The following is a 264,917-nucleotide window of genomic DNA, read 5'->3' on the forward strand; positions in this document are numbered from 1 at the left end:
GACTCAGTTGGTTAAGTGACTGCCTTCGGCTCAGGTCATGATCCCGGAGTTCCGGGATCGAGTCCCACATCAGGCTCCTTGCTCAGCAGGGAGTCTGCTTCTCCCTCTGACCCTACCCCCTCTTGTGCTTTCTCTCTCACTCTCTCTCTCAAATAAATAAAATAAAATCTTAAAAAAAGAAAAAAAAAGCTGGCTGAAGACTGTTCCAGTAAAGGAATAAGAGTTTGATGGATAGGAGGAAAATGCAGGTATTACATTTTGAGTGGTAATATTAAAAAGTCACTTATACAAGCACTCTATCACTTGAGCCTCATAACACCTGTTCGAGATGTTATCTCCATCATTCAATAGGGAAGCTGAGAATCTGAGAGCTTAAGGGACATGGCTGAGGTCACACAGCCGTTAGTAAGTGGCAGAGTCAGAACTTGAATCCAGACCTTCCAATCATGGGCCTAGTGCCCCCTCCAGTGTGTAACGCTCTCACCTTGTGAGTAGCACAGAAGCCCGTGGCCAAAAAGGAGTTACCAGAGGGGATGTAGACTCAGGAGATAAAGAAAGATAGGAAAGGGCGCCCGGGTGGCTCAGTTGGTTAAGCGACTGCCTTCGGCTCAGGTCATGATCCTGGAGTCCTGGGATCAAGTCCCGCATCAGGCTCCCTGCCTTTGCCACTGGTAAGAATTCCCTCCAGTCTTTGGAACCCTCCATGGATCTCCTCATTCGGATGCCAGAAAACAACCCACCTACAGGCATGAAAATACTTCAAGGGTTCACACGATCTCGAGCGGGGCCTCGGAAATTTTGGTGATATTTGCTGTGCAAAACCCCAATCTATCTCCAGAGACAGCTCTTCTATCTGTGCGGTGGCATTCCAGCCGGCAGGGCCTCCTGGGGTATGTGGTGGAGATAAATCTCTATGCCCCGCACCCTCCCCACCCCCGCCAAAGGAAAACAAATCTCCCTCCCTCGTCATGAATTCAAGAATTCCTGGAGTTCACACGTTTGTGATTTTTCCTTTTTGGAAACCCAAATACCCAAGATGGGCTTTAATACCCCTTAAAAAAATGGCCCTCATCACAGGATATACCAGCGAAAGATGTTAAAAGATGTTATCCAGGCTTTGCTTTAAAAACAGCCAGGGCAAAGCACTCTTCGTTCTTTGGAAGCTGACTCTCTCTCACTGTTGAACAGGTCATTTAACTATTAGGGTCGGGGGACAGAAGGTGGGTCCCAGGCCTCCCGAGGAGGCCTAAGGAAACCAACTCTGTCCGTAAACATTTGTCCATATCTATAGGTGCCAATCCTAATTCTCAGGACTTACGCCAGCCTCTAACTGACCTTGGCCTCAGATTTACCTACAAACTGACGCTGAAGCTTGCCGGCCATGGGCTGAGCGTCTCTGAACCTGGCCTGAGCTCATCCTGACTCCCCTTTTCCTGTTGCAGGAACAGGATATTGACATCTTGCTCCACCCAGTGTCCAACCTGTAAATGGCTAATTTTCATATAGACTGGAGCAGGTCACTTCCCTGTCTACAACTCATTAGTAGTGTCCCTTTAATCTCAAAATAAAACCCAAAGGCTTTACCTCAATCCTTAATGTCTGTCCTTTGATGATTCCAAGATCATATAATTTTTTTTCTTTAAAGATTTTATCATTTTTTAAGGATTTTATTTATTTATCTGACAGAGAGAAAGCGCACAAACAGGGGGAGAGGCAGAGGGAGAGGGAGAAGCAGGCTCCCCGCTGAGCAGATGCTTAACCACTGAACCACCCAGGTGCCCCTAAAGATTTTATTTTTAAGTAATCTCTACACCTAACACCGAAAGCCTGACCTGGGCCAGACAAGGCACCCAGAATCAACTGGGGAATCTCTCTTAGAAAATCATATGATCTAAGGGTACCTGGCTGGGTCAGTTGGAAGAGCATGCAACTCGATCTCAGGGTCATGAGTTCAAGTTCCTTGTTAGGTGTAGAAATTACTAGAAAAGGGGCGCCTGGGTGGCTCAGTCATTAAGCGCCTGCCTTCGGCTCAGGTCATGATCCCAGGGTCCTGGGATGGAGTCCTGAATCGGGCTCCCTGCTCCTCGGGAAGCCGGCTTCTCCCTCTCCCACCTCCCCACCCCCCACCGTCCACCCCCCAACCCCCGCTTGTGTTCCCTCTCTCTCTGTGTCTCTCTCTGTCAAATAAATAAATAAAATCTTTAAAAAAAAAAAAAGAAAGAAATTACTAGAAAAAATAAACTTTTTTTGAAAATTTAGAAATAGGCACAGCACTGGATGGTTTTTACCAACTACACATAAACAAAACCTTGCCGGCTCAGTCAGCATTTGTCCATATGTTTCACGCAACTGTAATGAAATATAATTCCCGACCTGTGAAGCAGAATACAATTCATAACAAGATTATAAACTAGTTTAAAATATTTCCCTTCTAATCCTCTGCATCCTCTTTCTTTTTAGGTCTTTACTGCCCAAACTTACGTCTTTGCTGTCCAAATCACTGAAAATCACTGAAGGGGAGAGAAAAAAGAAAGGAAATCAATGCTGGAGGAAGACGTGGGGGTGGGGTGTTGTTTCTAGCTGACCTCTGCAAACAGTACCGGCCAGCATTATAATGACGGTACTGTGTCAAGGTTACACAGTATTTCCAACCATAATGAGGTTATACAGCATTTCCGACAATGGCCCCATATTCAATCAACAGTTCCTTCCTCAGTACCTGCCGTATGCCTAACATTCATTCACTCATTGGTTCAACGAAATTATATGTTCCCAGGATCTGTGTTAGGAGCTGGAATAAAAATATGAGTAAAATGTGATCTTTACCCTCTAAGTAGCTCATTTCTGCAGAGAAAACAAGATCACTGATAGCTACAACTGAAGAATGATGAGTTAAACTCATGTGTGCTAGAAGCAAATCTTCACAGACAGTAGAGTTCAGAATGCGCTGAAGTTGTTAAAAAAAAAAAAAAAAGCGAAAAGCAAACAAAAACCCTTCTTACAGGAGGAAGTGCCTGAAATGAAAGAAAAATAAGTAACAGATAAGCTAAAGAAAGGAGGGGAAGGCACCCCAGGCTGTGGGAACAGCTTTGGCAAAGGCCGGAGACTGAAATAAGCTTGAAATGCTTTGCAAACAGTGAGGAAATGCGAAGGACAAAGTAGGCTCTTCATTAGATCCACAAACCAGTTTAAATCTCTTTCGAAAGGAATGGTGAAATTTTGATAAGATATTGTGTGTGGGTTACGAGTCTTTTAGCTGTGGTAGCTTATAATTAAACCTTTGTTTCGAGGCATTGTTAGATCGCTCCTGAGAAAAGCCAGTTACCCCATGCTGATGTATAACCTCTTTGTTTTATGCAAAATAGCCAGCTTCGGTCTCCAAAAGAGCTTCGTGCCTCTATTCAAGTGGAAATGAATACCTCCCCCTGGTTGGATAATAAAAACCCAGGGCTTCAATGATCACAGGGCCTTTCCTGGACACACACAGTCAGAGCATCATGAAACTTTCTCTCTTTCTCTCTACAGCGTGGAAAAAGGAAGCAAAAGCCCTGTATGCAGGGAGGCCTAAGAATACGCCAAGGGCTCACTGGCCCTGTGCAAGGAGCCAAAGCAGGCAGACGCTACCACTAAACGAAAGGCAGAGAATTATGGGAGGCATGAGAGATACAGTGCTAAGGAGGGGAAGGACAAGGAGACCTTCCAACAAGAGTCAGACTGAAGGGAAAGATAAATCACCAGTAAGTGCTTTTGTCTACAAACTAAAACTCAGAGAGAACAGATAAGGAAAAACTTAAGAATGAATAGAAAAGTCCCAGAAATTTATTTTTCTCTTAAGAAAAAAAAATCAAATCAAGATAAAATCCTGGACACTAAAGATGGGTTAGTTGGCCAAAGTTGTTAATTGTGGTCATCCTAATAAAGAGAATGGAGGGAAATGAGAGGAACCATGAGTAATAGCCAGAGACAGAGGACTGGGAGTTGATATTCTCTATTTCTAAACAGGAGTGCTTCCTAACAGTGGAGTGCGTTATGCTCACCATTAGAATGAGTAACTGAAACAGATTATGAAACCTGGAGCTTTCACAGTAGAAGAGATCTTCTTACCATTAATGACCCATTGCAGTGGGGAGAGTGAAGTGTATGTATGGGATAGACCCCGAGAAGAGTAGAGAAGAGCCTACGGACAAGGAATGCTCGTGCATTGCTAGCAGAAATGCAAGATGACACAACCACTTTGGGAAACAGTTTGATGGTGCCTTTTGAAGCTAAGTATATATTTACCATACAACCCAGCAGTCCCACTTTCAGATATCTACCCAAAGGAAATGAAAACATACGTTTATTCAAAGACTTATATGCAAATGTTCATAGTAGCTTTATTCAAAATAGCCCCAACCTGGAAACAACCCAAATGTCCATCAGCTGGTGAATAGATAAATTGTAAAATATCCCTACTATGGATGCTACTCAGCAACAAAAAGGAATAAACCAATGATATATGCAACAACATGGATTGATGTGGAAATGTTGGTGTTCAGAACAAACAGTCAAGAAAGAATTCTTGAGATGTCTTTAGTGTAAAAAGGTGGTTTTATTAAAGCGCGGGCGCAGGACCCGTGGGCAGACAGAGCTGCACCGGGGTTGTGACGGGTGACTGATTATCAACTTTCAAGTTGGGAGAAGGTTAGAGATAGCATAAGTCTCTAAGGAACTTTGGAAGCAAGGGTCCCTGGGAAGTCCTCAGCTAGTAGAAACTGAAGTCCTGGGTGCCTGGGTGGCTCAGTCCTTAAGCATCTGCCTTCGGCTCAGGTCATGATCCCGGGGTCCTGGTATTGAGCCCCACATCAGGCTCTCTGCTCAGTGGGAAGCCTGCTTCTCCCTCTCCCACTCCCCCTGCTTGTGTTCCCTCTCTAGCTGTCTCTCTCTGTCAAATAAATAAAATCTTAAAAAAAAAAAAAAAGAAACTGAAGTCCTGCCAACTGACCCATCCTTCCTCCAGCACCCCCCTCCTCAGTTTGGCTCTAACAATTTCACTTGCCATTTCTTCCCAGAAGGTCAGACTATCCAAAGGCCATAAGGCAAAGGGTATAGTGGCCCCCAGTATCCCCATCCAATAGAGGAGAGTAAACGTTGAAAAAAAAAAAAAAGGCTTGAGGAGGCTAGCTGTTGTTAGGAAAAGGTCATTTATTATTGTCTAATAAAACCTTAGTCATGAGAGACCTTTCAGATGTATGTCAGTGGGCCATATGCTTGGAGGATAATTGCTAACATATCTTGGGAGGTAGAAATAAAGGAAGTTTCTAAAGGAATTTCTATATGTTTATTATTTATTTATTTTACTAGCAAATCTTGATTTTTATTTCTCTGTTAAGGCAAGATAGAAACATGATACTTTAAAATTATTTTCAATTTCCTATGAACCTATTTTATAGTAAAAAATTATTTGGTACTAAGTGTTCTTTATGCTCAAATTCTAAAAGTAGTCTTTAATCCCAACTGAACTTGGTACCCCAAGATTTAAAAAAAATTTTTGATGATATTTACATAATAAATATAATTTTAATCACTCAGTTCTTCCTCATCACTGAAATACGTGCTTTTCTTTATCCTTGGGCATCTTGAATCATCTGATGTTGAGGGACCCCCTGAACTGGGTTTCCATTTTTTCTGTTCTTCAATTTTGGCTTGCTGGAAAGCTATGGCCTAAGACTGTCAAGAGCAGGATCTTCCCCTTCATCTTCACTTTCTTCCACTTCTTCAATTTCTTCTTCTGGCTCAGAAATTTTCTTTTTTTTTCTTTTTCTCTTTCTTCTTTGGAGGTTCCCGTTCTCCAAGCATATTTTTAGGACAGGCATAACTTAAGTGTCCACTTTCCCCACATTCATAACACTTAGATTTATCAAAGTAGTTTCGTCTTCAGATGAACTCAGCTGCTCTTCCATTTTCGATAGCAATGCTTGCTTTTATCACTCTACCAAATAACTGTTTGTTGTTTATTGCCCTGGTACAGTTTTGTGCAGAGTCTTTATCCAAAAATAAAATAAATGCAACCCCTTTACTCTTCCTGGTATCTTTATCTTTCATTATAGTAACCTTTACAACTTTGCGATACTTGGAAAACATCCGGTATAAGTCATTGTTGGTCAGGGAAAAGGGCAAGTTGGATACATACACTGTGCTTTTACTTAGGGCCAATCTACCACTCATCTCTCTAGGTGGGGCGGACCTGGGAGACTAGAGCACGAGCCCTCGAGCCCTCGACTCAGCTGGGGCTTGACCGGACTCTTCCTCGTCCCCCGCTGGGGCCTTGGCTTCACGGGTCCTGGGAGGGGTCAGGTGCCGGAGACTAGAAGGCAGCGACCAGGAATTTCTATATGTTTAAAGTAGACTCACAAGAAGGGCGCCTGGGTGGCTCAGTCAGTTAAGCGTCCAACTCTTGGTTTCAGCTCAAGTCATGATCTCAGGGTCATTAGATGGAGCCCCACATCAGGCTCCACGCAGAGTCTGATTGAGACTCTCTTTCTCCCTCTCCTTCTCCCTCCCCGTACCCCTCCCCACCCCGCTCTCTCACACTCTCTCTCCAATAAATAAATAAAATCTTTAAAAATAAAATAAAAGGAACAGGGCGCCTGGGTGGCTCAGTTGATTAAGCGACTGCCTTCAGCTCAGGTCATGATCCTGGAGTCCTGGGATCGAGCCTTGCATCGGGCTCCCCGCTCAGTGGGAAGCCTGCTTCTCCCTCTGACCCTCCCCCCCTCTCATGCTCTCTCTGTCTCATTCTTTCTCTCTAAAGTAAATAAATAAAATCTTTAAAAATAATAAGAAGAATGAATAAATAAATAAATAAATAAATAAATAAATAAATAAATAAAAATAAAAGGAACAAAGGGAAGACTACCGGTGTGGTTTAGACAATGGACTGAAAGAGCCAGCTGTGGTCTGCCAGTGTAGCAGAGGTGCCATCCTCGCTGCCCCAGCTGCCAATGCTCCAGCTCCTCAGCGAAACCTCAAAGCCCAAGCACAGGCATGGTTTCCCCCACTCCACCAAGGTTCTAGCAGTGCTCTTTATCCTACAAAAATCAAAGAGTGTTCTCATAGAGTGCATTTGAGACAGGGGTGGGTGTTCCTCCAGCTCAGGGTGCCTGGACAGGTGGCTCTAGGGCTCTGTCCTCAGGTGATGCCATGTTCCCACTCAGGCCAGGCTCCAAGGATCAGATGATGAAGTCTCTGGTCCAGTCCAGCCATGGGGTCCTGAAATCATGAAATTCACAGAAGGACTGTTCTTGATGGGCTTATCTCAGCATCTCCAGGATGGGAAAAATCGCCATCAGAGATCAGGATCAGACCCCAAGTTGTCAGTCCTACTGATTGCCAATCCTGGGAGCAAGTTGCAGTGGGAAATGGAGTTCTACCCTGTTCTTCTCTGCCAAAGTAAAAAAAATAAAATTAAAAAAAAAATCTTTCAAATGATTTGTGATGCAAAGAAAAAACAGAGAGAATAAATTTAAATTTTCACATAAAAGTGGTTTGAGAATTCATATCCTGCTACCCAAGTAGTCTTTGATATACTCTGCTGCTCATACACATACACACATACACACACACACACACACACACACACACACATTATCTGTCCCAAATATTTTCACTTAAACTCATACATTCATCTTCAAAAATAAGAGCAGTTAAATAATGCTTGCTATTTGCAAGGTATTGCTCTGAACACTTTACATAAATTAACAATATTGGGAGTGAAGTATAGTATTATCCCCATTTTACATATGAGAAAACTGAGCCTCAGAACAATTTAACTTGTCTCAATTTACTTAGTGAGTGACAAGGTAGAGTTTAAACCAGATAATGTGGTTCCAAACACCAGGTTCTGCCCCACTGGTCCACTCTTCAATTCCCAGCCTTCCTCTCAATTCTGTGCCCACAACCAATAACCACCCAACATCTCCCAAGAGCAGGCAGGTGAAGGAAGCTCTTTGCCAGGTGCAACCTCACTTGTTCTCGAAGAGAAGACTTAGGGGGTCAAGGCTAGGAGGACCTTAGAGCTCATTTAGCCCATTGGTTTTGAACTTTTTCTGGTTTTCTCCCATGAAATGTGATGAACATTTTGACTCTTTCCCTAGGAAAATGCTTTACAAGTTCACAGACACCTGGAAGCTTATTCATAGTCCCAACTGAAGGCCCTTGATCTATTCCAGTCTCTTCATTTTACAGTGTCTGGTTCAATAGTAAACACTCAATACATTGTTATGGTTGCAGTTGTTGGGGGGAAAAACAAAAAACAGAAGGAAGCCTGAGACTTTAAAAATTTGAAATGGTGGGCGCCTGGGTGGCTCAGATGGTTAAGCGTCTGCCTTTGGCTCAGGTCGTGATCCCAGGGTCCTGGGATCGAGTCCCGTGTCGGGCTCCCTGCTCCTCGGGAGCCTGCTTCTCCCTCTGCCATTCTCTCTCTCTCTCTCTCTCTGTCTGTCTTTCATGAATAAATAAATAAAATCTTTAAAAAAAAAAATTTGAAATGGTGGGCCCAGGGCCATACAGATCATGAATGACTGAGTTGGAAATAACCCAAGATTCTCAGGCCAGTGCTCTTTCTAACCCAATACCTTGAAACACAGTCTTTTAGAATTTCATTTCAGCCTTTTTAAAGTTTTACCTTCATCCCATAAAGACCAAAGTAGTGCCTGCCAGTTGGGCAGAGAGATGTAAACCAAGGGGTCGGTCAGATAGTTGGGAATCTCCCATGTTCCAGCTCTCTCCAGGCCCTTCCTTTTCCTCTACTCCCTGCCTTTCAACAGGCTCCCCCTCCTACCCACCTACCTTCTCACTCACACACCTTTTGCATTCCCCAGAAATAACTAAAAACACAAAAGGAAAGTAGCTACTGATAAAAAGATCCAGATGACACTGATAGCATGAAAGGGGCCTCACCAAGCCCACATGAAGATATACTATGATTCTCTTACCTACACACAGTCACACGACCCATTCTCTTCTCCCCCCGCCTTTGACGCGATTGTCATACTGGGGAAGTATTGGAGTAAAAAACAGTGCAGGGATCTTTTCTTTGAGACTTCCAAGAAATCTAATATACCTTACCCCGTTGTCTCACTCACAAAATGTATTTCCCTCTATCATCTGAACACTCCGAGCTCACTGAGAGTCCCTTCCCTCTGGTTCTCAGACTCGGGCCATCGGCTTTTCCAAGATCAGAGGTCTTCCCAGCCCTTTCTCCTCCTGTCTAAATAATTCAATATTCAGGATCTTGGATTCCTAGATTCTCTTGCCTAATTCTTTGATCATTTTTATGACCTATCTATGGACTATTTCAAAGGTCCTGTTTCAATTACGTAGCCTCAAACTGAACCCAACGCATGAAGAAAGCTCTGACCAGAGCTAAGTAAACAGAATTAATAACGACCAGTCCCATCTACTAGTGGAATCCATGATCATGTAGGAGTTTTTCACAATATAGTATAGGTGACCTGACACCTATTTTATCTGGGGGAGGAAATATGGCCCTCTAGTGATTGCATCCCTGGGAGAGAAGAAACGGAAAGTGCGTGAGATTGACAAGCTGTCCTGGGAGTGTTCAGGCTCTCCCATCCATCGGCATCATCCATAGCCTACTTCAGCCTTGGTTGCTATTTTTAAAAACAAAAATAATGTCTATTTCAACATCTAAAAGTGGTGCACACAAAAATTAGAATACCCTATGTTGTAGAAGTTCAGAAAAATACATGCTCTCCAATAACTAATATGATTCCTTTGGAGCATAGTCTGGGAATGTGAGGAAAAAAGCCTTAAAATATGCAGCACTACTGATCCAGTAATTCTACTTCTAGGCAGTTATCCTAAGAATGTAATGGAAGGTATGTGCACAGACCTAACTACAAAGACATTCATCTCAACCTTGTTTATAAAAGTAAAAAAACTAGAGTCAACTAAATGCTAGCAATAAATGATTGGTTAAATAATTTTTGGCATAAAATAGGCAGACAACGGGATATTATGCGGCCATTAATACTCATGCATGGAAGAACATTTAATGACATGAAAATATGTTTACAATGCCCTAGGTAAAAAAGCAAGCTAAAATATACAGTATGCTCCCATTTTTTTATTGAGAAATAAAAAAATATGTATAGAAAACTCTGAGAGGCTAGTATAAAGATGTTAACAATGATGGCCTTAAGAGTGATTTTTAGGGGCACCTGGGTGGCTCAGTTGGTTAAGCGACTGCCTTCGGCTCAGGTCATGATCCCGGAGTCCCGGGATCGAGTCCCACATCAGGCTCCCTGCTCATCAGGGAGTCTGCTTCTCCCTCTGACCCTCTTCCCTCTCGTGCTCTCTATCTCTCATTCTCTCTCTCTCAAATAAATAAATAAAATCTTTAAAAAAAAAAAAAGAGTGATTTTTATTCTTTTCCTTTGTGTATATATATGTTCTAATTTTCCATAATAAACACATTGCTTTTCTAAACAAATAAACTTATTTTTATTATTCATAGTATATACTTTTCTCACAGGGTTGCTGTGAGGATAAAACAAGATAATGCACCTGAAAAATGCTTTTAGTGTTGTCAAGCACCATGTAAATATTATGATCTCCTCTTCCTAACCCCGGGTGTCCTTCCCCATCATTCACGCATAGCACTGCGTAGAGCATAGCAGACTCTGCACTGAGTGTGGAGCCTGATGCAGGGCTCCATCTCATGACCCTGAGATCGCGACCTGAGTGGACATCAAGAGTCGGTCACTTAATGGACTGGGCCACCCAGGCACCCCAACCTCCTTCTTTAAAAAATGCTGATATAGTCAGCAAACCATGGTGCCTATCTTTTCCATACATAATAGACTATTAAAGACCCAACGATATTACTCCACTGAAGGGCCGTGTTTCCACTCATCCCTCTCAGTCATTACTTGGTTTAGTCATTCTTCATAACTTCTGTCCCTCTCCACTATGATCATCACCCCATCGCATTTATACATCTGCCTAAGCCTGTAACCAACCCTTTTCTTTCATTCATTCCTTCATCTATTCATCAAAAAACAACAGTGATTGATTGATATGCAACAGTCACTGACAGGTTGCTGGGACACAAAGATGAATAAAATACAAAAGAAGTGGGAAGGCGACTAACATAACAAAAAATTTTTTTAAAAGAGGTGGGAGGGAAGACAAGTAAGGTGACTGACAAGAGGAAACAGGTAAGTAAAGGCTCAGAGATGAAAATGAACATAGCATTGCAGAAGACCTGGTTTCATTAGAGAGCAAACATCGAGTGGGAGCACTGCTCCCAAGCAGTCAGGGACCTGCTGGAAGCTACTGCTCACGCAGACCCCCACGGCCATGGCAAAGGCTCACATCCAGGAAGCTCACACAGCCACTTGCCTGCACTGCCAGAAGAGACAGGGGAACAATGCCTTCTGCCTCTCTTCTGCTTTCCAAAACTAGCCAATGTCCCTCATTAGCAGAACAGAAATGACAGCAAGAACCGGGAAAAACCAGGACGCCCGGGTGGTTCAGTGGGTTAAACGTCTGCCTTCGGCTCAGGTCTGATCCTGGAATCCTGGGATCTAGTCCTCCCCTTGCTCCACAGGGAGCCTGCTTCTCCCTCTGCCTGCCGCTCCCCCTGCTTGTGCTCTCTCTCTCCCTCTCTCTCTGACAAATAAATAAATAAAATCTTAAAAAAAAAAAAGAACCTTGAAAAGCCAAGAAGTCTGAGAAATACCATTCCCAGGTTTCCAGGCTCTGGGATACAAAGGAGGGCACCCAGTGGGTGGGAAATGATGGTGATTGCCCAGAACACCGTTTTCCCTGGTCTTTATTACAGTTTTGGGTCTTTCCTTCAGCATACTATGGGATGCCGGATTCTGCATGTATTTCATTCAACCTTGTTATGACGGTGGCTTTGTCTCTCTGACCGGGTTGTAAGTTCTCTGAGACAAAATTCCACTTGTTTTGTTCCTTTCTTAGAATCCTCTCAATGCCCAGTGGACATATTACTCTACACCGAGAAGGTACCCAATAGATATTTCCAAATAAATGCAGTGTTGAGACCAGAATTCCAGCCTTCTGACTCACATTTCAGAGCTCCACCCATCATCACTCAGACTTTCTTCATTAACAGGAGGATTTTTTTTAGTGAGGGTTAAGTATGAGTTTGAAACTGCTCCATTCGGTTTTGCTTGGCAGGGGCACCCCACTGCAGTAAAAAGAACTGAAGAGACCACACTGAATGAGAAGTTCTCAGCAGACACTGGGTCAGAGGAGTGGAACCCTGGTATCTATGAAGAGCTGTTTCAATTCCCGGTGAAGTAATGGTGAAAACATCACTGGGACAGAAGAGAACCCCAGCTGGACCCAACCAGCTATTTTTCCAGAATGGACCAGCTCAGCCTCACCTATTTCAAACTAACAGAGATGCGAAAGAAGGTGCTCCCTATACGTTTTTATTAGTAAATAATAATCGGTTCATGATGTCTATAAGAAAACCAAGACAAGAAGGCTGATTAGATTTGTTATGGAATTTTTTTTTTTTTACTAAGGATGAATCTGAAGTTTAACATGATACTAACAACCACAACTACAAACTGATATCTATTGGATGTCTCTCTTGTGCCAAGGACCACTCTAAATGTTGTATGTAACCCCATACGGTAATTGTACAGATGAGGGAACTGAAGCACGGACAAGGTAACTAGCATGCTGAAGACACGAATCCAGTAAGGAGTGTCATCAGGATACAAACCTAGGCAGTCTGAGACGATCCTCCCTCTCAGCCTCTGGGCAATCATTACCCATGGTTAGAAATTCAAACAAGTATGCCTTACAGACTGTCAGTAATGACTATATCAAACAAACCATTGCACTTAACGTTACTGTAATTCATGAACTTACTAATTGCCATTACCTTTTTAATACATACAAACCAAAGTGTCATATATATAAATGGCTTCATAACATTAGGTAAATATCACATAATTTTCTAAGTTTGATCCCAAACCATCAAACTCATTCTTTCTAGTTTTTTAGGCAAAAGGTAGAGGACAGAAGGTTGGTCTGTCAAGGAGTTCTAGAGGTTTATTAGCAAATGAACAGGGCAATGAAAGTGGTTAGTTGAGATTAGAGCTGATGAAGGATGACACCATGTTCCTTAGCCTTCTGGAGGCCATTTTGTCTGGGGTCAGGGACCTGGTTAGTTTGAAGCTGCCTGAGAGGGGTAGTCTAACCCACAGGGCACCTGGGAAGGCCAAGTTGATTCAAAAACCATTCTAAGATACGCATTCCACTCCAGGATGAAACTTCCATCCATACTCCTACCCAAGGCTTTCTATGGCAAGCTCACGCTCTGGGGCAGGAGCACCTAATGGGAATCATTCTCGCTATAAAACAGACTGAAGTTGAGCTCTGCTATGCCCAAATGGAGGGTGATTATTTATCCTTCCCCACATTTTCTTCCCTTTCTGTTCCTGTTGCTTCTCCCTTCCCCATTCTCATTAAACAATGCTAATCCTGCAAATATTAGTCATTTTAAGTATGAAATAACATGGCAGACTAGGATTTCTTGAGGGGCCTAAATTCCTGAAGAGTGTTAGATTCTCACAAAGGAACCAGATGAATAAAACACTGGCCTTAGAGTCAAGATATCAGGATGGCTCCTCTCCTTCCCTCTTCCCTGCCCTTCTTTGCCCAACCTTCGAAGGTGGCAGTATGGCCACCAAAGAGGCAACCACAGGGAGGCAGCAAACGAAGGGCAATGCTGGCCAAGGATACATGGCATCAGGCCTGGATCGAGATATTGACAGGACCAAGAAGCCCAGCCAAGGAGGCAGTTTCTGCAGTTAGGAAATTGGTTACCTACAGGAAGACTGAAAAGTAGGTAATTATATTGAGGCTGAGAGCCAAGTTCATCAGGGCCTGAGGAGCGATTTACACATACGGAATGGGAGAAGCCTAGAAAAAAACCTGAATATTAGATTGGAATTGGAGATATTGATGTGAGCTCATACTTCCACGTAGAGGAAGATAGATAGATGATAGATATCAAAGAATGCATGGTTACAATAAGCATACTAAGCACCCAGCCTTCTAAATACCATCCTCCACTAAAAGGAATGAGGACTCCTTAGAGAAATGACTGAATCCAGGACTGAGGCATAAGATGAGCTTGGAACATCCCATTGTAGCAGAAAATAAGGAAGGGTTCAGAGTGGTGGGAATATGTCCAGAGAACATGGGACTCAGCTTGAGAGGGTTCTTACTAGCTAATCCTGGGACAATCTGATCATCATAATGATGAGAGTAACAGATCCTAATCTATCGACTAACATAGGAATCCATAAGTCCACTGATAAAATAAGTGAATGATATGAACAAAGGAAAAGCTCTTCCTTACAGCAGAATGTCATCTAATAATGTAAAAGGAATGATAGACTTTTAAAATCACCATGTGGCAACCATCATATTGAGGGCTGATTCAGGCAGGAGTCATCAATGGAGTTAAGATTGTTAAGTACAGTTTGATGAGGAACAGAATATTGGAATAGTCTTGGACCAAACACATTACAAATGTAAAAATAATGACTTCACAATGGAGAAACTTGACAGATATCAATTTAGCCAAATGATCATGGTTAATGTCAAAACAACAGTGGGACTGGTTGATGTCAGATGTCTCCTGATGCAATGCATTGAGAAGAGCACATCATCCTTTGGGGGCTACACCTGCCAAGAATGCATGGCCTAAGTCTGACCACCAGGGAGCATCAGACAAACCCCAATTGAGAATATTTCCAGAATTAAAAGTGTATACTCTTTAACACTGTCAAGGTCATGAAAGAGGGGGAACTAGTCTAGATTGCAGAAGACTGAAGAGACATGACAACTCAGTACAACATGGTAGTGGATTGGATTCTAGGCCAGAAGAAGGAGAGAGAGAATGGGACAGTAGGCAAAATTTTAACAGGACCTGTGAACTGAATAATAAACAGTGTGGTATGAATGTTGATTTTCTGATTTGGGATGGTTAAATTATGATTATATAGGAAAGTGCTCTTGTTTGGGGGAAAATACACTGTAGTATTTAAGGAATGGGTCATCATGTTTGCAATTTGTTCTCCAACTTGTTCTGAGAAGAAGAATCATCATGGGGTACCTGCATGGCACAGTTGGTTAAGCCTCCAACTCTTGGTTTCTGCTCAGGTCATGATCCCAGGGTCATGAGATCAAGCCCCGTGTTAGGCTCTGTGCTCATTGCAGTCTTCTTGGGATGTTCTGTCCCTCAAATAAATAAGTAAACCTTTTTTTAAAAAAAAGAATCATCCAATACATTAGAGGAAGAGAGAAATATGGTAAAATGTTAACAAATAGGGAACCTAGGTAAAGAGAATATGCAAGTTTTGTGTACTGTTCTTACAACTTTTCTCTAAGTTTGAAATTAGTTCAAAATAAGATTTTTTAAAGGTATTTTAAAAATGAGATGCTAGAATGACTCAAATTAAAAAGACTAATAATGCCTAGTGTTGTCAAAGATATGGAATAGCATAAACTCTCATACATTATTGGTGGAGGTATAAACTGATACAACTACTTTGGAAAACCATAAGGAAGTATCTATTAAGCTGACATAAATATACCGTATGACCCAGTAATTCTGCTTCTAGGTATGTACTCCAAAAGAAATGCCCACATAGGTGCCCTACACATATAAGAAAATTTGGGCAGGACTATTTGTACCAGTCAAAAACTAGGGGGAAAAATCTGTATTAGTTATCAATTACTGCAAAAAAAATTACCCCCAAAGTTAGCAGCTGATAACACAAACACTTATATCTCACAGATTCTGTAAGTCAGGAATCCAGTGTGGCTTAGCTTCATGACTCCTGCTCAAGGTCTGTCATGATGTTGCAGTCAACTGTTGGCCAAAGCTCAGTCATCTCAAGGTTTGACTAGGGCTGGAGAATCTGCTTCCAAGCTCACTCTTGTTTGTTAGAAGACCTCTGTCTCTCACCACGTGGACCTCTCCAGAGGACTGCCTCATGATATGGAACTGATTTTCTTCAGGTAAGCAATGGAAGAGAAAGTACCCATGACTGAGGCCACAGGCTTTTTGTAACCTTACCTCAGAAGTGAAATTCCATCACTTTTGCCATATTCTATTCATTAGAAGCTAGTCACTAGGTCTAGCTCACACTCAAGAAGAGCAGACAACACAAGGTCATGAATTACAAAAAGCAAGGATTATTGGGGGCCATCTTAGGGACTGCCTACCTCACAACCTAAACGTCCAACAGTGGTAGAATGGGAAAATAAATTATGGTCTATTTAAATACACTGCAATATTAAAGAACAAGAAAACAAATTACCTACATTTACTTAGAACAACAAGAAATGACTCTCACAAACATAATATTGGAAAAAAATACACACACAAAAAAAGAATCGTATGGTATGATTCTATTTATGTAACATTCAAAAACAGACAAAACTAAACTGTGATAGAAGAAGTTAGATAAACGTTACCTTTGTGGAGAAAGGATGGAGTAATGACTGGGAAAGACACTTCCAGAATACTTGTAATGTGTTAGATCCTGACCTACATCACAATTACGTTAGAGGTTCATTTCATAAAAATGTATCAAGCTTTACACTTTTTGTGTGTGCACTCTTCTGTATGCATTCTACACTTCAATAAAAGATTTTAAATTTAAAATTCACCCTGGAAAATTCAGGATTGGATTTATTTGGTAACTTTTTATTTTATTTATTTATTGGATTTATTTGGTAACTTTTTATTTTCTTTAATTTCAAATTTATAGCAAATTTGCAAGAATCATACAAAGCACCCCTGTATACTCTTGTCCCAGATTCACCAAGGGCTGACATTTGCCCTACTTGCCTTATCATTCTCTCTGTATATGTATCTGTACATGTTTTATCTGGACTGTTTGAAATTAAGTTGCAAATATCATACCTATTTGCCCCTAAATACATCATGTGCATTCTCTATGAACAAGGACATTCTTTTAGATAATCACAGTACGGTTATCAAAATCCGGAAATTTAACATCAAAATACCATTGTCTCAGCTACCGTCCATGGTACAATTTCATCAATTGTTCCAACAATGCCCTTTCCTTTTGTGGGGGGTGGGGTGGGTTGCAGCAAAGCAATAGCAAAGTGATAATACAAAGCTCCCGAGGAGTGAGGGGACCCGAGAGGGTTGCCCCCCTTTTTTTAAGTATAGTCTCCAATTCTAAAATTACATGTTACATTTAGTCATCATGTCTTTTTAGGCTCCTTTGATCTGGAGCAGTTCATCAGTTTTTCATGACCTTGACTGTTTTGAAGACCACAGACCAGTTGTTTATAACGATCCTTCAGTTTGTCTGATATCTCCTCGTGATAAGATTGAGCTTGACACAGTTTTGGCAGGAACACCGCAAAAATGATGTTATGTCCTTGTCAATGCATCACATCCGAGGTACCTGATTCTACTTGGTCCCATTGTTGGTAATAATAACTTTGATTATTTGCTTAAGGCAGCGACTACCAGATTGTACCACTATAAATTTAACTATTTTTCCTGTTATAGTCACTAGCTAACCTTAGGGGAGATAATTTGAGACTATGTAAGTATCATGTTCCTCAGCCAACTTCCCCCACTAATTTTAGCTTCCATTGATGATTCTTGCCTGAAGCAGTTATTAATATGGTCATTGCCAAATGGTGATTTTCTAATTCCACCATTCCTTGTGTATCATATTTATTAGCTGGCATTCTGCTGGAAAGAGATTTTCCCTTCTCTACCTTTTACATATTTATTCGTTCATCTGTGTACATCAGTATGGATTCGCAGATTCTTATTTCAGTTCCTATCACTATTAATTTTGAGGCTCCAATTGTCCTGGATTTGACTAGTAGGAGATCCAAGATGAAATCTTGCCCTGACTTACTTATTACTAGCCAAGTGATTTCATACTCTGAAATCCCCTTATACTAAAGTAAAAATAGACTGTGCATTTGAACCACACAATGTACCCGAGTACAACAAATGTGTAGGGAAAAGGCAGTACAACCTAAGAGGAGAAAGAAGAAAATACAGAGAGTCTATGAACCTTATGTAGAGCAATCTCCTTAGTTTGTATCTTTAGGTTTCAGCTATAAATGGTTAAGTCAGAGTAAATGACAGCAACAGGGATGAGTTTTAAGGCTCTACTAAAATCTGCTGTGTTTGCAATCAGGAATAAATAAGAGTTCAAGTTCACAGAGAAATAACTTCAGGCTTCTTTTTTTCTTTGCCAGGGAGGCTTCTTTTTCCATCAATTCATAACGCTCAGTTCTCTTTCCATTTGGCCTAAGGCTCTATGATAAGTATCAACTAACAGCAATAGCAAGTAGAAGCTCACCTTATAACTTAGCACAATACAAAAAGAAATGGTTTGTGAGATCAGGTTATTTTCTGTTGTTGTTGTTATTCTTATCCAGTCTCAGTACGAGGATGTTTTTCAAGCACGCCCTTCTTATTTATGGAGAGACAATTCTTCTCGCACAGCAATGAACCCTGTCTTCTGCATCTTAAATAACAAACATAAAAGAAGCATTCTGCTTTTCAAAATCTAGATAATGTTAAATAACTCCTACCTTTAACAAGAGAGAAACGCCTGTCAAAGCAGGGCTCTTTTCTTCTACAGAGCACTGTGAATTACACTTGGGGTTGACAGTAAACACCTGCAGAACTCTAAAAATTTGACAAATAAAATCAGCACGTACCATTAGGAAATAAGAAGTAAAAGTCAGAATTGAGAGCTTGACCACAGCCTAAACAGTGGAATTAATATATCCAAGAGATTAGAAACCAAAAGGTTGAAGCTTAGAAAAATAAAGAGAATTGTAAAGGCCAGATCAGCCAGAGTTTAGCTGGCTAGCTAGCACTGTGCAGGGAAGAGACTATCGAGAGTTAGTCTTTTATACAATTTCTTACTTTAACCAGCCCCGGACACAATCAAACATCCAGACCCTCCAAGCTAAGGAAGCTTTTAACATCATTGGACAACATCCTACAAAGCCTGCCTGAGCAGCAATCAGCTTTTGGTGACCCCCACTATTTCTTCATGCCCTCTTCAAGCTGCAATAGATAATGTTAGAAATTAAGCTCAGTATATTTAGTCATCCAAACTGTTGTGAAAAGGTTAGAGCAAAAAGATGAGAAGAAAATCATACGTTGTACCATGAAAGCCAAGAAAGTTTTAGAAAGTAGGGTAATCAACGGTGTCAAATACCATAGAGAAGTCTAAGAGAATACAGGCAGAGAAGAATCCACTGTGCCTGATGATGAGGAAGACGGAATTGCCTTTCAGTGGAATGACAGGGACAGGGGCTGCAGGAACAACAGGAGTCAAGAAGGCAGAACTAAGAGTGACTGAGCATTGGAAAAATGGAGGTCTGTCCTTGACCATTCAACAATAGAAGGATAAGGAAAATAGGCTAAGAGTTGCATCAAGGTCAAGTGAAGGTTTGGGGGGTTGGGGTGTTATTTTGTTTTGTTTTGTTTTTGTTTTCTCTGCACAGGGAAGAAAGATTATGTCTGCAGGCAGAGGAGAGAAAAAGGAAATTAAAGGTGCTTTTAAGCTAGACAAAATGGAGATCGTTAAGGGAGAAAATCTTTGATTCTAGATGTTATAGCCCCCACAAGGGAGAAAGGTGGAAAACAGAGAATTGAGAGCCAAGGATAGTTTAAACCGAAGTTTAGTTCATCTGAGATAAGGAGAGACAAAGAAACAGATACAGGGTTATTTTGGAATGGATTAAAAGGCTCATCTCACATGGTCTTTTCTTCATTTTGTCAGGAAAGTAGGAGGTAAGAGCGCCTTTCAAAGGAGAAGAAGGTACAGGTACTAAGGGACACCCAGAGGGGACGAAGGAGAAAAAAGTCTTGGAACAACTGTGGACCCTAAACTAACACAGAACGGACACCTGATACAAAGTAGGCACTCATTGGATGTTTGAATAAATTGATAAGACATGAAAAAAGTAATTGTCAAGTCACAGGAAAAGCCACAGTTCATTAGAATAATAAAAATTTCACATAATTTTTTTAAAGATTTTATTTATTTTGTCAGAGAGAGAACAGGCAGGGGGAACAGCAGGCAGAGGGAGAAGCAGGCTCTCTGCTGAGTAAGGAGTCCCGATGCGGGACTCGATCCCAGAATCCTGGGATCCTGACCCGAGCCAAAGGCAGATGCTTAACCAACGGAGCCACCCAGACATCCTAATTTCACATAATGTTTGTAACCTTTTGTAGAACCAAAAGGCAAAAGGAAGGATAAGTCACTACCTTCAGTGTGACCTCGAGGCTTTCCCCAATGGTCCTGTAGGAAAAGTAAGAAGAGTTCCAGGGTACCAAGCCTTGTATTTCTAAGTATAGCCCCAGTATTGGGATAGACTTGGAAACACAGGCTGGGCAAGAAGTAAACAGTACCCTCCCCCCCAAAAAATATTTCGGTATGAGCTTCACCTGTTAATGCTTTAGCATTAAATCATCATTGTATCTCCAAGTTCGTGATTTTTTTTAAATTGTGTTGCTTTTTCTTTGTGAGTATACATGAGACCACTGTTAACCGTCTGCTGCTGGCTCCCCAACACCGCTCACCCAGAGAACTCAAGAGGTCTGACAGTTTCCACCCTCACCTCGGTGCTGACAATGACAAAACATTTGCAGCTCCGACCTCCTACAAACTCCAGTGCCACATTTCCATCTGAGTACAAGATACCTCCACTTGGCAGCCCTCCCCCTTCCCTGTCCTGCGAATTCCATATATCCGAAACCAAACCTGACACCTTTCCAAAACTCCAGCTCCACTTCTGGAGTCAGGATCCCGTCAAGAGCCAGAAACCACAGCAGTTATTTGGAGTGGACTAGAAGGAAGTGTTAAGTCTAACGTTGTAAACTTGTAGCCCAAAGGGTAAAAAGAGAACTCTAAGGTAAGAAGCAGCACCTGCACAAGCAGCAGCCACTCCACACTGAGGGAACAGAGGGAAGAAGGCGGGGTTACTAGAAGCTGGAAGCTTAGAGAAGTCCCCCTCAGAACTGAAATTCAGATATCTGAGGAGGGAGCATCCAACAACTGGTGCCCGTGTCTTGGCAGGGGGAGAAGACTGGTTCTGCAAGTGTTGGGAAAATGGAAAGCTGGATTCCACATCCTGCCAGGACTGCTGGGATGAAGAAGCCCTGCTGGGACGCTGTTCCCAGGAAATGCAATTAGAGAGGAAGCCCAAGTGGCTCAAACTAGAAGGAGCCAGTCGTTTCCCCCTCCTCCAGCCTTCCAGTCTCCACCTAGTGCCCTTTGTTGGCAGAGTTGAATAGGGAGTCAGCTGGTGAAGCAGAAACGCAGTTTGGTAGGTTGCCCGCCCCAGCCTAGCAAAGCAGTCGGGTATGGAGCGAAGAGACAATTACTTGAGAAGTGACACAGCTTCTGAGCTATACTAGCTAGGGTCCAGCCAGGAAACAGAAACCACTGGAAGTACGTCAGAGGAATTGTACCACAAGGAATTGGTTGGTACATGGGCAGTAGAAGGGCTATGAAGTCAAACGGGGCCAACAGCCAAGCAATCCAGAAACTGACAACAGGCAGCTGCTATCCTGCCCTAGGCTGGAGGGACAATGAGAGCTGGGGGCGGTATAGAGCCCAGAATCGAAGGGCATCCCGAGGGCACTAGAGTCACAGCAAGGTCTGCACGGAGGGAGCCAGCATTATGGAGAGAAAGGCTGTCTGGCCAAGGAGATACAGTTGCTAGAAATAATTCAGGAAGCAGAGAAAGGAGGAGGAAATGCACTAGATTCTCTGTCCTTTCTTTCTACATTCCTTTTCAGCCAATGACTTCCATTGCAGACCTATCCAGAAGCCAGAGGGCAAAGAAACACAGTGCCATGTGATACAAGACAAAGAGGTTAAGAACAGAGAAGGATCAGGGCATCTGGGTGGCTCAGTCGTTAAGCGTCTGCCTTCGGCTCAGGTCATGACCCCAGGGTCCTGGGATGGAGCCCCGCATCGGGCTCCCTGCTCAGCGGGGAGCCTTCTTCTCCCTCTCCCTCTGCTCCTCCCCCCCCCCCTGCCCCCCCCCCCCCCTCCTCCCCACCCCCCCCCCAGTCATGCTTGCTCGCGCTCTATCTCTAAAAAAAAAAAATAAAATCTTAAAAAAAAAAAAAAAGAACAGAGAAGGATCTGAAAGCAACCAGGCAAATGACCAGCACACTAATATAACCAATTATATCAGTGGCACCACCGTTTTCCTGACTTCTCTGTTCAGTGTCGCCAGTGTTCAAGTCCCACATCCAGTGTTTGACCCAACCTGATCTAAGGTGTTTTTCCCTTGAAATGTCTCTAACACCTGTTTCTTTCCATCACATTGGCCCAGCTTAATTCAGGCCTTCCTCACTGCAGATATGATTACTGCAATAATCTCCTTCTAATTGGTCTTGAACCTCCAGTTTCTTTCCAGTACTGTCTATGTCTATTCCAGGGGTCAGCAAACGTTGGCCAATGGGCCATATCTATTTTTGTACATAAAGTTTTACTGGATCAAAAACTAATGATGTAATGTATGGTGATTAACATAATAAAAAATTATTAAAAAAATAAAATAAAATAAATAAAGTGGGTTTCTTGTAAAAAAAAAAAAAGTTCTACTGGAACATGGCCATGCTCATTTGTTTACTGCTTTCACACAGCAATGACAAAGCTCAGTTCTTGTGAAGGAGATCATATGGCCCACAAAGACTAAAAAATATTTACTCTCCAGCACTTTATACATTAAGTTTGCTGACCCTTGGAATGGAATAGCCTGCTCCATTCTGTTACTAATCTTCCTAAACTACTCTTCCTTGTGTCATTTTCCCACCTTCAAACTATTCTTCATGTCTATACAATAAAACCCAAAGCCCACAGCCTATCAAGATTCAACATGTTCCCAAAATTGGTGCCATATCAAATTAATGTTTAAATCAATGATTTAGTGAGATAGTGAATATAATGTAGCATAACACCCAGCACATAAAAATTAAGTATCATTGTGTTTATTTAATCTACTTTTCCAGTTATCTACCACATCCTCTCTACTCATATTCACCCCATTTTTTCTTTTTTTTTCTAAAGTTTATTTATTTATTTTAGTAATCTCTACACCCAACATGGGGCTCAAACTCACAACCCTGAGATCAAGAGTTGCATGTTCTTCCAACTGAGCCAGCCAGGCATCCCCCATTTTTTGTTTCTGAGCTCACCAATAATATAGTAGTTATTTTTTAAATAATGCTGTAAGCTGAATTGTGTCCCCCCAAAACTTGTATGTTGAAATTCTAACCCCCCCCAGGACCTCAGACTGTAACTACATTTGAAGATAAGGTCTTTAAAGAGGTGATTCAGTTAAAATAAGGTATTTTAGGTGGGCCCTAATTTAATATGGTCAGTGCCCTAACAAGAATTACAGGGTTGGGGGTGCCTGGGTGGCTCAATCTGTTGAGTGTCCAACTCTTGGTTTCAGCTCAGGTCATGATCTTATGGGTCATGGGATGGAGCTCCATGTCCCATGGCTCCGTGCTCAGCCAGGAGTCAGCTTGAAGAGTCTCTCCCTCTGCCCCTCCCCCCACTCAACGTGTGCACGCTCTCCATCTCTCTCTTTCTCTCCCTAAAATAAATAAATCTGGGGCACCTGGGTGGCTCAGTGGGTTAAGTATCTGCCTTCGCCTCAGGTCAGAGCAGGGAGCCTGCTTCTCCCTCTCCCTCTGCCACTCCCCCAGTTTGTGCTCTCTCTCTGTCAAATAAATAAGTAAAATCTTTTAAAATAAAATAAAAGAAATCTTTTAAAAAGGAAAAAAAAAAAGAATGACAGGGTTAAACTCAATTGCAGACCAGTGTTCATGGTGTCCTCCACACACCGGACTCATTGCCTTGTCTATGCTGTAGGCTTGCTCCACCTCCCTCGAAGCACCAACCAAAATCTCATCCACTCCCCTCTTTCTTGAATTTCCCCTGACTGTTGTGGCCATGTTAATTTTGCCCTCACAGTTAGTCTGTATTTTGTTACCAAAAACTTCACTGTAAACTCATTTTTAAAGTACTTTAATCATGTCATGCATCTGTATTTTCTCCATATCTAGACTGTGAATTTCTCTGAGGTGTTTTCTGTATCCTAGAGTGTTTAGTGCTGAAAAATGAACAAAGAAAATTTATGGAAGAACAATATTTATGTATAAATATGTATCTTTTTTAAAGGAAGACTAGGGCACCTGGGTGGCTCAGTCGTTAAGCGGCTGCCTTCGGCTCGGGTCATGGTCCCAGGGTCCTGGGATCCAGCCCCGCATCGGGCTCCCTGCTCCGCGGGAAGCCTGCTTCTCCCTCTCCCTCTCCCCCTGCTTGTGTTCCCTCTCTCGCTGTGTCTCTCTCTGTCAAATAAATAAATAAAATCTTTTAAAAAAATAAATTAGAAAAAAAAGGAAGACTAAATAGGACTACTGATATCATACTCTACCTAACGTGGTTTTTCATTCATTACAGAGTGGTTTTATTGCCTAGAACAGTGCCAGGTATATAACAGGCACTAGACACCTTTGAATGAATGAATGGTCTTTTACATGGTAAATTGCTATAATGGCAGGAATTATTTAGTTATAGCTAGTGCCAATTTTTAAGTTAATGAACTCCTAGAGATGACTCTTTTAAAAGATTTCCCGACTAAGAATAAGCAGCATTCTGCATAGGGAAAGATCATCTATGTATAACTAAAAGTGACAGAAAATTACATATAGGTGTTTGATATGGTATAATAAACAGTGAAGTGCAGACTTGAAGTCTCCCCAAACAGTGTATTTTTGCAAAAGACAATATTGCTTTGCTTTATTGTCCATTCTGCCTGAAATGCCATATCATTATCTTTATTTTCCTTTCTCTGTTTCTATTAACTAAGGCCAAGATTAAAAATGGTTTCCTCCATGAAGCCATCCCTGGTGTTCTCTTACTTAGAAATAATATCGCTCTCTCCTCAGAACTGCCAAAGCACTTTATGTGTATCTCTCAAAGATACCAAGTATCTCAAAGACCCAAAGAATTAATATCCATTCTGGGTGAAAAAGTAAGATAATTATCAGATAAGAGAATTATTTTTTTTTAATTTTTTACATGAGATTTATGGATAAATGAGGCAAATAAAAGTAATGAGGCAAAAAAAAGTAAGATAATAAATAAGAGAATTATTTTTTTTAATTTTTTACATGAGATTTATGGATAAATGAGGCAAATACACTATTTTGACAGAGCAATGACTTCTATAAACCTTTTTCACTTATAAATCAAATGTATTGATGTATAACACAAAAAATGCGCCCATTTAAGTGAATCATTTGCTGAGCTTCTCATAAATGTTATTCATCTATATAACCGCCAACACAATTGAGATGTACAATATTTCTATCATCACAAAATGTTCCCTCTGGCCTCTCTGCTGTCAGTTCTACCCTCACCCTTACACCCACAGCTCCAGGCAATCACTGATCTGCTTTCTGTCACATTAGATTCATTTACAGTTCTAGAACTTCAGATAATGAAATTGAATTATGGATTCTCTTGTGTCTGGCTTCTTTTGGTCAGCGTAGTGTTTCTGAGATTCACCCATGTTGTTGTGGGTATCAGTAATCCATTCCTATTTATTGCTGAGTAGCCTTCCATTGTATTAATATACTGGAATTTATCTAGTCACACACATGAATATTTGTTTCCAGTTTGGTATTGTTACGAATAAAACTGCTGTGACTACTCCTGTACAAGTCTTTTTGTGAACATATATTTTCATTTCTCTTGAAAAAATAGCTAGAAGTGGTATTGCTTGGTCATTTAGTAAGTATACATTTAATTTTATAGGAATTTGCCAAGTGATTATACCATTTTGCATTCCTACCAGCAATTTATGAAAGTTTTACTTGGTTCACATACCCAACACAATACCTGGTATTGTATTAATTTCAGCAATTCTGGTAGGTATGTAGTAGTATATCATAACATTGTGGTTTTATTTTGTATTTCCTTGATGACTAATGATTTTGAGTGTCTCTTCATGTGATTTTGGCTATCTTTTTTTTTTTATTAAGTAGACTCCATGCCCAGCGTGGAACCCAACTCAGGGCTTGAACTCACAACCCTGAGATCAAGACCTGAACTGAGATCAAGAGTTGGACACTCACCCGACTGAGCCACCTAGACACCCTGATTTTTGGCTATTCTTTCTAGTATCTCCTTTTGTGAAGTGTCTGTTCAAAACATTTGCCCATTTTCATTAGGTTGCTTTGTTTTTAATCAGTAAGTTATAAAAAGAGTCGCTCACATATCCTAGATACAAATCTTTTGTTGGATATATATAGTGATTATTTTTCCAGTCTATGCTTGCCTTTTAATTTTTCTAATAATGCCTTTCAAAGGCAAGCATTTTAAATTTTGATGAAGTCCTATTTATCAAATTTTTCTTTTATGACTAATGTTTTTGTGTCCTGTCTAGGAAATCTCTGCCTACTCTAAGATATTCTTTTGTGCTTTCTTCTAGAAAAATTATAGTTTTAACTTTTAAGCCTAGGACTATGAGCCATTTTAAGTTAATTTTTATATATGGTACAAGCTAAAAGTTGATCAAATTTTTTCTATAGGGATATCTAGTTATTCCAACACCATTTGTTGAAAAGAATTTCCTTTTCCCTTTGAATTGCCTTGGCAGTTTTATTTTTCTTATTTTTATTTTTTTAAGATTTTATTTATTTATTTGACAGAGAGAGACACAGCGAGAGAGGGAACACAAGCAGGGGGAGTGGGAGAGGGAGAAGCAGACTTCCCGCCGAGCAGGGAGCCTGATCCCAGGACCCCGGGATCATGACCTTAAGGCAGACCCATAATGACTGAGCCACCCAGGTGCCCCTGCCTTGGCAATTTTATTGAAATATGTTGATCATGTATGTTAGGATTTTTTTCTGGACACTATTCTGTTCCTTTGGTCTAAATATCTATTTTTATGCCAGTACCACACTGTCTTGATTATTGTTGTTTTGTTATTTTTTTATTGTTGTTTTATAGTAAGTCCTGAAATCTGGTACTATAAGTCGTCCAACTTTGTTCTATTTTGAAAAGTGTTTTGTCTATTCTAGGTCTTTTATATATTTCATATAAATATTTCATATAAATTATTTGTCAATTTCTACAAAAATGCTAGGATTTTTATTGAGATTGCTGTAAATCACTTTGAGAAGAATCAACCTCTAAACAATATTGAGCTTAAAATCCACCAACATGGTATATCTCTCCATTTGATTAGACCTTTTTAAAGTTTCTCTCAGTAATGTTTTGTAGCTGTCACTATACAAGTCACACACATATTTTGGATTTGTTTGTTTACACTCATATTTTGTTAAATGTACTTATGTTTCTTGGTTTGGATGTTCTTATAAATGGCATTTTTTATTTTCCAGTTGTTCATTGTTAGTGTATAGAAATGCAATTGATTTTTGCGTATGACCTTGTATCCAGCAACCTTGCCTAATTTACAAGTTAGTTCTGGTAGAATTTATTTTTAAGATTTTATTTATTTATTTGAGAGAGAGTGTGTGTGCCTGGGCAAGGAGGGGCAGAAAAGGAGGGAGAGGAAGAGAATCTCAGTCAGACTCTGAGCTGAGCCCAGAGCATGATTCCGGGGCTTGATCTCATGACCCTGAGATGATGACCTGAGCTGAAACCAAGAATTGGACGCTTAACTGACTGAGCCACCCTAACACCCCTAGAATTTTTTTATATATTCCTCAAAATCTTCTTTTTCCGGCTTTATTGAGATATAACTGACATACAATATTGCATAAGTGTACAATGTAATAATTTAATATACATATATATTGCAAAACAATCATCACAGTAAGGTTAGTTAGCAGTCATCACCTTGCGTAGTTACAATTTGTGTGTGTTGAGAACTTTCTTTCCAGCTTTACTGAGGTATAATTGACATACAGCACTGTATAAGTTTAAGGTGCACAGCATAATGACTTGACTTACATATATTACAAGATAATTACAATAGATTTAGTTAACATCCATCATGTCATGTACAGAAAAAGAGAGAAAATGGTTTTTATCTTGTGATGAGAACTCCTAAGATTTACTCTTTTAACAACTTCCAAATATACCATACCAAATGTGCATATTAGCGATAGTCATCATGTTGTGCATTACATCCCCAGGACTCATTTATACCTGGAAGTTTGTACCTTTGGACCACTTTCATCCTATTCTGCACCTCCCCACCCCACCGCCTCTGGTAACCACAAACCTGATCTCCTTTTCTATGAGTTTTTTTTAATTCCACATAAAAGTGAGATCATACAGTATATGTCTTTCTCTGTGTGACTTATTTCACTGAGCATAATGCTTTCAAGGTCCATCCATGTTGTCACAAATGGCAGGATTTCCCTCTTTTTTTGCAACTGAATAAGTTTCCATTGTCTATTTATACCACACTTTCTTTATCCATTCATCCTTCCACAGATACTTGGATTGTTTCCATGTCTTGGCTATTATACATAATGCTACCGTGAACATGAAGGTACAGATATCTCTTTGATGTATTGTCTTTGTTTCCTTCAGATATATTCCCAGACATGGGATTTCTGGATCATATGGTAGTTCTATTTTTAATTTTTTGAGGAACTTCCATACTGTTTTCCATAGTGGCTATACAAGGCTCTACAACGATGGTTCATTTGGGGCCACCAAAGTAACGGTTTGATTTTTTTTCTCCCAAGTGTCCTGTAGTTGTATATTTGTCATCACCTCTAACTGGGTTAATTTTTTAAAGTAAACTTTAAAATCTTATTTACAGGGACGCCTGGGTGGGTCAGTCGTTAAGCGTCTGCCTTCGGCTCAGGTCATGATCCCGGGGTCCTGGGATCGAGCCCCGCATTGGGCTCCCTGCTCCGCGGGAAGCCTGCTTCTCCCTCTCCCACTCCCCCTGCTTGTGTTCCCTCTCTCGTTGTGTCTCTCTCTGTCAAATAAATAAAATCTTTAAAAAAATAAAAAAATAAAATAAAATAAAATCTTATTTACAATAATATCCAACATATGTGATTGATAGGTGATAACCCCTATTATTACTAAATCTGGATTATATTTTTTGCCTATCTTTACCATGTCTGTCAGGTACACTAGATGTAGGAAAGATGTTAGGATTCAAAGCTGACAGCTAAGAAAAAATTCTTGAGCTGTCTTTGGTGTAAAAAGGTGGTTTTATTAAAGAACAGGGATAGGGCCCTGTGGGCAGAAAGAGCAGCGCTGGGGTCATGAGAAGCGGCCCATTATACACTTTCAAGTTGGGAGGGGGTTAGGGATACTGTATGTCTCTAAGGAATTTTGGAAGCAAGGTTTGCAGGACCTTGAGGGGGGGCTAGCTGTTGTTGGGAAAAGGTCATTTATTACTGTCTAATAAAACCTTAGTCATGAGATCCTTCAGATGTAAATCGGTGGGTCATACGCTTGGGGGATGACTGGCAACGTATATTTTCGGGGTAGAGATAAAAAGAAGTTTCCAGAGGAATTTTTATGTTAAAGTAGACCTACAGGATCCTGGGGGGGTTGAGATAATGTTAAGCTAAGATTGCCTTTTGCCCTTAGCAAAGTATTAACACTGAGGCTGAGTTCCTAGAGGAAGGTCACTCTGCCGGTTTCAAGGACTTGTCAGTGGGCTGTAAGTCATAAGGAAATTCAGTTTTTCTGCTGCCTTTACCTCCCATATCACATTCATTATCATCCCCAAATAGCAGGGACTGAAATAATTTCAGGCTATTGTATCTTTCCAAAAATAGGTTATTCAAAAAGCACTCTGGGGGCGGGGGGTGGGGGGAGCACTCTAATTTGAGAGACTTTGTAGGAGTTCAAATATAACCAATTCCCACCTTTCGGAACAGAAATCTTTTTTTCTTTAGGAGAGAATTTCACCTCATATATCTTTAGGAATGCTTTCAGCTTCAAGAAACAAAACACCAAAGCAACAGAGGCCTGGAGTCTGGAAAATAAAGACCTTTAATTATCTTACACAAGAAAGTCTAGATACAGGTGGTACCAAGTCTGGTGCAGCACCTGAAGGACATCAGCAAGTAGTCAAGGTTTTTCTCTTTCCGTACCACCATCTTCAACACGTTGGTTTTAGATTTATCCCCTCGTGGTCACAAGATGATCCCCACTTAAGGAAAGGAAAGGTGAAAGGTGGGGTCCCCTCTTAAAACTCTTATCTTTTTATCTGGGTGGAAAATATTTCCTACAAGCTGCCTTCCCGCAATTTCTGTCAGACGCCGGACTACCCTCACATTTCAGTTAATCTGTAATTACAATATTATCTAGCAGTAAGAATCGAGTATCACCGGACAGGAAAGAGCCACGCCAAGCACAGCCAAGACTGTCCCGAACTTGTTTTTTAAATCAACAAATGAGAGGAGAATCGCGGATTTACAGAACGGAGGAAAAAAATCCCCAGGTTTTTGCAGTCACTGCGTGAGGGCCCCTCAAGTGGCTCTTCGATCTCCTTTCAATCTCTTGAACACCCTGCGCGATCTTGTTAATAGGGCCCTTAGCGTCTTCTTACCCACTTCAAATATGGCCGCTAAGCCCCAGTCTCCTTTACCACCGGATCGTGGCAACAGCTCTGGCTTCATGCCCATTTCCAAAAGGGCCTCTTCCCGCGAGGCTGAAGTTCTGAGTGCGCAGGCGCGAGCGCAAGTTCTCTTCCCGGCAAAATGGCGATGAGCCTAATGTGCGGACGCCGGGAGCTTCTGCGCCTCTTACGGCCACAGCGTCAGGTAAGGATCCCCCGGGGCTGAGCACCAGGATGCGGCCCTATCCCGGTGGCCCGAGCCAGAAACAGCTCGTGCCAGGAGCAGCCTGAGCAGACGCTGACCTGCTCACCGGGACCTGCCTCTCTTGACCTCGGCTCGCATGAGTACACGGAACGGTTACTTCCCCGACCTTGCGGGCTCAGCGGCCGCGTATTGTTGTCTGTTCGTGGGTCTCGTCGTTACCCATGCCACAGAAACATCAGCCTCGACCTCTGTGCTCCGGGGTGGGTCTACGGTAACCGAGAGCCTGGTCGCACCAATTGCATGCCATCGGGCCAGCCATCTGCGCGCGGAGTAGTAGTGCCTTCATCTGTGGTAACGGGCTGGCAGCTTCGTGGCGAAGGAGCATGATGAGCGACATCTGTTCCTGATAAAAGGGCTCCATCCTTCTTTTACTCTCTCAGTTCCACAGCGCCTCGGGGCCCTCTCATTGGCCGCGGAAACCGATGACCTCGGGGCTCCTCTTCCCAACCGGCCGGTGCTGCGAACGCCCGCACTCTGTCCTCCTCGCGGGCCCTGGTCCCCGGGGTCTCAGTACCTCCGTGATCTTGTTCGCAGAATCCCAGGTAAGAGGCGATTCGTCCCTGGGACATTAGGGGTAGCGTTTGTTGGTTGATTTCTTTTCTTTTTTTTTTAACAACAAGGAGGGGAAATGTGGCACAGGGGAAATGTGGCACAGAGTTCTTGGCCACACTCCATGCAGCTCCCCAGAATAGTAGCATCTCAACTTGGGATAGGTTTTCCAATCCGTGGGAAAATGAGAGTACAGCAGGAGAAATGTATGTTATATACAAGGTATTGTTTGCCATAAAGGTGGCAAGCCGCTGATGGTGTATAAGATGTGATTCCAGGTGTGCATGTGTATTAGAAAAGTTATAACTTGCATATCACTGACTTCGTGGGTATTAATATTTCTGATGGTGAGACCAAGTAAATATTTTGGTCTTAAAAACTGAATTGTTTTAAATAAAAATTACGACAGTTTCAGTATCTGCAAAATCGTGCCAGTGATACTCAAATGACAAGTTTGGAAAACACTGATAGAAGAAATAACTTACTAATAGAAAGGGAAGTCATGAAATCTTACTCTAACTTGTCTTCCTGCCTAGAGGAAAAAAATAAAATGTCCTTTTCAAGCCTTGAATTTTGCGTACACTGTAGACTAATCTGGGAGAACAAAAAGTAGAAAGCCCGTAGAACAACCTGATACTAGTTATCTTGGGCCGGTGATTGCTATATGTCCCCCCTACTGAGTATTACACAAGACTTCCTTTTGCACAGGTTCAGGCCCCTCCTGTCATTCCTGCAACTCCCTCACCCACAGCAGTACCCGAGGTGGCTTCCGGAGAGACCGCAGATGTAATCCAAGCTGCTGCAGGACAGAGCTTCGCTGAACTGGGGCTGGGGTCATACACCCCAGTGGGACTGATTCAGAACTTACTGGAATTTATGCATGTTAACCTAGGCCTACCTTGGTGGGGGGCCATTGCTGCATGTAAGGGAAACACATCCTGGTCAAGCATAGAAATGGGAACTTCGGGGGTAGAACTTTAAAGACAGCAGTTCTGTAAGTGGATGGAGGAAATACAGCTGACCCTTGAACGACCTGGGGGTTAGGGGCACTAACCCCACCCCACATTGAAATTCCACGTATAACTTTTGACTCCTCAAAAACTTACCTACTAATAGCCTACTCTTAGAAACCTTGCTGGTGAACAGTCAATTAGTACATGTTTTGTATGTTACATGTATTCTATATTCTTACAATAAAGTAAGGAAGAAAAAATACATGTACAGTACTTTAAAAAAAAAAAAAAAACCCCATATGAGTGGGCCCATGCAGTTCAAACCCCTTTTGTTCAAGGGTCAACTGTAGTTGCAGAAGTTTAGGGGTCACAAAAGCAGATGATTCAGATGAGGGATAGAGGCTCTTGATCCTTAGATACACTCTATTTATCTTTATTAAAGGGCATTATAAAACCACTGGATCACCTGGGATTCAACAAGTGTAGATATTTAATGTGAGCATGGGGTTAGAGTAAGGAGACCTTGTTAACAGTGATGAAGTTGCCCTGGTTTAGGAGAATAGAAGGTCAGGCCAGGTGCTTAAATCCCCCCCCCCCCCCCGCCAAATTGGAAGGTGCCCACATTGGTCCTCTTGTAGGCTAAAACTATACTTTAAATTCTGTTCTTCCTACCCTTGCTCCAGTGATCATCCTTTTCCCTAGGTCTTCAGCTTCTCTCTTTTTACTGCCCTGTTCTGAAAATACAGACATGTTCAAGTATACCGTGGATTTCTTGAGGAAAAGTCCCTTCTTTTCATCCTTAGTTCTTTCTCCTTTCATAGCTGTCATTTAAAAGACTGTTCTGCATGCAGTGGACTTCTTTCTTTCCACTCTTTGACACTCAGCAGTCTGACCTTTTTAGCAATCTGACTTACTAATACCACCTCATTTTGTCAGTGACATCATTATTAAACCCATTATTCTTTTCATACTTTCTGTGTTAGACACTTTTTTCCAATTTTTTTTAATGTTTTATTTATTTATTTGACAGAAAGACGCAGCAAGAGAGGGAACACAAGCAGGGGGAGTGGGAGAGGGAGAAGCAGGCTTTCCGTGGAGCAGGGAGCCCGATGCGGGGCTCGATCCCAGGACCCTGGGATCATGACCTGAGCTGAAGGCATATGCTTAATGACTGACCCACCCAGGTGCCCCTCCAGTTTATTTTATTGAAGTGTAGTTTATATACAATATTATGTTAGTGATAGTGATTCAACATATATATATGTTGAACATATATGTATATTAAGTGATCACCATGTCACCATATAAAGTTGTTACAATATATTAACTATATTCCCTGTGCTGTACATTGCATCGCTGGGTCATCTTTAGTTGTAACTGGAAGTTTGTACTTTTTTTCGTTGTTGTTGTTTTAAGTTTATTTAAGCAATCCCTGGGGCACCTGGCTGGTGTTCAGCTGATGAAGTATGCAGCTCTTGATCCCAGGGTCATAATCCTGACCCACACATTGGGTGTGTGGGGCTCGAACGCACAACCCCTAGATAAGAGCCGCATGTTCCACAGACTGAGCCAGCCTAGCACCCCTGGAAGCTTATACCTTTCAATTACCTCCGATTTTGCCCATCTTCTCCAGTCTCCTCCCTTCTGGCAACCAGATTGTTCTCTGTATCTGTGAGTCTGTTTTGTTTTCTAGATTCCACATATAAGTGAAATATGTTTGTCTTCCTCTGTCTTATTTCACATAGCCTAATACCCTATAGGTCCATCCATGTCACTGATGGTAAGAGCTCATTCTTTTTTATGGCTGCATAATATTCTGTTGTGTGTTTATACACTACACCTTCTTTATCCATTGATCTGTCAACAGACATTTAGGTTGCCTCCATATCATCACTATTGTAAATGCTGCAGTGAACTTAGGGGTGCATATATATTTTTGTTTAGGGGTTTTGGTGTTTTCTTAAGATTTTTTTTAGAGAAAGAGCAAGTGCGTGCATTAGTCGGGGGAGGGGCAGAGGAAGAAACTCTTTCCAGACTCCCCACTAAGTATGGAGCTGGACACAGGACTGTACTATTTTGCATTCTCACCAGTGGTGCACCAGGGTTCTCTTTTCTCCACATCCTTATCAACACTTGTTATTTCTTGTCTTTTGATTCTAGCCATTCTGACAGGTGTTGAGGCAGTAACTCATTTTGCTTTTGACTTGGATTTCCCTGATGGTTAGTGATACTTAGCACCTTTTCATGTGTCTGTTGGCCATCCATATGTGTTTGGAGAAATGTTTGTTCAGGTCCTCTACCTATTTTTTTAATTGTACCATTTTTTTGACCCCTTATTGATTATACCATTTGCAAATATCTTCTCCCATTCAGTATGTTGCCTTTTTTGTTGTTGATGGTTTCCTCCACTGTGCAAAAGCTTTTTGTTTTGGTACAGTTTCAATAGTTTATTTTGCTTTTGTTTTCTCTTGCCTGGGGAGACATATCCAGGAATACATTGCTAAGGCTGATGTCCAAAAGTTTATTACCTATATTTTCTTCTAGGAGTTTTATGGTTTCAGGTCTCACATTGAAGTCTTTAATCCAGTTTGGTTTATTTTTGTATATGGTGTAAGAGGGTGATGTAGTTTCATTCTTTTGCAGGTGGCTGTCCTTTTTTTTTTTTTTTAAGAACACCATTTGTTAAAGAGACTCTCTTCTCCATTGTATATTATTGCCATCTTTGTCAAAGATTAATTGACTGTAGGGGCACCTGGGTGGCTCAGATGGTTAAGCGTCTGCCTTTGGCTCAGGTCATGATCCCAGGGTCCTAGGATCAAGCCCCACATCGGGCTCCTGCCTCAGCGGGGAGCCTGCTTCTCCCTCTGCCTCTCTCCCTGCTCATGCTCTTCTCTCTCTCTGTATCTCTGTGTCTCAAATGAATAAATAAAATCTTAAAAAAAAAAAAGATTAATTGACTATATAAGTGTGGGTTTATTTCTGGACTCTGTTCCATTGGCTTATGTGTCTATTTTTGTGCCAGTACATTACTATTTTATAGCTTTGTAATATATCTTGACATCTGGGATTGTGATACCTTCAGTTTTGTTGTTCTTAAGATTGTTTTGGCTGTGCAAAGTCTTGTGTGGGTCCATACGCATTTTAGGATTATTTGTTCCAGTTCTATGAAAAGTAGCATTGGTATTTTGATAGAGATTGCATTGAATGTGTAGATTGCTTTGGGTAGAGTGGACATTATAACAGTATTCTTCCAGTCTATTAGCGTGGTGTGTCTTTTATTTGTGTTGTCTTCAATTTCTTTTATGTGTTTTTACAGTTTTCAGAATACAAGTCTTTCACCTGCTTAGTTTGGTTTACCCCTAGATCTTATTCTTTTTGGTGCAATTGTAAATGGAGTTGTTTCTTGTCTTCTACTTCATAATTAGTGTGTAGAAACACAAGAGATATCTGTATATTAATTTTGTATCATGCAGCTTTACTCCATTTATTACTTGTAATTTTTTTAGTGAAGTCCTTAGGGCTTTCTATGTACATTATCATGTCATTTGCAAATAGTGGCAGTTTTACTTCTTTACCAACTTGGATGCCTTTTATTACTTTTTCTTTGCTGTGGTTAGGACGTCCCAGGGCTGTGTGAATGAAAGTGGCAAGAGTGGACATACTTGGCTTCTTACTGATCTTAAAACAAATGTTCTCAGGTTTAATTGGGTATGATGTTAACTGTGGGTTTTTCCTTTCTTCTTTTTCTTTTTTTTTTTTTTTTTTTTTTTTTTTTAAGATTCTACTTATTTGACAGCATGCACGCACAAGCAGCTGAGCAGGGAGCCTGACACCGGGCTTGATCCTAGGACCCTAGGATCACGACCTGAGCGTAAAGCCCATGCTTAACAGACTGAGCTACCCAGGCACCCCTTAACTGTGGGTTTTTCATATATGACCTTTCTTATGGTGAGGTATATTCTATCTAAGCCCAATTTGTTGATTTTATCTTGAATGGATGTGGAATTTTGTCAAGTGCTTTTTCTGCATCTTTTGAGATGATCGTACAATTTTTCTTTCATTTTGTTAATGTAAATGACACTGATTTCGTGAATATTAAACCATCCTTGCATTCCTGGAATAAATCTCACTTGTTCAGGGTGAATCATCCTTTAAATGTATTGTTGAATATGGTTTGGTAATATTTTGTTGAGGTTTTTTGCATCTGTTACGTTCATCACAGATTTTGGCCTGTATAGTTTTCTCTTTTTTTAGTGTCTTTGTCTGGTTTTGCTATCTGGGTAATGCTAGCCTTGTAGAATAAGTGTGGAAGCTTTTCTTCCTCTTCTGTCTTCTGGAATAGTTTGAGAGGATCGGTATTAACTCCTCTATAATGTTTGGTAGAATTCCCCTGTGAAGCTATCTGGTCTTGGGAGTTTTGTTTGATGGGAGTTTGCCCATTCAATTTCATTACTAGTAATTGGTCTGTTCAGATTTTCTATTTCTTCCAGGTTCAGTTTTGGAAGATTGTATGTTTTAGGAACTTACACATTTCTTCTAGGTCCCATTTGTTGGCATATAATTGTTTATAGTAGTGGCTTGCAATCCTTTGTGTTTCTGTGGTGTTGGTTGTTAATTCTTTCAGTTCTGATTTTATTTGGGCCCTCTTCTTGATGAGTCTGGCTAAAGCCTTAGCAATTGTTTTTATCTTTTTTAAAAAACCATCTCTAGTTTTCTTGATCCTCTCCATCGCTTTTTTAGTCTATTTCATTTATTTCTGCTCTAATATTCATTATTTCCCTCCTTCTTCTAACTTTGGGCTTTGTTCTTTTTCTAGTTCATTTAGCTGTAAGGTTAGATTGAGATTTTTCGTGTTTCCTGAGGTAGGCCTATACTCCCATAAGCTGCCCTCTTTGAACTGCTTTTGTAGCATCCCATAGGTTTTGAACTATTTCCATCTTCATTTATCTTAAGTTTTTTTTTTCTTTGATTTCTTCCTTGACCCATTGGATGTTTAGTAGCATGTTGTTTAGCCTCCACATATTTGGTTTTTCCATTTTTCCCTCTTGTAATTGAGTTTTAATTTCATCCCATTGTGGTTGGAAAAGATGCTTGATATGATTTCAGTCTTCAAATTGTTAAGACTTGGTTTGGGGCCTAACATGTGATATTACCTAGAGAATGTTGCATGTGCACTAGAAAAGAATGTGTGTTCTGCCATTTGGGATTTTTTTTTTTAAATTTATTTATTTTTAGTAATCTCTATACCCAGTGTGAGGCTCAAACTCACTACCCCAAGATCAGGAGTCTCCTGCTCTTCTGACTGAGCCAGCTGGGCACCCATGTATTCTGCCTTTTGGGGATGGAATGCTTTGTATATATCTATTAAGTCCATCTGGTCTTGTGTTTTTGTGGGTGTTTTTTTTGTTTGTTTTTTAAGATTTTATTTATTTGAGAGCGAGAACACAAGCAGGGGGAGGGGCAGAGGGAGAAGCAGGCTCGACATGGGGCTCAATCCCAGGACCCTGGGATCATGACCTGAGCCAAAGGCAGATGCTTAACTGACTGAGCCACCCAGGCACCCCAGTCCATTTGGTCTTACGTGTTGTTTAAAGCAACAATTTCCTTACTGATTTTTCTGTCTGGACAATCTATCCATTGATGTTAATGGGGTGTTAAAGTCTCCTACCTTTATTGTATGACTGTCGATTTCTTTTTGTCTGTTAACATTTCCATTATGTATTTAGCTGCCCCTGTGTTGGGTGCATAGATATTTACAGGTGTTATATTCTCTTTCTGGATTGATACTTTTATTCATTTTATAATGCCCTTTTTTGTCTCTTGTTACTGTTTTGTCTGATACAAGTATTGCCACCCCCACTTTCTTTTCATTTCCATGCAATATCTTTTTTTTTTGTTTGTTTAAGATTCTATTTATTTATTCATGAGAGACAGAGCGAGAGAGGCAGAGAAGAAGCAGGGTCCCTGCTGAGCCGGGAGCCCGATGCAGGACTCGATTCCAGGAGTCTGGGATCATGACCTGAGCCAAAAGCAGACGCTTAACCAACTGAGCCACCCCGGTGCCCCTTTGCAGTATCTTTTTCCATCACTTTCAGTCTGTCTCTTTATGTCTCACATGTGAGTCTCTTATAGGCAGCGTATAGATGGGTCTTTTTTTTTTTTTTTTTTTTTTTTAATCAGCCACCCTGTATCTCGATTAGAACATGTCGTTCATTTACACTTAATTACTGATAGATGTATTCTTCTTACCATTTTCTTAAGTAACCTCTATACCCAGTATGGGGCTTGAACTCAGGACCCTCAGATCAAGAAACATGCTCCCCTGACTTGAGCCAGCCAGGTACCCCTACTTCTTACCATTGTATTGATTTCTGGTTGTTTTTGTAGTTCTTCTCTGTCCCTGTCTTCTCTTGTTCTCGTAATTTGGGAACTTTCCTTAGCGTTATGTTTATATTCCTTTCTCTTTATTTTTGTATGTCTATTATAGGTATTTGGTTTATAGTTACCATGAAGTTAATATTTAACACTGTATGTATATAAATCTATTTTAAGTTCAAGTGGAATATAAAAATGCTAGTCCCCCCCCTTCCCACATTTTGGTTTTTTTGCCCCCCGAGGTTTAAAATTTTTATTTAGAAAGCCTGTGAAATAATTGTATAATAATTTGAATGGGTAGGTTATACAAAAAAATTCCCACATTGGTTTTGACATCATATCTTAGAATTTAATATTTTGTGTATCCCTTGACTAATTATTGTAGGTCTAGATGATTTTACTATTGTAACCTTCATACTAGCTGTGCAGGTAATTATCTACTACCTTTATTATATGTTTACCAGTGAGATTTTTTTTTTTTAAATAATTTTCTTATTCCTAATTATGGCCTTTTCTGTTTTGAGAAGTCCCTTTAACATTTCTTATAAGGCTGGTCTGGTGTTGATGAACTCTTTAGCTTTTGCATGTCTGGGAAACTCCTTATCTCTCCTTTGGTCTGAGTGATAACCTTGCCAGGTAGAGTATTCTTGGTTTTAAGTTTTTTCCTTTCAGCATTTTGAATATATTGTGCCACTCTCTTCTGGCCTTTAAAGTTTTTGCTGAAAAATCAGCTGATTGTCTTATGGGGGTTCCTTGTATGTCATGAGTTGTTTTTTTTTTTTCTTGCTGCTTTTAAGATTCTTTAACTGTTGGCATTTTGATTAACTAGTCTTAGTGTGAGTTTCTTTAGGCTCAATTTTTTGGGATTCTCTGTGCTTTCTGGACTTGAAAGTCTGTTTCCTTTGCCAGGTTAGGGAATTTCTCGGCTGACAGGTTTTCTGTCCCTTTCTCTTCTCCTGGGATCCCTATAATGCCAATGTTAGTTACACTTGATGTTGTCCCAAAGGTTCCTTAAACTGTCCTTAGTATTTTCCTTTTTGCTGTTCCAGTTGGGTGATTTCCACTACCTTGTCTTCCAGATCGCTGATTCATTCTTCTGCATCACGTAATCTGCTGTTGAATCTCTCCAGTGGACTTTTTATTTCAGTTACTGTATTTTTCAGCTCTGATTGGTTGTTTTTGTTTTGTTTTTAAATCGTTTCTGTTGAAGTTCTCATTGTGTTCATTCTTTTGAGTTTGGTGAGTATGTTTATGGCCATTACTTTGACCTTTTTACCTGGTAGATTGCTCATCTCTTTTGTTTAGTTCTTTTTCTGAGTAATTATTCTTTCTTTAGAACATACTCTTCTGTTTCTTCGTTTTGCCTAACCCTGTGTTTCTTTGTATTAGTTAGATCAGTTCTGTCTCCTGGTCTTGAAGGGGAGTAGCTTTTTGCAGGTGTCCTGTGAGGTCCAGTAGTGCAGACTTCCTAGTCACCTGAGCCAGGTGCCCTAGGGGTTCTTTTTGTGGGCTGCGTGCACCCTCTTGTGGCTGGGTCACTGTTGGTATAGACTCAGTGGTTTGCAGGGCTGTCCCCTGACACAGCTGTCTGCAAGATTCAGCCACAACTTCTTCAGGTATGCTGGTAAGCAGGACTGCCCCCCATCCTGTCTGAGAGGTCCAGCCACTACTGTTGTTGGGTGAGTAAGTGGGGGGTTGGCCTCGGCACAGCTGGCTACAAAGCCCAGCTGTGACAGCTCCATTCCACTGGTGGGGAGGGCAGGCCTCCTGTGTGGCAGACTGTGAGGTCCAGCTGCTGCAGGTGCTCTCGTATACACAGGGCAAGGGCTGCTTGGTGGTGGTGGCTCTGGTGCAGGCAGAGGCCACCTGCTGGGTGTGGCAGGGGCAGGGAGCCTCTTAAGAAGGGCTCTTGGCCTGTGGGTTGGTTGGGCTGGGCAAGCTGATGCTAGCACAGTAGATGGAGAATGTCAGAAATGGTGCCTGCCAGCTCATCCATCCCCAGAGACTGTTCGGACAGATCCCTGCCCTGCCAGCACATGCCCTAAAATCAGTCCGTGCATCTCCTTCGCCTGTAGCCCAGGCATTTTTCAAACTGCTGCCTCTGTGCTGGAAGTTCAGCAAGTGAGATTGTGCTGCACCTCCCAGGCATAAGCCTTGCTGGTTTTCAAAACCAGAGGTTGTAGGGGCTGGTCTTCCTAGTGTAGGGCTGGGAACCCAGTATGGGGCTTGGACCCCTTGTTTCACAGGGAGAGTCTTTATGGTTATGATATCCCTCCTACTCGTGGGTCCTGACTAGACCTTGTCTCTGCCTCCTACCCAACTCAAAATGACTTTTTCTTTATATCCTTAGGTGTGTAAGATCTGTTTTGCTAAAGTTCTTTACACAGTGATAGTTCTATATGTAGTTGTAGATTTTGGTATATCCTTGAGCGGATGTAAGCCCAGGATCTTTCCTTCTCCTCCATTTTGATCCCCTTGGGCCTATGGTCCTGTATTAGACATTTTAGACCTTGAAATCTCTCCCTTGGCTTTTGTGATCATCTTTCCCGATTTTCTTCTTGTCTTTCTGACCACATCTTTCCATTGCCATTGCCCAGTTCTCAGTCTGCTCCCTCAAGGCTACTATTCTCGGTTTCATCCTTAGCTTCCCTCTCTTCCCACCCCATGTCAGCCATCATAATGCTGATAAAGCCTAAGCCCATATTCCCCCCCTGCACCACCACCCTCTTCTCAGCCCAGACCCTCTTGCTTGTCTACTGATAAACTAAATAAATATTTTTGGAATGATCAGGAAATAGGAAGTATAAGAAATGGGGAGGAGCTAGGGCGCCTGGGTGGCTCAGTTGGTTAAGCGACTGCCTTCGGCTCAGGTCATGATCCTGGAGTCCCGGGATCGAGTCCCACATCGGGCTCCCTGCTCAGCAGGGAGTCTGCTTCTCCCTCTGACCCTCTTCCCTCTCATGCTATCTCTCATTCTCTCTCTCTCAAATAAATAAATAAAATCTTAAAAAAAAAAAAAAAAAAAGAAATGGGGAGGAGCTAAAGCAGTAAGCCACCAGATTACTTCCTACCCTAGGGATTTCTAGGATAGTGGCTTTCAAACTTCATTCCTGAAGTTCCCAGAGTTGTGTACGGTGCCTCTGAGAAAAGCAAAGGCCAGAGCTCGAACAGTTCTGTAGCCAGACTACTCTCTCAGAGCAGCTCGGTTTTCTCTCTTACGTATATTGGGGCTACACTTAAAGAGTGGAGGGTAGGGAGATTCCGTTGATAATAGAAAAGTTCAGATGCCACTGATCTAGAAAAGTATCTTCTCTCACCTTTTGTTCGAGGAAATAAACGGTATCCCTGGCCATTTGCTTACAGAAGTTAATGTTAGACTTTTGTGAGGTCAAAGCAGAGAAATGAGCCTTGAAGGAACCAAGTCACTCCTGCTCTTTGTTTTGGGTTCCTTCAGCAGGCATCACAGTGTTGAAAAGACTAGAATAAAAAAAGGCCCTTTCAGTGAGGCCCTAAAACCCTTCAGCCTTCCAACTGCAGCACTGCTTTGATTTCACTCCAGTCCTAGTTTGTGTTTTCCAGGTACTGTCCTTGCCCGCTGCCTGGTGTTTCCTCTCATCGTGAAGGGCCAGCGAGAAGCAGCCAAGATCCACAACCACTTGCCAGAGATCCAGAAGTTTTCCACTCGAATCAGAGAGGCCAAGTTGGCAGGAGACAATGCTGAGTGTGAGTCAACTGCAGAATGCACATAGGAGAGGACCATGTTTGCACTTTCCTGACATTCTGCTGAGGGTTGCTAGAGGTGGGCGAGTTCTAAAGATCTACCTGCTTCTTGGGCCTAATGTTTCCAGTGACTGGCCAGGGTCAGGTAGAAATCTTATGGGCCAGGTGGTAAGGATGGTCACCTCCATCGATGTAATTATTAGCCCAACCATTAACTTCCCCTCATTCACAGTTTACAAGGCCTCCTCGGAAATGACATTTTACCAGAAAAAGCATGATGTTAAACTCTTTAGACCTCTTATTCTACCTCTGACTCAGGTAAGCAAAAACCTTTTCCTTCTTATTTTATCCTACACCAGTCAGATAAACTCCTGTGTTTCCCACGCCCTAGACTCCCAAAGAGCAGGGGTGGTGGTAAGGTTTTCATTGATGGAGTAATGAAAATGTCCCCTTTGCTAAAAGGCCCTGACACTGTTTATCCTGTGTAATAGGCCCCGATTTTCATCTCCTTCTTCATTGCCTTGAGAGAAATGGCCAACCTTCCTGTGCCCAGCCTGCAGACAGGTGGCCTCCTGTGGTTCCAGGATCTCACACTATCTGACCCCACCTACATATTACCAATGGTGGTCACTGCTACAATGTGGGGTGTCCTTGAGGTAAGCCCAGGTTGGCTAAGTGCCAGGCCTGCAAAGTGGGGAGTAGAGATAAAGTAGAATTGATGGGTTGAAATCTGAGCCAGATTCTCTAGAAATGATGTGCAAGTACTTTTTTTTTTTTTTTTTTTGGCAGCTAGGTGCGGAGACTGGTGTGCAAAGTTCTGATCTTCAGTGGATGAGAAATGTGATCAGAGTGATGCCCCTAGCAGTGTTGCCCATAACTATCCATTTCCCCACGGTAGGTAATGGCTTAGGAACTGGCTCCAGGCCTTTCCATCTAGCCTAGCTATCTGCCATCAAGCTGACAGCAGAGGACAGCTCCTCAGTACTGTCTCTCTCTTCTCCTTCAGGCGGTGTTCATGTACTGGCTCTCCTCCAATACGTTTTCCCTGGTCCAGGTGACTTGCCTCCGGATTCCAGCCGTACGGACTATACTTAAAATCCCCCAGCGTGTTGTGCATGACTCCAATAAATTACTTCCACGGGAAGGTTTTGTAAAAAGCTTCAAAAGAGGTAAGGGTCTGTCCTCAGTGAAACGGGACTGGGGGGAAGTAGTCTAAAAATGGGCCTAGGACCCACCGTCTTCCTCCTCTTTACACAGGATGGAAGAATGCCGAACTGGCACATCAGCTCAAAGAGCGCGAACGACGCATGCAGAATCACTTAGAACTAGCTGCCAGGGGTAAATAACCCTTGCGGTCTAAATTCTGGGATTTATTTCTTCCTTTCCTTCGTTGAGATTTGTTTTCTCTTGCCCTAGGTCCCTTACGACAGACCTTTACCCACAACCCATTGCTACAGCCTGGAAAGAATCAGCCTCCCAGCACCCCTAATGGCAGCAGTGCCAAGCCAAAGCAGCCCTGGCGTGACACGCTGGGCTGAATTCCGTTCCTGCTCAGACTGGTAGGAGCTCGCTCTTCAAAGACTCGGCATCAGAACAGATTTGACACGGAGTCTTTGCCCCAGACCTAGAAACCATGGGGTGTCGAGATCTTCCTTTTAAAAGTGGTTTCCATTACAGACTCTCACATCTAAGTGTAAAAGAGCCAAGTGATCTTGCCAGCCACAGAATCAGTAAACCTCTGAACTACATGCTGCTTCCGGATACTTTATTAAACAGGGAAACGGATGGTGTGCTTCAGAAAACTGAAGACTAGATCAGCTGGGGATTGCTCCTGCCTGTGCTCTTAGGAAGTGCCTCAGCATTGTAACCTGGCATTACAAGCTTACACTCCCACCCCATACATGGGTTTATCTCAGGATGCTATAAAATAATCATTTTGCTAAGCAGCTTAGGTGTGTTCTCCAGTATAGAGAGTGGTTGCATCAGCCACCAGCACCTGACTTGAGAGGGAAGAAATACTCAGATACTTTCAAGCACAAGACCTATCTAAAATGAAGCCACTCGAAGTTTAGAACATCACCTTTTTTTTTTAAAAAGATTTTATTTGAGAGGGAGAGAATGAAGGAGAGAGAGCACTAGAGGGAAGAGGGTCAGAGGGAGAGGCAGACTCCCCGCTGAGCAGGGAGCCCGATGCGGGACTCGATCCCGGGACTCCAGGATCATGACCTAAGCCAAAGGCAGTCGCTTAACCAACTGAGCCCACCCAGGCACCCTAGAACATCACCCTTTTATTATCTAGCACCTGTGACAGTTTCATGTCTCTCTAAAGGAGACAGGAAGTTCGGAGCATTATTGGCCCTTTTAAAGGAAAAGGAGTGCTTGGGCACACCCAGAGGTGAATGAGTATCTTAACACGTGGGAATGTGCTGCTAGTAAAACCAAGCCCACACCTGACATGCTCCCCACCACAGTCTGTTCCAGATTTTTTTAAAAGGGACAATAAAGCAATGGGTAGCAAAACAAATAAATTACTTTTCATCTCTCAAACAGCAAGTTCGAAAATTGAAGGCACCTGTCCGGAAGCCTGGTCTGAGCAGTTTCAACAAAGAGGTGTACTTTCCCTTTTCATCTTCCTTGGCTCCAGCCAGTAAGAGACAAGAGGCCCCTGCTTTCCACATCTCAGGCTTGATTCTAGATGGTATTTAGTTAGACTTGGGATCTCGTTGCTTGGGCATCTCTCCTCCATCTTCCAAATCCATCTCTGCAGCAACTGACATACATAGGACCTGGAGGTACCATGTAGCGGATGCTACGAAGAGAAATGTGAGTCAGGACTGAGAAGAGGTCAGCTGGGCTCAACTCCGGTGGCACCGACCGGGGCTGGCCTGAGGGCAAATTCCATGAAGCCTTACAGTGAACATCGAGAAGGGGCTAGGGCAAAACTGACGGGGGGGGGGGGTACCAGATTGGGGTGGAGATGGCCACATGATAGCCGGTCAGCTCGAAGACCCAAAGGCTTACCCACAATCCTTCGGAGGCAGTGAGGTCTTCTGTGTTCTGGCACTCGGATGACGAGGAAGTAGAAGGGCAGGCCTGAGAGCGCAATGCCAATGCCGATGAGGGAGTTGATGGTGTCGCTGTAAAGTGGCACAGCCACCAGGAAGATGGTGCAGAGGCAGAAGACCACGGGGAAGAAGAGGCTGAGCTGCAGGCACAGAGGAAACGGGGGCTCAGCTCGCGGGGCAGCTGTGCTAGTCCCTCCTGGGAGGGGAGGCCGCTGAGCCTCTCTGCGCCCTTCATCACGCCCTAGCGCCCCCGAGGCCCAGGCAGAGGGAGGAGGGAGGTCACGTACCTTGAGGGGACGAGGCCGATTAGGCTCCTTCCAGCGCAGATAAAGGTGACCCACAATAGAGAGCCCCACAAAGAACCAGTAGCTGAAGCTGTAGTAGTTAATGAGCTGGAAGATGTCCTCCACACACAGGTAGATCAGTGCCATGATACCCTGCAGGCGCAAGCCCACGTCAGCTCCTCTCACGGCCTGTCACTGAAGGGCGCTTCCCCCTTCTCAGGGCCTCGGGGTCTCTCCTCCCCCGCCCCCCTTCTGTTCCCACACGCTTCAGCACCCTAGTGACAATAGCTCCTTCCTTTTCTAGTAAGCCAGGGGCCTCTCGATTGTTTTTTTCAGGTCCATTCTTCAAACCTTTGCCACAGATCAAAACAATTCCTCACAAATCTTTTGCTGAAGAGCCTCTCCATGATGGCTCCAACCTACATTTCCAGGCTTTATCTCCTACTACCCAACTTCACGCTGCTTTACCCCAGGACTTTGATACGGTTTTGAGGGGTTTTTTTAGTGCCTTTTATTTTTTAAGTAATCTTAAGTCCAACATGGGGCTCAAACTCACGAAGCCCCCGAGTCCAAGAGTTGGCATGCTCCACCGACTGAGCCAACCAGGTGCCCCCCCCATACTGTTTCTCTTAACTTAAAGCCCATCTCCACCTTTTGCAACCTATCCTTAAAAATCCACTTCAAGGGGCACCTGGGTGGCTCAGTCGGTTAAGCGTCTGCCTTCAGCTCAGGTCATGATCCCAGGGTCCTGGGATCGAGCCCCGCATCGGGCTCCCTGCTCAGCGGGGAGTCTGCTTCTCCCTCTCCCTCTGCTCCTGCACTCTCTCTCTCTCTCTCTCTCTAATAAATAAATAAAATCTTTAAAAAAAAAAAATCCACTTCAAATGTACTTTGTCTAGAGGCGCCTGGGTGGCTCAGTCAGGTAAGCGTCTGACCCTTGGTTTTGGCTCAGGCTTGGATCTCAGGGTCACAAGTTCAAGCCCGTGTGCGGTTCCGCCCTCCCTACAGAGTCTGCTTAAGAGACCCTCTCTCTCTGCCCCTCACCCCTGTGCACGCACTCTCAAATCTTTTTTTTAAAAACAAAACAAATGCACTTTGTCTAAGAAGTCTTTCTTCCTTTACCTTCTATTCCCATGGAAGATCATTTTTCCCTTAAGCACTATGTCATTTACTATCATGGCAGTTATTTCATTATATTCATTGTACTCTATGCTTTATCCTAGACCAGAAGAGGTTACTTTTTTTTTTAAGAGAAGATAGTTTTTCTATTAAATTCTATAAGGTTTTGGGAAAGCTAGAACAGTTGCTTCTACTGGTTTTGTTTAAGATTTATTTGTTGGGGGGAATGGTAGAGGGACAGCGAGCCTTAAGCAGACTACACGCTAAGCGTGGGGCTCCATCTCACGACCCTGAGACCATGACCTGAGCGGAAATGAAGTCGGACGCTTAACCAGGCGCCCCCACTGCTGTTAACATTTCCCCCACAGTCTGGTGGGCCCCTGACACAGTCAGCCCCGTCCTTGAGGTCACTTACATTGAAGAGCAGAGCAGGTACTGGTGTGAACCGCTCAACATGAATCAGGGAGATGGCATCAGGGAGATGGCCTTCTCTTGAACCCACAAAGAAAAGCCTATTTTGGGTAAGATGAGAGAGGCTGAGAAACTTGGGGGACACTGGGTGGGGCTGGTTCACATGCCACGTAGCCCTCCCACTGCCCTCCCCTCCTCCAAAAAAGTGAATAATACGGAATGGGGTTCAGTTTTGAGATTAGGGAGAACTAGAGGCTGCTGATGGAAACAACAAAGGGGTAAATATGACTTGGGGAACACAGTGACTAAACCTGGGTCCTGTAAGTCCTACCCTTCCCCCCATAAAAGGCACCACTCCCACCTAGAGGCAGCCACAATGGAGGCATTGAGGCCACCAAAGCAGGATAATGCAACCGCCAGCGGAATCGTCCAGTTGAAAATTCCAAAAATCTGGTCTGCAAAAGTCTAAGGGAAAGGACCAAAAAAGAGTCATTAGCAGGATCTAAAAAGGATGCAAGCATGTCCCGAGACGGCCCCGAAACTAGCCAACCCTTCTTCCACAGCTGGAGTGACAACCTTGTTAAACGCAGTATCCGAAGCATACTTTTTAAGATTTAAGTAATCCCTACACCAAACAGGGCTCAAACTAAACCCCCAAGATCAAGAGTCTGCCCACTCGACCAACTGAGCCAGCTAGGTGCCCCTACGCATACTCCTTCCAAGGACTACCCCCTCTCCAGGACTGGAGCTGCAGTATTCCGAGAAGCCCACAAACACACCCTCAGCCTTCTGCTAGTGAAAATCCTTTACCACAGCAACGGCATCACTGGCTAGGATGTCCCTCATGTCTAGCACGGTGTAATAGGCCACATTGGTCAAGATGTAGATGATGGTGACAATGGGCATGGAAATGCCAATGGACAGGGGCAGATTCCTACAGCCAAAAAGAATAATGCACACGTTAGTCCCAGGGTCACATCCCCATCTCCTTTAATCCTCAGACTCCCACACCAATCCAGGGATGGGGCCTCCTGTGCGTTTCCCCAGTGCTTTTGCCTTTGAAGCTGTGTACAACAGTGACTTCATTCTTGAGCTCAGAGCTTAAAGAGCATCAAGGGAAAGGAATATCACATTTAGAGAAAAGGCTAACCAAACAGCAGAACAAGGATTAATAGAGAACAATGTCACCATGTAATAGCACAGGAAATGGCGGGGGGGGCAGGGGGGCTTGTGGGTTTTTGGGGTTTTTTGTTCTTTTTTTTTTTTTACATCCAAGGCCTCTTGGTGTCAGGATTCCTTCTTAAGATTGGCAACATGGGAAATTTGTCTTAAGGTTGAGAAATACAAGAGGAAATTAGGCAAATTGTGAAATCCAGAGAATAAGGCCCTCACTGACAAGAACAATGTGTATATCCAAATAAGCAACCTGGGAACTATGTTCACTCCATCCTCCTACTCAGTGTGAGAACGTGGGGGGCCATCCTAACCAGTGGCTAAGAGAAAAACACAAAGACAAGGTCCTCTAGACCAATAAAGCTCTGACCTTCATAAACCATTCTTCACAGTGACAGGGAAGGGGCATACTCGAGTCATTTAGCTTCTGTCCAGTAGGTGGGAGCACCACCCAGGCTTTGGTCCTGCTTCTAGCATTTGCTCCGGGGATTGCAACACTGGCGGTGTGCCGAGAGTTTATTATTTTGACTTAAAAATTTACAGAAACTCCACTCCCTGGTAATCTTAGTTCCAAGAATCTGAATTTTAGAGCCAGGAAGGGCTCCAGAGATCATATAATTCAACCCCGTCAATTTACAGATAAGGAAGCAGGCAGAGTTGGCAGGGGACTGAAATCAGTGGAAAGACAGGCTCCAGGCCCTTTGACTCCCTGTCCAGTGCTCTTGTCACTCTGCATGACGGCCGAATAATTTAGAATAGCCAGGCTGAAGTAATGCTGCTAAATGCTGACACGATACCACTATGTCAGTACACATTTGAGAAAGCAGGAAGGGCTCAAAAGGAAAATGGGAAAGTTTTGGGGCCTCTATGACCTAAAGTTGTCTGTGTGGGAATAAGGGTGGGTGAATATCAAGGAAAACCCGTGAGAAAGCACATATGAACACATGGTACGACCTGCTGTAATGAATGCAGGAATGAAGGGACAGTTGTGACAAGGCCTGTTATCCGGGACAAGTTATCTCTCTGGCCTTCGGGCCTCCCATCTAGTCAAGTGGCACTGATAAAATCTGTCTCGGTGGTTGTGGTGTGCTCTCAGTGAAGGACAGCTATCCTTCTTGCCATGGAAGACTGATGGTGAGATACCGACCTCTCAGGATTCTTGATCTCTTCGGTGACGTAGTTGAGCGTGTCCCAGCCCGAGTAGGAGAACAGAGCCGAGTACAGTGCCAGGGCAATATCACCCATTGCAAATGATGAACCCTCAAAAGAATTCTCAAAGTGCGTTGAGGCTCCTAGAGTCCAGAGAACATGGAAAGGCAGAAGGATTAGTGGCCTACCCCCAGCTTCAAAGTGATTCAGAAAAGGGAGTGGGAGAACATGATGCTTACAGCAAGCGAGTGGCTTAGAACACCTTCGGCAGCAAGGGTGCTGGTGAGAGAACAGGGAACGGGAGACAGACCTCTACAGTGATAGGCTGGAGTGCAGGGGACAGCACAGGGATCTTGACAGGAAGGACTGTGATGGCTTTCTAGGGTAAGAAAGCACTACGGAGCAGGCCTATAGAACAGAAGTGATGTGGTTCCGTCCTGCCCTGTAAGCTGCCCCATTCCTACCCCCTTTCTAACACCACAAACAGCTGGCACAGGATGGAGGAAGGATAGCGCTCCTTATGCCCAGGGCAACAGACTGGCGGGGCAGGTGTTCCTACCTGGAAACTGGAGAGGAGTGGATACAAGGAGTTCATTTCTGCCCTTGCAGAACTTCCAAGGGCAGAACAATCATAGCCTACAGCACTGGGCTGGACAGTCGGCTAAAGCCGGCTCCCAGGGCATCATGGTCAGCCCTTTTGCCAAGATCAGCCTCCTCTGGGAGCATGCAGAGAAGACAGGCTTTGAGGTCAGTCTGAGTACAAATCCCCACTGACGTACTAGGAGCTAGGGACTTGGGCAAGATACTGAGTTCTGCAGCCTCAGTCTCCTCTACAAAATGAAAATTATGGCACCTAGCAAATAAGAATGCACAAAGGGCATTTAAAGAAGTAGGACTCAAAGAAAATGCTCACGAGTTCGTTGCTCTTCCGCTTACCCTGGCCAAGTCTAACAATGCCCGCGATGATGACAGCAATCAGCGCCAATACTTTAGCATAGGTGAAGATATCTTGTACCAGCGTTCCCCACTTGACGTAGGCACAGTTAACAAAGGTTAAGAGACCTGAAAAAATAATTCTGATTAGTAACCAACCCTACCACCCAAAGAGCCTTAGACCCCCCCCCCAAGCATTATTTCCACTAGCAGTCCTCTTTGGCCAAAGACAGTGTTTGGGCTCTGATCTGCTCTGTATTCAAAACCTCTGCCCAGCAGGTCCTCCCCGTTAGCATTCAAAGGCTCCTGCTAAGCATCTGCGTAGGCAGCACCACACACACCCTTTAGCACTTACCCGCGAGGAGGAAACACAAAGTAACTGGATTTTGCTTACATAGAACAGTGCTCACAGCAGTGGGAGGTAACCAGTAGCCATACAGGATTAGTGATGCTTTCTGGCTATTGGCTCTGAAAAGTCACCATCCTCCCAGCTTTTGCACCCCTCTACCTCCTGATATGGGCTCCAGGACTCGGCGCTCTGTGCTATTGTTAACCTTGGCGAATCCTGTTGTGACTTATCTAGTGCTGGGCCAGCGGGTCAGGACATGTGGCCAAGGATTCGAATGGAGGCCAGACCTCCCGCTACTGCCTGCCAGCTCAGCCGCTTGTCTTTGTACTTGGAAAGATCCTTGGAGCCGAGGTTCCTATAGAGTGGGGATGGCACTTTTCCTGACCAGACAATGCAAAAGGGTGAGCCACAAACACTCCTTAAGTCCTACCCTGGGGGAGAGGCAATCCCTTTACCCAGACGAGCTTTGGGAAAGTTCACGGATCACCCTTAGAGCCAGGGTTCTTAACCTAGGGCTTCCACGAGGCCTGAAATTCCTTGTAAATGATTACATACATATGTCCAAAGTATATGCATTTTTTTTTTAAAAGATCCTATTTATTTATTTGACAGAGAGAGACATCTTCATTAAAGATGAACACAAGCAGGGGGAGTGGCAGAGGGAGAAGCAGGCTTCCCACAGAGCAGGGAGCCCGACGCGGGGCTCGATCCCAGGACCCCGGGATCATGACCTGAGCCGAAGGCAGACGCTTAACGACTGAGCCACCCAGGCGCCCCCCAGTATATGCATTTTTCTAAGAAAAAGGCCCATGGCCTTTGTCAGAATCTCGGAGAAATCCCTTACCCCTAAAAAAGTTTCAATCCAGTACTTCAGAGGAAAGAAAATCAAGAAGGGAAGCCCACAGATGCTGTGAGGTTGACCCCTAGCCCCAGGATGTGGCCAGGAAGAAAGTGAAAAGGATTCTGAGAGCCAGCTGAAGGTTCCAGATCCCGCACCGGTGCCTGAAGCGTGCAGGGAGCCCGCCTCCACTGTGGCAGCCCATCACCTCACTGAGCCTGCCTTCCTGGCTCAGCCACGGGAGCCCCAGGGGGAGGGCTTGCCAGTCCTTGCAAGAGCTCGAAGGGCAAGGTCAGAATCAGCCTGCCTTCCCAGTGGAGAAAGGGAGGTCTGGTGCTGGGCTTGCCAGCTTCAGGCCACCAACACAGGAAGCCTCCTCCTTCCCTGTCCCTAATCCTCCTGTTGTCTTGTGTCCTGGCCTCACCACCCTGGCCCAGAAGCATCTTCATCCTGAGAAGCAGGAAAGACCAACCTCAGGGAGCAGCTGGCTCGTCTTCGGCTTCTCCCTCTCCCTCCCTTACACCCCTTCCTAGTCTACTGGCTGCCCACGTTCTTTTCTGCTCTTCCCTAGACGGGGCATCCTACTCCCATACAAACACTTGCTTTTCTGCCTAATAAACAAGACAATAAACAACCAAACCTGATCACAGGGCTGGGCAAGACTACTCCCGTAATTCCTCCGTGCTAAGTTAATAATTAAAGACACAAGCACACAATCTCCACAAGCACCCCACAAAGTGACCAAAGTGCCTGTATCTCACCCTCCACAAATCTTTCAGGTCCGGTGATCCTCCGCAGTCAATCACCCATCCTTTACTCCCCACTGGACTTCTGTTTCCTGCCATTCAGTAGCCCTCATGTCCCTTCTCTCCATCCTGTAACCCCTACGCCTCACCCTTGGACTCTGCTGCTGCCTTACAAATAGGACCCGGCCCAGGTTTCCGATTAGAAACGCCAGGGACAGGGCCGCCTCGGTGGCTCAGTCGGTTAAGCGTCTGCCTTCGGCTCAGGTCATGATCCCGGGGTCCTCGGATCGAGCCCCGCGTCGGGCTCCTTGCTCGGCGGGGAGCCTGCTTCTCCCTCTCCCTCTGCCTCTCACCCTGCTCATGCTCGCTCACTCGCTCTCTCAAATAAATAAATAAAATCTTTACAAAAAGAAAAACATGAGGGACCAAAAAAAAAAAAAAATGGGGGGGGCCACCTGGCTGGCTCAGTCAGTAGAGCATGCAACTCTCAGGGTCCTGAGTTCAAGGCCCACACTGGGTGTAGAGCTACTTAAAAAAAAAAATAAAAAGAAACACCAGGGACATCTGATGCTGCCCCTTCACAAGGGAACGGGATCACCTCGTTGAGATGGATGGTCCCAACACCAAGCCGGATAGGCTGAAGGGACTCGTTCTGGATCAGAGTCAGTCTGCAGCCATGTGCCACAGGGATCTGCTCTCGGCTTTGTCCAGGCACGCGGGCAGCAAACAGACAACTCATCATCCTTTACTACAACAAATTCTGAAATGAAAATACATGGATCGTTTGCATTTTAATCCCTACTGCTTCACGACTTGAATTCCATATCCATCCATTTGTACCCCTCCCTTGACCCGCCAGTTTTTCTCCCTCTCCCACACCTGAGCCTTATTTCTCAGCCACTGACCCACCATCTTGCCCTGATCTACTCTCTGTACTAAGCACAGGGACTCGGTTTGAATGAAGAAGGGAATCCTCTGGAAAGAAACCAGGAGCAGAGGAACTGCCTGAAGAGAGCTGGCCCTCACCCTCTCCAAAGTCCAGCTTCCTCCGGGGCCTCTTGGCCATGGGAGCAGGAAATGGGTACGGCAGGCAGCACCACTGACTGGGCTCTTTGTCCTCACCCACAGCGGACACAGCTGACCAGAGACCCCAAAGCCCGGCCTAGTGCACTGTTCTTAAGGTGGAGCCCAGCCTCCTGCTTCAGAGGCAGAGAAAGGAGAGGACCACGGACTTAGAGTAATATGGAGGCAACCGCAAGTCCTCAAGGACAGAAATGCCCTACCCTCCTACCACTAGGTGTAACTCCATCTCCACCCAACACCGGGCCAAGTCCACAAGAAGACGGCCTGAAATCACCCTGGACCCTTGACTCAGGTGCAGCTCCATTCCTGCTTTGACCTGCTTTGGAGGAAGGAGAAGCTTTGAAGAAGTCACTCCTACAATCATCTAAATAGATGCTCCCGAGGGGCGCCTGGGTGGCTCAGTCAGTTGGACGTGCCTTAGGCTCAGGTCGTGATCTCAGGGTCCTGGGATCTGGCGCCAGGCTCCCTGCTCAGCTTCCTGCTCCTCCCTCTGCCCCTCCTTCCAGCTCATGCTTGCTCTTGCTTGCTCTCTCTCTCAAGTAAATAAATAAAATCTTAAAAAAAAAGAGAGAGAGAGAGGTGCTCCTGAATGGTCATGAGAGCCAACCTACATGGGCTCTCCTGGAGCAGGCGACTAGTCCTAGCACTAAGGCCCAGCATCAGCTGTAGAACTAAAAGTAAGGAAAGCACACACATAGGTTGATCCAGAACAGAACAAAGCTTGCAGGCCCACTCCGAATCAGATGCCCAGGTTTGGTTTAGAAGCCCACATTAAACAGTCCCTGAAAAAGAACATTAACCCCACAATTCTCCCAACATTGTTAGTTTTTGGTTTTTGTTTTGTTTTTTTTCCAGCACTGTTAGTTTTAAATATGTAGAATGTAACACATAAAACGTAGGCCACTCTTCAGTCTATTTTCTGCTTCAAATTCCCAGGGACTATAAAACCTCAGTACTTTACCTATGAGACAACCCATTCCATTTTTAAAGAGATCAATAGCTCTTCCTTCCATGAAGCCAAAAATTTGTTCCTCACAATCTCTACCCAGTAGTCCTCTCCTCTGGAACCACACAGAATGCGGCTAAATGCGCATCCACATAATGGTCCTTCTTATCATTAAAGATTAACATCCTGTCCCCCTGGAGGCTTCCCCCTTTGGGGCTAAAAACCCAGTTTCTTCAGCCTCCTGTGTGCAAATGTGGCTTCCAGGCCACTCACCATCGAGAGTCTCCCCTCTGCATTCACTTCACTTTGTCAGGAAGTCGCTGAAACATGAGACCCACGGAGAACACTCCAGGCATTTTTGCACACAATGGGGTCTCGGTTTGAATTCATTGTCAACTACAATTCCACCTCAAACTGATGAGCATTTCCCTATCCCCCTTTTGGGGCCTATAAAAGTGATTTTAAAAAAAAAGATTTTCTTTATTTATTTGTTATAAAGAGAGAGTACAAGCAAGGGGAAAGATAGGCAGAGGGAGAAGCAGGCTCCCAGCCTAGAACTCTGTTCTAGGTCCTCCTTTCGCTTTCATATACACAGCCTTCAGTGGATAGACATGAAAATGTTACCTTCCACTCAGTTCTCTATCTTGAACTTCAAAGTCACCGGTGACACACCTCGGGTATCTTCTGACTGGTGACATCATTCATCCCACAGGATGGCAAAAGGATAGTTGTCTGTGGGCTTAACTGGCTCGAGCGAGCTCTTTGTGATATGTTGCTCCAGGAAAACCCCATGTCTCTGCATTAGGCTGCTCTACGTATAGCCAGAGTCACAGCCCCTAGCGAGCAGCCAAGCCTCTTAACTGGTTTGCTCAGGGCTGCTATACCCAGATGTCTCCAGAACACTATTGCTGCCATTTCCTCAGAAGGACCAGATGTAAGCTCTCCGAAAAAGCCTCAGGTATGTTGCCTAAACCCACAAATTTCAAGTCTTTCTTCCCTTTCTCTGCTGTATGTCTGTCTGTGTTGTCTCATGCTGGTTTAGGATACTCTCGACACCTTAAAAATCATTTTTCTTCCTGTCTTCCTTTATGTATTGTTTCTTCCACCCTTCCTAGGTGCAGTTATAGGCCTCAGACAGCAGATGGTCCTCAAATTCTTTTACCTTTCAGGCTACAGAACACTCTGCTCACTCAGACATCAGGGGTGAGAGCACCTGGCAAGAAGACACACCAAGCATAAACCCTATGGGTCACTGGACCAGAGACCTCCTCCTCTGCCTCCTGGAACTCAGCCAGCACGTTGGTCGCCATGACCCTGCACCACTCTGAAGGAGCAAGCAGGCAGTCTGCACCAGCAGGCCCTCCGACTAAAGCCACACTATCTGCTCCCTTCTCAAAGCCGCCTAGTCCTTGTCCATCAGATTCTTCCTGGTTTGCTCCACCTGGTACAGTTCAGGTCCTCAGAAACAGGACCCCAAGCCTGAGTGAGCATCAGAGTCACCTGGGGAATGTTACCGACAGCTTCAGGGCTCCGACCCAGCAGTTCTGATGTGGGAGGCCTGAGACGGGGCTTCCCGGGGGAGTCTGATGATCTGCCTGCTTTGGGTGTGCTCCGTAAAGGTACTCACTAAAAGAAAGCATCACCCACAGAACCACCTTGATCGGAACAAGCCCAAACCCTTCACTTAACGCAGTGCCCCTCTATCCTGGCTGCAACATTGGCATCACTCAACAAGCTTTAACAGAGTCCAGGGCTCGGGCCCTGCCCAGGACAATCAAGTCAGCAACTCTGGGGTGGAACCCAGGCCTCAGCATCTTCTCAAAGCACCCCGCATAATCCTAAAGGACAGTGACAACTGAGAACCTTTCTTCCCAAGGCCCCCATCAGTTCTCCTCAGCAGCAACTTTTCCGCTTCCCCAATTCTCGTTCTCCAAGCCAATTCCCATTCTTCTTCTTTTTTTTTTAGATTGATTTATTTATTTGTCAGAGAGAGAAAGAGAGCATGAACGGGGGAGCTGCAGAGGGAGAGGGAGAAGCAGGCTGACGTGGGACTCGATCCCAGGACCCCGGGATCATGACCCAAGCCGAAGGCAGATGGCTAAACGACTGAGCCACCCAGGCGTCCCCAATTCCCATTCTTCTAATCAGCGGTTCAGATTTATTTGGCTGGGGAAACGAGGTGGGAGAAGGGGCCACTACCATTTTTCTTTTTTTTTTTTTTTAAGATTTTATTTATTTATTTATTTGAGAGAGAGAGAATGAGAGATAGAGAGCACGAGAGGGAAGAGGGTCAGAGGGAGAAGCAGCCTCCCTGCTGAGCAGGGAGCCCGACGCGGGACTCGATCCCGGGACTCCAGGATCATGACCTGAGCCGAAGGCAGTCGCTTAACCAGCTGAGCCACCCAGGCGCCCCACTACCATTTTTCTAAAGCCCGAGGTGATTCTGACGTACAGCCAGGGTGGGGACCCACTGTCCCTCGCTCCTTCCCCAGCCCCCTTTAGGCTATCCCCTCAGTCTCTTCTGAGGCAGAGAGAAAGAGAACCAAAAAAAAAGGAGACCAAGGGTGAAACCCTGAAGAGCCTTGGGAATCAAACCAGCACAGGCCCTACCCTCTCAATACTGGTGAAGGTTGTGCCAAAGTTTACACTGACCCCATAACAAAGAACCCTAAGCTCTGACTCCAGCCTGTTTTGTTGGTGTGAATATGGGACGCGAAATGTAAGCTTCCTCACCTCCAACCTAAAGTGGCTCTTGAGAAAACTCCTCTGGCAAAGTAACTAGCTTCCAAGGAGAAAGTTCAAAGGGCAAAAATCATTTGGGGGCCGAGCACCTGGCTGTTCTACTTCATCAGCCCCAAGTACATGAATCAGTCATCTGGTATCAGAAGCTGCTGCACAGGAACGCATGGCCAAAGCTCTCAGACAAACGAGGAGATCCGGAGTCCTCTACGTCCCACAGGTGGCTCTGGGAGACTCAGGAGGAGCTATGTGCCCTCCCCTGTGCCCAGCTCCCACGGTGGCCCCAGCCCCCAGCCAAAAGCCCCCAAGAGCCCCAAGCATGCAATGCCCTTCTCAGCCAAGTGGAAGCTGGAGGCCTATCTTCTGTTCATTCATTCAGCTGCCGTTTCTCAAAACACCTACTCCATGCAAGTCACTAGGGTCAAGCATCAGGGACGCAAAGATTCTGTGTGATCCCTGAAGACCAGTGCTCTGTTCACAGAGGGGCCTGCATAGGTGCTGCAGGCTGACCTCTACGGCGCGGGCAGACCACCTGCAAGAATACGGGGAGTAAAATGCCCCATCAGTGAAAGGGGAAGCTGGAGCTGGACTTGGGTGGAGCCGGCCTTCTGGACACCTAGCCCTGACTCTGCCAAGAGAAAAGTTCCAGCTCTCGCACCCACAGGAAGAAGGATCTCAGCCCTCCTTCCTGATCTCTGAACTAAAGAACTAAAACAGCTCTTAAGTGATCCAAACAGAGAATGCCGAAAGTATTTAGAAATTAGTAAGACACATGTGACTGTGAATTAATAAGATGCATGTGAGTGAATAGAATTTGCAGCAGGAGATACAATTTTTGGCTGACAATAAAGTGTCAGGTCACTCACATTCTTACACAGATCATCTAACTTAATCGGACAGAGTAGGTCAACTGTCTTTATCTTATAATTGAGAAAACGGGGGCCACTCAGTCCATGGCAGGCTCCAAAGCTTGTATACATTCCAGAACACCGTGTGCCTCCCTATTTGTATGCAAAGATGTGGGATGACCTCCCTCTGGGGTGCTGGGGCTTCTGACCACAGAAAACTGGACCAATCCTCAAAGAACCCTGAGATTCCAGAATAATTGGCTTCAGGAGGGGCCACCTGCATACCTCTCTGGTTAGGAAAAGTAATCTTTTTTTTTTTTTTTTTTTTTTTAAGATCTTATTTGAGTTAGAGAGCACAAGCAGGGAGACCGGCAGGCAGAGAAGGAGGGAGAAGCAGACTCCCTGAGGAGCAGGGAGCCGGATGTGGGGCTCCATCCCAGGACTCTGGGATCAGGACCTGAGCTGAAGGCAGATGCTTAACCGACTGAGCCACCCAGGCACCCCAAAAGTAACCAGGACAGCAAGGTTCCTTCAGAACTCCCAATTCATTCATTCATTCATTCATTCAGCCAGCCAGCCAGCCAGCCAGCCAGCATGTACTGAGCATCGGCTGTGCTCCAGGCCCCATACAGACCCAGTCCTCAGTCTTCCCAGAAAAGTGAACGTAGACAATTGTAAGAACTGGGTGCTATGACGGTCTGTGTGAGGTACCCCATCCAGTCTAGGCCAGTGAAGGGGGTGCAGGTGGGCACCAGGACCACCGTTACCTGGGTTACCTGGACTGAGCACACGGAGGAGGCAGGTGCTAGGGCTGGGGGAGGGGAGGACAAATTCCTGGCAGAGAGGACAGCATGTGATTACCCCGACAATGAAATCAGCAGGGAGTGAAGTCAGCCACGCGTAGAAAAAAACTTACTTAAGCAATCATCAGTAAATGACTTCAAGGTCTAGTAGCAATACTAGCCTAGCTAGGGCTGTAGTTCATCAGCAGTTCTAAAGGAAGACTATACCCGGAAAAGGACAGTGAGCCACCATGACAGGAGCAGAAACTCTATTTGCTCTCTTGAAATGGTCACTGTTTGAATAGAAAAGGAGGAAAGTATGGGAAAAATAGAGATCACGCCTCTATGAGAAGAGACCCCATTCTACAGATGAGGAACCTGAGACTCATAAATTTGGCCTGATGCCATGCTTTTTTTTTTTTTTTAGATTTTATTTATTTATTTGACAGAGAGAGACACAGCAGGAGAGGGAACACAAGCAGGGGAGGCGTGGCAGAGGGAGAAGCAGGCTTCCCGCGGAGCAGGGAGCCCGATGTGGGGCTCGATCCCAGGACCCTGGGATCGTGACCTGAGCCGAAGGCAGACGCTTAACGACTGAGCCACCCAGGCGCCCCGCCATGCTCCTACCCACCATGCACTGCTGCTTCCCAAAGGGACGAGAGGATCCTCTACACTGGTCAAAGGAGAGAAATGCCGACTCAGGGCACCCAAGCATTCCAACCACGGGCAAGACCTTATTGTTAAGGATATTTCATCCAGCTTTTCCAGAAATATACCCCCAAACCAACCTAAGGCAGACTTAAGTTTTTCCCATAAACTCCTCCCTCAACCTTGATCCCTCCCTCTAACTACCACCCTCCTTGTCTTCAGAGTCAGCCTTCTGGAAAGGCTATCTAGATCCTCTCCCCTTCCCTCGACTAACATCCACTCCACCACTCCAGCTGAAGACAGTTTTCCTTGACCTCCTGCTTGCCAATTCCAAATGATATTCCATGCCTTATCTTACTTAGCAGTCCCTCCACAAAGGCTACTTTTGAGGGTAAACCCACCACCTTTGGGTATGCTGCCCCTGCTCTGGGCTCCCACAACCCCACACTAACCACACTGCGACAGAATGGTTTATATATCTGTTTCTACCATCAACTGGGAGCCACATGAGAGCAGACTGAGGAACAACCGTCCTTGGATCCCTAGGGCCTAGCTCAGAGGTAGGCACAGAGCAGACACTCAGATTTCACTGGATGAATAAACAATCCCTCTGAAATCTGACTCTACCCTCACTGCCCTGAAATTTCCCTCTCCAGAGTCACGGTGGCCTCCTGTTGATACATCCAGGCCACTGCCCCTCCTTATCTAGCTTGGCCCCTTAGCAGATTGCATACTGTTGACCACCAACTCCTCCTCAAATTGCTCTCTTCTACTCACTGCATTCCATTTCCCTCTTATTTCTCTAGATGCTTCTTCTCCTTTTTGCAGAGTATTTATCCTTCAATGTTGGCATTCCTGAGAATGCTATCCTAAGCTCTTTCCTCCTCTCTTGCTACAACCTGGCCCAAGATCACCTTATCTGCTGATTCCAATGACCGTCTCTACACTGATGATTCCCAAAAGCATATCACCAGCCCAACTATTGTGATTGCAGATATATATGAACATCCAACCACCTACTGGACATCAGCAGGCGCAAACTCAACCTATCCAAAACCAATCCTATCAATTTCTCTCAACTTACTTCTCCTCCAGTCTAACTCCCTATAAGTAACTGGCAGCACCATCCACCCAGTTGCCTGAGCCAGAAACCTGGCCATCTTACCCTCCTCAACTACTACCCATATCTAATTAGTATCCAAGTCTTAAACCAGTCTCCTCCTCTCTCATCCCATGACTCTAATCCAAACCACCATCACCAGGGATCATGGTAACAGCTTCCTAACTGGTCTCCCTGCTTTCAGTTCTGCAAACTGAAGTCGGAGTAACTTCCTAAAAATCACAAATTCGGGATGCATGGGTGGCTCAGTCAGTTAAGTGTCTGCCTTCTGCTCAGTTCATGATCCCAGGGTCCTGGGACCAAGTCCCACAGCCAGCTCCTTGCTATGCGGGGAGTCTGCTTCTCCCTCTGCTTGCTGCTCCCCCTGCTTGTGCTCTCTCTTTCTCTCACTCTCTCACGAATAAAAGCTTTTTTTTCTTAAAGATTTTATTTATTCTTCAACAGAGAGAGAGAGACAGCGAGAGAGGGAACACAAGCAGGGGGAGTGGGAGGGGGAGAAGCAGGCTTCCCGCTGAGCAGGGAGCCCGATGTGGGGACTCGATCCCAGGACCCCGGGATCATGACCTGAGCTGAAGGCAGACGCTTAACGACTGAGCCACCCAGGCGCCCACGAATAAAATCTTTTTAAAAAATAAATAAAAAATAAAAATCACAAATTCTAAGATCTAAATCACAAATGACACAAGTCACTCTTCTGTTTTACACCTAAATAGGTTTTTCATTGCCTTAGGAGAAAGCCCACCAAACTCCTTAATATGGTTTGGGCAATATTTTCCAAAGTATTTTCCAAAGATGTCTCAACAATATCTCCCAGGTAGAGACATTCACAGAAGACCATTCATTCCTGAGATGAAGAGGCACAGACCCTATCTCTGGACGGTCAGAGTGTTGAAGTCACATTGTAATCTTGCGGCCGGCTGCCCGCCCCGCCCCCAGCGCACGCACACGCACGCACACGCACGCACACGCACGCACACGCACGCACACGCACGCACACACCAAGAGCTCCATAAAAACAACGAGCGGTGCCGGGGAAATGAACGTTCAACAAGTAGTCACGAAGTACTTGCCAATCTGAAGCCCCATCTCTTTCCTGAGCTCCAAATGGGCAAATCCACCTACTAGCCTACAAATAAATTTCAGATGCAACATAATTCCATCTTCCCCACCCCCGTAAATGATGCCACCACCTACCCAAACCAGAAACCTCAGCTTTTCCTTCAAGCAATCTTTATCAAGCTTCTCTCTTTGTCTCTTTGCTGGGGATGCAGTGGATCCTAAGACAGGCTTAGCCCCTGTGGCACAGAATTTACAGGCTGGTGAATGCTTTCCTCATCACCTACCTCTCTCTTACACCGGACATCCCAATGAGTATCATTGGTTATACAGATTATACCTTCTAAATTGCTCCCCTACCTGTCCTTTCCTGGAGACGCCATCGCCTAAGTAAGCCACACTCCCGCCGCCACTGCCCTAGTTCAGGCTTCTGTCATTTCCTGCCTGGATTGCCAGAGAGCTTCCTAATCTGTGTCTCTGCCACCAGCCTTGCAAGATCTTAAGTCCCACGCCAGCTACACTGTTCCCCTGCTTAAAACCCTTCAGTGGCTCCTCAGACACTTTAGGGTAAAATCTAAACTCCCTAGGAACATTTATTTGCCTCGTGCTCTAGCCCCTTGCCTCCCTTTGTCCCCTCACATCCCACAATGGCCCCCCCACACCCCACACCCCACACTTTTTCTCCCCTTTGTGCTTGACATTGTCTGTCCTTTACATCCCTATGCCTAGAATGTCCTTGCCCCTTCTTCATTCATTCATTCCCTCAGTTTTATTGAGTACCTAGCAGATGCCAGGCACTGTTCTAGATGCTGGAGATTCAGCAGTGAGCAACACAAAGTGCTTCCTCTTCTGATGTTTACATTCTAGAGGGAAAGACAAACAATAAACAAGTAAATATTTAATGCCAGGTGGTGACAGGGGCTATAAAGAAAAACAAAACAGGATTGGAAACTGAGAGTGACCCCTTGAGACAGGATAAGTCTCCGGTGAGGTAATATCTATACAAAGACATGAATGGAGTGGGGGTTGGGGGGCAGGCTCTGAGGGTATCTGGCGAAAGAGCCTTCCCAGCAGAAGGCACAATAAAGTACAAAACCCCTGAAGCAGGAACAGACCAGGCAAACTGGAGGAAAAACAAAGAGGGCTGGTGTAGCTGGAACAGAGAAAGTGAGGGTGAAAGAGAAGTCAGAGAGAAGAGAAATGGAGCAGGCCTCGCAGGTCATGCTAAGCGGGCGCTTCAACCACGCCTGGACTCCATTTCATCCTTCCGTGTTGCGTGCAGACATCTCCTGAGTAAGGCGCTCTCCACCCCCTCCCAGCGCTGACCAACCATATGTAGGTTTCATTGGCTACTTTGCCTATCTCCACCACCACACCATTGAGTTCCCTGCTCTACCTCTCAGCTCCGTATTTTGGGGAGCCCATCACGTTCTGTAAATTTTTCTTCCATGGTCAAAACTTTCTTCCTTTGTTCCAATTCCATGCCCCGCAAGCAATTCCCTGATTACTCAATGGGTTTCCTAGGGACTATGGTATTAGGAAGCCTTAATAGTGAGCACTCACCTTCTGTTCATTAGAAATTACACATGTGGGCGCCTGGGTGGCTCAGTTGGTTAAGCGACTGCCTTCGGCTCAGGTCATGATCCTGGAGTCCCGGGATCGAGTCCCACACCAGGCTTCCTGCTCAGTAGGAAGCCTGCTTCTCCCTCTGACCCTCTTCCCTCTCGTGCTTTCTATCTCTCATTCTCTCTCTCTCAAATAAATAAATAAAATCTTTAAAAAAAAAAAAAAGAAATTACACATGTACACTCACCATTGTACAGTCGTAGACTAGCATCATCATTTACACATCAGTTTCTTTTTTAGGTAAGTCAGACTCCGTGGATGGGAAAATGACCAACTCTGGGTCACAAAGACCCAAGGAAGGCACTGCTCAGGGAAGGACCCCATAAGCAGTCCAGCAGAAGCCCCAGATGGCCCTCCGCTCATCACTCGGCTCACCTTCCCTATTTCAGATGGAGGCCCTATCACTGCCCACCTGTCCAAGCTTGAACCCTTAGCATCACCTCTGAGAACTCCCCAACACATCTCCAGCCAAAAGTCCTAGAAATTCCACCGTATAACTATTTCTTTATCAGTCCCCTCATCTCTGGTCCAAAGGCCTTGCCCACAGTGCAGGCCTCACTATCCTTCACGTGGACTCAGGTTTCAGCTCCCTAAACCGGTCTGCCCACTTCAGACTCTCACACTTGCCAAAAACACTCCACGTGGCAGAGTTCTTCTCCCAAGCAAATCTGATTTTGCTTCCCCACTTACAATCAACAGCGTCGCCCCACTTTCCAGATAAAGTCTAACCTGTTTAGGCAACGTATAAACCCGTCCGGAGCTGGCCCTGGGCTACATTTCCAGTGTCTATCTTCTCACCCTCTCCCACCCCGCATTCCAGCCACACCAACCACCTGAATTCCCTGAACATTCCATGCCTTTTTGCACCTCCACACCTTCTATGCTCTCTTCCCCACAGGAAGAAAGTTGTCCTGCTCATTCCCATGGTGCCTCCATCAACCACACTTACTCTCCTGCATGACAACTATTGGCCAACATAGCTGTCTCCCTCCTCGACTAGGAGTTCTTGGATGTCAAGGGCCATACTTTTTTCTTCTTTGCTTGCCAGCACTATGTGTAATATCTAGCACAGAGTATGCCCTAAATGTTCCCTGAATGAAGGAATGTTCTATATTAAATCCCTTCTCTTGCTAAATTTGAAGATTTAGCCTTAGTCCTCATTTTGTGCGTAAACTGTTGGCATATATTTGACAACTCCAGTAGTGACAAGTGCACCAGACCTGTGTTTGAGGGAGGGCTCAGGAGCCACGTGACACTAGGCAAGTGCAGGGATGGCTTACTTCCAGGCTACTGTGTGAGTGAAGTGAGATTCAGTTAAAACCATAAATCATGACTCAAGTGTAACATATTGATGATTGTTATGTTTAAAATTACTCTCTTTCGGGCGCCTGGGTGGCTCAGTCGGTTAAGCATCTGCCTTCGGCTCAGGTCATGATCCCGGGGTCATCGGGCTCCCTGCTCCCCCCCCCCGCCTGCTGCTCCCCACTTGTGCTCTCTCTCCCTCTCTCCCTCTCTGTCAAATAAATAAAATCTTTTAAATAAATAAATAATTAAATTAAATTAAAATAAATAAAAATAAAATTACTCTCTTTCTTAGATGCTTCTAGGCCTACCTCCTGGCTTTCTCCTGAAAGGCTACAGTTAGATAAACGAGATATTACTGCATAGGTGGTATACGGACAGAATGTCCTCCTAGGTCTCTGCATCTGACATGTATTGGGTGCTCATTAGACAATGGTTGAAGGAAGAAACTCATGAATCATAGGTTCCTAATTCTTACTTAAAACCTTGGCTGCCCTTCTGAACCTTCTTCCAGAGCAGGGAACTCAATGGTGTGGTGGTGGAGATAGGCAAAGTAGCCAATGAAACCTATATATGGTTGGTCAGCGCTGGGAGGGGGGGGGAGAGCGCCTTACTCAGGAGATGTCTGCACGCAACACTGAAGGATGAAATGGAGTCCAGGCGTGGTTGAAGCACCCGCTTAGCATGACCTGCGAGGAAGTTATTAAAGACTGAACAAAGTCCTAGAAGCAGCCAAGAGAGAGAGTAATTTTAAACATAATCACCACCAATACATTGCACTTGAGTCATGATTTATGGTTTTCACTGAATCTCACTTCATCCGTGCAGTAGCCTGGAAGTAAAACAGTAACCGCATCTTGCCTAGGTCACACAGGTCTTGAGCCCAGCCTCAAACACAAGTCTGGTGCACTTGTCACTCTATCAGAGTTGCATCAAATATATGCCATAAATCCATGCACACAACTGTGTCTTTTATTACCTGGGGAGCTCTGCAGACTGATCATAAACCGTGGTTACTTCGCATGTATTCTTTTTTTTTTTTTCTTCACATGTATTCTTACCAGGATGTACCGGCGTGTGTATGTGTACTTGGGTGTACAAGAGTTTGAGGCCATCTCTGCTCGCAAGGTAGACACGGCAAATTAAAAAGGGGGTGATGGATGGAGGTAGGCCCGATGCCAGAATCAAGGAAGAGCTATCAGATGACACAGATCAAAACCATAAAGAATGAAACCTGATGAACTAAAGTCAGGCCAGGGGCGCCTGGGTGGCTCAAATGGTTAAGCATCTGCCTTCGGCTCAGGTCATGATCCCAGGGTCCTGGGATGGAGCCCCGCATCGGGCTCCCTGCTCTGTGGGAAGCCTGCTTCTCCCTCTGCTTGCAGCTCCCCCTGCTTGTGCTCTCTCGCTCCCTCTGTCAAATAAATAAAATCTTTAAAAATAAATAAATAAATAAAGTCAGGCCAGCACTCTGAAGCCACTGAGGAAGTAAACACACATCGTCACCCCAGTGGCTTGGGAAGGCCTCACAGTCATACAAGAATTGAGACGTGCAATGGTGACTCTGAGTCACCCAAAGTTATGAAGGCAAGGAGACATATCATTGGTTTTAAAGAGACTATGACAAAGATGATTAGCATAATAGGATCCTAGGGCTTAAAGGGATGCAGCCATCTTGGAAATTATACTTAGATGGAATAATCCTTACACCACACAAGATATGTAACTGTATACCCACATTTGAGGGCACCTCAAGCCTGACAGATCCTAAAATTAGTTTCACCAGTAAATCAACCTACCAGATCATCTGTAAATGACGCAAGAGAAATTACAGATCACATTTAAGACCTCAAGGAGAACCTCCTTCTTGTAACACAAGGCAGTGCCTCCCACCCGTCCCTGATTGTTGCCATGCAGGGCAGACATCCCCATATACAAAGATGAGTCCGAGCCACACACATGGGCACACAAAGCACAGGGGGGTCCCCACACAGACACCCAGGCCTCTGCAACAGTAAAAGCAGGGAGGCTGGGAAGGAAGCTGAGGAGTAAGACGGGCCAGTGGAGAAACCTCGAGAAAAGGGGACATGAGGCTGCCTGGACAAGGTTGATCCAGGGAGCAATTGCACCTGGTACAAAACACCTGCACTTTCACAGCTGCCACTGCTGGGTAATTGCTCCTTAAAATGACAGAAGCTCTGAGCTTCTCCACAGTTGGGGCATGGAAAGGGTCTCCAAGGTTTCAGGCTAGGAGGGCATTTTTCCAAAACAGAGGTACCAGAGGGATGGGGCTATAGCGGATCAGCTTCTCGGTACCTCCAATGTAGCTTTGTTGAATGTACAGATTTAAATGCGCTATTTATGAGACAGAGCAAAAGTCAAGGGAGCCTTCGGCTCAGGTCATGATCCCGGGGTCCTGGGGTCGAGTCCCGCATCGGGCTCCTTGCTCAGCTCAGCAGGGAGCCTGCTTCTCCCTATACCTGTACCCCCCTGCTCATGATCTCCCTCTCCCTCTCTCTCTCGGATAAATAAATAAAATCTTAAAAAAAAAAAAAAAAAAGAAGAATCTAGGCCACAGAAAAACTCATGCGAACGCAATAGGATATTCACCGGAGCATTACCTGTATGAAAGAAAAACTGGAACCGACTTAAGCGGCCACTAACAGAGGACTGATTTGTTACATAATACAGCCTTAAAATTAACATGGAACACCATCAAACTTTTTTTTAAAAAAGTAGATCCCTAAAGAAGTAGATCCCTAAAGAAGTAAAGATCCCTAAAAAAGTAGATCCCTAAGTAGAAAATGTCACTGGTAAATTCTGGGAAAAAAGCAAAAACTGTAGGATTATATATGTATTATGATCCCATTTTTTAAAAACAGAAAAGTCACCCAGGCGCCCTTCTTGAAGGGCGCCTGGGTGACTCAGTCAGTTAAGCATCCGACTCTTGGTCTCAGCTCAGGTCTTGATCTCAGGGTCGTGAGTTCAAGCCCCCACTGGGCTCCACACTGGGCATGGCGCCTGCTAATTAATTAATCAATCAAAAAAACAAAAACACTACACTTCTTGAAGGAAAAAGAAAAAGTTGGGAAGGGCATACAAACTGCTAATGGGGCTCACCGTGGGAAAATGGGGGAAAGGTAAATTGTTCTCTTTGCTGTTTTGCTTGTTTTTGTCTGTTTTTACACTTTGCTACCGTTTGAATTTTCACAGGAAGCATACACGAATGTAAAAACAATAAGAGGGGGCATCTGGTTGGCTCAGTCGGTAGAGCATGCAACTCCTGATCTCAGGATTGTTAAGGTCAAGCCCCACATTGGGGGGCAGAGATTACTTAAAAATAAAATCTTTAAATAATAATAATAAAATAAAAACAACAAGAGTGTGTGTCAGAGGCATTCCCTTCCAGCTCCTTCTGCTGGCTTACTGGACTCACATCCCAGCCTCTGCCCTGGTGCTCCAGCCCACACCTCCTGCCCCGGCCCCACTTACAGATGCAGGCAGCGGCCAGCAGGCGCCCAGCAACATAGGGGGCGAAGCAGCTCGGGAAGATGGGCTGCACCATGTAGTTGGCAAAGGTGATGGCAATGATGGCCTGGCTGGTGGGCTCGATGATGAGGAGTGAGGTCCAGAGTCGGATGAAGGCAAGGAATCCCCCGAAGGCCTCGAGGATGTAGGCATAGCTGGCCCCAGATTTCTTAATGGTGGTGCCCAATTCCGCATAACAAAGGGCCCCAAAAACGGAGAAGAGGCCCCCAACAGCCCAGATGACCAGAGAGAGGCCAAAGGAGGCACTGTACATGAGCACGCCCTTGGGGGAGACAAAGATGCCCGAGCCAATCATGTTCCCCACAATCAGGCACACGCCATTAAGCAGCGAGATCTCCTTCTTCAGCTTTACCTGCTCCGACCCTGGGCTGGCTTCATCGGCGGAGGGGGGAGCATCCCCCTCCTGCTGGGAGGCCACTTCATACTTAATGCCGTCAGCCATGGCGGAGAAGAAGATGGCCGTCACCAGCTTCTTGGCATTGCCTTCTAAGGAAGAAAGATGAAGATATAGATCAGGTGGTTGGCAGTTACATAGGACTCTTGCCCATAGTGGTCAATATGGGCAATGTCCTGCCGCACCCCCTCCCCCCAGCTGAGAGAGCTCTCTCTGGCCTCCCACCTCCCATTAACTTCTTCTCCTGCTGGCTCATTAAAATAACCCCAACTGGAAATTTTTAAGGGAAGGCCCTCACTCGCTAGAGAGAAAGCAGCTGTTTCTCCACATTAGGACGGTGCTGCCCACCAGACTGACAAGAGAGAAAACTAAATCCTGGTTCTACCTGAGTCTGCTGTGATAAAAGGCAAGTTGGCAGTTCCCAGGTATAACCCTCATGATTTGAGTCTGCGTTTTTCAGCCTCACCCCCAAACAGTCTGTCTTCCCTCTAATTTCAGTCTCACCTGTTACCTGCACTGAGCTGCAACGTGAGGAACCAACCTTGCAAGCAGCCTATCTGTGGGTTCTCCTCACAAACCTCTCTGCCCCCCACGAAGGACACGGGCTCTGGCAAACCTAAAGGCTTCGGGAACCTCTTGCTGGAAACCTACAACCCTCCCCCTGCTCAGGGAGCCGCTCTTAACCACCCTTACGTGAAGTCGGCAGCCCTAGCAAAGCCCAAGCAGCCCCACCCCACCCTGGAAGAAAGAAGACGGGTGATTCTCCTTGCTTTTCCTTCCCAGACCTCTTTCCCAGCCCCTAGTATTCCAGGCTTCCTGCTGTCCACTTCCTCACATCAGCATAGCTGCATCACCCAAAAAAGTATGAATGAGAGAAGGGTGATCCAAAGGGGACAGCCCAACCTCGAGGTGATTGGAGGCAGCTGATGACGGCTCCCCACCCAGGAGTTGCAGCTGGAGAGTCGGCACCCAAAGACGCAAAGCCGAGGCTGGGAAGTCACGGAAGCGTCCGCAGGTGCCGGCCCTGCAGAGCAGGGGACTGCTGGGCGCAAGAGAGGGAGGCTGGCCCAGCAAGGGGAGAGGTCTAGAGCCAGAGGCACTGGGGAGAGGAAGTGATTGGCCAGCGCCCCCCCCCCCCCCCGCCCCAGCAGCACAGCGGGTGGGCGAGGTGAGCGGGGCTGGGGGCGGGGGCGAAGTACACTCACTCCCTGGCCCGGGGTTCCAGCAGGTTCCTGCGGTGGCAGTCACAGAGACACAGCCTCTAGGAACTGGGGCCTGACCGCTCCTCCTTTCCAGCCGGCGGTAAAAGGAAAGGCCAGGCAAATGCCTCTGGATTTAAATCAAATCGAGAAGTCAAGATGGGTGGAGGGGGTGAGGGAGGGGGAGAGGAGTGTTAAGCAACTGTCTGGGTCCAAGGTTCACGGGCCCTTCACATCTGCAAAAGGGGCAGCCAGGAGCTCTGGGCTCAGCACTTTCCATGATAAGGCACTCTCTCAGGAATCTCCTTTGTCAGCGCTGCTCCGGGACTGAGGGCCCAGAAGAAAGGACGGTGGCTGGGCGCAATTTCTGCAGCCCCAGGGAGGCTGGCCCTGAGGCAGTTAGCTGAAGACGGGGCGGACGGCTGAGAAGGAATGCACCCTGCCCCCATCCCCCAGGTCCCACCCTAGCACCCCCCCTCCGCCGACAAGAAAGGGAGGTGGCAAGGGTGCCACTAAGGCGTGTTGCTGTGCTGAGATTAGAGGAAGTCTAAGTGCAGTCCCCACGCTTTGTGGCCTCGTGACGGGCGTCCTAAGAGGAAATCTGCACACTTCCCCTCAGAGCAAAGGATGGCTGCCCCCAAATTTGAGCCATGACCCCAAGGCTGAGCCTCAAGCTACTTCCTAGGAAACAAGGTCAAGAAATGAGACTCAAACCCCTGGCTGCATCCCCTCCCTGCTCAGGTGCCCTTTCATCCTCAAAAGAAACCATGAATTCCTATAAACACCTTCCCCACATACAAGTTTAGTCCAATTTCCTAAAAAATATGGAGAAATAAGAATTCATTCGGCTATCCTGGCCAGACAAGCCCAGAACAGAGAAAGTCAAGCATTTTTTGGAAATCACATATTCATCTTCATAGTCTACTTCAATCTGGTTTTCTGGGTCTCTTTTACCAACAGAAATACATCCTATCCATTCTGAAGTTTCTCAGTCCCTTCCCACACTCTTTCTAACCCTCTTTGGTTATTCTACAACCAGAGAACGGAAGATCTAAAAATCCCCAGGCAGGTGGGGGGGCGGTGCTTATCTCTACCCTACGTCTTTGCATTCCAGCCCCTTAAATCTTTTCTTTTTTTAACTGAAAGGAATATCCTGGTGTCAGCCTTCCCAAAGATCATGCTTCTCCCCAGCCATCCTCACAAATATCTGGAAATTCCTCCAGAGGAGACTGTCCTTGTCTTCCGGCTGCCCCCTCCACGCTCCTTTAATGATGGCTGTCTTTTATGGAGCACTTACCCGGTGCCAGACATACTGCTAAGCACCCAAATGCCTGATCTCATCCAAACCTGCCTGCAGCCCCTTAAGGCCGGCACTAAATCACGTGCCAGGGTGCCAAACCAGCGAGGGAGCCAGGAGGCTCTCCAGCAGAGGCCAGGCTCTGAATCGACTCTGCGCTATCTCCCCCCACCTCCCACCCAATCCGACCTGCTCCGACGTGCCCCATCGCCAGGCCTTCCCCTCAGACAGGAAAACACTTCAGATGGCTCCCTCGTGAATTACCTGGGGGAGGGTGTGATTAGATTAAACAGAGAGCCTCTGCCATCCTTCAGCCTGCAGGCTAGGCTAAAGGCTCCAACCAAGCCGGTCCATCTCCTTCCCAGCTGCTCCTCCCCTTTCTCATCCCTTTGCAGGGATGAGAGGCGACCGCAAGTCCTCTTGGCAGCGATGCTATTGCTAGGGTGCCCACTGCTTAGCAAACAAAAACACACGGAAATACATCACCCCGCCTGCCATTTTAAGACCACATTTACTGGCACCAAGGGGTGGGTGGAACATGAAGGAAAGGAATGAAGGGGGGACGAAGGAAGGGGAACCCGTGAGGGAGAGTGGGGAAGAAGTGTGCAGGGTTTAGTCCCCGGCTGGGGAAAAGCGAAGTCCTCCTCCTCAGGGAATCTTCAGACGGAAACCCACGGGGGTGAAATCCACACTCCGGCAGACAGCACACCCTAGCGGCCCCCCCAGGAAGTGCTGTCAGTGGAATCTCCGTAGCCTGCTTCTCAGTCTGCGCATACTGGTCAGGGGAGGCTGCCCTCCAGAGAAAAGATGCCCCCGGGGGGCCTGGGTGGCTCAGATGGTTAAGCGTCTGCCTTCGGCTCAGGTCATGATCCCAGGGTCCTGGGATCGAGTCCCGCATCGGGCTCCCTGCTCCTTGGGAGCCTGTTTCTCCCTCTGCCTCTCTCTCTCTCTCTCTCTCTGTCTCTCATGAATAAATAAATAAAATCTTAAAAAAAATAAATAAATAAAAAGATGCCCCCTCCTTCCTCAACCACCGCTTAGCACCAGCGGCTGTGGGCAGGAAGGCGCCGTCTCCAGCAGCTCACGTTCCTCCCGGAGACTCTGGCTCTCAGGCAATGCTTCCACCATTCAGGCAGCCTGGTACCAGCAGGCTCCCCAAGGGCTCCACCACCCCAGGCTTTACAGGAGAGCCTTGCAGAGTCTGGAACCCCAAGAGATAGCAGCATTCCTGATACACAGCACCCTGTCTTCTTCCTGCCTGAGGAACATTCAACTCTGAGGACCTAGTGCAGGTACCAGGACAACACACTCATCTTGCAGCCTATGGATGAAGTTTCAGTTTCAGGGGTCCAGAGAACCCAGGCACAGGGCCCCGAGTGTGCCATCCCCAGCACAACAGCCAGTGAAGCCCCTGGCCCCAAGCCCACCCATGAATGGCAACACCAAAGCATACTTCCTCCAGGAACCAGCCCACAGTTCAGGGTCTTGGCTGCTCGGTCAGGCTCAAGAGCTAAATGTGAGAAGATACTTTCTCTCCCAGAGACCCCATGTCCTGCCTTCCTAGTTCCAATTGGTCTGTGCTGCCTCCCCTAACAACAGAAACAGAAAACACATACACTGTGGTTCAGCTGGATGCCCCCATCACCCCAAGCTGGAAGCTCAGCTCCTCCCTCCCCAGTTCTCCATTTGTTTTTCTATATTCCACTGTGGCTCCGATAGTCCCTTTAAAAAAAAAAAAAAGTGAAACAAGAAATTGTTTACTCCTGTGGCCAGGGCTCCCATTAGCATAGGGCTGAAGTTTCTGGGCAGAGGGCTCTGCCTGGGGAGGGCTGGGGCCGGGACCGAGAGACAATAGGCTCTTGGGTCTCCAGCGAGCCAGTTTTCAGGACGCTCGCTCCATCCTCCTCCTGCACTTCGCCTCTCACCTATAGTCCCTTCTCTCCCACCTCTTACCTGTCCCGTGACCTTTGGGCAGGTGCGAGGAGGAGGGGCTACCAGCACCGCTGGGGGGCAGGGGAGGGGAAGGTGCTAGGAAGGGAAGCCGGCTAAGGCTCGAGCTGCAGCAGCTGTTGACTCCGAGGAGCAGAAAAGGCAGAGGGTGACGGGGACCGAAACGGAAAACAGGAAAACACATGTGTGACTCTGGCCGGCAGCGGGGAGGGGCCAGGGGATGGGCTGGAGCTGGGACTGCCTGGTCAGACCCAGAGGACCTCGTCGCCTGCCCGCCTCTAGGCACCTTCTCTACCCAAGCTCAGCTCCTCCTGTTCACCGCCTCAGCCTCTGATCTTCCTTGTTGCCCTACGTTTACTGAGCACTTAAGCTCTCCCAGCAACTGGCAGTGCCCTCCTGTTCGCCTGTTCCCCTCATTCCGTCTCCTACTCATCTCCCACTCACATACTCTCCTTCGTCCTGCGGAGGGCGTAGGCTCCATCCTTAGGGCTCTGGAACTCAGCCCCTATGTCAGGCCACACATGCCAAGGAAGACCACTTGTGCGGGTACAGCCAGATGCCCCAGCACAAGCCCACTCACAGCTCAGGTCCCCAGCTGGTTCAGGGGATGTACCCGCCACCAGGTAGGAGCCAGCTCTGGCACCCTGGGCAAGCTAATGAGTTGGCACCCCTTCAAACCAGGATCCTTTAAATATCTGTTGAATGCCGACTTAGAAGAGGCGGAGGAATACCGATTTTCTTGGAATCAAAACGGGAAGCCTCATTCTTCCTATTCAAAATGAGAGTTTATTCTATGACTTCATTACATGTAACTTTCTGAAGTCGTTTCTCGGTGGGCATGTTGAAGTATTTAAATTGCGGACAAGAGCATCAATCTCTCTGGGGGCGGGGGATGGCACCGCACAGTGCATGGGGCATTCGCAGATTTCCAGCTGTAACTCCTGCCTCCCTACAACGACCCACTGGTCAATCTCAGGGCTGCACCCTGCAACTTATACCTGTACCTGAGTGTTGCAAAATTATCCTAGAGACAGACAGCCCAGGTAAGCAGTCGTCAAGGGTTCTGTCTGCGGATGGGAGCCAACTTACCGTTCACCAAGAGACCCAGACAGAAATCGAAGTTCATTGGCACCAAACATCTGAATTACTCCAAGGATCACGTAGTGCCTTTTTACATCCAGGCCACTGCCCGGCTGGCCTGCCCCTTCATTCCCTTCTGGGGTCAGGCCCACGTGGTACATGAGGGAAGTCCTAGGAAGACAGCCCTAACACGGCCCCCTTGGCATTGGCGCCTGCACTGTCACTCCACTCAAGCCACCCTGGCCGCCTCCTTGCTCTTGCCACACAACAGACACGCTCCGGGCTCAGAGCTTTCGCAATTGCTGTTGCCTGGGCCTGCAACATGTTTCCGGGCGGCGGCACTGTTCATCCCTTCACTCACTCCATCGGGGTCTGTGCTTAGAAACCACACTACTAGAGGCCTTCCCTGAGGAGTCTCTGAAGGAGCAAGGTCTTGCCTCTTCATCCATTCACCGTTCTGGACTTCTCTGCAAGGACACCACCACCCAGAGTGCATTTGCTTGTTGGTTGTCACCTCCCTCACTAAAATGCAAGCACCACCAGAGCGCTCACTTTTCACCCTGTGTCCCCAGGGCAGAGCACACCTAGACAGGCAAGAATAAATGAATAAACAATGTTGTTCCTCCTAGACTGATTTCCTGGGTTCTGTGAACGTCCTTGAACTTGCCCTTCTGGGCCACCTATGTGGCCGCTGGTCTGGCTCCTAAACTAAGCAAGGAGTTATGTGGAAATATTTATTCTTTTTGACAGTAATGGGTTGAAGGGAGAGGGCGGGTGTAATTTTCAGTTTGACTGCGAGGCCTAGAATGGTTTGAAATGAGTAATGGGAACACAAAAAAACCCTCATCCCACGCGCTCTCCGGGACCGCTGCTGTCCCACGCCCCGGCTCAGGTGACCGGCCTGAGCAAGGTGCGGCGAGAGCAAGGTGCCACGACCGCCCGGCGGCGAAAGGGCGGACGAGGCAAAGGCAGGCGAGGGCTCAGGTTCACGAGCATGCAGGCGAGTTCAAGAGTAGAACCGCAAACCCTTAAGCGGGACCTCTGACCGGACGCCCTCCCGCAGCTCTTCTCTTTGCGGTGGCCCTGGCCCCACCCCCTCCGCCCCCGCTCAGCGGCAGCCCGACCTCACCTTTGACCCTTTCTCCCACGCTCCCCTCCTCCCCGCCCCGCCAGCCCCCACCGTTCCCTTTATTACCCTCTTTCCCTTGACCTCCGGTTGTTCCGAGTCTGCAGCCCGGAGACCTCGCCTTCCCAAATCCCGACCCAGCCACCGCCCGCCCTCAATGCCCCTCTTAAGAGCTCGGTCGCCCCCGATATCCAGGTCTGGCTGCGGAGGCCAAACCGGGGTCTGCCTTGGGGGACCAGGAGCCCACCCCACCCGGCGTCCGGTCCCTTCCTTCCTTGCACCTGGCGGAGCAGCCCCCGCCCCTCCCCCGGCTCCAGGAAGCCCTGGGGGTGGGGGGGGGCTGTAGACAAAGGGCGCCAGGGTCCGAGAACCCAGGGGTCCCGCAACCCGCTCCCCTGCCCTCTCCTCACTCAGGCACAGCTGCGCTGCCTGAAAGTGACAGCGGATACCCTTAGACGCGCCCTCCTCCCCAGGAACGCTCAGCTTCCTCTTCCCCTCCTCCCAATCCTGCTCGCGCTGGCGGCCCGACGGGGGTCCGCGCGAGAGCCCCAAACCCTGGCAACCCCGCCTCCAGCCCCGAGACGCCCGGCTGAAACTCGGGAGGGACTCTGGACTGCAAAGCCCCGTGGGGGAGGGGGAGGGCGGTGGCGCCTGCCGGGAGCCAGGGGAGGGGTCTCTCGGAAGGGCGTCTCAACTCCCCGCCCCCTCGGGGAGCTGTTGCATCAGCTCCGAGATCCCCAGTTAACGAAAAGTAGTCTCCACCAGGCCGGGAAGGTGACGGGCAGTAGAGCCGCCGCCAGGAGGCAGCACTTAACCAAAAATATCCTGTCTTAGGGTGCCAGAGAGGTTGGAGTCCCCAAAGCATCCTTCATCTGAAGAGTCTGTCAGCGTGGACCCAACAAAAGAGGGAGTTGCTGGGCTCTGGAAACACTTTTTTCACCATGTTTTTAAGGCTTAAAGATGACTTGTGGGGCTCCTGGGTGGCTCAGTAGGTTAAGAGTCCGCCTTCGGCGGGGGTCATGATGCCAGGGTCCTGGGATCGAGCCCCGCATCGGGCTCCCTGCTCTGCGGGAAAACCTGCTTCTCCCTCTCCGACTCCCCCTGCTTGTGTTCCCTCCCTTGCTGTCTCTCTCTGTCAAATAAATAAATAAAATCTTTTTTTTTTAAGATGACTTGTAAATACTATGATTTTTTTACACCTTTTGGGCAAACTTTGGCATTTTTTAAAGCCAGCATTGTCACTCTGCAGAGATTCACAAGAGCCACCCACCTACAAGACCAGCCTCATTTGGAAAGGCACACAGCTGAGAGACTTCCCAGCTGCCAGGCAAGAAAAAAAGAGTGTAGCCCGAGGTCATAATTTACCCATCTTGAAGCTGGGTGATTTAACACAAAATTTAGCCCGAACTGATTTAGCAGCCATGAGAAAAGAAAGGGAATACGTTACGATAAATTATGTGATAAGGAAATAATATGCAAAGCAATGTGTTGTGTGAGGGCTAGCCTTTAGCTCCCACACTTCTTGCATGGGGTGTCAGTGATTTAATTGTTGAGCTGTCCTAAGAAGGAAGATATTGAAGGAATGTAAAATAAGATACTTCCCAAATAGTTTGCTCTTCTTCAACCTTCAGTTTGGTCAGAAGCATGCAAAAAGGAGAACAAGTTACAAAATAAGGTGGAATTGGTCACCCTGAGTCAGTTTCACTGACATTTTCTCCAGTGTCGTTGGAGATTATTCATCTCAACAGTTTAAAAAGCACCTAATTTCCCAGGAGCACCTGGCTGGCTTAGTCGGTGACTCTTGCTCTCGGGGTCCTAAGTTTGAGTCCCACTCTGGGCATAGAGATTATGTAATTTAAATTTTTTTTTAATTTTTTAATAAAAATAAAAAATAAAATGCTCCTAATTTCTCAGAGCAGTGCACTTGTACAAAATTTACTGTGTACAGACCATACAGAAGGATATTTGAATAAACATGTTGGACAAAACATGAGTGGACAACAAAATATTAAAACCAAATGCAGGCTGTGATGCCCTTGAGTGGCAAAGGAGTTTAAGAGAGGAAAGACATGAAGCTCAGACTCCTGATGCTTCTCGTTGCTCTTAACGCCAGCCTTTGCCAGATGAAGTCAAGAGTCTGAAAGACCTCTAGTTTGGGATGATGAAGCCGCTTTCCTGTGGCTTGAGTCTAGTGAAGTCATTAAGGAGTGCTGTCCACTTGCCAGACCCCCTCCCCTGCGACAGTGTTCCATGAGGTCACCGAGAATGCTGCTGATGTCAGCTGTCAGCACTAATGTTCCTTCTCTCTCGTTCTCAAAGTCCTAACCCATATTTCCTGCTATTTACAACCCATGGACTATCCACATCACACCAACCACGTCAAAGGCTGAACTTGTCTTCCTTCCAAAGACCTTTCCCCTCCCAGATTTCTCAGTTTTCCCAATTAACTTCCCATCCTGCCCCCAAAGTTCTCCAGCTCTGGCTCCTTGACTCCTACAGCTATTAAAGTATTGAATGTGTTCATTTCTGCCTATGGAATTTATATTATTCACATTATTTGTTCACCTTAATGTGTGTGCCCTCTTTTATAATTTTGCAAACCCATGGTGTCCCCCTAGTGTGTGAGCTACTGGAAGATAGGAGTATTGCTGCTTCAATTCCTTATATAGTGTTGGTGGTACTACCAGCTTGTCATCTTTCCTGTCAATCTTGAATGTTGACACTAAGGTTATTTTTCCAGCCCTTGCCTTCTAGTATTTGACTTGCCAACTGTAAACTATGTAATGGGATTCCAAGTGCTGTCTACCTCAGCTGTCTTTCTCAGAATCAGCCAAAGGTATATGAAGCCAGGCCTGGGAAAGCGGCATTCAATCATTATTGCAACTGTAAAACAATAAATCCACAGCCACGTTTTGATTCAATTTCCTGATCTCTGAAAACTACAAGCCATCTGTACAATGATTGTTTCCTGGACTGTCTTATCTACTTTACAGTTTATTATGAAAATCATGTGAAATCACTTATATAGAAGTGTTTCCATAAGTGAAAATGAAGTGTATGAATGTAAGATGGCGATAGTTCTTTATTGTCTTCTTGCCCTTGCTTAGTTTTGGGGATCCATCTGTTGGCTTATAGCCAAGGTTCTTTTGTTCCCATCCTTTCTTCTGGTTCAGCCCTAGCCTATACCACTCTTACTGTTATTGAAACAGCTGCTTTTACTTCTTAAACCAGGATCCACCCTTCCCCTCTTTCAAAGCATAGCTCAGAGCCACCTCCTGTGGAAAAACTTCCCAGTCATGCAGAAGGAAATGATAAACTTCCAGATAGGCCATTGCACCACTCCCTCAGTTTCTCCCAGCCCCCAGAGTAATGGGCACTTTTGTAGGAGCTTCACCATGTATAAAGCATTTGCACTTACATTATCATTCTTTAATGTTTTCAGAAATGTGATATATTAAGGGTTTTTTTCAATGAAGAAATTAAGAATAAATGAATTCCCCAAGACAAATAATGATTAAAAAGGGGGGAAGGAGTCACAGATCTGGGTTTACTATGTACTTATACAGTGTAGTCCCATCTTATCCACAGAGGATACTCTCCAAGAACCCCAGTGGATGTCTGAAACCGTGGATACTACCAAACCCTATGTATGTTTTTTTCCTATACAGACGTACCTATGATAAAGTTTAATTTATAAGTTAGGCATAGCAAGAGATTAACAACAATAAGAAAAAGTTATAACAATATACTGTAATAAAAGTTATGTGAATGCGGTCTCTCTCAAAATATCTTACTGTACTGGAGCCCCTGGGTGGTGCCGTCGGTTAAGCATGGTTTCGGCTCTGCTTCTAATCTCAGGGCTGTAAGACCGACTCCTCTCTCAGCACGGAGTCTGCTTGGGACTCTTTCTCCTTCTCCCTCTGCTCCTCTACAATCTCAGCGGTACTATTACAGTAATGTGTGTGATTACTGTCTTCTCTCTCTAGACCCGGGGCTCTTATCAGAATAGTGATGATGTCTGTCTTGCTCTCCATAGAATCCCCTGCTCCTAATACATTGCTTGTCACATATAAGCTCTTCAATTTTGTTGAATAAACAAGGACTGAAACCCAAATTTTCTTATTCATTCTAGATTTGACTGGGAAATCTTAGGCTGGGAAAAACGTTACACTGATGCAGAAGAAGGCAGAATGAAGTAAATACTCAGCTCTAAGATAATGGCATAAATTCCAAAGGACTAGACACCGCTGCGCAGAGGTGGCCGGAGGAGTTCAAAATGGTTCAGTCTAGGACACGACTTCCACTGAAGACGTAGCCATTACTGGCGATTCATACGCAGACCAACCGCTCTCCCCCCAAAAACCCGGACCACACTTCCTGTCCCCTCTTCCGTACAGTGCCCCAAGATGGCGGGGCCCATGATTGAATCCCAGATTCAAGATGGCGGCTTCCGACTTCCCCTGCAGCGTCGCGCGTGGCCACCGAGGCCACGCCCACTTCCGGCACCGCGGCCTCAGTATGGCAGCTTTAGGTACGCTGCTTTTGAGTAAGTAGGCGTGGAGTCGGTGGGCTCGGGAGTCCGCGGGCCCAAGTCTAGGACCCCTGAGTCGACTGCATGGCCTCTGCTCCAATTCTGCCATTTTCCCTGCAGGTGTCCGGAGGCTGCACAGCAGCGTGGCGGCTCGGGCGGGCAGCCAGTGGCGACTCCAGTGAGTGCCGGTCTAGTGCGGGTCTGGGGGGTATTGGGGGGGTACTGGGAAGCCAGAAGCGGGGCCGAATCCTCACCGTACTGTTTTTCTCCACCCAGGCAGGGCCTGGCTGCCAACCCCTCCGGCTACGGGCCCCTTACGGAGCTCCCGGACTGGTCTTACGCGGGTGAGCGCTGACCTGACAGTTAATTCCGTTTCGCCCAGAGGGAACGCCCCTGGACGGAGGGCGGCGGGAGAAGGGGGTCAAGGTGGGGATGTGTCTGAGTGGACAACGTATTGACCTTTATATTTGGAGTTGGGGGAAGAAGCCCAGTTGTTTATTTTGTAAATTAAACTAGGCCTATGGAAAGTAAAGCTAGACAGGATCTTGTGGGGATGAGCAGAAGATAATTCTAATTTGGGACGCCCCGGGGGAGGGAGTGACAAGATTTTTACGTTTCTCGTGGTGGGACGGTTTTTTAAAAAAGTTAGAAAGACCCACCGTTCAGTGTGGTGAGTACATTGTTGAAAATTTGGTACCAAATGGAGGGAGAACTCTTTGAAAGACTGCCTAAGTGAACATCTCAGAGAGAGGGGTTAGAAGGGTGAGGATTGAGGATGGAGGGCTCCTTTCAGAAAAGTTTCTTCTCTTTACTTAGGGGGGGATAAAAAAAAAGAAGAAGAAGAAGAAAAAGGAAAGAAAGAAAAAATAGGTATTACCCCTAGAAGGGAGGGATCTTAGAAAAGTTGAAGCCACTCCCCACTCCCAATATGGGACTCCAGTTTACAGGTGGGAAAATTGAGGCCTCAGAGTTCCTGTGATCACACAGCTAAGTAATAGCAAAGCAAGGACTAGAACTGGGTAGGGGCAAGGCCCCCTTCAACAGGACAGAAACCTGGATACTAATACCCTGTTGGATTCTATAGGAGTATGATCCTGAGAAGGATGGTAAAGATTTTTTCCACTTGTTAGTTACTGCAGGAAACCCAGCATCTCCTAAAAGTAGTATGGAATATTGGAAAGACTCTGGAATTGATTCTTAATTCAGGCTTCTCTACTTGCTGACATTGTGGTCTTGGACATGTTACTTAATTGTATCTCTCAGTTTCCACAAAACTTTTGGGCGAAGTTTTCACTGTTTCTTATTTTGTAGAAAGTAAGTGTCCTTTTTCTTCATCTTCATTATAAATTTCAGGTCAGATACTGCATTTTTCACCAAGTCAGCAGGTATTTCTGGAATTTGTAGGATGTGCTTATGTGCTTACACTGTACTACAGTGAAACCTAGGGACATAGTCTGTGAAAGTCTAGCTGAGAAAACAGCATGGACATTTTAAAAATTAAATAATAGGGGCGCCTGGGTGGCTCAGCCGGTTAAGCATCTGCCTTTGGCTCAAGTCATGATCTTGGGGTCCTGGGATTGAGCCCCACATCGGGCTCCCTGCTCAGCAGGAAGTCTTCTTCTCCCTCTGCCCCTCCCCCCACTCATGCTGTCCCCCGCGGGTATGCTGTCTCTCTCTGAAATAAATAAAATCTTAAAAAATAATAATATGTCATTGCTCTACCCCTTTCCAAAAGAATTTGAGATGGCCAAATAAAGCAAAAAACCAGTAGTACAATAAATGTCCCAAGGCAAATAGATGAATATTAAGTCATTGGTAGGCACTTTTTTTTTTTAAGATTTTATTTGAGAGCGAGCGAGCCAGAGTGACCACAAGCAGGGGGAGGGGCAGAGGGAGAGGGAAAAGCAGACTTCCTGCTGAGCAGGGAGTCTGATGCAGTGAGCTCCATCTAGGGACTCCAGGATTGTGAGCCGAAGGCAGATGCTTACTGAGCCACCCAGGTGCCCCAGTAGGCACTTCTTTCAGGAGAGGGGTAACAGAGTTGAAGAGGTCAGAGTAGGGTTTCTGGGCAGATAGAGCTTAAGGGGGGGGGGCCTAAGGACAAGAACTGGGCTGAAAGGAAAGGAAAAGAGAGTATTTCATTGAGGAGTGAGATGGAATTTAGCAGACTCATGATGAGTAGAACAGTGATCAGATTGCCTGAGTGGAGGGTTTCTAAAGATAAAACAGGAGAGGGGCGCCTGGGTGGCTCAGTCAGTTAAGCATTAGACTTTTGATTTGGTTTAGGTCATGATCTCACGGTCGAGATCTTGAGATTAAGTCCCAGACTGAGCCCAAGTCAGGCTCTGCACTCCGTGGGGAGTCTGCTTGAGATTTTCTCCCTCTCCCTCCGCCCCTCCCCCTGCACGCGCTCTCTTTCAAATAAATAAAAACTTTGTGGAGGGGGGGAGATAAAACGAGATTCAGCACTGCAAAGGACCATTCCAGGATAACGAGGGGTAAGTGAAATAGAGTAGGAGTATGCCTCAGAGCTTATTCTTGGCATACCTTACCCTTGACACTAAGGGATGGGTTTTTGGAGAATGAGGCCACCACAGCTGTGAAATGGGAGAGACGAACTAGAGACCGGTTCTTCCCTCATTCCTATTCCAGTGCCTTCACAGGGTGCTGCCAGCCATCTCTAATACCTGTCTTTTTCTTCACTTCCATGTACAGATGGCCGCCCCGCACCTCCAATGAAAGGCCAGCTTCGAAGAAAAGCCCAAAGGGAGAAGTTTGCAGTAAGTGGCTACAGCCCCAATCAGGGCAACCTGTGTGTACTTGGAGGGAAAAAAATTACACTTTAATTTGGCTTGAGCTGTGCTGACACCTAAGCTCACACGTACCCTCTACCCCAGCGTTTTAACAGCTAGAGGTTTTTATGGTAGTGCGAGAAGGGAGGAAGAGAGTGGGGCACTCCCAGGGCCGGAACCAGTAGTAGCCATTCTGCCCCGCATTTTGCCTCCTCCTGCTTCCCATCCCAGGACCCGGTCCCCTAACCCAGTCAGCAGTGTCATTTTCCAGCTGAAACCTCTGACTTTGATCTGTGAGTGAAAGGATATATGGTGCAGAGCTCAAGCCCCAGATGTTATCCACCCTGTTTTCCTGTCTGTTTCAGAGACGAGTTGTACTGCTGTCACAGGAAATGGATGCTGGATTACAGGCATGGCAGCTTAGGCAGCAGGAGAAGTTGCAGGAAGAAGAAAGGAAGCAGAAAAATGCTCTTAAACCCAAAGGGGCTCTCCTGCAGAACCCACGACCACGTCAGTAAAAAGCAGTTCCTGTCTCCCTTTCCCAGCCTCTCTCTGGCTTTCTTCTCGATCACCTCCATGCCTCATCCCAGCCAGGAGAGAGAACCTTCACGTTCCCCATCTGTCTTCAGAGCACAGGAGCTTGGACACTGAGAAGAACCGCCCACAAGATCACTGCCTGGAGGAGCTGGCCTAGTTGCCCTCATCCCTGGCCCCATTCCAGTTCAGTGGACTCTTGCTCTGGGATACTCACCCCCTTTGCAGGCCATAGGACTGGCCCACCTGTGAACAGTAGCTGCCCTGCGAGCATGGAAAAGGGGTAGCAGCTCTCCTGGTTTTAGCCAGCCACTCAAGCCTTTAACAGCCTGTACACAGCTCAAGCTGCATGCAGTTACTCATTTAATAAATGTTTTGATGAAAAAGGCTTTCCGGCTGAGGTCCATTTCTTGGCAAGCAACTGGTGTCAGTTTTCCTCAACTTCCGATACATGGCCCAAGAGGATACCCCCACTGGGAAGGCTGACATGGGAAGAACCAGACTTGGGTGTTGCATGTCTGCCGAAGAGTTGGATCCTGAGGTTTCTGTGGTTCTGGCTGAATTCCAGAGCCTGGTCAGAGAGAGGCCTGTACCTCTCGACCCCAATTTGTGTAGGGGAGCCCTGGAGGTGCTCAGCCCCCAATCGGTCACTGTGGCATAGATACCCAATATCCATCGTATATCTCCCGCAAACCCATAAGCTGCCCAGGGCCCAGGGGAACCTTTCCCATTTTTTTTTTAAAGATTTTATTTATTTATTTGAGAGAGAGAATGAGATAGAGCATGAGAGGGTCAGAGGGAGAAGCAGACTCCCTGCTGAGCAGGGGGTCCAATGCTGGCCTCGATCCCGGGACTCCAGGATCATGACCTGAGCCGAAGGCAGTTGCTTAACCAACTGAGCCACCCAGGCGCCCCAACCTTTCCCATTATTGATCATGGATTCTGGGAGAAAAGGGCCTCTGTTCCCATTACAATACAGAGCACTGGGCTTTCCTTCCATTTTCCTGCCACAAACTTGTAATAGTTCCTGGATCTCTAGTATTGCTGGAGCTTCCTACCTGATGCAAATTCTGTCCAGCCTCCTTTATTCCTTGCCTTGCTTTCTTTCCCTCCCTTCTTGCCCCCACTACCTCCTTCCTCTCTCGCTGACCAATGCAATTCTGGGATCTTAGATTTCGCTGATGGTCGAGTTTTCTGTCTCCCACACTTTTCCTGCTTCTGTTGGGCTGCTTTTCCAGATCTCGCTCCCAGCCTCTTATCTGTCTCTCTTCCCCACTGTCAGCTTCAGCTCTCCCTCCCCCTTCCCTGGTTCTCCTCCTTCCCTGCGTATCTCCACCTTTTGTTCTCTTGTTTAGTCAGTCCCTGAAGATTTTACTCCTCAAGGAATTGCCTTTTTCCACTGTGGAGGGGAAACTAAACCCCAAAGTCTGAACTCCCACTCTCTCTTGTCTAACAGTTTCCCTGAACTTGATTTGCCTTTTCCCACATTCCATGGCCCTACACCTCCTTCCTCCCCAGCCAGTTTAAGAAGCAGCCAGATTGCAAATGGTAATTAAGGGAGTGCATTTGTCTTTTCCACAAGGCTGGGACCAGCGTGGATGTGGAGTTGATTGGTGGGTGGGTGGGTTTTGTTACTGTTGCAGGTTTTGAGCAGGAGAGGGATGGCGGTGGTTGTCCAGAACAAGGGGCATAGTTTCAATTTAGTTGAGCCACAGGTCCCAGCAGACAATCTCCAACCCAGGTGTGGTGGACATGGAAGACCCCTACCAGCAGCATCCCAGACTCTGAACTTGTCTGGCCCAGCCACTGAGCCTCCCAGTACTTCCCGCTCTGAGGGGAAACAAACGCTGAATACCAGAGGAATCAAGCCACCTAAAATATGCTTAGGGGGAGAAAGTCTCCCACATCCCATCCCCTGGGTCCTCCCCCACACACCCACCCCCCCCAACCCCCCGCCCTTACCTTTGGCCTCAACCCCTGCGGATGGCGGCCCCCCCCCCGAAAGGCAACTTAGGGGTTTTTTTTTACCCGGCTCTTGGCTGTAATTGGATTCAGGCTGAAACAACCACGTCCGCACGGGAAAGGAGGGCATTGGGGCGGGGGCGGAGAGGCTGTGGGAGAAGGGAGGGACCAGAAGAGGGAGAGAGGGCTCGCGATGCAGTTCGCAGACTAAGCAGAAGAAAGATCAAAAAACGGGAAAGGGGACGAGCAAACAGGCGCTTTCAAGAACAATCCCCTCATCTCCAAGCGGACAGCGCTCGAGGAATCCAAATTCAGTGCCCACCGAAGACAAAGGCGCCCCAAGGGAGTGGCGGCGCGACCCCAGGGCTTGGGCCCCCGCCGCGGAGCCCGCACGGCTGGCTGCCGGGACGGTCGCGGACCATGTCTCCTGCCCCACGGCCCACCGGCGGTCTGCTGCTCCCCCTGCTTACGCTCGCCACCGCGTTCGCCTCCCTCAGCTCGGCCCAAAGCAGCTTCAGCCCCGAAGTAAGTGAGCTCCCCGGCCCCGCCGGCAGTCGCGCCCGCCGGGGAGGCAAGCCGGGGGTCTCCAAGGGGACAGCCCCCTCTTTGGAGAGCAGGGCGCTCGGGGTCTCGGCCGCTCCGGCCCGCAGCAATCCCCTCCCTTTCCTTTTCCTCCTCAGCTCCAAACTTCCAAGTCGATCCAACTTCTGCCTCCCCCAGCCAGCCCCCCTCCCACCCGCCGCCGACTTGCTTTCCCAGTCCTTTCCTGGGAAGAGCTTTACAGCTGGGGCCCACCCGCACCCTCCCCGGTCCCCCCCCCGGGCTCTGAGCTCAGCTCCAGAACCAGGAGGGAGCCTGCTAAATAGTTGGACTCCGCTCAGCCCCGGCGCTGCCCTGGTTTCTTGTCCTGTGCGCGAGTCCGTTGTTTCTTCGACTTTCCAGCCCGCCCGCGCCCGCCGGCCGGAGAAGGCTCCGGTGGACGGCGCCGCGGCTCCGGGGCCCCCCACGCTGCGCGCCTCCCGGGCGGTCCCGGCCCTCCGCGGATGCGGCCGCCGCCAGGTGGGGTCGGGGCTGGACTTCCGAGCCGCTCCGGCCCCCACCCCACCCCAACTCCACGCCGACCCCTCTGTGTCGCGGCCCGGAGCCCCGGCGTCGAAGGTCGCGGAGCTGGCGCCCTAGCCGCCTTTCCGGACACACAAAGCTCTCCTTGTGAGCCGGCGGTTCGGCCCGGAGGCCGCCTCCTCCCTCTGCCCCCGTCACACACACACACACACACCCCCCCCCAGCGGCGCCTTTAGGCTCTTCTAGTTGCTTTTCTTAATAGCTTTTCTGTGTTAATTGCAGGAAGACTGAGGGCATCGCACTGGGGAGTGGGGAGAGGGCCGGGCCCAGGGCACCCGCACATGTCTCGACTGCCTCGGTCGCCCCCCCAACCCATTCCCCGACGCTGGCCCACTGGCCCGGGAGGAAGCCGCGTGGGAGTTGTCTGGGGAGGTTTTTCCTCTCTTTCTCACTCTCTCTCTCTTATTTTGGGGTGAAGGTGGGAGACGAATTTGATCAGCTTCTTATTTTGGGCCATCCCAACCCACTCAGCCCGGCAGGGCCTGGGTGCGGTCGGGAGGGGCCGGGAAGGGCCCCAGAAGGGGGAAGGGATCTGGACTTGGCTTCCTCCCTCATGGTCCTGGCCCTGGACCCACCCCCGGAGGAAACATCTCCAGAAAGAACACACTCTCTCTGTCCCGAAGGGATCTGAGGCTAAGAAGCAAAGCGTGGCCCTAGGAGTGGGGGTGCCCAGGGAGAGTGCAGATCTGCCCTGGGGCTAAGCCTGACACGGTCCAGCAGGAGGGGGCATCCTCTCCGCCCCCTGGAGCCTGGAGTCTTCATCCGAGGCCTGCAAGGAGAGCTCCTAACAAAAGAAGCCTGGGCATCTGGGGGCTGCCCACTGCCAACTTTGCCTGCCCTGCCTTCCCTCCCCTGCCCCACTAGGCCCCCTAGGGGAGGGGCAGCAGCCCTGGCTCTGTTTTAAGTGGGTCATAGGCAGTCCCAGTGCCAGAACCACCCTTTGCTTCTGGGCCACGGAGGGGTGGGAGGCAGAGGGAGGGAGGAACAGGCCCAGAGGCTCCCATCCAAGGCCTGCTAGAGTTTGCCAACGTTTCCCCCAACCCACCCACCTTCTCCAGGACTCCTAGGCCAGAGGTGGGAGGGGTTCTCTGGACTTCCCTAGGGGAATACCTCCAGACCACTCAGTTTTCAAGACAAAGCCAGCCAACCGAGTTTTTTGACCTAACATAGTTGCTCCCTCTCCAGGCCAAACTAGAGGGTGAGCTGGGGTAGCCAGGCCTCAGGCAGCCCCGGCTCCCTCCCACCCAGCCTCCAGAGTCCTGCACCAGCTCCAGGACGGCCCTCTCCTCCCGAGGCCTCTCTGGCACTTGGCCCTTCCCCCCACCCAGCCGCAGACACAAGAGTCCTCTCTTCTGTGGTTCCTACCTCACCTCCTAGTCTTCTCTGTGGTTCTTGCTTTGCTCAGAGCCTAGGCCTGGGAGGAGAGGGATGGGGGCACTTCCTTTCCAGGCCTCAAGGCTCTCTTGACTGCAGGGAAGTCCCTTTCTTGCCTAAGTCTCCATTTTTCTCTTTTGTATATGGGGTGGACGTTGTGGTGTGAATATTTAGACGGGCCTACTTTCTTGAAAGACTCATCAGGGAGAGGGATTTATCCCAGAGCTCCTGGATGTGGATTCTCCTCACCTCTCTGCCACCCTCCAGTCTGTCATTCTGCCCTCAGAGAATTCCCCTCAGTTCCGTTCCCCGAGGGTTGAGGGGGCCTGACTTAAGTCCTCCTGACTTCCAGCTCCAGGAGTAGGCCACTCCCATCCTTCTCCAAAGCTGAAGCAGCTGCTCCCCCACCAGGGGTCATAAGCCTGGGGGGGTGTGCCCCACAGGTGAGGCTAAGGGCAAAGGGAGTTTCCCGCGTACTTGGGCACAGGCCACAGCAGGCCTCCCATGGGCACTAGCTGTGGCATCAGCCAACACAGGTCAGGGCAAGTCTGCAGCTCCAGGGGAGAGCAACCAGGTACTGCAGCACCCTGCTCTGCTCCCCCGTGGTCTACCAGAGGTTAAACTTGGCTCCCTCCTCTACCCCTGAGGAGGGGCTCTCAGAGGCGGGTGGTGCTAAGGTTGTTCTGGCCAGGCCTGTTGGCTGGGGAAAGGCTGGGTTGTTTATATCTCGGGCCCTAACTCCCATCAGCCTTGGGGGATCACTTCCCAGAACCCTGTTGCAATTCTTGCCCTCGCGGGCACATGTCCCCAGTCAGCTGCTCCTGAATCACCCCCAGCCCCAATGCAGGAGCACTGCTCCACCACCAGGGCCTGGGCCTAGAGGTGAAGGGCCTCGGGAAGATCCATCCTGACGACCTGGGATAGGGGTTGTGGCACCCAACGGTGTCCTCTACGCTCCGAGCTTCCATCCTAGGCAACCTGCAGGCCCCCTCTGAACTCCTTAGGAAGGCAAAGCTGGAGCAGGGACCAAAGTAGTATCTCCACTGGAGAATCTGAGTATTTTCATATTCCATATATAACTTGGCTCATTTTACTTTTCAGGCTTTAGGAAAATACTCCATTGTTCTTGCAATAAAGGCTGTATTCTGTGTGCCTTTCAATCAAACACCGAAAACCCAACTTTATGTTAAGGCAATATGCCAGCCTTTATATTATGAACAATTCACAACATACCTCAAGTACAATACTGTCCCCGAGTCTCTACCACCACCCCCATCTCCCACTCCCTCTACTAAGAACCTCAAATGGGCCTTTAGGTCCCAAGCCCTAGGTCAGATGCTTGGATGGGGAGAGAGGCAGGATCCTAGCTCTGTGGCTGGATCACGGCCCCACCACCTCCAAAGGTCCCAGTTTCCGGTCTCAGCAGCCAGCCTCAGCCCTAGCTCCTGTTCTGCTCTCTCCTTCCTAAAAAGATATCAGCTGTGAGGGTCCTGGAGGCATGGCATCCCTGTCCCAAGAGGGTCTCATACCAGGACCAAAAGAGAGCCCCCTCAGCCTCCCTGCCTCCACCCATCATGGGAACAACCCACTCGCAGGTAGGACATACTATATTTACAGGAACACTGACACAGAGGAGGAAAGTGCTGGAAGGAATCTCAGCTCTGAGAAGACATCCTAGGACTCCGTTAAGCCATTTGGGCTCCCATTCTCAAGAGTTACAGCCAAAGTCCAGAGCCGTGGCTCCCCACCCCTGTTTGAGCCCACAGCCCCGAGAGGACAAGTCATACTGGGGCCTGGGCCAGAGTTCAGGTCCAACCTGGGAACTCCTCCAGCCCCACTGCCAGAGCCAGGCTGGGAGCTCGTTGCCCTTTCCTCCTAAGCCAAGGGTGCATGCCAGATACCAGGGGGAGGCCGAGGCTCCCCTTGGGCCAAGTGGAGATGCTTGAAGCCACATTCCTCTCCCTACAGGCCTGGCTGCAGCAGTATGGCTACCTGCCCCCCGGGGATCTGCGCACGCACACACAGCGCTCCCCCCAGTCCTTCTCAGCTGCCATTGCTGCCATGCAGAAGTTCTATGGTCTGCGCGTGACGGGCAAGGCTGATGCAGACACCATGAAGTAAGTGCTAGACCCTGGCAGGAATCCTGCGTGGCACCCAGCGACAACACTGAGCACAGGGACATGGCTACCTACACGCCTGACTCCTGCCCCCTCCCCCAACCCCACATGCTAGTCAGTCGCTGGTCCCCACCCTCTCCTTTTCACCCTGACCCCATAACCTTGGCCCTTCCGAGGCCAGGCACTTCCCCTCTCCTCTGAAGACCTTTCTCTTTAATATGCTACCCTGACCACAATCCTCACTCCCTAGGGCCATGAGGCGTCCCCGCTGTGGTGTTCCCGATAAGTTTGGGGCTGAGATCAAGGCCAATGTTCGAAGGAAGCGCTATGCCATCCAGGGCCTCAAATGGCAGCATAATGAGATCACTTTCTGGTGAGTCCAGCAGGCAAGTTGCCTTTCTCACATCAGGGTCGCCCTCCCTATCAGTTGTGCTAACAGACTCTGAGGCCTCCTGTTCTACTCACCTCTATCCCTGTGAAGCATCCTTGGGAGTGGGGAGGAACGTGGCTGTAATCTTGGAGGAAGGTGCAGCCTGTGGGGGGTGCACCCCAGGGCCAGAAAGCCGAAGCCTGGGGGGTCCCTGAACCCTCAGTTCTTGGGGCAGAGGCATCCCGCACGAGGCAGCAGGAAGAGCCGGGCAGCAAAGGTGGCTGGGCGGTTCAGTCAGACCTGGGAAAGTACAGAGAAGGAGAATTGTATTGGTTGTGATCCTAATGCCCTCCCATCCTCTCCCCATGTGGCTGGACCTCAGCATCCAGAATTACACCCCCAAGGTGGGCGAGTATGCCACATTCGAGGCCATTCGCAAGGCATTCCGTGTGTGGGAGAGCGCCACACCACTTCGTTTCCGAGAGGTGCCCTATGCCTATATCCGCGAGGGCCATGAGAAGCAGGCAGACATCATGATCTTCTTCGCTGAGGGTTTCCATGGTGACAGCACGCCTTTTGATGGCGAGGGTGGCTTCCTGGCCCATGCCTACTTCCCGGGCCCCAACATCGGAGGGGACACCCACTTTGACTCTGCTGAGCCCTGGACTGTCAGGAATGAGGATCTGAATGGTGAGCGAAGTAGCCCTGGGACTCATTTATTTTGGGGAGTGTCAGTGACCATTTGTAGTGGGGGCGGTTCTCCTGCCTCCTCCCCAAACCTCAAACCCCCAAGTCTCTGGGCTACAAAGATCTCCTAGTCTGACTTCCAGTGAAAGCAGGATTCTAATTTTGCTCCACTTATATCTGGTCCCTTTGTCACCCAATAATTGACTTCCCAGTCAAAGACTTCCCACTTCTCCGGGCAAATGTCACCTCTAGCTCCTGGGAAAACCTGGGGACCAGATGGGACCTCAACTTCCCTTAATACACGCATTCCTGGGATTGGTATCTGGCCCCAGAGCACCCTCTCACTTCCATCCAGAATAGATTGCTGACTGGCTTTGTGGCTTTTTGGGTGAAAAACATGACAGGCAGGCTCGGGTGTGAAAACGAAGCCTCTGGTGGGAAAGCAGGGAGTCTGAGGGAAGGGACCCAGGCTTCCCACATCATCCTACCCATCACTCCAGGGAATGACATCTTTCTGGTGGCTGTGCACGAGCTGGGCCATGCCCTGGGCCTTGAGCATTCCAATGATCCCTCGGCCATCATGGCGCCCTTTTACCAGTGGATGGACACAGAGAACTTCGTGCTGCCCGATGACGACCGCCGGGGCATCCAGCAACTTTACGGTGAGTAATCTATGCCCACATCTGCTCCTTCTCCCCTCCTGGTCTCTCTGACCTACGCATCCCTTCCCTTCCCCCACGCCCTACGGTCTGCCCCCAACCCCACCTGACCCTGCCTCCACTCACCACCCACTCCCACTTTTTTCTTTTCTTTTTTTTTTTACATTATTTCTTCTACATGTTTTATTCTTCTCGCACTTTTGAGTCCACCTTTCCTGTCCTTTCCCACCTGATTGCTTCAGCCTCCCCGCAAAGGGCCATCCACACCTTTCCAAGGGGATTGTCTGCCCATATGCCTGTTCTGTCCTCCCCCTCTGCCACAAAGTCTGAAGTGCCTCTCATGTTCTCTACACCAGGGAGTCAGTCAGGGTCCCCCACCAAGATGCCCCCTCAACCCAGGACGACCTCCAGGCCCTCTGTCCCCGATAAGCCCAAAAACCCCACCTATGGGCCCAACATCTGTGACGGGAACTTTGACACCGTGGCCGTGCTCCGAGGGGAGATGTTTGTCTTCAAGGTGAGAGGAAGAAGGGGGCCGCTGTGGGGGACGGTAGGGCTCTAAGCCCAGCAGGCTGGGTGGAAACAGCAACAGGAGGACTAAGAACTAGAACCGAGACAGTGGGAAGCTTTGGGGACTGAGCCAGAGGACTAGCTATAAAACAGAACGCACTGTCCCCACCTCGATGCCTTCTAGGAGCGCTGGTTCTGGAGGGTGAGGAATAACCAAGTGATGGATGGATACCCCATGCCCATCGGCCAGTTCTGGCGGGGCCTGCCTGCATCTGTCAACACTGCCTACGAGAGGAAAGATGGCAAGTTTGTCTTCTTCAAAGGTAAGCAGGCATTCTGCCCGTGTTCTCTGGCTGATGGGGAGAGTCTCCTGGGAGGAGTGGGTTCCACTCAACTCCTCCGAAGACCCAAGAGCCCGAGGGGAGCCCTGATCCCGCCCTCCTTTCTCCTCTGCAGGAGACAAGCACTGGGTGTTCGACGAAGCTTCCCTGGAACCTGGCTACCCCAAGCACATCAAGGAGCTGGGCAGAGGACTGCCTACTGACAAAATCGATGCCGCTCTCTTCTGGATGCCCAACGGAAAGACCTACTTCTTCCGGGGAAACAAGTGAGACCTCAGCCCCTCGGCCCTGGGCCTCCCGCCTCAGACGCCGCCACTAGATTCCCTCGATTCTGAAGAAAGACCCACCTACCCTGGGGATGGTTCCCTGGACAAGTTAGTTGCTGGCTGAGCCTCTGCTGTTGCCTAGCAACAGACAGCCTCCATTAGGTGCCGAGTGAGTGGGAAGTGACCGGGTCACAACTGCAGACCCGGTCATTTGGCGCCTCCTGCCCCCAGCACCGTGCCTCCACCCCAGCTGCCAGGCACTGTCATTAAAGGCTACTGGCGGCTTCTTGCAGCCTGGGACCTCCCATCCACCCCCACCTTCCGCCACTTCCAGCTGCAGGCCCTCATTACTCAAAACCCCGGTCCCGCGCCCTGTCCGTAGCCACCCTTTGCTCACTGGTGAATTTAGTCCTGGGCCCCGCTACCCTCCGAGGACAGGCCCAGTGCCCGACCGCTTCCCCTCCCCTCCTCTCCCCCAGGTACTACCGTTTCAACGAGGAGCTCAGGGCAGTGGACAGCGAGTACCCCAAAAACATCAAGGTCTGGGAAGGAATCCCCGAGTCTCCCAGAGGGTCCTTCATGGGCAGCGATGAAGGTGAGGGGCGAGGGAGGTGTCCGTGAGGGGAGGGTGGGGACAGCGGGCTAAGGGAGAAGGGGCGGCAAGCCGGACAGGACAGTACGGTGGGGAAAGCAGTGTTGACGAGGACGCCGGAACCCTTGCCTTGTGCCAGGCTCTGAGCAAAGTGCTCTCCACACATCGGATCCCCAAGCCCCACCGCCCTCCCAGCCTGGTACTAGAACTAGCCCCGTTTACAGCTGAGGCCACTGATGTTCCCAGAGGCTGAGGGAGGAACTCAGCTGGCTCGCACGACTCACAGATCTTCCTCCTGCTCTTTCCCTCTCTGTGGCTCTGCCCCGCCACCTTCTTGCTGCCCCCTGCAGTCTTCACGTACTTCTACAAGGGCAACAAATACTGGAAGTTCAACAACCAGAAGCTGAAGGTAGAGCCAGGCTACCCCAAGTCAGCCCTGCGGGACTGGATGGGCTGCCCTGCAGCGGGCGGCCGGCCGGACGAGGGGACGGAGGAGGAGACGGAGGTGATCATCATCGAGGTGGACGAAGAGGGCAGCGGGGCGGTGAGCGCGGCCGCTGTGGTCCTGCCCGTGCTGCTGCTGCTCCTGGTGCTGGCAGTGGGGCTCGCCGTCGTCTTCTTCAGACGCCACGGGACCCCGAAACGACTGCTGTATTGCCAGCGCTCCCTGCTGGACAAGGTCTGACCCCCACGGCCGCCCGCCCGCGCCTACCACGAGGACTTGGCCTCTGACGGCCAGCGGCAGCAGGTGGTGGTGGGTGGGCTGCTCCCACCTGTCCCAGGCCCCCCCTCCCCACCCCGCCCCCCACCTCCCTGCTTCTCTGTCCCGCCACCGCCTCTCTCAACCTCAACCCTGGCATTGCTTCTTCCCTCCATGGGTCCCCTGGGGGCTGATCAGGGGCCGCCCCTCCCAGCCCCTGTCCGCCCAGGGGCCTCTGTAGCTTGGTATGTGTCCAGCCCCATCTGAATGTCTTGGCTCTGCACTTGAAGGCAGGACCCTCAGACCTCGCTGGCAAAGGTCAGATGGGGTCATCTGCTCCTTCTCCTTTCCCTGATGTAACTTTAACCTCTGAACTCTGACCTCAGGAGGCTCTGGGCACTCCAGCCCCGAAAGCCCCCAGGTGCACCCCATTGGCAACCTCCTACCACTCTTTCTGGCTTAAAGGAATCTAATCTTGTTGAGGGGGGAGACCGACCCTGAAAGAGTAGGAGCGGGTGGGGGGGGGAGTGGGGAGGGCCACACAGCCACCCTAAGACCTTGGGAGGAAAGCTCAGAGTCAGTCCCCTCCACAAAGATCTGCCTCTGCCCCACCTGGCCCCGAGAACTTCCCCAGGAGCCTGAGCCATTAAGGGGCTGTAGAAACCCTTGACGGTCCTACCCCCACAAATGTCAGCCTTGGCTGGGGATGTCAGGGTTAGAGGAGCTGAAACCAGGGGCTGCAGCTACCGGGGTGGGGGGCGGGCCAAGGAGAGAGACTGTCTGGAGCCCTGGGGGTGAGCCTGAAGACCACAGAAAAAGAATCTTGCTCAAATGCAGGCAGCTGGGAGAGGGACCAAGGGGCAGAGCAGTTGGGGGGATAAGACAGGACCAAAAGGCTAACGGGGGAGGTGCAGTGGGAGAGGAGGGCCGCGGGCCGGGCAGGCCAAGCCAGCAGGGCCACCGCAAGGTGGGCTGTGGTACCCAGGGGAGGGCATGTTTTATCGGAGCTCTGCGGAAGGGCCGGAGAAAGGCACACCTACTCCACGTTGGTGCCCTTCCTCCAACCAGCGTACACGTATGGGAAATGTGGGAAGCCCAGAGAAAGGAGCAGAGATGACACACATCCAGGGACTGATGACTTGGGACCTTCATGAGGGTGGCCACCTAGTTAGGGAGGCGAGCAGAGGCGGCAGCGCTCAGCAGCATCAGCTGGCTTCAGTGAGGGGGCAGGTGCCTGGGTGGGGCTCGTCAGGTTAGCCCCTCACTTCCTGATGCCCCCGCCCCTCGGCCCATCCTTCCGGTGTCCTGCCTCCTCTCCCCCACCCAGCCCACCCATTCGAAGTCTCCTCTGGCCACCACAGGTGGTCACGGTACCGGGGACTTGGGAGAAGTGAGACCCTGTGGGGGCAGAGAGAGGGGAGGGATGTCAGGGGTGGGGGGGTGGGGGGTGGTGGGAGTGTGTGGGGTGAACGGTGCTGGCAGTTCGGCTAAATTTGTCTTGTTTGGGTTTTTTTTTTGTTTTGTTTAATGTATATTTTTATTATAATTATTATATATGAATTCCCTTCAAATCGTTCCTTTTTGTTAACAAGGGGCATGGGAAGGGTGGGGGTGGGGGGGGCAGAGGCATCCGACCCCAGGAACCTGCAGGGCGGGGCTGGGTCAGTGCCCTCTAAGGACATTTTTGACCTTGTTCAACCTTTCCACAAAGAATAAATGGTGTTTCACATTCTTTGTGTGGCTGCCTTCTCTCTGAGAGGTGAATGGAAAGCATGCCTGTAACCGGTGTTTTCTGTGACGTGGGGTTTTGGTATTTTTCATAAAGAATATGTTTATTCTTGGTGGACAATGGGGATTCAGGGCCACAGCTGGGAAGGAGGGCATACCTACTCCACGGAGGCAGGGAAGTGGTCCACAGAGCCCAGCCACTCTCTCCCAACCCAGCTAAGGGGTTACCTCCGAGGCCCAGAGCTGCAAAGGCAAGAGGAAGTGGTCAAGCTGAGGCCACTCGGAAAATCTTCCTAGATTGCATTACCCTGTCCCGTGATCTGGCCACAGACCCTCCGTTTCCTCAGACCTCTCTTTCTGCTACTGGGGACTCCCAGGATCATCTTCGACCTCAGGCAGGCCCTTTACCCCAAAGCCCTCCTCATCTAAGCCTCTTCTAGGCCCGGGGGGCTCCAGGCGCAGGGGCAGGAGGAACACCCAGGAAGGACAGACAGTTGCCCGTGGCCAATTAAGAGCAGCCTATCTCTGGCAAAACAGGAATCTCACCCCAATTGCCCAGGAGAGGCAAGATGGTCAGGTTGGAAGGGAAGAATAACAAGGCTTTGTTTCTTCGAAACTTCTGCCCCAGACAGGGTTCCCAGGCTGTCGGCCCACCCTTCCTCCGAAACCAGCCTGGAGGGAGGAATAGCTCAGTTGCTGAGTCAGCTCAGCTGAAGGGGAGCAGCCCTCTTCCCTTCCTGCCTGAGCCCAGCCCTCCCTGGGCACCAGCCCAGGCCCCCTCCTCGGCCTTCCTCCAAGAGTGCTGGCCCCACCTAGGCCAGTGGTCCTATCCAACTGCTCTTCAAGGCTGGTTGGTGTGATTGCTTTGGCAGAAGGGGTACCCCACCTCTCTGCCAGCCAGGAACCCTGACCCTATGCCTGGCCTCCTCCACCTCTCTGCCAACAGCTGTTTGGCACAGCCTGTGTATCTCAGTGGATTTGGACACCACCTCCCTGCCACCCTCACCGGAGGGGATGGTGACCCAGGGAAGCTGGTCTGGGAAAGTTAGGGGTTGTCTGGGGGGGGGCATGGAGGAGGCGGGGGGCTATGCATGTCGCAAGGAGCTCAAAGATGAGCTCATGGCCCCTTTGTGTTTTTGTGGCCCACATCTGGAGGCAATTACAGATGTTATCCAGTGGGAGTTGTGCAAAACACAGCTGGAGCCAGTCGCGGAGCCTGGGGGGGGGCTAGCCAGAGGGAAGAGGAGGGGGAGCCTAGGGCTGCCACGGCTGGAGTGCGGTTTCCCCATCACGAGGAAATTGTTTGGCCCTGATTCTGGAATCACAAGATGCTCTCTGAAGCCAAGGGGGAGAGATGGGAATGGAGGACCAGAGACAAAGGGGGAAAGAGGTGGAAGAGGCTTCACGAGCAGGGAGAATTGTGGGGTGGAGGCCGGCAAGGTCCCCTGCTTCTGACTGTGCCCTGGGCCTGAGGGATCCAGCCCAGGGAGGCCGCCGGAGACCCTGGGAGGTGCCTTGCTGATCGCACAGGGTCAGGCAGGGTGAGGGGAGAACAGAGGTCCCTGCGGCTTCCCGAGAGACCTGAAAAGGCCGCTTTTACTGGCCCTACCCCGCTTTGTCCGTTGGGCCTGACCCAGTTTCTAAGGTTCCAAGTTCCTGTATTCGAAAGCAGCACATGTGAGCTAGAGCAGCCAGGAGGGAGCCAAGGGGAATCTGCGAGGAGCTTTGGGCAGAACCCAGGAAAGCGGCCTCAAAGGGGACTGCAGCAGGGGCAAGCGCCGAGGAGAGGCACTGCTTGGCCTACGATGGCATCCCACACATTTGATGGGGGGAGCCACAGACTCCGCTCCCCAGGGCTCCTGCCACCAGCAGGGCCCACACCTCCCAGGCTGCCAGCCAGGTGCTGGGTCAGCTACACGAGAAGGGAATATCGAAGAATGAGCCGGGCCCTCCAGAGAAGAGAGGACTGAGCAGAGTGACCCCTCACACACAACCTGGCCAGCCCTGCTGGTCCTTCACTGTCCCTCCCCTGAGGCCCCTTCTCCACATGCTGCCAGACTTCCCCGTCCTCTTTCCCCTCCGTACTCCCACTTCCCTTTCCAGCCAAAGGGAGGTGGTAAAAAACCCAACACTTGCTGAGGTCCTCGTGACACCTAATGACACAGGCACGACCATTGCCCCTGTGTTACAGGTTTGGAAACTGAGGCCCAGATAAGACTTCCTTAAGGTCGTAGCTCGTTATTCCATGATGAAAACCCAGGTCTGTCTGATTTTTTTTTCCCCCCTGTGTAGGTAGATTCTGCCCGTGTCTCTGGGTGTCTCTTCCAGTGTGGCCCCTGCGTGGCTGGGTGTGTGTGGTAGTGTGTGTTCTGGGGATCTGACGGCCCATGAGTGCTTGCTTCTTGTTCCATGCGGCAGCATCGGCATGGGGAGTAGGAATGCAGCAGGAGAAGGGCTCTTCCTCAGGAACCCGCTTTGCCTGCAGTCACCTCCCTTCTGGGGGACAGAAACAGGTACTCTGAGGGAAGGCAGGAAGCAGCAGGAAGGACTCAGAAGCCAAAAGGACTGAGTGGCACAAATGGCAACAGCTAGGGGAGGGATGGGGGTGGTGAATGGCTGTGATGAGGGCCTAGGAAGACGAGGGCCTTCTCGTTCCCTGAGGCCCCAAGGGAACCCCAGTCAAGGCTAATCCATTGTCCTACAGTCCCTGTACCCCCTTCTTACCCACCCCCCAAATCTGAATTCACTTCCTTTAGGAGACCAATGCCTGCACACCTAACCTGGGGGTTTCGGCCTTTGTCCCTCAGACAGTCTTGGGAGACTGGGGAGACCCAAAGGCAGCCTTCAAGGGGGCTGGGCACTTGGGGCCTGGAAAGGAGGCAGGCCTGACTGGCCAGAAGCCACCTTTCAAATGAGCTCACACACATACTTTCCACCCTGGCCCAGGGCCGAAGGCTGAGCGCCTTCCAGGCCAGCCTTCCCCAGCCTGGCCCAGCCCCCTCTGTCCTCCTCTGTCCCTCACCAGTCCTGGAACCAGGGCCATTACAGCAGGATTGGGCACTCCAGGGCAGGGCTGTTGCCACACCCCAAGGGAGCAGCTTCCACTCCCTCCATGCTGAGGCAGCGCTCCTCCACTCCCCCAGGGTACCTTATTTCTCCAATGGGCTCTTTGTGGCTTAGAGGAGGAGGAGACCAGTTTCCGGCCCCCACAGACCCACATCTGGGTGGGGAGGGGCAATAGATGGCTCAGAAGAGGTGTCCACACTGCAGTGAATTGGCGGAAGGACTTCCTGAAGTAGCTCATTGACTCAGGGACAAGACCAGGTCTGGGAGCTGCCTCACCATGGGTCACATCCTGCTCACACACTTCACTTCCCAATAGGAGTACTTCCCTGATTTGGGGCAGGATGGGGTCTGGGTGGGGCAAGGCCAGGATGACCACAAGGGAGGGGAAAAGACTGGTGCCTCCAAAGACCTAGCAGATTCACACACACGTGACAAGCTCCAGCTCATTTTGATACAGCCTGTGGTCAAAGACGTCACCCTTTGCTCAGCTTCCAGAGACATGGAGCACCAGGCCAGAGAGCAAAATCAATTCCCAAAAATGCTCTCCTTGGCCACTCAGTGTCTGGCTCTGTGCTAGGAGTGTGGTTGCCCTGACCGTATATTCTGGATCCAATAATATTATCTCCCTGAGGTTCTGTGCGTTAGTGTATTCAGACATGGCAGACAATTCCTCCCACTTTGGATTCCAAAAATATGGCCACAGCAAGCAGATCACACAGCCTGCCACAGCCCTCCAAGGCACTGATGGGATAGTTCTGTCAAGGAATGACTATGATTCATAATAATACTGACCCCACCACAGCCACGGGACAAACATGTTCCGTCCTCGCTTCCTTACAAAGGAGTAAGATGGTGCTAGGCACGCAAGAGCCCCTTAATAAAAGTTTGTTGACTTAAAGGAACGCCTGGGTGGCTCAGTCAGTTGGGCGTCTGCCTTCAGCTCAGGTCATGATCCTCGAGTCCTGGGATCGAGTCCCGCATCGGGCTCCCTGGAGCCTGCTTCTCCCTCTGCCTCTGCCTCTCTCTCTGTGTCTCTCGTGAATAGATAAATAAAATCTTAAAAAAAAAAAAAAAGTGTGTTGACTTAAAGGGACACCTGGGTGGCTCAGTCATTTAAGCGTCTGCCTTTGGCTCAGGTCATGATCCCAGGGTCCTGGGATTGAGTCCTGCATCGGGCTCCCTGCTCAGTGGGGAGCCTGCTTCTCCCTCTGCCTGCTGCTCCCCCTGCTTGTGCTCTCTCTCTGACAAACAAATAAATAAGATCTTTAAAAAAGGGGAAAAAAATGTTTGTTGACTTAAAATGCCAGTGAATATTGTGAATTACACAAGCAAACAGCCATAGCTGGGAATGTAGAAGTACTGTACACATATGTATGTATATAAGTATTACGTATACGAAACGTAAAAAATCATTGAGCTGTAGGTTTTAGTACATTTCATGAACTTGACTGTATATTTCACCTCAATCTTTAAAAAGTTAAAAAAAGAAAGAAAAATATATCAAGGTAATGGGTTCATAATTCCTAAGCATTTGTCCCTGTGGCCTCCTCATGTGTCCCCCACAGCCTGCCCTTAATCTGGGAGTGATCGGTATCGGGTTGTGTTAACCCAGCTCTTCTGGAAATACCAATCCTTCAGACTGTACCCTCAGGCCAGCCTGCTCTGGACCCTGGCCTGGGGGGCCCACACGAAGTTCTCTCCTCCTGACACCTGTCTAAGCTCCATGCCAGGTGTCCCCAAAGTCTCCCCTCTACCTTACCAGCCAGTGTCCCAGAGCCCCCCACCCCTTGCCTGCACAAAACTGCATCTAAATTCTGGGTGGAGGAAAGCAGGACAACGGGCCCAGAAGAACACCCACCCCATTCCCCGGCTGGCCACACCCCCTCTTGCCGCAGAGACCAGCCGGGCAGGGTTTGCGGGGCGATAGCGCCCCCTTGTGCTGGGTGTTGGCGCGGCGAACCAAGCCTGAGAGAGGCAGGGGCCAAGCCAGGCCCCCGACAAGGGCCACGGATACCGGATAGCGCCAGACTGTTCCTTGCCCCTTTCCACTTTCCATGTTTCCACCCAGGACACCTGTACTTAAAGGGGTGGGACTGTGGGCGCAACAGGATGACAAGCCTTAGCCTTCCAGCTGCAGAGAAGAAAAAGTCAGAGTTTCCCTCAGCTGTCCCTGTGCGGGGGTTGGTGGGCAGCCCTCGAATAACAACGGGAAGGAAGAAGGAGTGGAGTTGAGGGGGGTGTGGGAGGAAGTAAGGGGCCACTTCGGGGCCCTCTCAGAGCTCCTCCGAGTCGCCACGCTGCCCCCCTGTGGACGCCTCAGACACTGATCGCTCCACGATGCCCTTCCCCTGGGCCCGACCTCGGAATGCTTTGACAGAACTCCTTCGTGCCAAGGCAAGCCGACCTCCCTGCCTCCTTTATCCGAGAGTGGGCATGTCTGTGTCACTTCCCTGAGGCCTTTGGAGGTCGTGCCCCCTCTTGGGGCGCCTCTAACCTGCACCCATCCTAACCTCATCCCCACCCTTTCCTCATCCTCACCCCAGGAGGATCCTTTAATCCCAGTCTCACATTTATAGGGCTCTTCAATTTTGTACTTAAAACAAAAACAAAAAGCCTGTAGGCATTTTGTAACTATCACTATATTATTGCTGTGTTTATGCTAAGAGTTTTCATTTGTTAAATAGAAACATTTATTTATTTTTTAAGATTTTATTTATTTGACAGGGAGAGAGGGAGACACAGCGAGAGAGGCAACACAAGCAGGGGGAGTGGGAGAGGGGGAAGCAGGCTTCCCGCGGAGCAGGGAGCCTGATGCGGGGCTCGATCCCAGGACCCTGGGATCATGGCCTGAGCCGAAGGCAGACGCCTAACGACTGAGCCACCCAGGCGCCCCAAATAGAAACATTTAAAATACACCAAGTATTGGGGCACCTGGCTGGCTCAGTCAAGTAGAATATGTGACTCTTGATTTCAGGGTTGTTAAATTCAAGCCTCGTGTTGGGTTTAGAGATTACTTAAAAAATAAAATCTAAATAAATAAATGAATGAATTTTAAAAATTAATAAAATATACTAAATATCTTCAAAACCATCTATCTTAGTATTTAACTTTGTAATATACCAGACACCCCCAAAATGGACATGATTTGAGGTTGCTCCAAACCTCCAAGGTGTGTCTCCAACCCAGCATCTCATTTTTTCCAAAGCATAAGGAAACTTGCTCCTATAACCATATGGCAGGGTCTTTAATCCCCACTCCCTTCAAACACAGAAGTTTCCACATCTTGAAAAGCTCTCTCCTGGATATTGCTGCAGCCTTGAATGATTTCCCTCATATCCCTGTTTTCTGTCAAGCTAAGGTTTTTCAACAGCTGTCTGCATTCCTTCACTAGTCATTTTTTTAAAGTTTTTTAAAGTTATTTATTCATTTAAGTAATCTCTACACCCAATATGGGGTTCAAACTCACAACCCCCAGATCAAGAGTGGCATGCTCTTCTGACCGAGCCAGCCAGGCACCCCAACCAGTCATTTCTTTTTCTTTTTTTTTTTTTTCCAACCAGTCATTTCTTTTTAAACTAAACTCCACATCTGTGGAGGCAACCCAGACATTTACTGAAACTTCTCCTTTATTTTTTTTTTAAGATTTTTAATTTATTTATTTGACAGAAAGAGTGAGCGAACACAAGCAGGGGGAGCGGGAGACGGAGAAGCAGGCTCCCCACCAAGCAGGGAGCCCGATGCGGGCTCGATCCCCGAACCCCGGGACCATGACCCGAGCAGAAGGCAGACGCCCAACCAACTGAGCCACCCAGGTGCCCCTGAAACTTCTCCTTTAAAAAAAGAGGGGAGCACCTGAGTGGCTCAGTAGGTTATGTTTGCCTTCTGCTCAGGTCACGATCTCAGGGTCCTGGGATCGAGCCCCGTCTTTATCTTCTTCTTGGGGCTCCCCACTCAGCGGGGAGTCTGCTTCTCCCTCTCCCTCTGCCCCTCTCCACTGCTCACGTTCTCTCTCTCTTTCTCAAATAATCTTTTTTAAACAATTGAAGTTTAATTAACATACAGTGTTATATTAGTTTTAGGTGTACAATAAAAATATGGAACGCCTCATGAATTTGTGTCATCTTTGCACAGGGCCCTGCTAATCTTCTCTGTACTGTTCCCATTTTAGTATATGTGCTGCCGAATTGAACACTGAAACTTCTGAAAGGGCCCTCATGACTGCTTTCCTCCCACCCGAGGTCTTCTCTTTCACTGTGTTGGCCTCATGTTAGCATTGAACACAACAAAGCTGCTTTGCCCTTGTTTTCTGGAAAGTTATGCCATCGTGAAATTCACAGAGTTGCCAAGGAATCCTGAAGGTCCAGGACCTCTGTCCTCTGCATCAACCCTACCTGTACCCTCAGCTTCTGTGCCTCAAGCAGGGAATAGACTGACTTTCTTTGCTCTGTTAATTCCAGGCTCTGCCCTTCAGACTGCACAGAACAAAGTCTTGTTCCATGCTATAGCTCTTCAAATATTTGGATCTACTTTTTATATATTCAATCCCTCACTCAAATTAGGCTTTTTTTTAGGTGAAAAGACTTTCTAGTTCCATAAACTGCTTATCATATGACATGGCTTAGAGACCCCTCACCAGTCCTAACACCCTCCTCTAGATTGATTCATTACATCAATCTTTTTTTTTTTTTAAGATTTTATTTTAAGGTAATCTCTACACCCAATGTGGGGCTCAAACTCACAACCCGGAGAGTTTTGTGCTCCACCGACTCAGCCAGCCAGGCGCCCCCATTGTATCAATCTTTTAAAACATAGCTTCCAGCACAGAGAGAGGCAGGATCACGTAATGGTTAGGAACAAGGGCTCTGGAGTTACACAAGCCAGGTGGAAATCCAGGCTTTACAACTTACTAGTTTGGCAGCCAGCAATTTACATCACCTTACAGAGCTTGCATTTCCTCATCTTTAAAATGGGGCTAATAATTGAAAGAGTAGTTGGGCGAATTAAAAGATATAATCTGTGTGATGCCTAGGACTGGCATTCATTCGGCAAACATTTATCGAGTACCTACTTTGTGTCAGACACTGTTTTTGGCACTGGGGATATACCAGTGAACAAACAGATCCCTGTCCCAAGGTTCTTACATTCTTTTTCTTAAGATTTTATTTATTTATTTACCAGAGAGAGAAAGAATGCACAAGCAGGGGGAGAAGCAGGCAGAGGGAGAAGCAGGTTCCCCGCTGAGCAGGGAGCCCGATGCAGGACTGGATCCCAGGACCCCAGGATCATGACCTGAGCTGAAGACAGCTTAATGACTGAGCCACCCAGGCTCCCCAGAAACTTACATTCTTGTGGGAGGAGCAGGCAATAAACATGATAAATGAGTAAAATATATATAGAATATTAGATAGTGATAAGAACTTTCCAAGTTTTTAGTTCTGCATCCTTTTTGATGAACAATTCCCCCTTTAAATAATTTTTCTCTTCTTGCATTTTACTGTAAGTATTCAAGGGAAACCAGGCTGCTTCCTCAACACTTTGCTTCGAAATTTCTTCAGCCATCTGGGGCGCCTGGCTGGCTCAGTCAGTACAGCATGTGACTCTTGATCTTGGGGTGGTGAGTTTGCACCCCACATTGGGTACAGAGATTACTTTAAAAAGAATTAAAAAATTTAGGCGCGCCTGGGTGGCTCAGTCATTAAGCGTCTGCCTTCGGCTCAGGTCATGATCCCAGGGTCCTGGGATCGAGCCCCGCATCGGGCTCCCTGCTCCGCGGGAAGCCTGCTTCTCCCACCCCCACTCCCCCTGCTTGTGTTCCTGCTCTCGCTGCCTCTCTCTCTGTCAAATAAATAAATAAAATCTTAAAAAAAAAAAGAATAAAGAAATTTAAAAAAAGAAATTTCTTCAGCCAAATACCCAATTTCATCACTCACGAGTTCTACCTTCCAGCAAATACTAGGACACAAACACAATTCGGCCAAGCTCTTTGCCAATTTATATCAAGGATCTCCTTTGCTACAGTTTCCAGTTAACATGTCCCTCATCTCCATCTGGGACCCAGAGTGACTTTGACCATCTATATTTCTATCCACACCCTGTGCACTACCACTCAGGTAATCTAAGGAGACTGAGGTCTATATAGCTCTCTCCTTCTGAGCCTTCACAAGAATCGCCCCTAATGGTCCTTTCATGGCAATGGTGGCTTTCTCTAAGCATGCATCTCTGGTCTCTGACCATTCCCCAGTTCGAAAGCCACTTCCACATTTTTAGGCATTTGTTACAGCAGCACCCCAACTTCTCGGTAGCAAGCCTCTGTCTTAGGCCATTTGGGCTGCTATAACAAAATACCACCAACTGGGTAGATTTATTGCTCACAGTTCTGGAGACTGAGAAGCACAAGATCAAAGCACCAGGGTGGTCACCTGCTAGTGAGGGCTCTCTTCCTGGTTCACCGCCACACCTCCCCACTGTGTCCTCTCATAGTGGTCAGGGAGGGATCTCTCTAGGGCCTCTTTTATAAAAGACACTGGTCCCATTGCGGGCTCCATCTCATGGACTTAACATGTCCTGAAGGCCCACCTTCTAATACTATCACCTTCTGGGGTTAGGAAATCAACATATGAATCTGGGGGCTGGGGGACACAAACATTCAGACCATAGCACTGTGGCTCCTGCACGTGCTAGAAGTTTCATCTTAAGCAAGTTATCTGACCTACCTATGACTCAGTTTCCTCAATTATAAAAGGAGGGCAAAAATAACACCTACTTCCTAGGGGTGAGGTGTGGTGAGGATTAACTGAGATAATACACGTGAAGTGTTTAGAACAGCGCCTGCCATAGGCAAGCAGTCTACCAAAGTTAGACACTATCATTCTGAAAGCCAAACATCTGCCCATTTTCCACTACTTCGACTATTTCTCAAAATTCCTCAAAGATTTCCAAGAACATCTCCACAGGCTCATTCCTAAATGTACCTGATGGTCTAGGATGTGATTTATATGGGCCCGGACACTTAAACTCACTAGATTAATTAAAACTTAAACTAATTTTAAGCAACTAGGTCCTCTTTAGTTTTTTCCTATCGTTTTGGGGCTTGAATTCACTCTTAAATATGAACCCCCACTGTCTAGTTTAGTGCCTTGCACTTGGAAGGCACTCTAAGAAATACTTATAGAATAAAACTCTTTTCTACCTTAGTGCTATTTCTTCCTGATGATGATGATTGCTCCCAACAGCCTAGATCTTGACTTTATTTTTTGGCATATTTTCATTTACTGGGCATCCCAGACCATGGGCTCCCTTCCTCCTTTCCCTGCATCCCACAACTCTTTCCAATTCACTACCACCTTTTCCGCTTACTTTCTAAATTCCTCATTCCCCCGCATACCCACTCCTGTGGGTACTCCTCATGGCTCTCTGGCTTCTTTCATTTGTGTACCTGATTTCTCTTTCCAAGTAGACAGTAAGCTCCTTGAAGTTCAAATGAAGTCTTAAGAATTCCAGGCATCCAAGGCACCTGGGTGGCTCAGATGGTTAAGTGGCTGCCTTTGGCTCAGGTCATGATCTCCAGGTCCTGGGGTCCTGGGATCCAGCCCCACATCTCATCATCTCGTGATTGTCCTCTGGCTCCCCACTCAGTGGGGAGTTTGCTTCTGCTTCCGGCTCTCCCCCTGCTCATGTTCTCTGTCTCAAATGAATAAATAAAATCTTTAAAAAAAAAAAAAAAAAGAATTCCAGGCATCCACCAAGCATAGAGAACACATAGCCAGCACTCAACTAACACCTCCATGATCACTTTTAGAACTTACATATCTTTAATTTTTCCAACCCCTTAGCTCTGCTTTCCTTTGCTCGACATCCTTTTCCCACACTCAGGATCCTACTTCACTCCTCATTAATCCCTAGAGCTGCACAGAGAAGGAGTACAGAGAGGGAGCACAGCAGAGGGCACAGAGAGACCAAGGGACCAAAATCCCTTGGCACGGGACCAAGATCCAAGTGGAAGAAGGGCCTTTTTATGACCAACTCTATGGCTTCAGGCCCTGCTGTGGTTCCAGTTTTGAAAATATCAAAACGAATGCCAACAACAAATGTCATGGATAAAAAAGTGTTTTGTACCATTTGTAGAGAGGAGAGAGTAGTGAGGATCCAAATGTACACTCTGTCCAGGGCCAGATCGCCTAGGTTCAAACCCTTGTTTCAGCATTTACTAGATTCATGATCTTGGGCAAAATCCTTAGCCTCTCTGTGCCTGAGTTTCCTTATCTGTAAAATGGAAGTAACAATAGCTTCTACCTCACAAAGAGTGTGAGGAGGATTAAAAGAGCAAATTCTTGAAAAGTGCTTAGATCTGTGCCCAAAATGTGAAAAAAGCTCAAGAAGTATTTGCTATTGTTACTATTTACTAATATTACCTATCAGTATCACAGGAATAAGAAGTAATAGCGCACATAAATAAGAAAGATCTTCTGTGACTAATCATAATAATTGTCGCAAGGTACAGAGCACTTCCTAGATGCTCAACTTGCATTACCTCCCTAAATGTTGATGACAACTGTCGCACTATTAACCCCATTTTACAATCGAGAAGCACAGAGAGGTTAAGTGTTTTTCTCAAGACCACAGAGTCGGCATGTGGCGAAGGTACATTTATTGGTAATTCTTACTGCGTCTCAGCAGGAAAGAAAGCCTGTGGGTGCAAAGGTAAACAGTCCAGGCCCCAACCTACAGGAAGTTTCTGCTTCCAGAGAAGGGGCGGGGCGGGGGCGGGAAAGAGGAGTAAACAAATAGTTATAGCACCGTGTGGTAATTGCTATAATAGAGGCTCACGACAAAAAGCGCTGCCGGATCTCAGACACTGGAACAAGAAAAGTACTGACAGCTTAAGGGTCCAAAGGAAAGACATGACAGTGACGGAATAAGCAGTGGTCCTCTGACCAACGTGTCCTGTAACAAACGTGCCACCCCGAAAGGACCGAACAAAAGCAGAGTGCAAAGCGGAGGCTGAGCGCCTAGCCGAGGGCGGGTCTGACGAGTCGCGGCAGGGCCGGAAAGGGGTTAAGGCGAGCGGGTGGGCGGGGCGCGCGCGTTGATTGGCAGGGGTGGGGCCAGGCTCGTCACCCGCCCCGTCCCTCCGCCCCGGCTCCTCCAACCCCTGGGCTGGCAGGGGTACCGCCCGGGCGAGGGCCGGGGAGCTGGGCCGAGCCTCCCGTCCCCCTCCCCCGCGCCCCTGCCGCGTCCCGCCGGCTGGACGCGCTGGAGAAGTTGTGCGGCGCCCGGGCCGGCCCTACGGGCTGACCGTCGGCAAAGTTTGGCCCGAAGAGGAAGTGGCTTCAAGCCCCGGCAGGTGGCGGCCGGGCCTGGACAGGAGCCCTCGCGGCCTGCGGGCCGGCTTTAGGCGAGGGCGCGCTCCAGCGCCGGGCCTCGAACCGAGTCCCGGGACTTCGGGAGCCGGCCCCGGGAGAGAGCGCGGCGGCGGCCGGGGAAAACAACTCCGAAGTTGGAGAGAGGCACCGCCCCTGCTCCCAGACGGCCTCCCCCTCCTCGCCCCCAGCCCTGGCATCCAGAGCGCCGGTGGGGGAGACCGGGCCATGCAGCCCCCTCGGGGAGGCGGCAGTGGGGGGCCTGGACGCCCGGAGCGGCGCCGCCTCCCCACTGGATAGACGACAGAAGCTCCGGGATTCTTCCTGCACCTCCGGACGGCTCAGGATGCTGCCCACCACCCTCCTCTTCCTCCTCCTGGGTAAGAAACCGAAACGAGACTACTCACCCGGCACCCCGCCCCTAGGGCTGTCACAGAGCCCGGGCGCTCACTGCCTTCCTGCTCTGCCGCCCCTCACTTCCCCTGCCTGCCGGCGTCTCCCAGCCCCTGCCGCCGCATCCGACGCTGCCGGCCCCAACCCCGGGGAAGCTGCCCGCCGCTCCCCTCAGCCCTCATCTTCCCTCGGGCTTCCCTAGATCGCCATGCCCACTCCCCCAGGCCGTACTGCCGTACCTTCCTTCGAGGTCGCACAGCGCAGCGTCCCCCAGCTCTACTGCCCCTTCCCTTAAACTACCCGGAAGTCCCAGATGGCTCCCTTTCCTCCTTGAGTTGCTCAGGTGAAGAAAACTAGGGGCGATTCACTCCCCTGCGCCTTCTCGCTCTTCCTCTAGGAGGCGCTCTGGCACATCCAGACCGGATCATTTTCCCAAATCCTGGTGAGTAGAGGATGCCCTTGGGGCGCCAAGGGCTTGGTAGTGAGAGAGGACCCATGAGGATTCTCTCTTCCCTGAATTCCTCTGGCATCTACCATAGTTTTAGAGTGGAGATCACACGGGGGGCGGGGGGGACAGACCCCGTGTGAACTCTCACTTGGTAGTTATGTACTATTTTGGTTTTTTCCAAATATCCATACTTGACCTCCCTAGCCAGATGTAGTCTCCCTGATTGTAGAGACAGTATTTCTTGCTCCTCCTGGCCCAGTGGCTGGCACAAAGCAGACCTCAGATTGTCTGTGGTGTTGATATTTAAGGTGAAGCTATAATGAATGTGGGAAAGAAGAGGGTCCACTGAAGACTGATTCTAGAGTGTGGGTGTGGGTGTGTGGACGGAGAGGGGGGGTTTCTCTGCTCGCTCTTAAAGAGCTCAGGCCCTTAGAGGCCTCAGGCCTGGGGGCAGGGGGTATGACAGTAATGGGCTCTCAACCAGTGTCCTTACCTTCCTCTCTCTCCAGCCTGTGAGGACCCTCCGGCAGTGCTCTTGGAAGTGCAGGGCACCTTACAGAGGCCCTTGGGCCGGGACAGCCGCAGCGCCCCTGCCAACTGCACCTGGCTTATCCTGGGGAGCAGGGAGCAGACTGTAACAGTGAGGTGAGAAGCAGGGCAAGACCCTATTACCCTCCCTCTCCCTCCCTCCTTCACCATGGGAAAGCCTTCAGGAACTACTTCTCCATGGAGTTTCCATCCCTGTCAACGGGAGGAAGAGTAGAATTTGATTTGGCCGAGTCTCCCCTAAAAGCCTGGCTTGTTCTGGCCCAGACACAGTGAATTGGAGCCGAGCTGGGGCCGACATCTAGTTTGGATTCTGGTCCCCTCTGAAGGACAGCAGGCACTCTAGAAGCAGTCCTTGGGTTCCAATGTGGCTCCTCTGAGGAGTCCTTCAATCCATTGCACATCCTCGCCTGGGTTTCAGAAGCTATTCCTAGTTAGCGTAGAACCTTCCTCAGCCTCCCCAGATCTTTTAAGTGGTATAAGTCTCCCCAGTCTCCTCTGACCTTGGGCCAGAGGGTTGGGGCCCATGTTAAGTACCTGGCTATTTGCCTCACAGAGTTCACTCCCGTGAATTTACCCAGAAAGGGCAAAGAGGATAGTGTGGGAAGAGGCAGAGGGATCAGAATGCCATGCTGCCGCAGGCCTCTGTCAGGACTACTGCCACTGACTGTGAAGGAATCCAGCTGAGTTCATTTGGCTGTTGGATTTGGACTGTGGATGAGCAGGGGCTTGTGCTTCTTGGGGTAGAAGGGACCTGACACCATTGGGAGAGGAAGAAGCCAGCGGTGGTCAAGAATATCTCATGTCCATGGGGTGCTTGGCCGGCTCGGTGGGTGGAGCATGGGACTCTTGATGTCTGGGTTGTGAGTTTGAGCCCCACACTGGGTGTGGAGGTTACTTAAAGATAAAATCTTAAAAAAAACTCACGTCCTGCTCTCCTCCACCCCTGTAGGTTCCAAAAACTGCACCTGGCCTGTGGCTCAGAGCGCTTAGTCCTGCGCTCCCCTCTCCAGCCACGGCTCTCCCTGTGCGAGGCACCAGCCAGCCCCCTGCAGCTGCCTGGGGGCAACGTCACCATCACCTACAGCTATGCCGGGGCCGGAGCACCCATGGGCCAGGGCTTCCTGCTCTCCTACAGCCAAGGTATGCTGGACAGGGAGGTGTCTGGGACTAGTAGAACAGGTAGTAGAAGCCCCAGGGAGGAGGGGAGGATGCCACCAGCTCCCGTGTCTCATAGCCCTTCTCCACTGTGCCTCCTGCAGACTGGCTGATGTGCCTGCCCGAAGAGTTCCAGTGCCTGAACCACCGCTGCGTGCCCTTGGCCCAGCGCTGCGACAGCGTGGACGCCTGTGGCGATGGCTCTGATGAGGCAGGTTGCAGCTCGGACCCCTTCCCTGACTTGACCCCGGCCCCTGTCCCCACCACCCCCTGCAATCACACCTTGGAAGACTTTTACGGGGTCTTCTCTTCCCCGGGCTACGCACACCCGGCCTCGGTCTCCCACCCTCAGTCCTGCCTCTGGCTGCTGGACCCCCATGACGGCCGGCGCCTGGCGGTGCGCTTCACGGCCCTGGACCTGGGCTACGGAGACGCGGTACACGTGTATGATGGCCCCGGGCTTCCCAGGCCCTCCCGGCTGCTGCGCAGCCTCACCCACTTCAGCAACGGCAAGGCTGTCACCGTGGAGACACTGTCGGGCCAGGCCACCGTGGCCTACCACACAGTCGCCTGGAGCAGTGGCCGGGGCTTCAACGCCACGTACCACGTGCGGGGCTACTGCCTGCCCTGGGATCGACCCTGCAGCTTGGGCACCGGCCTGGGGGCCAGTGAGGGCCTGGGGGAGCGCTGCTACAGCGAGGCGCAGCGCTGCGACGGCTCGTGGGACTGTGCCGACGGCACGGACGAGGAGAACTGCCCCAGCTGCCCGCCCGGACACTTCCCCTGCGGGGCGGCCGGAACGCCCGGGGCCTCCGCCTGCTACCTGCCTGCCGACCGCTGCAACTACCAGACTTTCTGCGCCGACGGAGCGGACGAGAGACGCTGCCGGCACTGCCAGCCCGGCAACTTCCGCTGCCGGGACGAGAAGTGTGTGTATGAGACGTGGGTGTGCGACGGGCAGCCAGACTGCGCCGACGGCAGCGATGAGTGGGACTGCTCCTACGCCCTGCCCCGCAAGGTCATTACGGCTGCGGTCATCGGCAGCCTGGTGTGCGGCCTGCTGCTGGTCATTGCGCTGGGCTGCACCTGCAAGCTCTATGCCATTCGCACCCAGGAGTACAGGTCAGTGAGTGCGGCCAGCCATCGGGCCGGGCAGACCGAGGGCGAGACCGTGACAGTGCCCGCACCGGGGACGGGTTCTGGTGCCCTGCTTATGGGTTGGCTTCCAGACTCATCCAGCGGGGGGGCACAGGGTGCTCCTCTGAGGAGAGGACGGGGCTAGATGCTGAAAGCAATCTCAAGGAAGGAGGGGACCTCAGGTGACTTTTGGGAAAGCCAGGGCATCGCTCAGTCGTCCTGGCCTGGGTGTAGAGGGAAGAGATGCGTCCGGGCTAGGACAGGCTGCTCTGGCTGGCACCACCTGTGGCTAAGCAGCCCTCATTCCTTCCAGCATCTTCGCCCCCCTGTCCCGGATGGAGGCTGAGATTGTGCAGCAGCAGGCACCACCTTCCTATGGGCAGCTCATTGCCCAGGGCGCCATCCCGCCTGTAGAGGACTTCCCTACAGAGAACCCTAACGATGTAAGTGACCTCCCAGCCCTTGTCCCTCCTGCTTCCAAGCCTCCCGGGGCCCTGCCACCGTACCATCCTTCTTTAGCTTCCTGGCCCTCCCCACGACTCTGACTCCGGGCTCTGCCTCCTCTCCTTGCAGAACTCAGTGCTCGGCAACCTGCGCTCGCTGCTCCAGATTTTGCGCCAGGACATTACTCCAGGGGCTGCCTCAGGTGCCCGCCGCCGCCAGCGGGGCCGCTCTGTGCGCCGGCTCGTGCGCCGTCTCCGCCGCTGGGGCCTGCTTCCTCGAGCCCACCCCCCAGCCCGGACCCCTGAGACCAGATCCCAGGTCACCCCCTCTGCCGCTCCCCTTGAGGCTCTAGATGGCAACACAGGTCCGGCCCGTGAGGGGGGAGCGGTGGGTGGGCAGGACGGGGGACAGGCACCCCCGCTGCCTGTCAAGGCTCCCCTTCCATCCACCAGTGCGTCTCCGGCCCCCGCTACTGTCTCCGAGGCCCCGGGGCCACTGCCCTCCGTGCCCCTAGAGCCCTCACTGTTGTCTGGAGTGGTGCAGGCCCTGCGAGGCCGCCTCCTGCCTAGCCTTCGGCCCCCAGGACCAACTCGGACCCCACCTGAACCCCATACCACAGCCCTGTCTCCAGAGGACGAAGATGATGTGCTTCTGTTGCCACTGGCTGAGCCAGGGGTCTGGGTGGTGGAAGCGGAGGATGAGCCACTGCTTGCCTGAGGTGACCTGGTGCCCTCGGGGGCTCCGGTCACAGTGACGACAACCCTTTAGAGGGCAGCTCAGCTTCCCGTCCCCCACTTCCCTCCCTGGCCCTCCGTCTGAGGGGCCTTGGTGAGCCTCCTGTTGACCCTGTGTAGCTGCTGTAAAATTAGGTTCCCTCAGGCGGGGAAAGGGCTCACACAGAGCTCCCTCCGCACATGCCCAGAGACCACAGTCTCTCTACCGCCACCGTCTCCCCACACCACCACCACTCATGTGGCTGTTTTTAAAAAGTAAGTTTCTTAAAGGGTCAGGGGCCTGGACACTCCATCCTTACCAAACCCCTCCCCAAAAATGGCCTTTAAGCACCAGAATGTCAATTGGCTGGAGACCTCCAGCCCCCAGGGGAAGGATTTGGGCAGAGCCTGAGGTTTTGCCAACTGTGATCCTTCCTACGGGGCGTGGCTCATAAAAAGAGCACAAAAAATGCTTTTGTCCCATAGCTAGGTCATTGCCCAGCAAGTCAAGGTTGAAAATAAAAGAACAAGAAATTTCAGATTTTTGTAAATGAGCTATGACCGGAGCCCTGTCTCTACCCGTCTCAGCTGATATTCGCCTCATGGTGCTCCTCCCTACCAAGGCCTCTGGTCTGGCCTCCCACTCCTGCCTTCTTCCTACTAACCACACACCCTTGGTTTTTATACCGCTCAGACGGTAAGAAAGTTCCAAGAACCCTAAGGACCAGTTCTCTCCACCAGCCCCACCCACCTGCCCCGCTGGGGCTCAGCTCTACAGTGACACCAGCGGTAAGCACCAAGCCTCTTCACTCACCGCCAGGCCAGAAGTCTGGTGAGCCAGCTGGGCCCTGTAGCTGGGAAGGTTCCCATTTATGGAGTACTCCCAGAGCACAGATCACAGAAGCAGAATGTCCCTAGTGGAACATAGGAGCCATAACTCCTGGCCTCCACCTTCCACCCCCACCAAGCACTTAGAGTCTGGCTTAGGCAAGACAGATGAACTCTCAGCCAGGATGCCTCAGAGCAGACAAAGATAAATTGAGAGAAAAATCAGGAACATTCGGGGTTGAAGATGCTGGCATCACTTTGACCAAATCCAAAGGGTCTTCCTAGAAGAGGGCTCAAACTAGACTTTAAAGAATGTTGTCAGTAGTTGGAATAGAGTTGTGGATTCTAGGAAGGGTGAGCATCCACAGGATAAGCAAACTAAGCTGCTGTGAGGGCTAGGGCTGGAGGCTGGACCCCAGACCTGAGAAATGGGGCAGGAGTGTAAGCAGTGGCCGGAGTTGAAGAGCTGGAGAAGGTGGTGGAGGAGGGAACAATCTGTGAGAAATGTTGGAGCCCAGCCTCTGATGAGTGAAGTGACAGGAGCTGTCCCAGAGTTTGAAATGAAAACTGGGACAAAGGATACAGTCGGAGTCTATGGGGGTGTGCATGGTGCCCTACGAGCGGAAGTGAGGCATTCCCCAACAGAAGCAGACCCCCGTCAGGCGGACCCTCACCCTTCCCGGCAGGCCTGCCCTCTTCCCACTCCCTGGTGGAGGGGCCCTGTTGATCACAGCCTGTTAGCATCCTCACACCTAGCACCAACTGCATGTTTCCTCCTCCCAGGGAGCAAGAGACTAGGGAAGTGGCAGAGGGTAAATGTGGTACAGTCGTGGGATCATGGGATCTTGACTTGGGAAAGAGCCAGATTCCTTTCACTCCAGACCCTCTCCGGAGATTGGGAAAGGGCCGTCAGAAATCCCCAACCTTGTGTTCTCTAACCCCTTCGGGCCTTCCCAAGTGCTAACAGTCCCTGAGTTCCCCCAGTGTCAGGCCCAGGGAAGCAGGGAGTGCTGATTTCCCTCCCACACCTCCCCATCAGTGGTCTATGCCTCTCCCTTGCTCCTCTCTTCTTCATAGCCACCCCCCAAAAAAACCTTCAGCCAATAGCTTCATCCCTTGTCCTGCTCCAGACCTTTTACTTTCTGGTGGTATTTGTAACTTGAATGTGGACAAAGATGGAAGGTAAAAGAATGCTCCTCAGGGTGGAATGCTTCAAAAGCCAGAGGGGGACGACCTGAGGGTAGAGTTCACCGGAAAGGGCTGTGTGTCTGGATCCCTGAGCCTCAAAGAAGTTTCTCTAGATGCTGGGTGTATGCTCTAGAAGGTGCAAGGGGTAACACTACTTGTGTCAAGCACGGTGAAGCCCCAGGTTGGTGGAGAGAGGGGATCAGCCTTGTGCAGGCAACATGGCGAAACTAAGAGGGTCCCACCCAGGAGAGGTGGAGCCTTGGGGAGCAGTCACCCAAGTTTACTTGAACCGTGGCCTAAGGAAAAAGAAACGGGACCACCTCACATCCTATCAGGACAGAGACACCGTCATCCAAAGTGCCCAGTATCAGGGTGTAGGACTCTTGCCAAGGCTCTGGCTGTGGAGGAGGGAGGTGTTCTCAGCATGAGATGGAGATCAGCCCGGGAATCTGAGATAACAGGACAGACCAGAATTCAGTCCTTGAGAATCGATCTGAAGCAAACTCCAGGCCCTGCTGGGAGGGGAGAGGGACCTCCAGCCACACTGCCTGAGGTTGTGGGAGCACAAGAGAGTTGGGTAACCTGCCCAGTGCCAGATCCTTTTTCAGGCATAGTGAACCCTCATAACAAGGCTGTGCAATGAGCATCATCAACCCAATTCACAGGTTCAGGAGCAGTCCCAGAGGAATGATGAGACTAGCCCAGCCTCAATGGAGACGCAGAGTTAAACCTGGGTTGGTTCAGTTCCAAATCTCACCTTTGCCCCACCATTCCACAGGACCTCCCATTCCTGAGGAAGCTGGGACAGGGGCCAGTGCACAACCTCGTACTAGTGGGACAAGAGAGACAGTGGTTCAGGGTGTAACCCAGCCTGCTCCTAGGACCCAAGGCTGGCTGAGTCCTGCTGGGGTGGGCTGTGCCCTGACTCACTCACTCTCATCTAGTATCCCAGAAATGAATCCAGCCACCTAAGTGAGTTTTCCAGGTACGTGAAGCTCACCCCTTTACAATTAAAAACTTTTAAAACTCATTGTGGAAGGAAATCATTCTAAACATTTTCCTCTTCAGCACATCTGCAATAGAATATACATTTTTCTGGAGAGCTGAGGATCACTCACAGAAACCAGCGGCCTCTCTATAGCAATCTTTAGAGGCTGTAATGGTGTCAGGGAAGCTGTTTGCCTGTCTGCCCAGTGCCCTCCGACCACTTTTTAAATGTTTCTGACTGCTTTCAAAGTTTTTTGTAGCGTTATTTCCCTTGCTACCAGGCTTTCAGGGGTCCCTTGCTACTCCAAATGTTGAGTATGGGAACACACAGGGACATACTGAAATTGTGAATAAGGAAGGCCAAGTGGGCTGTGACTGAGGACTGGAGAGTCTATCCACTGAGTAAAGTGCGTAAGTATGGTGGTTGCTCAGGAGTCCTTTCTGTTTCCCCTAGACCCCAAACGTGGCCCTGCAGTTCACCTCCAGCTAAGTGGTCAGTGCACATCAGTCCAAGATTACTCTTCGTCTCTTCCATTGGAGGAGTCCACTGAAGATTACCATACAGACCGTTCCCAATAATAGGAGACAGTTGGAATATTTAAGACAAAGAAGGCAGCATCGCAGATGAAAAACAGTCTTGGGTATTGGAAAAATCAGGGTGGGAATCCTGGTGTCCCCATTTTCCAACTGCACGATCGATCTGGGGACAGGCCAGCCACCTACCACTCTGAGCCTTTGGGTCAGGAGGATGACAGGAGAGAAAGGAAGGTGCTTAGCGCAGCACCTGGCAACAAACGCAGGGTGAGAACGAGCCAGGAAACTGAAAGGTCTGTTTGGGTGCTTGCAGCGTCAGGAAGAAAAGAGAAGAGCTGGAGCCTGAAGAGAAAGGGACCCGGGCAGAAAAGGAGCAGTAAAGCCATCCTGGCTTCCCACAAAGGGGTAGACATCCTTGTGTAGCCCTGGAGAGCTGGTGGTGCCCCAGCGAGCAGGAGAGCGGGGATAGGGAACTTCTAGAGGGCTTAGCTCAATCTCCCCTAGCACTAGATTGGTGGGCCTGGCAGGGCGCGAGAGAAGGGGAGGCAGTCCCCACATGGTTTGCACCCGCCTGAACCTAGTGACAAAATGAAGCTGCCCGAACCAGGCAGCCTTCGCTCCTTCTTCAGAGCCCCCATCTGCCTAGGGGCCAAGTTGGGAAATGGCTACCGTGATGGGTCTTTTAGCCCAGAAGGGGTGGTATGGAGAAGGAGAGGGTGATGGGGAAGCTTGGTGCCAGTGTGACCCTGAATCTCTTGGTTTCTGCCTCTAGACCCTCCATGTAGCCACTGAGCACCCACTCTGAGCTGGATGGACACTGGGCTCAGAGGCGGGGAGTCCACAGACAAATGACGCACAGTCCCCGCTCCTGGAGAAAGACCTCCCAGTGCCTGGGTCCTTGCCTCCTGCCATCCTCAGCTCCCTTACCTGCTGAGCCCTCACCCCGTTTCTCTGAACCCCTGTCTCTTTTGCCCCTCTGACTTCGTTCTGGTCGGGTCTTAACCAGACTCCGCAGTGTGTGTGCTCCCAGTGGGAAGCGACACAAAGGAAGGGGGAGGCAGAAAGGAGGGAATCCCGCTGACATCACTGCTCATTAGCATGTGTGACCTCATCAGGGGGCGGGACAATTTCCCCAGGTGTGGGGGGGGGGGGCATGGGGGTGGTATTTAAGGGAAAAGCTGACAGTGCTGCTGAGTGAGGGAGTGGGTACTGCAAGCCGCGGGGCTGCACACGCGCACACACACACACACGCACGCACACCGATGCACACGGACCTCGACACCGACATGGACACGGACACAGAAACCACAGCACTCTGCCCCTCCGGCAGCCACCGGGCCTCCCCCCCAGGGACGCCCACACCAGGTGAGGGCTGAGCTGGGCAGGTTCCAGCTGAAACCATGGGGGTGGGAGCTGAAGCTCTGGTGGGGAGGTCAGAACTGAGGGTTGACGGAGCTTGAACCCAAACAGCAAAGGGGAAGAGCAACTCAGGAAGTGGGGAAGCCTCACGCTCACACCAGGACTGAGGCTGGGCTGGGCTGGGAGCCGCGGGGGTGCTGCCCAAACGCCCCCTCCCCCCATCACTCCCAGGGCTTCGCTGGGAAAACTGGTGCTCAGCCCCTAGGTCAGCCTCATTCCCAAGAGGCTGGGATGGGCAGGAGGGATGGGGGAAAGGGAAGGGGCAGCCCACCAGCCTGGGAATCACGGGCTGGGGGCTGCCCTGGGGACCTGTTGGAAGGGTTTCGCTGGCTCTTGAGGCCCTGGCTGCCAGCCAAGTATTGATCCTAGGCTATTTCCAGCCTCTCGCCATCCCGCTTTGTTGTGTCTGTCGTTCTTCCTCCAGTTACCCCGACCCATGCATTGTCACTCTCGCTCCCGCTCCCGCTCCCGCTCTCCGCTCTCCGCTCTCTCCCCCACTCCCTCCCTCCCTCTACCTCACAGAAGATTCTCTGGGACTCCAGGGACTGCCAGAGATGCAGAAAGATTCTCACACACAACCATGCCCTGGGGGATGATCACCTACCTACTGGGCCATGAGAAGAGGCAGCTCTTCTCACACACGGCGGTGGGGGGCCCAACGCACACATCATAAGGAGCAAAGGCCCTTCCCGGGGAAGAGGCTCCCCACGAAGTTTTTGACTCTACCACTACCCACCCCCCAGAACCTGGGCAGCAGCGGCAGCTTCTCATCCCCTTCACACCTCCCCATTTGGGGGGACTACCAGTTCGAGAAGCAGTAGAAGACAGGGCCTCTTGGTGGAAGGAGGGGCAGCCCCCCCCCCCAGGCCAGAGGCCTAGTCTGGGGGTGTGCCTGTGTGTCAGTGTGAGGCCTGAGTGGGTGTGCAAGCCTGTGCACACGTGCCTCCCCTGCATGGGGCATGTTTTGAACAGGCTGTGGCTGGAACCACATTAGGTAAGCCTTCAGTCGGCTCCTTTGAGACCTACCAGTTCAGGCTTCTGGGGGAGTTCAGTGTCAGAGGTCAGACCAAATATTCTCAGCTCCTTCTGGGTCATGGTCATCCACTGGGGCTCTGAGGCCAGAGCAGGCAGGATTGAGCCCTCTGCAGATGGCTAGGCATACCCCCACTCATAGCTTCCTTCTCTTTGCCCCCCCAGAAACAGATGCCTCACTGCTGAAGCAGCCAGAGAAGCTGTTGGCAGGGTTGGACCGGGGTGGGCCACCCCCTGCCCCAGGGGCCCCCAGACGAAGAGGCAGTATGCCTGTCCCCTACAAGCACCAGCTGCGGCGCGCCCAGGCCATAGATGAACTTGACTGGCCACCTCAAGCCTCATCCTCTGGTTCCTCGGACTCCTTGGGCTCAGGGGAGGCAGGCCCCACCCAAAAGGATGGCATCTTCAAAGTCATGCTGGTAGGGGAGAGCGGCGTGGGCAAGAGCACCCTAGCAGGCACTTTCGGTGGTCTCCAGGGAGACAGTGCTCATGAGCCGGAGAACCCAGGTATTTGGGGGAGCCCTGTAAGGGTCAAGGGCACCTGTGGAGCCCTAGTCAGGGATGGAAGAGCTCAAAGCATGAGTGGCCCCTGGAGGCCAGAACCTAAGAGAAACTGCTCCAGTGCTTTCTGTGGCAACCTCCCTGGAGGGGGTGTCCCTGGTTACCAGGTCTCACAAGTGTTGGGGAGCCTCCTAATGGGCTCTATTCCCTGTCCTTATTTCCCAACAGAGGACACCTATGAAAGACGCATCATGGTGGATAAGGAGGAAGTGACTCTAGTTGTTTATGACATCTGGGAACAGGTAAGAACCTAGGAGAGCTGGGGAGGGGCAGAGTCTGGCTGAAGGCTGGTGGCACTGTAGGCCCTGGTTCCAGTATGTACTAGAACCTGACCTTTCACACGTATCCTCTCCGAGAGCAAAGGCCCACATCAATGTGCATGCCATGGCACTGAGTGTCGCTTTCTTTCCAGGATCTTCTGACCCAGAGGGAAGTTAGGATCTGAATTTGACAAACCCTGCAGCTGTGAGCCAGGCTGAATACCCTGAAATCAATCCCATCCATACATTTTCCAGTCTGGAAGAGTCTGATCTGACAGGACAAGAGCTCAGGGCCTGGAATATCAGGGAAGGGGAAGAAGTGAGGATCTGTGAATATCTGAACATAAATCGTTACTACATAGAAATGAGAGGCCAGATTACATACAATCGAAGAGCATTCACTTTTACAATGAGCACTTAAGGATAAGAAAGTAGGATGGGCTACCCCAATCTAGGAACCTGTGTCCCCAATTCTCCCATGTGGGACTCACATTATAAACCACCTGCTCCTCCACAAGCACACTCCAGGGTATGGAGATTCTGCCATTAACTAGCTCTGCAGTCCTAGGCAGGTGGCTTCTCCCTCACATCCAGATGCCTCATCCTTGAGATGCAGGTGCTGGGCGGGTGCTCCCACGCCTCCAGCCCTGACATTCCATCACTCTCTGCCCATATGCAGGGGGACGCAGGGGGGTGGCTGCGGGACCACTGCCTTCAGATCGGGGATGCCTTTCTCATCGTCTTCTCAGTCACCGACCGACGAAGCTTCTCCAAAGTTCCAGAGACCCTACTTAGGCTGCGGGCTGGGAGGCCCCACCACGACCTCCCTGTCATCCTCGTTGGAAACAAGAGCGACCTGGCCCGCTCCCGGGAGGTCTCACTGGAGGGTGCGTATCCTGTACCTCATCATACCTGCAATCTCAGGGGACCCTCTCCCTTCCAGGTCGCCTCCTCTCCACAGGGCCCTTTTACCCTCCCGGTGCACAAACAACTGCCTTTAGCCTTTAGCAGGCTAAGGGCAGACTCTCAATGCCCATGCTTAGGGCCCGAGAACCCCTTCTCTTCATGCCTCACCTCTTCTCCAAGGCCCCCTTCTCTCCTCCCCTTGGCAGTACCACCGCCCTCTACGTGATCCCTGCCTTGTTCTCCGTTGAGATTCACCGGCCGCGACCCCTTTCTGCTGCACCCGGGGCACCACCCCACCCCCCGCCCCGGGCCCAGTGCCGCCCGCGGGCGCCTCAACCCGGTCCCTTCCCGCAGAGGGCCGCCACCTGGCAGGGACCCTGAGCTGCAAGCACATCGAGACGTCGGCCGCGCTGCACCACAACACGCAGGAGCTCTTCGAGGGCGCGGTGCGCCAGATCCGGCTGCGGCAGGGCCGGAGCCGCGCCGGGGGCCCGCGGCCCGAGTGGGGCTGCCCCGACGGCCCCCCGCCGCCCGCGCGCCGCGAGAGCCTCACCAAGAAGGCCAAGCGCTTCCTGGCCAACCTGGTGCCGCGCAACGCCAAGTTCTTCAAGCAGCGCTCCAGGTCGTGTCACGACCTCTCCGTGCTCTGAGCCGCGGTCGCCATGGTCACCGCGGTCGCCATGGTCACCGCGCCCTCCGCTCGCCCCTTCGCCCCGCCCCGCCCCCGTCCGCTCTGCGCAGACCGTCTAGGAAACCAAAAACGCCCAGGGCGCGCAGCCGCCGGCGCGCGTCGCCCCCAGCCCCGCCACCGCGCGTGCCCTGGCTACCTCCCGGCCCCTGAGCGCCTAGAAGGCGAGGACGCAGACCTGCGGGCGGGCGCGCTGCGGCCGGAGGACCAGGCGGCTTCTGGAGGGCAGGACGGGCTATAGTTCCGCGAACCATTTTGACTTTTATTAAGTCACGCTTGACCACCTCTCCTGTAAAGAGATCCTAAAAGCGAGAACTGGAAAAGTGCTTTTAGACCCCTTTCCAGTTCACCTTTGTACTCTGCGCCGATACGCCTCACCTTTAAGAAATCCTTAAAGGTAAAGACACGGAGACGCTTCTTTGAGACTTTTCCTAAAACGTGCTGGCTCTTAGTTGCTGCACTTGTCCACTTTGCCTTTAAGAAGTTCTTAAAGGCAAGGGCCTGGAAGTGCTGTTTTTCAGAATTGATTCTGTGATTCACCACCACACCGCGGCACTTCCCTTTTAAGGTTATTAAAGGTAAGGTTTGGACAGACTTTTGCCTTCAGATGCCATTGTGAAGAGCTGAGCAGGTGGTACCGCCCCTTTTGGCCAGGGCCCAGGAGGCCCCAGCAAGGGAGCCACCCTTCCCTTTTCAATAAAGAACTTTTCTACATTTGCTCATTTTGACTCTGTTCTCAAAAGCCCCACAGAAGGGATAGTTGTAGATGGAAACAGTTACAGACAAAGCTTAGGCCCAGAGGAGCAAGGAACCTAAATCTCCACGGCGGCTCCAGAACTGACTTAGTCCTGGTGTAGTCCGTGATAAGGAGCCACAGGCCCTTAGAGATAACAGGGTCCAACTCATCCCTTTGCAGATGAGCAAACAACCCTGGAGAGGGGCAAAGAATGGCTAGAAGTTTTAGTAACTTACTGACACAACGGGACCAAATCCACAGACTCTAAACCTCAACACCTTACCTCACCTTATGCTGCAGAGTAAGCTGGAGGCTACATTTAGCACCCAGAGCTACCCCCAGCTGGTTTCAGGTGGGGCTGGTTTCAGGTGGGGCCCGTATTTACCAGGAAGGCCCATCAGCTAGGGCATGGTGAAGATGGCCCGCACCTCCCTTGGCAGGCCCCCACCACCCCAACTGTCACCTGCAAAGCCCGTGTGAGAACTGAAGCTGTCAGTGCCTCCCCCTGGGGACACCCACGCCTACTGCTGCCTGAGCCACGAATCTGAACAAAGAGAGCAGAGGCAGCAGCTCCCCTCACCCCAGACTACAGCACAGCTACTTGAGCACCTGAGGGCCAGGCCTCCACTCCACCCCACCCAGGTTCCCAGAACTTGATGGAAAGAGGGATGAGATGTCTCCTGATCCCTGCAGCTGGGAAGGAGCCAAGGGCAACCAGCTCCACATGGGTGGTTATGAGACAATAATATGAATAGTGACATTATCCTTAGGACTTTATTCGCTTTCTGTTAGTTCTCTAATGACTACATAAGGTGTTACTGAGCTTTTTATTGTAGAAGAAACAGTTTAACTTGCTTGAGGTCAGGAAGCGAGAGAGCAGGGATCCCACTCATACCTGCTTGATACTTAATGATTTTATCCAGGTTTGTATCCAAGGTTCCCCTTCTAATAAGGAGAAGAGGAAGAAGGTTGCTAGCAGGAATGTAGGGGACACGATGGGCAGGGCCATGGGCAGTGGCTGTGGTGAATGGGTCAGAGATTATGTGGCTATGAGGGAATAGCCAGGGCTAAACTCTGGGGACCATGAACAGAGGCACTTCCTAATGTAACATGCAGAAAAGCACACTCGGCCCATTGAAGGACAGATGGTTCTACCATTGGGTTGAAATCTCAGGGACATTAAGAGGAGGGGTAGATGAGCATGGAGAAGAAGGTTTGGAACCCTACTTTTAAGTACCTTAAATGGCAAGCAAAGGAGTTTGTGCCCAAGCCTGCAAACAGTGAGTCACCAAAGGTCCTTGAGTATGAAAGTGACACAATCAGGACGGTCCTTGGGAAGAGGAGGCTGGAAGAGGTGTGCATGGATTGGAGCAGCAGAGGCAAGGCCTGAGGAGCTAAGTTGAGGGGGCGACTAACAGTAATACATACGGAGGGTAATGAAGGGCCATCCCAAGGGAGACAGCGGTGGCAGGGAGAGGCACCAGGGGTGTGAGTCAGAATTGGTGGAACTTGGCAACTGAGTGGCTGGGTGCAGGCAGGAGTCGCAGGTGGTAGGAGGATGGTGAGGAACTGGGTGTTCGTTAGGGGGCCGAGGAGGAAGTGGGTAACTGGCTCCATTTTGGAGACCCTTGAATTTGAGATGGTAGAAGAACATCCATATGGAGTTTCAGCAGCTCCCTGAACAGCTGGGTCTGAAATTCAGAACAAGTTAGGGTGAGAGACACAGCTATGAGACTAATCCCCGTAAAGATGGTAATAGAGGAGCCAGAGGAAAGGATGAGCTGCGTCACACAGCACCCCGTGCTCGGTCTGATGCACTGCCGTCGCGGTCTTGAACATCTTTGAACAAGGAGTCCTGCATCTTTAATTTTAAAATATTTTATGTATTTATTTGACAGAGAGAGAGAGCACAAGCAGGAAGAGCAGCAGAGGAAGAGGGAGAAGCAGGCTCTCCACTGAACAGGGAGCCCGATGCGGGGCTCGATCCCAGGACCCTGGGGTCGTGACCTGAGCTGAAGGCAGATGCTTAACCAACTGAGCCACCCAAGCTCCCCAAGCCCTGCATTTTTATTTTGCACCAGGACCCACAAATTATGCTAAAGGAGGCACTAAGGGAGAGGATACAATACAGGCTGGGATCCTTAGCTTCACACCACACACGGGCCCTACAGGTCTGTGATGTTTGTGAAGTGGGACAATTTGATGTTTGTGCCATCGTGCATGTGAGAATAGGGTTCACAGATTTTACCAGATTGCCAAAGGGGTCTGTGACCCAACAAATTACAACCCAGGATGGTACTGACTGCTGTTGGGATGGGGAAACTGGGTGGGTGGAGGACCGGTGTGGGAGGTTTATTTTTCACTGGATGCCCTTTTTCTTGTCTGAATGTTTAACTATGGTATATATTACCTGTTCAAAAAGGAAATAACTTAAAACAAAGTCTTGAAGTTGCAGAGAAAGAAGAGAGACCAGAGAGAGGGTCCTGGGGATAAGCAGATGAGGCAGGTGGAGATGCAGCTGCCACGGAGGCAGCGGAAGAACCAGAATCAAACATGCGGTTGTTCTGCCAAGGGAGGAGGGCTCTGGTTTTTTAAGTGAACCCTACGCCCACAGTGGGCCTCCAACTCTCCACCCTGAGATCAAGACTAGTGTGCTGTACTGACTGAGCCGGCCAGGCGCCCCAGGAAGAGGGCTTGGTCAAATGTAGCCCAAGGGAAAGATGAGGAAAAAGGCCCAGTGCCTTTCTTGTGTCTGAAGCTTCCAATATGCATACTGAAGATGGTGGTGGCAGGGCCTCCCCTGTGAGGGGTGCCACACACACCACAAGCCTCCCTCCTCCTCACTCAGCCAGCCCCATCAGCCCAACCCATCTGTGCGTTCCCTCCAGACGCCTACAGGGACGAGAGCTCAGAACAGACGGAAGCTGAAGCCACGCTCCCCCCAGACTTGGAAGGTGGGGTCTTCCCTGAGAGCCAGGCCATTCTTCTCCCTCTCTCTGATGGAGGCCGAGTCGCACGGGCTGCTGATCCGCTGGTGGGAGAGATCAGCAAAGGGCCCTGGGGCCTGAGCTGCTTCTGCCAGGTAAGGTCTTCTCCGCCCTCATGGTCCCCTTAACCACTGTGATTTTGTCTGCGCCCCTTTACGAGCCAGCCGCTGCCACCCCCCGCAGTCCCTAGCCCACAAGGCATCCTCACGGGCCAACAGCAGGAAGTGTGTGTGCTCTGTTCTGAGGGGCCGGAGGTGAGGCCAGTCCTGTGTCTTGGAAGGCATCGCTCTGCTCTAGCCTCTGCTCAGAGTTGGGCCTTTATGCCCTGCTGCATCTAACCCTCTCTAGAGAGACTGGGGCAGGGTCTCTCCTCTTCGAAAAGCCTGCCAGTCACGGAAGGGGATTTCACAAGTCTTCTGGGTTAAACCCTCACCCCCAGAAAGCCCACCCATGCATACTTCATCTTAGTAATCTAACAGTTCTATCCACATCAGTCTAAGTCCATTTTTCCTGGACATCCATCAGCAAATACTTGTTGTTCCCCGCAAGTACTGCCAAATGCCAGTCACTGCGCTGGGCCCTATGGGAAAAACAAATACAGGTGAGACACTACTCCTGCCCTCCAGGAGCTTACAATTGAGCTGGAGAGAAGGGACAAGGGGGTCAACAGCAGCAAACTGGACCACATTTTGAGTACCTGAGGGCTATGTCACATGCTCTAAGAATTCTGAATGGAAGAAACAGAATTTGGAAACAGATTTTAGGAACTGGGTCTTGAAGGATATATGCAGGCTGTACCTAGATGGGGGAAAGAAAAAAACTCCCTGTGGAGAAACTACGTGAGCAAATGCACAGGAGACACGAGATATGGTGGGCAGCCCGCCGCGTGATATAAAGACCCTCCCTGTAAGAAGGCAGCAAAACTTAAGGGGATGGTACAGCTGAGTTGTCAAGGGGCCCCAAAACCAGGTAAGAGCATCCTGCTTCTTAGTCCTTTATCATCTTGGTGGCTCTCTGATGGATATGCTCAAGGCGCCTCGTCATCTATTTGAGTTTTGTTTTGTTGGTAATCTTTACCCCTAACGTGGGGCTCAAACTCACAACCCTGAGATTAAGAGTTACACCCTCCACCAACTGAGCCAGCCAAGTGCCCCTCATCTATTTGACTCTTGATGGCCATGCTCCATGGCTTGGTGGCCTGGTACCCAAGGTGCAAATACAAACTCAGTGGGAGCCTTGCAAGCATTTTAGTTAGTACTCAGTCCCACTATTTTCTGGATGGAGAATGTCACTCTCAATCTCTCTGCCTTTCTGGACCTCAGCTCTCCCAATTATAAAGTAAAGGTAACAATACCTACCTTGTAGGATGGTCATGAGGACTAAATGCAAATGCAAGTATCTTTGTAATTTGTCAAATATTACAGAAATGAGCCATGGAAGTAATGTTCCTTTTACAATCTGTGTCCTGATCCCTTATTCAGGTACCCAGACAGCTTGCTGACTACTCAAAAGCACAGCAGCGCCCTGGAGATACAAACCTAAGGGGCACCTGGCTGGCTCAGTTGGTGGAGCACGTGACTCTCAGGGTTATGAGTTTGAGCCTCACAATGGGTATAGAGATTACTTTAAAAAATAAATAAAAAGAAGGGCGCCTGGGTGGTTCAGTCGGTTAAGTGTCTGCCCTCGGCTTAGGTCATGATCTCAGGGTCCTGGGATGGAGCCCCCCATTTGGCTCCCTGCTCAGTGGGGAGTCTTGCTTCTCCCTCTCCCTCTGCCCCTCCCCCTGCTCATGCTCTCTAAAATAAATATAATTTTAATAAATAATAAAAAGAAAAAAAGAAACATTTTTAAGTTGCCGTCTACAAGGTCCAACTTGCCTCCAAAGGACTCACAGGTAACCCTCATAGGTAGCCCCCATGAGATTTTTTTTTTTTTTTGAAGATTTTAAAAATTTGACAGCCAGCCAGCCAGGAGGGAACACAAGCAGGGGAAGCGGGAGAGGGAGAAGGCTTCCCGCAGAGCAGGGAGCCCGATGCAGGGCTCGATCCCAGGACCCTGGGATCCTGACCTGAGCCGAAGGCAGACGCTTAACGACTGAGCCATCCAGGCACCCCTAGATCTGCTGTTTTGAGGAGTATTGGGGGAGAGGAAGGAAGATTGGCAACTGAAGCCTAAGTGATCGTATTATACTGCACAGTTTTCCCATCTTTTTGTTCCAGTTCTAATTTGTCTTTAGGCAGAGGACCTGTGCTGACTTAAAATATTTCTCTGAAAGGAAGTCGTCAGAGCTCTGGAGACCAGTGATGACAGGTGCTACAGGACACCTGTGGCAGGTGAGGAGGGGCACTAAGCAAAGGGTGGCAGCAGAGAACACTGCAGGGTTTCCCTGGCCAAAGCAAAAGGCAGGAGGCATGCTGAAGGTAACCTGACAGGGTGGCTAGGGAGAGAATCACCTTGACCTTTTTTTTTTTTTTAAGATTTTACTTACTTCCTCAACAGAGAGAGAGAGCACGAGGGTGGGGGGGGGGGGCGCCAGAGAGGGAGAAGCAGGCTCAGGGAGCCTGACACAGGCTCAGTCATGACCTAAGCCAAAGGCAGGCGCTTAACCCACTGAGCCACCCAGGTGCCCCCTCTGATTTATAGTTTCAGGCCCAAAAAGGGATTGAGCCAGTGGGACTTGTTTTTCTGACATCTAGGCTGCTGGTGTGACCCAAGACCGTGTAAGCCAGGGACTTCAGTCCAGGAACAGTGAAGATTGACGTTCACCATGACCTCACCCTCACTTTTCTCCCCACCTATGCGGAGCATTCTCTGAGGTCAGGTAGGAAGTACAGTGTGTTGGCATTCGGAGGGACGGGAATAATGACGGCCAGTAGTAATGACAAGCTCTCAGGTTCCAAGCCCTCTCCATGGACTGTTTCATTTCAGCTTCACACCGTCCCTGAGACAGGTGCTACTGTTAGCTTTTCCTTTCCACACATGAGGGGTCCAAGTCACAGAGGGATGAACCACCCATTACTCAGCTGGTTTGTGACAGCAGAGCCATCTGCAGCATGTGGCGTTGCTCCGGAGCGGGGCCGTTCTGTTGGGAGGGTGAAGGCCCCCTGGCTTGGATGGGCCCAGGAGTTCAGAAAAGGCTTATTTTCAGCACTACCCGTTCTAAACAAGTAGGCTTTATGATGCTTGAAAGCTGATGGAAGCTCCCTTCCTTCCTGGAACATTGGCTAGAGTTTGACAAGTCTCTGATTTCCAAGGTCACTGCTTCCCCTCCCTGCAAACCAGCACAGACTGGCTCCTTTCCAGTCTTCGGGCCCCTCATCCATCTACCATTGCCCTCAAAAATAACTGCTTAATGGCCCTCCAGTAACTGCAGCCAACTCCTTAAGGGCTCTTGAGAGGAGATCATGTGGGAAAGCTAACAGAACTCATCCAACTTTTAAAAAGTGAGCTTTGATCAGCTCTTTCCTTGCCTCCACCTTCCCAGATGATTTAAATTGGTCTGCTTCACCTCTCACAGAGCTCTCTCCACCAAGAGCACACGCAGAGCAAATCCATCCTGGATATAAAGTGCAAAAGTTGGGAGGGAAGAGAAGGGATGTTTGAAGCCAGAAGGTTCAGACCCAGTTCTGAGACCAGAATTCCTTTCCCGATCCAGCTCATGACTAGCGACTTCACCTGGTTGCCATAGAAACATTAGTCTCTGTTGGATGGCAAGCAGCATTTTTGACGGAAAGCATCAGAGGCTACCATGGTAACACCAAAGAGAGTAAAAGCTGCCTTCTCTCCTGGAGGGGTGAGGAAGGAATGGAGGATGCCAGGGAAAGCAGGCTAGAAGGGACAGGCGTCAGAGAGCTTAGCTCTGACTTGAACAGAGAGGGAATTAATTCGACAGACACCTAATACGTGCAAAGCAAAGCAATAATGAAGACGACATGTCTATGGCTGGCCTCATCGGGCTATAATCATCTGGTAATAGAGTTTATACAGAAATGTAAATAAAGGTAGAATGAGACTTGTAACAGGACAAAGAATCCTGAAAAGGGAAATCAACCAGCAAAGCTTCAGAGTCTTAAAGGGGAGGATTCCGACTAGCAGAAGAGGGGCAGAGAGAACAAGATGAGCAAACACGGAAGTGGAGGGCACCTGGGTGGCTCAGTTGGTTAAGCGACTGCCTTCGGCTCAGGTCATGATCCTGGAGTCCGGGGATCGAGTCCCACATCGGGCTCCCTGCTCAGTGGGGAGTCTGCTTCTCCCTCTGACCCTCCCCCCCCTCATGCTCTATCTCATTCTCTCTCTCAAATAAAATCTTAAAAAAAAAAAAAAAATGGAAGTGGAAAAGTTCAGGACATACTGAAACCTCTGGGTACAGAGGTAGAAAACGCAACTCCCAGGCCTTGGCTCCCAGGAGGGGCAGGCTGAGATTAGGATCTAGGAATCTGAAGCTAGACTGCCTGGATTGGAATCCCAAACTTGCTGTGTAATCATAAGGCAGGTTACTTACCCTCTCTGGGTATCCGTTTCCTTGTTCGCAAAGTAAAAATGGTGAAAGTCTACCTCAGAGGGTCGTTGTGAGGATTAAGAATTCAGTACACATCAAGTGACTAGAACAATGCCTAACCCGCAACAGCCCTGCACCAGTGTCGACAATTACCATCATACCACCTCCCACTTTTCAGAGCCAGCACAGCCTCTCCTCACCGTCCAACTATTACTTTCTCATTCTCACAACACTGCTTCTGTAACAGAGAAAGGAGAGGCTGTGGTTCACCATCTCCCTTCAAGTTGAAAACTCCTTTTCCTTCCTCATAAGCACCAGGACTAAAGGTTCAAAGGGCAAGCCCCTGCTTCCTCTGGTCACTCACATCTGGGGGCTGTTGGAGCGTAAGAAGGAAGTAGGCAAAAATTCAATTTCAAGCACACGTAAGTTTAAAGAACAAGGAGGAAATACCACTGCCTTAGAGAAGACAGAAGCCTAAGTCAGATGAACGTCTCCTGTTTAGAACTGAGGACAGCTGGGCAACTCTGTGCTAGAAGAGGATCTGGGCCAGCCTCTCTACCCACACCTGAGCCGCTATGCCCAGGCAAAAGAGGCTCAGGAAGGTTTCCTTCACCTTAGGAGGCTGTTTGCTGCCCCCTCCTCTCTACTCCAACCACCCCCAATGCAGGGATGAGTAACTAGAAGGCACTGAGTCACATGTGTTGATTCTGGCTGTCACCCACTAGATGCTGTCACCTTATATGGGTTAGACTAGAGTAGTTGCCTTACATGTTTCCTCACTTCTAGCACTGTCTCTCCCCCAGTAAGAGGCTGTATGAGGAACTAAGAAGGGTTGGGGGGGTGGAGAACTGAGGTGGAAGGAAGCAAAGTGAAGGCAGGCCAAGGTAGGCAGGCATGGGAACGAAAGGAAGCCAAGCAGAGACAGGCACCCATCTGATGAGGGCAGGGAGGCAGGCAGAGCCTGTGGGTATTTATAGTTTGGAGGAGTTCAAGACTGCCCTGAGGAAGTCTGGTCCCGAGCGCCTCAGGATAACTAACAAAAATGGTCCACACTGTTTTTCAGGATGCATTAGCAGCCAAATCAATAACTATAGGGGGACTGGGCCCTAGCCAGCTACTACCTAAAAACAATGCATCCTCCTTTCCTTCCCCCAGGCCCAGAGAGCAAACCAGGACAGGGAAAGGGTGGCGGTGGCAGCAAAGGCAACAGGAGCAAGGAGGCTGCAGCAGGCGGCGCTGAGGGGAGATCAAGAGCTAGTTCTGGGTCCCAGTGGCCTTTTCTGCCACAAGCAAGTGCCAAGTACCTAATACTTCAGTGTGACAAGCAACCCCAGAAGCTAGTATCACCGAAAAACCAGCGCTCTGCTTAGAAGTCTGAGAGCTGACAAATTAAAACCTAACAGCAATTATCCATATTTTTAGCATGACAATAAAGTCTTAACATTCTGTTGCCATAGAGACCGGTAGAGAATGGAGGAGACCCACAGAGCTCTGCCCCTGAACTTCAGACATTCTTCTCTAGGCTGGTCCCTACCTAGTGAGCCAGGTTACGAGGCAGGCCCCTTGTCATAAGCCTTACAAAGCAGGTAGAGGAAGATGTGCGCATCCCCTTCCTCAGGACAATTCCTGGAATACTCAGCATTCTGGGAATTCACTGGTCCCAAGCCTGTGTCATCCCAATCAGAGTCACATATGAAAAGGAAGAGTTGAGGGGACTGGCTGAGGAATAGCGGACTTCAGGCCTGGAGAGCCCTGATGTATGAGGCCAAAACCTCTCTGGATACTGGACTGGGAGTTCCGTTACAAAAGGGCCAAAGGCGGGTACAGAGACTAATGGTAAGACTGGTGAACTTAGGAGGCTTCTCTGGCACTTAAACTCTTCAAGATCACAAAACACCTCTAGCCGAAGGTGCAAAATGTGCTACCGTCACACTGCCATCTGGTGGAAAGACAAGATCTGTCCTTAGGCGCAGAGACAGCCTGTTAGTGTGTCCAGTGACAAGGTAGGTTTGGAAATATTTAAGATGGCGGGGGGGGGGGGAATAGTTAAGATGAAGACATATGGAAGAGACCCACGGGACTGAGAGTATAATGCAGACAGATGGGGAACTCCATCCAGGTGTGTGTCTTCTGTCCATTTTAATTTCTAAGGAAGGTTAGATAAAACAAAATTAAAATAAAGGGAAAAAACATAAAGGCATTACAAATGTTTTATATCCCTAGAACCATTCACGGTTTTGGCTCATGAGAAGTTATTAACATCAGACACACCAACGGACAGAGACCACACACACATGGGCAGCAGCCACCACAACAGTGGAGCTTGCCTTTTATACAAAGTCTGTATGTATATATGCACGTGTGTGTGTACGTATGCATGTGTGTGCACATACATATACACACATACATATACATATATATTTTATGTACACAGACACAAGGGTATAAAATCCAGTGAAAAGGGCTCACATGTGCCCAGGCAGGGGACAGGAGCAGCTTTAACAGCTGGGGTTGAGCCCACGGTAGAGGCACATGGGAAATGGTAGAGAGTAGCAGCCTCCTCTCTGTCCTTCCACCCTGCACCACAGGAAGGACCTGGGAGGAAGGACAACTGTACAAAGGAAGATGGAAGATACTGGAAAGGTATCCCACCTTTCACTGAACTCCTGAAAGGCCCAGCCCTAAGCCATCCAAAATGCCTGGCAGGACACTGGCAGGACAGATCACTCCCACACCTCCCAGCAAGATGCGGTTCTGGCCCCAGGCTGAGGCTTAAGGCAGGCTTCACAATGCGCATGTCCATGCCATCTTCCAGGCCTGTGCAGCAGCAAGCCAACACCTTCAAGGTTCACTGCCCCCAACCCCAAACTCCAAAGTCCTCTTGGACCAGAGATCTTAAGGGTTTTCCTCAACAGACTGTAGGGAAAAGGTACAGGAAGCGGAGAGAGGTTAGTTCCTTCAGTTACTGCTCTATGGCCTTCCCAACGGGGGAAGAATCGAGGAATCACCAAGAGGTGGTTGGAAAGAGCAATGAAGGTCATCCCAGAAGACAACATACGCGGAGAAACGGGTGTTCAACAGGTGCAGATTCTGTCCTCTTCAACTAGTGGCTTTGCTCAGCAGAGTCCGTTCCCAATGGGGCCCTGGGCAGGAGCCCTTCTCGAGTCCAAGGGTGGCCCCCAATTCCCGCAGAGCCCACGTCCACGCGCTCAGGATGGCTTGGGTCCACAAAATGGAGAAGGGGCCATGGAGAGGTCGATGTGGAGACAGGAGCGGCAGGACCCAGAGACGCAGGGAGGCAGCGTACCATACCACTGACTTACCTATGGCAAGGAGAAGAGATCCAGGGGAAGCTAAAGGAAAGAAAATAACCAAAGACTAAACGGAGCCAGACCCTGAGACTCACATGGTCTGAGGGGTAAAGAGGCTAGAAAGCTGGAAGCACTGGGAGGCGATTGCCTGGGAGGCGAGGTTCAGGGCTGGACTCAGAGCTGCAGAGAGAGAGGCACGACGAGTTAGTGAGCACAGAGCATTCCCTCTTTCCAGGCCCCAACCCCTCTTCCCTTTCCCAAGTCCAAGTCTACCAGTCAGAGCCGCAGGGTTCAGGGCCCCCAAGGGAACCGTCCCGTTCAGCTGCAAGGCAGCAGCAGCCTGGGCAGCGGCGGCAGCAGCAGCAGCTGTGGTAGGCAACTGGATTCCGGAGCCTAAAAGGGAAAGAGAAGTTGGTGTTAAGTCCCAACTCCTGATCTAAGATTCCACCCCACGTTCTTCACTCTGCAGAGAAACTCTCTCCACCTTCTGCCAATTTGGCCACGAGCTGCAAACGTCCACCTGCAGATCCCAGATCCAGCTCCTGGTCCCCATCCGGAAAAGTGATGTCTGTGCCACCATCCAGTCGCTCGGTCACATGGCCAACTCGCATAGGTCGACCAGCAAGCTCGAAGCCATTCAGCTGTTCCAGGGCCCGCCGGGCACACTCGGAGTCTGAGAACTACAAGAAACCCAGGCCGTGTACCAGTCACTTCCTGGCCACGGACACGCTCACAACGCCCTGCCACCACCGCCTAGTCCTGCTACCCCAGGAAACTGCATGCTCACTGTGGCACAAACTGTTCTGTCCCAAGGACTGTGACCCCCATCCCCCCAAAACGATGTGAAAAGGACCTTTTTCAACTGACTCAATGGCAATCACTTCCAACTTCCAGCTCCACTGAGAACCTAATAATGCAAAAATCTGTTATCTATAGGGTGGCCTACCCTTACATGCTGCTTCACAAATAAGCATATCAATGGAAGAAAGACAGCCTGAGAGTCAAGGTTCCTGGGCTTTTCTAATTTCAGCCCTTCGGACTAGTTTCAATTCTCAATCAAGAAGTAGGAATCTGGAACTCCAGAGCCCAGCCGTAGGAGGGAGTGCACCCTGGCATGGAGAGCAAGACTGCACCCCACCCCTACGCCTCCACCAGCGCTGCTGGTCAGAGAGCTCTACCGCCCAGCAGCACCGGAGCAGCCTGGTACAGAGAAGATTCCAGTGTGCTGTTGAAGTGTCAACAAGGGTATTGACCGAAAAGGTGGCAGCACAAGGGCAAAAAAGCCTCACAAAAGGTTTTCTGCGTCTGAGTCACCAAGGAGTTAGAAGAAGTACTTGCCACCATGAACACCAGGTCTGGCTTTGTTTCCTCTGGTAGCACCTGCCCTAGGGCCTGGCACGTGGTACTGACAATTCCTAGGCAGGTGGTGTAGGTGGTGGCCTGCCTTTACTGGATGCTTCTGAGATGAGCAATACCCCTGGTAGAACACAACCTATCTCCCCTCTGCCCTGCAGGCAACTGCGGGGGGTGTATGCTGCCTGGACTGAACCTAGAAAATATCAGCTTCTATGAGACTCTGTGGCCGGCAGCCAGTCCTCAGCCTAGAGTCACACAGGGCTAGAAGAACCAGTTATGGGAACTGGAAGCAATTTTGTTGGGAGTGTCAAGGAAAAGGGAAGACGTGGCCTCGCTATTCTCCCTATAGCGGTCTCTGAACATAAAGATACTTCTCAATGGAGAAACTGCTTCAGATGGGGTAGTGCCAGAAAAAATAAATAAATCCCTATTCCTGCTCCAACCGTGAAAACATACCATGCCTATAAAAGCCCACACCTAACCTCCCTCATGCCCCCAACCTTTTAGCTGCAGCCTGAAATCATTTCTATTACCCAAAGAGCAAGTTGCGGCACCAGGGAAGCTGGGTGAACTCCTGGACACACCCATACCAGGGCCACTGACAGTGTGCAGGAGCAAAGCCAAGATCTCAAGCAATGCACTCATCTCAAGGGGCAGAAGGCTAGTCCAGGCTTCAGGCACCAGGGCTTATGGGTCATTTAGACAGTTCCTAAAGGAGGAGGATGAAGCTAAGCTGCAAAATCAGACAAGTGGACAAACCCACACTGAAATTCAAAAGTTAAAGACCAGAGACTCACCGTAATGAAACCATAACCTTTAGAACGGCCTGTATCTGAGTCCTTCATCAGGACAATATTATCAATCTGTATAAGAGGGAGAAATTATTAGCAATCTTTGGGCTAACCCGCACCTTTGATCTTTCCTGCCTGACAGTTCTAACTACCTCTAACTTTGTACCTCTAACTATCTCTAACAGTTCTAACTCTCCAAATCTTCTCTTTAAAAAGAGACAAAGGCCACCTCTTTCCAAAACACCTCTCCTGGCTCATCTTACTGAACCTGGACCCCATTATTTGAGTTCACGGTGCCTAACTTATCTGCATACTGAGCACTCTGAATATGAAGATGGAGCCCAACTTTGCCGGCACGGACCCATCCGCTCGTTCTGACGGACGCAGTGGGTTAATCACGGTCAGGCAGAACAAAGAGATAGGCTCACCCTCCCCACTTTCTCCAATTCCCTTCAGAGCTTTCCATCACTTTCTACTCACTTTGCCGAAGGGCTCAAAGATGCCCCGGAGCATGTCCTCCGTGATATTGAAGTGCAGGGAGCCCACATAGAGGCGCATTGGCCCGCTGTTGCCCTTCTGCAGGTTGTTGGCCATGGCTGCCAGTCGGTTTTTCTCAGCCTAGGCGAGGAGGAACCGATAGATTGCATCCCACACCCCCTCCCTCCAAGGCCATCTGCTCATGTCAGCTTTGCAACTTGCTCACCTGTGAAGCCTGGACAATGATGGGCACTCCAAGCAGCCGTTGCCCAGTCAGCCCAATGGCCAGTGGCACAGACTGGATTTCACAGAATTCCACGTAGGCGATGCCCTTAGAACGCCGGGAGTTCCGATCGGAGATGATTCGGACATCACGAACCTAGCCAGGGTAAGAAGGAAATCCTGAGTTAGGCATAAAGGAGAATGGACAGAAGATAGCTATACATGGGAGAAAGCTAAGGCGGGGGGGGGGGGGGGGAGGTTACCTTGCCGACAGCAGAGAAAAAGTCCTCCAAGTCCCGAGGCCGAATGCGGGCTGCTAACTGCATACAGAAAACCGTGCGGGCATCACGTTCCTCGGGACTCAGATTATCAATGGGCTCCCTGAAGAGCGAGTGCAATCTGGTGAGACGCCCACTCCCGATACACGGTTATTGTGCTCCAGCTCCCCCTCCAGTACCACACATTCCTGTATTCTGGCTCAAACGGCTTTCTAGTCATACCTCACGATCCCTGGAAGAGTGTTCACTATCAACTCACCTGACCGGGCTCTTTTCTCTGAAATGAGGACTCTTACTGTGTGCGTACCTGCGCCTATGGAACAGAGAACGACAAACGGAAAATCGCGTCATGTGATTTCACCCGCGTTGGTCCAATGCTTGGTCTTCCGGCACGAGAAAACCTGATCCCAGCACCTCATCTCACGTGGGAATTGTCAACACCACCCCTCCAGTACCAGAGTCTCCTGCCCGCCGCATCGGGTTTTGAGCACCCACAGGCAGGAACCACAGCGCGGGGTGTTTACCCAGACCCCAACACAAAGGCCATCATCATATGAGCAAGAGGCGATACCCAGCGGCAAGCGGCGGGCTCCTGTAGCGCACGCGGTCCTCACGCCGCCGGTCCCGACTGCGTGTCTCACTGCTGTGCCGCCGGTCCCGGCTCCGGCTGCGGTGGCGACGCTGCCGGTCTCGACTTCGGCTCCGACTGCTTCTCCGCCTGTGCCGGTCCCGCTCCCGACTGCGGCTACAGTGCGAGGCACTACTGAGTTTGCTAAAGGGCAAACCAACCTCTTCCAGACTCCAAGGGATAGCTCTCCCATTTAGAGTAATTCCCGAAAGCCCCCAGAACTACTGACCTGCGCTTTCTATCCCTGCTTTTACTATGGCTCCGACTCCTCTTCTTCCTGTGAAGGAGGGGATAAATTCTTATTATCAAGAAGGTCTTCTCTCCCCCAAGGAAAAAGAACGACGGAAAGGCCAGGGTGGAACAGCAGTAAAAGACCAAAGAGCCCGGGGCGCCTCGGTGGCTCAGTCTTAAGCATCTGCCTTCAGCTCAGGTCATGATCCCGGGGTCCTGGAATCCAGCCCCACATCGGGCTCCCTGCTCGGCAGGAAGCCTGCTTCTCCCTTTGCCACTTGCCCTGCTTGTGTTCCCTCTCTCGCTGTGTCTCTCTGTCAAAGAAATAAATAACATCTTAAAAAAAAAAAAAAAAGACCAAAGAGCCCAAGATGACCTGGCAGGAGTTCACAGCAATACCAACTTGCACACAGCCCTGAATGCTGTCAGGCTTCTGAAGTGGCCATTTCCTCCCGAAGCCCAGCAAAAGCTGCTGTTTCCAAATCAGGGGTCCCCTGGCTATTTTATTCAATTGAAACAGAATGATGCTAGAACAGAGCCACAAGTCTATGCTGGAATGTGAAGACTAGAAGATCATTAAACCAAGTCACCATGATTCCCAGGACCCAGTAGAGCCATCACTAAAAATGAGCAGTCTTACAAGCAACCACCTCCCTGCTCTGGCTGTTTCTCCGATGGACACAGTTGCTTCCCTTGCCCAAGTTGCCAACCCACTTCCTCATGCCACACTTACTTGCTTGCCTCCCCACCGGCGCTGCTCCCACTGGTGCTGGTACTGCTCATGCTGGTGTTGCTAGGGCCATCTTTTTTAACCTCTTTCCTTTGCTGTTCATCCTGGGGGGGTTGCCAGGAAAAATGTCACCAGGTATAAGGTGGTAGACACATACACATTCCATTGGGCAACAAAAGAACAAAAGTGGACAGAGAAGAAAGCTTGTGAAATCAAAGTTCACAATTATCTAGCCAGTTTCTGAGCACCTGGATCTCCTAACAAAGGGAGTAAGAAGGAAGGAAGGAAACCACCCAAAAAAAGAGCTCAGAGTGACAGATTTTGATGTCAAAACTTGAGCTACCCAACATTTGTTCCACTGACATCCATTTCCCAGGAGAGTGAGAAATTATTTAGGTCTGAGATACACTGACTTTCTACTGGGTCATTGAGAGCTCTGAGCAAAGCACTTATTCCCAGCACATTCTACCCCCCCCCACTTCCTCCCGCTCCTTGCCCCAGCTTTGGGACCATCTCTGTGAGCATGCCTCTGAGTATGGAAGCTGGAGAGTGGGGCTTACTAAAAAACTATGACTTTCACAAATAGCCACGATACATAATAAACAAGCAGGGAAAAAGAATTTACAAAGTATTGGCACGCCTGGGTGGCTCAGTTGGTTAAGCAACTGCCTTCGGCTCAGGTTGTGATCCTGGGGTCCCAGGATCGAGTCCTGCATTGGGCTCCCTGCTCAGCAGGGAGTCTGCTTCTCCCTCTGACCCTCCCACCTCTAATGCTCTCTCTCTCTCTCATTCTCTCTCTCTCACATAAATAAAGTCTTAAAAAAAAAAAAGAATTTACAAAGTATTGAAACTGATGATCTATAACTGCTTCTTCTTACTAACCCAATTCCAGCAGTGAGATGGGGAATATTACCTCCTCTTTTTTATAGGGAGCCTCCAGCATGGCCTCAATCACTATATCAAAGTCATCGGACGCCATCGTAGCAGACCTGAAGAGAGGACGTGGATATGTAAGAACCTCATATTTTTCCTCCCCTTCTGGCACCCCACATTCCCTTCCTTCTCCAAGACATAGACTTGAGAATATACAGTTTTGTTTCTTGAATTCCACAGGGATCTTCCTGGCTGTTGCTTACTCTAGGTTTATTTTTGCACAATTTAATTCTGAACTAGTTTTGCTCTGTGGCTTCAAAAAGGTAAAGTGTCTAGAAGGAAAATATCTAGATAGAAACAAAATACAATACAGACCCTGTGTTGTGAAGAAAAAGTGTTGGCATTCAAAATTACTATTCACTTGACAATGGACACTAGGCCTCCATTCTACAGTTCAAAATTCTGTATAAATAACTGGTTTAAACTTAAATCATAGAAATGAGCACATATTTCCAATAAAAAGGTAAGGATGTAAGACTAAAAATCAGGAACAAGACAAAACAACACCAGAACGCAGATCTGCCCTAAGCTCTTCCCCACATCCCCCACACAAACATCAATAATTAGGGGACTCATCGCTAAGCATTTCCCATATAACACCAACTAGAATTCAGATAACTCAGAAAGATAACGATTAAGGCAGGATTAACCAATTCTACCTGGAAGCCTGTCCAGGTAGGAAGGGTAAGACCTCCTGCCTCCCCAAGCGTTCACACCTAGCAATCATCTTTCTCAAGTCTGTCCACCTCAGGCCCATCAAATAAAAAAATAGTAATAATAATAAAAGAAACCCAGAAGATATCGGGGCACCTGGGTGGCTCAGTCAGTTATGTCTGCCTTTAGCTCAGGTCATGATCCCAGGGTCCTGGGATAGAGCCCCTGCTCGGCTCCCTGCTCAGCAGGAAGCCTGCTTCTCCCTCTCCCTCTGCCTGCCGCTCACCCTGCTTGTGCACGCACTTGAGCTCTGTCAAATACATAAATAAAATCTTTTTTTTAAAGATTATTTATTTATTTATGTATTTGACAGAGAGCACAAGTAGGCAGAGAGGCAGGCAGAGGGAGAGGGAGAAGCAGTCTCTCCACTGAGCAGGGAGCCCGACGTGGGGCTTGATCCCAGGACTCTGGGATCGTGACCTGAGCCGAAGGCAGCCGCTTAACCGACTGAGCCACCCAGGCAGCCCCCATAAATAAAATCTTAAAAAGAAGAAAGAAAAACAAGACATCAAACAAAGTCAATAGAATAAATTATTCAAAAAATATTGGTCTGGAATTACCAATATACACAACACACATGAATCTTAAAATAATTATGCTGAGTGAAGGAAGTAAGACAAAAATATACTGTGTGCTTCCATTTATAGGAAAAAATGCCAGGAAATGTAAACCAAACTGTACTGGCAGAAAGCAGATCAGTGGTTGCCTAGGGATAGGAGGAGGTGGAGAAGGGCTAGGAAGAAAGGATTACAAAAGGGCAGAAGAAACTTTTGGCGGTAATGGTTTCATGGGTATTTAAACATCAAAACCCATCAAACTGTACACCTTAATGTGGACAGCTTTATTTTATGTCAATTATACCTCAATAAAGCTGACCAAAAAACAAAAAAAAACCTCCAACTAATCTGAAGAATTTCTGTGCAATACCTTTGTCCTCTTTAAAGCAGCTAATGCATCATCCACTGATGCTGTCCTACAGCCTATTTTGGTGATTTAAGAATAAAACAGGAGGCCAGTTCCGTTCCTTGCTGCTGTGGACTCTAGGCCGCCGGGGTCGGTGAAGGATCTCAAGAGGGCTGCGCGAAAACTTGCTCTAAAAACCATTGACTGGGTAGCTTTTGGGGAGATCATACCCCGAAACCAGAAGGCCATTGCTAACTCCCTGAAATCCTGGAATGAGACACTTACCTCCAGACTGGCTACTCTCCCTGAGAAACCACCTGCTATCGACTGGGCTTACTACAAGGCCAATGTGGCAAAGGCTGGTTTGGTAGATGACTTTGAGAAGAAGTTTAATGCCCTGAAAGTTCCTGTGCCAGAGGATAAATATACTGTTCAGGTGGATGCTGAAGAAAAAGAAGATGTGAAAAGTTGTGCCGAGTTTTTGTCTCTCTCAAAGGCCAGGATTGAGGAATATGAAAAAGAGCTGGAGAAGATGAGGAACATAATTCCATTTGATCAGATGACCATTGAGGACCTGAATGAAGTCTTCCCAGAAACCAGATTAGACAAGAAGAAGTATCCCTATTGGCCTCACAAGCCAATTGAGAATTTATAAACTTGAGTTGGGGAGAAAGCTCTGGCCCTCGTGTTGTAAATGCTGGACATTAAAAATAATGATACGGTGAAGAAAAAAAAAAAAAAAAAAGAATAAAACAGGAGGGCGCTTGGGAGGCTCAGTTGGTTAAGCGACTGCCTTCGGCTCAGGTCATGATCCCGGAGTCCCAGGATCGAGTCCCGCATTGGGCTCCCTGCTCAGCGGGAGTCTGCTTCTCCCTCTGACCCTCCCCCCTCTCATGCTCTCTCTCCCTCTCATTCTCTCTTAAATAAATAAATAAATAAAATCTTAAAAAAAAAAGAATAAATCAGGAGTACAAAAAGTAGTAACAAAAAGTAATATAAAAATATTACTTATTTTATACTTTAGAGCCCATAGCCTATTTTGGTGATTTAAGAAAAAAACAGGAGTACAAAAGTAATCACTAATATAAAATAAGTAATATAAAAATATGACTAATCACTCCTACAGTACCTAATATTGCTAGGTACTGCACTAAACCTGTTACAGAGACAAGATTCTTGGAAAGAGCAAAACAAAAATTACCTGGAGCCAAATTTAAGACTTAAAATGGAAACCAAATCAAAATCAAATAAGTGTGTCTAAGAACCAGTGAACTTGGGGCGCCTGGCTGGCTCAGTCGGTAGACCTTACGACTCCTGATCTCAGGGTTGTGCATTCCAACCCCATGTTGAGTGTACAAATTACTTAAAAATAAAATCTTAAAATAAAAACAGTGAACTCAATCATTCATCATAATAACACCATACATTTATTTAACAATCAAAGGTAACATATGCTACAAGCAGCTATCAGGTCCAATGCACGATGAAAAAACTGAGGTTTTGTGAACTGCCCAGAATCACAAAGCTTAAATGGAGGTGCTGACTCTTGATTAAGGTCTCCTGACCCAAAGTCTAACGTCTTACCAATTCTATCAGGTTACCTCTCCTGTACTTTATAATTCAGCCTTAAATTTTTTTTTAAAGATTTTATTTATTTGAGAGAAAGAATGAGAGAGAGAGAGAGAGAGCGCGCGCACATGAGGGAGAGAGGGTCAGAGGGAGAAGCAGACTCCCTGCCGAGCAGGGAGCCCGATGCGGGACTCGAATCCGGGACTCCAGGATCATGACCTGAGCCAAAGGCAGTCGCTTAACCAACTGAGCCACCCAGGCGCCCTCAGCCTTAAATTTTTAAAAAGAAGAGTACACAGCATACCGAGATGTCCAGTTTTTGGTTTTTTTAAGATTTTGTTTTTAAATATTCTCTACCTCCAACGTGGTACTTGAATTTACAACCCCTCAGATCAAGAGTCTCAAATTCTACTGACTGAGCCAGCTAGGGGACCCAAGATGTCTACTTTTATTTTTTATTTTATTTAAAAAAAATTATTTTTTTAAATTTATTTGACAGAGTGAGAGCACAAGCTGGGAGACAGAGGGAGAGGGAGAAGCAGGCTCCCCGCTTGCAAGGCTCCATCCCAGGACCCCGGGATCATGACCTGAGCCAAAGGCAGCCGCTTAACCTACGGAGCCACTGAGGCACCGCCCCCCGCAAGATGTCTACTTTAAATACACACTCATCTAAGGAATTACTACTATCCTAAAAGGTTTATCAAAAGCATTAGTCCCATTAGTCACACCTTATTATGTGGCTTCTAGATATGAAGCAGCATATACTTCAAAATATCAGGACCAAACTTATTGTAATACTATTTGATTGTGGAAAATGGTTTTTAAAAATAAAAGGTTTCAATCTACAATTTCTGTTCTTTCCAGTCATTTTACCTGCCAAGTCTATGCAAGTTTTTCTTTTTTTTCTCTAAAAGTATTTATTTATTTAAGTAATCTCTACATCCAACATGGTGCTAGAATTCACAACCCCGAGGTCAAGAGTCCTATGCTCTCCAACTGAGCCAGCCAGGTGCCAAGTCTATACAAGTTTTCTAAATGTCATACAACTCTCTTTATTTTTTAAAATCTACTTTTTCCTCCCCAAATGAAATGCTTCTGATTTAAATCATTACTCTTTGTTGACTGCTAGTACAGGATAGGATTAACTTAACACATGCACAAAAACTTTCACTCAAGGTAACATATGAGCCACCACGTATGGAGTAAAGTTTTCACTCAGGTACTCAGAAATGAATGAATCTATTTAAGCACGGACATACAGAACACGAGCACATTTTGAAACTTGCAATCTCACTCGATTTGGTGTATCTTTTCAGATGTCCTAGAAGCAGTAAAGTCCCAAACACTATGCATTTTCAAGTTGGCAGTTTTCAAACTCTTCCCATGTTCTATATTAAGGGTCAAAGTCCATCAATCCCATGCACTAAAAAACTATAGAGCCTTCTTCCATCCCTGCTCCAAAAACTGCATTAGGGGTGGGCCCACAATCACACAAGGGTCTGGACTTTGTCATAGCATAGTCAAGACCCCAACAAGCACTTAGGCCTCACTGCTAAAGGGACAAAGGAGAGTGAAGAACCACTGTCAGCTCAGTTCAGGCAAAAGTCACCACATGCTGAGTCTCAGGGGGTGATGGGTCCAGTCACAGAGCTGGGCACAAACACCTCCAAATTGAAGGCAGCTTATTAAGAATAGGAACAATGAGAAAGGTAAAGTACATTCCTGCTGTTTAACAAGCCAAGGCTACACTTTAAAAAATGGTCCTATGAGTAACCGATTCGCACCGTCCCTGCGAGGGCCAGTCCCAATGCTACAACCCTTATGTGGCCTCACTATACTCCTGTACCGCCACGGAACGTGTGGTCAAAAGGAGGAACCAGGGAAAAGCCCAGAGGCCAACACAATGAACAGGAGTCTTCCAGAGCCTGAAGATTGAGAAGTCTGTCTCAGTGTCTCAGTTTAGTCTAACCTCAGTGTCTTAGTGTCTAACCTCTCTCGGAGTGGTGGCACTAAGAGCTGAAAATCCATCCTGCGAGCCCTCTCAGACCGCGGTGGGTCGATGCTTCCCCTCTTCCCCGCCCCAGTACGGGCGACCCTAAACGTCAGGGCTGCGGGGACCTGTTAAGAGATCGGTCACTGGGATCCTTGAGACAGCATCTTCATCTTTAAGAGATACGGCCACGAGGATGCCGAGCCCTAAAGTCATGCCAGCGGGCTACACTGAGGGAGCGAACACTTCCAAACCAAAGTAAACAAAAATATTTTCTTAAGTTTGCCTAATTCTGCTCTTGACGCCATTTTCTGCCTGTGACGTCAGGGGGCGGCGCCGTGCGGCAACGTCACGCATAGGTGACGTCGCGGGGGGACCGGGTTTCGGGGTTTCTCACCAGTTCCGGGTCCCCGCGGGCGGGGTCCCGGTTTCCGCCGTTCTTTTGGGTGTATTGGGGACGCGAAGCACGGATATTTTCCAGAGTCTCAGCAGTAAAAGCAGCACCGCAGCCGCAGCTGCTCGTCTTCCCGCAAAATGGCGGCAGCTCCGCGGTCTTCCAGAACTTTCCCCAATCTGCGCAGGCGCCGAAACATTCAGGCTGTGGAACTAATCACTGGTGTCGCGGCAACAGTCCAAAGTACAGATTTTCATTGGCCAAAACCCTAAGCATGGGTGGAGCCAAACTCAAATGTTTCTTAGCAACCATCAAGTTCCCATCGATTGGCTAACCTCTCCGAGAGTGGAAGCCTCCTAAGGCGGCCGCCCATCGCCCTCTCATTGGTTAGGTGACATGCGAAAGGCGGAGAACGCGGGCAAAGAATCAGCGAGGACTCTCCTGCCCACTCCCGGCTCCAGGTGACGAGGCCAGCGCCGCGGGCGAAGACAAGGAGGTACAGTTGGCTTCCTTGCTACTCTCTACCTTTCCTAGGAGGGTCACGTGTCCTGCTCAGCCGCGACAGCCTCGGGGAGAGCAACTGCATGTGTTCCACGTCAAGAAGGTTGCGGGCCGGACATCCCCATTCTGAGCGGGTGGTCTACACAACCCTCCCAACTATCTCCTCCTGCCCTCAGTGCTTGGACCCCGGGAAACACAAGTCTTGCCACATGTTTGTCTTCTTTCACAGTCTGTCTTATGGTCATTGCCTGGTCCCACAGGCACACACCTCCCATTGCAAAAATAAAGTTGGAGGTTTCTCAGGTGACTCCTTGGGTGCAGCCATACTCAGCCCTCTCACCAGAAAGAGCAGGAACCGATGTCCACTCTCACGTTCCAAGGGCTTCCAGAATCCCCATACTTTAATTGGCCAATATATTAGCTGCCAGAAACATAGCTGGTTAGAACATCTAGAGAGCCACAGAGTCTGAGGATCTGTGTTTCAGTCTTGATTTGAATACTAACATAACTTAGTGTCAGTTTCAAATTCCTCCTCTGTAAAATGGAGAATTGGGACTCCTGGCTTCGAAATCTAACCATGTGACTTTATTCAAACAAAACAGGTGGCTTCTTGCTGGAGATGCCTGCATGGCTTCCAGTTTCCCTCCCAAGAGGTAGCTGTCAGGAAAGTGAAAGGGAAGCTGGCTTTACTCACTACTCCCATCTTTCTCCACTGGGGCAATCTTTCCTCCCCAGAGAAAAAACTAATCACAGGTCTTAATGGACAAGACCTTTTTGCAGCTGGTCAGGAAAACCTAGACCCAGAAGTCCAAGAGTGACCATTAAGCTTCCTAAATAGGAAACAAAGTGAGGACCCTTTGGGTCTTGGATAAAGGCACAGATTGAATATGCCTAGGTTTAAGTAAGGTATGAGAAAGCAGAGGCGCGGGGCAGCAGGGCTGGAGCAGGAAAAGGCTGTAACTTCACTTTATTTGTATTTCCTCCCACACAAAACCATCATAACAGGAACAGAGATGGGCAGGGAAGGGGCTGAAAATGTGTTCAATCCACATGTTCTCGGGGCTATTCCAGGGAGCGCTTGAGGCTGAGTGCCTGTTGGAGTAGCTTCAGATCCAGCACTAATTCCTCCCACCCTGGCCTGAAGTCTTCACAGATAGGTGGCTTGAGCCCTGCAATTAATTCTCAACCTTTGCCCACCTTGATGTAAGGCAGGAAAGCAGACTAAAATGCTCCACTCTGATGGGCAAGGGGAATCACAGCCCACAGATGTACTGCACTTTCTGTGCCACAGGAGCAGAACTTGAAGCTGCTTCCAAGGCTCTGAACACTTGCAGGCAGGGCTAGAGGCCGATGGTGTATGAGCGGCCTGTGGGGTTGTGAATAGCAGAACAGACTGGTGCTGTCACAGCCCACTCATACCACACCTTCTTGGAATTGCTGCATCGCCAGAAACGCACACAGATGGTCTGGCCTTCACGTACCGTAATGGGCTGCTGCAAGAAGAAAGACAGGGAGGTTCAGGGTAGAGCTAATGAACTGTATGTGGCAATGTACTACTGAGCTAAGCGTGGACAGAAAAGGATAAGACATGACGTTCCAACCCTCATGAAGTTTATTTGAAGTCTTTTTTTTTATTTTTTTGTTTTTATTTTTTAAAGATTTATTTATTTGACAGAGACACAGCAAGAGCGGGAACACAACCAGGAGGAGTGGGAGAGGGAGAAGCAGGCTCCCCACCGAGCAGGGAGCCCGATGCAGGGCTTGATCCCAGGACCCTGGAATCATGACCTGAGCCGAAGACAGACGCTTAACGACTGAGCCACCCAGGCGCCCCTATTTGAAGTCTTTTAAAATGAATAATCAGAACGGAACCATCAGACATTGAACAGATAACTGAAAGTGTGAGGAGTCCGTGAACATGCAGAGAACATGCACTACAAGAGCACCTATGAGAGGGAGTGCACACCTAGTCCCGGTGGTCAGGGAAAATTATCGGACAAGAGGAATGTTTTAGGGGACCTGGAAGATAAGTTAACTGGGTGAAGAGATGAACAAAGAACTTTCCAGGCAAAGGAGAAAGGTGGGAAAGCCTGAAGCAGGAAAGAAGACAGGGTATCAGAATCATGATGAGCACTGAGTAATGTACAGATTTGCTGAATCATTATGTTGTACACCTGAAACTAATATAACACTGTTAATTATATTTCAATTTAAAAAAAAAAGGTCCACAGGGCTGACGGCAATGTAATCAAGGGGACAGTAGCTGAAAAGACAAATTAAAACTAGATCACACCAAGTCTTACAATGTTAAATCTTTATCCTGAGGGCAGTAGGAGGTCATTGAAGGGTTCTTTGTTTTGTTTTGTTTTTTAAGATGCATTTATTTGAAAGAGAAAGAGAGTGCGTGTGCAAAAGTGGGAGGGGCAGGGAGACAGAGAGAGAATCCCAGGCAGACTCCATGCTTAGTGCGGAGCCCACAGGATCCTGAAATCACAACCTGAGCCGAAAGCAAGAGTCAGACACTTAAAATTGACTGCGCCACCCAGGCAGCCCAAAGTCGTTGAAGGGTTTTAAGCAGGACAGAAATATGATCGGATTTGGGTTTTAAAAAGATGACTCTAGCTAGAGACTGGACAGAAGAGTAGACAGGAGCTGGGGGAAGCCAAGCAGAAGGGCACTGAAGACATCTCAACACCTACAATGGGGATCCAAGAGCATGTGGGAGCAGTAGAACATGGGTCACAGTCAAGCATCATCCTGACAGTAGGGAAGGGGCAGAACACCAATAGCAAAAGTTACTCCTTAACCCACTGAGTGTTAAAGGTGATTCCTACCTTAATGGGGAAGAGGATGGGAAACCATGAGAACATCCCAGGAGAGTGAGTTTCTGGACGGATACCTGCGTGGAAAAAATAATGAAAAATCGAGGTCTCTGTGACTCTACTTTTTGCCTGGGTTGAGAGGAGTGTCTTCTGTGAACAGAGAAATAAGTAACCAAAGACCCACATTCACTGATTCCTGGGCTCCCTGCGACTCTAAGTGAAACATTACATAAGCTGCCCAGATAACATACTCAAACCCTGCCATCCACTGCCCCAGACACTCACTCAGGGTGATGTCCTGATAAAGCACAGTCTCAAAGTAGCCTGCAAAGCCATGTAGCACTGTGTTCACCTCCACGGGAAACTCCAAGGTACAGTAGCGGTTGTTGTCAATCAGAGGATCTGTTAGGGAAGAGATGTGTGGATGACAAGGGACCAGAAGCTCTAGACAACTTGGGAAAGCAAGAGCAAGAACTAAGAAGGGAAGCCTAGAGAGAGCAGACCCAGGATAGCAAGAGAAGTACCCAGAAGGTAAGTTCTCACCCATCCAATCAGAGGACAGCCACACAGGAACCCACCTCTATTGGGATGGCTGAAGGTGAAACAGGGCTGGGGCGCAGAGAGCTGGTGGAAGTTGTGTAGCCGCACCACGTAAGGCATCTCAAACTGGGCCTGTCCCGAGAGACCAAGCAAGAGCTGGAGCAGATAGACAAGACATATCCACTCTCCCAGGGAAGGAAGCCTGAGCCTCCAGGACACAGAAAAGGATAAAAACATTTTCAATTCAACCACTTTCCCACATTCCCATCTCCTTCACCTCTTCATCTTCTCCAGTGGAAGAAAACAGTTGATGCTAACATAGAAAAAAAAAAAAAGAGGACTAAAGAGAATAGAGCTCTCCAGAAGAGAGTGGCTTTTTACCTCAGGGTCTCGGTCCTTTTCCCGACAGGCTCGGACCTCATTGTACAGCTTGGAGGAGGAGATGGGAGCCAGAAAGGAGGTGTACTCGCCAGGGATGCTCACACCGTCATCTGCAGACCGGGGCGGGGGGGGGGGGGAGCGGGTCATAAAAGTTCCCAAGGGATGAAATGGTGTGTCTGACTAACTGAAGGTTCAAACCTCCCACATCAAAACAGACCAGGCAGGGGCACCTGGCTGGCTCAGTTGGTGGAGCGTGCAACTCTTGATCTCAGGGTTGTGAGTTCAAGCCCCGTGTTGGGCGTGGGGCCTACTTAAAATAAAAATTAAAACAAAACAAAACAAAACAAAAAAATCCCCAAAAACAGACCCAGGCTGCTCCATGTTGCCACATTCCCAGGCCAACCTACTCCCAACTCCTGTCATGGGAGATTCTACTTCTAGGTTAATTTACAAGATTGAAACTGGAAAGAACCAGGGGCGCCTGGGTGGCTCAGATGGTTAAGCGTCTGCCTTCGGCTCAGGTCATGATCCCAGGGTCCTGGGATCAAGCCCCACATCGGGCTCCTGGCTCAGCGGGGAGCCTGCTTCTCCCTCTCCCTCTGCCTCTCTCCCTCCTCATGCTCTATCTCTGTGTCTCAAATGAATAAAATCTTTAAAAAAAACAAAACTGGAAAGAACCTAAGATATTCTAATCTAGTGGTCTTCTGTGGGGTCATAAAAGCCCTTTGAGATCTGGATGAAAGCTAAGCCCGAGGTACGTATCATGTCGGTGCAGGGAATCCACAGACCTCAGACTGAGAAACTCTGCTCTAGTCCACTCCTGTCATTTTACAGATGGGAATGCTGAGGTTCAGAAAGATTACTTCATTTGCTAAGGGCACTGACCCAAATCCAACCCCCCTTCCCCTAAACCTTGCAACCTTCTCCGCTGCTACTGCCCTATCCCCCACCCCCCACCCCCACCCCGGCATCCTGCCTCAGCCTTCCTAGCTGATAATCCATTCCCCTTACTCAGTACATCCCAGCCTGGAGGCACCTTTTAGGAAGTGTTGGGCTCCATCCAGGCACTCAGGTGACAGTTCGTTGTCAGCGAATGAGCCCAGAAGCTCACTGACGATGATGTCTGCTTTCTCTGGAGCCACCCATTCCCGCATGTCCGATGAGACTACTGTCACCTGGCTTCCCCATTCTTCAAACTGCCAGTTCTCTAGCCTAAGACAAAGATAATGCAAGTGAGGACACTGATAAGAAAAACTGGCACTGGAGACAAACTTTCCAGCAAGGAGGTTGCTACTCACGTCACCACGGCATTTGGGTTCTTCTCCACAGCGTACAGCTTTATCCGCCGGTCAGCCTGCTTGGCTGCCCGCAGGGAAGCGTTTACCAGGGGACCCCGGCCTGCTCCCAGAACCATTAGCACCCTGAGAAAGAAAGGGGAAATGTCAGCTGACTCGGCAGATAAAGAAGTAACAATGCAAATCTCTGGGATTATGGGGAAGAGCACTCACTGCACATTGGTATCCTTCTCTTCATCTGGCACTCGATCTAACAGACATTTATAGATGGCCTGGAGAAGGAGGGAGAGAAGAACTCGTGGCTACAATCCCATCTTCACCCAGGTCATCCCAGCCCTGTACTTGACCCGGACCCACCCTATACCTGCTGATACTGAGAGTATTTGATGGGGTCCTTTTCAAACACTTCATATGTCTGAGATTCCAGATTGTCCATCAGTGGCTGATGAATGAGAGGAAAAAGGCAGTTAGGCAGCCAGTTTCTGGCAGGGTCAATGTACCAGAATACCAAAAACTTTCCCACTGCCTCCTGAGCTTTGGTAGGATTTTAGAGCAGCTACTGCCAGAGACATTTCCCCCCCAGCTCCCTCCTCTCAGCGTACTCCAGACCCACCTGGAGTGGGGACTGCAGATAGTCTTCATAGCCCTTGGCAAAGAGTTCGTAGGCATTGGGTGGAGGGCGGTTCTGACTCAAGTATTCCAGGTACTGGAGATAAGAGCAGAACTCCTTCTCTGAGTGGTGATTGGTGCCTGTGATGATGAACTGTACTTCCAACTGTGAGAGAGGTCAGACCATCAGATGCAGTCCTCGAACCAAGATTCTGGGATACTGTCATGGTTTATGGCCAAAGAACCCTAACATAAAACAAAACCTGAACCAGCAGTCTTCTAGTTCAACAAATCCCTCCAGGTATCAAAAGAACAACACGAGGCTTCAATAAATTCAGAAAGCCCTCCTATGTCCCTCCTATGTCATATAAGCATCATCCTGGCTCAAACAGCCCCATGGATCTGCGCTGTAACATCTTAAATGAAACCTTCTGTAAAGTTCTCATGAGATCTGGTTCCTTTTGAAATGTTTCTGGGACTCTTACTACCATTTGCCTCTTTGTTCTCAAGACCTCCAACTTTGCTGAAATTCCTCTCCAGAAACCAGAGAGGAAAAGAAAGCCCCGTGGGAAAAAAAGCATCACACACATATGAGTAAGGCAAGAGGATTAGCTGGAGTACCTTTGAAACTCTTCTACCACTCACCTTGAGAAGCCGAAAGATCAGCCTCTGGTGCATCTTAGAAAGAACCGGAAATCCCTTCTTATTGGTCAGGAAAATGCTGGTGGGGAGAATGGCTGCTTTGATGGGCTCCCCAAGCCAACGATCAATGACATGATTAGATGGGAGGTCAGCCCCAATTTCAAGAGCTACGAAAAGATAAAGACCAGTTACCTACTACTAGGCAAGACGGCTTTCCTTTGTGTTTTGTGCAAGATCTGTTTACTCCCTAAGAGCAAGGCCCACTGAGGCATAGAGAGTAGCAAAACTGCCCAGCAGCCCAGTATACATGAAACTCCTGATTCTTTTTCTTTTTTTTTTTTTAATTGTATCCAGCTTCACTAAAGATACTTTTCATAAACAATCATGGTATTTCAGGCAGGACGTGGGCAGACAATCCTCAACAGTATACAACTACTTTCAAACTCCCTTCCTCAGTAGACTACCAAAATCAGAGAGCTTACTATAAAACCCAATGAAGTCTTCATGTGATGCTCTGAACAGGGAAAGTTTAGAATGAGTGTTGACGGTTCACATTTAGCATGTTAACAACTTTTCACAAGCCGACCCTGACTTTCAGGAAATCAAATGAAAATAGCAAAATTTTCAATCTTAAGATCCACAAGCTAAAAAAGGAACTCTTTTGAGGGATGCCATCTCCATGGTGACACTGCAAAGTCCATATTGCCTGACAAAGTAGGAACCATGTTTTGGGGTCAGGTTCCAACAGGTCCCTGGGTTTAAGGGAGTCAAGTCTATGTTGAAGGCAGAGAGGGAGAAGAAAATGTAAAAAATGAATTTTAGTTTTTCCACACCACAAGGCATCTGTGCCAAGGTGGCTAATGTGTGTCAACATCAAGGAATCCCTCCTCCTGGGAACCAAGAGGAAGTTTCTCAAAACTAGAAGGGAAAAGTGTCCCCCCTCCACTCTCCCCGCCAGTATTAATCTAGCTTCGGAGATATTCTATTAGTGACATGTGCCCTTCCCCTAAAACAATTAATGAAGTGTTCTGTGTGCTAACAACATAGCTTTAAAAAAAAGCAAAACAAAATTCTGCATTTTTATAAAAATTGATAAAAAGTAATATTTTAAACTGTAAAGTCACCAGAAGTACAGTTATCAAAAATGCACACACTTCACTTGGCATCTCTGTAACTCCTGATTCTTATTCACAGGAGGTCAGAGAAAGGAAACCTATCCCAGGACCCTTGTGGACTTACCCACCGCAATCCTCTTGCTATAGTCACACAAGGTCCGGAAGTTGTGCCACCTGTCCAGGGTCAAATACAGCAAAATACAGTTAATATATACGGCCCACCAATCACCATAGCTGGAGGAGACCACCCTACAGGATCTACCCTGTACTTCCCCTCTCCCTACCCTTTGCCCTGGGACAGCAGCAAAAGGAGACATACCACATCCATGTCTTCTCCTCTCCACTATACTCCTCTGTGTGTGTACTTGGTGCATTCTCAATGATATCATCTCTAAGGTCCTCTGGAGCCACCAAGGGTACCCGCATCCAGAACTGCACATGAACAAGTACCCTATTTAGAAGTCTATTTTGAACTCACTGGGTTCAAAACCTTCCTTCAATCATCTTGATCCAGATCTCAAGTTAATCCTTTTATATGTTTTTTCCCAACTTGTGATTATATATACACGTACTCATATCTTGGATATATCCTTGTGTAAATATCTCTCCTGTTCTTTATTGCGACTGTAAGTTTCTAGAAATAATTGTACATTCTGTATGTTTTCTACCCCTCTGCTTACTACTTTTAGATGTTGGTAGGCAGTACTGACATTTCAGTTCTGCCAAATGCACCCTTTACTGAATGGCTAGGAACAAGAAGATACCTAGCACAGCCTGACTACCATAATAAGCAGGAGGAAATGAGGCCCTCAGCCATACCATGGATGAGTGGTGGCCAGTGTGGATGTGGTTGGTCAAAACCCTGGCCAAGTTTGTGTTATCTTCCTGATTTAGGGGCAGCAGGAAAGCTGGAAGACCCAAATATGCCCCAAAATTCAGCTCCTGTAACATGGCCTGGAATGGAGATCAAGAGGAAAAGGTTAAGAGCTAGCAACCCAAATAGCTTTAGTTGCATTATATTAGATTTACTAAGTTATGGGAGGAAAAAACTGCTCTCTGCACCCAGCCGGGTTACGGACCTGATCTCTAGAAAGATCCAGTGGAGAGGTCAAACAGTCTTACCGCCTCGGAGTTCCTGCGGATCTTCTCCACTTTTGAGTCTGGACGAATCCATGGAGAAAGCTTTCCCACAATTAGCGTATTCCAGTCTGCACTCCCCCCATCCAAGAAAGACAAAGACTAAATGAGGTTCAGCACTTTACTTGCTCAATTTCTAGTTCTTAACAGGGAACAGAGTAGAGATGAGAGACAAAGACTTTTTCTAACACAGATGTGGGATAGCCTGATGCAAAACAGGCTAAGGCTTTTTTAGCAGGTAAGCAAGAAGAAAACAAGAAGAGTTATCTATGTCCCAGGACTAACCAATATATCCAAGTCAGGAAAGGAGGAGAATGAGGGCACTGTTAGAGCAGAAGTTGTTACTGCCTCTAATAATTAAGGGGCATATGGGATGGTCCCTACCCCTTCCTGACAGCAGTAGGTCTGATCGTGTCTGGGGGCCAGGCCGATTCTTAGCAGGTTCCTGAGTGAACTCCCTCTTGAAACGCGGGTGGAAGACAGGCATGCAGAGGAAATCAAACCTACAACCGCGACAGACCCAGAATCGTCATGTAAAGAGAGCAGCAGTGCCCAAAGATCCAAGCAACTGGATTAGGCTATCTCAATTCTGCACAACCCTTTCAGCGGCCATCACTCACCCGACTGGACTGCTGAGTTCAGCCCACCTTGGGACCTATCACTTCCGCTGCACTGTGCCTGTTTCTCCCCAAAACACAGGCATGGAAAGGGAGAAGAGATAAAAACCCACGCCAAGTGGATTTTCTACTCTGCTGTCACCGGTTTTCCAAGACTGTTACATCCAGATTTGCCCCAGTACCGCCCATGCCTTCCCCTTCAAGGTTTATCTCTTCTCTCCCTAACCCTCTAACACTGCCCCCCCACTCTCAGACTATAATCCCGCTCTCCGGGGCCCTAGAGGTCTGTAGTCCCTTTTGAGTTTACCTGACAACTCCCGTGACTTTGGGGCTCAGCGACCATACGCCCCAGCAAGTTTTTGTTTGTCTGGGGGGGGGGTTGTTTTGGTCTTTTTGCTTTTTTTCACGCTCCAGGGCCTAAGGCTTCTCCATCCTCCCCCAAGGAGTAATCGTTTCTCCCGCCCTAATCTTACCCACTCCGACCCCCTCACCCCTGCCTCTCCGGGATGACTAGACTGTCCCTCTTCGTCCCCGAGTTCGGAGCCCGCATTCCGCTTGCGGAGGTCTGGGCCCTCACCCCTGCTTGGCCACAGCCCCCAAAGTGTCAGCTATTTCGGGGACGCAGTTCAGGTCCCTCCCGCTGGACACGCGGCTCCCACCGGCACCTCCGACCGCCATCGCCGCCATCTTTTCCCTCGCGCTGTCCACGCCGGGATTCCTTGATACTAGCAGCCAATCACAAAACCAGAAAAAAGCCCCCGGAAGGCGGGATGAGTCGCCCTAACAACCAGAGCGTCTTCCACGGCTTCACAGCAGGAGACTGAGGGGTGGGGAGTGGCTCTTCCCGCCAATCCGCGGGCTGCATAGTGACGTACGATGTGGTTCCGGAAGATCCACCAATCTCAGGGGCTGGTTCTCGACGAACTTCAATCTCCCATAATGCTTCGTGCACTCATGGACCTCCGTTAAGGGACTACACGTCCCATGAAACCCCGCAGTATAAGCCTGAAGTATCATCACTGAGGTAAGTGTAATTGTCTCAGGGCCAGTGGCGCAATGGATAACGCGTCTGACTACGGATCAGAAGATTCCAGGTTCGACTCCTGGCTGGCTCGGTGGGACTGAGGCTTCTTTATTGCATCTCATGGTTATACGGTCGTAAGCAGCATCTTTTAAATCTCCCTTCCTTTCCTTATACTTTCGGAAGTTCCCTTGTTAATCTTTCCACGCCTTCGTATTTCAGGTCTTAATTTGATTGAGTTCTGCAGCCATCTTATGGCAGCTTTTTCTGTTAACTAACTCCGAGCTCTTAAAATGGACTTTGATGGGCCTTAGTATATTTACAAGTAGATTGTGTCAACTCAGCCACTAATTCCTCATGATGCTGTATCTCAAACACAAAAGGTAAATACACACACACACACACACACACACACACACACATTCGTTCATAGTGAGGCATTACAGCGGAGAGGAGTGATGAACTGCCCGGCGGAGACCTGGGAAAATACATTCTTGCTAGAGGGACGGAACGGAAGAAGAATGAAGCAAGGAAAGACACAGGGAAGAGAAAGGGAATGCCTGAAGGCAGAGAGCCCAGAGGTGTTGAGGGCCTGGCAGCGGGGATGGAAAGGAGAACACAGTACAAAAGGCCCAAAGAAGGAGGTGTTGACAGAACTTAGGGACTGCCTGGCAGGGAGCCGTAAGAAAGAGGAATCTGGGTTCTGGCCTCTCTCTGAGTGAAACAAGAAGGAAGTGGGTTTAGGGAAAAGAGAGTTCGGGTTTGGAAATGCTGAATTAATTGGACGCCTAGGGGGCGCTGTGTAATAGAGAGTTGGATGAACAGTGAGGTGAACCACACAAGATTTGGAAATGGCCAGAAGAGAGGTAGTGACAGAAGCCACGAGACTGAATGAGATTATCCTGGCCCGTCGGGGACAAAGTCTTTGGAAACATGGTAAGTGTGTGGATAGGATAAGCTCTAAAGAGCCCTGGGTGCAATGTAAGTGCTCCGGAAGAATGAAAATCCAAAAGCCAAACAACTTAAAGAAATGCCTATGAAGCCTAAAGGGGTTGGAAGTGCTTTTGTCCCATCTTAGACTTCATTTGATTCTTGCAGATATTACTACTACAGCAACTACCAACAACAACTACTACTTGGCTTTTTTTTTTTTTTAAGATTTTATTTTATTCATTTGTCAGAGAGAGAGTACAAGCAGGGGGAGCGTCAGTCGGGGAGAAGCAGGCTCTGCACTGAGCGAAGAGCCCAATAAGGACTCCATCCAGGACCTCAGGATCATGACCGGAGCCGAAGGCAGACACTCAACCGACTGAGACACCTAGGCATCCCTAGGCTTTATTTCTTAAAACGGTTTTAGATTTACAGAAAAGTTCCACAGATGGTACAGCAAGTTCCCATATAGCTGCCCACAGGTTTCTTAACATGTATGGTTAATGTAATGTTATTACAATTCATGAACCAATGCTGATACATTATTATTAACTAAAGTCCATAGTTTATTCAGATTTCCTTAGTGTTTACCTAATATCCTCTTTCTGTTCCTATCCACAATACCATATTACATATAGTTGTCATGTCTCCTAGGCTCCTCTGGACTGTGTCAGGTTTCTCAGGTGTTCCTCGTTTTTCGTGGCCTTGATAGTTTTGAGAAGTACTGGTCAGGCATACTATAGGATGCGCCGCTACTGGAATTTGTCTGATTGTTTTCTCATGATTAGACTGGGATTATGCGTTTGGGAAGGAAGATCACAAAGTGTCATTTTCATACTATCATATCAATAGTACATACTATCAACATAATTTATGACTGTTGATGTTGACCTTTATCACCTGGCAAAAGTAGTGTTTATCAGGTTCCTCCATTGTAAAATTATACTCTTCCCACCCCCTTCCATCCGGTGCTCATTGGAAGAAAGTCACGATGTGCATCCCACACTTAAGGAGTAGGGAGTTATGCTTAACCTCCTTTAGGGTGGAGTGTCAACAATATTTACTTGGAATTCTTCCCTGCAGGTCTTATGAGTAGATGGATGTCCACAGGAAGTGGGTGAGTGCTCCACCGACATTTTAAGAGGTAAAGAATTTTGAGGAGGCTGGCTTGTTCTCTGCCCCAGCTGTGCCCAACCAAACTCTCCATTCGGAGAAGACTTACTAGATGTTGTTTCTTCAGAAGCTAATTACCTGGGCTGTGGACCATCTGTGCTCCTGGCATCTTCCTCCTGATGTCAAGCTGGTGGCTGCTCTTTTGGTTGTTAACTAACCCATCCATGGGTAAGAGGGAGAGAGGAATATCTGTAAAAAGTAATGTCAGTTTTGCCATCGGTTAAAGTAATTTTCAAAAGAACTTGTGCAAAAAGAGCCTGGAATTTCTGGATGACCTTAAAATAACTTCACATGGCTGAATTTCATTTGTCTGTGATGCCTTTGTTTTGTCATTCAGAATGGCCTCAGCTCTATGGCAAGCATGATGTTGAACAGTTCCCAGTAATTCTGTACCACCATGCTCCCCGCCTTTCCGACAGCACTTTCCTGTGGCTTCTAAAAACAGCAGGTACTGTGGGGCTGCCTATATGAGCCAGAGAGAAGCAGAAGCGAAGGAGTGAAAAAGAAATAGAGCACCTTGTAAAGGACTTGGCCCTAAGGATAAAGTCAGAATTGGGGAAGTCTGTCTTCTGTTTGGCCTCCCTCTACTCTGACCTCCATGCTGAACTCTTGTGCTCAGAAGCATGTTAAGTTGCTGTTGGAACGCCTACTGGATGCAAGCCTTGGCTGAGATGAAAAGGTAGGGAGAAGGTAGGACAGAGGGTCAAATACCCTGGGTGAGAAATAATGGTACTTTCTCCAACAGGAACCGGTGACCAACAGGCAGAACCTTGGAAACTTTTCTGGAAAGGAAAGAGTATCCTTTCGCAGATAATTCTCCCCTTGCCCCTCAACGCCCCCCCCCTCACATTCCTCACCTCCAGGCCCCGTTCTTTTACCTGATCCTGTTTTTGTGACCTTGTTTAAACAACTCCAGCCCATTGTAAACACTCCCTTCATCTCTGGTGCTCCACTCCTCCCTCAGCACTTGCCTCCCTCCCCAGCGCCCCTTCACTCACCTCTGTGCCTGCCCAGCCAGCTAGACCCTTCCACACCAAAATAAAGGCCGTTTGACCCTCCTACTGTTCCAGATTGCTTCTGTGCAATCAAGGCTGTCCTGCAGCTACCAAAGTGGCAGAGTTACTGAGGCAAAATAATCTGTGCCGATTTGCATTATCTTCCTTGTCAGCTCTATTATACAGTGTTTATCTGTCAAAATGAATAGAAAGTAGAAATTGTTCAGGGAACACAGAAAAAGATGGAAAACTACCCGATTTGTTTATGAAGCCAGAATATACCGAATATCAAAACCTGTCAGCAGAAGCCCCCCCAAAAAAACCCTCTTAGACCAATCTCACTTATGAATATAAATGTAAAAATCCTAAAACATTTAAGATTAACATATAAAAGACAGCAGTATGTTAATATAATAATTACATACAAACCAAGTAGGGTTTAATCTTGGGACTTAAGACAAGATTAGGTATTAGGAAATTTATTTATATAAAAGGTCAAAAATAAACCAAACAAGAAAAACATCTGATTGGGCGCCTGGGTGGCTCAGTTGGTTGAGCGACTGCCTTCGGCTCGGGTTGTGATCCTGGAGTCCCGGGGATCGAGTCCCACATCGGGCTCCCTGCTCAGCAGGGAGTCTGCTTCTCCCTCTGACCCTCCCCCGTCTCATGTGCTCTCTCTCTCAAATAAATAAATAAAATCTTTAAAAAAAAAAAAAAGGAATTGAGCCTAACTCTCCACTGAGGCTTCCTTTCCCCTATTAGAAAAAAAAAAAAGAAAGAAAAAAATCTGATCATTTTAATAGTCACCAAAGAGAATGTGGCAAGTCAATTCCATTTGCTATAAACACTCCAAATAGTCTTAATATTCTTCATATATAAACACATGTATATATATGAAGTCAACAATTTATGTAAAAACAAGAATGTCTAGTCTCATCACTGTGTTATTTAGTATTAGTCTGAAAAATCAAATACAATAGGCTGGAAATTTTAAAAGGGGGTTATAACTTTTGGAAAGAGAGAGACAAATTTATCACTGTTTGTAGATGATATGATTGCATACATAGAGAATCCATGAGAATCAATGTTAAAATGATGAGAATTAATAATAGAATTCAGAAAAGTACTTGATACATGACAAATACAATACAAATCTGTAGCCTTTTAAATGCTAAGAATAACCAGTCAGAAGGCATAATTAATAAAAATATCCCAATAACATGATAGTTAAGATCATGGACGGTGGAGCCAGATGGTTAAAGCTCTGTTCATCAACTTACTAACTACATGAACATAATCTCTCCGGCCTCAGTTTCCTCGTCCATAAAATGAGAATGTAAATAATAGTTCTTATCTCATAACGCTGTTAGGAGGATTAGTTAAGTTTAAATTAGTTAAAAATAGTAAAACATTGAGAACCTGCCCTGCACACAATAAGCCTTCAATACTGTGATTAGTTTTTTCTCATTCACAATGGTAACAATAACGCAGCTATAAAGTGCTTAGCTGGCACCTTCCTGCAAAATGTGAGGAACCTGGGACGCCTGGGTGGTTCAGTCCTTATGCGTCTGCCTTCGGCTCGGGAAATGATCCCAGGGTCCTGGAATTGAGCCCCGCATCGGGCTCCCTGCTCGGCTGGAAGGCTGCTTCTCCCTCTCCCACTTCCCCTGCCTGTGTTCCTTCTCTCACTGTGTCTTTCTCTGTCAAATAAATAAAAATCTTTAAAAAAAAAAAAAGTGAGGAGGCGCCTGGGTGGCTCAGTTGGTTAAGCAACTGCCTTCGGCTCAGGTCATGATCCTGGAGTCCCAGCATCGAGTCCCGCATCGGGCTCCCTGCTCAGCAGGGAGTCTGCTTCTCCCTCTGACCCTCTCCCCTCTCATGCTCTCTCTCTATCTCATTCTCTCTCTCAAATAAATAAATAAAATCTTTAAAAAAATTTAAAAAAAAATTTAAAAAGTGAGGAACCTATATAAAGAAAATTACAGTTTTGCTGAGAGATACAATGAAAAAAATGGAGAGACAAGCCGTGTTCTTTAAAAAAAAAGGAATGTTATAAAGATGTCAATTCTTACCAAATTAATTTCTTGCTTTTACAACATTCAATCACAACTCTAATGGAATCTCTTGTTACTTGATAAAATGATTCTACTGTTCATCTGCAATAAAAATCAGACAAGAAAAGCAAAGAAAATTCAAAAAAAGAGGAGAAAGGAGGAGGAACTGACTCTATAGTTTAAGCCCCTTACCTTAAACCTTTTATGAAATAAGCAGTATATAAATAAAGGGCGACAACGTTCAGTTGGTGTAAGAATAGAGAGAATAAAAGAGCTAAACCAGTAGCCCAGAAACAGACCAGTTATATGTGTATGCATGTTTGTGATTAAATATATGATTTAATTTGTAATAATAAAATCATCTAACACCTACTGAGCCCTTATTTTGTGACAGGTTTATGAAAAGCACTCTACATTCCCAAGAACCCTGTGAGGTAGGAGGTATTATTCTCTTGGTCTTAGAAAGATAAAGCGATTTGCCCCCCTAAAAAGGGGTTTAGATGGGGTGCAAACTTAGGTCAACTGACTCCAGAGCCTTTGATCTTAACGTTAAGGCATATCATCTATAATTTTCCTTCTAGAAAGCTATCCTAGACAATCTTCACAAACTAGGACAAAGATTAATTAAGAGAAATGCTTAGTGTAGCAATTTTTTTTATGATTACAAAGAATGTAAAACAACAAGTTGGATATCCTATAGGGGTATGGTTAAATAAATCATCCATGCAGTGAAATCTTAAGCAGCCATTAAAATCAATGTAGCCAGAGAAAATTTAATAACATGGAGGCGCACTCAATGATATGCTCTTCTGTGACAAAGATTACAAACTGTAATGACTTTGATATGTGGGGAAAAAATGGTATTTTCCAAATTTTCTGTAATAAACATGTTTATATTATAGGGAAGACATTTTAAAAAATGAATATAAAACCTGTGCCCTCCCCCTGGGCTTTCTGCTTGTTTGCATCCTTCTTTCTGTTGAAGACCCCATCCCTCTCTCCAGGCCCCTCACACTGTCCTGTCTTCAGCAGTCACTCTCACTTCAGAGCACCAATGTAATAGCCCTCCTACACAGACTAATATTTGTTCAGTCCTATCTCATGCCAGGCACTTTAAATATATTATCTCACTTAATCCTCAGGACATAATCTTCTGGGGGAGGAATTATTGATACACCCATTCTGTAGATGAGAAAACTGAGGTTAAGTATCTTGAACAAAGATATACTTCAGTTAAATGGAGGAGCCAGAATGAGAATTCAGTTCTTCTGATTCCCAACTCACTGCTTTTCCTTTTACCTTTCCCAAAATGTGGTCCAAAGACCCTGGGTCTCCCTGAGACCCTTTTCAGGAGGTGCTTGAGGATCTCCTACATGTCTGTGTGGGGCCAGGTTTTCTTTATTCAACCAAAGCCACGTATCACGCCACCCAGGCGCCTGAAAATACACTTTTTTAATTAAAATGTTTTATTGGAGCACCTGGGTGGCTCAGTTGGTTAAGCGTCTGCCTTTAGCTCAGGTCATGATCCCAGGGTCCTGGGATTGAGCGTATCAGGCTCCCTGATTGGGGGGAGGGGGGAGTCTGTTTCTCCTTCTCCCTCTACATCTCCCCGCTGCTCATGCGCGCTCTCTCTCTCTTGCTCTCAAATAAAATTTTTTTCCAGGCTCCCCGCCCTGCGGGAAGCCTGCTTCTCCCTCTCCCACTCCCCCTGCCTGTGTTCCCTCTCTTGCTGTCTCTCTGTCAAATAAATAAAATCTAAAAGAAAAAAAAATCTTTTTTTAAAGATTTTATTTATTTATTTGATGCTTAACAACTGAGCCACCCAGGCACCCCTCAAGTAAATAAAATCCTTAAAAAATGTATTATTTATGTTAACATACAATGGGCTTATTTTTTAATGAATTAATAAACAAATTCTTTAAAATTTTCTCAGTTTTAATTTTTTTGATTGGGAAAATATTCAGTTTATTCAGTTTATTGTGAATGGAATATCAGATACATCATTTCAACATGTAAATATCCAATCACATTTCAAAGTCCAATTTAGATTACCTGGATTTTTTCTTTGCTTTTCTCTAACAATGACAACTTCTCTATTTTATTAGTTTCTTTAGTCTTTAAAATAGTTTTTTAGGGGCGCCTGGGTGGCTCAATTGGTTAAGCGACTGCCTTCGGCTCAGGTCATGATCCCGGAATTCCGGGATCGAGTCCCAGGATCAAGCCCCGCGTCAGGCTCCCCGCTCCGCGGGAAGCCTGCTTCTCCCTCTCCCACTCCCCCTGCTGTGTTCCCTCTCTCTCTCTGTCAAATAAATAAAATCTTTAAAAATAAAAAATAAAATAAAAGCTTCTTTTTTAAAGATTTTTATTTATTTGACAGAGAGAGACACAGCAAGAGAGGTAACACAAGCAGGGGGAGAGGGAAAAGCAGGCTTTCCACGGAGCAGGGATCCCGATGTGGGGCTCGATCTCAGGACCCTGGGATCATGACCTGAGCCCAAGGCAGACGTTTAACGACTGAGCCACCCAGGCACCCCTAAAATAAAAGTTTTTTAGACGAACCATGAGAGACTATGGACTCTGAGAAACAAACAGGGTTCTAGAGGGGAGGTGGTGGGGGGATGGGTTAGCCTGGTGATGGGTATTAAGGAGGGCACATATTGAATGGAGCACTGGGTGTTACACACAAACAATGAATCACGGAACACTACATCAAAAACTAATGATGTAATGTATGGTGATTAACATAATAAAATAAACTAAAATAAATAAGTTTTTTAAGTGACGTCCAAGTAAACTTCAGGTGATTATCTTTGACTTTTTCTGAATAAAAAGTTTCTGTTCTAAAAACATAGGCTTGAAATTCATATACTTGATATTACCACATGGCATTTTATCTGTAGTAGGAAGGAAATCAAGTTTCAATGAATACTAGAAAACTGTTCAACCCTTACTCATTATTTACTACCTCTTCCCCTCTGACATGATACAGAAAGTTCTTTTGGTTCTATGTCTGCCACCAGGGACTAAGTACTGCTTTCGCAAACTTGAGATCTAATCAAGATCATATTCAAGAAGATTTTATTTATCTATTTGAAAGAGAGAGAGAGATAGAGGAGCAGGAGTGGGGCAGAGGGAGGGGCAGAAGCAGACTCACCGCCAATGTGGGGCTCCATTCCAGGTCCCTGAGATCATAACCTGAGCCGAAGGCAGATGCCCAACTGACTGAGCCACCCAGGTGCCCCAAGATCATACTTAAAGATCAAAGCAGTTGTGACTTAATGGAACTTGGATACGACATGACTCCACCTTGGCAAAGGGTTACATTCAAGAAACTCCATGCTCGGGCGCCTGGGTGGCTCAGTTGGTTAAGCGACTGCCTTCAGCTCAGGTCATGATCCTGGAGTCCCGGGATCGAGTCCCACATCGGGCTTCCTGCTCGGCAGGGAGTCTGCTTCTCCCTCTGACCCTCTTCCCTCTCGTGCTTTCTATCTCTCATTCTCTCTCTCTGAAATAAATAAATAAAATCTTTAAAAAAAAAAAAAAAAAAGAAACTCCATGCTCAATAAAACCAAACAGCTTTTAGGTGCCTGGGTGGCTCAGTCGGTTAAATGTCTGCCTTCAGCTCAGGTTGTGATCCCAGGGTCCTGGGATCAAATCCCACATCGGGCTCCCTGCCCCGTGGGGAGCCTGCTTCTCCCTCTGCCTCTCTCTCATTCTTTCTCTCATGAATAAATAAAACCTTAAAAAAAAAAACAAATATTTTTTTTCTGATCGTCTTCAGAAAAACACAGTTGATATTCTCTCCATTTTGATTTTTAATATGAAAAATATCTATAGATAAAACTTACATAAACAAAAGTTCTTGGTGTCCTTTAAAATCGTTGAGAGTAGGGCTCCTGGGTGGCTCAGATGGTTAAGCGTCTGCCTTCGGCTCAGGTCATGATCCCAGGGTCCTGGGATCGAGTCCCGCATTGGGCTCCCTGCTCCTTGGGAGCCTGCTTCTCCCTCTGCTTCTCTCTCTCCCCCCCACCCCGCTGTCTCTCATGAATAAAATAAAAAAAATCTTTAAAAATAAAATAAAATCGTTGAGAGTAGAGGAGTCCTGACATGAGAACACTTGGTTTACAAGCAGCTGCCCTCCAAGAGCTTCTGATGCTTCTGTAAACACACCTCCCTGAGCTCCCAAGGGCAGTGACCCTCTCGAGGGTAAAAATGGTCCAGTGCACACTTCCTCACTATTTTAAAAAGCGATCAGGTGGTGTTGGCTGGGTTCCCTATCCATCGGCCTCCATCCCCATCAGAGCTCTGATAGTCCTGGAAGAACCACCAGGCGAAATGGGTGGTGTCTGCTTTCTGTTCTCCATCGCCGTGTGGCCTTCATAAAGGCAGAGGCATGAAGGTGGGGAAGGAGTGGAGAAGAAATAATAAGTGCCAGCGTGACCTCCTATTTTTCCTTAGGCCAGAAGAGGCCTGGGGCGGGAGTTAGCAAACTCTGGCAGTTGGCATGCTGCCTTTTTTTTTGCAAATAAAGTTTTATTGGAATACAATCATACCCATTCAAAATAGATAAATAAACAAACATACCTCCCAATATTGTGATGAAAATTCAAGCTCCTCGCATGGCAAGCCCATTAAAGAAGTTGTGACAAAGCTGTGGGGATTTAAATGGTAGACCTTTTCTACCTGGAATGACACTGGGGAAGCAGAACTTGAGGTGGGCCTCAGAGATGATAGGATTTTATGAGCCAAGATTTCTGCCAGGTAGATAGAACTGTAACAAGCACAGGGAAGCATGAAAGGGTGAGTCAGCCCATGGGGGTGGTGGAGGGTGAGTAGTGAGTGTAAATGGGGGGAAAGGTTGGAAAGTGGAGCTTCACCCTGAGGACTTGAATCCACAGCTAAGCTATGTGGACTGTCTTTGGAGAAATGACAAAAAAAAAAAGAAATGACAAAACAAAGTGAAAATTACAAAATACTTATGAAAAGCAAATTAGAATCATTATAAAAATTGGCCCAACAGAGGCGTATGAGAGGAGAGACAGGACAATTGGCAAGGCCCAAAATGAAGACCTGTGTAGGATGGGGCAGCAGCAGGGGAAAGGTGCCCAACGACCTCACGGGGTGGCAGGAGGACACTGGCAAGGTCTTCAGGGTCTGGCCCAGCTTTGTAGATCCAGAGCCTCTATTTGCCAGTAGTCCTCTGTGTCTCCAACTCCCTGCAAACTCACTAGAGACCAGTATTTATACTGTATTGCCAATGTACTTGGGAGGATAATGTTTTCTAGTGACAGGGATATTCATCTGATGTGTGGGGCATCCTCTTCCCAGAGTCAGGGATAACCAAATCAGTAAACATGATGTTGCTTGGAAGATACATACTTGGACCTAAGGTATCACAGGGTCTCAGGACAGCAGGTTCTGGAACCAGACTGTATGGGTTCATGCCAGTCCTCTTCAAGTTACAAGTTTTGTGAAATTTTACCAGTTACCCCATCTCTCCACACCTTACTGAGTTTCCCGATTTATAAAGTGGGGATGGTAATAGTACTCACCTCGGAAGTTTGCTGTGATAATTGAATGACTTACTACATACAAAGTGCTTAGAAATCATATCTGGCACCTAATAAGGTTTCAAAGCTCTTGTTTTATGAAGAGAGCTTGCAATCAGGCCTTGTTCCTGCCCCCAATGTAGCCCCTCTCTCCAGTAACCTAACTTATATCCCCAGTTCAGTGTCTCTTTCAAACAGGTTTAGGGCTGGAAGAAAACCAGAATACTTGTGTGATGGTGAGTTAATGTGTGTCCACTTGGCTAGCCTATAGTACCCAGTTATTTATTTATTTTTTTTAAATAAAGATTTTATTTATTTATTTATTTATTTGACAGAGAGAGACAATGAGAGAGGGAACACAAGCAGGGGGAGTGGGAGAGGGAGAGAGAAGCAGTCCTCCTGCTGAGCAGGACCCTGGGATCATGACCTGAGCTGAAGGCAGACACCTGACAACTGAGCCACCCAGGTGGGGCCCCGATTTTATTTATTTATTTGAGGGGGGAGGGGAGGAGGGAGAGGGACAAGTAGACTCCCCACTGGGCAGGGAGGCTGACATGGGGCTCCATGTCAGGACCCCAAGATCATGACCTGAGCCAAAGTCAGACACATAAACAACTGAACCACCCAGGTGCCCCAGTACCCAGTTATTTAAACAAACACTAATCTAGGTGCTGCAGTGAAGATGTTCTGTAGATGTGGTTAACATCTACAAACAGCTGACTTTAAGTAGAGTACTCTTGATGATGAAAAGGGGATCTCAACCAATCAGTTTAAGGCCTTTTTTTCTTTTTAATTTTTTTTAAGTAAACTCTACCCCTAACATAGGGTCCCCAACAAGACCCTGAGGTCAAGAGTTGCATGCTCAGGGCACCTGGGTGGCTCAGTCGGTTAAGCATCTGCCTTCGGCTCAGGTCATGATCCCAGGGTCCTGGGGATAGAGCCCCGCATCGGGCTCCCTGCTCCGCGGGAAGCCTGCTTCTCCCTCTCCCACTCCCCCTGCTTGTGTTCCCTCTCTTTCTGTGTCTCTCTCTGTCAAATAAATAAATAAAATCTTAAAAAAAAAAAAGAGTTGCATGCTCTACCAACTGATCCAGCCAGGTGCCCCAGTTTAAGGCCTTTAGAGCAAAAACCGAGGTTTCTCACTGAAGAAGAAATTCTGTCTCAAAACAGCAAGCATCATTTCTCCCTGAGTTGCCTGCCTACAGCCCACCCTTCAAATTTCAGAATTACCAGCCCCACAATCACATTAGCCAATTCCTTAAAATAAATCTCATTTTATATAATAAATAGAAAATATAATTATTAATATAAAATAATATAATTAATATAATATAATATAATATAATATAATATAATATAATATAATATAATACAATATAATATAAATCATAGGTTCTGTTTCTCTGGAGAACCCTGACCTTGCTCTTTGGATAATCCTTTCCTAAATTCAGGCTGATTGTTTACTTTTGATTATATGTTCTTTCTTCAGCCAGGCTTGGTACATTTAGGTCTCTCTAAATTTCAGTTGTATTTTTCTAGACCAGGAAAACCACTTAGGCTAGACCTCAGCCACTTGAATACAAACCACTTTTCACAGTAAATTATTTCTACAGATTGCTAATCTTGTCCATTATCAGTTGACTCCTATATCTTCACTGTCTCAAGGTATAAGGAGACCTACCAGTTCCTTTAACAAAACCTAGCCCAGGTCCTTCAAGATGGGTAATGTAGAGAGACTGTTCAGGGGTTGAGGGGCCCCACAGAGAGGCTGGACCTCAGCGAATCCCCTCTCTTTGGGGGAGCATCCGGCTGGCCTCTAGAGGGCGCTGGATTTCCTTTGTGCTGGCTGAGGAAGAATGCAGGGTCGCTGCCCCAGAGACCTGGAGAGTCACCCTTCATTGAGAACCTTGAGGGGACAGGTTTTGTTTGTCCAAGAGCCCCAGAGTTTCCTTATGGAGAATAGTCAGTCCTATCCCAAGTTCTGGGGGTGATTTATTTTGTTTCTCATTATAGAGGAAGAATCAGCAAGACGGGGTTCTTGGTCAGGTGGGGTAAAAGACAAGTGAAGAGAGAGATGCTTGTGAAAGAAAGGAGAGGCAGTAAATGTAAATGTAAATCTTTTCGGAAAAGTGTGAGGGGGAGTGAGGGCAACTGAAGTCCAAGACGCTAACCTTCGGCTCGCACTGTCACCCAGCCCCTCCCCTGGCCCTGCAATCCCCTTCCACAATAGCCAACAGCTGATGCGAAGGGCACCTCCTGCGAACCTGCCAACCCCAGGCACTGTGAGGAAGGAAAGGACCAAGACAAACCGCTGTGGTGCCCCCTTTGGGCAGCACTGGACACCTCTTGTCCCTTCTCCCACCTCCATGGCACAGTTTTGCCATACTTTTTCTACCAAACTATATTTTTGTGAGAGAGAGAGAGAGAGAGCAAGCGAGCAGGGAAGGGGGGGTGGGGGGGCAGAGATAGAAGCAGATTCCCTGCTGGGCAGGGAGCCCAATGCGGGACTCAATCCCAGGACCCTGGGATCATGACCTGAGCTGAAGGCAGACGCTTAACGACTGAGCCACCCAGGCGCCCTCATGAAATTACTAGAATTAATATACCGACTTTCTGTAATACCAAAAAAGCAGACACTTGAGCAAGGTACAGGTACAATGGTATTCAATTAAGCGTTTTGTAATAGGGCAAAATGGAAACAATCTAAGTGTCTCTCGTGAAGGGAATGGTTATATTATGATGTAGCCGTACTCCAACAATATGAGCTAATATTGCTGTACATATGTTTGCAAATGTTTAGAAAAAGTTCTGGCATAATATTCACCAAATCATTCTAGTTACTCTAGTGTAGTGGATTGGGGCAATGGGCTGTGTGTGTGTGTGTGTGTGTGTGTCTCAGGGGGTGTGGTAAATCTTTTACTTTTTACTATTATATATTTGTGTGGGTTCCTTTTGTTGTTGTTTTGAAGCCAATAAATATATTTTTATATATAGTTGGGCAGTACTGTTACAAGCAAATGTTCGGTTTTATTTGGGTTTTGGGAAACACAAGGAACAGCTAGCAGTCCAGCTCCATGTCATTTAGGGAGACAGGGCCAGGAACCATTCCCTTGGAAGCCATTTTGCTTTCTCAGGTAGCTGGAAATCTAAACATTTCTCAGACCCCAGCTCTCCAGGGACTTGATTGAAGCCATGGGATATTCTTCTCAAATTTCAGTTATTTAAGATGAATTCATGGCTTACTTCCTACTTTCTTCCTACTTACTCATTTCTAACCCTGTGTCTTCACCCACCACCCCTTCCCTTGTCTTTTGTCACTTTTTCCAAAACGCCCTCCCAAACTTACCTCTAAAGCCTGAACCAAAGCTCTCTTCCCTACGAAGACTCTACCTTATAATTCCTGATACACTTCTCTTTTTCTTTTTTTTTTTTTTTAAGATTTTATTTATTTATTTGACAGAGAGAAACACAGCAAGAGAGGGAACACAAGCAGGGGGAGTAGGAGAGGGAGAAGCAGGCTTCCCGCGGAGCAGGGAGCCCGATGCGGGGCTCGATCCCAGGACCCCGGAATCATGACCTGAGCCAAAGGCAGACACTTAATGACTGAGCCACCCAGGCGCCCCACTTCTCTTGGTTTTCAACCATATTCATTTGCACTTCCTATTACTTTATATCTCTAGACTGTTTTTATGTGTCTACTATTAAATTATAGACCTTGAAGACAGGGTCCATTTCTTTATTATTATCCTTATTATTTCAAATATCAAAACCTAGTATGGTTTAAGATGAGTACCTAATTAAATGAGGAAATGCTGAATGCCATAATAAATATCAGGAAAAACTATTTTGAGATTTTTGATGTTCATCTCTAGATGCTACTAACTACAAAGGGAAAATGTATTCTATATATGAGATTGGCAGTTACCACCTTAACCAAGCAAACTCAGCATAATTAATTGTGAGACATTCTAACCTGATATGGCTCCAGGGTGCTATAATGTGAAGTACATAATATCATTAAGCATTCTTTGCAAAAAAAAATTTTTTTTTAAGATTTTATTTGACAGAGAGACACAGCTAGAGAAGGAACACAAGCAGGGGGAGTGGGAGAGGGAGAAGCGGAGCAGGGAGCCCAATGTGGGGCTCGATCCCAGGACCCTGGGATCATGACGCGAGCTGAAGGCAGACGATTAACGACTGAGCCACCCAGGCGCCCCTGCAAAAATGTTTAACCTGAGTCTAATAAAGCCTGTAGACCTACTTCCAGTTTAGAGGAAATGTAGGCTTATAGCACTGTCCGATAGAACTTTGTTTTTTTTTTAATAGCTTATTTATTTTTTAAGATTTTATCTATTTGACAGAGAGAGACACAGCGAGAGAGGGGACACAAGCAGGGGGAGTGGGAGAGGGAGAAGCAGGCCTCCCGCTGAGCAGGGAGGCCGATGCGGGACTCGCTGCCGGGACCCTGGGATCATGACCTGAGCCGAAGGCAGACGCTTAACGACTGAGCCGCCCAGGTGCCCCAATAGCTTATTTTTAACTTCTATTTATTAAGTAATCTCTACCCCCAACATGGAGCTTGAACTCATGACCCCAAGATCAAGAGTCACATGCTCTACCAACTAAGCAGGGGGAGGGGGTGGGTGCAGGGGGAAGGGGTTAGTTTTTTTTTTTTTTAAAGATTTTATTTATTTGACAGAGAGAGAGAGAGAGACAGCAAGAGAGGAAACACTAGCAGGGGGAGCAGGAGAGGGAGAAGCAGACTCCCCACTGAGCAGGGAGCCGGATGCGGGGCTTGATCCCAGAACCCTGGGGTCGTGACCTGAGCTGAAGGCAGACACTTAACAACTGAGACACCTAGGCGCCCCAGAACTTTCTATAATGATGTAAGTGTTCTATATTTGCACCACCCAATACAGTAACCACCAACCTACTGAATTTTAATTTTCATTTAAATTAACTTAAATTTGAATTTAAAGAGCTATATGTGGCTAGTGGCTACTATATTGGACAGAAGAGCAAGTTAACCACCATGGGAAAAAATTGGACTACCGGACTTTCTACAAAGTAACAAAGTAACCAGACTGGATTTTTTTAAAAACTAATTTCAATAAAAAAAAAAAAAAAAAGGTAGTGGGGCACCTGGGTGGCTCAGTCAGTTGAGCCTCCAACTCTTGATTTTAGCTCAGGTCATGATCTCAGGGTCATGGGATCAAGCCCTGCATCAGGCTCCCCGCTGGGCATGGAACCTGCTTGGGATTCTCTCTCCCTCTGCTCCTCCCCCTTCCAAAAAAAAAAAAAAAAAGGTAGGAGAAATGTTCTTTTTTTTTTTCTTTTATTTATTTATTTGAGAGAGAGAGAATGAGAGGGGGAAGGGTCAGAGGGAGAAGCAGACTCCAGGATCATGACCTGAGCCAAAAGCAGTTGCTTAACCAACTGAGCCACCCAGGCGCCCAGAAATGTTCTATTTTAAAAGAGATTAAATGGGTGCCTGGGTGGCTCAGTTGTTAAGCGTCTGCCTTCAGCTCAGGTCATGATCCCTTGGGTCCTGGGATCAAGCCCCGCATTGGGCTCCCTGCTCAGTGGGAAGCCTGCTTCTCCCTCTCCCACTCCCCCTGCCTGTGCTCCCTCTCTTTTCTCTCTGTAAAATAGTTAAAAAATCTTTAAAAAAAAGAGAGATTAAAGAAACCTAACATCCAGGGGCACCCGGCTGGCTCAGTTGGTAGAGCATGTGATTCTCAATCTTGGGGTCGTGAGTTCAAGTCCCACATTTGGCATGGCGCCTATTAAAAAAAAAAAAAAAAAAAAGCAGGAGGTGCCTGGGTGGCTCAGTTGGGCTTAAGCGTCTGCCTTTAGCTCAAGTGGTGATCTCAGGGTCCTGGGATCAAGCCCCGCATTGGGCTCCCTGCTCAGCCGGGAGCCTGCTCTCCTTCTCCCCCTGCTTGTGCTCTTTCTTCTCACTGTTAAATAAATATAAATAAATCTTAAAAAAAAAAAAAACACACAGGGTGCCTGGGTGGCTCAGTTGGTTAAGCGACTGCCTTCGGCTCAGGTCATGATCCTGGAGTCCCGGGATCGAGTCCTGCATCGGGCTCCCTGCTCAGCAGGGAGTCTGCTTCTCCCTCTGACCCTCTTCCCTCTCGTGCTCTCTATCTCTCATTCTCTCTCTCTCAAATAAAAAAATAAAATCTTAAAAAAAAAAAAAACACAGAAAAAACAAACCTAACATCCAAATGTAATACCCAGACCTTCAATGGACCCTAGACGAAGAAAACAAATTAGGGAAATTTTAATATGACCTATATAATAGATATCATGAAATTATTAATTTTTAGGGATAATAATTTTATTACTTATACAGAGGAATGCCTTTATTAAGAGTTGCCTGCTTAAGTATTTAGGGAATGATGTATCACATCTGTAACTTACTATACAATGGCTCTGGAAGAAAAAAGTCTGTACAACTATAGATTTATCAGTCTATATAGAGAGAGTGGTAGGAGGGAGAGGAGAGAGAGAAAAGCAAAATGTTAATAATTGTTGAATCTGGGTTGTTAAGACTATACTGGTGTTTATTGTACTATTCTTTTAATTTTTCTGTAGGTTTGAAACTCTACCCCAAAAATGGAGAAAAGAAAAAGTATAGAACTAAGCAATATTGACTATTTCTGACTTTTTCCATTAATCTGTTTGTGATTTGTGAATTTTGTGTGGGCCAACATTTCCTTTAGATAAATGACAGTAAGCACCATTTATAGAAAAAAATCTAAATTATGTTAAAGACCTTAGTTTTTCCTATAAACCAATCCAAGACCATCATTATTTATTGTAGCAGAACACCTCAAAATAGTCTCCCTTGAAAGTAGTTTGAGAAGGTGAGTAGGCTCTTATAAGTAAGGGTGGAGATCTTCTGCTTCTGTTCTCAGTCCCCGACTTTGATGCCATCAGGGCCCTGCCTTGTTCTAAGCTAAGTGGGCTGTGAAACTTGGTTCCTTGGGGCGATCTCTTCCCACTCCCTGCTTTCAGAAAAAAAAAGTAACCCTCAAACCACACGGGGCAATTTCTTCCCACTCTCTGCTTTCAGAGAAAAAAGTAACCCTCAAACCACACAGGGCAATTTCTTCCCACTCTCTGCTTTCAGAGAAAAAAGTAACCCTCAAACCACACCACGGGAACTGGGAACACAAGTGGCTTGTGTCTCTCCCTGGATGTCCTGCTGGACATCCAGCAGGGCTGGATGTCCTGCTGCTTTATCCTAACTGCCCCACGAACAGCCGGGGTGACAGAAATCGTCCCCTACCCACCGTGGCCTCCAGCCCTCCTCTGGATATTACAGTTCTTCAAGAGCAAGGCCAGATTTAATCCATGTCTGCTCTCCAAGAATGAAGCCTCTAAGACTCCAGGTGGGCAAGCCGGCACTCCCACCTCCCACTCCTAGCATAAGCATTACACATCTGTTCATCTGGATCCACTCAGTTCCCCTCCTTACCCATCTAGTCTTTGATGTTTTTTTCATCCGTGCCCAAAGGAAGCATCATCACTTTATTCAGGAGATAATCAACTATAATACAGGGCTAACACTGACAAATAGCTGCACAGAGAATTATATAAATCTGCTCCATTTCCCAGAAGAGACTCAGTCACTGTAAACAAGGAAGAAAAACCAGGACGGTGCCTAACCCATTGCAGTGTTTCAAGCAAGCGTCCCCACACTCCCGGAGTGAAAGTGGGCCTCAGGTGGAGGTGATCCTTTCAGCAGGAGGAGGGGGAGGCAGCACCCGTGCGGAAGTCCGCCGCCGGAACCCCACCAGGCAGCGCTCAGCGACAGGCCTTGTTAAACTCCCGGAGGGCCCAGCGCTTGTTCTCAGCTGCCTGCTTGAGTTGAGTGTACTCTTTTACCAGCCTGTCAAACTCCTCCCCAAGGACCTCATAGGTGCTCAGGACCTGTCGGGACTTCTCCATGTCCTGTTCTTGTAGGCGAATGGCCCCCTCCAAACGGTCCCTATATGCCCAGGGAACAGAAGATACAACGTAAGGATCTGGCTCCTCAGAAAGGAGACAAGAATGTGAACACATTAAAATGAGTGGGTGTGGAGAGTGTGGGACCAGCCCTGAGTAGTTGGGCCAGGCCCTTCGGAGTTCTCACCTAATGAGACGATGAACTTCCACCTTCTCGGCAGTGTAAGTGTCAGACAAGATTTTCAGCTCCTCCATCCTGACAGAGGGGAAAAAAGAAATGCTGAGGGTCCCTGACGGCAGCAGAGTTAGGAACAGGACATAGTACCTGCCCATGGTCAAGATGTGGGCTAAGCAGAGACAGGATAAGCAAGGTCACTCTGAATTCCTGAGTAACATATCTCACAAGAAAGCACCTATTTTGGAAGGCTTTGAAATAAGACTCAAGGGGAACCCGGGTGGCTCAGTGGGTTGAGCATCCAACTCTTGATTTTGCCTGAGGGTCGTGAGACCGAGCCCCATGTTGCACTCAATGTGGGGTCTGCCTGTCCCTCTCCCTCTGCTCCTCCCCCCCACTCGCATGTCTCTAAAATAAATAAATAAAATTTAAAAATGAAATAAAATAAGACTCAAGAATGTTGAAAGGGGCGTCTGGGTGGCACAGTCAGTTGAGCGTCTGACTCTTGGTTTTGGCTCAGGTTGTGATCTCAGGGTTGTGGGATCGAGCCCCGTGTCAGGCTCCACACTCAGCACAGAGTATGCTTGGGACTCTCTCTCTGCCCCTCCCCACAGTGCACGCTTGCGCTCTCAAAATAAATAAATCTTACAAAAAAAGAAAAGAAAAGAATGTTGAACGCTTCTGGGTAATCCAATGGCTAATACTGCTGTGTGCCATTAACTGAAGACCCATAAGATGCTAGGCATGGCGGACAGGAAAGAGAGATGAGGGGGAGGGTGTGTGAGACCGAGTTCCTGAGACCCACAGGGGTCAAACAGCTCACCTCAGCTTAAGGATCATGGCACTGCACTTGATCTCCAGGTACTGGGCATTGATGCGGTCCAGCTCAGACTGAGTCTTAAGCCGGTGCTCCTGAAGAAGCCTCTGCAGCAAGGCAAGGCAGCGCAGAAGTACCTGAGCCCCCGGGAGGCAGGAAGAGGGCAAAATCAACAGTAGAAAAGGTAGATCAAAACTCCCTGGCTTCCCCAAAAGTGCCCCTGGTGCCAGGATAAAAGACACAGGAGGCTATCCCACTGCCCTGACAAACCTGGGAGTAGGTGGCACTCTTCTTCTCGAGCAGCACCGTCTGCTCCTTCTGCTGGCTCTTGGCATCCTGGCATTGCTGCTTCTCACCCACCAGGACCTCCGCCAGTTTCCACACCTTTGCTGCCTTCAAGGTTTCACTGTCGGAATCTGGGCAAAGAGACAGAGGACTAGGGGCGCCTGGGTGGCTCAGTCGGTTAAGCGTCTGCCTTTGGGTAGGTCATGATCCCAGGGTTCTGGGATCGAGCCTCGCATCGGGCTCCCTGCTCAGTGGGGAGCCTGCTTCTTCCACTCCCCCTACTTATGTATGCTCCCTCTCTCACTCTGTCTCTCTCTCTAATAAATAAATAAAATCTTAAAAAAAAAATAATAAAATAAAACAAAAGAGAGAGGACTAGACAGGAAAACCCTAATTGCTACTGCCCTTCTAAGGCCATTTTTCAGTGTGCTATCCCACATCTAGCCCTACAAATTCTTCAGGTTTGCTTCTGGTGTCCTATTAAAATGGCCCAGTTCTCGGGGTGCCTGGGTGGCTCAGTTGTTAAGCATCTGCCTTTGCTCAGGTCATGATCCCAGGGTCCTGGGATCGAGCCCCGCATCGGGCTCCCTGCTCAGTGGGAAGCCTGCTTCTCCCTCCCTCACTCCCCCTGCTTGTGTTCCTGCTGTTGCTATCTATCTCTCTGTCAAATAAATAAAATCTTTAAAAAAAAAACAAAAAAAAATAATAAAATGGCCCAGGTCTCATAAAGTTCTCTTTGCTCTTACCTTTATTATTATTTTTTTATTTAAATAATCTCTACACCCAACATGGGGCTCGAACTCATGACCCTGAGATCAAGAGTCAAATGCTCTTCAGACTGAGCCAGCTTCGTGCCCCTCGCTCTTACCTTTAAGTCCAGATTTGGCCCTTAATTCTTAAGTCATAGAAATGAAGATAAAGGGAATACGTATTAGCCTGAACTTTCTTCCCTATTCCATTCTGATTCTCTGGAGACGAATGAACTCATCCTTCCCTGCAGTGAGAGGACACTTGGTACCTTGCTGAGAAAAGGGAGTTCTTGGGAGTCTGGGTGGCTCAGTTGGTTAAGCGACTGCTTTCGGCCCAGGTCATGATCCTGGAGTCCCGGGATCGAGTCCCACATCAGGCTCCCTGCTCGGCGGGGAGTCTGCTTCTCCCTCTGACCCTCTTCCCTCTCGTGCTCTCTATCTCTCATTCTCTTTCTCTCAAATAAATAAATAAAATCTTTAAAAAAAAAAAAAAAGAGAAAAGGGAGTTCTCACACAATTCCTTGCTTGTATTCTACCAGCAAGGAAGCAAACAAATAAGCATCTCCAATGCTTCCTAGCTTCCGTCCCAAATCTAAAATTCAGTGCATTCTTCTCAGAAGAGCAGACCAGGAACCCTGCAAGTTAGCTGGGAACATAGCAGAGTGCCAGCACTTGCCTGAATTGGGGTCATGGTAGCAGAGCAGGGTGAAACATTTCTTCTTGAGCTGCTCCTCCACATCCAGTGGGAGCCGAGCTCTCATCCACACAAAATCCTATAGCCGCAGAAGCAAAAAGAGAGATGCAAATAGACTATTAGAACTACGATCCAGCCAATGAGTACAGGATAATAACACTCTCACCGATAACCAGCGAAAATGCATCAAGAGATAACAGTGAGATTCATTTTTATTAGCCTATCAAATTTGCAAAGAATAAAATGATGGTCAAGACCCTATGTTGATGAAAAGGTGGGGAACTGGCAATATGTACCAATATGTTTAATGTGTATATCCTCTGACGAGTGATCCCACTTTGAGAACTCATAGTTGGGGAGATAATCATACAAAGGCAAACACACTTATGAACTAGCATGTTCCTATCAGTGAGGTTTCTAACAGCAAAAATGTAGAAACAACCATATCCATCATTAAGGTTAAGCAAACTATGCTACATCCATACAATGGAATCCATTTTTTTTTTAGTATTTTTTTTTTTAAAGATTTTATTTATTTATTTGAGAGAGAGAGAATGAGAGATAGAGAGCACGAGAGGGAAGAGGGTCAGAGGGAGAAGCAGACTCCCTGCTGAGCAGGGAGCCCGATGTGGGACTCGATCCCGGGACTCCAGGATCATGACCTGAGCCGAAGGCAGTCGCCTAACCAACTGAGCCACCCAGGCGTCCCGGAATCCATTTTTTTTAATGTAATCTCTACTCTGCAACGTGGGGCTCAAACTCATCACCCTGAGATCAAGAGTTGCAAGCTCTACTGACTGAGCCAGCCAGGCGCCCCCATACAATGGAATCCTATCAGTGATTTAAACTGATGATACAGGGGCACCTGGGTGGCTCAGTTGGTTTCGGGTCAGGTCATGATCTCAGGGTTGTGAGATTGAGCCCCGAGTCAGCTCCATGCTCAGTAGGGAGTCTGCTTGGGATTCTCTCTCGACCTCTGCCCCTCCTCTCACTTGCACTCTCTCTCTAATAAATAAATAAATCCTTTAAAAAATAAAATAAAACAGGAGTGCCTGGGTGGCTTAGTTGTTAAGCATCTTCCTTCGGCTCAGGTCATGATCCCAGGGTTCTGGGATCGAGCCCTGCATCGGCCTCCCTGCTGGGCGGGAAGCCTGTTTCTCCCTCTCCCACTCCCCCTGCTTGTGTTCCTGCTCTCGCTGTGTCTCCCTGTCAAATAAATTTTTATAAATAAATAAAATTAAACAAAATAAACTGATGATATAAGAACACTGAGCACAGACTATGTGCCTGGCACTGTGCTAAGAGTGCTTTAGGAGCTATCATCTTATTCATATTTATTTATTGACTTGAAAAAAGTCCCAAATATATTAAGTGAAAACAGATTACATTCACTATACAAGCATGGAGGCTATAATACTATTTACGTCGAGCTGTATATAATATACTGTACTTATTCCTAGATGTAGTATTTCAGCTTTTACTTTCTTCTGTGTAACATTTTTCTTATTTGAGTTTGGCCCCCGTGAACGTGTATCATTTTTACAAAAACAAAAGTGTAACAAAAAAAAATGTTTAAATATATGGGAGAGATTAAGCCATTTCACTTCTTTGGTCCCAATATCTGCCCACCCCCAACCTCTGAGGAGGGCATGAGCTCCAGAAGGTCCGCCTTCTCCAGCCCCAGCAGTGGAGGCATTTCCCTCTCCTGGCTGGGACCTAACAGTCGTGTCAGTTCAGTCACGAGCAGCCGCTGTTCAAGGGTCTCATGAAACTGAGAGAGAATAAAAAACAAAAAGAGGTTACTATACAACTTCTCCCCCTCCACCTCCTCCATCCTCATAAACCAGTTTCTCACATATTTTCAAAGTCCTCAAACATCTTATACCCTTCAGCTGCCAGTGCCTTCTCCTGTCAATCTTTCTTTTCAAAACCTGACAACACACCCACCTCTTCCGCCATAATTACAGTCTATTTCTTCTTCTTCCTTTAACAGATTTTATTTTTAAGTAATAGCTACACCCAATGTGGGGCTTGAACTCACAACCCTGAGATTAAGAGTCACACGCCCCACCCACCGAGCCAGCCATGGGCCCCAGTCCATTTCTTCTTTGATAACCATTACCTGAAGTTCCTATTTCCCCCAGAGCATACATACAATCAGGTGAAGCCATAGTTGGCCTGGTCATTCCTGCAGCTGGTAACTACCCCCTACTGCATCTCTCCTGCTTCACCTTTTTGTCCTCAGAAGTTAAATTTGTGTCTTGTGTCTTCACATAGTAGTCCACAAGCAGCTCTTGAATGACTCTCTGTAAAATCTCAGACCTCAGCCATGTTGTCTTATGCAGTCGAACTTCCTTCCATGCCTACAAAACCAAAAAAATCCCAGGTAGGAACCTCTTTCTCTCTTGGAAGTTTTCCTTCCTCCTATCATCCCTCCTCCCAGGGCTCTTACCTGAGCCTGCTCCTTTGCCAGGGTGAGGCTTAAGCCGCTCTCATCCATGTGCTGTGAGAGACCCAGCAGCAGTTTGCTGAAGTACGGGTTCTGTAACAGGTCCTCTTCACTCAGGTTACAAGGAGGAAGCTGTTTGCTGCACACTTAATGGGATGTCCCCCATAGGGGCAAAAAAAAAAAAAAAAAAAGACAAAGAAGCTATCATATTTAATTGAGAATCACTCTTAGCTTAATACTCACTTCCAAAAAACCCCTAGGGTTTTAGTAGGGAAGTTTTCTAAATCTAATGAAATGTTCAAAAAACCTCACAAAGGGGCGCGTGGGTGGCACAGTTGTTAAGCGTCTGCCTTCGGCTCAGGTCATGATCCCAGGGTCCTGGGATCGAGCCCCGCATTGGGCTCCCTGCTCAGCCGGAAGCCTGCTTCTCCCTCTCCCACTACCCCTGCTTGTGTTCCTGCTCTCGCTGTGTCTCTCTCTGTCAAATACATAAATAGAATCGTTAAAAAAAAAAACAAAACCCACAAATAAACTCAAGGCAATACTCAGAAGTAACATGCATTTCTATATATATACAAAGATATTAACCAAGAATTAGGGAATGAGTCTCTAATGAAACTAAGAGCTTAGAAAATGGAAGTACAGTTGGAAAGTATCAGACAAATAGAATCAGGAATAAGGGACCTTTTAGTAGGGGTCACCACAGTACTCCAAATGCTTCATTCACATAGAATAACTAGAATTCTTGAGGAAGGGAAAAAAAACAAAGGTAAAGTTCCAACTTTGGAGGTGATCTAGTTGCATAAGCAAGATTGCAAGAAGGTATACTCTTAGGAGTAACTGAAAAACTGAATTAAATTCTTATTATAAACAGAGCTGGGTAACCCATGTGAATTCAGAGCAGCACAAGAATGAGAAAAAGTGCAAGAAACTGGGATCCTCTGGTTATAGCCTCAGCTCAAGGGCCTCTCTTTCCATCTCTTTTCTCACATGCTTTCTGCTGGGGTCTTCTGTTTTACTCCTACTTACCAAACAATCAAACTTTCATTCTTTGGACCATGAGAAAGCACTTTTGGAAAATAAGAACTCTTTTTTCTCCCCCTCAGGCACTGAAGGATCAACATGGCAATGTTCAAAATATAGAAGATTCAAGTTCTTAAAGGATTCAAGATATAGAAAGGGTTTGAGATAGGGAAAGAATTCAAGATACAGAAGGATTCAAGATATAGAAAGGGCTTGAGATAGGGGAAGAATTCAAGATACGTAAGGATCTGAGATTTTGGAGTACAAGATATGAGAAAATTCAAGATCCAGGTAGGAAGGAAGCCTTCACAGAGTTTGCTGGCCGTCCTTCTCTTCAGGTTATGCCTACTGATACAGCATGGAAGCGACTGGAGTTTTTAGTCTACTGCACAGGCGGGTCCTTAATGGGAGCCGGTGTAATTTGTTTTCTAATAAGAGCGTCGAAGAATCTTCATGTATCCTAGTTTCCCCAGGAACTTCGGCTTTTATGTGAGAAACCATAGTGGTGAACTTTATAAATCCTTTTTATTATAGAAAGCAAGAACCTGGCTCAGACCTCTCTGGGTAAGTCATCAAACCTCCTTCAAATGGCAGCTCTTACCTTGTTGGAGTATTTCCATCCCCTCTCCAGGTGAGCAGAAATCTCCGGATGCCATCTGATTTTCTTGAAATTCTTATGTGTGGAACCGAGTGAAAGAACAAGAAGTAAATAAATTGGGTGGCTGCTCCAAGAAAACTACCTTGGGTTCAAATTTCTGTTGTCTATAAGCTGGGGAGGAACCACAGGGATGCCTTTTACAGGGAGAGACTATATCACACACCCTGGGTCTCAAGCTCCTGTACAAGTTTTATGGGCAGACTTATAAGTGGCAAAACAATTTGCATTCTAAGCACATAAATGTTTCCACTTGTTCCAAGCTGTCAAAAATGGGAGCCTCCTTTGGAAAGAAAATTTTCCAGTTCACTAAACAGAAGGATGCTCCCCTCCCCCTCAACATTATGTCTAAGTTAAAATAGGGTTGCAGTTTTCCGGTTATGAGTGAATTGGGGAAAAGGGTGTGTGTGTGTGGCGGGGGGGGGGGGGGGAGTCAGTGTCTGTTTTTTTCCCCCCCAGTCAAATAACTCAGCTATCAAATTCCACAATAGTTTCTTGAGCTTCTTTAACTTGTCCTTTCATCTAAAATCTGTTGGTAGTTTTTGATCATTAACTCTCGAATCATCCTTCAGGAGTGACAAATCATTCCACACTTGAAAAACAACAACTAGTTTTCACATAACAGCATTAGTAAGGAGCACCTGGAGGAAAGACCATGACAAGAAGACTGACAGGGAGGTCAGTGCCAAAAGAGCAACGCAAAGGTGTAGTTAATGCAGCTGAGGCTGGGATGGCAGCTGTCGGGTGTTTTGCCAGAACATGGAGTACACTGAAAAGTATGACATCAACACAAAGGGGCAGTAAACATGGGCACAGTTTGCGGACTCTGAAGACTAAATTTTTCCCTTGACGTTATTTTCCTTTTTTTTTTTCCACCCACACCTCTCTGTAAGGTATCAACTCCAAAGGGCAGCTGAGTCTCCCAAAGCAGAAGACATTGAAGGTTATTATGATTTAACACTTTAAGTTCACAGAACATTTGGCTTACTCCCTCGTTTTATGAGTAGCATCAAAGCAACTACTCATTTATTTTGTAACATGGTCCAGGGGGGAACACAGATGAGGAGTCGGAATGCTAAAACTTAATTCGCAGCTCTGCAGTTCCTTTTGTGTGAATTTAAGGGAAATTTTTTTGTGTGTGTGCCAAACGTTTTTCCACCTGCAAAACGGAGATAATGAATCCTGCCTTGGCTGAGACACCAAGAATTAATAACACAATCGACTTGTCAACAAAAGCCACTAGTTAGTTAAGCCCAGTGTTTTAACAATTCTGTTTATCGTTGATCTAAGTTCTACAGGCAAATTTCGCACACGGAAATGAGGACCAACACAGATTTCCAAAAGTCAGCTGTTCTTCCCTCCCTAGGGGAACTGCCCACTTGGGTTTTCTTGGGGTGCCTTTCTTTCACCCTTTTAAAATGTTACCGGGCGTGAACGAAGGCGGCAATCAGGCTCGATTCTCCACCCTCTGCACTCAGACGTGTTAAAACGCTGCTACAGGGGACCCAAGCATTTAAATGTTCTGACTCAGGCGTCTTTTAAATTCTTAAGAGCTGTCTTTACACGCTGCACTGAACGTTAAATTGATTTTACAGGTATTTTCACAAGATGTGACCCTTACAGGGCCCGAGATGAATCAAAATGCCGAGCGGGCTCTCCGGCGCCTACTTCCCTTCTGTCTGGGCAGCCAAGGATTCCCAAGGGCGAGGGCGGCCGCGGCGGCCGGACTAACCCTCCCCGCAGCGCGGCCCGCCCACCCTCCGAGGCAAACCTGCACACCAGAGGGCAGCTGAAGCTCCCGAGGCCGTGCGGAGCGGGCTGGGACGGGCTGGCCGGCAGCGTCTATACCGCGACCCCGCCCGTGCCCGGGCTCCGGAACCTCTCACTCGGGCCGGGCGCTGGGGCTGGGGGAAGAGAGGCCCGGGAGGACCGCGCGGGAACGTCGGGGGCGGGGGGAGGGGGCGTAGGCCCAAAGTGCACGCGAGGCCTTGTGAGAGGGGAAGAGGGGCGGGGCCACGCTCGAGGCGGGAACGGCAGGCCCCGCCCCCCGCCGAGCGCGAGCCCTCGGTCCTCAACCGCCGGCGAACCCAGCCTTTAGAGCCGGGAAGGCCTCTTGGCCCGTTTTCCTGAGTACCTCCCCCTTGTTGAGGGCAAATGTTGAGAAAATGGTTTTGATTGCTAATATTTATTGAGGGCCTACAATGAGTCAGGAACTGTCAAGCAAGGGTTTACTTGCCGTTCCTCATTTAGATCTCGTGTAAATTCGTACAGCGTCCTGTGAGGAAGTCACTATCATATCCATTTTACAGAGGGGAAAATTAAGGCGCAAAGAAATTAAGTACTTGTTTGAGGTCGCAGCTCACAGCGTTTAAACCTGACCCAGTGGCCCTCTGAACCTTCCCAGAACTGCCGCCCACACTGAGCCTGTCAGTCTCCTCATTCTGGCGCAGCCCCCGGGGTCATCTTCTCTCATTTCCTGCCCCAGGCTCCTCTAACCTCTCCATTATCTCTCATCCTTCATTCAGCTGGCTTGCTCGCTCACGCTTGCTCTCTCACTTGTGCTCTTTCTTCCTCCCTCCCTCTCTGCCACCTTTTTATTTTTTCTTTAAAGATTTTATTTATTTATTTGAGAGAGAGAATGAGATAGAGGGAGAGTATGAGGGGGGAGAGGGTCAGAGGGAGAAGCAGACTCCCCACTGAGCAGGGAGCCCGATGCGGGACTCGATCCCGGGACTCCAGGATCATGACCTGAGCCGAAGGCAGTCGCTCAACCAACTGAGCCACCCAGGCGCCCTCCCTGCCTCATTTTTAAACTATAGGGGCATTTATTGTTTGCTTAACAAGTCTGGAGCTGGAGGTCCCAAAGCTTTTTAGTAGCTCTGTGGTCAAGGTTCTTTGCAGTTCTCTTTGCATTTCCCTCATGAGCGTAAGAAATCCAAGGAGTACGTCCAACTCAACAGCATCCCAAGCAGGAAGGAAGGGGAAGAGCCTTTAGTTAGGGAAGAAAACCTTTCCCAGAGTACCCAGCGGACTTTCCCATATGTCTCATGGGCCAGACTGGGTCACCTGCCATCTCTAGACCAATGAGCTAGATGTCTTCCATTTGCCCCGCAGATGCACATTCTGCTTTTTGACACCCTATTTAGACCAGTAAGTACTTCAGGTTTCCATAGTCTCTGACTGCTTTCAGCCAATGAGGGATCCCAGCAGGAGTTGCATGGGAGGAGGGGGACAATTACCTCTGACACCACTCCCACCCTCTTTTCAGAGGGGACTGGAATGTAGTCATTTAAGTGAATTATCTCAAAAATAATATTTGATACTAAGTAAATTACACCAAGTTTCTTCAATCTCTTGCATCAGAGAAGCTGATAGTCTGGGGTGGTGGGGAAGGAATGTCGGTTAGGCATGCAGAGCGGTAGAGAGTTTCATCTTTTCCTTTAGTACCAACTAGAGAGTTCTACTAGCAATACATAGAGGAATAGTGTGATGCAGTGCAGAAATTTTATATCCCTGGTCATCTTGTCAGCTGCCACCTTTCGTGCTTAATATTAAAGTGCTGTCATTTTCTACGGCTTTTAAAAATCATTTATGCTTCCTCAGCTCTGTAGTGCAGCATCATTAAATATCAGGCATAATGGTGCTAAAAAAATGATACTTGGAACAAAATAGCAAACATGCTTTGGTGACTCAGAGCTGATCAGAAATCGACTGAAATTTCATGTCTCATATTTGTCAAGTTTTATAAGAGGGTACTATAAGCTTTGTCTAAGCAGCTCTAAAGGACTTGGGGAATGGGAGAAAGGTGCAGAGGCCTGTCTTCAGGTAGGGTAGAGGGGAGGGGAGGGGGAGAGCCATGGGAAGCCTTGAATTGAATCAAACCTTCATATGCAATTATCTGTTCCATCTCTCTCTCTCTCTCTCTCTCTCTCTCTCTCTCTCTCTCTCTCGGTGACCTTGGGCTTCAGGTTCCTTATTTGTCAGAAGGAGGAAATAACATATTTCTAGCTCCTCCAATCTCGGAGTGTTGAGGTAATGATCAAATGAGATAATGGCTGAGAAAGTGCTTTGGAAAGACTATCAAAGTGAGGTATTTTAAAATTGACACTTACTGAGCACGTATTAAGTGCCTTAGGAGACACAAAGATAAATATGACCCAGTCCCTACCCTGAGGAAGTTCATAATCCAGTTGAGAAGATTAAGACATGCACACGTGAAAAGCAAATAGTACAAGGCAGTAAAAATGTGTCAAAAGAGCAGTTTAGATCATAAATACTTGAGAGGGCACCTGGGTGGCTCAGTTGGTTAAGCGACTGCCTTCGGCTCAGGTCATGCTCCTGGAGTCCCGGGATCGAGTCCCACATCGGGCTCCCTGCTCAGCAGGGAGTCTGCTTCTCCCTCTGACCCTCCCCCCTCTCATGTGCGCTCTCTCTCTCTCTTTCATTCTCGCTCTCTCAAATAAATAAATAAAATCTTTAAAAAAAAAAAATAAATACTTGAGAAACTTGGGCGCCTGGGTGGCTCAGTTGGTTAAGCAGCTGCCTTTGGCTCAGGTCATGACCCCAGGGTCCCGGGATCCAGTCCCAGGCTCTTAGCTCGGTAGGGAGCCTGCTTCTCCCTCTGCCTGCAGCTCCCCCTGCTTGTGCACTCTCTCTCTCTCTCTGACAAATAAATAGAATCTTCTAAATACATACATACATACATACATACATACATACATACTTGAGAAACTTAAGGTACAGAACCCTTTCTGAAGGAATGGATAGGAAAGACTATGAAATCAATTTTATCTTAACTGGGCCTAAAAGGAGAGAAAATTTGGATCATTTAGAAATGGAGGAAACATCCCAGCAAGCAGAGGCAGGGACAGGGAGTCCAAGCCGCCTCCTGGGTTCAAGAGGAGATGGGACTGGCTGAAGGGAAGGGGACTGTATAGGCCAGTTCTATCTAAGACTAGAACATTGAGCCTATAGACCATCTTGGCAATAAAAACTGCAGAAAAGTACTGAAAAAAAAGATCTTACAATCACACACCATCTGGTGTCCTTGAGCAAGTAAGATTTGCAAGAGAAGCCCTAGAATTCATTCTCTTTCTCTCTCCCTCTCCCTCCTTCTCTCCTTCCCCCCCTCCCAGATTAAAAAACAAAAACAAAAAACATGCACACGGGGGTACACGGCTAGTTCAAGTGGGAAGAGCCTGGGGCTCTTGATCTCAGGGTTGTGAGTTCGAGCCTCACGTTGGGTGTAGAGATTAGTAAAAAAATAAAAATAAAAATGAACAACAAAACACACACACAAAAACATTTTTATTAGGTATTTTGATACACAATCTTTAATATGTACGATTCATTAAGTTTTACCCTTAACTATACACACTATCACCACAATCAAAATAGTGAACATAGGCATTATCCCCTAAATGTTTACTTGTGCCCCTTTGTAATTCTCTCGGGCCCCTCCCAACCACTGATTTGCTGTCACTATAGATTAGTTTGCACTCTCTAGAATTTCATATAAATGGAATCAAATAAAGATGTACTCTTTTTTGTCTGGCTTCTTTCACTCAGCATAATTTTGCAATTCATACATGTTGTTGCTAGTATCAATAATCCATTTTTTTACCTCATGTCTTTTTTATTGCTGAGAAGTAGTACAGAATCCTCTTTAAAACTTTCATTTGTTTGGGTTTGTAGTTAAGGGGGTGTTTCCTTCATAACCCTAAGTTACCTATCTCGGTGCTTGGCATATGGAGGCACTTATTTGTTGCATGAGTGAATTTTGGCCACTCCCACAATGCTAATTCTTTATATAGTTTTGTTTGTTCAGTGGAATGCTTGACCTTTATGGGCCTGTCTCTTCATCAGTGTTCATCTCACATTCTGCTATGCCATATGCAAAATACAGTCACTCACGTCTTCAATGTTCTGTAATGATAAAGCCAAGAACATGCTCAGAAGTAGTCCTGAGCTAGATTCCTGCAGGGAGTTGGGGGGAGGGAGGGTGTAGAAAGATAAATTAGGCGTAACTCCTGCCCACAATCTAGCTCTACTTTCTTGAAGACATTGCTCTTGATCAAGTACTCAAAAAACACTAACGTGTATGTTTTTAACTTGATGATAAATGTAAATGGGAGCCTGAGAAAAAGTTTACTTAACCTTTCAGACTTGGACATTCCTTTGCTGCATTGTTTAGAATTACAGAGAAGAATGGAGATTTGCTGAGAGCACCTGGAAGGACTCTGCCTCCCACACTCTAGCTGGGGAAACAAAATGGTGCCACAAAGAAATTTCAGGTGAGTATTTAGCACATATTCTATTTATCAAACTAATGGAAAGTTTCAAGTAGAATATGGTCTCACATGGAAAATTTAGGCTTAAATAACCAGTTTCAAAGCCGGGATGTTAAAATAGCAGGTGGACTGTGGAACCACACTTAACCAAGCAATTGTTTAGAAAATTTAAAAAAGAAAAGAAAAAGAGCCATACCACTTTGAAAGTATCCAAAGACAAGTAGCAAGAATATATTTGTATTATGGACCCAGAAACTAGTTTCAGGAATGAAATTTACAGGCAGTCCAGAGGTTTTAGAATTATTTTCAAGGGTGTTCACTGGAAAATGAAGGTATTCAGAGACACAACTATTGATGATTAAGCTAGGAAATTCCATGCCCATTGTAAGTACAATGATTTAAGGAGGAAACAAGTGGATAAAGAAAATATGTAATCAACCTATGACATCAAATGAAAATTTTAGAACAAATGTTCATAATGTGCCATTTTTCAAATTGCTTAACCATTCCAAGGGGATTTCAAACCCAGCCGCCTTGTCGCTTCAAGGGTTGCCTGTCTCTTCATGGGAACTTTTGTTATACAAACTGAAATGAGCCTGGTTTTACTTTGAGACACCACTGTGAACTAGTATATAAATAAGGCCTGGTAGGACATTTTGGATCTCAAAGAGAAGTTGAGAAATTTGGCTCAAAAAATGGGACAGATTGAAACAATTTTTACCAAAGGAATATGAGACAGTAAAGGAAATTGATTCAGAAGAAGACTAGTATCGTTTTGAAAAGCTAGACATGAGGCACAACGTGTGCAGTTCTTGTTATAAGGATTGAGTGTGTTGTTGTAATGAGAAAACATGTGCCAGGCTGATAAAAGTATTTCCCTGGATTTTAAACTGATGATGACACTATCTTATACTGAGTTGCATATGAAAGAGATTTTCTCCTTTAAAAACTGTATCAGAACCAGTGGGAGAAACAGACCAACCAAAGGGCATTTGGAGTTTCATGCTTGGGAAGAACATACATTGTAAATTTTGAAATGCCTCCTAAGATTAAGGTGTTATGGCAAAAAAAATTAATTAATTAATTAATTTAAAAAAAGTGAGACCTTGAGGAAGTTAGCAATTTAGTATACTTTCTAAATTCCATTTACCAAAGAGAAATTTTGCTAAACTAATTTACAGTATGCAACCATGGTTGCTAAGTAGATTAAGTATTACATCTGGGTTTCCCATGACTGGGTAGCCTTATAAAAAACCCAGGCATAGGGTTGCCTGGGTGGCTCAGTCGATTAAGCATCTGACTCTTGATTTCAACTCAGGTCATGATCTCAGGGTCATGAGATCGAGCCCTGAGTGGGGCTCCACACTCAGCAGGGAGTCGGCTTGAGATTCTCCCTCTCCCTCTGCCCCTCCCATTAGTCGCACGCTCTCTCTCTCTCTCTCTCTCTCTCTCTCAAATAAATAAATAAATCTTAAAACAACAACAAAACCCAGCCATAGGTAATTCTGGAATGGATGCTTTTCTTGGGCAGCATTTCAAAACTAATTTATTGATACCTTCAAATGATTATTAATGGGAGGCTCTGTGGATGGGGAGCCCATCAGGATCATCCAAATCATCAAAAGTCTACAGAAGCCAGGCAGGTAAGCGGTGTGTGAAGCACACAGGGTGGTAGGGAGTATGACAGATGAAAGGAGACCATACACCCTATAAAGGAGCAGCCATCACTTGGTTCCCACTAGTTGCTGTCTTGTGAGCCTGGAAGGGAGTTTGTGTGACAGATCTTCTGATTATTCAAAAAACCTTAGAAATCCCACTCTTTATATACAATATCCAGATTTTTATGTGAAATCTCCTGAACTGTAAATGTTGGCAACCAGTTATTTTATTTGCAACAGCTTATTATTACAACAGAGGCAGGACACGTGCATTGTATAAAAATAGAAAATGTAGGCCAACAACAAGAAAACATACTCTCCCACTCAGACATCACCACTGTTAACACCTTAATGCATATCCTTTCAGTTCTTTTTTTTCCATACATATATAGACACTTTGGAAACAAAACACGAGTCCCCTGTACTGGTTTCGTAACTGGCATTTTGTTAATGATTTTTGACCTTTCCATCTCAGTAAATTTTCACCTCATCTAATTCCCTGTCCATATAAAAAATTTTCCAGTTGACTCCAAATATCCTTTTTTCCTTTTTAAGTTTTTATTTGTTTATTTGACAGAGAGAACACAAGCAGGGGGAGCAGAAGGCAGAGGAAGAGGGAGAAGCAGACTCCCCACTGAGCAGGGAGCCTGATCCGGGGCTCGATCCCAGGATCCTGGGATCATCACCTGAGCCGAAGGCAGACGCTTAACCGACTGAGCCACCCAGGCACCCCTCCAAATATCTTTTATAGCAATTTGCTTAAACCAATAGGGAATCCAGGACCACACATTGTATCGTTATTAGATAGCTTAAGTCTCTCTAATCTAGCAGTTTTGAATTTTTTAAGATCATACTGACTTGGAAACAAACTGAGGATTGCTGGGGGTGGGTGGGTGGGGGTATGGGGTAACTCGGTGATGGGCATTAAGGAGGGCACTTGATGTAATGAGCACTGGGTGTTATATGCAACTGATGAATTACTGAACTCTACCCCTGAAACTAATGGTGTACTATATGTTGCCTAATTGAATTTAAGTTAAAAAAAAAAAAAAAGAAAAAAAAATCTTACTGACTTGCTGAAGAGTTAGCCAGGTATCCTGCAGAATGCCTCCCTTCCTAAGTTTGTCTAGTTGCTTCCTTTTAGTGTCCTTTACTTTCTCTGTTCTGGGCATGGCGTGTAAACTGTAAGCTCTATCCAACACCTCTGGGGGAGGGGGGGAGGAGCTAGACTATACACTAGGCTGGGGTCTGTGTTTGCCTCACACCAGAACTGGTCCACTGGTTGGTGACACCAAGACCCATTCCAGGAAATGGGTGATGCCAAGACCATGCGCCGAGAGGCTACTTGACAATGTCCAGTTGTCCACCAACTGCTTCACTTGTCGTTTTAACTCCAATGAATAATCTTTGCCAGGATCAATCAGGTATTCAAGTTCACAAAATGCTGTTCTTCCAATTCTGTCATTCTTTCTACATTTGTTAGCTGGCCTTTCCCCCCCTCCTCAATGAGGGTTCAAATTAATATTATGAAAAATAACTCCCAGTGGGCCAAAGAATGCATCTGGGGGCAGGATTTGTCTATGGGCCACCACCTTCTGATCCACAGTGTAAGTCCAACAAAGTCTCCCCCCTGTCATCTGTCCCCTGCAGCATTAGGTCTTTTGTTTGACACTCAATTACTTTGCACTTGGTGACATGTTGCTTGTAATCTTCTCAGACATTTGATGTGTGTATTTGTCTCCCTGGCTAGACGGTGACCTCCTCAAGGGCAGGGACTCTCCTGCAGCATCTTTCCTTTGCTTCTCCTAATGTGCTTTTATCATCTCCTGGATTCCCTGGCTTTCCCACTAAAACTTTCCCTAGTTATTTATCATAATGAAGGGCTGATCTAATTTACAGTTTACTTGTGCTGTGGGAGTTCCTGTGATGAGGATGAGGGCTGGAGTGGGAGGCAAGAGGGGAAAGAAGCTCTCTATTAGTCTTCAAAAGCGGGAAAGTCATTTTCCAGCTGCATGACCTTGGGTAAGTGCCCTTATCACTGTTTCTGTTTCTTCATTTGGTAAAATGAGGTCACTGGGTTCTCTCTAAAGTCACACCCCGCTCGGCTCTAAGCATACGAGTTAACCTGCACCTTTTGGATGTTCCTCCTAAGCTGTGTCTCCCTGCTTGGATAGCTCCCTGGCTCCCTTCACATGGGGCAGTGCTGTCCTTTCCAAGCCTAGGTGGACAGAATCTGCCTTGGACGACTCTCCAAACACCAGTTAGACTGCTCTAATCCATCCGTCCCAGTGACAGTTTGCTCGTTTCCAAGGTCAAACCTCAGTCCTTCACAGCCAGGGCCAAGTGTGGATATCCCGAGGGCTCTACACCAGTAACTGGCATGGCGGAGACCGTCTTAGGTCTTCCTTGGCTGTGAGGGAGAAGAGGACAGAGGTTGTCCTTGCTGTGGAGCCCCCTCACATTAGGGCTCTGAATGACCCCAGGCCCACTCTGGGGTCTGGATCCTTCTAAACAACAAAATGCTTTTGCTCACTGGTTTTTCCAATCCTTTTGTCTCAGTTCTATCAGTCTCCTTTCTCTCGTTTTCCCTTCTTTATAGGTACAATCTCAAGGACCTCCTCCAGCTGGCTTTATGTGCCTGAAGATAGCTTTCTCTTTCTTGGCTGAGGACAGTCTCCAGCCTGATTACAAATGGACTCTTACCATCTCCCTGGCCTAGAGAGTTCCAGGTGGTGAAGGGGGAAATGGGTCTCTAAGGAGTGAGGCAGAGAGAGAACCACCACCAGCCTTATTCTTCACAAACCACATTCAGGCCTGTGGTGAATGGGGCTGACCAGAGCAAACGGCCAAAGTCGGCCCCTGTACTGTGACTCTCATCTAGAGACACAAAATGGATCTGTAATTCTTCCATTTCCCCCTTTCCCCATCTCAGGCCTAGTGGCTGCTGATGAAAATCAGGTGGTTCGTTGGCCAAACAAGGTCTACTTATTGCTGTATCCTTTGCAGCGCCCCAGGAATCTATCAGCTGTAGATATGAAACAGGACGACTAAGGATGAGCAGTCCCAGCGAACAGGAAGAAGGCAAACTCTTGCAATGCAGGGCACACTTGGGAGCCCACCAGTGATGATGTGGGGTGGCAGGGGCTGCTCTTCTGCCACGGCCTGCCTTCCCTGGGCCTGTCCTCATCAGATGTTAGCACTTGTTTTTCCTCGGGAAGGAGGGAGAGAGTAGCCCCAGTGTCAAGAACAGTCTTGGGAAGCCCCAGGGCTGGCACAGATGAGCATAGACCCAGAAAGGAATCAGCCAGTCAGCAACAGATGGGAGGCTGAAATCAGAGTGAGAAACGCAGGGTCAGAGCGGACACGACCCCCAAGAGTCAAAGAAAGGATGGATGTAAAGTTATACGTGCTTGCCTGGATTTCCCCGGCCTGCAGCGGCCTGGTGAGAAAACTGCCCAGTCAGAGTCTTTGTATTCACTTATTTAATAATAATAATTCAGAAGAAGCAATCCCAGCTGTAGACCAAGTTATCTAGTTTCAGAACATTTATCACTCCAAAAAGTGCATCCCCTCCGGCAGTCAGTGGTATGAATGTGAGCTCTTCCTCTCAATCATACCCTCATGCACAGGCCTCTTCTCTGCAACCCCAGCTTGGCTGACACGGCCACCTTAGAATAACCCCTAAATGTGGAATTTCTGTTCTCAGGAGTCACCATTTCCAGTATGAAACTCTTAGTGACAAAGAATGAAGACTAAGGATCAAAGATTATCAGATTAATTTGCCTAAAACCAACTCACCTAGAGACAATTAGTCTCAAATATTTATCAAATCTGCAGCATTTCAAAAGGATTTAGCAGAGTTACCCTTTCACTTTTTATTGCTCTTGTCTATGTAACCTTTAACTGTTAGCCAACTGAATATGCCACATGCTTGTTCATTTGTTTAGAATATATTGGCATTTTTAACAGCAGGGATGTAGAAATTAGGCCAAAGCATCAAAGTCATATGAGCTCCATTACGTTTTCCAAGGCATCTAATTTGTAAAGGGATATTAGATTAAGAAACACAAAAAATGATACACAAAATGTCTGTACCAATTAATTATATTTATTGCTAGGAACTTTAAACTTTTTCAAAAAATGTTGGAAAAGTAGATAACATAGGGAAAGATGTCCGTAAAAGTAGGAAACAATCTCATTTACAAAGTGCTGCAAATTTGATAAATTTATGTTGACAATAACTCAGAAGTACTGTTGAATGAATAGATTTAAATCCTTAAAACACCCAAAAATAATAGAACACCTAAGTGAACACCTAAACGGTTCCCCAGATGGAAGTGAGCTTTTGGCAAACTGGTCATTAAGTGATGTAAACTTTGGCAGCTCTCTCTGCCCATGGGTCCTGTCCCCGCGCTTTCAATAAAAACATCCTTTCTGCACTGAAAAAAATACAAAAAACAAAAAACAAAAAAACCCACCAAAAAACCCAGTGAAGTAAAGTTAAGTGTATAAGTGTTCCATGAATTTAAAATTGGCTTTAGAGGGACCAATTTTAGCCAAACGGACTAGAGCCAGGTCAAAGCGTGTCGCCCCTCTGGCTCCCCAGAACCTCAGGGCTTGGGAGTTGCAGTGGCTAGAAGCCTGGATCCCTCTGCAGGGTGGCAGGTCTGGAGTGGTGGGCTCCTGTGAGGGGACGGGGATGACAGTGTCCTGAGAAGAAGGGAGTGAGAGAGCGGGTGTGTATCTGTGAGTGTGCCTCTGTGTGTATATAGTTGGCTGGAGGGCTCCGTGTGCCTGCACCTGGGTGCGTGGCCTAGCTTGAGGCCTCCTGCATGGCTCGCCTGGCACCTCCACCCCCAAAGACCCACTCGTTACGTCCCCGAGCTGAGGAGAAGAGGAACCCAGGACAGGCACCCACCCGGCCTTCCCAGGCCCACGTGAGTCCCTGAGAGACATGCCAACACCGGCAGCAGGTCCACCCGAGCTGCCCCTGCTTCCCAGCACAGGGGTGAGCGGCTCTCCTGGTCCTTAGAGAGAAGATGACCAAGAAACAACTCATGGATAAGGTCCAGTTTCCACCTCTTCATCCAGATACAGAGATAAGATACTTGGTAAGAACCTGCTGACCCCGTATCTGACCCACATGAGGGGTGCAAATGAGTGAGGAGTGTTCATAATGTCCTCTCTTCCTATAATCCAAAGCCGGAACATTGCTTGACTTATGCATAAACGGATACTGGAGATACAGACTAGAACCAGACCTTTAGAAAGTCCTGGAACCTGCCTGTGCATACCCGAGTATATGCTACAGCACAGGTTGTGCACATGGGAAGAAAGCCAGTCACCCCACCATGGCAATCGGAAGGGTCCTTCTCCACAGTCCATTTGGAATGTCGTATCTTTGGGTCTCTGGCCCATGGGGCCCTCCCCAGAGGACTCTTCTGCCTGACCTGGGAGTGCGTTCCTGGCCTCGGCTGGCCTCAGAGGGGCCCTCTGGCCAGAGGAGTTTGTCAGGGGTGGCGAAGGCAGCAGCGGTGACCGCAGTTCAGATATAGTTGGCAGGGGGCTGTCGGGCACTGAGCCGCTGCATGTGACAGCCGTGGCAGAGCAAGTGCCCATCCAGAGGGAAGCAGCAGCAGCCTTCCTCGTCACTCAGCTGCATCCGGCAGTCCTAGGGAAGAAGGACACCTAGTTCACCTCAGCCTGGGCACCTCGGACATGTTGGGAGTCTGCCCTGCTCCACACCAGCCTCCTAAGGACTGGAAGAAAGGGGGGGGCGGTTGGAAGCAATGGACTCCCAGAGGAGAGGCCCGGAAAAAATACCTCAGCAGGACAGCAGGTGTCGCTGCTACAGCGGAAATAATGAGCCGGCCTCCCATCTGCAGGGGTTACCAGGAGTCCCCAGTTTAGTCTTGCCTCCAGGGAAGCCAGATGCAGAAAGCACTAAACCCTCAGGACCAGAGAGCCTGGCTGGAGGACGGGAGGACGGGAGAGATACTGGGGACGGGTCGGAGCACCTTCCTGGCTTCCATGCCTCAGACCTCTCCTACAGACTCGGGCAGTCCAGGGACATGCCTCTTCCCCCAGCCCCGTTCCCCTGCTCCAGATTCTCCTCCAGGAGCCCTGGCTCCTAGCACTCACCTCACAGTGGTAGCACTCAAAGTGATAATCTCGGTCCATGGATATCACCCTCACAATGTCCTCACAGCCCTGAAATGATGCAGACCCCCATGGGATGAGCGTAGCATGACAACCCCGATTCTGCCCTCCCCGCTACGGGCCCCTTCCCACCCCAATGCGAAGATCATACGGAGGGCCTCCAGAGAGAGCTCTCTGCAATCATCTGTAGCCTTGAGATGGCCTTTGCAAATCCTCCTAGAGCTTTCCCCTCCCCTTCCTTGGTGCTGCCTCCAGGAGGGCATGTCCTCTCACAGTCTTCCCTCTGTCCAGCAGCTCTGGCCTTACCTACCTCTCCGAGCTGTGCAGAGGCAAAGGGGCAGGCAGCCTAAGTAAAGTAAGCTAGGCTGGGGACGAGGAGATCCAGTAGGGTCTGGCTCCTCACTGGCTTTTGGATTCTCTCCCTAGGCAAACGTGTAGCACACACAGCATAAATCACTGCCGACATCTTCCTTCCAGCCCTGAGGATTCTTCCTACCTTTTTCTAGCCCCTACATCTGGGATCTGGTGACCCTGACCTCAAAGAAAGGAAGTCTCCTCCTCTGGACTGGGAGAGACGGGATGAAGCCTGGGCCCAGTGAGGCTGTCAGACATGTCCAGGCCCGGATGTTAGGGTCAGGGTGGTGACCCTGAGAGCAGAGTCACACGGGAATCTTCAGAGTACATTCCTCAGCACCACTGCCTCCCGCGGGAAGCCGGGCCGTATGTCCCCATCCCCTTCCCAGGGGCAGCGGCACTGGCTGCCCTGCAGGAGAACCCAGACATACTGACCTCTGAGGGGAGGATGGGCTGGCCACAGGCCGCACACTTAGGAGCATAATTTCTGAAAAAGAGAGGGCACAGAGAGAGGAGTTGAGGTTGGGGAACCCCCGAGGCCAGTTCCACACCATACCCCATGGGGGTAACTCACTTGTGGTAGTCAGTGACACAGTACACCTGGTTGGAGAAGTCCACTGTGAAGGGGATGCCATCTAGACACTTGTTGCAAACGATGCATCGGAAGCAGCCTGGGTGATAGGACTTCCCCATGGCCTGCAGGATCTGGCTCACGGGGTGGTAGGAGAATCAATCAGTCTCCCTCTAGTCTCGGTTCTCCAGCTCCCCATGGTGCTCCCCGCTGTCCCCCAACCTCATCCAACTCCCTGCCCTCCTCCCAGAACAATGCTATGTAATCTAAGGGGCCTAGGCCTCTTAAAACAGAGGCAGGGGGGCGCCTGGGTGGCTCAGTCGTTAAGCGTCTGCCTTCGGCTCAGGTCATGGTCCCAGGGTCCTGGGATCGAGCCCCGCGTCGGGCTCCCTGCTCGGCGGGAAGCCTGCTTCTCCCGCTCCCACTCCCCCTGCTTGTGTTCCCTCTCTCACTGTGTCTCTCTCTGTCAAATAAATAAATAAAATCTTAAAAACAAAAACAAAAACAAACAAACACACAAACAAAACCCAGGCAGAAACCTTGAAAACGGTCTTAGAGAGCATCCAGGCCAGTGGTTCTCACCCCGGGCTGTATATTAGGGTCGCCGGGGGAGCTTGTAAAACCCATCAATGCCTGGGCCTCACCCCAGAAGTTTTCGTCACAGTCTCTGATGACGACCCAGGCACTGGTCATATTCTTTACTTCTTGCCAGGTGATCTGCTAGGGTTGAGGACCACTGATCTAATCCTAGTCCTCCTTCGTATGGAAAAGAAAAAAAAACCAACAACAACCCTGAGTCCTAACTGAGCCCATCCAGCAGCAGGAAGGGGATTAAGACCCAGGACCCTGCGCCCCTAGCTTGGCTGTGCGTGCAGAATGAGGCAGGGGGGCCAGATCACAGAGGCTTGGGATGGCAGGATTAGGGGTCCAGACTTGACCCCACCGGCAGAAGGAAGCCACCGTGAACAGCTGCTCTGGGGGAGAATGAGAGGAAAGTGACTCATGCAGTGAGGGATCCTCCCCCCACCTTTTCTTAGAACCCACGTAGCCCCTGGTTCTACCCGTCAGCCCCCCAGCCTCAGTGAGTCTCAGCTGACGACACCTTGCTTACCTTCTCCAAAATCAAGTGACCACAGACACAGCATTTCTCAGCTGCCTCCTGAAACCCTGAAAACTAGGGAGAAAGAAAAGACCAAGGGAGGATATTACAAGTAGAGAACGACCTGATGGGTGGAACCCCAGTGAGCCGCCAAGAAGCGGGGGTCCCAGCGTGGGAGCCATTCCAGGCCCGGGGGACCCCTCACTCACCAGATAATCTTCCTCACAGTACACGGAGCCATTGACGCTGTAGAAAGCCTTGCAGCGCAAAGTTCGCCCTAGAAGCAGCAGACAAGGGACTGGAGCCATCCCAGGGTCCGCGTACAGGGCGTCCCCGCCCCAGGGTCACTGCTCTCCAATGTCGCATGACGTATTTAAACCTGGACTTTAGTGCCCGTGCTCCTCACTGCTGTGTGTCCTCCCTCTCTACACAAAAATCCCATCCGGCGCAGTTCCAATTTACTTTGGTCTCATTCCTGCCAACTTCCCCTCTCCTCTGCTCGCTGCTCCTCCAGTTCCTGCCTCAACAGTTTCCTAGGATCCTGCCCTCCCTCAATGAGTGCCTTCCTATCCAGCGCGTGTGGAGCCACCAGGGAGAGCAAAGCCAACCCCAGGCTGGGGGGCAAGGTGAAGGAGCTCTGAACAAGGTGCCGTCCAATGCCCAGGGAGGGGGTCGCACTGTTGCAGGCCTTGCCCTCTGGGACCTTCCAACAGAAGGGCCTCTGCCTATGCACAGCCATCCTGCTCTCCTAGCCCTGTCTGTCTTCTTCCAGAGACAGGCCCAGTAGAGGTCAGGAAATATGGGCATTACTGTTGGGGACAAAGTGCTTTGCTTGGGAGCAAAGTCATTGCCCTTTCCCCCTGCACTAGACCGCTCCCCCAAGCTTAGAGGAACCCAGAGAATCCAGGATCTTCTGTGAGCAGACAAGGCATGTGACCAACACTTAGGAACTGCTCCAGGGTGTCTAAATTGTCAGGGAGAGGGGAGGGGTGAGACCCAGGGCGGAGAATGGGCAAGTGTGCCACCTCCTCTGCCCTCTTCTGATCAAAATCTCTTCTACCTCTGCCCAATGGTTTGGAAAAGCTGACTTAGAAACTCGTGAGACACAGCGCGAGTACAGAGAGGGAAAGAGGCACACCCAGAAGAGGCCCTATACACAGGAGAGACAGATGGAGGAACCTAAGAGAACCAGGCAGAGGTGGGGGGTGACGGGGGGCGGGGGTGGCGGTGGTGGGAGAGAAAAGCCGAGTGCTGGAGTCAGACAGGCAGAGATAGGAGATTAAAGGTTTAGCAGAGGAATCAAGAGTGGGCAAGCAGTGGGGAGGGGTAATGAGGGAGGTGAGGGAAGGGCTGGGGAGTTGAGGCCGCTGGGAGCACCCCCCCCCCAGGCGGGCCTCCTGAGCTAACAGTGGCAGGCATTCCTGGAGCGTGATGTCATCAGCTTGGCATGGCCCTGTGGCCTGCACTCCAGCGAGGTGGCTGAACTCTGACCAGCCAAGAGAAAACCCCCTCTCTCCGCCCCCCAGGGCTCCCCACTCCCCCAGCCCACCCCCACCCTTCCCACATTCCAGTCTTTCACTGTCGCCCCAGGCAACTCAGACTGCCCAGGACCAAACCCCACCAAGGAGAGGCCGAGGCCGAGGAGGCCGGGCTCGAGTCCAGGCTGGGCAAGCAAGGAGGCAGAAGAAAGAGAGAGGAACAGAGGGGAGGAAAAGAGGCTGAGTGGAGGAAGGGAGGGCTGACCCCAGAAAGCAGACCCAACATAGGGGCTGGAGAGCCAGGTACAGCAAAGAGGAGGGCAGGTGGGGCAGCAGTGGGCATCCAGACACATGGGGGGGGGGCACCGAAGAGGCACAAGCTCTGCTTTCCCCAGGCCCTTGAGAGTGTGTATGCGTGTGGGGCGTGCCTGAGGCCTCAGCCCCCCCGCTGCACAAGGCCTAGGGGTCCACTCACCACAGGAGCAGCAGACAAAGCACTGGGTGTGGTAGAGACTGTCCAGGGCCTGGCAGGCGTTGCTCTGCCCATAGATGCCTTTGTTGCACTTAATACAGGTGCCTGAGGGGAGAGAAGAGGTTGTCAGCATCACACCTAACACCCCCAGCTCAAAACCAGGGATTCGGGATCTTTCCTGACTGCTCTTTCCTGACTGCTCCAGAGGACCACCAGTCCCAGCCTTCCTTTGATGGGCTCCCTCCTGGGAAGAGAGGAGAGCGAGAAATGGAATGCAGCAAGGTCTTGGCTGAGCAGACCCAACCTTGTTTACTGATTAATCAACAGATATTTTCTGAGCATCTATTTTGTGCCTGGCAAAAATATGGTGCCCGATACCGTGGAAAATTGGAAGAGCGCCAAAGATATGGTCGTTGACCTTCAAATGTGCAGATTCTGTCAGGGAGAAAAGACTAACAGGCAAGGGTATGACCCCCGTTGTACTGTGTGGGACAAAGAGTCAGAGATGCCAGTCCATAATGGCCCAGCAGTGGCCTCCTAGAGGCCTAGAAAGCCTCTCTGGGACCTCAGTTTCCCCATCCATAAAACGAGCTGCTATATGGCTACAGAATGACTTCTTACTGCTCCACACCTCTATCTAGGCTTCCAAGGATAGAAAGAAGGATATGGCTCAGCAGAGGGCCCTGTGCAGAGGGGACCATGTGAGCATGACTCCTGTGGGGAGGTGGCTGCTAAGAATGTAGGGTGTGTTCCAGGCACTGGAGGTTGCACAGGAAGGTGGGGGAAGGGTGACAGAACCCCTAATGTCTCCCTGAAATCTATCATGGGAAGGATAGAGCTGAACTGCTCTTCTCTGACAGCCCCCCTCCTAAAATACATACACCTGGCTCTGGCACCCACCTTTCCTGGGTGTGTTCTTCTCTCCCTCCACTCCCCAATTCCAGGCTCATGAGTGAGGGCTAGGGCCTGTCTTTGGGGAGCAGATCCCAACGGGCCTGCCTCACCCCGCCCCACCTCTCCCCCTCGGCACACTGCCATACTCCTTGCCTGTTGGGGCCCATCCCAGTCTTTGCCCAGGGGCTTGGGAGCCCGTGCAGCAGCTGCAGCGACTGATGGGCCCAGGCCTGTCCTGCTCCCACCCTCTGGCAGCTGGCAAGGCTGGAGCCAAGGAAGAGGGCCCCTAACTAGGGGCCAGAGTAGGAGGGTAACAGTCAGGCTAGGAATTCTGTCAGAGGAGGCAACCTGACTCTCAGGGAAAAGAAGCCTCTACCTCTGGGGTCAAAAGGCCCATAAGGGTGAGCCAAGATCGCCATGCCAGGGGGGCCCATCAGAAGCATTTCTCTGCGAAGCCTTGGACATTATGGTAAGACAGGTGCAAACTGCTCAGACATGTCCACCTAGCCTCCTCTAACCCAGCATATCTGCACCTAGGTTCTTCCTGCCATTTTATTGCACTCTGTCCAAGCTCCTTTCTTCCTTTTCACTCTGATGGCTCAGCCAAAGAGACTTCTTTGCCCTCAACTGCCACTTCTCATGGGCTCCAAACGGAAACTGCTGAAAAGACCTGGTCCCTTAGTCTCCCTTGACCAAAGCGTCATCTACTCTAGGTTTTCCTCCCTTAGGATGGGAGGATTGGGGTTGAACCGGGCAGGGAAGGCCCGGTCAGCCTGCAGCCCTGCTACCTCTCAACTTCCGCCTCAACCTGCCCTCCCTGGCTAGGTTCCTCTCCCTCTCCCCATTTGTAGCCATAGAGGTCTAGAGCATGGGGTCCAGGGCAGGAACATGGATGGTGAGAAAGGTGAGGAGAGGCCCAAGGCCTTCCACTTCTTTTCTTCCCACCGTATTAGCATTTCTTTATATAACGAAGTGGTGGCTGTGGGTCTTAGCTAAAAAGATCCTCAAGATCCCAATATCCCCCGGTAGCTGAGACATACAATCAATCGATACTCCTTAAAGGTAATCGCGTGCGGGAGAGAGAGAGCGACCAGGTTTCCTTAACAGCGGCAGAAGATAACGTGCTATTTCTAGCCCGCATTCTGAGCAGGTTGTGGCCCAAACTGAAGGCCAGGTTATTCCTGTCAGTTACACAGGGTCATTAACCTACTAGGGATGCTGGTGTCCAGGTGGTCACGGCTTCTGCCCTGACTTCCGGAGGATGGGGAAAGTAGAAGCGCACACCACCAGGTCTCCGCTTAAATGCCCACGCACGCAGCAAGCCAGCAGGACTGGGACGAGCGGGCGGCAGGGTCCCTGCTTTCCTTCCCAGAGCGCTTCACCCTCCCTCCCAGGCTCCATTTCCCCGACCGCGGCCACGGCTCCGCGCGTGTTAGCAAACAGCACCCCCCCACACACACATACCCCGCCCCACCGCACCCCACCCTCCGCCCCGCGCCGCGCGGCCGGCCCCGCCCGCGGGCACCTGGAGCGCCCGGGCAGGAGCCGGCACGCACGCGGCCCGCCCGCCCCGCCCCCCACCCGCGCATTCCCCGAATTCCTGCGGGCGGAGCTTGGGCCCGGGTGGGGGCGCGGCGCGCAGAAGCCTGCAGGGGCACCGCCGCCAAGGGGGGAGCAGGATGGGGGGATGCTCTCACTCCCCACTTGGTCCCCTCCCGAGGAGGCCTCCTACCACGAAAAACGGAGGCTCTAAAGCTTCAACTGGGACTCACAAGATAATCAGGGGGGTCGAGAGTAGCAGGAATAAGGAACCCCTGGTCCATTTGAGACCTGGTGGGAAGGGGAAATCCCTCTTGTCTCTTTTCTAGCTCCGCGTCTCCGCCTCCGACTTCCCGGCGCCGGCAATTTGGGCCGTCGGGGCAGTGGGGAACGAAAGCGGTGACGGGTCCCGTCCCGTCCCTAACCACTTCTCTCACTCACCGAAGTAGTCCTCCCTGGCCTCCGGCTCCCGCATCCGGGCCCGGGCGGCCTCTGGAACGAACGGACCCGGCGGCTCCTCGAGACCCGACGGCTCAATCCCCGAGGGTTCCCCGCGGGCGCCGGCTTCTCGCCCCCCCGTGCCCACCGTCAGGCGCAGCAACGCTGTTAGCTCATCCTGGTATCGGGCGCCCGCGGCGCAGTCCCCGTAGCCGGTCACTGAGTGTCGTCCGGGTTGCGCCCCGCGTCTCTCCAAGGGCCCTGCCGCTCCCACTCCGGCCCCGGCTAGAGCTCCGGGGCTGCCCAGGGCCGGGGGATATGAGTGGCGGCTTTCCTGGCAGCCGAACCCCGCGGGCCGGTGAGCGCACAGTCGGTCCAGGGCAGCGTGGAGCTCCGGGTAGGCGGACGGCACCCCTCCAGGGGAATAGCCCGCTGGAGCTCCAGCCAGGGGAGGGCCAAACAGGCAGGGCCCGGCGGGCAGGGGGCTGCCGTGGCGCTGGTCGTAGCCCATGCTGATGCCGCTGGTACGATTGCTGCAGGGTCGGCTACCTCCGGCTCCGCCTGCCCCCGCCCCGTCCAGCAGCAGGCTGCCGCGGGGGCTGGACGGCTTGCTGGCGTCGCTGGCTGAGCTACTGGCGAAACTGGAGCGGGGGCTTAGAGCTGGGGCCGTAGTCTCCAGCCGAAAGTCGGGGGGCAATGACTGAGGTAGAGGCAAGGCCCGGGTGGGAGGCGGCCCCCCGGGAAAGGAGCCTTCGTAGCGCTGCGCCTCAAAGGAGCCGCGCGGGTTCCGCTCAGCGTCCAGGGGGCCCTGCTCCCGGGCTGGCTCCAACGGCTCATCCCCAGGTCCCCCAGTAGCTCCACGGGGCCCTGATTTCCTAGGAACCCCCAACCCACTCAGGCGCCCCTTGCCCGACCCGGGGGTCCCATCAGACCCAGACCGGCTAGATTCACCCTTTCTGCGGCCGAACTTGGCGCTGCCGGAGTCCGAGAGCCTTAACTTCTCCAGCAGGCGACTGGCTTTCTCCCCTAACCGCTCCATGCCCTCGGGCCTGGGGCCTCCAGCCCCCTCCCCGCCCGGCACCCTGCAGCGTCTCGGCGGCCGCTTCTCTTTCCCAGCGGCCGGACTCCGGTTCCCCGGGGGCACGGGGTAGGCACAGAGGTTTAGCCGGCGGCCCGGATGCCCGGCGCCGGGAATCCCGCAGCATCCCCCAGCGAGAGGGGCTGCTTCCCCCCGCGCATCAGGGGCTAAGCGAAGCTAGAAGGGCCTACGGCCTCGGCTGTCCCGTCCGCAGGTCTGTCTGTTCACGCGTCCACTCGCCCGGCCGCCCCACTCTCCCCGGCCCCCGCCCCCCTCGCTCTCACACTCAGCACAGACCGAACTTCTCTCCTAAACTTTTGTCTGCCTGGCCGGATCTACTTTCCGGGAGGGGCGGAGCGCTGTGTGCGAGAGGAACGCGGGTGTCTGCGCAGGGATCTCTCGTACGCGGGCGGGGGAGGGTGCTGCTGATGCTAACTGTCCTGGACGTGGAGACCCGCCGACTGGAGGCGAGAGGCGGCCGAGGGGCAGTTTGGGCAGCTGCTACTACATCTCTCAGGAATTGGGACCGGGAAAAGTGAGGGAGGGGGGAGAGGAACTCTTTGTTTGCAGTTGGAATGCGCGGAGGGGCACGGTGGAATGTCGCGGTCCTGGACGGGGTGACGCGAGGCATGTTCTGCGCAAACATCGTGACTTTGTTCCTACTGTGGGGACTGTGGGAGAGATGAAGAGAGACTGGCACAGAAGTAGTGAGGCAGGGAAAGATCCATAAAGAGGGGGACAGGGAGAAAGAAAGGTAGATACATAAAGAGGTTCAGAGACGCTAATGTGAAGAGCCCAGAAGGGCGAGGAAGGTCGCGTAGAGAGGTGGTGGAAGACAGGTAGCGAAAGAAAGGGGGAGCCGGAGCAAAGGGAGGGGATCGTGGGTGGTGCGCAGACCGAAGGATGAGCAGACTAAGAAAAAGGCAAATTTGTGCAAGTCCAGACAGAATGAGAGCCCAACATATAAACTGCAATAAAAGGACACCACTTTCTGAACCCAAAGCTCTGCGCCGGTAGGGAGGGAAGGAGCTTTGGTGTCTATGCAAAAGAAACGAGGAGGAGGGTTGGGACTCATCTCTAAGGTCCGGGTAGGACAGAAAGAGGACTAGAAGACACCCCCTGGTGTTGGGAAAAGAGATTTTTAGCAACTATTTCAGGCGACTATAGGGATAGGAGGCCTGGTTGTTAAGACTAGCAAACGCCTCCCCCGTTGGTGGGCCCACAGGAGATTGTAATAAAGAATAAGTATTAAGAGGAAGAAAAGAAATGTCATTTAGACGGGCTAGCAAGTGAAAATGATCAGGGTGGAAAAGGGAAAGGGGAGGCTTCTGGTGTTGGCCATACTGTAAACATCAAGAATAAGGAAAGGAAGAAACGGTGGCTGAAGCTGAACATGCCTAATTAAATACCAGCGCAACTGATTTTGCCCTTAGCACATCAGGGACAAGGGGTAGAGGAGGTAAAATGGGGAAGGAAAATGATTCCTTTGTATTTAGATAGTAAATGAGTATGAAAATTTTATGCAAACAAATCATGCATATTATTTTCATTTCAACATTTTGAACACCTTTCATAATCTTAATGTAGCCTTAGGGAATGGGGAAGCAAAGGAGGTTAATATCTTTGGGGAAGTTAATTTGGCACAAACTATTTGGCTTCTTTGTCCTACCTGCATTGTCTTCCTGACCTCATCTCTCTGGGTAATCAGCCTCTCTGTTTCCCTGTCAGGCCTACAGCTTTTCTCTGATCCAGAGGAGAGTTCACTATCAGACTAGAAGTAGGGAGCACTGAAAGCATTAGTAACAGAGGGGAGCTATCAGGTTGTATCCAGAACCTGCTGTGAGCGACATCTTCAGAATTAACCATAAGGCTCTCCCTCCTTTCCTGTCTCCAGATGGGAAAGAACCTGGATTCTTCCTTCCAACTACTTACAACCAAAATATCCACAGAGCCTCTTATATTTGTAAGCTTTCCCACGCTGGAGTGAGGATGGGAGAGTGAACCTTATGAGAAGTTGAGAAACCTTTAAAGGAGGTCCATGCGGGAATTGCTGGTAGCAGCAATGGGCACAGCTGAGACCAACGACCTGGATTTTCAGGGGATAACAAGAACCAGAGGCAAGTGAAGGGGCAGAGGGATGCAATGAAGGCGTGCTCCAGGAGTGCTCATGACCTGGGGTAACGGTTCCATAGTCTCATCTGGAGCCAGGAGCTCCACAGGCGCTGTTCGCCCTGTTCTCCCTCCTCAAGATTTGAGTTACGAACTATGTACACAGATGGCTCCCAAATCCTTATCTCTAGCCCAGACACTTTTTCTTTTTTAAAGTAAGCTCTAGGGGCGCCTGGTGGCTCAGTCGTTGAGCGTCTGCCTTCGGCTCAGGGCATGATCCCAGGGTCCTGGGATCGAGCCCCGCATTGGGCTCCCTGCTCGGCAGAAGCCTGCTTCTCTCTTGAGACCCCACTCCCCCTGCTTGTGTTCCCTCTCTGGCTGTCTCTCTCTCTCTCTCTGTCAAATAAATAAATAAATAAAATCTTAAAATAAATAAATAAATAAAGCTCTATGCCCAACATGGGGCTTGAACTCATGACTCTGAGATCAAGAGTCACATGCTCCACTGACTGAGCCAGCCAGGCGCCCCCTAGCCCAGACTTTCTTGGACTTAAAAACTCAGCTGACTACTAGCATCTCCATTTGGTTGTTTCAAAGGCATACAACTCTCAGTTGACTTCACCTTCCCTGCCTCCCGAAACTGGCTCCTCCAGTGTCCCCTGAGTAAATGGCGCCATTAGCTCCTTTGCTGCTTAAACCAGAAACCTGAACACCAACCTTCTGTCATCCTCCCTCCGCCTCAAGTCCAACCAAGTCCCGTCAGCAAGGCCTGTCAATCACCAAGTCCTATCAGTCTGGCTTCTTAAATCACTTTCAAATCGGTCCTCCTGTCACCATCATTTTCTGTCCAGCTGTCTCTTTTCTCCTGGGCCACTGCAGAAGTCCCCCCCGCCCCCCCCGCCCCCCCCGGCCTGGCTTTCTCCCTGCCATCTATCTCATACCGAGGGCAAGCGATTCTTCTCAAACACAAAACTGATGACCTCATTTCCCTGCTCACCGCCTTTCAGTGATTTCTCACTGCCTTCGAACTAAAGTCTCTATTCTTTAAGATACTTGACGAGGTCTCGGTGTCTCTCCAGCTTCTCTCCGCACCTTCCCTTCCTCAAACTGTTCTGCAGGAGGATGGCAACTCCTCTGTGCTCTCTCTTGCCTCTGGACTTTCGTCCTTGCTATTCCCTTGTTTGGAGCACTCCTGGCCTCCTCTCCCCTTCTGGGTAACGCCCCCCCACCTTTCAGGTACCAGTTTAAGCACCACTCTCTGAGAAGCCTTTCCAGACCACCAGAGTAGGTCAGCCACCCCTGCGGTCTGCTGCCGCAGCGCCTTACAACCCCCCATCATCACCCCATGGCAGTTCAGTTCACTGTCTACTTAACTGCCTGGCTTCCTGATTAGATAATAAAACCTCTAATCAGCACCTAACCTGATCAACAGTGTACCCACAGCACCTAACACAGTACCTGACACCTAGGAAGTAATTAGTATTTGCTGTATGACTGAACAGAAAGCCGTTTTTAATTCACAATCCATTCATCAGGCACAAAGTTTGTATGCAAGTGTGTGTGGGTGCATGTGCATGAGTGTGTACACCTGCACGCGCGCGCGCGCACACACACACACACACACACACACACACACACCCCTTCCTCCAAATACAGCTTGGCTGACAGGACTAAGAAACAGCTACAAAGCCCCATATACTGCTGGGTCACACAGTGGGACAGCAGCTGCCAGTGAGACATGGGAACTCTTTAAGCTTTAATTTCTTCATGTGTAAGATGGGAATAATAAAATCTGCCTTACATAATTCAATAAACAATAGCTATTATATCCGTATTCCAATTCCAAATAAGAATGGAGCGGTGCTCTGCTCAGAAGACGCAAGCCCATGACCGAAACTGCCCACCAGGGGGCAGTCGGATCCTGGACTGGTCCTGTGGGGCGGCCACTGCAGAGCCAGACCAGCAGCCAGGGCGAAGCAGAAGGTGCAACCAGGGCTGCTTCCCCAGGGCTTTGCGTGAAACCAGAAACAAAACCAATTCCGAGACTGGGGCATATGTCAAGAAGGCCTCATGTTTCTTAGACCCATCCTCCTCCTTTTCTCAGCCCAGGCGCCCCGAGGCACTATTTATGCTTAGAAATAAGCATTTTCTGGCTTGCCGTTCACGGGGAGCCGGGGAAGTCCCCCTTCTAGGTAAGTCTTTTTACCCCACCACAGCTGCCAGCTTCCACTTCCGTTGGGGACTGTGGTAAGAAGAGAGACAGATTTGCTTTCTCAGACTGCAGAGGACATCTTGTTAATCTGGGAAGCCCCATGGCCACCCATCCCTGGGACATGGGGAGTGGCAGATGCCAGAGTTCTTCTTGGTTATAGATTTCATTCATCCTTTTCCACCTTGATTTCAATGAATGAGTTCAAGTCAGGACAGCAGGTTTTGTGGGGTTGGTCAAAGGATGGGGAGACAGGTCCATTCTCATCACCTCCCTCGTCTTCCTCTTCTTGGAAATTAGGATTATAAAGTTCTGGTGGAAGGAGCTGGGCCTCAGCAGAAGGTAATCGGTCTGAGGGAGGCCCATACACACGGTTGGCTTTAGTGCCATGCTTAGAGTTAGCATCCAGGTGGTAGCAGAGCTCCGTGAGGCGCTGGGCCCGGAACCGGGGAGGCCGGGCCACCCAGACACCTGGCTCATTAAGACTGTCCTCTTCATCTGACATCAGCTCTTCTGTCACATCCTTCCACAGGCGTTGGTCCTCAGGTCCAAAATGCCTCATGATGCTGGATCGGTTGGCAAAAAGCTAAGGTAGGGACCCAGGGCAGAGACAGGAAGAGAAACAAACTATGCATTAGATTTGGGGAGAAGGTTCTCGTAGGAAGAAGGCTGTGTAAAATTTGTGTCTGAGACAACCTTGCCCCCAAGTCATCTTAGAACCGGCTCCCCCTCCTCCTCCTCTATCTGCCAACATTCCTGGCTCTCAGCCCTGTTCTCAGATGCCACGTCCACTGGCCCTTCCCACTGGAGCTTAGTAGGGTTTAGTGTTTAGCATCTTGAAAGGAAGGCCTAGAAACCTACCCGGTATCTGCGACTTCGAAGCTTCTTCTCCTCTTTTTCCTTCAGGCCTTTAAAGGGGTTCAGGGAGTTGCGGTACTCACGCCTCTTAGTGAGAAAGTAGGCTACACAGGCTCCTGAGGAGGGAAAAGGGAGGGGGCAGAGAGCAGGTGCTCAGCCCTTTTTTTCTGCCCTAACAGTACTGGCTGGGAGGTGAGCATCACTCTAGATGGTAGGCTTTCTCACAGACCCATCAGCATCTATTTACTCCTCTTTGGTTTGGCTCTCTCTGCTCACCTCCCTGTCCAGACTGACTCCCCCCATGTCTCCCACTGGCACACAACAAGTCCGAGCTTCTGTAGCTCCCTCCCCGGACCCGGGCTCCATTAAACCCACTCCCATTTTACTCTGCTGGTAGTGGATTACCAGCGCTTTTTCAGCAGGAGCTTTCTTAATGCTTCAGGGTTAGCTATGGGCAAATAATAGAAGAGTAAGGAAAGTAGAAAACCCAGGATGTAATATTTAGGGACAAAAGGGCAGGCCTGGATTCTGACTTCCTTTTCCTAACACCCTAGATTCAGGCCCTGCGGAAACATCATGCCTGCTGGAGTTAGCCCTTTCCTTCTCCCATTTTCATTTCAAGCGGGATAGGGTAATTAAAAAAAAAAAAAGGCAAATTAGAAACAATCCTGGGGCGCCTGGGTGGCTCAGTTGGTTGAGCGATTTCTGCTCAGGTCATGATCTCAGGGTCTTGAGATTGAGTCCCGAGTCAGCTCTACGCTCAGCAGGGAGTTTGCTTGAGATTTTCTCTCTCCCTCTACCCCTGCCCTCACTTACACTTTCTCTCTTTCTCTAAAATAAATACATAAATCTTAAAAAAAAAAAAAAAGAAGGGGTGCTTGGGTGGCTCAGTCGGTTGACCTTCTGACTTGATTTCAGCTTGGGTCATGCTCTTGGGGTCCTGGGATCAAGCCGTGTTGGGCTCCGTGCTCAGCGCGGAGTCTGTTTGGGATTCTCTCCCTCCCCCCACCCCAACCCCTGCTCAACCTCTCTCTCAGAAAGAAAGAAAGTAAGAAAGAAAGAAAGAAAGAAAAAGAAAGAAAGAAAGAAAGAAAGAAAGAAAGAAAGAAAGAAAGAAAAGAAAGAAAAGAAAAGAAAAAAAGAAAAACAATCCTGCGAAGATGTGAGAATAGCCAGAAAAACATTTTAAGTCCACTATTTTCAAAACCACCTAAATCATCTCCATTATGCCTCTTCTCTGACCAAGAACAGTGAGCGGAAAAAGAATGGGATGGGAGTTAATTCCGTTTTTCTCACCTTTCAGCTCCTTATCAGTGTAATTGTGGGGACTGGTCACCAGCTCCTGCTTGAGCTTTTCCAGAAGGAACTTCACTACTGAAATATTCCAAGAGGACTTGATGCTGCCGCAAAGAAGATCGTGAACAAGGCAGTCAGCATTTTAAAAGCCATACAGAGATTCCTGGCACGAATCAACTTTGTGGCAAACTCCCCCGTGGCCAAGGACAGGAGGCAAGGGACAATGGTGAGGGCAAAGCCTTAGCCTCATTGCTGTATTGGAGAAGCCCTGTGCTTCCCTCTCATTGGCAGAGTACCTTGTGATTGTTTTCCCTCAAGAGGATCATACCTTTCAGACCCATTGAATCTCTTGTCATTGGTGATGTGGTTATGCACATTGTGGACCAATTTCTAGGGGAAAAAAACAAAAACAGATTCAAGCCGGGAGTGGATATGATGACACCCTCCTCTGTTCCCTAAGCACTGTCCCTATGGGGTTCTCTGCCTGAATCCTTCCCATAGTCTGGGCACCATTTCTGTTCATGCCCCTTCTGAGCCAGAGAGCTTATCCAAGTCAGTTTTTCGAATGCCCTCCCTTTTGTGGTCCTTTTCATTTAATTTGTATGGAGACTCCAGGATCATCCCTGGTCTTACTTCTTTTTCTGGGGAATATGATCACTAGGGCAGAAGGTCTCAGACATTTTCACAAACATACTCCTTCCTAATAGCCAGGAGAGAGCAAATATACACCAGGACTACTGCAAGTGGACATTTCTTGAGGGCCCCTACTCTTTACAATATATCTGTATTTCTTTTAATCTAAAAATGTCTTCTTGTAATGAGCACTGGCTGTTATATGCAACTGATGAGTCACTGAATGCTACCTCTGAAACTAACACTACACTATATGTTAATTAATTGAATTTAAATAAAATAAAATAAAACAAATGTCTTATTAATCTCCTAGTAAAATTGATGACCCAGGAAAATGCCCTAAGTATATTCCTTTGCACATTACCACAAATCTCAAGGGTACACGCAGCATGGTCTGAAAAACACAAATCTAAAATAACAGAAATGTGAAACGCAAAGGACCTTGGAGACGCGATCACCCAACCTCCTTTTCACATCATTCAACAGGCTTTCAGGTTTGCTCACATACCTTTAAGAATGGGTTCTCACTACTCTTTCTCGAGTCAGCTTTTTTACTGTTGCTTGTTAAAAAGTGTTGCCTTAGACTCCAAAATCTGCCCAGTTTTGCCCCTAACAGCACCGAAAATCTTTCAAGACTCTCATGTACTCTCTAAGTCTTCTATCCAGTCTAAATATCCCCAAGTCCTTCAACCATTCCTTATGACACAATTTCCAGACAGATGCCTCTTGAAACCATCAGGTTCCCTGGCTTGCCAGTGTCCCTTGGACAACCTGGCAGTGGGAACCGAATCTAATGCATCAGTGGAGACCTGGCCAAAGGGAGCATTACTTCGCCAAGTGGCACTCTACACTTCCAGGAATGAAAGAAACCCAAGATGGTATTACCTTTCTTAGCAACCCCACCCCTATTCCTAAGGTCACAGTTTTCATTCCTAGTGAGCTTATAGTCAACTCAAGTCCATTTTTCATGTGGATTACTATCTCTGCCATTCTGCAACTGTTTTGTTTTTTTAAACTTTGATGCAGAATTCTACATTTCTTCCGATTAAATTTAGTTCCGGTGTTTCTGATGGTGTTTTCATCCCAAGCTCCCTCAGTGGGTGGAAATTCTGTCCCAAACCGATGGACTCATATCCTGATCTCAGGACTTCAGCTTCAATTGAGAAATCCCCAATTTACCCTTCTGCCTCTATGACTGACTGACCATATCAGTTTAGGAAAGTACTGTCACCTTTTTATGGTTAGGGTCTCCACTCTATAAAAAGGACTGTTAATGAAATTAGCTTCATATTTGATATCGTTATTTTACCTCTTAAAAGTCCCAATTTAAGGAATCACAAGGGATGGGTGAATGCTTCAGAAAGAATTTGAAAGTGTTGCCAAAAAAAAAAAAAAGAAGAAGAAGAAAAAGAAAGGAAGGAAGGAAGGAAGGAAGGAAGGAAGGAAGGAAGGAAGGAAGAAAGAAAAAAAAGGAGTTGCACCGCTTCCAATTCAAGTGGCTTGGAAGAAATCAGCTGATAAAAATCAAACCAGGCTTGAAGTGGAAAGGGAAAATACTCTAAGACAATAGTAAGTGTTAAGACTGTAAAGGCTGCTGGCTCACCCACCTCCTCGGTGAGCTAAAAATAAATACATTTCCCCAAGGGGTGGCTGGGATCAGCCGCATTCCAAGAAATCAGTGGTTCCCCTTTCCGGATTCCCAGCAGCAATCCACAGCGGCCTGAGCAGATTGGAGGGATGCCTCTCTGATTCCTTCCCAGAGCTAAAGGCTGGAAGACTGAAGGCCTGCAGCTAACCGTCTCCCTCGAAACCACAGTCTGGCACAAGAACATCTGAAACCTTCCTCTGTGATGGGCAGCAAAATTCCCTGACCGGTCCTCCAGAGCCCTTTCAAGCAACTGCAACAGAGAGCAGGAGGGGTGAGCCCACTGTCCTCCTGTAAGGTCCTCAGTTCCACCAGGCTCTCCAAAGGGCAGGCAGCAGCCAGGCCTCAACCCCAGACCTCTCGCTGGAGGCCGTAGGCAGAACAGGGAGTGGTCAAAAGTCCCGTTTTTATGGAAATCGTAATTATCACACATTTATTCATCATTTAAACGTTACGAAGTTTTGGGAAATCCCTTGCAGTGCATTTCTAAGTATATGCCTCCATTTCTGTCATTGGCAGTGAGAGTGGCCCTCTTGGGCCAGAAGTTTCTGACAGAAAAACTAAATCCATTCCATTTTGATAAGTGAACATAACCAAAATTTAAAATGAAGGTTAGAAACCAGTTGATTCTGATTATGAATGGTGTCTTCCTTTCCCAGGGAAGGAAAGAACCCCTCAATGTAAAAACAAATCAAGTGAAAGGGAGGGTAAGAGTCAGGAGCCCTTAGAAAAGGGGAAAAAGAAGCAAGAAGTAATGAAAGAAGAATCTCCAGTGAAGATGAAGGAGGTACGCACGGTACCCGGCAGGCTTCAACCTTTACTAAGACCGTGACAAGAGGAAAAGGGCTAGACTCTGACGAGATTTCGGGTGGGTGTGAATGGTGAGCTCTCTTCCTATCCAGAACTCTCCAGTGACTCTATCAGCCATGAGCCAGAGAAGGGAAATGCCTTACAGTCCATATGAAGAGGATCTAGCCAAAGAACACCCCGATGGTTATCAGAAAGATGTTTGGGGACACAGAGGTGATCCAAAGGACTATGGTCACCCTAGAGCAGGGTTTCTCAACCCTGGCACAATGGACGTTTTAGGTCGAATCATTGTGGGCAGCTGCCCGGTGCACTGGAGGATGTTTAGGGATGCTCCTGAGGCTCCAAGCCACTCCAAGTTTCAGGCAGAACTGGTTCAGCCCAGTACCTTCCCTGCCAAGAGCTCTTAGAATCCCTAGGCTCGCCAAACCTTTATAACTGAGCTGAGTGTCTAGGGGCCCTCTGCGCCTCTGGAGATTGGGACTACCTCAGCACACCTTGGCCATTCTGCCAAGGGGCCCCTTGCTGCTTACCCTGAACACTGGTCATCTGCAGGCTACCTCAGTGCTACCCTTCAGTGGTCAGTCTGATCAATCCCTTAAAGATCTTCCCATCAGGACTATTAGCTCACGGGGAGGAGATATGATATAATTCTCTTCTCTTTAAACAGAAGATTTCAATCTATTTGGAAAAGCCTTTAAAAAGTTCCCCAATTAGCAGGGGGTCTGCCTATCCCTAGGGCTATGGACCAATCTCTCTCCTTCTTGCCCCTCCCATTCCAGTAGGATTCAGGATACCATTCATTCAATATGGGACGTTTTTAAAATCAACCCACACTTCATTCTTCACTTCTCTCTCCAGACTGAAGAAAAATGTATAGAATTGAGCTCACTCACGGAGAGTACCAGATCCCGCTTGCGCCTGGAGTTCTTCTGCCCACTCCCTCTGGTCCTGCATGGGGAAGCGGTAAACCCTAGAGAGTGTCTCAGCTCCCCTGTTCCCCCGGGGCCTGACTCTTCCAAGGCACCATCCAGCACAGCAGCAGCACTGAGCATGTCCTCAGGGCGGGGTGGTGGCAGCTTGCTTCCATTTTCTGGCCCTGTCTCTGAGGTTGCCCGCTGGATAGCCAGTTGTGTGGCTGGTGAGAGCTGCTTGGCATAAGCAGGGACCAGCACCCGCTGTACTGCACCCTCAGAGGCCACATAATCATCCACCAGCTAAGAACATAAAAAAGAATAGCCTATTAGCCATCCAGGCTTAGGGGAACCTGGTCAACCATCATTCTTTGGCCAAGGATAGTGAACAGAGAGTAGAAAGCAGGGGGAATCCAGCACAGTCTTAATGGTCAATAGCTTGTTTCTCTGGGACTCCTATGGGAGTGTTGGCAAATATTTCTTGGATATACAGGGCCTCTCGGGTTGAATTGTTACCCATAGGACTGATTACAAGGACAAGGCTTGTTTTGACGCTCTATTTGTGAGGAATCATCTGTGATTTGCTCTTGGGTATAAGAACAGTAGCCAGGCAAATATTTTGTCTAAAAGGGATTGGGGGAGGAAGTGATGGTAAGAAAGGAACACCAAGCAAGAGAAGGAACAAGAAAATAAAATGGTAACAACAAACAGGAGAAAAATGGGAGCAAAGAAGGGAGATATAAAGTCAGAAATTTCTAGAGAGGCTGGCACCAACTGCCCCACCCCCCACCCCATTCCCTTCGCAGGACCTGTCTGTGCCCTCACCTTGATCCTGCCCTGGCCGCATCCGACTGTCACTGTCCTGACATCCACTTGCTGCCTGTGCCCTCACTCAAGGACATACAGGGCAGGGAAAGGAAGGAGGGAGGAAGGAGACAGAGAGGGAAGAAAGGAGGGGGGATTTCTGCAGCCAAGAAAACAAAACAGGGAAAGTGGGGGGAAAAAAAAACACAGAAAGAAGCGGGGGAGGAGGCTGAGATTTATAGACCTGTGAGCTGCTTTCTATGCTGTGAAATCTAATTCCATCCTGTCGGCTTGGAAGGCTTCCCTGCCTGACAGAACCAAAGCTCAGGGCATCACCTGGCCTGGTACCTGGTACCCCCCGCCTCCTCCCACCTCCCCGCAGCCCCAAACCCCCCCCCCCCCAACCCCCAGAGTCCTGGCTGGGCAGAGTGGGGCAAGCAGCAGTGGCCACCACCTAGCCTTCAGGGAGCAGTGACCAGCTGCAGCGTGACACTGGAGGGGGACAGGGGGCTTCTACATTCATTTCTCAGATCTAGCAGATGGGCTGGGAGTTTCCTCCCTCCCATCTCTCCTATGTGTTCTGCTCCTTTTCTCTTTCCTGGGTGTCTGGGCCTTGTTGTGCCTGTGAAGGGAGGAGGGAAGTGGGGGAGGGGGAGCATGGGGGAGGAGAGCTGACAGACCTCCCACTGTCTCTCAAGTGGTGACACATCTGTTACTTTCCCATCTCTATGATCTCCCTAGTTGCTCCATCTCCTTTTTGTACTTCCATGTGCCACGCTCTGCAGTTTTTACTCCACTCAGCCAGGGTTTTCCTGCTCAGATGGCCCTGAGCAGTAAAGAAACTGAAATAGCACAGTGTACTTCTGTGTCTTTTCCTGCTCACAAAATAGGCGCGCTTGCTTCCCTCCTTCTCCCTACGTGTCTCTCTTCCCAGGAACTCCCAGCCGTCAGTCCACTTCTTGTCCTCACGTTTTTCCCTTCCCTCTACCTCCTTCCCACCTTCCCTCACGTTCTCTTGCGCGCGTGAAGTCTCTTTCCATTTAGAGTCGCCTTTCCTCTATGCTCTCAAACTTTTCCTCCTTCCTCAACCCTCATCTCCACCTGCCTCCTTCCCTCCCTACACACCTGTCTTTCCGTTCCCTTTGGCCTCCAGCTCTCTCCTTCCTTCCGTCTCCTCCCCCCCCCCCCCCCCCCCCCCCCCCCCTCCCTCTGTCCCTCTCCGGCTCTCCCTCTCTCTCCACCTCTGCCTCTCTGCCCCCCACATTCCCAGTCTCTCTGTACTGAATTCCTCTTGGCAAGCGGAGGGCCCGTGATAAAATATGAATGAGCCGTCTGTGCACGGCAGGCCAGCCCCCGGAGCAGCGGAGCCACCTGTGGACGGGAAGGTGGCACGCAGAGCTCCTGGGGCGGGGGAGGAGGGGGGACCACGGCCGGCACCCCGCACACCAGACCCGAGCTCCTGCCACCGAGGCTGCGGTTCAGGGGAAAGCGGGCGAGGGCTGCCTATCCCTGCCGGCAAAGGACGCCTGGTGCGGTCCTGTTTCCGCACAAGGAACACCAAAAAGCAAGGCTGAAGGCTGGAAAGGAACCAGAGGGAGGGAGAAGGAAAGGGGACAGGCCCAGAAAAGCCCTCGCAGCCACCCCACAGCACTCGCGTCCTGCTCTGCGGCCATACTCACGGGATTGAGCAGCGGGGCCGCCTCGCCGGCCGCCAGGGCACACCCCGGGAGCCGCGCGTCCCTCTGCGCCGCCGGGAAGCCCAAGGGCCCGGGCCCCACGGCCGAGGCGGCTCCCACCTGCCACAGCTCCTCAATCACCACCTGCATGCCGCTGCCCACGCTGTCACACTCCTCTTCCCCCGCGGCTGCCGCCTTGCAGGCCTCCCCGGGGCTCTCCTTGAGAGGCCCCGGCTCCTCGGGCAGGGAGCCGTGCGCCTGGCCGTCCCCGTCTTCATCCGGGGCCGAGGCTTTCCCTTGCCTCAGCTCACCCACCTCCTCTTGGAGACGTTTGAGCAATTCGTTGTTGGCCCGGGCAAGCCCCAGAGCGGCCTCGGCCAGGCCCACGGCCTTCTCCACCCGCTGGTAGATAATGTGCAGGAGCTGCTCTGAACTCTGAACGGCCAGGCCATGTCCGGTCACCGTGATGGGGGTGCTGGTAGGAGGGTTCCCGCCCTGGGAGCCCGTGCTGCTCGCACTGGTCTCGCTCTTGCAGGCGCAGCAGCAGCATCTGGTCTCGCTGCCACCCGGCGGGGAGAAGAGGATGGTGGCGCTGAAGGACATGGCTGATGGCCACAGGAACAACTGGGCTCACACTGCCGGACCGTTCGGAAAGGTGTCCCCAGTCGGCCCGACTCCAGGCGGGTAGGAAGCACTGGCCTCTTTGGATTCACTTCCCTGTGTCATGGAGGGCAACCAGAGGAGCCTGGGCACCAGGCGGTGGGCTGTGTGAAGGAGTAGGCAAGCCGTGCAGGAGCACACCGTCCATGGCTGCCTGGCCTGGGCCTGCAGAGGAGAGATGCCCTCTTCTATCTGCCGATCTCGTGCTCTCCCAGGGTGCTGGGTGTCCCACTCACCCCTGACCCAGAGGGTGGTGCCTACACAGGCCTTCCTGCTGAAGACAGTGTCAGGGGGTAGAAGGCATTCTTCCTGCACCCAAGCATGGAACCCCCCGCCACTCCAACCTGAGGAACAGAGCGGGGGGACTCAAAAGGACCCACAAGCATCTGGAAAGATGAGAAGATTAAGGAAGAAATGCAGATCTGTCTTTGCCTCCTCACTATCTTTGCGGTAATAACAGTCATTGCCTTTCGTCTCCTTGACATCATTCCTTAAGGAGTTCAGAACACTTCCCGCAGGTTATCTCAACCGCACAGAAGCTCTAGGAAACACATATTACCCCAGGTCCACAGAAGAGACATGCAAGACGAGTTATAGATCTTTTTCAAGGTCAGAGGGAGATGGCGGAATCCAGTTATTGCTACTTTCAATCTAGTGTTTATTTTTTTAACTGATAACCACTTTTTGTTGACATAAAGAATCACGATTCTACCCTCCCTATAATTTTCTTACAGATGCATTCAGAGTAAGACTCCTAAGTAAGGAATATGCCAACAGCACTCAACATGTCGCCAACCTCACACTATTACATCACTGACGCTTTGGGGGTGGGGCAGGGAAAGGAAGGGGAAAGCTGGATCAGAGAATCAAGCTGCGGTGACCCTGGCCGCACAGCCCCCTGGCTCTCACAGTTGTGCATCTGGGCGTCCAGCCTCTGAAGAGGAATCCAGCTGTTCTGAATCCTACAGCTGGTAGCCCCGAGAGAAATCACCTCTGAGGCCCCTCATCTCCACTTCTCAAACTCCTTGAGGGAGGGGCAAAGCTCAAAAGGCATGTTTAAATAGCTCAGTGCTGCCACTTTGCCCACATGACTAGCCCCATTAAAGAGGAAATCAGAATACTGATGATAAACCAAACTGCCTCACTTTTGAATCACTGTAGGTAAGCAACTAAACTACTCTAGAAGGAAAAGAAAAAAGGTAAGGGAGGGTTGGATTGTAAGACTGAGAACAGTCCAAGGAGCTTCATGTTGTTTTGCTAAATACTTGATTATAGAAAAAAGAATCCTCTGCCTGAAGCCCCCTAAGTGACAGAAACTTAAGTATGTTTAGAGTTTCCACAAGAGATACATTTCCATCTTACCCTGTAAATTATATCATAACATCACAATTAAAAAAGGTGGGTAAGAGAATTTTCTATATTGAGATTTGGGGGCTTTTTTTGAATCATTAATCTCATTTCAGAAACAGGTAATATCAATGCCTCTGTGGTACTAAAACGTAAATCTGACAATGCATTTTAATTACATTTGGTTATAACAAAACAAAACAAAACAACAAAAAAACGTTTTCTGTGCCAGGTATTCACTTATAAGAACTTCACTCAAATCCATTTGCAGCTTCTCTGTCATTAGAATCACTGGAAGGCACAGCTTAACCTAAAACTAAAGGTTAGAGGAAAGTACTAAGCAAGTCCTGTGTCAGTTTATGGATGAATCATTTATATATCCTTTCCCTTCCTAAATAAGGGCCTTCACTGTCCTTGCAGGGTTTTTAGCCAACGTCATGCAAGGAGTTTAATCTGAACCGTGGCTATTGTGAGAAAAAGACAGTTATGTAGTAGAAGATAAGATACAAATGGTTGCCAGTTGGGTTCAGTATTTGTAAAATTAGAAACTAAGATGCATCAGGTTGGCACACTGGGAGGGTACCCCTTCTGGTACCAAAATGACAATGGCGGGCGCCTGGGTGGCTCAGTTGGTTAAGCGACTGCCTTCGGCTCAGGTCATGATCCTGGAGTCCCGGGATCGAGTCCCACATCGGGCTCCCTGCTCAGCGGGGAGTCTGCTTCTCCCTCTGACCCTCTTCCCTCTCGTGCTCTCTCTCATTCTCTCTCTCTCAAATAAATAAAATCTTAAAAAAAAAAAAAATGACAATGGCTACGTTCTTGCCCCCAACACTTACTCTTTCTTGCAAGAGGCCTTAACCCCTGCCAGTGCTGTGCCTGCCTCGAGCCCTTCCTTCCCCCTTGAATGGTCATTCCCAGGTCATCATTCCAAAATAGCACTGAACTGGAAATTTAAAAATATATATGTGTAGCATGGAGCACTGGGTGTTATGCACAAACAATGAATCATGGAACACTACATCAAAAACTAATGATGTAATATACGGTGATTAACATAACAATAAAAAATTTAAAAAAAATGTGTGTGTGTGTGTGTGTTTCTCATCCTGCTGCACTACTTAACAGCTGTGTGAACTTGGAAAAATGACTCCCTTTTCTGAGCCCCAGTGCTCTTCTCTCTGCCTACTTGGAGTATTTTTGTGATGATTATACATACATAATGTATGTAAGGCACCTACAGAGTGCTGGCACATGGTCAGTGCTCCACAAATAGCAGCTGGATATTATGATTATTCCTGAAATATTTTGTATTCCCAGCCTGGACCCCCATCCTGATTTCCCAATCTTGAAAAAAATGCAATGGCTTAAAATGGAACTTGGTGGACTTCCCCCTTAAATTTAATACAAATTTCTTTTTTTTTTTAAAGATTTTATTTATTTGAGAGAGACAGAATGAGAGATAGCACGAGAGGGAAGAGGGTCAGAGGGAGAAGCAGACTCCCTGCTGAGCAGGGAGCCCAATGTGGGGCTCGATCCCTGGACTCCAGGATCATGACCTGAGCCGAAGGCAGTCACTTAACCAACTGAGCCACCCAGGCGCCCCCAAATTTCTAAGAAACAATAAATTCAAGTCTACAAAGAGGCATGTATACATATAAAAGCTTCTCTGATATACATTAGTAAAGTTATTGAGAAAACAGAGTATTTGCAGGGGCGCCTGGGTGGCTCAGTCGCTAAGTGTCTGCCTTCTTTGGCTCAGGTCATGATCCCAGGGTCATGGGATCGAGCCCTGCATCAGGCTCCCTGCTCTGTGGGAAGCCTGCTTCTCCCTCTCCCACTCCCCCTGCTTGTGTTCCCTCTCTCGCTGTGTCTCTCTCTGTCATATAAATTAAATCTTTAAAACAAAACAAAAGAACCAGAGTATTTGCAATTTATTACTCTCATGAACTGGCTTTAGACTGGGGATAATATACAACTCTGCTAGCTTTTAATGATAAATATATTTTCATATTTGTGTTGACATAAAAAAATCATGATTCGGGGCGCCTGAATGGCTCAGTCAGTTAAGAGTCTGACTCTTGAATTTGGTTCAGGTCATGATCTCAGGGTTCGAGATTGAGCCCTACATCGGGCTCTGTGCTGGGTGTGGAGCCTGCTTAAGATGATCTCTCTACCTCTCCCTTTGCCCCTCCCCCACCCTAAATCATGATTCTACCATCTCTATAATTTTGTTCCTCGATTTCTTTCTGCTTTTCTACTTTGTGTATTAACCTAACTATGTCTGGGTGCCTGGGTAGCTCAGTCTGTTAAGCATCTGCCTTCGGTTCAGGTCATGATTTCAGGGTCCTAGGATCAAACCCCGAGTGGGGCTCCCTGCTCAGCAAGGAATCTGTTTCTCCCTCTTCTCTGCCCCCTCCCCGGCTCGTGCTCTCTCTCACACACACTCTCTCTCTCAAATAAATAAATAAAATCTTTTTAAAAAACCCTATGTCCGGGCGCCTGGGTGGCTCAGTTGGTGAAGCGACTGCCTTCGGCTCAGGTCATGATCCTGGAGTCCCGGGATCGAGTCCCACATCGGGCTCCCTGCTCAGCAGGAGCCCTGCTTCTCCCTGTGACCCTCTTCCCTCTCGTGCTCTCTATCTCTCATTCTCTCTCTCTCAAATAAATAAATAAATAAAATCTTTAAAAAAAAATAAAAAACCCTATGTCCATTTTATTTATTTTTAATTATTATTTTTTTGAGGGGGGGAGGGGCAGAGAGAGAGAGAGAAAATCTTAAGCAGCCTCCATGCCCAGCACAGAGCCTGACTCGGGGCTCAATCTCACAACCCTGAGATCATGACCTGAGCTGAAATCAACAGTCAGACGCTTAACTGACTGAGCCACTCAGGTGCCTCTAACTATGTCCATTTTAGAATGTCACATTCAGAGCAACAATTAGTTGTTTTTTTCTTTAATTGACCTGTCTATATAAATCTGGTACAGTGCAGTGTAGCACAATGGGTATTCAAATAACTCTTATTTGGTTTCTGTGGACATTCCTGCTGACTTAATTGTACTGGCTGCTATATCCACTTAAGCTCTAAGACACTGAAATGAAAGGACAAGGAAAGAAAGGAGAGTCAGCAGGTAATAAAGGAATCTTTTACATTATAATATTTACTAACCAGATAACTTAAATGCTGGATAAGTTGGATTAAAAATAAAACAAAGCACAAATTTCATTAGCTACATACACCCCCACTAGAGAAAAAAAAAAAACAAGTTGAAAAAAAAGTTTCTAAAAATTATCTGTATGCAAGGCCATGGAAGGATGAGTCACCAAAATGGATTGCCACCACTAAGTACTCAAATGAAGGGAAGACAAAGTCCCTACATGCAAGGAGCTTACAGCATACGTGAGAATGGAATGTTTAAGGAACAAAGCAAAATACAAGTGCCTAAAAATATGGTGCAGACAAAAATTCTTGAGGAGATAGTTTAAAATAATGGAAAGATCAACAGAACGAAATCATATGAGAAAGGGGTCTTACAGAAGAAAAACCTCCAACTGAGCTTTGAGCAACGTACAGAAGGAATTGGTAGGGTAGAAAGAAGACGTGAGAGATGAAAGGAAAAACAAACATTACAGGAATTTACAAGGTGCATGTGCGAGGTCAGAGCAAAGGTATGGAAAGCTGACATAGGACTTTGAAAACCATGTTAAGGAAACTTCTAGTGTAGGGGTCAGCAAATCTTTTCCTTTACATGAAGGACCAGACAGTAAGTAATTTTGGCTTTGCAAGTCATGTGGTTGCTGTCACAACTATTCAACTCTGCCATTGTAGCACAAAGCAGCCACGGACAATACATAAACATGACAATACATAATGAGCACAACTGTGTTCCAATAAAACTTTATTTATGGACACAGAAATGTCATCAGATATTATATTTAACACTTACATTAAGAAATATAAAAGCCAGTCTTAGGTCACGGGCCATACAAAAACAGATGGCAGGCCAGCCAGCCTATGGGCTGCAATTTGCTGACCCTTGTCTTAGATACCTAAAGTATCTATTATAGTAAAGTGGAAGAGTTAAGAGATTATTAGCAGACTCTTCAATCCTGAAGTGAATTGAGAATGAGGGTTGTGGATATGAAGTTTCAACATTCTGAAGGAAGACCTGATAATATTTCTTTACTTAATAAATATGGGGACAGAAATATTGGCTACGATTTATCAACCTGAGGGTCAGCAGGTGGTTCCATCGACAGAATGACAGAAATGAGAAAGTTGAGGTGGCTCAGTTGGTTGGGCGCCCGACTCTTGGTTTCGGCTCAGGTCATGATCTCATGGGTTGTGGGATTGCCCCCACATCGGGTTCTGTGCTCAGTGGGGAACTCGCCTGAGATTCTCTCCCTCTCCCCCTCCTGCCCACCCCCTGCTGACATATGCACATGTGCACACACACTCTCTCTCAAATAAATAAGCCTTAAAAAAAAAAAAAAAAGGAAATGAGGACATTGAGAGGAGGCACCACCATGTTAGGGAAGATGTGTATGTATGTATGTATTTTTTTTAAAGATTTTATTTATTTATTTATTTGACAGAGAGAGACACAGCGAGAGAGGGAACACAAGCAGGGGGAGTGGGAGAGGGAGAAGCAGGCCTCCCGCAGAGCAGGGAGCCTGATGCAGGGCTTGATCCCAGGACCCCAGGACCACGACCTGAGCCAAAGGCAGACGCTTAACGACTAAGCCACCCAGGCGCCCCTATTTATTATTTCTTAGGGAGCTCTATGCCCAACTTGGGGCTTGAACTCACCACCCCGAGATCAAGAGTCACATGCTCTACCAACTGAGCCAGCAGGCACCCCCGATGTATATTTACTTAACAAGTTAAATTTCCAAACTGATAGCAACATCTTTTTTTTTTTTTTTAAGATTTATTTATGGGCGCCTGGGTGGCTCAGTTGGTTGGGCGACTACCTTCGGCTCGGGTCATGATCCTGGAGTCCCCGAATCGAGTCCCGCAACGGGCTCCCTGCTCAGCGGGGAGTCTGCTTCTCCCTCTGACCCTCTTCCCTCTCGTGCTATCTCTCATTCTCACTCTCTCAAATAAATAAATTTAAAAATCTTTATTATTTTATATATATATAAATATATATATATTTTTATATATATAATCTATACTATTTATTTATTTGAGAGAGCGAGAATGAGAGTACATGAGAGGGAGGAGGGTCAGAGGGAGAAGCAGACTCCCCGCTGAGCAGGGAGCCCGATGCAGGACTCGATCCCGGGACTCCAAGATCATGACCTGAGCCGAAGGCAGTCGCTTAACCAACTGAGCCACCCAGGTACCCGATAGCAAAATCTTTAAATGGATGTCCTGATAGCAACTGACTAGGACCGAAAGAAAAAAAAAAAAAAACCCCAGAGGAAGGTCAGAGCTGCAATGCAGATTTAGAATCTTTAGCAGGAGGGTTGTAGTTGAACCTGAGAGAGTGAATGCACTCTCCAAGGAGTAAGGATAAAGTGTGAAATGCAAAGGCCAAGGACAGCGCTTAAAGCCAATCTGTGCAAGAGGCTTCATTAAAAGAGAAGAATGGTCAGTGAGGTGGGAGAAAAAGAGTGTTATGAAAGCCAAAGTAGAAAGAATTTCAAGAACGTGGATCTAATCAACTGTGACAGGTGCAGCAGAATGGCTAAAAAAGATGAAAATTAAGGAGATACATTTTATTTGTCTGTGATGGTCATTGGTCATGACCAGAGAGGTAATTTTTCAGTGAAAGTAATACTATGCAGTAGATGAAAAAGGAATTGATGGAGAGAAAATGCAAACAAGACATGAAGTCAAGTCTTCTAGAGTTTAGTTATGAAAGGAAGGAAATAACAAGGAAGTCAGAAGAGGCTCTAGAGCTTTACTACACTTACAAAAGCAGAAGGAAAAAGGTCAGTGATTTCTGTGACATTAGCCACAGCAACATTTTTCTAGATATATCTCCTGAGGCAAGGGAAACAAAAGCAAAAATAAACTATTAGGGAGCGCCTAAGTGGCTCAGTCAGTTAAGCGTCCGACTCTTACTTTGGCTCAGGTCATGATCTCAGGGTCATGAGATTGAACCCTTCTTCAGGCTTTGCACTGGGCATAGAGCCTGCTTAAAATTCTCTTTTCCTTTGCCACTCCCTGCTCTCCCTCTCTAAAAAACAAACAAACAACAACAAAACTATCGGGACTACATCAAAACAAAAAAGTTCTGTACAGCATAGGAAAGAGTCAACAAAACTAAGACAACCTACTGAATGAGAGAAGATATTTGCAAATAACATATCCAATAAAGGTATCCAAAATATAAAGAACTTATACAACTCAACACACACACACACAAAAATCCAATTTAAATACGGGCAGAAGACATGAAGAGACATTTCTCCAAAGAAGATGGCCATACGGATGACCAACAGACACATGAAAAGATGTTCAACATCACTCATCATCAGGGAAATGCAAATCAAAACCACAATGAGCTATCACCTCACACCTCTCAGAATGGCTAAAATCAAAAACACAAGAAACAACAAGTATTGGTGAGGATGTGGAGAAAAAGAAACCCTGTGCACTGTTGTTCAGAATGCAAATTGGTGCAGCTACTCTGGAAAACCGTATGGAGGTTCCTCAAAAAATTAAAAATAGAACTACCAAGGGTACCTGGCTGGCTCACTCAGTAGAGCATGTGACTTGATCTCAGTGTCATGAGTTCAAGCCCTAGGCTGGGTGTGCAGCCTACTTAAAAAAAAAAAAAAAGAACAAGACTTGAAAGAAAGAAAGAAGGCTGTGAGAAAGTAAAGGATGAAGATATTACAAAAGAATTTAAATTTTCTTCTAGGAAGGATCCTCCCAATGTGAGAAGGAAGGAATGGTAACTTTTCCCTGAAACTGCAGAGAAGAAAAACTGAATACAGGGCAAAGATTCATTGAGGTGGAGATAGGAAGACAAAGAGATATACTATTGAGACTCTCTTTTTACTTAGAGGCAGATTTTCCTCAGTATGAATAAACCAGATTGATAACAGAACTTTATTATAAACAGTGCTGCATTATCTGTTGTTACAACCTATTAAATCCTTTTCTAACGCTCCCAAACTAACATAATTAATTATTCTTGCTTTTTTCCAGCACTGGCTTACGGTTCTAGAGCCCATTTAACCCTGCCAACATTATTAGGGTGCATAAACTTTATTCTGATATCTTTATTTTACTTCTCAAAATGTATAACTTTAATTCAATAACCCATGAAGCAATCCATGGAATGTTTGGCAAAGCAATGGTTAACTGAAGTAAATTATCTGGGCAGTATATAAACCATCATTATTAAACATTTTAATACGGTCAACTTTTGCAATTTCAGATTGCTAATTTATTTTCAAGCCAAGAATTCATATTTTCATTCCAGAAAGGAAAAAAAAAAAGGGAATAAACTAAGGTTGACCGCCACAGAATAATATACAGGCCATTTGCAAAATGCTATCAACTTTTAGAATTGACTGTTAAGAAAAAGATCCCTAATCTTTTGATGAGTTGCCAACACAAAGTGACAGGAGCTGTCAAACTTAACTTTGCATAAAATATATATTTGGGGTTCATTCAGTGTTGGTCTAATTTTAACACATGTGAAAGGGGCCCGGAAAATGTACTTTTCAGTAATTTTGGTATTTTCTTCATAAATATTTAGATAAAGGGGTGCCTGGATGGCTCAGTCATTAAGTCTCTGCCTTCGGCTCAGGTCATGATCCCAGGGTCCTCGGATCGAGCCCCACATCGGGCTCCCTGCTCAGCCGGAAGCCTGCTTCTCCCTCTCCCACTGCTTGTATTCCCTCTCTCGCTGTGTCTCTCTCTGTCAAATAAATAAATAAAATCTTTAAAAAAAATAATAAATATTTAGATAAAAAAGAAAGAAAAGTCATCTTCTTCAGACAGTTCAGGGTGAGACTGTCCATAATCTTAACTACGCCTTTCCTCCCAAATCACATGTATTTGTGTTAGAACTAAATATATCATCCTCTTGGCAGCTCCCTTGCTTTCAACCCATTCTGAGTTTAGAATTTTCTGCATGACTGAGTTCACCTCCAAACTATGAAAAATAAAAATTTCCTTACTATTTAATAGATGTGTATGATATGGTATCACTCTGATGATATATGTCTTTGTAATGGGCCCTTGACTCATTCAGGGTCACGCTAGCAATGGACTTCCTTAAATGTGATTACTGAAAGCACAGCAATTCATACCATAATTTTCATTTTAAGAAATAGAGAGAGGAAAATGGCCACTTAAAGCTCGAGCCGTGCTGGTCAGCCCTGCTCCTCCACTTGGAGGTGCAATATGGCTCACCTGTTTCTATCAAGAAAGAGCCCTTTATCACACCAGAGCAAGTAAGCAAATACCAGAAAATATTATTTTCCTACATTTTGAAAGATCGACCCATCTACGGCTCTGCAGAGAGAATCTAAGACCTCATTTTCAGGGGTTAAAAAGAGAGAGAGATGTAGACCTAAGGGGAGAATGAGATCCCCCAAAAAAGATCTCCACTAATCCGAAGATTCCAAGTATACTTGTATAGTGGTTTAAGAGTTTTTAGCCCAGTGTAGCCGTCTTTTTAATTTACATTTGTTAAAATGCAACTTGCTAAGATTGGTTTAAGATTTTCATAGAAATGTACCTGACATAAAGGACAAGTCCTGCATTTCTGGATCAACTGAAAAAAATGAAAAGCTAGCTCCTAAAGCTACATCATGTGCCCTGAGCCCTCGGTAAATGTTAATTGATTAAATACTAGTCAGAGATAACAAGGTGGGCAGCAGAGACAGCAGAACCATTTCCGACACCGGGAGAACAGAGCTTGAGCACTGCCCTCGGGTCAGGCCGCACGGGTCAGGGCGATTCGCCCCTGAGCCCCACTGCAGAGAGTGCCCTGGGGGTTCCGGGGGAAAGGGGCGTAGCGGCAAACAGCCCCGTGGCCCGAGGCGCGGTCGGGAATCTCGCCGGGTCACCGTGGGTAGACTCCGTGGCCACAAAAGCTCTGCGGACTTGGGCTGAGAGCCGCCGGGAACTTCCCGCTGCGGTCCGGCTCTGGCAGCCCTACAGGTGCTCCGTCCCGGGTGTTCCACCGCGTGTGCCCGGCGCCGCCGCTCCAGCTGACTCAGCTGCGCCTACACGCGCGCGCAGCCTTGCGAGGGAAACAGCGGCGCCGGCCCGTGTACCCAGCCAGCGCGCGCACGCGGGGAGGCACCGCCCCGCCTGTCCTCTGGCTCCCGGTGATTGGCGATTGGACGACGGGGGAGCAGGGCAAGGGACATTATTGGCTGCAATCCACAATCACTCAACGAGCCAGGGAGGGGAGGGGCCACTTCAGGGAGGGACACGACTGCGAGGCTTTTTCAAGGCCGTCAGGCGCCATCTTTAGCTTATTTTGTTTTGTTTGCTCGGGTTTGTTCTTTGTTGCTTACAAAGCTGCGTGTACACGATTATAAATTCAGTGCCACAAATAGGTCTCATACATTTGGTGGTGGAAGGCTTATAATTTCTGTCGGCCTTGGTTACAGGTCTTTCAGATACCACTAGCAAAATGGCAGTTCCCCTTAGTTCAAAGTTTACATCTCTAGGAGCCCCGCGATTCCCAAAGTCAACCGAGTTTAGCTGTGCTTTGGTAGGAAGACAAAGCCAACGATATGTTCGTGGGACTCAAAGCAAGAACACTGGACATGAGCCTAGGTTCCTAGGAAAAATCAAATAGCTTAGCAAGTCAGAGGCATGGGTTGTGTACCTCTCTGGGACGAGCTCTCTCTCCCGAGAAGCTGAAGAGGGATGACCTGCAGTGATGTGGAAAAGAATTAGAACAAAACTCCATTAAAAATTCCCAGCGCTGCCGCCATCACAAAGTCATCGGAATCTGACTAGATTTCAAAGATATGCATGCAGGTCTAAACTTGTGGAATGATCCACATTTGAGACAGTATTTATTAAGTACTGATCTGACTTGCACTGTCAGGAAATAAAAATACACCCAGTTCAGGTAAGAAGCCCAGAGAGCCCACAGAGGGCCACTTTCATTATAATGAATTTCAAGACCTGGACAAATAATTTTAAAGCTGTTGTTGAAGCGTCCTAAATACTACTTGAAACTGAGTAGGGCGCTGGCTGAGGAATGGAAATGTAGTACCATCATCCTACAGAGGCTTTGTTGTAATTAAATTTGAAGTCTACAGTAGATCCTTTTTTATATCTTGGTTGCTACTTCACTGGTGACATTCCAGTTTCTCCCTCATCACCCCATACACTTCCTATGCTTTCACTCCAATCTGTGAAAACAGATAAGAATGTATTTTCCATATGACTCCTAATAGGAGACAGTGGTTCAGTAACAGAATGAAGTGAGACTATGGCTCACATAACAGGAGGCTTTGCTCTGAGCCTGATTTGTCCTCTGATTCTTTTACCCTTGTCTCTTGACTCTTAGACCTGGGGAGAAGGCTACTCAATCCAAAAATGCAACACGATAACCACAATGCATTTCTTAACCCCCTCCTATGTATTATTTGCCTTTGCCTCCTCTTCGCCCCTCCCCCATCACAACCACCATGAACGGTTTTTGAGAATTGGACTTGACTGGATTATTTTCCTGACACTTTGCCAGCTGTGGAGCTTTTCGAACAAATCCCAACCTATAAACGACCATTTTGTCAAAAAGCCAAAAGAGAACTTGCCTTCTGAACACACCAACCAAACCACACATGAAGGCCAAAATATACACAGCTGTACATTTAAGAACGTGAGACAATAAAAAGCAAAACCACTTAAGGCAAAACAGTCACTAAAGAAGGCTTTGAACCACAGATTCAATAAATTGCCTACTCTCATTTGCCACATGGACTATATACTCCCTGGCAATTATTTAATTATTCACTAATCTGATACTTTTTTTTAAAAGAGTAGAAAAATACAGTAAATGCACATAAAATGAAAAGTGCCTAAGTATGCTAAGCATAGGATTTCTTCTAAGCTCTAATTTGCACACGAAATCCTGTTTGGATCACATTTGGGAACAGAACAGAAAAAAAAAATCACATCCTAATAAGGGCTACTTTGCACACATAAAATCAAAGGTAATCTCTTTTGAAAACAAAATCTGATATGGCACATATACACATACTGTACATATACACAAAGCACAAAACCCCAAGATAAATCTTTATGAAATCATTTGCTTCAAAACACACACACAGACACACACACACAATGTCTTCATGAAAATGTAAGACACATTTGTAAGAAGGGCTTTGCCCCCCTCCCCAGGGAGATGAGTGTCTCAATTATAATATCCAAACATTTTTAACCTATTGGCCTTGGACAATTGCCACATTAAAGCCACTTGGTTTTGGTTCTGGGGGAGGGTGTGTAAAACGCACGCAAACAGCTTTGTGAGGGAGTCTCAATTCTCCGCTTCTTTCGACGTTGCCCTTGACGTTGCTCGTGGCAGAAATTTACATTATCCCTTCACCCCGCCTTAAAAAAAAAAAAAAAAAACTATACTCCCCAAGCGGCTAAATTTTTTAAATACCTCGACCATAAAAATTTACCAGTTCTTAAAATGTGATAACAAAAAGAAAAAAAAATCTCAATAAATTTGGCTGGAAATAGTTGTACACGGCCATCCGGCTTCTCAACTTCTTGGTATATTTAAAACCTTGACCAGGAAAAAAGAAAGAGGAAGAGAGACAGAAAAAGAAATGGGGGAAAGCGCAAATTTCCCTTAGCAACAGTTTCCTCACCCCAGCACTGCCACAGATCTCTATTTTTAAAAATTTTGAAAACACACACAAGATTAAGGAGGGAAAAAAAATGGAAAAAGGATACCCGAAGGTCGTATGGCTCTTTGTATTCGTGTGTGTGCAAAAAGGAGGACTCGCGGCGCCCGAGCCGGCAAGCCCCGCCCCTCCCCGGACGCCTTCCCGGATTGGCCGCCGGCGGCCGCGGGGCGCCCCTCCCGCAAGCACACGCGCCGCGCCCGAGGCCGGGTCCCCAGGGGGCCCCTGAGGGCCGCCCGACCCCCGACCCCCTCCCAGCTGGACCGTGGCGGTCGGCTCGCATCTCTCCCCTTCCCCACCTCTCTCGCTTTCCTTTCACTTTCTCACCCTCCTCACCCTTTCCCGTCGTCCTTTCTCAGTCAAACGAGGCCCTCGGCATCGATTACCAGTAACAGTTGAGTGAGCGAGCTCCTTCTGACAATTTGCTAAACTTGGTTAGCTAGCTAGTCAGTAAAATTCCAGACTGGAATTAGGCATCAAGGACTTGGTGCGTCGGCCTGAGCTCATGATTTCCAGGTAGAACGTATCTGGGTCGTGTCTGTTGCTTGACACTCCCACCTTTACATGAACGCACATTTCAGGCAAGGTGGAGGACAAAATAGACTTTCGGCGTTGCTTTTGCTCAGCCTGAGCCTCCAGTTTTTCTCTACCTGGCTTTAAAATAACATTCCCAGGAACCTAAAATGGCTCCCCTTTCCCTCCTGTGTGAGGACCTGATGGCCTGTACTTGAATGTTAAACCACCCATAATCTGGTCCCACACCCTGGTTTGTTCTTGGTTCCCACTGCCCTCACCTTTTAAGCCCCGAATTATTCCTTTGCTCAAGTGCTCCTGTCTGCTTGGAATAATGCCTGTTTCGTCTTCTCTGACTAGTCAGTTTTTACCCATTCTTCAGCTTTATCAGTCAGCACAGACCATTTCCTTCTTTCCTATCAGCATGAACTTCAGGCTTTCTCGGGTTAGCGGGTTAGCGGCACTTAACTCTAACTTGATTGTTTCACATACTTTAGTGATTTCACACTAGTAAGCTGTTTGAGATCAGAGATCATATCTTAAACTTCTTTTTCCATTCAGGAACTGGTTGTTGTTGTTTAATTCTTACTTCAGCAGCTGGCATTATTGTAGACATTTGGTAAGCGCTGGGAAAAAATCATTTATAATTAAATGAGTGAATTTTTTTCTAGCTAAGACACAAATTTTGAAACTCAGATCCCACAACAAGAATGTGCCTTCTATAGTAACGGTTCATGAGCACTTACTGTGCAAGAGTTGTTCTGAACACTTCACAAATATTAATTTATTTAATCTCCTCAGTAGTGGGGAGGTACTATGTTTTTCCCCATTTTATAATGTATTTTTCTCTCTCTCTTTATTTTAAGTAGGCTCCACCCCCAACATGGGGCTTGAACTCATGACCCTGAGTTTATTTTATTTTATTTTTTTTAAAGATTTTATTTATTTGACAGAAAGAGAGAGAGATAGCAAGGGCAGGAACACAAGCAGGGGGAGTGGGAGAGGGAGAAGCAGGCTTCCCACTGAGCAGGGAGCCCGATGTGGGGCTGGATCCCAGGACCCCAGGATCATGACCTGAGCCGAAGGCAGATGCTTAACAACTGAGCCACCCAGGTGCCCCATAACCCTGATTTAAAAGTTGCATGCTTTACACACTGAGCCAGCCAGGCACACCTATCCCCATTTTATATTTGAGACTCAAGTGCAGAGAGGTATATAGATCTTTCTCAACTTACAATGGAGTTACTTCCTGATGAACCTATCTTAAGTTGAAAATATTAAGTTGGAAGTGATTTTACTACACCTCACCTCCTGAACCTCATACCGTAAAAGTGCCTGGAACGCTTACATTAGCCTACAGTTGGAGAATATCATCTAACACAAGCTTATTTTATAATAAGGAGTTTACTATCTCATGTAATTTATTGAATACTATACCAAAAGTAGAAAACACAACAGTTGTTAAGTGTATTGGTTGTTTATCCTTGTGATAGCTTGGCTGCCTGGGAGCTGCGGCTCACTGCCTCTGCCCAGCATCATGAGAGAGTATCCTATGGCATATCACTAGCCCGAGACAAGAGCCAAATTCAGAATTCCAAGTATGGGTTCTACTAAATGTGTATCACCTTTACACCATTGTAAAGTCAAAAAATCCTAAGTCAGGGACCATCTGTAATAAGTGACTAAGGTTATACAGGTAGTAAGAGGTAGACCTTGGATTCGAACCCAGAAAATCCAGTTCCATAGCCCAAGTTCTTAATCATTATGCCTCACTGGCTCCACAGCATAGCTTTTTTTGTTTTTTAAAGATTTTGGTTTTGGGGCGCCTGGGTGGCTCAGTCGTTAGGCGTCTGCCTTCAGCTCAGGTCATAATTCCAGGGTGCTGGGATCGAGGCCCTCATCTGACTCCCTGCTCCGCGGGAAGCCTGCTTCTCCCTCTCCCACTCCCCACCCCTGGCTTGCGTTCCCTCTCTCGCTGTCTCTCTCTCTCTCTCTCTCTGTCAAAATAAATAAAATCTTTTTTTTTATTTTTACGTTTTTTTTTAAAGATTTTATTTATTTATTTGAGAGAGAGAGAATGAGAAATAGAGAGCACGAGAGGGAAGAGGGTCAGAGGGAGAAGCAGACTCCCTGCTGAGCAGGGAGCCCGATGTGGGACTCGATCCCGGGACTCCAGGATCATGACCTGAGCCGAAGGCAGTCGCTTAACCAACTGAGCCACCCAGGCGCCCCAAAATAAATAAAATCTTAAAAAAAAAAAAAAGATTTTGGTTTTTTTTTTGAGTAATCTCTACACCCAACATGGGGATCAAAGTCACATGCTCCTCTGACTGAGCCAATATTATTTAGTTATTTATTTATTTAAAGATTTTATTTATTTGAGAGAGAGAATGAGTGGGAAAGAGAAGGGGAGAGAATCTGAAGCAGACTCCACACTGAGCACAGAGCCCAATGTGGGGCTCAATCCCATGACAGTGAGATTATGACCTGAGCTGAAACCAAGAGTCAGATGCTTAACCCACTGTGCAACCCAGGCGCTCCAGCAGTGTTTATATTCTTAAGGGTTATAGATTTTCTGTTTCTTTTCCCATATTTTCCATTAAAAAAATTTTTTTAAATAATACAAGCCAGCCAGGAAATCATAGGGAAAAAATTATATATATATATATTTAAGAACTCACAACCCTGAGATCAAGACCTGAGCTGAGATCAAGAGTCAGACGCCATGAGGCGCCATAGTTCAGTCAGTTAAGCGTCTGACTTCGGCTCAGGTCATGGTCTCAGGGTTTTGGGATCAAGCTCCATGTTGGGCTCTATGCTCAGGGGAGAGTCGGCTTCTCACCATCTCCCTCTGCCCCTCCCCCCGCTCGTGTTCTCTCTCTCTCAAATAAATAAAATCTTAAAAAAAAGAATAAGAGTAGGACCCTTAACTGGGCGCCCCTACTATAACATCTTATATCCACGAACGTACAGGTGGTCATTTTCAAAATGTTAGGATGAAGGAAAAATAGAATTGTTAACGACAATTACTATAATCAACATTTATTGAGGGTTTATTTGGTGCCAGGCACTCTTTCATTTAATCAGTTCTATGAGATAAGTACTATTATACTGTCTCTTTTACTGATGAGAAAACAGACTCAGAGAGGGCAGGTGACTTACCTCAGGATCACTGAGCTCACTAAATTGTGGAGTCAGAACTTGAATCCAGGCCTCCTGACTTCAGAACCTGTGCCCTTGAGCAATCATTAGTCTCTGCCTAAATTGAAATCTACTCTGCCTTTCTGCGTTAATTCTCTTTTCGTCTCTTGTTTTGAGTCCATGAAAGATTAGCTGTCTTCCCTCTGAGGATCAATAGAATGTTCATACCCACCCCCCTGCCCCCACCAATGTCTCCTGGGATATATTTTATTTTATTTTTTTTATTTTAGAAAGAGATAGAGTGTGAGGGCGGGAGGGAGAGGCAGAGGGAGAGGGAGAGAGAGAATCCTAAGCAGGCCCCATGCCCAGCGGAACCCAACCCAGGGCTCGATCTCTCGACCCTGAGATCATGACCTGAGCCAAAATCAAGAGTTGGCCGCTTAACCAACTGAGCCACCCAGACACCCCTCCTGGGACACGTTTTAAATTATGAGTCCATTTCTACAAAGGCCAGAATTAAGTTGGAAAAGCCATTTCATTTTAAGTTTCTGTTTTTCCCCCTATGGTCATAGAGGAATCTTTGGTAGAAAGTTGGGGTAAAGCATTTTTGTGCTATTAGGTAATGAGAATAGAAAGAAAAATGCACCTTTTCACCTAAAAAAATTATAATTTTGAACTCCAAAACATTGGAGATTTCAAATGTTAAGCTTTACAGATGACTTGTCGATTGAGGAAAAGCTGCTCATTTGGCTTTGAATCAAGCAGATCTCTCTATTTTAAGCTATTTCTATTTAGTGAGACCCCATGGGAGCCTCCCCATACAGTGAAATCTAACTTCCCCCAGAGTGAGGCCGGGAAGCTGCTTCCGACAGTCATTCATTAACACACCCGTGAGCATTTTAGAACCGTAGTGGAAGGAAATCCCAGAGTCAGTTGGGAGTATGTCCTCAGAGGCACTGGAGAGGGAAGTGTCTGAGAGAGTTGAGGTTTGAAGAGATGAGAGAGGTTACAGAAAGGTCGAAGACAATGCAAAGGGAAAGAGAAGGAAGATAGGCAGGTAGCAGAGAACAGCACTCAAGGAACAGCAAGTAAAGGAGTTCATACTGTAGCAGGAGTGAAGGCAGATTAGATGTTATTTCATTTTTTTTTAAAAGATTTTATTTATTTATTTGAGAGAGTGAGTTGAGGGAGGGAGAGAGCAAGAGCAAGGGGAGGAGCAGAGGGAGAGGGAGAAGCAGGCTCCATCGCCCGAGCAGCAAGCAGGGAGCCCAACTTGGGCTGGATCCCAGGACTCTGGAATCATGACCTGAGCTGAAGGCAGCTGCTCAAGCCACTGAGCCACTCAGGCGCCCCAGGGCAGATTAGATTTTAAAGGAAAAAATTTCTGAATCAGAGTGATTATTAAATGCAAAGGAAATTGTATAAACAGCTGAGAAGTCTTTCTTAAAGGCCAGCAAAAAGCAGTAAGTATAGAAAAAGTTACAATGTAAAAAAAATTAAATATAGATAGATGTGAAAATGTAGGAGAATAAGAAAGAAGAGGAGGAGGAGGAGAAAGATAAATGCCAGCTAATGTATGTAGAGGAATGACAGAAATTGAAACACCAGCGTTTGGCAACCACCAATGCAAAGATCGTTTCAGGAAGGATAATCAATGGTTGCTAAATCCACTGGGTGCAAGATTGTAGGAGAACAGGATATTCAAATGATCTCAAATGATCACTCTACTAATTATTAGTTTAGTAATTAATTACAAAGGGCAAACATGCCTTTACAGTAGAGAAATCTGGCAGACAAACTTCACATCACCAGTAATGTAACAAACTGACATATGCCTCCTGGTGTGGTACAGTGGGAAATACACAATACCACCTAGGTAATATTCTTGCTAAGAATGTTTAACCTGAATCTAATCAGGAGGAAACAATCAGACAATCTGGGCTGCACATGACAGATGATGGCCTGGACTCTTCAAAATATAAATGTCATAAAAGACACACACACAAATATGGGAGCCTGTTCTAAACTAAACTAAAAAGATACGACAATTAAATGTGATGTGTGAGGGGCGCCTGGGTGGCGCAGTTGGTTGGGTGGCTGCCTTCGGCTTGGGTCGTGATCCTGGGGTCCTGGGATCGAGCCCCGCGTCCGGCTCCCTGCTCAGCAGAGAGCCTGCTTCTCCCTCTCCCTCTGCCTGCCACTCTGCCTGCTTGTGCTCTCTCTCTGTCTCTCTGTCGAATAAATAAATAAAATCTTAAAAAAAAAATGTGATGTGTGAGCCTTGATTGACTTCTGGATCAGGAAAAGAGAAAACTATTATGGGCACTATGTGGACAAATGAGGAATCTGAATATGAACAAGATACCAAGATAATATGATTGTATCAATGTTAAATCTCTTGGTGTGGTATTGTGATTTCACAGGAGAATATCTTAGTTCTTGGGAGACACACTTAGGGGTAAAATGTCATGATCTCTTAACTTTCAAATGATTCGGTAAAATACATATTAACAAATAAATATATACATATAGAGATAACCACATGTGGCAAAATGATATCAATTAGTGAACCTATATGAAGGGTATATGGGTATTTGTTGTACTATTCTTTCAACTTCTCTGGTCTTGAAATATTTCAAAATTTGAAAAATAATAAAAATAGTTCATGTTTTTGCTTTAGATATTTAGATTCAGCCCTTACTTGAGCCAAGGAAATAGTGCCGTGGTCTCTGGCATTCCCTGATTTATTTTAGACTTTGTTATATAATGCTTCAGAAAATTCAAAAGAGCATGTTAATGAATACCACCTAGAAAGTCAAAGAATGTTTTTAAACAGGTGGAAGAAGAACAAGTGGCAACAATTCTAGGTTGTGAGAAAAGCCCAAACCCAAAGAAAAGTGGCTTTTGTTTTTACGATGCTGGGGTTGGTGATACACGAACCTCCCTTTCACCATCGATTAGTTCTCCCCTTGTGAAGAGCAACTCACTCACGCACCTGACATCCAGGGACCAGACTTGAGTATCAGCGAAGCCTCTGCCCATTGATCTAACAGAAAACAGAACAAAACAACACGTGCTAAGAGAGATACCCTGCAGAGCTACCCTGGGGAGCTCAATTCTTCAGGGCCTGACCATATTTTGTGTGAGACTAATGCTAGCATTTGAAGGGAAAGACAGCAGGACTGCAGAATCTGGGCAAGGTGGGAATGGGCAAGATTGCTCCTTAAACCTGCTTTTTATGGGGCTCCTGGCTGGTTCAGTCAGTAGAGCCTGCAACTCTTGATCTAGGGGTTGTGAGTTCAAGCCCCATGTTGGGTGTAGAGATTACTTAAAAATAAAATAAAAACTGCTTTTTATGACACCTAGTTGTCTTCATTTTTATAAGCAGGGGTGGCATAACATTTTTAAAAACTTCTCAATTTCGTCTTAATTTAAAAAATTAGGGGCGCCTGGGTGGCTCAGTCGGTTAAGCATCTGACTCTTGGTTTTGGCTGAGGTCATGATGAGATGGAGCCCCCGTCTCGGGCTCTGAGTCGGTTCCGTGCTCAGTGAGGAGTCTCCTTGAGATTCTCTCTCTCCCTCTCCTGCCCCTCCCCCTCCGCTCTCTCTCTCTCAAGTGAATAAAATCATTTTTTTAAATTTTATTCATTTATTTGACAGAGAAAGACACAGCAAGAGAGGGAACACAAGCAGGGGGAGTGGGAGAGGGAGAAGCAGGCTTCCCACAGAGCAAGGAGCCCGACGTGGGGCTTGATCCCAGGACCCTGGGATCATGACCTGAGCCGAAGGCAGACGCTTAACGACTGAGCCACCCAGGCGCCCCTAAACATATATAAATTTTTAAAAATGATTTTATTTAGGGGTGCGTGAGTGGCTCAGTCGTTAAGCGTCTGCCTTCTGCTCAGGTCATGATCCCAGAGTTCTGGGATGGAGCCCCACATTGGGTTCCCTGTGCAGCTGGAAGCCTGCTTCTCCCCCTCCACTCCCCCTGCTTGTGTTCCCTTTCTCACTGTGTCTCTGTCAAATAAATAAAATCTTTAAAAAAAAATTAATATATGTTTCAAAGTATGCTTAAGAGCAGCAAAAAAAAAAAAAAAAAAGAGCAGGGACACCTGGGTGGCTCAGTCAGTTAAGCATCTGGGCATCTGCCTTCGGCTCAAGTCATGATCTCAGGGTCCTGGGATCAAGTCCCATATCAGGAGCCTGCTTCTCCCTCTCCCTGCCTCTCGTCCTGCTTGTGCTCTCTCTCTCTTTGACAAATACATAAATAAAATCTTTAAAAACAAACAAAAAGGCAGCAAAGAGCATCTTGAAATTCAACAATTCCCGGGAGTCACAGTTCCAAGAAGGGTAGAAAGAATCACTGGTGTATTCACACATAGTGAAGTCCATTCATTCATTTACTCATTAAATACATGTATTATATTATCTCTACTGAGTAGCCTGCACTGTGCTAGACATATAGGAACAAACAAATGTATAGCATAGTAAGTGTTTGACTAAAAAGGAAGATAGATCACAAAATAACCAGAGACCCTAACAGAGACGCTCTCCAATGGGCCACGTGCCATCGACTGTTTAAATGAGTTGGGGAACACTGCTACCCCTACCCACGGACCACATTCAGGCTCTATTGACTCCAGGCTGAGCCACCTTTCTGCACATTTTGCTTCTTTGGGGGCTGCTATGGGACTGTGCTTCATCTGTTGTTTTGGTTTAAAATGTTCCACTGCTTTCTTTCTAGAGATTAGGCTGGGGGAGCAGCCTCAGGACTCAGGAGACACAGGGTGATTATGAGCCCTCCCACAGAACCCTGGTACTCACTGGAGTGAGTACACCAGACACCACCACCCATCACCGCACATCACCACTGGAGATGAGCTACCATGCAAGAGCCTAGGTATTGGGCACCTGGGTGGCTCAGTTGGTTAAGCGACTGCCTTCGGCTCAGGTCATGATCCTGGAGTCCCGGGATCGAGTCCCACATCGGGCTCCCTGCTCGGCAGGGAGTCTGCTTCTCCCTCTGACCCTCTTCCCTCTCGTGCCCACTATCTCTCATTCTCTCTCTCTTAAATAAATAAAATCTTTAAAAAAAAAAAAAAAAGAGCCTAGGTATTGTGTGAAACTGTATGCATGGGGAAGCTTCGAACATATGACTGTCCTTGGGACAACGGTGGCATTGAGGCTAAGCTGGGAAAAGAGCTGCAGTAGTTGCAAAAATATCCCCTTGACTTTGGTCCCTTCTGGTTTGCACACATTCCTCCTTGGAACTGCTTATTTCCTTCCCACTGGGAGCACCCGCTATTCCTGTCTTTCTGGGATTTTGTGGCCTTCCTCTCTCCACTTGAACAGCCTTGGCCCTGACCTGTGGGCATTACAGAAAGAAATGGGATGAGTTATGCATGTGTGATGGGCGTGGCCGGGGATACGGAGCCGAGAGGGGAGAGAGGGTCTCTTCACGAACCTAAAAGTAAAAAGGTAAAAGGTACTGAATCTGTGACCCAGCTCCCCTTGTGAGACAGAGTTCTATTTTCCTGTCCTTGGCCTGGCTGAGGGCTCAAACCTTCTTCCCAACCTCGCACAAGCAGGGGACACATGGAGAGATTCTTGTGGAACGTAAGTGACTATGACAGTACAGGGGCAACACACAGAGGGGCGCGTGTTCGTTATGTATGGCTGGAGAAATTATCTGTCTCCAGGGGGACATGTTTCATTGTGCATTAGCTTCTAGCCGCTCCCTTCCTCCCCGTTCCTCTGCCCACTCTCTTGATCACTGTCCTTTGGGGTCTCCTTTCCCCCCCGCCCCTCCTTCCCTTCCCACAGCGCCACTCTGCCCATCACTGTCTCCTGCCATCCTTCCTACCATGTCCCCGGCTCCCTCTCTACTTTGCTCACTCTCACTCTTGCTGCCCAGGACTTGCTTTCCTGCTTCTCTCATTTGTCTCTGGTTCTCTCTAGCTCCCATTCTCTCATTCCGTCTGTGTTTCCCTCTGCAGTACCAGCGCTTTGGGTACCCCGCAGCTAGTGATAACCTTTTCTCGTTACATTAAAGTCCACCGCAGCACTTGGTTTATTGATTGATTGGTTTTTATTTAAATTCTGGGGGAGGCAAGTAAAGAGAATTTTTTACAAAGTGAGAGAGCAGGGAGAAAACATGGAATCGAGCAGAGGGAGAACAGAGAGAAGGGGCAGGCAGCCTGAACAGATGGGGTGGGGGCCGGAGAGGAGGCATCAGAAGAGGTGGAACCCATGGTGTCTTATTTCCCTTCAAATAAACTAGGGTGGATAGTCATGGTTGACGACAGCGGAGTCTGGATTACAAAGGGTTAAGTACCAAGTTAGGCTTGGCACCTCACTCAGAGGCAAAAGCTTCAGGGAGAAATGAGTTGGGTTAAATAAACTCAAGAAGCTGACGTGGGTAGAATTTCTTCTGCCTGACCCACTAACAACTGCGAACAGGACATTTTAGAAATGGTTTTTATTGAAATGCTTCAGTGGGGCATAGGCCCTGGAAGCAAGAACTTGGCTCAGAGGCCAGGCCTGGGGAATGCTGCAGGAAAGTGGACGGTTGGTGGACTGGAGGGAGGGGTTGGGGAAGGAGGGCCGGCCGGGGTCAGGCAGCTGCTAGTCAGAGCAGTTCTGATGCTGTGTGTGCTCTCTCCCCTTGCCTCCTGTAATTAAAGCTTTCCTGATATGATTCTGGCTTCCTGAAGGGAAACGAGGATTTTGAAAACAAACAAGAAACAAAAAACAGCAGAGTCGCTTGGTTGCAATATATGCATATTTTAATCATAAAGCACTTAATCATGTCCTGAGGTCACTGCTGCTGGTCAGTTTCAAAGTACCTCATCCCCTGCTATAGCCCTGGCAGGAGGGGCTCTTCTAGAGAAACACAAATAACCATATAAAAAACCCTAACTGTACTCACCAGATTAGATATGCTCCTGTAACTCCTTCACTGACCCAATCCTCCTCCTCACCGCCTGACAAGGGAACCGCTCCCCCTTGTTTCTCTCCACATTTTTTTTTTTTTTACCTTACTCCCTTTTCATCCCACATTTGCTCCTCTCCCCTAACAGACCACATGGAATCCATGGACCAGCATAAATCAGTTGTTTTATTTTCCCTCAAAGGATGTAACCTTCCACTCCCCAAATGGCTTTGACAGTTTTCTCATTTGCGAGCTGAGGAGGGTATCAAGAGACATTGACCTTCCGGTTTTGCCTAAAGAGGGAACACTCAGTAACTATTATGCTCAGGTCCCTGATTTCCTTTCATTGTGCCTTTCCTCCCCCTCCCCCCATGTCCTTGCCTACCTTTTCCCTTTCCCTCCTGAACATTCTACCCACCCATCCCCACAGCCCTCTCTTGCCTGGTGTAGAGACGCTATAAGGCTCGTCTGCCTTCTACCCCACAGCATTCCCTGCTAGCAAGAGAAAGCCCAAGGCCTCGAGGAGTGTCTGCTCTCTCTTTAATCAGATTAGTCCCATTACCTACCCTGAGGAGTCAGATTTTGGTGTCACCGAGCTATCTGTAGAAGGAGAAGAAATTGTCAGACATCACTTGAAGAGCCCTGTCCCGTGGACGCCTGGGAACTGCCGAGAGAAATTAATCTTCCAGCTATTTAAGGCAATTTCTTTTCCATCATCCTTTGTCAAGAGGACTGCACTGGGAAATGAATCTGATGGGAGTCCCTGAACTGGTCCACTCCACTCGACAGAATCTCTCCAGTGCTGTGTGGCATCCATCATCCCTACGCAGCGGAGACATACAACATCCCTGCAAAGCCAGCTCCCCACCAGCACTCAGCAGCAAGAAGCCACAACTGCCCACAACTGGGCCTAGACACTTGCAGTTTTCCTCTACCTCTGCTCTACCTTCTCTCCAGAAAACCTACCACACATCGATCTCTTCCATTCTTTCTTTTATCCAAGATCCAGGAAGGAAGAGAAACGGGCATATGTAGAACAGAACATGGGACTGACGGTTGTGCATTTTCTTGCCTGAATGTTCGTAAGGCCTCAGCCAGTGCAGAACAGGTACTTAGTTAAACAGCTAGACCTCTGCCAAAGCCAGGTGTGAGCCGGAAACCGGGCAAGGGGAGAACTGCTTCGAGACCATCTCTTCTCTCCAGACTTAATTTTCTTTCATGGGCTAAGGAGTCCTAGGCTCATTCACGTAAAAGAATTCCAATCTTCAACTCTCTTCCACCCTCAAGGTTATTTCCCAGGACAGTAATTTTCAAACTGTGTTCCTTTGGGTTCCAAGGAGTACCAGGGAGTGTGTATATATAAAGGTCCGTGGAGGCAGGGAGGTGGTGCTGTGGGCCGTGGCTCCATGGAGGAGGAGGCTCAGTGGTGGAGGCTCTGGAGCCCCCAACTCTATTTCTTTTTTTTTTTTTTAAAGATTTTATTTATTTATTTAAGAGAGAGAATGAGATAGAGAGAGCATGAGAGGGGGGAGGGTCAGAGGGAGAAGCAGACTCCCTGCTGAGCAGGGAGCCCGCTGCAGATCCCAGGACTCCAGGATCATGACCTGAGCCAAAGGCAGTTGCTTAACTGAGCCACCCAGGCGCCCCCCCAACTCTATTTCAACCTGATTTGATTTCTCTCAGGTGTTAGAATTTCTCTCAAGAGTTCTTTTTTTTTTCAAGGTTCTGATTTTTTTTTAACGTAAGCTTTATGCTCAACGTGGGATTCAAACTGATGATCCCCAGATCAAGAGTCGCATGCTTCACCCACTGAGCCAGCCAGGTGCCCCTAAAGTTCTAATTTGTAACAAAGGTCTGCCAACCAGCGTCCTGAGAGGACCACTGTACCTGAGAACACAGCTAACCACTGGCTGGTGGCTCCTGCCCGCCTCTCATGGAGAGGAGGCCCAGGTCCCGGCTAGCCCTGGCCCTGGCAGCTCCCTGATTCCAGGGGCTCCTGAGGCACTTTCCAGCAAAATGAATCTCCTCAGGCACCAGAGTCATTTGTTTTCCAAACTCCCTGCTCCAATCTCACTAATTCCCAATTTCCCTGCATTTGACAAATGCAATTAACAAGCCTCGATCAGTTCCTGGCCGACAGCCCTCATCAATCAATACACGACTGAAGGAGGCTGAGGGGGAAGGGAAGGTATCCACAGCCCAGGGGAGAGGAGGCCTTACCCCCTCAATTTCTCAAACCCCTCAGCCTCAAACTAGGATGCTGGGCTGTCACCCTCACCAGCCACTTCGTCCCTTCTCGCTCACTAAAAACAAAGCAGTACTGTTTATAGCCTCCTCTCCCATTTTTTTATTTTTTTAAGATTTTATTTATTTATTTGACAGAGAGAGACACAGGGAGAGCAGGAACACAAGCAGGGGGAGTGGGAGAGGGAGAAGCAGGTTCCCCGCCGAGCAGGGAGCCCGATGCGGGGCTCGATCCCAGGACCCTGGGATCATGCCCTGAGCCGAAGGCAGACGCTCAACGACTGAGCCACCCAGGCGCCCCTCCCGTTTTTTTAAAGGTTTCTCCCATCAACCTCTTCTACCTGCCCTATGCTTAGGTCTTCTCTGTAACAGAAGGCCTTGCCGTCTGCTGCCACCGTAGCTTGGGAACCCCCTTAGTGCTGGGTGCGATAAATCAACCATCACTCTGCTCTCAGCAGGGCCTCTTCCCCACCCACACGTGCCGGTGACAATTCTGTGCTGCTTCCTGTCCAGGAGGCTGTGAGCCCACCATCAACCGCTCTGTTCCCCACACATGCACACACCGGAGAGCCAAAAGGCCAGGGATCGCCGAGCTGGGGTCACTACCTCCTTCACGCCCACCTCTTTGTCCTCTTTCCCAGGGTCCAAACCTTCCCTTCCCAATTGGTTTAAGGTTCAAGATTCACCCTCTTCACCTTTCCGCTCTGCGTGCAGCACTGGCCTCCCCTCCCCCACAGCAGGGGGGAGAGCTCCTCCCTCTGCAGCTCCTCCTCATTCGGCCCTGTGCATCTTTCCACCTCATCAACTTTTCATCTCTTTGCAAACAGAATCGGGAAGTCTCTCCCTCCTCCCTGCCTCTCTCTCCTTCTCCTTTGTTATTAGCTTCTTGAGTGGGGATGCTAATGTATTCACTAGACAATGTCTTCACATCACTGTTTCCTGTAATTACAGTCAGTGCCCTCCCACTGTCCTGGCTTATTTGGCTGTAAAGTGCTCGGAGAAGGAACAGTGTGGACAAAAGACACAACACAGGCTGAGGTCGAGTAGTGTAATGTTAACATCCAAGAAAGTAAAATCACCGCTGTGGCAGGTCATTAACAACTAGTAACATATAGAGGTCAACGGCACCAGAGCTTAAAAAAATTATCAATACAATTGAGGACCCTTCCACTAGAGGATAGGGAGCTAGATCCACATTACCAGCAACAGTCCCCCCATGAAATGCAAGCAGCCACATCCACCCTCTTTCAAGGGGTAGAGCCACTATATTTGTCATGTAGATCAGCTACATTGTCACTGGAGACTCGGATCCAGCCATCCTCCCGGACATGGTAGAGGTTGACTGCACCTCCTGAGTAGGCATCTCTATAGGTGGCTTGGTAGATGGCTCGACGGGCCAGATCATAGGCCTGTTCCACCTCTAGGTCATAGGAGTAACCCCGATCCATGACCCCATAAGCATACACAGAGCCAGAACCTACAGAGAAGGTGGCCCCCGAGATCCGGTTTCCTTCACTGTCCACATAGTAGAGGCCAGGGCCTCTCTTATCCCAGCCACAGATCATGGTGCCCATGGACAGCCCCATGCCTTTATACTGATACACCATGTTGGCAAGCAGCTTGGAGGCAGCTGCTACCGAGATGCGTTCCTTGTTTCGAAGCTCATAGATGCGACATTGCCGAGCCAACAGCCGCTCCCAGAAGCTGCAGTCCGCTGCACCCCCAGCCATGGTGCCCAGCAGGTAGGGATTGATCTCTATCACCTTCTTTACTGTCTGGGAGGCTATATAGGCACCAGCTGTGGCCCGAGAGTCCGCTGCAACAATGACTCCATGTTGAAACTGTTAAGATCAGAGGAAAACACAAAGCAGGCCACATCAGACCACAGAAACATCTCCTTGACATTTCTTTTTGCATCAGTGGAAAACCAGAACATCTCTTTCTCTGTCCTTTACACTTCACAAAATGCTTTCACATACTGATATCAACTAAACTTGACACTGATCCCTCGACATGGGTGTGACCAGTATTAACTTCAATTTTTCACTTTATAGATCAGGAAACGGGTTCACTGAGATCGAATGACCTGCCCAAGATCGTAAAGCTAGTTATTGCAAAGCTGGATCAGGAATCCCAGTTGTCTGGCTCCTACTACAGTGTTCCCTCCCACCATCCTTCCCCTCAAAAGACATAGCTTTTCAGTTACCCTCGCCTAATGGGGACCCGGTTTCTATAACCTTTAGTTAATGGTTAAACATCCTTTCCTCTGCCAATATTCATTGCTTTGAGGCCTCCCCTTTCCTGGACCGGAGCCACCTGGGGGTTGCCTAGGAATCAACCCAAGCAGCCTCGAGTTTCTTCTCCCCCTTAACCTCAGCCCCACGGTCCTACGGCTAGACCGAGAAGAGAGGCCTCTCGGGGCAATGAGACAGCGAAACCACCGGGGTCGGGCGGACAGGCCCGAGGCTCCCACTAGGCTCCGTGGTCGCGGCCTCCGCGGGCTCCGGTCCATCCGGAAGGCCGGGAAGGCAGGGAAGGGCGCGGGCGCGCGGGGCTCAGCCCGGCGCGGCGGTTAGGTCCGCACCTTGAAGGCCAGGGTGGTGGTTCCATGAAGCATTTCGATTCTGGGCTCCTCCGCGACACCCCACTTGGGCGCGGCCAGGCTCAGCCCATCGCTGGGACTCCCTGGACCCAGGTGCAGCAGATCCGCGCGACCCCCGAGTCCGAAAAACCCGAGCCCGTTCACCGGTAGCGGCCTCTCCAACACGCTGGCCAGCGCCATGTCTAATAAGGGCACAAGGAACTCGCTGCGAGAAGGCCTACCAGAGAGCAGCCGGGCAACGCCTCGCCGTCACAGCTTCACTCCCTATTAAAGCTAGCCCAAGGAGGAGCCATTTTAACTACTGGCAGCCACGCCTCCAAAAGCAAGAGCCAAACGCCAGGGACCGTTTTCACCGAGGGAGAAAAAATAAATACCTTAGATTCCTCTAAAATTTAAAAGGATGTTGTTGTCATCTTGACTTTAGTCAGGCAAGCAGTACTGAATTAAATTCACCTCCAATTCTTACGAAGCGATTGGAAACGTCCGTGTTGCGTAAGGGAAGTGAAGCCGGCCATCTTTGAGAAGGGCGTGACTAGTTGAAAATCCTTTCAGAACCCTCAGCACTAAGTCGTGCCCGCCCTATCGGGTGTCCAAGCAATACTTTACATCTGTGCGGCGTTAGCATCCTATTAACGCGAGTGAAATTGCCATTTTGTTTAAGGGCACCCTGTAATACTGGGTAAAGTAATGATGTACTCTGAGGCCATTTTCCTGTGAAGTTAGTTAAACCCCAGTAGTTTGTGGTAAATATAAAAGTGCTATACCTCTTGTTTGATAGCATTAATCGCCACACTACCCAAATTCTGTAACGTAACCAATTTTTAAGATTTAATATTCTCTTTACTCCCACCCTGTGGTGGAAATTCTAATAAGTAATGTATTGCCCAAAAGGCAGAAAAATAAAGAAGGAAACGTATGGGACTCAGTTAATCCACAAACTAGATTCTCAATTCAGCTCCGAATAACTGAGTCAATAGTCATTTACCATCTTAGAGCCTGGAGGAGGGTTGACACTCCATAAAGATGTACCAAGAGGTTCTCTAACTTAAGCTTGCTAAGACAAGCTCTTTATTAATACAGGAATGTGGTATATATCATTGTCTCTCCCTCTCTCCACCCACCTTCATTTTTCAACCCTTTTGGGACCCATAACAAAGAAGTGGGCAAACGTATGAAATGTTGCCTCCTTTATGGTTCTATGAAGTCAGTGTCTGGCCTTCCTTGTTGGATTCCAGCAGCAATATCCGTCAATATCTAAATTCCACTTCCCTCTGAGGCCCAACTCAGCCCCTCCTCTTCCCCAGAAGACTCTGCATATGTTGTATTTTTAATGCTGAAATTTGGCAACCCTTTCCAAGCCCAACTATCGGAATGTAATGAAGCAGAAGATCTTTATCTGCGTCTCACACTTGGTGTGGAAAATGCAGAGTGTGTCTGTTTATAGAGCAGGTATTATTTCGCAGTACCCCCTGCACTGCAACTTGTCCTCCTTCTGACTCTTCTCTGTGGTTCGTTCACACTGAAACTAATAGCATTTGTACCTCTCTTAAGACACTTTCACATTTTACCTGGCTGTAAGTGTACTTGATTGTGAGCTTCTAAAGACAGGTATTTCTCTACTACTCATCTCTGTGCCCACTGTATGCTTAGTAAATGCTTGCCAAGTGAATACATGAGAGAATGGCAACATATTCTTCCAGTTGCAGAGGTTTGAAGCTCTGGCCATCTTCAACAACTCGCCTTCCTTTCCATCACATTCAGTAAGTTGCCAAGTCCTGTTGATTCTTCCTCTACAATGCTTCTCACATTCTTTTTGATTGCAACTGATACCACCTTTGGCTTCTTATTATTTCCTTACCCCTGAATTACTGAAATATTCTCCTGATTTTCTGGGCCCAAACTGTACTCTTTAATTCATTTTGCACAGTACCAGATTGATTTTCCTAAAACATCCTCTTAATCTTATCTTTTACCCGCTTAAAAATGTTCTGTAAAATTCAGCTCCTCAGCATGGCATTCAAGGCCTACCATAATCTGTTCTCAACTTACCTTATATTAGTTCTCTAGATAGAGAGATAGATAGATAGATATGTATATCACCTGTCACTATCTCTAGCTATCTGTATCTACATATAGAGATATATGTCAAACAGAGAAAGACAAATACTGTATGATATCACTTATAGGTGGAATCTAACAAAGCCAAACTCCATAGAAACTGAGAGTGGATTGGTAGTTATCCAGGAATTGTGGAGTAGGGGAAATGGGGAGATGGTGGTCAAATGGTACATACATACTTCCAGTTATAAGAAGAATAAATTCTGGGAATCTAATGTACAGCACTGTGATTATAGTTAATGATGCTGAACTATATTGCATACTTGAAAGTTGCTAAGAGAGTAGATTTTAAATGTTCTCAACACCACCACCACAAAAATGGTTAATTATGTAAAGTGAAAGAAGTGTTAACTAACCTTATTGTGGTAAACATTTTGCAATATAGGCATGTATCAAATCATCACACTGTACACCTTAAACTTACACAATGTCATGTGTCAATTTTATCTCAATAAAGTGGGCTTGGGGAAGAAAAACGTGATAATTGTTGTAGTTGAGAGGTGAAAGAGGAGATCAACATAGCTTGGGGTGAGGTGGGGAGACCAGGAAGGCCTTGCTAAGGAAGTGTGGATTCATTTCCCTAAATACCACTAGGGTCCCATTGTTCCTCAAACCAACAGCCTCTCCTCTCTCAGACCACACCTGGGGAGGATTTTCAGCATAGATGGTACTCAAGCCAGGCTTTGAAGGATAGGATTAAAATAGATGAAGGAGAGGGGCGCCTGGCTGGTAGAGTGTGGTTCTTGATCTTGGGACTGTAAGTTCGAACCCCACATTGGGTGTAGAGATTATTTAAAAATAAAATCTTAGGGGCGCCTGGGTGGCTCAGTCGTTAAGCGTCTGCCTTCGGCTCAGGTCATGATCCTGGAGTCCTGGGATTGAGCCCCACATCGGGCTCCCTGCTGGGCGGGGAGTCTGCTTCTCCCTCTGACCCTCCCCCCTCTCATGCTCTCTATCTCATTCTCTCTCTCAAATAAATAAATAAAATCTTAAAAAAAAATAAAATAAAATCTTTAAAAAATAGGTGAAAAAAATAGATGAAGGGGAGGTATGGGATGTGTTAGGAATGGTGTGAAAAGAGGTTGTGGTAGATGGATCAGGATGGGACTATAGTGGGTCCCATTTAAGAATGCCAGCCTGGGGAAGAGAAGGTGGTTTGGGTTTGATCTTGCAGCCCTTCAAGGTTTCTTAGTAGAGAAGACATAGGACTTGAGTGATACCTTAGGAAAACATGTCAGCGTGGAGGATAAGAGTAGAGGGGAGACAGGAGGGTGGCCAGTTAGAAGGCCATTCAACTGTCCAGATCTGACTTGAGAATGGCTTGACCTAAGGAGGTGACAATCCATCCATATATACAGCAGCTAAGGCTTTAATCTTTAAAAACAGGAGACATACTTACCTCTCCAGTAAGAGTCCCATGTGGTCCTGTGCAAAAGAAAGGAGAAAAACTGGTTGGACTTGAGTGTGACCTCCTGGTTTCTCCAGTCTTCTCATGACATATTTGCACTTGCCCTTAGGACTGACTCTATAGCCCCGCCATCATGGTGTCTGGGGGGTCCAGGCTCTTTCCCTTGTGTGTGGGTCTGTTTCTTTTACTAAACCCATTTCCACAGCGCCCCTTTGAGCTGCAGTGTTTGGTAAAATATACTCCAGATGGTGCCAGAAGTAGTTGCAGCTTGTCACTCTGCCTCAATCTACTTCGTCTTTCTGAAGGGCCAGCTGTCAGGGTCTACTAATCCCATCTCTTGCCCATCCCTGGCTGGTCTAAGACTTAGACTCAGCCTTATGGGGACAAGGTCAGTTGTTTCTCTTGTCTTGGAACTACAAACAACTCTCTTGCTCTTGTGAACTACTGGGCAGAAGGGGGACCGGAAGAGGGAAGGCCATTAGATGCTTTCAGCTACATCCTCAGAACTTTCCCACAGAGAAGCTATACTGCCAGAGAACTGTCAGGAATGCTGTCTTCATGCAGATGGAAGTTCATATGCACCTCCAAAGCAGAGGAGAATCAAGAGTTGGACTTTCAGCCGACTGAGCTACCCAGGTGCCCCTTTATTTTTTTTTTTCAAAGTAAGCTCTAGGGGCGCCTGGGCGGCTCAGTCGTTAGGCGTCTGCCTTTGGCTCAGGTCATGATCCCGGGGTCTTGGGATCGAGCCCCGCATCGGGCTCCCTGCTCGGCGGTAGCCTGCTTCTCCCTCTCCCACTCCCCCTGCTTGTGTTCCCTCTCTTGCTGTGTCTCTCTCCGTCATATAAGTAAATAAAATCTTTAAAAAAAAAAGTAAGCTCTGTGCTCAACATGGGACTCGAACTCATAACCCTGAGATCAAGAGTCACATGCTTTACCAACTGAGCCAGCCAGGTGCCCCTCACAGCATTCCATTCTGATGGCATTAGAGCCCTGACTTGTCTTTACCTCCTCCTAGGCTGGGAGCTCTTGCAGGGCCGGGACAGAGCCTCATTTGTCTTTGCATGCCCCATGCCCCCCACAAGAGAAACAAGAGGGACCCAGCTGTGCTCCTTCCACTCATGCCTCCTTTCCTCTGAAGTTACCCCAGCCCCCGCCCCACTCCAGGTGCTTGGAGGTTGATAGACGGGAGACTCCTTGGGTGACGCTCAGGTGTGTCACAAGCAGCGTCTTCCCAGCAGTGGCGACTTCGCTGGCCTCCTCCTGTCTCCCCTCAGCAATCCTCTGAGGAGGAGGAGGAGGCTGCTCCTCAGAGCCAGTCCCAAAGCCTGACTTGGGGGTAGGCAGAAGTGAAGCCATAGATTGCATGCCCTTCCGTGCCCCTCCGTGGGGCGTGGGGGTTCTGGCTGTAGCCCAGCTTCCCTTTAGCGTCTCTCTCTTCCCCCACCTGGCTCCAGCCCACAAAACCCTGACGTTGTTCCTTCCAGCCATCACTCAGCCCCAGGGATGGCTCTGCAGGATGTGTGCAAGTGGCAGGCCCCCGGCACCCAGGGACCATCATCGCCTCACCTGCCTCGGGCGGGTGGCTGGGCCATGCCCCCAGGCTGGGACCCTCAAACCTTCCTGCGGATCCACGGCCCCAGGCTGGCGCATGGCACCACCACGTTGGCCTTCCGATTCCGGCACGGAGTGATCGCTGCCGCCGACACACGGTCCTCCTGTGGCAACTATGTGCAGTGTCCGGCCTCATGCAAGATCATCCCCGTGCACCAGCACCTCGTGGGCACCACCTCCGGCACGTCGGCGGACTGTGCCGCCTGGTACCGTGTGCTGCGGCGGGAGCTGCGGCTGCGGGCGCTGAGGGACGGTCAGCTGCCCAGCGTGGCCGGTGCCGCCAAACTCCTGTCGGCCATGATGTCCTGCTACCGGGGGCTGGATCTGTGCGTGGCCACCGCGCTGTGTGGCTGGGACCGCTCGGGCCCTGCCCTCTTCTATGTCTACAGTGACGGCACCCGCCTGCAAGGGAACATCTTCTCAGTGGGCTCTGGATCTCCCTATGCCTACGGCGTGCTGGACCGTGGCTACCGCTACGACATGAGCCCCCAGGAAGCCTACGCCCTGGCTCGCTGCGCCGTGGCCCATGCCACCCACCGCGATGCCTACTCCGGGGGTTCTGTAGACCTTTTCCACGTGCGGGAGAACGGATGGGAGTATGTGTCCCGCAACGATGCCTATGTGCTGTACTCGGAACTGCAGAAGCTTCCGGAGCCAGGGAAGGAGGAGGAGGAGGAGGCCCGCTGGGACCAGCCTGAGCCAGTCACCCTGCACAGAGACTCCAGGATGCCCGTGGAGACTGAGATGCTGTGAGAAGCGGCAGGACTTGGGGGGGGGGGTTGCTTAGGCCAAGGGATTGGGGTGGGAGGATGGGCACGGGGTTGGGGAGGTGGTGGGAGCAGCCTCAGGGCATCTGGCTCCAGCCCCCAGGGGTCCCCAGCTGTGTTTGTTCCACGTCTTCATCCCTTTCTGCCTCCCAGTGCTATTGATGGCTCTGTCCAACATGTTCCTCTGGTTGCCTGATGGATTGGTCCAGCCAACTTCCCACCCCCAAGTTCTCCTCTCAACGAATCCTCCGGGGCGTGCCTACTGCATGCCAGACACGGGGCTAGGTGCTAGACCCTCTTTCTCACCACCCCCTTCGCCGCTTTTTCCCACCCGATCCCCCGCTCCCTTTGCCTCCCATTCCTGTGCTCATCTCAGCTTCAGTCTTTGTCACCGTGTCACCTTGGTGAGGGGGCTAGCAGGGAGTGGAGTAAGGAGGGCCGAGTGGCCCAGAGTGCCCAGGCTGAGGGGGGGCGGGCAGGGCAGCGTGGACCCTGTGGTGGTGAGGGGCTTCTCCCAGCTGCTCTCCCCTCGGCCCCCTCCCCTGCCCCCGAAGGACTCTAAGGACTACAATCACTACTCCTTCTGAATGCCCTTCTCGTGGTAACTCTGAGGTAATGATTATCCTCACTTTACAGAAGAGGAAACAGGTTCAAAGGGTTATGTGACTCGCCCGGGGTCGCAGAGTAAGTGGCAGAGATGAGGCTGGGACCCGGGTCTTCGGCTCCAGAGCTCTGCTCCTTCAGCCCAGCTCCGTCCTCCCAGGCCCTCTTCCTTGCCTTCCTTCTCTGCTGAAGGCCCTGCAGGCATCTGGGAGGGAGGTGGGGGAGGAAGTAGCTGGGCCAAACCCCTGCCCGGTGGGCAGAGGAGCCCGAGGGCCTGGAGGGCGGTCACCCCCACTCCCCCCTCCAGGACCTGGAGCCAGGGCCGCAGCCCGCTGGGAACTCTGTCACTGCTGTGGCCAGACTTCTCTCCCTCTTTCCCCTTCCTCCTTAATTCCCTTTGCCTTCTTTCCAGCCTTTCCTTCCTGTCACTCCCTCTGGGGAATGAAGAAAGGAGGGAGGTGGCTGTGCCAGTGGGAACTGTCGGGCTAGCAAATCTCTCCCGCCCCTCCTGCCCCTCCTCCAGCTCCCCCGTAAGCCAAGTTCCAGGAGGGCCACCTTCCCTGCCCTGCCCCTCCCCAGGCAAAGTTGAAGGGGGGTGGGTGGAAAGCACAGTCAACCGAGGGGCCTGACCTTCCGGGACTGACCGGAAGGAAGGTTCCTGAACCTTCCTCCTCTAATCCCACTCCTGCAGAGCTTCCAGTCCCAAGATTCGCAGCCCCCTTTCCTCTGTCCTGGACACCCCTCCTCTCAGCCTGCAGCCCAGCTCTGAGCCCCAAGCCTCAACATTGCACTTCCTGCTAAGAATTCCTCCAGGCTGGAGCTGGCCGGGACAGAGGAGACCCCCAGGCTCTGGCCTTCAGGGCATAATCAGGGAGGAGGGAGGAAAGGCAGGGAATCTCAGGAAGGAAAGCAGTGGAGGCAGAGGGAGGAAAGGGGTGGGGGGAGCAGCAGAACGCTGCCTCTTACAGGAGGGCTAGCATTCCAGTCAGGGTCCTGGAATCCGGTTGGTGGCCTCAACAGCAACCCTTCACCCCCTGTCCACTCTTCAGCCTATGGGGAGAAGGTGCGGGGCTCTGGGAATGATAAGCAGAGCTCAGGGACCCCCCCGGGGGCCAGCCTAGTCCTGGAGGAGCACAGGAGGAAAGCTTTTTGCCCAGGGTTCAAGTATGTGATGGACTCAGGCATAAGAGGGTGCACCCCCAAGTGCAGAGAAATTTGTGGATCTGTGTCCTGGTGTTAAGTGAGTGACCCAGTAGAGATGTGTGTATGTGAGTGTGCTAGATGATGCACGTGCAGTTCCTGTGTACAGAGACAGGAAAGAGGCTGGAAGAGAAAGGGTTAACACCTGGATAAGGAGAGCAGCCCCTCTTCAGAGAGAAAGCCAGGCCTTGTCACTTATTTTGCAAAAATGGTCCAAAGCAGAGAGGAAGTGGGGGCAGAGCTCATTTGTTCCCCACTTCTGCATCTTCACACCCCAGATCCTAAAGCCCTAGGAATGAGAAAAGGTGGGTATGCACGTGTGGGTGCGTGCAAGCCTGGGGTTGCTACCTGAGCCCAGTCCCAGGCTCCAAAAGTGCCCGCAGCTCACTCCCCTGCGATGCTCTGCCCCCTTCCCCTCCCCATAAATGGGGGAAGGAGGACTGAACCCACATACAGGGCAGAAGAGGAAGGGAGCCCTCCTTCTCCTGTCACCTTGCCCCTTCTCTCCCTTTTCCTTTCCTTTCACGGTCCTGCCCCTCTTCACTCCCTTTGATAGGTTCTGTCCTTCGAGATGATGAGGTATTTGAGACCAGAGATAAGCCTAGGGGTCTTGCTGACAGGCCTGTTTCCCTATGCCCTGTGTTTCCCTCCAAGTTTACTACAGTCGGGGCGGACCTCAGGAAGCGGAAAGGGAGGGCCGGAAGGGCTGGGAGAGCAGGTAAAGGCCGCATCCCACTTCTGAGCACACCTCACCACCTGGGAGTGGCCCATGGGTCAGTCCCTCCCATGTCTCCACTTAGGCCCGAAGGCTTGATGCAGATATTGGGGTGAGACCAGAGGGGCAGAGAGCTTGCCCATCCTGCCCTGAACTGGAAAACCCTGTCCTGACACCACACTTGCGGTGTTGGCTCCTAATCGTCTCCTTTGGGGGACAGCCAGCCTGCTCTTGCACAGGCCTTCCACCAGTCAGGGCTTCGGTTCCATCCTTCACAGAGTAAAGGACAAGTCCAGCCCCGGGGCAAGGGTCCTGTTCTCCTGCCACCTGGTTGCCCTAACCAAGCAGGCATGGAAGGTGTGAGAGAAGGCATCTTCCCACTGGAGTAGCTCCCCTGGATGGCCAACACCCCACACTTGGAGGGGAGCGTCAGGCGGATCTGTTCTGACCCATCATCTCCTCTCACCAGGAGCCCTGCCTGGAGTTAGGACCTCCCTTCTCGGCTCAGGGAGTGCACACTGAGAAATGACGGCTCTCTGTTCAGCTCCCACCCCAGTTGACTTTGATTCGGCCCCTGGGCCCCTGGAGAGCTTGCCTCCCTGGCCCCTCTCCCTCCTCCTTTGTGTTCCATGGATAGTAAGACCAGGCCTGGGGAGAATTAAAGGCGGCAGCACTGGGCCCAGAATCAACGTGACTATGCCGTCTCACCCTGGCCCACCCTCCCCACCTGGCACCGCAGGCCCCGGGGGGACCGGCTTGCTCCCTCTGCTGCCCCGCAGCCACAGTTTTTTCCTAGTCTGAAACTCCTCTTCTTCTCTTCTTACTCTTTTATCTCTTCCCCTCTCTTCTCAGGAGCTCTCACCCCCACTTCTCCTTGCCACCCTCCCCTCTGGCCAATCCCCCTTAATTCCCTTAGACATTTTGAGACCAACAAGGAACAGGAGAGTTGGCAGTGGGGGTACTTACTCCCTGAATGGAAACAACCCAAACCTTCCTCGGGCTAGAGGGACTTGAGTGGACTGCCCCCCACCTCCGCCCCCAAAGAAGAAAGGAGCCAGCGGGGTTGGGTCAGGCCTCTGCTCCTGCCCTTTGGCACAGGGAAGCTCTGTATAGAAACCTGCATGCAGAACGGGAAACAGGGCTCCAGCTTTAGAAAATAAAGTGTTTGTTTATTATGAAATTAGAGATGGAGGCCCCTCCCCTTCCTCCTTTTTTCCCCTTCCCCAGCTGCCTCCCCCTTTCCTTTCCTTTCCTTCCCCTCCCCTCCCCCTGGGGCCTGGGAAACACACAAGACAATGCCCAGAGCTGGGATGCCCAGGGCAGGCGGGCAGCTAGGCAGAGCTCCAGGGAGGCGGCCATGTGGGGGGCTGGAGCTCTGGCCCTGGGAGGTGGGCTGGCACCCTCTCTCTGCTGGAGGCCAGTGGAGCGAGGACGAGGCCATGAGTGATGGATGGAACCATGCGGGCAGGTCTGTAAAGACAGGAGACCAGGGCGGTTCTAGTCGGTGAGCGGAGGGGGAGGGCTTCAGGCAGCCCCAGTGCTCTCCCCACCCCACCCCCTACCCCCCCTAATTAGCGGCACTGACCTGGGGCCGAACATCCCCCGCAGGAGGGTGGGCAGCAGTGGCTGGAAGTTTCTCTTGCTTTTGGGATGGACAACAACAGAAAAAACTGAAAAGCCAGTCACAGGGACCCGGAGAGAATGCAGGCAAATGTGGACAGGAGACAGACACAGGGCGTGTGGGCAAGGGAGACGGAGAGAGGGTGTGTGAGAGACTTAGAACAGGGCAGACAAAAACAGAGTCATGGAGGGAGTGGAGTCACAGTGAAGGAACAGAGAGATTCAGAGTCGAACCACACAATACAGACCCAGACAGGAGAATGTTACAGAAAGAGACAGAGACCCTTGGAGGGAGACATACAGACGACTCGGGAGGAGGGAGGTAAGAAGGACGTTGCCCTGGGGAAGCTGGGAAGAGGGACACAGGGACAAGGGGAGGCCTGGGGGCTCTCCCCTGGGGCTGCTGCCGCCCGCCTGGACCCCAGGGGGGGTGGGGGCTCACTCAGAGGGCCTGTGCGGGCTGTCCCCCCCCCCCCCCCCGCGGCGGGCAGGGCCGGGGACTGCTCTCAGGGGGCCGGGGGCTCCTTGGCCCCGTACAGCTCGGCCAGGGTGCGGAAAAGCGGCCCCCAGTCGTCCGGCGGCTCGGCGGGGCCCGGGGCGCCCCCCGCCTCGCTGCCGGAGCCCAGCGAGCTAAGGGAGCCGCAGGAGGAGCCGCGGCCCTCATAGCCGTACACCTGCACCGAGTCGTAGGGCGGCACGCTGGGGTCGTCGTCCGCCTCGCGGAGCCGCAGCGCCAGGAGCTGGGCCACGTCGGCGGGGCCGGGGGGCCGGGGCTGGCGGGGCGCCCGGGCCCGGGGCAGGACGTCGCGGCGCGCCGGCGGCGGCCCGGGGTTGGGCGGGGCCGCCCCGTCGGGGTTCTGCAGGGCGCTGATGTCGAAGGCCTCCGTGTCCTCTTCGCCGCCGCCCTCGTCGTCGTAGGTGATGATGTTCTCGCGGACGTCCTCCTCCTCCAGCACCATCAGCGCTTCGTGCTTCTGCCGCCGCAGGGCCGCGAAGAGCACCGCCAGCGCTGGGGGAGGGGCGCACAAGGCCGCTGAGCCCGCTGAGCCCGCGGCGCCCCGGAGCCGGAGCCGCACGCGGCGCGGCTTGGGAGACAGAGGAGCCAGTGTGGCCGAGGCAAGGCAAGACCCGGGTTTGACCCCTGGCAGGCCTCGTCTGAGGCCTGACTTCACCCCGCACTCGCCGTGTGACTGTGGGAAGTTGCTTCGCTTCTCTGAACCTCTGACCCTTAGAGGGCTGGTGTGGAAAACCGGGAAAACGAATTTCCCTCTTAGGGCTGTTGAAAGGATGACACGAAATAGCACAAGTGATGCGCCGGGCACCACGCACCGTCCAGAGTCAGGCTTCAATAAACAGTTTTTACGGCCTGCTGCTGTCACTGCGGACCGGTAATGCCAGGGCCGGAGGCCGGAGCTCTTCTCTTGGACACACAAGGGAGTGGGAAAATCCCCGCACGGCCGAGTCCTTTAAGCCCCGGGGTGGAGTTCCCTAGGTCCAGGGCCCTGGCCCCTCTCTCCAGTCCCTGCAGGCTCGGACCCCACATCTACATGCCAAGGTGGGCCGACTCACCAAGCAGGGTGCCCACACAGGTGACGATGGCAAGCAGGGCCCCAGTGCTGAGCCCAGCGGGTGAGAGCTGAGCCTCGGGCCGGCAGGAAGCCACGGAGCCATCGGGCCGGCAGCGACACACGCTGACTGTCACAGTGGCAGTGCTGCTCAGGGCTGGCTGCCCCCAGTCCCACAGTGCTATGGGAACCAGATAGGGGGCCTGGCGGGGCGGAGCAGGGCGAGAGGGCAGCAGCAGGCTGGCGGAGCCATCTGTGGGAGAGGGAAGGTGTCGGGCTCCCTCCTGAGACACCGTCCCTGTAGGGTGGGTGCAGCCCAGGGAGACAGCTTCCAACGGGGAAGGTTGGCGAAGAGCAAATGTGTGCACATCCTCATCTACCTTCTGTTGGGTGGAGGGTCCAGATGTGTGGGCAGGGGTGAGGCTGGACTAGGAGGTGGGACGGGAGGAGGAGAGCAGGGGGGGGCCACCCACCTCGGTTGTCTCGGACAGTGAAGTTGGCATCGGGGCCCAGAGGACCTTGAAGGGAGACACGGCTACTGTTGCCCACCTCGTCTCTGTCCAGGGCCCGGATGACCTGAATTAGCTGGGAGGAAGAAGAGAGGCCTTGTATGGAGTGGGCAGCTGGCGGCCTTAAGGTCCTGAGCCCTCTGCCTCCTTGGCTCACCTGGCCGGGGGCTGCAGAATCACACACGAAGGTGTCGTAGGGCTCAGCCAGCTGGGGAGCGTTGTCATTCTCGTCCAGGATCTGGACGGCCACTTGCACACGGGAGGCCTGTGCGGAGCTGTCTGAAGCCAGAACATGAACACATACACCCCCCACGCACACACAACAGTTTACACACAACACACGGTGCGTGGGCACGGATGCCCCATGTAGCGCACAGAATACACATGCAACACGAGGTATATGCATGCAACGTGCAAGTAGCAAACGGTGATGTGAAACGAATGGGACACCGAGAGCATACAACAACATTCACGTGGTAGCCAAGTTGTGTGCAGTGTAGAACACACATTCCACAGGGGCGGAGCACCCATGATATACATACAGGATAACCCACATGCACGGTACATACACCATAAATGAAAGGTAGATAGAAGGTGCATACAGGTTGCACACAGACAGTAGTCATGAAACAAACACATTCATACCATATATTCAATGTACACTCAGCATTTAAAACAAATACAACATACATGAAATGGGTGTTGGATATACACAGTGTATTCAGTGTCACCCCCCCACCCAGGGTCGAGAGGATGCATTTTCATACACAGCACCAGCGAGACAGAGACAGACAGACAGACAGACAGACACACACACACACACACACACACACACACACACACACACACGCCCCATCAGCAGTTGGAAGGCTATGGAATAGCAGTGAGTAGCACTTAGAGTTGGCCTTGGGGAGCCGGGCCAGCCTGGGTGCCACAGCCAGACACAGGCCCCCTTCTTCATGCAACCCTTCATCAGGTGGCTCCCAGTCATTACCCTGACTTGCTCCTCATTGCCAATGCCATCCAAGAAAGAATGGAAAACAGGTATCCCTGCCCACCCTGGAGCTCACCTCTGCTGGCTGAGCCTCCCAGATTCTTTAGTCCTCTCCCAGGTGGGGAGGGAGCTGGCTGGCCCCAGGGAAGGGGCCGAGGTCCCAGCCTGGGCAAGAGAGGCTGAGTGGGCTCCCTGGCCAAGGGTTCAGGGCTCCACTCCTTCTCTGCAGTAAGGGCCCAGGGCCTGCTAGTTGATCTTGGGGTTTGCTGGAGAGCAGGATTTGGTGGGGGTGGTGAGAAGGCAGGAAGGGAAAGACACACACACACACACACACACACACACACACACACACACGACACAGATGGCTGGCTACGTACACACAGGCGACTCCAAACACTATATACACACAGGGACATTCACGCGGACAGGCACACATACAACATCACGTAACACACAGCTACAGGGACAGAAACATGAGCCCGTACACATAAACTGCCACACGTGAGAGGCAACGTGGCGGAGGGGGTAAGCGCTGTGACTGACTCCGCAGCCTTACGGGGTCTCACGGCTCTGCCCCGTCACGTCGGCGTGAGCTTGGGGAGTTACTTCACTTCCCTTTGTCTGAGTTTCCTTATTGTCGAATGGGGAAATAATCCTACCGCCCTCATAAAGTTGTGGGGGTGATTACATTAACGGACCCACATTTGGTACTTAGAACAGTACCTGGTACACAGCGTGTAGTAAGTTCTCTGCCCACGAGTGCTCACATTCACGAACGGCATACCCGACAGCTGTACCCGCACCTACCCTTACACACACCTAATTACACGTTCGCGCAGACATTCTACCCGCTCAGCCACACGCACGCACACACTACATGTGTGTATTGTCACACACATGGAATTATACACACACGTAGGTACACACTCACATGTACACATACATAGGGCTCTTCGCTGCCACGTACAAACATCTGTGCACACAGCGACAGTTCCCATAGACAGGACACAGATAGCAAATGTAGGAGGCCCTGGGGCGTGAGCAGGAGTGATTGGGGAGGTTCACAGAGGGGACGGAGGTCTCCCCGCCTCCATGGGCCACGGCCGCCCACAGGCAGCCAAAGCATGCTGCTGGTGACTGGGGGCTAACAGGGGCAGGGCTGGCCCCTCTCCCCTACCTTGAGGGCTCTCCGCAGGGTGTCCCTGGGAGGGGCTGCTGGAGCCCCCCAGTCAGCCTCCAGAGGAGGGGCCCAGCCCTGCCCTGGTCCCTGGCTTCAGCCTGAAGTGGACAGTGGGCAGGGCAGGGTCTGCCAGGGTACAGATTGGGGCTTTCTAGGGCTTAGGAACCATTTGAGATTAGGTTTGTTTCCCAGTTGGGGAAAGTCAGGTATGGGAATGAATTTAAAGTCAGGGGAATGCGCAGGCAGATCCACTGTGCCCAGGCCAGCCCAGCCTCAGAGACCAGGAGGCCTGCCTGGTGGTGGTGACCCAGGTTGGGAAGCCAGTGCTGTACACTGGTGAGGCATGGTGGCAGTGACCCCCCCCCCCCGACTCAGGGACAGCTCCTCTGCCAGGTGGCTGCTTGCCTTCTCCCTCTCCTGGGGGCCTAGGGCTCCTCACCAAGCTCTGTGGCCAACACTGTGAGGTTGTGCCAGATGCGAGCCTCGCGGTCCAGGGGCACCACTGTGCGGATGGTGCCATCTTCGGGCTCGATGGAGAAGCAGCGCTCTGGATCCGAGTGGGGGAGGATGGAGTATCTGGGGAAGATGGAGCGGAGCTGGGGGCTGATCTAGGGGCAGGGCCAGAGCTTGCTGCTACCTCTCCCTCCCTTCTGTTCACCTTGCTGGGCCTCTTGGTTCTTCTGGGCAGAGGGCCCGGGCTCGCTGGGCTGAGCCTGCCCCGGGTACCCAGAGCCATAATTCACATTAGGGTCCCCTTAAGAGACAAGTCGCTTGGGGAAGTTACCAACATTAAACAGGTGTCCTAAGACTCAGGGGGACTGGGTTTCATGGTGGGGGAGAGACAGAAACAGGTGGAAGTGGGGGTAAACAGCCTGTCTTTCTGAGTTCTGGGCTCTATTCTAGGGACCCAGGGACCCCAGCCTTGCTCTGCCTCAGACCAGCGGTGTGATCTTGGGTGAATCGTTTAACCTCTGTTTACTTAGCTACAAAATGAGAATGACACCAGCACCTCCCTCATACCTGTGACGGGGCTGCTGAAAGGTGGAAAGAGTGGCTCTTCTCAAGGCAGACAAATCTGCATTCATGTCCCAGCTCTGCTGCTTCCTGACTATATGACCTTGGACAAGGAACTTAACCTGTCCGGGCCTGGCCTCTAAAACAACTGGGGCTGATCGTGCCTACTTCACAGGGCTGTTGTGAGAACTGAATGTTACCGAGTGGGTAAAAATGTGCAGCGCTGAGGGAGTGACCGACAGTGGTAGCCCGCCATCCAGCAACACACTCATCACATGAGCCTGCATCTGCCTGCACCACCACTGGGAGGCGCCACTGCTATCTTCCCAGAGGGTTAGGTGGAGCTGGCAGGGGGCGGGGTGCTAGCCCGGTCCTCCAGGCCTTCCCTGGGCCTCAGCCCTGCAGAGAGGGAGACCTCCGCTAGGAGGTGAGTGGGATTTTCGGTGAAGGGGGTCCATCCTCAGTGGGACGAGCCTGCCACTGGGCCCCTTCCCTGAGGCCCTTCCCTTCCCCTGCCCACACCCCAGCTCACCTGATTGGGCTGGCTGGGGAATCCAGGTCTGCCGCTGAGACCTGGCCCACCAGCGTCCCGGGAGCTTTGTTCTCAGGCACTGCCAGGTGATAGGCAGCCTGGGTGAAGGCAGGTGGCTCTGGGGCATCCTGCACAGCCACGCGCACGGAGGCCACGTCCTTGAAGGGCCCTCGCCGCAGGTAGGCTGGGTCGATGAGGGTGTTGGTGGCCTCCACGCGGAAGGAATAGGAGCGTCGGGTCTCGAAGTCTAGGGGCTATGGGGAGAAGAGGTGGAGTGACTGAGGCACGTGGGAACCAGGGCAGGCCCAAGTTCCTGGAATGTGAGAGGTCCCCTCCCCACGCATCCAGTGCTCAGCCCACCTGAGACGAGAGGTGGGCACTGAGGGGCAGTGGCTGGGTGCAGGGTCAGGGTGAGGCAGATTACTTAGTCTGTGACCCTAGGTCTGCCCCCAGCTCCATCATAGACTGGCTACACGAAAAGTTCTGAGCCAATCTCTCCCCCTTGCTGGGCCGCAGTCCCTCATCTGAAAGAGGACAAGATGACCATGATCTCTAAGCTCCAACCCAGTGGTCCCGAGTCTGTTCTAGACCAGTTAGAAGTGAGCCTTGTGGGCCAGGAGGCAGGTACGAGTGAATGTGCAAGTGTTAGCAGACAGGAGGCTAACCTTGCGGACAGTGAGGAGCCCGTCTCGACCCTGGGAGTCTGTGCTGATGCTGAAGGCTTCGGACCCCTCTCCGTCCAGGATGCTGTACGCCATGAGGGCGTTGTCCCCCAGATCTGGGTCCTGGGCTCGCAGCCGGCCCACCAGGGTGCCCGGCCCAGCCGTCTCCACCACAGAGAACTGGTATAGGCCTTGAGGGGGGACAGAGGGGAGACATCTTAGGTCCCTAGCCCTCCTCCCTCTCGCAGCACTCCCTTCTCCTGGGGTCTGGGTGGGGGAGGGCTGGAGAGGGAAGGCCTCTCCAGAGGCTGTAGGGGGTGGGGGCAGGCAAAGGATGGCTCGGGTGGCAGCACTGGCCCCTTACTCTGAGGGAACTTGGGGGGGTTGTCGTTGACATCGCTGAGGGTGACCGTCACCGTAGTGCTGCCCGACAGCCCCCCCATGTGGCCACCCATGTCCTTGGCCTGAATCACCACCAAGAACTCCTCCTGCGTCTCCCGGTCCATGTTGGGGATGGCAGTACGCACCACTCCTAGGGAGAGACACGGGTCAGGGGGTGCCTGTTCGCCTGGCTGCCCCACCAGGCTCCGAGCGCTATCCTCACCCGTCTGGGGGTCCACAGAGAAGAAAGGCAGTCCGTCCAACACGGTGTACACCAGCTTGGCGCTATTTCCGTAGCTGGGGTCATCGGCATCGTGAGCAGTCACCTGGATCACTGACGTCCCTGTGGGGGATCCCGGCACCCCACTCAGCAGGGGCAGGGCCAGGTGGGAAAGAACAGCACATGAGGGGGACCCAGACACAAGAGCAATGCGGGAAGGAGAGGTGAGGGTGCTCCAGGAGACGGGATCTGGGATGGTCAGAGTTGGGGTACTCACCGACATTGGACATCTCGGGCACTGTGGCGTGGTAGGGCCCGAGGGGAAAGATAGGTGGGTTGTCATTAATGTCTTGCACCTTGATGATAAACTCTGACGGGGGCTCCAGAGGCCGGTTTGAGGCTCGGTCCACGGCTTGGGCAAGCAGCACGTACTGTGCCTTCTCCTCCCGGTCCAGGCTCTTGGTGACATGGATATTGCCTGTGGCCTCATCAATCACAAATACAGTGCCTGCCCCCTCCCCGGTCAGCAGGTACTTGGTGCGGCCCTCGCCCCTGTCCACATCCGAGTGCAGCTGTAGGGGTCAGGGAAAAATGACAGCAGGTTCCAAGCATAGGGACAGAAAGGTTAAAGAGTCTAAGTCTATGAGTGGGTGGAGTGTTGGGAGTCTTGAGGGACCAAGGTCAGTGAAGAAGTGATGAAGTTGCAGGGCAGGGGCCTAAGGGCCTCGAGAGTCAAGGCAGACCTGGGAAGGGCTGATCCTTACCTTACCAATAAGGACGGGCTCTGGACCTGCATATTCCTCAATGACAAAGAACTGGTTCCACACCCAGCTCCTTCGGTTCCGCAGCAGCACTGGTCCTGGGCCCCCCCGGGACCCTGCCCAGGCCCGGGCAGGGGCTGCCAGGCGCCCCATGCAGCCCCAGCCACCCAGCCAGGCCAGCAGGAGCCTCACCAGGCCCCACATGTTTGGGCTCCAGCCAGGGCTCTGTTCACTGTCCCCGGGTACTGAGGCATGAGCTGGCTGGGGCAGAAGGGCAGATGCGTTGGGGCTACCCCATGGATCCACACCTGTAGGACAGGTAGCTGTTCAGGGTCAAGGAAACCCTTAACTCTCCCCGGCCCCCAACTAAAGTTAGATACTGAAGATCAGACCTCCAAGGAACCAGACACCCCACTGCCCAGAACCCAGACTGAGACAGAGCAGACAGTCTGATCCTTCCCTCCACCCAGGCTCTGCCTGTATTCACCTCCAGCCCTACAAGCTGATACATCTCTGGCCAGTCAACTCTGAGTAGAGAAGCTGGGGAAGAAAACAGGAGGGGGGATTCGGGGAAGGTTTGGAACCCCAGATCTGGCCCCTCTTCTCCCAGGTTGGGTATGCAGCCAGGGGGCTGGAGGAGTTGGGGACTACCAGGGAAAGGGCTTAGAATCCAGGGGCTGGGACTCACGGAGGTGTGGTGTCAGGGTGTCTGGGGTCAGGCTGAGCCATGACAAGGCGTGCAGCCTAAGACAGGGTTGAGAGCCTGTGAAAGTCTCTCCTACACAGGGAACCCCACCTCTCCGGAACCTGCCCCCAGCCCACATTGCCAGCTGAAGTCCTTGAAGGGGGACTGGGCTCAGGAGGCAGAGTGGGGGCGGGGGGCCGGAGCCAAAAGAAGAGGATGTAGAGCTGGGGGCAGGGCCAGGAGGCTGGGAGAGGAAAGCAGAGACTACAGACTCAGTGTTAGTGACGGTGAGACCCAGACTCAGGCACTGTCCGGCACAGACTGAGAACAGAATGGCAGCAAGAGACACAAGGAAAGAGATCAAAGGAGGCAGCCTAGGTGTCTGACAGGCGGAGGAGTCATAGGTAACAGGCTTGGGAATGGTAGGAGGGGGGCAGAGGGGCTTGCTGGGAGTGATGGGCAGGCGGGGGGCAGCCCTCAGCTGCGGGGGTCAGAGCAGGCCTCGGGGAACTTCAGTCTGAGAGAGGGGGCAGCCTGGAGGGGCTTCGGGAAGGGAGCTGGAGAGAGGACCCTTCCCATTGCTGTCTCCTCCCTTTCCTCCTGCGGGGGGGGGGTACCCCCTCAGGTAGCTGTGGCTGCCACCCCTCCTCCCCCAGCGCAGACACACACCTGCCAGTCCTTTCCCTCGCGAGGGGAGAGGGAAGCCGGAGGGAAGCCGGGGACCGGAGCGGGAGGCGGGAAGAGGAGGAGAAGGAAAGGGCTGGAGGAGTGGGAAACCGGATAGCGGGAAGGGAAGAGGAGGTGAGAGGGAAGAGACGGGGGAAGGAAAGGAGAGCGGGAAAAGGCAAAGGGAAAGACAGGAAAGGAAAGGTCGGGAAAGGAAAAGGCAAAGACGAAGAGGAGGTGGAGAAAGGGCAAGAGGGAGAGGGAAGGGGCCGAGGAGGCAAACAGGCAGAGAGAAGGCAGGGTGAAGAGAAACCGAGGGAGAGGAAAATGGGGAAAGGAGGAAGAGAGGTGCGAGGGAAGAGGGGAAGAGGTAGAGCGCGGGAGAAGGGAGCCGGCAGTGGGCTCCTAGCCTCGGAGCGCACCGCTCTGAAGACACCCGCAGGCTGCGGGCCCCCTGCTGCCCCTCCGCGGGTTCCCGACCCCGGGCTCCGGGGCAGGCGCCCTTACCTGGCAGTGCCGAGGGGCCCAGGCCGGCGGGGAGCGTCCCCGCCCGCCCCCGTCGCCGGGTCCCGGGGGCGCAGCCCCGAGCCGATCGGAGCGGGCGCCGCGGCTCCGCTGCAGGTCTGAGCGGCCCCGGCGAGAACAAGGGAGCGAGACAGAGGGGGCGGGGGAAGGAGGCTCCGCCTGCGGAGGAGCGAGGCGGCTCCGCGGCGCGCGGGAGAGAGCCCAGCCTCCGACCCTCCCCGGCCAGCCCGGGCCCGCGCGGCGGGGGCGGGGGCGGCGCTGCCGGGCCGCCGGGCGCATACAGATGCGGCGCCCCTCCCGGGCAGGGCCCGCAGCGCCCGGCGGGGCACTCGGGCGGGAGGACGTCCAGGCCCCGGCGCCAGGCCGTCTCCGAAGGGTTGGCGGGGACGGTGCAGGCGGGAGCGCCGAGCGGCCCCGCACGCCCCCACGCCGCTGGGCGAAGGCCGAGCGCGCGGCGAGGCGGGGAATTAGGAGCCGGCTGCGGAGAGGCCCGGCTCCGGCTCCCGCTCCCGGAGCGGCCTCTGGGGCTGCTGTGAACCCCGGCCGCAGGGAGGCGGCATCTGGGGAGCCGGTGCGAGGCACCACAGCCGGCCGACTGGGGAGCGCTTAAGGCCGGCAGAAGGGCCCAGGGAGTCCGCGGGCTGGGCCCAGGGAGCAGGTCAGGGACCG

General features: G+C 48.9%; 14 protein-coding genes, 4 long non-coding RNA genes, 2 other non-coding genes and 2 pseudogenes across 42 annotated transcripts; 10 read left to right on the forward strand and 12 right to left on the reverse strand.

Moving 5' to 3' along the window:
* Window positions 1-5,539: 5,539 nt before the first annotated feature.
* Window positions 5,540-6,247, reverse strand: LOC112822592 (zinc finger CCHC-type and RNA-binding motif-containing protein 1 pseudogene; annotated as a pseudogene).
* A 24,526-nt stretch (window positions 6,248-30,773) lies between these two features.
* On the forward strand, window positions 30,774-44,291 carry OXA1L (OXA1L mitochondrial inner membrane insertase). Its single transcript, XM_025870358.2, has 10 exons — window positions 30,774-30,886; window positions 31,327-31,488; window positions 32,204-32,417; window positions 42,403-42,546; window positions 42,776-42,861; window positions 43,035-43,199; window positions 43,333-43,437; window positions 43,550-43,712; window positions 43,801-43,881; window positions 43,960-44,291. The coding sequence occupies exons 1-10, from the start codon at window positions 30,824-30,826 to the stop codon at window positions 44,079-44,081; spliced, it is 1,305 nt and encodes a 434-aa protein (XP_025726143.2). The 5' UTR covers window positions 30,774-30,823; the 3' UTR covers window positions 44,082-44,291.
* A 333-nt stretch (window positions 44,292-44,624) lies between these two features.
* Window positions 44,625-74,343, reverse strand: SLC7A7 (solute carrier family 7 member 7). Of its 6 annotated transcripts, none has more exons than XM_025870356.2 (12): window positions 73,153-73,303; window positions 71,464-71,649; window positions 69,909-70,032; window positions 68,253-68,792; window positions 50,681-50,806; window positions 49,743-49,887; window positions 48,233-48,356; window positions 47,784-47,887; window positions 47,427-47,523; window positions 45,896-46,045; window positions 45,565-45,748; window positions 44,625-45,352 (listed from the first exon to the last, which is right to left on the reverse strand). In XM_025870356.2, the coding sequence occupies exons 4-12, from the start codon at window positions 68,749-68,751 to the stop codon at window positions 45,246-45,248; spliced, it is 1,536 nt and encodes a 511-aa protein (XP_025726141.1). In that variant the 5' UTR covers window positions 68,752-68,792; window positions 69,909-70,032; window positions 71,464-71,649; window positions 73,153-73,303; the 3' UTR covers window positions 44,625-45,245. The 6 variants fall into 6 exon arrangements, with proteins under 6 accessions (XP_025726141.1, XP_025726138.1, XP_025726136.1 ...); XM_025870353.2 differs by having other exon boundaries at window positions 68,253-68,795; window positions 71,464-71,652; XM_025870351.2 differs by having other exon boundaries at window positions 68,253-68,795; window positions 73,153-73,302.
* Window positions 74,344-79,832: 5,489 nt separating this feature from the next.
* MRPL52 (mitochondrial ribosomal protein L52) lies at window positions 79,833-83,601 on the forward strand. Of its 2 annotated transcripts, none has more exons than XM_025870361.2 (5): window positions 79,833-79,886; window positions 80,007-80,064; window positions 80,163-80,230; window positions 82,602-82,666; window positions 83,044-83,601. In XM_025870361.2, the coding sequence occupies exons 1-5, from the start codon at window positions 79,874-79,876 to the stop codon at window positions 83,194-83,196; spliced, it is 357 nt and encodes a 118-aa protein (XP_025726146.1). In that variant the 5' UTR covers window positions 79,833-79,873; the 3' UTR covers window positions 83,197-83,601. The 2 variants fall into 2 exon arrangements, with proteins under 2 accessions (XP_025726146.1, XP_025726145.1); XM_025870360.2 differs by having other exon boundaries at window positions 79,845-79,901.
* A 1,713-nt stretch (window positions 83,602-85,314) lies between these two features.
* Window positions 85,315-95,564, forward strand: MMP14 (matrix metallopeptidase 14). The gene is made up of 10 exons (XM_025870350.2): window positions 85,315-85,699; window positions 89,639-89,787; window positions 90,038-90,160; window positions 90,540-90,847; window positions 91,345-91,506; window positions 91,860-92,020; window positions 92,198-92,336; window positions 92,470-92,620; window positions 93,100-93,215; window positions 93,563-95,564. Exons 1-10 carry the CDS (start codon window positions 85,595-85,597, stop codon window positions 93,895-93,897), a joined length of 1,749 nt encoding a protein of 582 aa, XP_025726135.1. The 5' UTR covers window positions 85,315-85,594; the 3' UTR covers window positions 93,898-95,564.
* Window positions 88,851-108,787, reverse strand: LOC141373231 (uncharacterized). Its single transcript, XR_012378939.1, has 3 exons — window positions 108,698-108,787; window positions 90,253-90,457; window positions 88,851-89,134 (listed from the first exon to the last, which is right to left on the reverse strand). It is a non-coding gene; the product is annotated as an uncharacterized lncRNA (long non-coding RNA).
* On the reverse strand, window positions 102,795-102,898 carry LOC112822921 (U6 spliceosomal RNA). The gene has a single exon (XR_003207889.1). It is a non-coding gene; the product is annotated as a U6 spliceosomal RNA (small nuclear RNA).
* On the forward strand, window positions 107,835-113,443 carry LRP10 (LDL receptor related protein 10). Its single transcript, XM_025870349.2, has 7 exons — window positions 107,835-108,445; window positions 108,856-108,900; window positions 109,416-109,551; window positions 110,405-110,595; window positions 110,715-111,732; window positions 112,061-112,190; window positions 112,321-113,443. Exons 1-7 carry the CDS (start codon window positions 108,412-108,414, stop codon window positions 112,906-112,908), a joined length of 2,142 nt encoding a protein of 713 aa, XP_025726134.1. The 5' UTR covers window positions 107,835-108,411; the 3' UTR covers window positions 112,909-113,443.
* A 4,168-nt stretch (window positions 113,444-117,611) lies between these two features.
* Window positions 117,612-122,024, forward strand: REM2 (RRAD and GEM like GTPase 2). The gene is made up of 5 exons (XM_025870359.2): window positions 117,612-117,806; window positions 119,058-119,399; window positions 119,622-119,695; window positions 120,393-120,600; window positions 120,974-122,024. The coding sequence occupies exons 1-5, from the start codon at window positions 117,704-117,706 to the stop codon at window positions 121,267-121,269; spliced, it is 1,023 nt and encodes a 340-aa protein (XP_025726144.1). The 5' UTR covers window positions 117,612-117,703; the 3' UTR covers window positions 121,270-122,024.
* Window positions 122,025-125,009: 2,985 nt separating this feature from the next.
* LOC141373230 (uncharacterized) lies at window positions 125,010-127,832 on the forward strand. The gene is made up of 3 exons (XR_012378937.1): window positions 125,010-125,125; window positions 127,250-127,363; window positions 127,727-127,832. It is a non-coding gene; the product is annotated as an uncharacterized lncRNA (long non-coding RNA).
* Window positions 127,833-131,642: 3,810 nt separating this feature from the next.
* RBM23 (RNA binding motif protein 23) lies at window positions 131,643-144,283 on the reverse strand. 4 transcript variants are annotated; one of them, XM_025870344.2, is made up of 14 exons: window positions 144,059-144,260; window positions 138,466-138,541; window positions 137,556-137,656; window positions 136,821-136,868; window positions 136,535-136,708; window positions 136,223-136,276; window positions 135,949-136,066; window positions 135,690-135,842; window positions 135,467-135,604; window positions 134,993-135,058; window positions 133,324-133,519; window positions 133,113-133,232; window positions 132,935-133,019; window positions 131,643-132,851 (listed from the first exon to the last, which is right to left on the reverse strand). In XM_025870344.2, the coding sequence occupies exons 2-14, from the start codon at window positions 138,529-138,531 to the stop codon at window positions 132,848-132,850; spliced, it is 1,323 nt and encodes a 440-aa protein (XP_025726129.1). In that variant the 5' UTR covers window positions 138,532-138,541; window positions 144,059-144,260; the 3' UTR covers window positions 131,643-132,847. The 4 variants fall into 4 exon arrangements, with proteins under 4 accessions (XP_025726129.1, XP_025726130.1, XP_025726132.1 ...); XM_025870345.2 differs by having other exon boundaries at window positions 131,643-133,019; window positions 133,360-133,519; window positions 144,059-144,283; XM_025870347.2 differs by having other exon boundaries at window positions 131,643-133,019; window positions 144,059-144,249.
* LOC112821951 (ATP synthase peripheral stalk subunit d, mitochondrial pseudogene) lies at window positions 139,987-140,828 on the forward strand (annotated as a pseudogene).
* Window positions 144,284-145,508: 1,225 nt separating the features above from the next.
* Window positions 145,509-154,486, reverse strand: PRMT5 (protein arginine methyltransferase 5). Of its 6 annotated transcripts, none has more exons than XM_025870341.2 (17): window positions 154,292-154,486; window positions 153,482-153,600; window positions 153,083-153,168; window positions 152,780-152,914; window positions 152,280-152,392; window positions 152,085-152,134; window positions 150,849-151,012; window positions 150,208-150,369; window positions 149,959-150,036; window positions 149,808-149,866; window positions 149,598-149,720; window positions 149,336-149,511; window positions 148,300-148,409; window positions 147,957-148,050; window positions 147,664-147,780; window positions 147,391-147,455; window positions 145,509-146,049 (listed from the first exon to the last, which is right to left on the reverse strand). In XM_025870341.2, exons 1-17 carry the CDS (start codon window positions 154,399-154,401, stop codon window positions 145,897-145,899), a joined length of 1,914 nt encoding a protein of 637 aa, XP_025726126.1. In that variant the 5' UTR covers window positions 154,402-154,486; the 3' UTR covers window positions 145,509-145,896. The 6 variants fall into 6 exon arrangements, with proteins under 6 accessions (XP_025726126.1, XP_025726127.1, XP_025726128.1 ...); XM_025870342.2 differs by having other exon boundaries at window positions 154,206-154,428; XM_025870343.2 differs by lacking the exon at window positions 154,292-154,486 and adding an exon at window positions 154,022-154,169.
* Window positions 154,487-154,756: 270 nt separating this feature from the next.
* On the forward strand, window positions 154,757-154,829 carry TRNAR-ACG (transfer RNA arginine (anticodon ACG)). The gene has a single exon. It is a non-coding gene; the product is annotated as a tRNA-Arg (tRNA).
* A 1,494-nt stretch (window positions 154,830-156,323) lies between these two features.
* LOC141373229 (uncharacterized) lies at window positions 156,324-159,994 on the reverse strand. Its single transcript, XR_012378936.1, has 4 exons — window positions 159,906-159,994; window positions 157,837-158,026; window positions 156,917-157,027; window positions 156,324-156,454 (listed from the first exon to the last, which is right to left on the reverse strand). It is a non-coding gene; the product is annotated as an uncharacterized lncRNA (long non-coding RNA).
* On the forward strand, window positions 156,446-180,326 carry LOC141373228 (uncharacterized). Its single transcript, XR_012378934.1, has 3 exons — window positions 156,446-157,517; window positions 179,671-179,878; window positions 180,122-180,326. It is a non-coding gene; the product is annotated as an uncharacterized lncRNA (long non-coding RNA).
* Window positions 171,639-182,082, reverse strand: HAUS4 (HAUS augmin like complex subunit 4). Of its 2 annotated transcripts, none has more exons than XM_025870340.2 (10): window positions 182,022-182,082; window positions 180,189-180,260; window positions 178,568-178,710; window positions 178,347-178,478; window positions 177,752-177,886; window positions 176,098-176,194; window positions 174,658-174,803; window positions 174,394-174,524; window positions 173,583-173,651; window positions 171,639-173,438 (listed from the first exon to the last, which is right to left on the reverse strand). In XM_025870340.2, exons 2-10 carry the CDS (start codon window positions 180,241-180,243, stop codon window positions 173,255-173,257), a joined length of 1,092 nt encoding a protein of 363 aa, XP_025726125.1. In that variant the 5' UTR covers window positions 180,244-180,260; window positions 182,022-182,082; the 3' UTR covers window positions 171,639-173,254. The 2 variants fall into 2 exon arrangements, with proteins under 2 accessions (XP_025726125.1, XP_025726124.1); XM_025870339.2 differs by having other exon boundaries at window positions 171,660-173,438; window positions 182,014-182,074.
* A 9,575-nt stretch (window positions 182,083-191,657) lies between these two features.
* AJUBA (ajuba LIM protein) lies at window positions 191,658-202,571 on the reverse strand. Of its 3 annotated transcripts, none has more exons than XM_025870337.2 (8): window positions 201,198-202,571; window positions 198,327-198,428; window positions 196,583-196,650; window positions 196,386-196,448; window positions 195,278-195,408; window positions 195,139-195,190; window positions 194,332-194,400; window positions 191,658-193,861 (listed from the first exon to the last, which is right to left on the reverse strand). In XM_025870337.2, exons 1-8 carry the CDS (start codon window positions 202,231-202,233, stop codon window positions 193,736-193,738), a joined length of 1,647 nt encoding a protein of 548 aa, XP_025726122.1. In that variant the 5' UTR covers window positions 202,234-202,571; the 3' UTR covers window positions 191,658-193,735. The 3 variants fall into 3 exon arrangements, with proteins under 3 accessions (XP_025726122.1, XP_073751036.1, XP_073751037.1); XM_073894936.1 differs by having other exon boundaries at window positions 193,809-193,942; XM_073894935.1 differs by lacking the exon at window positions 194,332-194,400.
* A 3,305-nt stretch (window positions 202,572-205,876) lies between these two features.
* On the reverse strand, window positions 205,877-229,846 carry CUNH14orf93 (chromosome unknown C14orf93 homolog). 4 transcript variants are annotated; one of them, XM_073894940.1, is made up of 7 exons: window positions 229,418-229,846; window positions 215,227-216,048; window positions 212,726-213,046; window positions 209,073-209,134; window positions 208,745-208,848; window positions 207,452-207,564; window positions 205,877-207,176 (listed from the first exon to the last, which is right to left on the reverse strand). In XM_073894940.1, the coding sequence occupies exons 2-7, from the start codon at window positions 215,824-215,826 to the stop codon at window positions 206,757-206,759; spliced, it is 1,620 nt and encodes a 539-aa protein (XP_073751041.1). In that variant the 5' UTR covers window positions 215,827-216,048; window positions 229,418-229,846; the 3' UTR covers window positions 205,877-206,756. The 4 variants fall into 4 exon arrangements, with proteins under 4 accessions (XP_073751041.1, XP_025726118.1, XP_025726119.1 ...); XM_025870333.2 differs by lacking the exon at window positions 229,418-229,846 and adding an exon at window positions 229,131-229,184 and having other exon boundaries at window positions 215,227-216,269; XM_025870334.2 differs by lacking the exon at window positions 229,418-229,846 and adding an exon at window positions 229,131-229,164.
* A 13,098-nt stretch (window positions 229,847-242,944) lies between these two features.
* On the reverse strand, window positions 242,945-245,025 carry PSMB5 (proteasome 20S subunit beta 5). 2 transcript variants are annotated; one of them, XM_073894941.1, is made up of 2 exons: window positions 244,887-245,025; window positions 242,945-243,751 (listed from the first exon to the last, which is right to left on the reverse strand). In XM_073894941.1, the coding sequence occupies exon 2, from the start codon at window positions 243,638-243,640 to the stop codon at window positions 243,158-243,160; it is 483 nt and encodes a 160-aa protein (XP_073751042.1). In that variant the 5' UTR covers window positions 243,641-243,751; window positions 244,887-245,025; the 3' UTR covers window positions 242,945-243,157. The 2 variants fall into 2 exon arrangements, with proteins under 2 accessions (XP_073751042.1, XP_025726117.1); XM_025870332.2 differs by lacking the exon at window positions 244,887-245,025 and adding an exon at window positions 244,495-244,725.
* Window positions 245,026-249,541: 4,516 nt separating this feature from the next.
* Window positions 249,542-250,402, forward strand: PSMB11 (proteasome subunit beta 11). Its single transcript, XM_025869223.1, has one exon. It carries the CDS (start codon window positions 249,542-249,544, stop codon window positions 250,400-250,402), a length of 861 nt encoding a protein of 286 aa, XP_025725008.1.
* A 3,755-nt stretch (window positions 250,403-254,157) lies between these two features.
* On the reverse strand, window positions 254,158-264,356 carry CDH24 (cadherin 24). 2 transcript variants are annotated; one of them, XM_025870329.2, is made up of 13 exons: window positions 264,231-264,356; window positions 262,376-262,680; window positions 261,889-262,183; window positions 261,615-261,734; window positions 261,375-261,542; window positions 261,014-261,201; window positions 260,349-260,602; window positions 259,242-259,378; window positions 256,786-256,907; window positions 256,593-256,704; window positions 256,124-256,372; window positions 254,520-255,563; window positions 254,158-254,404 (listed from the first exon to the last, which is right to left on the reverse strand). In XM_025870329.2, exons 2-12 carry the CDS (start codon window positions 262,574-262,576, stop codon window positions 255,061-255,063), a joined length of 2,349 nt encoding a protein of 782 aa, XP_025726114.1. In that variant the 5' UTR covers window positions 262,577-262,680; window positions 264,231-264,356; the 3' UTR covers window positions 254,158-254,404; window positions 254,520-255,060. The 2 variants fall into 2 exon arrangements, with proteins under 2 accessions (XP_025726114.1, XP_073751043.1); XM_073894942.1 differs by having other exon boundaries at window positions 254,520-255,830.
* Between the last annotated feature and the right edge of the window lie 561 nt (window positions 264,357-264,917).

The sequence above is a fragment of the Callorhinus ursinus genome, unplaced genomic scaffold (assembly GCF_003265705.2).
Source record: "Callorhinus ursinus isolate GAN/ISIS: 27379988/994484 unplaced genomic scaffold, GSC_fseal_2.0 scaffold8, whole genome shotgun sequence".
In the NCBI taxonomy this organism is placed as follows: Eukaryota; Metazoa; Chordata; class Mammalia; order Carnivora; family Otariidae; genus Callorhinus; species Callorhinus ursinus.

Coding starts and splice junctions, on each gene's coding strand:
- MMP14 (XM_025870350.2), top strand. CDS start 85,595: ATGTCTCCTGCCCCACGGCCCACCGGCGGTCTGCTGCTCCCCCTGCTT. Junction 85,700..89,638: donor AAAGCAGCTTCAGCCCCGAA/GTAAGTGAGCTC, acceptor CTCTCCCTACAG/GCCTGGCTGCAGCAGTATGG. Junction 91,507..91,859: donor GGGCATCCAGCAACTTTACG/GTGAGTAATCTA, acceptor TCTCTACACCAG/GGAGTCAGTCAGGGTCCCCC.
- CDH24 (XM_073894942.1), bottom strand. CDS start 262,576: ATGTGGGGCCTGGTGAGGCTCCTGCTGGCCTGGCTGGGTGGCTGGGGC. Junction 261,543..261,614: donor CTCTGTGGACCCCCAGACGG/GTGAGGATAGCG, acceptor GTCTCTCCCTAG/GAGTGGTGCGTACTGCCATC. Junction 259,379..260,348: donor TCCCCAGCCAGCCCAATCAG/GTGAGCTGGGGT, acceptor CATCTTCCCCAG/ATACTCCATCCTCCCCCACT.
- PRMT5 (XM_025870341.2), bottom strand. CDS start 154,401: ATGGCGGCGATGGCGGTCGGAGGTGCCGGTGGGAGCCGCGTGTCCAGC. Junction 149,867..149,958: donor AATACTCTCAGTATCAGCAG/GTATAGGGTGGG, acceptor CTCCTTCTCCAG/GCCATCTATAAATGTCTGTT. Junction 147,456..147,663: donor TTATCAGGACATCACCCTGA/GTGAGTGTCTGG, acceptor TTTTCCACGCAG/GTATCCGTCCAGAAACTCAC.
- CUNH14orf93 (XM_073894940.1), bottom strand. CDS start 215,826: ATGTCCTTCAGCGCCACCATCCTCTTCTCCCCGCCGGGTGGCAGCGAG. Junction 213,047..215,226: donor CGGCCCCGCTGCTCAATCCC/GTGAGTATGGCC, acceptor TTATGTTCTTAG/CTGGTGGATGATTATGTGGC. Junction 208,849..209,072: donor AGATTCAATGGGTCTGAAAG/GTATGATCCTCT, acceptor TCTTTGCGGCAG/CATCAAGTCCTCTTGGAATA.
- RBM23 (XM_025870344.2), bottom strand. CDS start 138,531: ATGGCGTCCGATGACTTTGATATAGTGATTGAGGCCATGCTGGAGGCT. Junction 136,869..137,555: donor GCCGGTGGGGAGGCAAGCAA/GTAAGTGTGGCA, acceptor CCTCCTTCACAG/GAAGAAGAGGAGTCGGAGCC. Junction 136,067..136,222: donor AGAGAAAAGAGCCCGGTCAG/GTGAGTTGATAG, acceptor CTCGCTCTTCAG/GGAGCCCATTGATAATCTGA.
- AJUBA (XM_025870337.2), bottom strand. CDS start 202,233: ATGGAGCGGTTAGGGGAGAAAGCCAGTCGCCTGCTGGAGAAGTTAAGG. Junction 195,409..196,385: donor GTCACTTGATTTTGGAGAAG/GTAAGCAAGGTG, acceptor CCCGTGAGCCAG/ATCCTGCAGGCCATGGGGAA. Junction 193,862..194,331: donor TTGAGTGCTACCACTGTGAG/GTGAGTGCTAGG, acceptor CTTCTTCCCTAG/GACTGCCGGATGCAGCTGAG.
- OXA1L (XM_025870358.2), top strand. CDS start 30,824: ATGGCGATGAGCCTAATGTGCGGACGCCGGGAGCTTCTGCGCCTCTTA. Junction 43,200..43,332: donor CAATGTGGGGTGTCCTTGAG/GTAAGCCCAGGT, acceptor TTTTTTTGGCAG/CTAGGTGCGGAGACTGGTGT. Junction 43,882..43,959: donor CTTAGAACTAGCTGCCAGGG/GTAAATAACCCT, acceptor CTCTTGCCCTAG/GTCCCTTACGACAGACCTTT.
- LRP10 (XM_025870349.2), top strand. CDS start 108,412: ATGCTGCCCACCACCCTCCTCTTCCTCCTCCTGG. Junction 108,901..109,415: donor GATCATTTTCCCAAATCCTG/GTGAGTAGAGGA, acceptor CTCTCTCTCCAG/CCTGTGAGGACCCTCCGGCA. Junction 110,596..110,714: donor CCTGCTCTCCTACAGCCAAG/GTATGCTGGACA, acceptor TGCCTCCTGCAG/ACTGGCTGATGTGCCTGCCC.
- REM2 (XM_025870359.2), top strand. CDS start 117,704: ATGCACACGGACCTCGACACCGACATGGACACGGACACAGAAACCACA. Junction 117,807..119,057: donor CCCAGGGACGCCCACACCAG/GTGAGGGCTGAG, acceptor TTGCCCCCCCAG/AAACAGATGCCTCACTGCTG. Junction 120,601..120,973: donor CCGGGAGGTCTCACTGGAGG/GTGCGTATCCTG, acceptor CCCTTCCCGCAG/AGGGCCGCCACCTGGCAGGG.
- MRPL52 (XM_025870360.2), top strand. CDS start 79,874: ATGGCAGCTTTAGGTACGCTGCTTTTGA. Junction 80,231..82,601: donor CCCGGACTGGTCTTACGCGG/GTGAGCGCTGAC, acceptor TTCCATGTACAG/ATGGCCGCCCCGCACCTCCA. Junction 82,667..83,043: donor CCCAAAGGGAGAAGTTTGCA/GTAAGTGGCTAC, acceptor TGTCTGTTTCAG/AGACGAGTTGTACTGCTGTC.
- SLC7A7 (XM_025870355.2), bottom strand. CDS start 68,751: ATGGCTGACGGCATTAAGTATGAAGTGGCCTCCCAGCAGGAGGGGGAT. Junction 47,888..48,232: donor CCAGTGATGCCGTTGCTGTG/GTAAAGGATTTT, acceptor CCTTTCCCTTAG/ACTTTTGCAGACCAGATTTT. Junction 46,046..47,426: donor TACCTGCTCTGCTCTTCAAT/GTAAGTGACCTC, acceptor TTGCGCCTGCAG/GGTATCATGGCACTGATCTA.
- HAUS4 (XM_025870340.2), bottom strand. CDS start 180,243: ATGGCATCCGGAGATTTCTGCTCACCTGGAGAGGGGATGGAAATACTC. Junction 178,479..178,567: donor TGGCAAAGGAGCAGGCTCAG/GTAAGAGCCCTG, acceptor TTGGTTTTGTAG/GCATGGAAGGAAGTTCGACT. Junction 173,439..173,582: donor GAAGTTCATCGTCTCATTAG/GTGAGAACTCCG, acceptor CTGGGCATATAG/GGACCGTTTGGAGGGGGCCA.
- PSMB11 (XM_025869223.1), top strand. CDS start 249,542: ATGGCTCTGCAGGATGTGTGCAAGTGGCAGGCCCCCGGCACCCAGGGA.
- PSMB5 (XM_025870332.2), bottom strand. CDS start 244,692: ATGGCGCTGGCCAGCGTGTTGGAGAGGCCGCTACCGGTGAACGGGCTC. Junction 243,752..244,494: donor CCACCACCCTGGCCTTCAAG/GTGCGGACCTAA, acceptor TGATCTTAACAG/TTTCAACATGGAGTCATTGT.